At 46.7% G+C, this 237,864-nt stretch overlaps 9 protein-coding genes, 2 long non-coding RNA genes, 1 other non-coding gene and 1 pseudogene across 25 annotated transcripts in view; 5 read left to right on the top strand and 8 right to left on the bottom strand.

Moving 5' to 3' along the window:
- Positions 1-9,359: 9,359 nt before the first annotated feature.
- On the bottom strand, positions 9,360-12,509 carry NHLH1 (nescient helix-loop-helix 1). Its single transcript, XM_070467148.1, has 2 exons — positions 11,924-12,509; positions 9,360-11,616 (listed from the first exon to the last, which is right to left on the bottom strand). The coding sequence occupies exon 2, from the start codon at positions 11,444-11,446 to the stop codon at positions 11,045-11,047; it is 402 nt and encodes a 133-aa protein (XP_070323249.1). The 5' UTR covers positions 11,447-11,616; positions 11,924-12,509; the 3' UTR covers positions 9,360-11,044.
- A 10,418-nt stretch (positions 12,510-22,927) lies between these two features.
- NCSTN (nicastrin) lies at positions 22,928-37,161 on the bottom strand. The gene is made up of 17 exons (XM_020885024.2): positions 37,003-37,161; positions 35,433-35,537; positions 32,999-33,122; positions 32,458-32,579; positions 31,898-32,043; positions 30,973-31,123; positions 30,404-30,513; positions 30,014-30,166; positions 29,255-29,359; positions 28,998-29,075; positions 28,090-28,262; positions 26,038-26,140; positions 25,834-25,929; positions 25,212-25,299; positions 24,797-24,951; positions 24,345-24,557; positions 22,928-23,755 (listed from the first exon to the last, which is right to left on the bottom strand). The coding sequence occupies exons 1-17, from the start codon at positions 37,085-37,087 to the stop codon at positions 23,633-23,635; spliced, it is 2,130 nt and encodes a 709-aa protein (XP_020740683.1). The 5' UTR covers positions 37,088-37,161; the 3' UTR covers positions 22,928-23,632.
- On the top strand, positions 37,115-80,044 carry COPA (COPI coat complex subunit alpha). Of its 2 annotated transcripts, none has more exons than XM_020885009.2 (33): positions 37,115-37,349; positions 40,666-40,779; positions 40,965-41,038; positions 44,173-44,253; positions 45,719-45,795; positions 46,513-46,622; positions 50,831-50,940; positions 52,519-52,618; positions 53,207-53,342; positions 53,859-53,941; positions 59,777-59,927; positions 60,859-60,925; positions 61,864-61,939; positions 63,913-63,995; positions 65,045-65,184; positions 65,909-65,994; positions 66,110-66,248; positions 69,612-69,774; positions 69,876-70,022; positions 70,750-70,939; positions 71,062-71,157; positions 72,313-72,401; positions 72,565-72,688; positions 74,575-74,664; positions 74,832-74,941; positions 75,748-75,825; positions 75,991-76,059; positions 76,588-76,724; positions 76,952-77,138; positions 77,225-77,335; positions 77,869-78,030; positions 78,931-79,125; positions 79,381-80,044. In XM_020885009.2, exons 1-33 carry the CDS (start codon positions 37,310-37,312, stop codon positions 79,438-79,440), a joined length of 3,675 nt encoding a protein of 1,224 aa, XP_020740668.1. In that variant the 5' UTR covers positions 37,115-37,309; the 3' UTR covers positions 79,441-80,044. The 2 variants fall into 2 exon arrangements, with proteins under 2 accessions (XP_020740668.1, XP_020740660.1); XM_020885001.2 differs by having other exon boundaries at positions 66,083-66,248.
- Positions 80,045-81,097: 1,053 nt separating this feature from the next.
- On the bottom strand, positions 81,098-83,381 carry LOC139035162 (protein FAM136A pseudogene; annotated as a pseudogene).
- Positions 83,382-87,745: 4,364 nt separating this feature from the next.
- PEX19 (peroxisomal biogenesis factor 19) lies at positions 87,746-102,265 on the top strand. Its single transcript, XM_020885055.2, has 8 exons — positions 87,746-87,834; positions 89,227-89,336; positions 89,758-89,923; positions 90,354-90,439; positions 90,655-90,816; positions 91,546-91,722; positions 91,888-91,932; positions 92,101-102,265. Exons 1-8 carry the CDS (start codon positions 87,765-87,767, stop codon positions 92,182-92,184), a joined length of 900 nt encoding a protein of 299 aa, XP_020740714.1. The 5' UTR covers positions 87,746-87,764; the 3' UTR covers positions 92,185-102,265.
- Positions 102,266-105,290: 3,025 nt separating this feature from the next.
- DCAF8 (DDB1 and CUL4 associated factor 8) lies at positions 105,291-147,317 on the top strand. 11 transcript variants are annotated; one of them, XM_020885083.2, is made up of 15 exons: positions 105,291-105,393; positions 106,487-106,559; positions 118,796-118,951; positions 120,048-120,122; positions 122,533-123,191; positions 124,149-124,289; positions 125,353-125,447; positions 130,106-130,216; positions 136,856-136,928; positions 137,418-137,475; positions 137,985-138,092; positions 139,432-139,562; positions 143,039-143,158; positions 143,571-143,687; positions 144,315-147,317. In XM_020885083.2, exons 4-15 carry the CDS (start codon positions 120,074-120,076, stop codon positions 144,429-144,431), a joined length of 1,779 nt encoding a protein of 592 aa, XP_020740742.1. In that variant the 5' UTR covers positions 105,291-105,393; positions 106,487-106,559; positions 118,796-118,951; positions 120,048-120,073; the 3' UTR covers positions 144,432-147,317. The 11 variants fall into 11 exon arrangements, with proteins under 11 accessions (XP_020740742.1, XP_020740733.1, XP_020740785.1 ...); XM_020885126.2 differs by lacking the exon at positions 105,291-105,393 and adding an exon at positions 105,400-105,523; XM_020885120.2 differs by lacking the exon at positions 105,291-105,393 and adding an exon at positions 105,400-105,574.
- Positions 147,318-147,424: 107 nt separating this feature from the next.
- On the bottom strand, positions 147,425-156,951 carry PEA15 (proliferation and apoptosis adaptor protein 15). The gene is made up of 5 exons (XM_020885173.2): positions 156,779-156,951; positions 150,321-150,494; positions 148,857-149,012; positions 148,624-148,709; positions 147,425-147,752 (listed from the first exon to the last, which is right to left on the bottom strand). Exons 2-4 carry the CDS (start codon positions 150,490-150,492, stop codon positions 148,645-148,647), a joined length of 393 nt encoding a protein of 130 aa, XP_020740832.1. The 5' UTR covers positions 150,493-150,494; positions 156,779-156,951; the 3' UTR covers positions 147,425-147,752; positions 148,624-148,644.
- A 78-nt stretch (positions 156,952-157,029) lies between these two features.
- On the top strand, positions 157,030-191,620 carry LOC139035161 (uncharacterized). 3 transcript variants are annotated; one of them, XR_011487720.1, is made up of 4 exons: positions 157,030-157,197; positions 157,726-157,880; positions 158,061-158,158; positions 188,203-191,620. It is a non-coding gene; the product is annotated as an uncharacterized lncRNA (long non-coding RNA). The 3 variants fall into 3 exon arrangements; XR_011487719.1 differs by having other exon boundaries at positions 157,030-157,880; XR_011487721.1 differs by lacking the exon at positions 158,061-158,158 and having other exon boundaries at positions 157,030-157,880.
- Positions 159,872-169,412, bottom strand: CASQ1 (calsequestrin 1). The gene is made up of 11 exons (XM_020885238.2): positions 168,817-169,412; positions 166,481-166,565; positions 165,626-165,726; positions 165,316-165,427; positions 164,903-164,976; positions 164,439-164,569; positions 163,221-163,266; positions 162,799-162,853; positions 162,478-162,578; positions 161,631-161,705; positions 159,872-160,459 (listed from the first exon to the last, which is right to left on the bottom strand). Exons 1-11 carry the CDS (start codon positions 169,093-169,095, stop codon positions 160,325-160,327), a joined length of 1,194 nt encoding a protein of 397 aa, XP_020740897.1. The 5' UTR covers positions 169,096-169,412; the 3' UTR covers positions 159,872-160,324.
- On the bottom strand, positions 172,771-204,657 carry LOC110132069 (sodium/potassium-transporting ATPase subunit alpha-4). Its single transcript, XM_020885189.2, has 23 exons — positions 204,531-204,657; positions 204,114-204,295; positions 203,865-203,924; positions 201,796-201,999; positions 200,937-201,050; positions 198,665-198,799; positions 198,288-198,405; positions 196,564-196,832; positions 194,913-195,111; positions 194,566-194,675; positions 194,252-194,386; positions 190,393-190,582; positions 190,082-190,254; positions 184,559-184,695; positions 184,037-184,187; positions 183,599-183,767; positions 181,866-182,020; positions 181,588-181,711; positions 180,201-180,346; positions 176,483-176,613; positions 176,289-176,390; positions 173,349-173,440; positions 172,771-173,089 (listed from the first exon to the last, which is right to left on the bottom strand). The coding sequence occupies exons 2-23, from the start codon at positions 204,261-204,263 to the stop codon at positions 173,061-173,063; spliced, it is 3,093 nt and encodes a 1,030-aa protein (XP_020740848.1). The 5' UTR covers positions 204,264-204,295; positions 204,531-204,657; the 3' UTR covers positions 172,771-173,060.
- LOC139035342 (U6 spliceosomal RNA) lies at positions 193,120-193,221 on the bottom strand. The gene has a single exon (XR_011488009.1). It is a non-coding gene; the product is annotated as a U6 spliceosomal RNA (small nuclear RNA).
- Positions 204,658-210,526: 5,869 nt separating the features above from the next.
- On the bottom strand, positions 210,527-234,694 carry ATP1A2 (ATPase Na+/K+ transporting subunit alpha 2). Its single transcript, XM_020885228.2, has 23 exons — positions 234,557-234,694; positions 229,731-229,835; positions 229,471-229,530; positions 227,874-228,077; positions 227,058-227,171; positions 226,671-226,805; positions 225,855-225,972; positions 223,617-223,885; positions 222,551-222,749; positions 222,314-222,423; positions 222,052-222,186; positions 220,833-221,022; positions 220,541-220,716; positions 217,323-217,459; positions 216,726-216,876; positions 216,474-216,642; positions 216,088-216,242; positions 215,709-215,832; positions 215,361-215,506; positions 215,028-215,158; positions 213,492-213,593; positions 213,306-213,397; positions 210,527-212,488 (listed from the first exon to the last, which is right to left on the bottom strand). The coding sequence occupies exons 1-23, from the start codon at positions 234,566-234,568 to the stop codon at positions 212,460-212,462; spliced, it is 3,063 nt and encodes a 1,020-aa protein (XP_020740887.1). The 5' UTR covers positions 234,569-234,694; the 3' UTR covers positions 210,527-212,459.
- Positions 234,695-236,497: 1,803 nt separating this feature from the next.
- The window catches only part of LOC139035160 (uncharacterized), an 18,701-nt gene continuing 17,334 nt past the window's right edge, over positions 236,498-237,864 (top strand). Inside the window, exon 1 of the long non-coding RNA XR_011487718.1 lies at positions 236,498-237,332. This is a non-coding gene — a long non-coding RNA (uncharacterized lncRNA). The remainder of the gene's footprint in view (positions 237,333-237,864) is intronic.

Genomic DNA, 237,864 nt, shown 5'->3' with positions numbered 1-237,864 from the left:
ATATATATGCGTTAGTATACTGTATTGGTGTTTTTCTTTCTGGCTTACTTCACTGTGTATAATGGGCTCCAGTTTCATCCACTTCATTCTCAATTGTATTTTTAAAAGCAAAAATACTGCATAAAAATTTTAAAACGTAAATGAAGAAGATTTTTCAATAAGCCAGTGATATGAATGGGCAATTCACAGAATAAACACAAACATCTAATAAGCATATGAAATTATTATCATCAACCTCAGATAAGGAAAATTCTAATTGAAGAAAAATTTGATATTTCTTTTGCCCATAAAGTTGGAAAAAATTAAAAAAGAATGATAATATCCTTTGCTATGAAGCGTATGAAGAAATGTAGACTCTTGTGTGTGGTTGGAAATAGTATAGAAAATAACTTATGAGAACTTCATTTGAAAAGTCAAATGGACTAGAATAGATGAATACATATTCTCAAGGTAAATGGTAACAGGTGAGTGTTCAGACAATATAGCAACAATAAAAGCATAATTTCTCTTAATATAACCACTGTTTATTGACCTTTGTTATGCATTAGCATGGGGTAAAGGGCTTTACATGTTATCTCTAATAAGAATACAGATATTTGAAGATTTCAAGTAACTCACTCCAGGTCACACCAAAACCCATGTGATAGTAGGTAGATGATCTCAGTACACTTCAATGTGGTGACTGAGATGTGCACAGAAACGTGTGCACAGAAAGCTAAGAGGAAGCAGGAGGAGCCAAGTTTGGGGTGTCCTGGAAGAGAGAACATCTCTGTTGTCTTGAAGGATGAGTAGGACAGACACAGGTGCGGTAAGCAGAGGAACCACAGGAGCAAAGGCACAGAAGCTGGGAACAATGTGGAGTGTGTCAGAGAGTTTCTTAGAACATCAGAGCACAAAGTGTGAAGGATGGGGTAGTATTAAGAGCTGGGGTGGAAAGGTTTGCAGGAGCTGCACCGTGAAGGGACTTTCATGCCATGTTGAAGAATTTGGATTTTATTCTAGAAACAATGCTGTTGTTGTTCAGTCACGTCCGACTCTTTGTTCGTGGACTGCAACACAGCAGGCTTCCCTGTCCTTCACTATCCCAGAGTTTGCTCAGATTCATGTCCATTGAGTCGGTGATGCTATCTCATCATCTTATCCTCTGCCGCCCTCTTCTCCTTTTGCATTCAATCTTTCCCAGCATCGGGGTCTTTTCCCAATGGGTCAGCTAGAAATAATAGGGAGCCACTAAAGGATTTAGAAAAGGCAGAGGAACCATAGATCAAATTGCCAATATCCGCTGGATCATCGGAAAAGCAAGAGAGTTCCAGAAAAACAGCTATTTCTGCTTTATTGACTATACCAAAGCCTTTGACTGTGTGGCTCACAATAAACTGTGGAAAATTCTGAAAGAGATGGGAATACCAGACCACCTGATCTGCCTTTTGAGAACCTGTATGCAGGTCAGGAAGCAACAGTTAGAACTGAACATGGTCAGGAAGCAACAGTTAGAACTGGACATGGAACAGCAGACTGGTTCCAAATAGGAAAAGAAGTATGTCAAGGCTGTATATTGTCACCCCTGCTTATTTAACTTATATGCAGAGTACATCATGAGAAACGCTGGGCTGGAGGAAGCACAAGCTGGAATCAAGATTGCTGGGAGAAATATCAATAACCTCAGATATGCAGATGACACCACCCTTATGGCAGAAAGTGAAGAAGAACTAAAGAGCCTCTTGATGAAAGTGAAAGAGGAGAGTGAAATGTTAAAGCTTAACATTCAGAAAACTAAGATCATGGCATCCGGTCCCATCACTTCATGGCAAATAGATGGGAAAACAGTGGAAACAGTGGCTGACTTTATTTTTCTGGGCTCCAAAATCACTGCAGATGGTGATTGCAGCCATGAAATTAAAAGACGCTTACTCTTTGGAAGGAAAGTTATGACCAACCTAGACAGCATATTAAAAAGCAGAGACATTACTTTGCCAACAAAGGTCCATCTGGTCAAGGCTATGGTTTTTCCAGTAGCCATGTATGGATGTGAGATTTGGACTGTGAAGAAAGCTGAGCACTGAAGAATTGATGCTTTTGAACTGTGGTGTTGGAGAAGACTCTTGAGAGTCCCTTGGACTGCAAGGAGATCCAACCAGTCCATCCTAAAGCAGATCAGTCCTAGGTGTTCATTGGAAGGACGATGCTAAAGCTGAAACTCCAGTACTTTGGCCACCTGATGTGAAGAGCTGACTCATTGGAAAAGACCCTGATGCTGGGAAAGATTGAGGGCAGGAGGAGAAGGGGATGACAGTGGATGAGATGGCTGGATGGCATCAGCAATTCGATGGACATGAGTTTGAGTAAACTCTGGGAGTTGGTGATGGACAGGGAGGCCTGGTGTGCTGCGGTTCATGGGGTTGCAAAGAGTTGGAGACGACTGAGCGACTGAACTGAAGTGAAAGGATTTGAGTCTAGAACTGTCCTGATTAGATATGCATTGGGGGTGGATCACTGGTGACAGTCTGGCGGGTGGATTTAAGGAGAGGAAGCCAAGAGGCAAGGAGACAGCTTAGCAGCTGCCATAGTCCAGGCAAACAAAAGCAGGGGTGGTACTGGTGGAAATACAAAAACAGTTCCAAATCTTTAGAAAGCAGAATGGACAGATGTTGATGATGGATTGGAGGTGGGAGCAGAGGGAAAGAAAAGTGTGACAGTCAGGGCAATTGCAGTGGATGGTTCATTACTCATTTAAGAATACCAAAGGAAACGTTGGGTTGAGGGGTGGAGAGAATAAGGGGGCCATAAGCAATAAGGGTTATGAAGGTGGAGATTTCTGGGAGGCATCCTAGCAAAGAGGTCCAGCTCTTTAGTCACAAACCCAGAGAACTAGCTTCTTTCTGGACAGCTCCTCAATGGCTCTTTTCTTTTTTTTTAAAACTATTTATTTATTTGGCTTCACCAGGTCTTAGTCGCAGCACTCGGGAACGTCTTAGTTGTGTCATGCAAACATTTAGCTGCAGCATGTGGGATCTAGCTCCCTGACCAGGGATAGACTCTGAGCGCCCTGAATTGGGAGCGTGGAGTCTTAGCCCCTGAACCACCAGGCAATCCATCCTCAACAGCTCTTGTTCATCATGTCCTTAGTATGTCATCACTACTGCCGCCATCCCCACCACAACCTGCGACAGTTTCTTCCTCCATTTCATCTATTTGGGAAGGTAGTACCACCGTTCATTCCGGCTCCCAAGCCAGAAACCTGGGAGCTGTCTTCTAACGTAACACATTTCATAAATCACCAAGTCCCATTGAATCTACATTTAAACAGCTTTCCTAAATCTGTCCTCTCCTCTCCATTCCCTCTGCCGCTGCCTAAATAGACTCTCTTTTTCTCTCGGCTGACCCTCTAAAACTGTTCACAGCACAGATCCTACTCCTGAACTGTCCTTAAACTGATATTTCTAAACTGCAAATCTGACAGCGTTTATCCACCCTACTAGACAACATTTACTGGGCTTCCCAGGTGGCTCAGTGGGTAAAGAATCTGCCTGCAATACAGGATACACGTGTTCAATCCCAGGGTCAGGAAGATCCCCTGGAGGAAGGCATGGCAACCCACTCCAGTATTTTTGCCTGGAGAACCCCATGAGTAGAGGAGCCTGGTGGGCTACAGCCCACAGAGTCACAAAGAGTCGGACACAACTCAAGCAACTGAACACGCACTCACAGACAGCATTTACTGTTTCCCCATCTCTATGCGGCAAAAGACACGCTCCCCAGCATAGCAAACACCATCGCCATTCATCACTCTCCCGTCGCACCAGCCCGCTGCTTTTAAGTCCCAACAATACCAGAGTGCTCATAATGTGCTGTTGCTCACACGGCCTCTTCAGGCCTCCACACCTTCATACCTACAGTGTCTTCTGCCTGGAATACCGCTGACTCAGGGAGGGTTCCCTGGGAAAGAGATTCTTACACACTGAGGTATATGCAGGAGGGTGCTTCCCGGAGGGAATTTGGGAATACCTGTTAGGTGTGAGAGAGGCTGGATTAAGCCGCAAGAGAAGTTGAAATACACTGCGATTGCAGAAGAGGCATCTGGCAATCCCACGGGGAATCTCAAGCTGGGCTAGCCCTTCATGGCTGTCCCCAGAATGGGGCTGCGTAAACCCACACACCAAGCAGTCCTTGCCTGCACACCACCTAGGGAGGGAGTGCAGCCTGAAGCAAGACGGCTTTCCTCCTCCGCAGGCAATTCTGGAGAGACAGCTGTGAGTCAACACTGCTGAGTCTGGGGAGGCGAACACTTTGTCCAGTGAAGGAGGAGATTTGCAAAGGGGGGTCCTGGCAACACACTGTAGAATTCTCTGCAAGCACCTTCATAGATCTGGCAAATCCCCTTCAGTCTTTGAAACCCAGCTCAGATTTTACCTGCTTCCTTCCTCATCAACACTCCCTCTGAATAAATCCTGACTTCTGTTCCTTGCATAGGCTTTTCATCCTCAGGAAATGCATGTTTCCATATCTGTCTCCCCAGCAGATAGTGAGGAGAGTGTAGGCCTGTATTTCAGAAACTACAACAGTGTCTAGCACACATTGGCTAGTTAATAAATGGACAATGTACTGAATTAAATGGGATTGACTTGTGAAGGAGACAGCTACAAGGTTATAAAAGAAGGCTGGAGTTTAAACACCAGTAAGGATGGCAGAGAGGTACTCATCTCAGCTCCCTCTCACTCCTCTCACTTCACTTGGGAACCAGGTGAAACCCAAGAGTCCCAGATTAAAGCAAAACAAGGCTCTCCTGCTTGGAATAATTGAAGCAGGGCAGGAAGACTGGCACTTGTAAACAACCATGAGGCTGATGGAGCTGAGAGGCAGAAGTAAAACCTAGAGGGAAGGAGAGGAAGTTAAACAGCTTCAGGCCTCTGCACCATACCTGACAATTGTCACTTAGATTCCAATATGATAAATGACAGAAAAACAAGCACACCGACATGTGCACATACAGCCACTGAAGAAGCAGTCAAGCGTCCCCAGCGACAGAAAACACATACACACACAAAATGAATAAAAATGGACACAGGAAAAAAACAATTTAAAAACTATAGCTCACTGCTATATGTAAATGAAACACCTATGAATTTCTATCTTTCTTTATCCCTAGACAGCAATCAACCCTTATTCACCTTCCAGAAACCTCTGGCAAGAACAGTAGTTTGGATTGCAGGTCCCACACATCTCCTTCATCCTTTGTCCCCAGTCTAGCATGGTCTTCTCTTTTCCCGTTTCTTAGCAGCTCCCACATGTAAATGCTTAAGCACAGCACAACATGTATATGTGTATTTATAAGGGCTTCCCTGGTGGCTCAGTAAAGAATCCACCTGCAATGTGAGAGACTTGGGTTTGATCCCTGGGTTGGGAAGATCCCCTGGAGGAAGGCATGGCAGCCCACTCCAGTATTCTTGCCTGTAGAATGCCCATGGACAGAGGAGCCTGGCGGGATGCAGTACCATCCATGGGGTCGCAAAGACTGAGCAAGTAAGCACCGCACAGCAGCTCCCAGCCGGAGGGAGAAATGTGAGAACATCCCTGACTGTGGCCAGCAGGGGGCAGTGCTCCACAAGAAATAATCAGAACTGGCTTAAGGAAACCTGTTTAAGTGAAGGAACAGGGCAAGAGGTCCAACCAACCCAGTTCAGATCATATTCCCTGACCCGGGGCTCCCTCCTTTTCAGCTTCCTCAGCACCCACTCCATCTTCTCCCCAGAAGCAATGTCTCCATCCTCAGGTTAGCAGATGTCAGACTCTGGCTCTACTCAACTTTCCAGAGAAGCCTCAGCTAAGGGATCCCACTCTCTAGTGCCCCCCCAAGTCTCTTTCCCCTTCTACTCGATCCTGGTTTCCAAGGTGGTCAGGACTCCCGAGTTTTTGGTTGGACTCCTGACTGATGCCCAGGAGCCCACCCAGGGAGCTTGATTCCAAGGCCACCTCTTGGAGGATGCATGCATCGTCACTGGCACGGAGGGCACAGCTGGTCTGGTGGCCCCTTCTCTTCTCTGGCCCGGCACACGGTGCATGCACCAACTGTGCAACAGTCCAGGCTGGCCCTCTGACTTACTGCCCCTGAGGTGCCCTAAGTGAGCACTTACCATGCTCAGCACTGCCAGGATGATCTCATCTAATCTTCTTAACTAACATCCCTGTGTTGTTCACGGGCCAAGTCGTGTCCGACTCTTTTCGACCCCACGGACTGTAGCCTGCCAGGCTTCCCTATCCCTCACCATCTCCCGGAGTTTGCCCAAGTTCATGTCCACTGAATCAGTGATGATTCAACATCCCTGCGAGGCAGGTCTCACCTTCCCATGTTGCAGATGAGGAAGTTGAGGCGCAGGGAGGCATGTGCTTTGCTCTTTATGGCACAAATTATAAAAGCTGAACATGGAGCTAGGACCCAGGGCTTTCTTTCCCCTCCGGCACAACGTTACTGGTTCTGCTGTGGCCAACACACTGCCTCCCTTCTCCCCAGCTCCCTCTCTGCTCCCTTCCTTCTTCTCTCTGGTAAACTAGGATTCAGGGATTGTGACCTTCCTGTCAGCTTCTTTCTCCTGCCTCCAGTCCTCACTCAATCAGATTTCAAGAGCTTAAGGAAAAGACATAAGAAAGCAAGAGTCAGAAAGAGAAGGCAAGCGCCGCACTGGGAAAGAAGGAAGGTGAGTGCCAGAGGGAGAGGAGGCCTGTGCCCAGATGAAAGGGCACAGGCAGGTCTCCATTGTGTGGGCACAAAGGGGCCATATGCCTGGCAGCCTACACCGTGCGCGCGCATGTGTGCATGTGTGTGCGCGCGCGTGTACACGTGCATGTGTGTGCGTGTGCGCATTTGTGTGTGTGTGTGTGTGTGTGTGAGGGGAGGAGGGCAGGAGTGGCGAAGAGGTCCCCTTCATTCTCTCAAACCCCTGAGGCCCTGCTGTCTGTCGCCAGGGGTGGAGTTTACTGACACCGGGGCAGAGGGGAGTAATTATGACAGACAGCACAGGCGGGCCCAGGCTGGAGGAAACCGGGGATGGAAGAGCCCTTGGAAAGCTGAACGGGGCGGGGCTGCATGGGAAGGGGCTGCAGGAGGAAGGGGTAAGTAAGACCCATTTGCCAGGTGTCTCCAAACCACCCCTCCACACCCACTGGCCCCACGTGCTGCACGCTGGAGGCTGTGAAATGAGGACCCCCAGATGCTTCCTCTAAAACCTTCCGTTCCGCCCTCCTCCCTGAATGTTAGCCCCGGCGTGCTCTCTCTCCCCTCACCCAGGGACTTCTACCTCCCTGACAGTCTCCTCTCCCAGGGCCCGGCCCCCTGCTCCCTTCCCCCTCCCACTCCCACCTCCTTCATCTCAGTCCCGGGGAGCAGAGCGGCAGCGAGGCCAATTGATTATCTGAAGAAATTCGGAGCTAGCAGGAGAACAGCTGCGGCTGCCCCCTCTCACCACCCCCAGGCCCTCGGGGATCCCTGAGAGGAGGGGCCCCGTAACCCCTTCTGCTTTCCAGCGGGACAAAGTGTTGAGAGAGAGGCAGGGCGCTCAGGGGACGGAGGTTGCTGTGCCGGGGAAAGCACAAAGCCCTCGGGGCCAGGAATGGAAGACACCGGTTCTAAATCCACCCCGTGGAGGAGTTCCATCACCTTTGCATTTTACCTGCTTCTTAAACAAGGGTGTTGGAGTCAGCAAATTCTGTGTTCCCTTCCAGCCCTGGCCCCTTGTAGTCCTCAGAGTCTCCCTGGTCTCTGTTCAGCCCTCCCTCTTGCCAGGCTCTAGGCAGAGCACATTTCATACACATCAGATGGGAAGGGAAGATGTCAGCCTCTTCCTCTATGGGAGTTCCTCCCTGAGTCTAACTCAAACGGCTCCTGCTTCTGATGTCATTCTTTGCCCATCAGAGATGAAAACAGCCCCCATCAGGTGCGGAAGGACACCCCAGCATTTTCCACCCAGTGCTGGGACCTCATGGTTGAAAAGGATCTTCAAGTTTACCTAGCCAGTGGTTCATCTCTGCAGGAATGGCTCACTGGTCATTCGGCCTTTTTGGACTCCTCCTCCTTGAGGCAGGCACTCCCACTGCTGGACAGCTCCAGATGTTGCAAAGTTTTTTGGCATTAAAAGTCTGTTTCCTGTCATTTCCATCTGCTGGTCTTCATTCTGCCTCCTGGGGCCTCACAGAATGTCTGGTTTTGTTTTTCTCTCAATATTTGAAGATGGGCATCCTGCAGTCCCTAAATGCACACTTGTAAAGGGCTTCCTCGGTGGCTCAAAAGGTAAAGAATCTGCCGGCAATGCAAGAGATCTGGATTGTTCAATGGGTTCAATCCCTGGGTTGGAAGATCCCTTGGAGAAGGAAATGGCTACCCACTCCAGTACTCTGGCCTGGAAAACTCCATGGACAGAGGAGGTGGCGGGCTACCGTCCATGGGGTCACAAAAGTTGGACACAGCTGAGCAACATTCACTTTCTCTACACTTGTAAAGACACATATCCTCAGTTTTCCACCTGTCCCTTCTGTGAAGTTACTTCCAGGCTTCACAGAAGTGAAGTGTGTGCTGCCTTCTTGACCACACAACTCTGAATACCCTCTAGTCTATCAAAGCTCCTGTTAAAATAGGAGTCTCTAGAGCACCACCTGGCAGGCTGGGTCACTTCAGAGAAGCAGAGAGGTATTGGCAGTATAGGACACGAAACAATCTGGGTTTGAACTTCCTCTCTTCCCCTAACCAGCTGTGTGACTGTGGGCTCTTGTCTTCTCTGGACTCCAGTTCCCTCGTCTCTAGGGTAACTTTAGAGCTGCTCCCCGGACTCTTCTGAGATTCCTTCAGCTCTCCTTTGTATCCTGGCCCCTATTTCCCTCTTAGTCCCAGGTGCTCCACTGTGTTCTTTCCTGTATCCAAAAGCTGAGGAACACAAAATGGGCCAAGAACTGTGACTGCAAGGAACTTTGACCCAGCTCAGAGGCAATAATGCTTCATAGCCATGGCGTGAATGGATGCACAGCCCAGCAGCAGGGACCCACAGACACACGTTTAACACGGGTTCCACTGGGACACTCGGCTCCTTCTCTGATCCACAGAGAGCAGGAGCAGAAGCATATCAGAAGAGTCAGAAAGTGTCCCTGGATGGGTATCAAGATGGAGGTACTCCACTTTAGGTGGAGGAGCCTGGGACCTGCTCCACACTCCCCTGCACACGCTGGCATCCCTCTTCTCTCTTTTTTAATTTTCCCACCATAATGAGCTCTCGTGACCCCACAAGAAGTCTCCAAAGCTTGGGACCCTCAATCCCTGCCCTACCATAACCTGCAATCCAGCGTCCCAACCCAGTCGAATGATCCACAGCTGTACCTGGTGCTAGAATGAGGTCACTTTAATTTTTCCTTGTATATGAAATCAGAACTGCAACAGGAGGGACTCACACACGGGACACAGGCCCCTAAGGGCCCACTGTTGGGGAGGGCTTCTTAGGAAGAAGTGAGGATCCTGGGGAGGGCTGGGAAGAGAAAAGAAGCAGGCAGGACTGGGGTGGGATTGCCTGGGGATGGAGGGAGCTGACGGAGGGCCCAGGAGCACTGGGAGGGTAAAGGGGGTATCATCCCAGAGGGTTAGGGTGTCAGGACAGATGGATCCAGGAGGGGATACGGGTGTGGTGAGGGAAAGGGATCCCCCACACACCTGGAGTTGCAGAAGGAACGAGAAAGGGACGGGAATAACCAGGGAGGAAGTAAGAGAGGCCAGGCGAGGGCTGCCAGGAGCCTCCTCACTCTATCCCAAAGTGCACGACTCGGCAATAAATAGTAATATTTATAAATAAATAAGTAAATAAATAGATGAATAAATAAATAAATACGTACATAAATAACATCCTTGTAGAGCTAGGAGTTTGGTGTGAGGGAGGTGGAACATGGGAAGTGTGGGACTGCATCTCTTCTACACGGGTTCTCCGGCCCTTCATTCTGCCACTGACCCCAGCTAGTGAGCAGGTGGGCTCAGCAACGTGGTGGGGAGGGGGGTTGGTGGAGACAACAGGGTCTCAAGGAGGGGTGGGGTAGGGGTCTCTTCCCTGCTAAAAGCAGCTTAAGGAAAGAGAAAAAAATACAATGAACAAGTCATGGGGCAGAAGAGCTGAGCTTTCCCGGAGGGCAAAAACAGGGCATAACCCCTGGATCTGACAGAGTGGGTTTCTCACATCTTTGTGGTGGGCGGGGAAGGAGGAAGCAGATCCAGCCCACCCACTGCCGGGCCTTTTGCAGATACTCTGGGCTGAGTCTGGGGACACACTCCCCTACCCCAAGATCTAGGTTTCCCTTTCTCTAGCTGAACACAAGGAAGAAGCAAACTGGGATGGTTGGGTGGAAGGGGAAGGGAGAAGGCCAAATAGCTCAGAGAGGGCAAGGCACTCACCACCAAGTAAGAACCGAGGTCTGTATAAGCTAAGCCTCAGGAAGAGAGAGAAAACAGGGAGTTTTCCCACAATTCCCAGCTACCGAGATGCCCCTCAGAGGAGTTAACTCCCCGAGCCCCTGTCTCCCAGAGTTAGACTGAGATGCTTGAGAACAAGCCCACCCGACTCCAATCCCTGCCTTCCCCCTTCCTGTTCCCATGCCCCCTCCCTACTATGGGCAGAAGCTGGGGCGGGGTAGAACGAGGGTGGGAGGCAGAGTTGGGACCTGGGGAAGGGGCGGGGAAATCTCTGAAAATTTGGGACTAGGAGTAGGAGAGGCAGCAGCCCATGAGCGAGCCAAGGGGAAGACGCCAAGACTATACCCGCCAGCCCGGCAAACGTTTCTAACCAGCGGGGCCCCGACCACGACCCGTGGAAGGTTCCCACGAGAGGAGCCCTCCGGGGGCCTGGGTGAGTCAGAGAAAGTCGCCTTAATGTGGGCACTCTGCCCGGGCCCGGGCCGTGTGTACATGCCATGCCGAGGTGTGGGGGCTCAGGAAGGAGAGGCCGTTCTAAGCAGTGAGCGGGTGAGCAGGGAGCCCAGCGAGGCGCGGGGCAGACGGGTGGACCCAGGGGGAGGCAGGCCGTGTTCACACGTCCAGCACGTGGTTCAGGTAGGAGATGTAGCAGATGGCCAGGCGCAGGATCTCAATCTTGGAAAGCTTCTTGTCGGGGGGCAGCGTGGGCAGCAGCTTGCGCAGCTCGGCGAAGGCCAGGTTGAAGGCTTCCACACGGATCCGTTCCCGCGTAGCGTGGGCCGTGCGGTACTTGGCCGTGGCGCGCCGCCGGCGCCGGCGCTCCTCGCGGCTCAAGTGCTGCAGGTCTTTCCGGCCCGGCTCTGCGGGCTCCAGGCCCCGGGCCGGGCCCCCTCGCGGCCCCCCGGGCCCCGCCCCGTCGGGGCCCGCCCCGCCCCCACAGTCGCTGAAGCCGGACTCGGCCTCCGAGTGGGTGAGGGGCAGGTCCAGCTCCATGGTGTCTGAGTTGAGCATCATGATGGATGCCCCCCGCCCCGTGAGCCCAGGACCCCCTCCCCACCCCTCCCTCTGGGAGCCTGAAAGCTGGCGGCGGGAGGGGCAGGAAGGGCCTGGGGTGGGGAGGTCTCCACTGAACTCAGGAAGTCGGAGCGCGTCAGGGTTCCATGGTCAGGGCTCTGGTCGGGAGTCTGGAGGAAAGAAGGGGAAATGAATACGGTCAGAGGCAGGAAGGAGGGGACAGCTCAGAAGTGGGGAGCCGGGAGGAAGGTTTAAGGTGGGCTGGGAGCGGGGAGGTACTGTAAGCTTGCTGAAAGGACAGCAGAAACATGGGGTGGGTGCGAAGCAAGAGAGGGGAGCAGGTGGCCACAGTGTAAAGACGTAAGAGAAAGCTGGAAAGAAGGGAAGAGACCCAGAAAGTCAGCAACAGGAAAGGAGGAGAACCCATGAGAAGAATACAGGGCAGGATAAAACTGAGCAAGAGGATTAAAGACCTACCTGTAGGACCTAACGCTGTAGCTCCTAGAAGCAAAGGCAGGGGAAAAACTTCATGACATTGGACTTGGCAATGATTTCTCACATATGACACCAAAAGAACAAGTAACAAAAGCAGAAATAGACAAATGGGACTACATCAAATTTAAAAGTCGCCTGTGCATCAAAGGACACAATCAGCAGACTGAAAAGGCAACAGGAGAGAATATTTGCAAATAATATGGATGATAAAGGATTAATATCCAGAGTATTACAAAGAATTCCCACAGTTCAATGAAAAAAAGAAAAAAACTTGACCAAGACATGGGCAAAGGACTTGAAGACATTTCTCCAAAGATGATATACAAATGGCCAGCAAACATAAGAAAAGATGATCAACATCACTAATCATCAGAGAAATGCAAATCAGAATCACAATCAGATGTAACCTCACACTTGTTAGGATGATTATTGTCAAACACACACACACATAACAGGATAGGGGGAAATTGGGACACTTTGCCCTATTGGTGGGATTGTAAAATGGTGCAACTGTTATGGAAAGAGTATGCAGTTTCCTTTAAAAATTAAAAATAGAAGTACCACATGATCTCGCAATCCCACTTCTGTGTATATGTCCAAGAAAATCGAAATCAGGATCTTGAACAGATATCTGCACCCCCATGTTCACTGTAGCATTATTCACAATAACCAAAATATGGAAACAACCCAAATGTCCATCAAAAGATGCATGGATTAAACAACGTGGCATATACTCACAATAGAATATTATTCAGCCTTAAAAGGGTAGAAAAGCCTATCACCAATACTACAATATGGAAGAACCTTGAGGACATTATGCTAAGTGAAATAAATCAGTTGCAAAAATACAAATATTATATGATTCCACTTCTATGATGTATCTAAGTAGTTAACAGAAAGTAGAAGCAGAAAGTAAAATGATGCTTCAGAGTCTGAGGCCAGGAGTAGGGGAGGTATTGATAAAAAGTTAACAGAGTTTCAGGTTTACAAGATGAAAAAGTTCGGGAGCTCTGTTTCACAACAATGTGAATATACTTAACATTACTGAACCATACACTTAAAATGTCTAATTTTATGTTATGTGTTTTTATCACAATAAAAAAAAATGTTTAATAATTAAAAGGACAGAGGACTGAGCAAGACTGGAACCACGGCTCCAAGAGAGATGGGCTGTGGCTCTAAACCTCTCCCAATTGTGAGGGAACGTTGCAAGCCTTGGCCCTGCCATCCCCTCCCTCCCAGGGCCCGTCTCCACCCTGGCTGCTTCTGCGTGTGTGTGTGTGGAGGGGTGCGGGTGATAAACACGCAGACTGCCCTTTGTAGGGTGGACTGGGGCATACGGAGCTCAGCACCACTACCCAGCTCAACCCCTCCCAGCCCCCAAGCCCCACACGACAGGACCGTAGCAGACGTCAGATCCTACCACCCTGACCACTAGAATCAGGGGGATGTAGTCCCCCCGCCCAGGACAGCCCCTTCCTCCAGCCCTGTCATCAACACTCTCAACCTTGCCATTCCCTGGCCCTTTTGACAACTGTGCAAGGAAGACTGGGGAAAGGGAATGTAATCAGCTCTCCATTCCACACCCTCCCCCAGCTCAAGGGCAGTTCAGAGATGGTCTGCAGAGGAGGATGGGATAGCTTTGGGGGACCTCTGTTTGGGGCTTGGCTAAGGTTTGCTTGTCTCTGGGAGAAGAGGAGGTCAGGGATAGGCAGCTGGAACATGGCCCAGGAAAGGCTGAGGAAAGGGCTTCGCTCTGGGGGAATGTCAAGCCGGAACAGCGAATCACTCATTGGGGGCTCTGCGGACTTAACTTCCAGAAACAGAGGCACAGAGGCTCCTTCGCCATCACCGTCTCCCCTTCCTCGCCAGCCTGAGTTCTCCTGCCTGAAGCAGACCTTCACAGGGTCAGGACTCCCCAGCCTTGCCCCGCCCCACCATGCAGAAAAGAGGCTCAACTGCATAGTTCACTAACAGTAAGCTCTGAGGATTGAGGGGTGTGAGATCATCACCATCTGATGCATGTACACACACAACCATAACAAAAAACACAAGGAGGTGAGTGCTAAAATTTAGGACACACTCCATACTCCAGGATTCAAAGGAACAAGAAAAGAACGCATGGCGATAGCATAGGAGGCCCTGAAGTCAGCACCTCCCAATATGTTTAGTGCTGCCACTCCCCACTCCCGTGCTCCAGGAGGTCAGCTGCCGGGTTCTCCACATCGATCACAGCCCGCTTCTCCCTCTCCCTAGTCCCCCCATTCCTTCATCCCTGATCACTTTACCCTTCCTTCCCCCAACCCACTCCATCTGCTCCCAATCTGACCCCAGTCCCATGTCCACCTGCCCCGCTGTCCTCCCCAACTCCAGTCTGCACGGCAGCGTCTGTTTACCCATCAAGTCAGTCCTCACCCCAAAAGCCACTTCTGCTGTCAAAGTTCCAGGCTCCGAAGATCTGCAGTTCCAAGCATCCGGGGAAGGACTTCCTGCCCCGCTTCTGCCATCCCCAGCCCAACTGAGAATGACAGGCACAAAGAGTCCAAGGGGAGAAGTGGGTAAGAGGGAGGTCCAGGGATGGAGAGAGACGAAGCGCGAGACAGAACTGGAGGGAGGGGACTTGAGCCAGAGAGTGGGAGGGACACGCCCAGCCTTCCCAGCCCATGGTTTCCCCCTTTACCTAGGAGGACCCTGTGAGGGGATCCAAACTGGCAGGACAGGGGGCCGCGCGGACAGCCCGTCTCCTCTGGCTGCTCAGAGCTCATCCGTCTGCAAAGTTACTGACCAGCTTTCTAGACCTCTCCAGGGCAGTGTGGCCGGGCTGCACAGGCTCCGGGGTAGACGAGAGAGGTACACATGTTGGGGATAGAGGGCCCAGGTGGAGGTGGTGAGCTTAGCCAGGTCACTGGGGCCACCCACTCTCACATGCACGAACACACTCACAGACACACACCTGAGCTGGCCCAGCCCTATGTATATATATGGAGATACACACACACACCCCCAGCTCCCCATTGGCTGGCCCAGCCCCCCTTTCTCATCAATATTAAACAGTCAGGCCAGGCAGCCATTGGCAGAGAGATCTGGGAACCCCCCTGGGAGTGGGGGGCGGGGGCTGGCCCTGGGGGGGGCGGGGAGTGGGGGAGCAGGGACATCTGTTCTCCATGCATATTTCATAAGCAAGAAATGGAGAGCTGGGGAAGGGGTGGGGCTGGGGCGAGAGCCAGGGCAGGATCACAGATGAACCCCCTCAGTCTCTCACACCAGAGGCGGCAGGGACAGAGGCCCCTGGCAAGCCAGGTTAAACCATGGTCCCATCCTGATTCCCAGCTGGACTGTGCTAGCCCCTTCCCCTGTCTCCTTTTCCCTGGGAAAAAGGCTCCCCAAGCACTAACAGGGAAGTCTAGAAAAGAGCAAGTGGACAGCACTAAAGCACAGAAGAGGACCCTAGAGTCCTTACGCTCACCAAGATCTCATTCTTCGTAAAGCTGGTTCCCACCAGCCCCCTTGCCAGGCTACCTGTGGCTACTGTTCAGGCCCCTGCCCTCATCACCCCTGGGATTCACCACACCCTCCCAGCTCCCAGCCTCCCACCTACCCCATCACCAGAGGAGGAGTGGGGTCAGATGCCTGACACAGATCCTACAAAGAGTTTTTCTAGGCTGGCTGGCCCAGTCGGACCAACTGAGAATTGAGGACTCTCAGGAGGAAAGAGGTAAGGCTAAATGGAGCAGAGCGCAGGAGTGCCAAGAGAGGAGGAACCGGGGTGGGAAGGACACTGGGGGAAGGGGGCAGGGCACCCAAGCAGGCGTCAAGCATGCTGGGGCATCAGATGAGCAATGCGGAAAACCAGCTATAAAATAATATGCAAATGGGCATTGATTAAGTTCACATCAGTAGCTCAGCTGCCTCCAGCCTGCGTGTGCATGTATGTGCGTATCTGAGGGTGTGTGTATCTGTGATGCAGGGTGGCAGGAGCAGGGAGCAAGGGAAGCCCCACAGAGAGGCAGCAGGCTATGCTTCAGTACCCAAAGTTCTCTTCCCCACTCAGCTGCTGAGCATCTTCATTGAGCCTTTGTGAAGATCCAGAAATGAACCATGGCTGGGAAGACTCCAGAGACTGTGCTACAGTGAAGAAAGCTCTGTCGGCTGTGTGACTTTGAACAAGTAACTTAACCTCTTGAACCTCAGTCATGTCCAACTCTTAGCGACCCTCTGGACTGTAGCCAGCCAGGCTCCTCTGTCCATGGAATTTTCCAGGTGAGGATGCTGGAGTGGGTTGCAATTTCCTTCTACAGGGGATCTTCCTGACCCAGGGATTGAACCCACATTTCTGGCATCCCCTGAAGTGGCAGGTGGATTCTTTACCACTAGCACCACCTAGAAAACCCTCTTGAACCTTAGCCTTTCTTTTCTGTAAAACGGGATTAACTATAGCTGCCACTTAGGTTGCCAGGGAGATTAAGTAAGATAATGCATGTCATGGGTCTGGACCTTAGTAGGAGCACAGCCTACCTTCAGACTTCTGGAAGCATTTGCCATTTCCCCATTGCTGATCAACCTCTTCTGGGCTTTCTGCAGGGTAAGGCATTCCCAAAGGGGAGTCCTATAATTCTTTCCCAAGCTCCCCCACCCCTCCCCACTCCCAGGTCTGGGAGGTGCCAAATCCCACCTGGGCAGGCCCAGACAGGTGCCCAGGCGCCAGCAGATGGGCTGAGCTGGAGGGGAAAGGAGATTTGAGGAGGGGGGCTGGGGGACAGGGGATCAGGTGGCATCTCAGTTCTTGCATCATCATTGCCATGGTGCTGATTAAAAACCAATCTCTACCTAATGAGCCCCCAGCAACAACAATCCTACCTCCCCCACCCTCCTGCCCTCCACCCCATCCAAGGAAATTGGGAGACTAAGAGATTCAGGAGAGAGTGCCATGGAGGAGAGGAAAGATACAGAACAACTGGGAGACGGAGAGGAAACAGAGGAAAGGAAGTGGGAGACATGGGGAGATATTGAGATAGAGAAAAGATGAGAAAACAGTGTCATTAGGTTGCAGACATGGGAAAGATGTAGAGAAATGGGAAGACTCCTAATGGGGAGATGGAGGTGTAGGGGAGACAGAGATAAAAGAGAGAAGATGGGAGCAGAGTTGCCAGGTTGCCAAGCTTTGTGAAAGACTCGGGGGTGCAAGATACAGGGGGACAGAGATGTGGGGAGAGACCTGAAAAGAGGAGATGGTTAGGGAGGCAGAGCTGGGTGAATCGCGGACATGGAGAATACACAGATATTCAGGGATGGACAGAAACCGATGCTGGGAGAGTCCCGAGGGACTCTGAGACAGCATGGAGATGCGGACACGAGGGAGGCGGAGCACAGAGTGTTGTGAGGAAACAAAAAAATTACTGGAGCCAGGGAAACAAGCTGGGGAGACATGACAAATAGGGCTACAGAGCGAGGGACCATTACCGACATGTGAGGCCTGGCTTCCCCAGGGTCAGACAGTGAGACAAACGGGGGCAGAGCCTGGAAGGACCATCTAGCAGAAAGCGAGCATGGCAGGGTGGAGATGGGAGACAGAAACCAGATCCTATTCCCAGCCTCCCTCCTTGGAAGCAGTTTGGCTCAGCTACAGCGGCTCTCCAGCCTCCATCCCTGGAGCACCCGCCCAGGCTGTGCCCAGTGTGAGCTGAGGGCTGATGGTACAGAGGGGTGAGAGAGTGCTCGAGGACAACCTCTGCCTCCTCTGCCGTCCTTCCAGGGTCCAGGAATTTGGAGCCTCCAGCCCCAGTCTTCACTCAGAGATCAGTTTCTGTTCCTTGGGAGAGTAGCTAAAAAGAACATAAAGTGAAGTCGCTCAGTCATGTCCAACTCTTTGTGACCCCATGGACTGTAGCCTACCAGGCTCCTCCCTCCATGAGATTCTCCAGGCAAGAATACTGGAGTGGGTTGCCATTTCCTTCTCAGCATGTGATAAAGAGGGCTTCCCAGGTGGCACTAGTGGTAAAGAACCCACCTGGCAATGCAGGAGATATAAGAGACACGGGTTCGTTGATCTCTAGGTTAGCAAGACCCCCTGGAGAAGGGCACGGCAACCCACTCCAGTATTCTTGCCTGGAGAATCCCATGGGAAGAGAAGCCTGGTGGGCTACAGTCCACGGGGTCGCAGAGTTGGACATGACTGAAGTGACTTAGCATGCATGCATGCACATGAGATGATCATTGTGGTTTATTTGCTAATTCATGTCCGACTCTTGCGACCCCGTGGACTGTAGCCCACCAGGCTTCTCCCTCCATGGGATACTCCAGGCAAGAATACGGAGTGGGTTGCCGTCGCCCTTCTCCAGGGGATCTTCCCAAGGCAGGGATCAAAGCCCGGTCTCCTGCACTGCAGGATTCTTCACTGGCTGAGCCACCAGTGATAATGAGAAGGAGCTGAAAACAAGGAGTGGTGGGCAGCACTACTAATTCTACTGAACTTGGGACCAGCAGACCCGGGTCCGAATCCTGGTGGCCGTGGACACATCATTAACCTTGACTGCACCGACTTTATCATCTGTGAAAGGGGGACAGTGTTACCGCGCTCAGGGCTTTTGTGCCACTATGCATGGGAAAGTGTTGGGCACCCTAAGTCCTTAGGTCGTGCACTGTGATTCCAAGGTGGCAAGAAGTTTCTCTGTACATGTATATGAGGTGTGATGACTGAGGGAGGCTGGGGGGAGCTCGGAGGTCAACTTGGGTTGCCAGCAGCTCCAGGCTCTGAGTGGGGAGGAGAACCCTGGGGGTTGTATAAGGGTCTTTGCTGTATGGAGGGCCGGAGGATGGGGATGGGGGGTGGGAGGATGAATGTGGCTCTGTGACTTTATTGCTGCTTTGCATTTTATAGGCATTCACTTTTTTGCAGATTGTTACTCACCATCTCTTTTCCTCACCACACTGCAGGCCTGTGAGGTAGGTGGCGGGGGAGGAAGGGAGGAGGGGGAGGTAGGGAAGACACAGGGGCAGGGGCCTGCTCCTTGAGGGTGGGGGTAGGGCCTGGAGGAGCTGGAAGCCGTGGGTTTGGCAGGAGAGGGGGTGACATATGTGGGGAGCCCTGGGGACCCAACCAGGCAAGCGACTGGCAGGGAGAGCAGACGGCGTTAACCCTCGCTGCGCCACACTGCCCGACCCTTCCCCAGGAGTGGCTGGGTGCGGGGCTGTTATCAGCTGTGCTCTGGGCCACAGGAGCCTCTGGGCAGGAGCCTCGGTGTGCCTGGGATCTTCTTCCTTGCTTCCTTCCCCGCCTGGGCTGCTTCCACGTGCTCTCCCTGTCTCCCAGTCTGCACCTCTCTGTGCCCCCAGGTGACAGCGGGTCTCCACCACCCTGGCGAACAGCACAACCTGCCCCTTTCTCTGCCGCCAGCCCGCTGGAAGCCCGAGCCCTCTCTCACCCCGGCCCCCAGGCCTCGCCGCCTTTGTGTCCTCGGGCAGCCTCCCCTTTCTTCTCTCGGCTCACCTCTCCCCAGCTCCGGGCCGGTGCTCAATCTCATTAGGGCTTCCTCCGATCACTGCCCACCCCCCCCCCCCCCCCGCCCCCCGCAGCCTCTCCTGCTCCCTCCCCATCCATCTGTCTCCCCCAAGCCCTCCTCTTTTGTGTCCACCCATCTGTCACCGCCAGCCCTGGGCCCACTCCCCCTGGCCACGCCCGCCCGGCCTCTCTCCCCTCAGGCTCAGCTCCCTCGCAGGCTCGCGGGCTCCTTCCCTCCTTCAGCCCAAGGAGGGTTGCCTACTGCCACTTGCCCTTCCCTCCTTTTTTCTTTTCCCAGATATCCTTTCAGCTCTGTTGTTCCTTCTTTCCCTCCAGTTTCCCTAGCTCCTCCTCAGTTGATGGGGGGAGGAGGGGACTCTGGGGTCCCGGCCCCCAGGCCCTGAGCAGCCAGCCAGCCAGAGCCAGCGTGGGTAACATTTACTCACAGTTGCATCATCTCCTCAGGCCTCCTGAGATGCCCCCTCCACTCCTGCCTCCACGTCCTCTCCGGATGGGGACAGGGGCTCCAGCTGCCCCTCTTCACCACAGCTATGTGCAAGCCCCTCTACCTTCTGAGTGTGGGGCTCCGGAAGAAATCAAATCCCACCTGACCCTGACCTTCCAAGACTCTCTGCTTCCCAAAGGTCACTTCAGCAACCCCCACCAAGCTTGTTTTGAGTTGGGGAGGCCGAGTTTCAGGATGGCATATTTACCACGCTACGCCACTACCCACAGTCATCTGTCCCCGCGTTAGAGGGCGATCAGCCCCCCACGCCCACCCCGCCCCCGCTGAGGCCTCCCTCACCCATGGGAGAACTTTCTAACCACCTTAGAAAGCTCGTGAATCAACCAACCCTTCAAGCCATGCCCTGCCCTGTGGGGTTTATGATGAAAGGGAAAAGGGGAGAGAGGCGGACAGCGCAGGGCTGGGCCTCAGATGACAGCCTGCTCTGACTCCACACATGAAAACACGGGGCCCAGAGAGGGGAGTGCCCTTTCCAAAGTCACACAGAGCATTGGAGCTACTCCAGAAAATCTGGTCCTGAGCCCTTCCCACAACTTCAAACTCCTCCCTACAAGCCTGCCCAGAGCAAACCTCCCACCCTCTGAACTCAGGTAGAGACTGTTTATAGCACTGATTTTGCAGGGAGCAAATGCTGCCTGGCCTGGTGATTTATCCCATGTGCCATCGAGACTCTGGATCCCAGGTCTCTACGGGAAGGTGCCGTATCTCACACCCGTTTATGATGCTGGGACAGAGTGCCTTGCCCATTGTCAGGCTCAATAAATGTTTATTACCGCTGTAGCTGCCAGTGCAGATATAAGAAATGTCTCACACAGCTCCAATATGCTGTGGAGCCTTCAGCAAGCCACGTCACTCCTCTGAGCTGCCGTTTCCCCATCTATCAAATGAGTTAGACTATAAACACAGTTCCTAAGGCCTTATTATATATGGTCCCCGGAAGAGACAAAGTCCTTTTGAACAAGGTGGGATGTGGGTGCAGAACACCAGACTCTGGATGGGAACACCTCCTCCCAGGATGCGCCCCTGGGAGCAGCGACCCAGACGGGGGAAGCGGAAGAGTGAACCCTTGACTCGGAGAAGCCGGGAAGAGACCGGGGAACAGCAAAGCCTTCCGTCTCGTCTCCAGGGGCCAGGTGTCACAGAGGGGAGACAGGACAGACTGGGTCCCGGAGCAGGGTGGGCAGTTATTCAACTATGCACCTGCACTGGTGGGGAGAGAAGGCGCAGTGGGAACTAGCAGCGCGTAGGAGGAGGGAGGGAGGGAAGCCCTGGGAGCATGGTGCAGGCAGGGGATGACAGATTTGAGAAGGTGCAGGGCTGAGCAAGGCCTTGGACCGAGAGAGAGAAGAGGGAGGCTAAGGAGTTAAGTCTGTGGCCTTACGATGCTGCTGGTCAGTCCAGTGTGGTTTCCGGGACACAGGGGGAGCCAGGGGAGGAGTCAGACTGTGGTCTCAGACAGGGGACCCCAGTGAGGGTCAAAGCCCCTTCCATGGAGCCTGGCCTCCCCACAAACCATGTTTTTTGGTTTTGTAAGATTTGGGGTGTGGAGGGAGGGTGGGGTAGGCATACTGTGGAAGGCGAAAGACAAGCTTTGCTGATTTCCTCCCTAGGTGGCAGGGACTAAAGGATGGAGAACGGAAAGCTGACATCCTGTATCCTCTCCTGCCCACCCCGCCCCTTGATTCTTCCCAATCCTCTGCTTCCCTGTTCAGCCCCCTCACTGGTTCTCAGCCACTTCCCTACTTCCCAAAACTGCCAGCAGGATGAGGGAGCTTAGTGCTTTGTCCGCTGGGAGACCTGTTGGCCGAGGGAGGCGTGGAGTGGGCCCAGGCGATGGTGGCAGCTGTGCTCAGCTCCCGCCAGCACGGAGCAGCTTCTCCAGCTCAAACCGGGAGGGGTGTGGTGGAGGGAAAGCAGCGGGGTTTATTTCCCGCACATCCCCAAACCCCAAACAGCCCCCTGAGGGAACTTGGAGAGAAACCTCGGGAAAAATCACCTCCTCTCAGCAGGATTTGCAAAGGTAAACAGTTCTATCAGGAAACTAAGAGGAGTGCTTAGGACTCTGAAACGGCCAGCGCTTCTCCATCTCTGCCGTCTCCATGCACGCTGGAGACAGGCTCGTGGCCAGCAGAGAGGGGAGAAGGCTGGCTTCAGGCGCCACTCCTGCAGGCTCGCTCCCACTCTCAGCTGATTCAGCCCCTTCCCAGCAACATCCGACAGCTCTGCCACACTCCAGAATTCTGCCTGTGAGGACCCAGGGAATTCGAGTACCTCCCTAGTGCAGAGATTCTTTTCAGAAGAGTGTAAAACTACTCGTTTTGGTCTACAGCATGCCCACTGACAGAGCCCAGACTGCTTAGCATGCCACCCAAGGTCTCTGTGACCCGCCCCAGCCTCACTGCCTGCAGTTTCTATGGCTCAGGGGCACTGAACCACCCACGGTTCTCAAACGTGCCCCGTGCCTTTTCCCGGCTCTGTGCTTCCACACCTGCTGAGCTCTAACTCGCTGCCCAAGTGCCTCCTCCTCTTCGCAGCTTTCTAAATGCCACCACCACTGCCTTGAACCCCTCCATGTGCTGCCAGAGCACGGTGGAGAGGCTGTGATTTCTCCATTTAGTACACCTAGTTGTGAGCGTCTGTTTCTCCCTTCCCCCCAGATGTGAGTTACTCAAGGGTCAGGGCTGCGTGCTCTACGACCTTCATCTCTGTACCCCAGCTTGGGTCTCAGATAGGGAAAGAAATGTCTGTCGAATGCAGAGTCGCAAGAAACTATTTACATCACTCTCACGAGAGGAAAACCAGGGGCCAGAAGGAACTCTTCTGCTGGAGTGTCTGTTTTTGACAGTCACACTCCTGGGGCCCTCTGGGAACTGAGAAGAGAGCACGGGAGGTTGCAATTCTACATCTCTGATCTAGGGTCACTGAACAAGGGGCTGGGCAAAAAAATAGGTAATGGTACGGGTTGTGTGGGGCAGTCTGCTTTAATGAAACTTGCTATTTATATATTTACATACACACACATACACACACACACACACACACACAAAGGAAAAAAAACAAAAACAGATATTACAGCATAATAAAAATTACAACTGAGTACTGTGGGCTGGAGGTGGGATACCCACCCGCAGCACACCCAGCCTGATGCGCCATCTAAGGGCTTGGAGACGGGACAGCTGGAGGGAGACAGAAGGCTCAGCCCGCAGATGGCCGTCCTCCTGAGGGCTTCCTTGTCATTTGTTCCTGGCATTCAACCCTTCACGTCCTTCCTGGTCAGGAAGGGAGAGGGGGGAGCAGGGAGCATGGGTAGGAACAAGGCAGGATGGGGAGAGAAAGGAGACGCTGAAGAAGGGAAAGTTAGGGCAGGAAGCTCTAAACCACCATGGGGCAGGAATCAGACAGGAGCAGGAAGCTTCTATTTGTCATCCCAGGATCAGGCAGGGGCAAGGAAGAAGGAACAGCGAACAGCAGACAGGAAAGGGGAGATGCGGGCGGTGGGTGACTCGATTATCTCTCACTGTCTCTTTTGGGCAGTTCCGCTTTATGTCAAAGTCAAGTCTGAGCCAGGCCCAGAGAGGTTCCATGACAAACTAGTGGTTCATGTCCCAGCGGGACAGATGGTCTAGGAAGCCAACTGCAGAGCTGGTAGGAAAAGCTGGGGTCCTCTTCAGTAAGACACAGATCCTGGCTCCCGGGGAGTGATGAAAAGGACATCGGCTTTGGCATTGATGCAGTAGGTGACGATGAGAGAAAAGACGAGGATGCCGAAGCCCACTATCAGGGTGATAAACTGCAGGAGGGGGTGGGAGGGAAGGAGAAAGGTGTTCTCAGAACTCTGGGCAGTTGTGCTAGCTGCTCGGGGCGCAGAGGCAGGGCACTAGAATCCTGGAGGTGGCTCTAAGCACCAAGTCCTAAACCATCGCAGGCAACATCTCCCAATCTGGGGGCTCAGCCTCCCCATTTGGAAAGAGGAGTAAAATACCTCTGTCCTTGCTTTTGCATTTTTGACTTATCGATTTGAAGCATCCTGAAGGCAGGGCCATGGCTTTGATTCTCTGGTGGCCAACAACATGACTTGTGATAGGTGCTCAATAAGCGTTAGAGCAATGTTCTAGCTCTGGTAGGTGGGCATGCTGGGCAGGAGTGGAGCTAGGGAAGGGCTCCATACTGTCTCCTTGGGTCTACATGCGTGCCCACGGCCAGGACGAACACATATGCAAACTTTCCGTGAGGACAAGCTTCCTAATGGCGCATGCTGGCTGGCCAGGGACAGGTGTGCAGCAGGGTCTGGGGGCAAATGAGAGCTAGCGGGGGTAAGAGACAAGAGGCAACAGAAAGACGTCCAAGAGACCTCTGCCACCCCAGCCTCCCCATCTCACCTCCAGCTCTTTGCTGGCTATAAGAAATATCCGGGCGCGGATGTCTTTCCAGCGGCTCTCGGTCCATGTCGAGTACTCGGTGGAGCCCCACTGCTTCAGCTCAAAGGCAGGGGACAAGGCCCTGGCCAGGCGTGCCGTGGAGCGCACGCACCGGGGGAGCCGGTCCGTCTCATTGGCGTCCAAAGGGCCCTGAACCCAGGCATATTCGTACAGCTGCACAGAACACAGGTCCCAGCAAGCGGCTGAAGCAGACCTCGCTCACCCTCCCCACTTACCGTCTGGCTAGTCCGTGCTGACCCAGGCTGCTGCCTCTTTAATGCTCGAGCTCCAAGGGCTGCACCCCTCCACCCCAATCCCTTGAGTCCAACCAAGCCTAGGAGATCCACCAACCTTCCCAAGGGAAGGCAGGGGGAGGGGGCCCTGGGGTCACTCTGATGTCCACTACCACTCACATCCTTGTCTTCAGTGGGGACTTGACTTGGGTCCTGGCACTGCTCCCGGGTGAGGTCGATCACCTTGCCAGTCAAGTTGGCCAAGGCGTACTGTACAACGTAAGTGGTGTTGGTGGGGCTGGAGACGGCGATGTAATGCTGAAGAGGCCCATCACCTGGGCAGAGACCACACGGAAAGGGGGGATTCAGTGGGTGGAAGGTGGGGGCGCAGATGGGCAGGGCCAGAGAGAGCCCAAGATTGGCAGCAGCCAGAGAAGAGAAAGTCAAGAGAAGAGAATCCAACAAATTTCAGGAGGAGAGGCAAACGGGGGTCAAGAAAATAGGAAAAAGAAAGAAGTAAAGATTTAGTCAAAATGATGACTTTTTCTGTATCCCTTCCCTTGGTTAAGGACCCCACCCCACACCAGGTACTCACCCAAGTAGGGCCTTAGGTCCGGCCTGAGAATAGACTGGAACCACGAGTTGTTGGCTCTAACCAGGAACCCATAGAGCAGGCGGGTAACCTAGGATGGGGATATGGAGGAGACTTGGAGCCCAAGGAAAGTTTTATTAGTGGAGATTTCAGTCATGGGGAAGGAACCAGACTGGCCAGACACTGGGGTAGGGAAAATGGTGGCTGGTCACGAGACACAGATGAGGCCCGCTGGGGGAACACCTAGAGCATCAGTGGTCCTCACCCACACATCCAGGCCTGCTAAATGCCAAGGTGTGGGAGACTAGGCAGGGACCAGGATAAAGGATGGGGTAGCCCACTGTGTCCCAGTGCAGTCGCTCAGTCACGTCCAGCTCTTTGCAACCCCACGGACTGTGGCCCACCAGGCTCCTCCATCCATCGAATTTTCCAGGCAAGAGTACTGGAGTGGGGCGCCACTGCCTTCTCCAGGGGATCTTCCCTACCCAGGATGGAACCCAGATGTCCTGCATCGCAGGCAGACGCTTTACCGTCTGAGCCCCCAGGGAAGCTCACTTGCTTCTGTGTAAACAGAAGCCTTTCTGTGTAAGCAGACAGAAAGGAATGGGGGCCCACATGCTCCTACCGTGTGGGGATCAGCCTCTATGGTGTCACTGAAGCTGGTTCCTCCTGCGAGCTGGTACAGTGCGCGTGCCAGCACTGTGGCCACATCTGCCAGAGCCTGTGGTAGGAGGAGAGGGGGCTGAGCGGCCCAGATCCCCTGACTGCCAACACTGACACATACGCCACGCATGCTGTGTCCCCCACGCTCCCACCCAGCCTGCGCTACCTTGGCCGTGTCTGTCACAAAGTTCAGGTCCTCCTCAGGACTCTGCCCTTCAGGGTAGGTCACGTTAATGTTTTCCGCGGTGTCGTAAACGCTTTGGTAATAGCTGCCAGGAAAGCCGGAATGAGCCTTGGCTGCACTCAGCCAGGGCCTTGCCCTTTCCTCCCTCCACTGTCCCTTCTGTAGGAACTCTCGGTCTCAGTTCTCCTCATCCAAGGATGAGGGAAAAGAGAAAATCAGTATTCCAGCCATACTGAAGAAGGAATAGAGAATGGCGAAGTAGGGGAGTGCTTAAATACAAAGACTTGTGTGACCGACAAGACAGAAGAGGTAAATGAGGTCAAAATGCGGAACCTGTGCCTTCCTGGGAGAGCCTAAAACGTAAGCAACACTTCTGTGTCGTTTGGGTCAGAGACACAGGAGGGTGGCCAAGAGAACCCTACCACGCGTTATCAGAGCAATCGTAAGATCATTTCAACGTGCATTCATATTGAAGGTGGCTGGGAACAAAGTGACGAGCAGGCCTGCCCACAGATATGAACATGGCTCAGGGTCAAACCCCCTCAGTACTCCTTGGAGCCCCAAGGAGACAGAGCTCAGAAGAGAAGCTAGGAGGAGAGAGCTCCCAGCCTCTACCATCACTGAATAGCCTGCCCCACAAGGAATCAAGTCAATCACATGGTCAAGTCCACCGTGAATGATGAAGCACCTCTCACCACAAAGTAGTACAGAAGACAGGTTTGGAGGAGAGAGCTGATCTTACGCACTGGAATGGTCACCACCCTCAATAAATGAGAAGGTGCTACTGGGCAGAGGCTGGAGAAGCAGAGCTTAGGCAATTTGACTCAGAAACTCACTGGGGGCTTCCCTGGTGGCTCAGGGGTAAAGTATCTCCCTGCCACTGCAGGAGACGCGGACCTGATCCCTGGTCCGGGAAGATACCATGTACCATGGAGCAACTAAGCCCATGCCACACAGCTGCTGAGCCTGTGCTCCAGAGCCCAGGCGCCCCAACTATCGAGGCCACACGCCACGACGACTGGGGCCCTCGAGCCCCAGAGCCCATGCCCTACACAGTGAGAAGCCCTCGCACTGCAACCAGAGAGCAGTCCCCACCCACCACGACCAGAGAGCAGGCCCCACCCACCAGGACCAGAGAGCAGGCCCCACCCACCACGACCAGAGAGCAGGCCCCACCCACCACGACCAGGGAGCAGGCCCCACCCACCACGACCAGAGAGCAGGCCCCACCCACCATGACCAGAGAGCAGGCCCCACCCACCACGACCAGAGAGCAGGCCCCCTTGCTGCAGCTCGGGAAAAGCCCACACAGCAACAAAGACCCAGAACCACCAAAAAAAATAAATAAGTTAAAAAAAGAAACTCACTTGGCCTGTTGGAAGAAGGGAAGGGAGGCTGGGGGCCTAGCAATCCAGCCTGAGTAAAACCCCATTACCCTAGCCATCGAGTTAGGGGCAGTTTAGGGGTGTCAGGACTGGCAGAAAAGTGACCAGCCCAGCCTTGCCCCGTATCTCTGGAGCCTCCTCAGCTGTAGGAACATTTTGACACCCACACTGAACCACACGCAGTTACCACACAGTAAGAACACGTGACATTTCACAGCGTGAGTGCCTTCTGTCACCCCCGGGCCAGCCCCAGGCAGGGACAGCTCTGTCTCCTCCCGAGATGAGGAATGGGGAACGCCAGAGTCCCCATCACCACGTGCATTTGTAATGATGCCCCCTGCTGGCCGCCCTGGGGAACTCAGGCCCCTGGAGGGCTCGGGGAGGTGGAGCCACGGATGAGGAGCTACGAAGAGACTCGGGTGAGGACTGTTTTCTAAAATGAACATCGAGTCCAATGAGAAGATCGTGCGAGATGAGAACAGGACACTGAGCAAAGGACACAGATCGCCCTGAGGTTCTGGCGAGGGTGGCATGGGGACAGGGGCGAGCAGTGACTCCTCGACAGAGGGACACTGCCCCTCTGTGGACCTCAGACTGCAGGACAGATTCTCTTCAGGAATGAAGAGGAGGCGGGCTGGGCAACTCTCACAGGTTATGGAAGGAAGCAGAGTGGTCAGCAAGAACAACGCCAGAGATGTTTCGAGCTCGAAGAAATCGCTGCAGAGAAGATGGTGGCAGAGGCTGGGACTGGTTCAGCCTCCTGAGGACGACGGCAGGGACAGCAGCGCCACTCTTCTCCAGGGTGCTCAGGAGCGCCTCCACCTGGGAGAGGGGGGGCATTAGCTGACGGGAGGCTGCGAGGGGAGGAAGCAGGAGGTCTCTCTCAGACCTGAAAGGCTGCCCAACTTTCAAAGCAGCCCTAAATCCTCCTGGATCTACATCCTGCAAGCCTTTGGGGATCAAGCCTCTCTGAACTTTCCTGCAGCTTCTACTGTCCTGTTTAAACCACCACACAAGGAAGAAAGAGATCTGTGGTCGATTTTCTTTTTCATATTTATAGGTAAACTCAGTTGTCCTCAGGACATTGTCTTAGCTGATGTTTTACTTACTATTTACTGTGCATAACTGGAGGAGCAAAAAATAATACAAAACAATGCTGAGTGCCATACCAGTAGTCCACTCTAGGCTGTAAGAGGCAGGGGTGATACTGAAGCTGGGCTGGCAGGAAGAGGACCTCAGGGATAAAACAGATCTATAGCTGTACTTTGAGGGAGGGAGGGTCTTGAACAGGAGTGAGAAAAGTGGGGGACAGTTTGAGCAGTGACAGTTCGCTAGGTACTGAATGATCAGAGAACTATCCATCCCAGGGAACAGTGACAAGAGCTGAGCTCCTAGTTTTCCTAGGGAACTGGAACAGGTGGGGAGTTGACCCTTTAGTCAACACCCAATCTAAGGTCCTGTCTCACACGCCTGGAGGCTGGTGGGGATAAGGCCAGGGCAAGCCCATATTCTGAGCTGCTGAAACAGGGAGTGAGGGGGAAGAGATGCTCAGATTACCTGGTTTAGTACAGTTTCATTTTTCTGAGACATGGGGTCTGTGTGCATCCAAAGCTCTAGTGAGTTTCTTAAGGCCACCTGGAGGTGAGATGAAGGAGCAGCGTTTATAATGAGTCTCCCTTCCCGGCCCACACCAGGGAGGAAGCAGTGGGAGCAGAAGCCAAGGGGAGAGGCGGCGGCACCTTCAGCGAGGACACAGGACCAGCTGAGGGAGAGCTCTGAGGAGGAAAGGAAGGGGGAGGATGCGCGCCACACACCTGTCCCAGCTCCACAAACGCTTCAATATTCTCGAGCTGCACAGGGAACTTGCCATTCTCCATGTCGTAGACCATCCTCGAGCTGCCGATGTAGTCAAAGATTTCCTGAGGGGTGCAGACGGGTGGGAAAGGGAGCAGAGACCCCAAAGCGTGAGGGCAGCCTCAGTGACCCGGGGCCAGGTCCTCAGAGCTCGAGGCACAAAGGCTGCTACTGTCTGCGTTCTCTCAGCTGCTGGCCAGCCGAGCCACACGACTGTGCGCTCCTCCCTCCCCGCCTCCCCGCTGCAGCGAGGCCTCACATGTACGTGTCACAGGACTTCCTGAGCCCAGACACGGGGAGAGCGCCAGTTGTGGAGGCCCTAGGCGGACATCAGCTGTCATGTGCCTGCCTCTTGCTTCTCCCCTCGCCTCCAACTCAGCCACAGCTGCTGGTTCCCCTACTCCGTGGCCAGCCTGTGGTGGCGGTGGGGAGAGGCGGGAGCCTCAGGGCTCCTGGATGAAGGTGGCAGGGGAAGGGGCCACAGACTACAATAAACACACTGTATCAGTCGGGCAGTGAGGGAGTCGGCAGTTTAGCAATTCTGGGTCAGGGTGCAAACGCATCCTGCAATGAGGGAGCCCGACGGGGAGACACATGTAGACTTTCCAGACGCTGAATAACAACTAGGCCAAGTGCTGAGATCCTCCCCAAACCACAGCCACTCCCACCTTTACCACCTGCTTCTTCCCGCCATCCCACCCCAGCCAAAGAGCCCTCACCCCTTGGAAGAAGACAAACATGACGTTGCGGGGCAAGGTGGTCACATCAGGTGCCTTCTGCAGAGCTTCGGCTGCAGCCAGCTGCGTGACGAAGGAGGCGACTGCGCTTTCAGCCCCTGGGGCCACATTCCAGAAAAAAGAACGACTGTCCAGCTGGGTACCGCAGACAAGGCAGAGGGAGTACACTTTGAAAATGGAAATTTGGGCCAGACCCCAGTCCCCCCCTCCCCTGTTCTGGCCAAGAAAACATTCATATCCTAGGGCAATGGTTAGACGCCCACAGTGCAGATCCTGCTCCATCTGAGGCTCCCCAGTGTAGCGACTTAAGACACCCGATACGCCTGTCCTTGCTGTGCCCGTCCCGCCCACCCTGATCGGGCCAACACTCACTCGGGTGGCAGCCACCACAACCCTGTCGCCCGGCTCCAGCGTCCCAGATACATTTATAGGCTTCAGCATGCTCCACACGTTGTAGTCGGACAGTGGGTCACAGACGATCTCTGAACAGGACACAGCGAGAGAGCAACAGGAGGGAGGGGAGGGCGGCTGTGGAGAGGGCCTCTGACCTGGGCCTCCAGACTCTGCGAGCCATTGCTCTGGCTCCGCTCCTCCACACTGGTTTCTCTGCCGCTGGAGACAAGCCACCTCGATTTGTGTGGAACTGTTCCCGCTTCTTCCACCCGGTGCTCTCTGCTGGGGCCCACCCTGCCCCTGCAGTGGTCTCAGCCATGCTCGCCGGCCTGGCCCCTTCTGTCCATCCCAGGCAGCCAGCGCGCCCGGACGTGTCCCACCTGGGCTGAGGCTCCCGCCCACCCCGGGCAGCCAGCTCCCCTCTGACATGTCCCACCTGGGCTGAGGCTCCCGCCCACCCCGGGCAGCCAGCTCCCCCCCGACATGTCCCACCTGGGCTGAGGCTCCCGCCCATCCCGGGCAGCCAGCTCCCCCCTGACATGTCCCACCTGGGTTGATGCTGAATGAGCTCTGGATGAAGCTGCGTCGCATGCAGGTGACGGTGCTGATGACGGCGTGCATGTGTGAGAAGAGCTGCATGGCACACAGTGGGAAGGCCGGCGCCGAGCCGTTCTGACCCAGGTTGTGATCTCGGTAGCACTACAAGGGGAGGAGGACCCCCGTGAGGCCGGAGCTGTAGTGTCCCTCCCACACCCCCCAAAAGGAGGAGGGCCCGGCTCCATCCTTCAGCCGCTCCCACATCTGTCCCTGAGCCACAGGGCTGTATCCGGTTTGGTACAAACACAGGCACTATAAGGTCAGAGAGAAAAAGTCACCAATAGGCGCCAAGGGTCACAGACTCAACGACTTAGCTGGGGCTGATGAAATCACCCTACACCAAACGGCCTGGCTCAATACAGAGCTTCAGTCACTGTTTCTAATGTGATTTGCTGTAAAGAGCACCAAACTGGAAGATGAAAAAGCAAATTCAAGAGAGCCTGGACATCAACTCACCATGAAACTTTGCACAAACCTCTTAACTGCTCTGTGTATCAAAATTAGAGAACATTAGCTTAGAATTAGGGAACACTAGAGCAAAAAAGAACTTCAGAAATTATTAAACTGAATCTCTCAATTCCTAGTCCAATGCTCTTCCTTACCATACAAAGTGTTCTTAATCATGGCTCTACAGCTTATCTCATATTAAACATTCTTTATGCTTATGCTTCCTTCTAGTCTGAAAGCCTTTAATGTTATACTTTAAGGCAAAAGAGAAATAGGAGAAGGGAATATGAAAAAAATGAACCTCTTGGCTCTTCTTGGAGCAACGGCCTTTCAGAGGGTATCCTGGGACAATGAGGCTCCCTCCAAACAGGAGGACAGCCTAAAAAATAATTCTAAGTAAGAAGTGCTAAGAGCCGGCAGAGTCATTACCTGCTTAACGACATTAGTTTCATTTTCATCTTCAAGAAGAAAAATGGGGAAACTGAAGTCTTCATAAGCCAAGCCGTCGCCCACCTTGTTCCACTGAAAGGCTCTGCAGTGAGCAAACTGTGACCCGTAAGAGTTGGAGTAAACACCTGAAAGGGAGGACAGGGGACAGGATGCTGGGACTCCGAGCACCGAGAAACCAGGTAAGGGAGAGGGCTGGAGATCACAGGGCGGGACGAAGAGCTCCAGAGGAGGGAGAGGCGCAGAAAGCAGCAAGCACCACCTTCTCATCACCTGCGGTGAAACACACACTGGCAGCAGGGAGCCCTGGGCTAGCCAGCTGGGGATCTGAACATGTGACAGAAAGGGAGAATGGAAGGTAAACAGGATGGGGGAGCAGGAGGCAGAAGAGATGGGTGGCAAAGACAAAGAAGCCGGTTCGGGAGGCAGCTGCTCACAGTATACACAAACACGTACTCCTTCACAACCTCCACCCCCCAGAGAACGGAGCGACGATGAGCTCCGGGTGACAGCGGTCTCCCCTGACCCACTGGGGCTCTTACCAAACCCATCATTGGGGCATTGCACACTGGGAGACAAGCCTGAGGCAGGACTGGGCTTGGCTAAAGACACTGCAAGACCAGCAATTCGGCCGGATCTCCCCTTCAGCTTCTCCATCACATCCCTGGAATGGGGCGACAATGCCATGAATGAAGGCAGGGAGATTATCAGGCATCCTGACATCCTGCCCTCTAGGGTGGAAACAAATGCGGAATTAGGGGAATCACCATTGCTGACTCATTTCTTGTCTTTTTGGTCTTTTAGCTTCTGAATGAGAACTATGACCTAATCTCAGCTCAAGGCTTCATCTCATCTGCCCTATCTGTACATATCTTTCCTTCCTGGGATCCTTACGCACCTACAGTTCTACTTACAAGGTCACCGAGATTGCTTCTGATGGCACATCTCTTGTCCTGAGGACCAACCCACCCCCTGACGGGATCAGGGCAGCCAAGGGAAGTTTACACTCACAAGCTGAAAGACTGTTCACTGACTCTCCCCTGCTCTGGATGCATTTCCCCAGCAGGAACACCAAGTTCTTACCTGGTAAAGAGTGTGCCCTCTAGCAGAACCACGTAAGGGGGGTTAGGGCCGTCAGTCAACACCCACTGCAGGTCCTCTTTCTTCTCTACTACGTGGATAACCCCTGTGTCCCCACTAATGGAAGCTGCCAGGACAGAATGAGTCAAATTAAAGCATCTACAGCTAACAATTCTGATCTTGCCTCACTGATTCTGCAGATTATTCACCACCCCGCCACCCCACTTTCAAAATGTCAGAAGACATTGGGTTAATGCAGCCAACTCTAGAGTGAAACTGAAGGGCAGAACTGCCCTGGTTCCCTCTGAAGATTACTAGGAAGGAACGGAGGACAAAAGAGCTCAGGAGTCTTATTACAGGCCTTGCTTGTTAAAATGTCAGAAAGGCTCTGTGATCTTCATTTTCTTGTCCTCTTCCCTCAACATCACTTAGACTTATATACGAGATTCTGTAGCAGTAGACACCAATGTGTCTTACATGTGTGTTTTCTCCAAGAAATGGCAGGCTCTAGATGTCCAGCCTGGAGTTCCTGCACTAAATCTTCCTTTGTGCAGATTTCCGTGCCCTCATAGCCTCCATGGCTCTCCATTCCTTTGCCCTATTTGGGAAAGACTTCACTTGCTTTTGGTCAGCTTTGGGTAAAGTTAAATCAAGAGGTTCAAGGAGTTCCGTAGAACAGAACTTCCCAAATGATGGTCCTCAAAGAGATTAGACGTGCTGATATTATGTCCTCTCATTTCTGGGGACCAAGCATTTCCAAAGACCTTAGGCTCTTCACCCCAGGCCAGGAGCAGACACATGTATTACCCCAGGATGCTTTACGGATAACTTGGAAGTATCTCATACTATAGGGAAAGAGTTAAAGAAAAGAAGGAAAGCAAAGAAAGCTATAGATTACCCCTTTTCAGCACTTTTAAAAGGGCCCAATAGAAACAGAGCATTAGAAACAGAAGATCAAACCGAGGTCTTTTACTCCAAAAGAGTAAAAGGTAGACAGATACAAAGTAAGATTTAGAAATAAGTAGGCGGAAAAGGAAACAAGATCCTAATGAGGAAGTGGCCAGAGGCCGGCCCCTCCCCCTTGCCTCTCCATTTTGGCTCCAGGCTTTATCTCCACAGGCTACGGCTTTGCTTCCCACAGGGCCGCTCCAAGGACAGGCAGCAGAGTGACTAAGTCCCAGAGGGGATGTTGTAGAGCTCAACTTCAGGAGGATAGGAGCCTAGCTTTTGGCTCTGAAGTGGAGTTCCGCCAAGACCAGCAGTAGTCTGATCCGACTCCACACTGGACCTGGCTCCCTTCTCCTCACAAGCCTGGTTTAAGAATGAGGTCCAACAAAAACTTTACTTGGAACTGTTTGGAACCAGCTAATCCACTCCCAGTACTTGCTGTAACAAGGACATGGTTAATTAACACAGGGTATAGCTAGGGAATGGGTGGGTAGAAAAACAGTAATTGCCACCTTGAGTAAGTCTTTCACTTCCCAGTGTCTAAGTTTTCTCCAACCAAACGAGAAGGTTTCAGACCATTACCAAGTACTGCTGAGACGGCACGTCACATCATCAATAAACATCTATTAAAGGTGTTCTGACTTCCAGCTTTGTGCACTTATATTCTAACCATTTTTACAGGAATGAACAGATTCAGAGGGAACCAATTTGATGAAGAAGCCAAGATCTGACTCTAAGTTGCCTGCTTCCCTGTAAAAAACTACATTCTACAAAGCTACTATCCAACAAACAAAATCTGAAGACAACAAGTTAAGCAGCAAGGAACTGGAGAATTTGGCCTTTTCATCACAACTTTTTTCCCTCATAGTTTTATAACCATAACATGTTGACATGGGACACATTTACAAAACATAAAGACAAATTTAAAAGCTTTATTATTTCCTCTTGCAACTATCTGGCTTTCTCAATGTCTTCTTCTTCAAAGAGTTCACTGCCTTACAGAATTTTGCTTCCAAAAAAGAGCATTCAGCATGCAGGTGATGACTGGACTTCACAGAGTGTGAGGCTTTTTCTCCTAAGAAAGAGTATAGCTTTCTCCCTAACTTACTGGGTGGTTAAGAGTCCTAGATTAGAACTTAGACCACCAAATCCAAGCTTCATCACTGACCAGCAGGACAATCTTGGATGTTACTCACTTCTCTAGGTCTGTTTCATATTGGTAAGATGGGGGGTAACAACAGGGGCTACTTCATGAGGTTGTTGTGATGGTTAAATGAGATTCACATATAAGAAGTTTGGTATGGAGTATTTCCTCAATGTTTGTTCTTATTAATTATTACCTCGCCTGGTGTGACAAATGGTTCTCTATCACCTACTACCCTGATCGCCTAGTTTGTGTTGAGGTTCCCCAGCAAGACTTCAATCATTACACCCAGGGCACAGACTGAAATGTCAACGGCCACGAACACAGTTCCCAATCTCAACTCACACTGGCAGCCAATCTGATGGGTAGCATTAAGCAGACGGACACAGGGAGCTGTTTTATTTAAGGGGATGTAGATCTTCCTCTCCACTGAGTTTCCTTCGCACAAACCTGATCAGAAGATAAAAAATGTAAGAAGAAATTGGAAGACATTGGTACTAGCCTCTGTCATACCACAACTTTGTTGAATGGTTTGGGGTATATCATACTATCCGAAATGGGACTGATGTCTACCGTTCTCACCCCCTGGGAACATTACTGGAATAAATGCACTCAGCTATGTATCACAGAGGGTAGCTGCAAATTGTAAAGTAACTGACACTGAAGCTTAAAGGGAAAACACTTGATTCATCAAAGCAAAGGCGTTTAACATTAGATGTACCTGCTTCTGGTTGCATACTCAACCACACTTCCATTTTTCTACTCTGTATATACATCACTAATTAGCTAATATGTGCCAGTTAAGAATTAGGTGCCAGTTAAATTAGGTGCCAGTCTAAGAATATAGATTACAACAACAAAAGTCTCCCTGAGACATTTTTTCCGGGAATCTGAACAGAACTGGGAGAACTTATGCCACATACGCTGTCAGTTAATCTAATACCAGTAAGTAATTTGTGTGTGCCCACAGTGAGGGGCAGCTAGATTTTCCTTTGTTGTTGTTTAGTTGCTAAGCCCAGTGCCACTCTTCTGTGACCCCGTGGACTGAAGTCCCCCAGGCTCCTCTGTCCATGGGCTTTCCTAAGCAAGAATACTGGAGTGGGTTGCCGTTTCCTTCCCCAGGGGATCTTTACAGACAGAGGGATCTAATCAGCATCTCCTGCCTTAGCAGGTGGACTCATCACCACTGAGCCACCAGGGAAGCCCAGTTTCTCCTTTGGAGATCTTTAAAACAAACAATCTCAATTTGGAGGAAGGTATCATCATGTCTATAAACAGGAATGTTTGCATTTTAGGGCCTCATATACCAGAAAGTAAAGGCGTGTAGGCAAACACCTGTGCACATTATAAATGCCTAAAGTTCCCTGAGTCATTATTTCACGGCATAAACAGTTAAGAGAACTAATAGCTTACCTTAGTCTCACTTTATTAATGGAACAAACCCAGGTGAAGCACAGGGACGCGTGTTTGCGATGGAATCAACCGAGAAAGAAATAAGGCATCTACCTTCCTTAGCGCCGCAATGCACCCACAGAACCAGGCGCTTTCATCTTAAAAGTCTAAATGCATTGGGAAGAAAGCTGAACTCTTAACACTTGTCCTTTCTGATTTTCAGTGGGGTGGCTGGGCCGTGGGGGAAACGAGGTATCCGGACAAAGTGGGAGAGAGTTGAGCTGTAAGTTCAACAAGAGGCCTGGAAGAGGAAATAGGGAGACTCGACCTGCCGCGGGGGAGAAGGGACCTTCAGGTCCAGGCAAAAGGGGAACTTCTGTCGTAGGAACGAAAAAGAGAGGATTTACAGGGTGGGGGGACGGAGGGGCTGCGGGGACCAGATGGGAGACGGCAGCTCTCGTGGCTGGGCAGATCCGGAGGGTTCTCCTTACAGACTGGAGCTCACGGGCAGGGGAGGCCTCACCTGCCAGTAGAACGCAGAAAGACAGAAGGCGAAGAAGACTCCTACTTCCCGGGTCGGCCACAGAGCCGCCCCCAGCGGTGGCCATCTTGCCTCTCAGCTGAGCGGAAGCCTCAATTTCCACCTTCTCCGGCAGTGGCCCCTCTAGGCCAACCCTGGCCAACTCTATGGCCCGGAGCTCCTGTGGCCGGAAGTTCGTTTCCGTGGAACTTCCGGGAGTCGAGGCGGAGGACGCTGACGTGGAGACAATCGTAGGCCGGCAGGGAGTGTCGGGACTCCGGTTAACAGCTCGGAGCCCGAGACCTGAAGGATGCTAACCAAATTTGAGACCAAGAGTGCGCGGGTCAAAGGTAATGGAGATTAGAAAAGGGAGCTCGGAGGCTGGATGTCAGGGGCAGCCCTGTCACTGGGGAAGAAAGAGGGAGGATTTAACGGGCTGAATTGGGCCCACCGTACGAACCTAGAGGAACCTGAGACAGAGGGAGGCCTTTAGGCCTGGCGGACGATTCACCTGCAGTCCTGTCGCCTTTGGTGTGCCCTTGGGATTTGATTTAACTGTAGTGGTTAACGCACCGCAGGAGGGTCGTTTGGCTTGCCCCCTGTTTCTTTCTCCTCCCCTCTCCTGGGTCCTGTACTGCGACTTTTATTCTGACCTGTTGGCTTTTTGATGACTGTGCTGTAGGGAGTGGCCCAGGGAATTGAGTCTGGACCTCTGCTATTCGTATCCAAGTCTAGTTTTTTCGGAAATGAGCAGTGGCCACCCCTCTTAAAGGAGGCCTTCAGCTGCACCGTACTAAAATCCGGTGCCTCTTTTGCGAAACAAGACATTGTTAAATCTTGAGTTTGCAAAGGTTGCCAGATAAAATAGAGAACACCTAATTGGATTTGGGTGCTGATGCTGGGAAAGATTGAAGGCAGGGGGAGAAGGGGACGACAGAGGATGAGATTGTTGGATAGCATCACCGACACGATGGACATGAGTTTGAGTAAGCTCCGGGAGTTGGTGATGGACAGGGAAGCCTGGTGTGCTTCAGTCCGTGGAGTCGCAAAGAGTTGGACACTAGTGAGCAACTGAACTGAATTGGATTTGAATTTCAGATAAAAAGCAAGTAACGTTTTAGTATTGCTGGTTGTTTATCTGAAATTTAAATTTAATTGGACATCTTTTATTTTTATTTCCTGAATGTGACAGCTCTAAAACTTGTGCGTCACTGAATGTAGGTGAATTGCAAACAACTGATAATGCAATAGTACTCTCTTAGAATGTTAGAATGGCAGAGGCAGAGATTTGGGGAGAAGATTTGTACCTTGACTATTTACTAATATTAAAAAAAGATGCAGTATAGCAAAGTGGTTAGAAACTTGCTATTTGGAGTCATATGGGCTTACTCTGGAATTCTGAAACATTGAGTAATGAACTGCAGGACTTTGGGCAACTTAACATTTCTATTTCCTTGCTGGGCTGGAGGAAGCACAAGCTGGAATCAAGATTGCTGGGAGAAATATCAATAACCTCAGATATGCAGAATACACCACTCTTATGGCAGAAAGTGAAGAACTAAAGAGCCTCTTGATGAAAGTGAAAGAGGAGAGTGAAGGAGTTGGCTTAAAGCTCAACATTCAGAAAACCAATACCATGGCATCTGGTCCCATCACTTCATGGCAAATAGATGGGGAAACAGTGGCTGACTTTATTTTTCTGGGCTCCAAAATCACTGCAGATTGTGATTGTAGCCATGAAATTAAAAGACGCTTACTCTTTGGAAGGAAAGTTATGACCAAACTAGACAGCATATTAAAAAGCAGAGTCATTATTTTGCCAACAAAGTTCCGTCTAGTCAAGGCTATGGTTTTTCCAGTGGTCATGTATGGATGTGAGATTTAGACTATAAGGAAAGCTGAACACCAAAGAATTGATGCTTATGAACTGTGGTGTTGGAGAAGACTCTTGAGAGTCCCTTGGACTCCAAGGAGATCCAACCAGTCCATCCTAAAGAAGATCAGTCCTGGGTGTTCATTGGAAGGGCTGATGTTGAAGCTGAAACTCCAATACTTTGGCCACCTGATGTGGAGGGCTGACTCATTTGAAAAGACCCTGATGCTGGGAAAGACTGAGGGCAGGAGGAGAAGGAAGCGACAGAGGATGAGATGGTTGGATGGCATCATCAACTCGAAGGACATGGGTTTGGGTGAACTCCAGGAGTTGGTGATGGACAGGGAGGCCTGGCGTGCTGCAGTTCATGAGGTCGCAAAGAGTCGGACACGACTGAGTGAATTAACTGAACTGAATACGTGAATAATTAACATTCTTTTTTAGAGAGAATTAAAATGAGAAAGTGTATAAAAGATGACTGGCATAGACTCAATAGCTCAAAAACTGGAGGCCATTATTAATGTGAGAATAGATTTTGAGAAGTTTCTATGTCTCTTGGGAATCTTGATCATAAAGAAGAGTGCCATTAAGAATTCCTGGATGGCTGAAATGTGTCTTTATAATCCTGGAGCTTTCTTTTCTGCTCCTAATTTCCTTATCGGGCATAGGGAAGAAAATTGGCCAGGGAGGGGATATCAAAATATTTGAGAGTTAATATCTATTAATGAATGTTCCTGTATATAATGGGAATGAGGGTGGGGAATGAGCAACCTAATGGAAAATGGACAGCTTAGAAGAAGAAATAAAAATGTTAAATAAATAAATCAAAATACTTTTACCTCACTAGTAATGAAAGAAGTGGTGTTAGAATACTAAAACAAACAAAACAACAAATAACTGATACCATCCTATTCTCAGTACCTTCAGAAACTTGGTGAGACTGTATATTGATACAGTCTTTCTGCAATCAAATAGTATCTTCCAAAATGTTAAATGCACATACCTGTCCCTGAACAAACCTCATTTCCAGTCATTAGTGTAAATCAGTAATAATACAAACAGACTGGATTATGTGTGGAAGCGTCTTCATTGGATCATGTTTTCTGGTAGATAAAAGGGGGAAAAACTTAAATGCCCATTAGTAGAATAGTTTAAAAAGTGGCGTATTTGTATGTTGCAGTCATTAAAAAGAAAGGCTAAGTCTAGATGTACTTAAAGTGTTATGAGATACATTATATGTAGTTAAGTGAGAAAACAAGTTTGTAGAATATTATAATGTTATCTCCATTTTCATAAAACAATATGGATTGCATTAAAAACCTGAAAGTATACTCTCCAAACTACTGTGGACTCCCATTCCCAGTCATAATGGAATAACAGAGACCAGGTTTATCTTCCCACCTTAAATACCTGCACAACTGAACAAAACATGTGAAACAAAGGTTTTCAGACATTGGAAAACAGGCAGTGGGTATTGCTTTAATAGTGATGCCAGATTAGACCTAGGCTAAAGGCTGCTGTGGACCCATCCAAAACTTAAAAAGCAAGCCTCTAATGGATCAACTAATTCCAAGTAACTGCATCCTAAACCAGAGCCCAGCAGTATTTAAGGAAATATAATAAAAAATCCAACACATGATACCATAAAAGTCACGATGTGTGGCATCCAGTGAATAAATATGTGAACCCAGTTTTTACCTAGCTGTTCCATTTTCTTACCACAGTTGGCAGGAGGTAACATTGTGGGGCTTACTTTGCTCATTGGATCATTGTCTTTTTTTTTTTTAATCCAGGACTCAGCTTTCACCCCAAAAGACCCTGGATCCTGACCAGTTTACACAATGGCGTCATCCAGTTATGGGACTATCGGATGTGTACCCTCATTGACAAGTTTGATGAACATGATGGTAAGATAACAGTTTCTAGGAAGAAGCTAAAAGAAATATAAGTATTGTCTTCTGGAGTAGTTTAAGCTTTCTTTAGGATTAAAGAACATGGGAGGGATAGAACTGGAAAATTCTGAATAAGAGTCACCTTGGAGACTCGGAGCATAACTGTCTTTTTAACATGTATTGCCTGCTTTCTTCCCTAGGTCCAGTACGAGGCATTGACTTCCATAAGCAGCAGCCACTATTTGTCTCTGGAGGAGACGACTATAAGATTAAGGTATAATGGGTTCGTCATGACTGGGAGTAAAGGACAGGCAATGTGAAGTTTGGGAATCACAGAAAGGACTAAAAACCCAGATGTCTCATTTGTATAGAGCTCAGGCTTTTGACATTATCCAGAGCACTTATCCAGTGAACATTTATTGAATGTTTACTATGTTGCAGATGCTATTTTTTATTTTTAGAATTCAAAAGTAAATAAGAAATGGTCTCTGTTCTCAAGGAGCTTTTATTCTAATGGAGGAGTTAAATATATACCCTAATAATAGCATGTACAGATTAGTGAATGTACCATAGATAAACAAAGTGAAATGGGTAAGGACAATCTAGGTATAAGAACAAAAAGCATGACATAGCTGGATACATTTGAGAAACTATAATTAGTTTTGGATAAAATCTGGAAGAAAGGGTGAGAGGAGCAGAAGATGAGAAGGGCCAGATAATGGAGTACCTCTCTGTAGTACTCAGAAGTTTGGATGTTATACAAATAACAAGGAACCATTAAAGGAGTTTAAATAGAGGAGTGATACTAGATTGATGTTTATTTATTTATTTGTTTGGCTGTGCTGGGTCTTCGTTGCTGTGCAAGCGTTTCTCTCGCTGTGTGAGTCGGGGCTGCTCTCTAGTTGCCACGTGCAGGCTTCTCATTGTGGTTCCTTCTCTGATCATGGAGCACAGGCCCCAGAGTGCACTGGCTCAGGAGCTGCGCGTGAGCACAGGCTTAGTTCCTGCATGGCATGTGGGCTCTTCCCTGACCAGGAATCAAACCCGTGTCTCCTGTATCGGCAGGCCGTTTCTTCACCACTGAGTTACCAGGGAAGCCCCCAGATTCACTTTTTTTTTTTTTTTTAAAAAAGGTTACTTAAATGGCAATACAGAGAAAAGATTGGATGACTTGGGCAAGACTGGTGGCAGATTCTAGTTAGGAGACCATTACAAAAGTCCACGTGGGTAATGAACAGAGCATGAGCTTCGGCAGTAACATTAAAAATGGAGAGGAGATGACATATCCGCACCAGAAAAATTTACTTCATGAAAAAAATAATCTTTTTCAGAAGCTACCTAAGGATGCTATAAATTATACAGTAGGACTTACATGACAGGCATGAAGAATGACAGCTGCCTGTAGAGAAAATGTGCATTAGAATGATAGGAAGGACAGCTCTCTTGCTAGAATTTAGGCACTGATCCTGGGGGCAGGCAGTGGAAGCTTGGACCACCTGATGGGCCTCAGAAGCTCCTCAGGCTGTCCCTCCCTGGTCGTATTTCTAGTAAAGTGATGACCATTGAGTATTAAGAATGGTTAACTTGGGTGCTTCATGATCTGTTTAAGACAAACACTGAGTGACATTTAAGAAAACAGTTTTTTCCCAAAGTCATTAGTACTTTTGAAAATGGATTATCTTTCATTTACTTGCAGTAAATGAAAGATCAGTAGAGCAAATCAGTAGAGACTTGATTAATGGTTGTCTGGAGTTTGAGGGGATTGGGAGAAAATGAGGAATGGCTCCTAATGGGTATAGTTTTCATCTGATGGTAATGAAATGTTCTAAAACTGATTGTGCTCGTGGTTAAATAACTGTGTATTAAGAACTACTTACTAGAGTATGGGTGAATTATATGGGATTTGAATTATATCTGAAAGATGTTATTAAATAAAGGAATTAGTTAATTGATGGTTATGTAGTGCTATCATGCTGGGATTTATATTACTCTGGTGAAAGTAGGATCATCTTGAAAAGTCATGTTGTGGACCATCATATTTTTTGCTACACCCAGATAAATGTATCATTAGTGTAATCCTGATTTACAAAGAGTAAGACAGGAATCACAAATGGCCAGAGTCTAAAAACCCTATAGGTCTTTCAGAATTCATAGTCCTGGAACTTGATAGAGGCCTATAAAGGAATCAAGATGATTTCAAGCAAGAAATAATGAATGAAAGTTTAAAAAACTGAACTCTATAAGGGGGGAAAAAGCTAGTTACACAATAGTATTTATGGTATGATCTAATTTTTGTGTGAAAGTCAAACTCCACTGTATACATGTGTATTTATTTATAGATGACTCAGCAGATAAAGGTGAGTATATTCTAATATTTTCACTTTCTGTGTTATTTATCTTTTCTCATTTCTGCTGCACATACCTTTTGTGCACCTACCAGCTGTTAACTGCTGCATTAGATGCTGGGGGTACAGTGTTGAGCATGATGGACAAGGACCCTGCCTTTGGGGAGCTTACATTCTTGTTTGGAAATGCTAGATTTGGGGTTATTCAAATTTGTTACAGGAAATGGATCATTTGTGATTTATGAAAGAAAACAATTTTTAAGTAAAAATAGGAAAAAATAGTAACAGGCTGGCCTGGATAGATTATAAACAAGCATTAAATTTTATAGAAGGAAAAAAGGCATCTGTCTTCTTTTTATACTTTTGGGAGTTTTTCTGGATAGGAAGTGTGAGCTATCTTACGTTTATGGTCTTGGTTTCAGCGTCTTTCTCAGTTGTGTCCATCGATGCCTGATACTTTCGTAGCTGGCTTAACTTCTTATCTAAATATAATATTTTTCTGCGTAGCTCAGCATATCTGAGCAATGTTGTATTTTCCATAGTGTTGAGTTAAAGTAATTTGCATGATAGATGAGTACAAACCATGAATGTATGAGCATCTTTTGCCACCAAGCCTAACAAAAGATGATGCTATATGTTCTATTATTGTTTCCTTTGAAGTCATATCCGTCCTACTTTTTTTACCCACAATTAAGGTGATAGGTAAGCACCAAGTAAGGGGTCTATATTCAAGGTAAGAACACAATTATTCAGTAGAGGAGTTTCAAGCTGAGCCTTAGATAAACATTTTGTCTTATTAAATAGACGTGATTTCTTCCCAGAAAAAAAGAAAAGCCTTTCCGTCATTTTATCTTTCAGGTTTCACTAACCTTGCTTTTCCCACTCCCCACACGTGTGTAGCTACTTATATTTTCATTCATAATCTTTTCCCCTCCAGCCTTAAACAAGGTTCCCTGTCAAGAGTTCTACCTATTTAAAGATGCCATTTATCGAGAAACCTGGGCATTATAGAGGCTCACAACTTTATGTCCTTACTCCTTTAGTTGAATTTCTCTCTTTGCAGGTGTGGAATTACAAGCTTCGGCGCTGTCTCTTCACGTTGCTTGGGCACTTAGACTACATCCGCACTACGTTTTTTCATCATGTAAGTAACTGTTGTGGTTCTAGTTTTAGAGCTTTCTTCAGTTTCCCTGTAGGAACCTTCTCCATGCTCCTGAAGAATCCATGCTTTTGATAACAGAACCACGTTATTGATTCTTCTAGGATCTGTGGAGTGTTGTTTCCTTCTATAAGAGGAAGCACTTAGGGTTATATTTGAATTTAATTGGATTCAGTGGCCTTTATGAGGAAGCCATTGATTCTCTGTAGGGAAAAGCAGAGATTTGATTTTAAATTTGCTGAACTGGCAAACAGAAGTTTGCAGGCTAATCACATGTGGGGTGTTACTAAGTAGGTGTTTCTTGGAGGAATGTCAAGATAAGATGCCATTTTGATGCTGCCTAATGTTTTGAAGCATTGATAATCATATGCTTTTATTCCTAGGATTTTAGGGTCTGGTAGAGGCTGTTCCCTTAGCCAAGCTTACTACCTTTTTTGATTTGTTAGGTTTCATAGTAGACAGATACTGAGTTAAAGATTAAGACTCCTAGCCTCTTAATCTCTTCCCATCCTGACTGGATTTCTCTATAATTATTAATATATGCTATTAGAATTAACTTGTACTATTCTTTGACTCTTAGTAAACTTAAGTCTCTTGAATTAAGTAAGAAAGAGTATGACAAAATGAACAATAAATTCTGGGCTAATTATTCTCTATTTCTTTTTTTAAAGTTAAAAAGAATTAGGGTAGAATAGGAGAAGATGAATGTGAAAATTATAGCTGACATAGTTGAGAATGATAACCATTCAAAAGGTAAATCTATTCAGAAGGAACTGTTTGTCATTGCCATGAAGGACTTGCTGAAGACTCTTGCCTAGGACAAGTTACCATTCAGCTGGAAACTTAGGAAAAGCTTATTTCCTTTTATTTTTTTTCAGTTTAGGAAGTATGTGTGTACCTCGTGCTCGTTAAGTTCTCTGCTTAACACCAGAAAGACAACTGTGATTAAGAAATACTTCCTTCTCTTAAGTTTAAAGACTGTAAAAGGGCTGAATTGTTTTTACATGTTACTTTCTGCTTTCTTTTTTGAGACTCTGGAATTTTTTGAGACTGGATGGTCTGGCAGGGACAAGTCAGACTTTAAAACAATATTCCAGTCTTAGAGTTAAATAGAGATCCTTTCACAGTATCTTGATTTATAAGATTAACTATTTATAAATATAAATCACATATACATAAGCACACATGTAAATGTAAATGTATATTATACTATTTGTCTCTGAGAATCTGTTATGGTCCGGCTTCCACTGTTAAACCTTACAGTTGAAAGTCCCGAAGTTGGGAAGAGCTGGTAGAATGGTAGGAGGAACAGACAACTAGCCTGGTAACTCAGAATCGTTTAGAGACTAGCTTGATGTCAGACAATGAAATATTTCCTCCAAAGAGAGAAATGGAACCTGGAAGAACAAATCTGTTAATGTTCAAACCCTTTGTCTGGAATATTTTTCAGGAATATCCTTGGATTCTGAGTGCCTCAGATGATCAGACCATCCGCGTGTGGAACTGGCAGTCTAGAACCTGTGTCTGGTAAAGCAGGAGACAGCTCAAAAATACCTTCATTTCTAGTTTTCTCATAATCACCTTCTCTTTAGAACAATCATCTCCTGTCCCTAGTGGGCTGTGTCTGTTGATTAATTACTGATTGTATTTGTAAGACACTCTTGTATATAAAAAGATAAATACAGAAGCAATCTCATTAGTAATATGTGAACCTGGATTTTCTGATCATTTCTTTCCAGGGGAAAGAAGTCATATAGCTAGGCTTTTGAGACAAAATTTTTAGCTGGTTTTCAGTTGTTTCCAAGAAACGTGAGTCAGGGTCTAGACCTCTGTCCTGCTTTGTGTTTGGTTACAGAGCTTTTTATAAGTATGCAAGGACCATTTAAAGGGATGTCCTTTAAAAGGGATACCCCCTTAAAATCTAACAGATAGTTTTAGTATGAATAAGATTTCATTTATTTTGATATTTTAATGCATCATTAATGAGAGGAGTGCTGTGCAGTCTCAGTTCTTTTGAAACTAGTAATAAACACTGAAACATTACAAGCAAGAAGAGAGCCAAGCTTGAAACAGCCGACTCTGCTTATTATTATTAATTCAGAATTGTTAGGATGACTTGCCTTGGCCTCCAAAAGAGTGTAATTGGACCTTCATCTGTTCAATGTGGAATATAGCATTTAACATGTAGGAGTCTGTTGATTCCTACCTCTAATTTGGTATTGTCTTTCTTTCTTCCTCTTGCAGTGTGTTAACAGGGCACAATCATTATGTAATGTGTGCTCAGTTCCATCCTTCGGAAGACCTGGTCGTATCAGCCAGCCTGGACCAGACTGTGCGCGTTTGGGATATTTCTGGTGAGCTGCCCAAGTTCAGGGGACAACCTAGTTGTGTCTGGCGCAAAACTGCAATTGCTTAAAATAGTGAGGGTAGTTGACTTGGAACAGAAAAATTTAGAGTATTCTGTTTTCATGTAATAGTGTCTTTGTTTCTGAGGATATTAAATGTGGTTTGATGGTTCATGTTAGAAGTATTCTAAGGAAAGTTGTTGCTCTAGAACATTTAATTTTAAGAAAATTACACATTTTAGTTAGATCAATCTTTGTACTGTTGGGAGTATTTAAGAATCAAGCTTTCCACTAAAATAAGAAAAATCTTTGACAGAAATGAATTTTGGGAATAGATTAGTACAGGGAGATAGGGCTTTTAGATCCTGTGGCTTCATTTAGAAATAGGAAAATCCTTCTATTATATACCATCTACTGTAAAGAGAGTGAGGGTTGGAGGAAGGATTTTCATGTCCAGAAAACCTTTTAACAGGCAGACTTCTAGGATGAAAAATAACTTGTAGATTTTGAGTAGTTGGGATAATTCTTCCTTTCACAGTTTATATACAGTACCTTAATTTGGGGATAAGAATTTAAATTTTTAGGACTGTATAGAGAACTGAGAATTTAAATGCAGAGAAAGGGCTGTACCTATGAGACTGACATACTGGAAAAATGGAAGTGCTTTCTTGAGAAATGCTGTAGGGAAATGAAACTAAATGCTATAGTTCTCTGCCCAGTTAAATTTATTTAGCAGTTGCTAAATTGTTTCTAGTTGTTTGTTGCCTTAGAAATTCTTAGAGATTGGACTCTGAAAAGTCCATGGCTAGTCTACAGAGCACTGTTTTCATTCTGTGAAAAGAAGGACTCCTCGTAGGTCTTTTCCAGGTTCTTTGTGGTAGCAAAGAAAGTTGATAACTTTTCCCAACTCCTTGTGTCGTGGTGGGCTGGAGCAGTGTGATATTAATACTTGCTGTTCTAACAAACCATTAATGAACAGCAAGTTGAGAATTTGGATTCCTGGGTGCAACATTTGGAATGTTGTAATAGCAGTTATTTAAGATTCATGTAGTATGGAAATAAGCCAAGGGGAAGAAGAGGACAGTTGGAAAGTAAAAGCTCCGCATCATGCTCTGCAGTTTTCAAAGGTTCAGAGTTAAGAAAGAAGTGGTATAAACAAGATTGTATTGGAGATAGGGCAGTCGCAGTCTCTTCTGCTAGGGCTTCTGCCATTGCAGTTTTCCGTCAGACTAGCTGGGTTTTTGAAGCACACCCAGATGTGACCAGCCGTGCCAGCAGGAGGAGTGAGGCACAGGCGCTGTGGACCCTGTGCCCTCTCCTCACTGCTAGTACCAGGGAGCTTGTCAGCCACTCCTCCAGTAACCAAGCTCTGACCTTCGATAGTTGTTAACTGTGCACACTTTCAAAGCACCCTCTCTGTCTCAGCATTTAGGAGCCAAATGGGGCTGGGTCCCAGCTTATGCTGTTTGAGCTGACTAGGGGCAGTTACTTAGAATAGCCTTTCTCAACTGGGGATCTGTGAGAGAATTACCTGCTACTAAGACACTTTTTAGTGACTGTTTTCTCAGTTCTAAGAATGGTATACAGTACTGCCCTTCTAGATCACAGAGAAGTGAATTTGTTATATGCATAAACCAATCCTTAGACCATTGGGGCTCAAATCTTTCCTGGAACATGGGATTGAGAAGGGCCTTATACTGCTCCACTCTTTAAGAGTAGTGTTGATGCCACCTGAAGCTGGCAGAGCAGTTTCCCTGTGACCTAGCTAAAGCAATTTGGTAATCCTTAGGTAAATGGATTCTCTTTGGTCATCATGAAATGCCCAGGGCAAGAAATCATTTTCTTCACTTTCGTAGGAAAATATATTTGCGTCACAATCAAAGGCCCTAAATCAGAGAAGAGAGGGAGAAAGTATGACCCCAGTTGGGGTTTATGCTTGCTCTTGAATGTGTAAAGTGCATGGATTACTATATAATAACATAACAATTGCTATACTTGGTGTGTGTGGTACTGAAAATTTTGTACTAATGTTGCTAATGTTACTGCTTTCTTTACCATTTCTAAGTGTTTTTCTATACTCACAACTCTCTTGATTTCCAGTAACCCCTTAACCAGAATGGAAGGAGCTGCTTTGGTATTTAACCAAGTGGAAGGAGCTTTGGGGATAGACTTACGCATTCTTCCTCCTGTAGAAGTCAGCATGCTCGTTTTAGCAGAGTTCTTTTGCCTTGGTTCAAATAAATCTGAACACCGGAAGAGAAATTAGCAGTCAGCTCTGTTAGGAACTAGAGCTAATATTGACAGTATTTCCAAGAGGAAAAAATTAGATCTGAGTCAGAAGACTCAAATCTAGAGGACTGGTTAAAATTCTAATATTTCTGAGTACCTCTCTTTAAAGAGGGACACTCTCTGCACTAAGTAAATAATAAGAAAACAGAGATTTTTAAGGAAAACCCGTGTTCTAGATACCTCTCCCATGAGGATTAAGCCAGGGGGCTTAGCGTAACCTGATCTTTTGTATTAGCCTGGCAAAAAATAATTGCTTAAAAGGAAATATATTTACAACCTAGATTTTAAAAATAATTTATGTTTTTAGCTTGAGCTTCCAGGTAAACTGACAGTGAGATTGTTTTAATGTGCTTGTCCTTTTGCATGTGAAGCCCGTGGAATTCAGGGCTAGTCTTTGAAACGGCCGCTAAAAAGCATTACTCTGCTGCCAAACCCTGTGCTCATGCTTGTTACTGCTTCCCCTGGCTCCCGCTGGGAAGTGTGCGTCAGACTGGTCCGTTCTGAGAGTGTCCTCCCCCCTCTGGATTTGAGTAGCTGCTGTAGAAATTTTCCATCTGTCGTTCAGTCCTAGTGAGTAGCTTGTTGAAGGCTCAAATATTTCTTCTCACAGTATCTTTTCACTGCCTGTCACTATTCATCTGTCTGTTTTTGCTCTTCCACTTTTCCTGGATCGTTACAAGCAATTACAACAAAGGCTTCCATTCTGTCATACAGCTTTCCTTTTAATGTGTTTGTTGAAGCTTATTGGAGGTGAAGTTCCTCACAGCTGTCTGTCTTTGTATCTTCCTTTGAATCTGTTTCATGCTTCAGACTCATTAGAAAAAGTTGACAAATCCCATGAAAGGGATAAAGTGAAATAAGTGAAAGGAGGCATCCCTGTAATAATGTATTTATGAAACCTTGGAAGAATGCTTATTTTATTTTTTTAAGCATTGGCTTTATTTCTGTCTACCAGTTGGCTAAATGCTTATCATGGACAGGGTACAAGATAAATAAAACTGTTGTGCCCTTTTAAGCACTTGCTTCTCTAATGCTGATGTTTATATGCCATTATAATAGAAAAGTTACATTGTAATTTTAAAACAGGGAAGATAAATAGTCATTGAACTTAATTTTTTGTATTTTCTTACAGGTGCCAACATTTAGACTTAAAACTACTTAGGTTTTGTTTTCAATGATAGCTTTTTTTCCCCTTTATATTACAGATATTTGGCCTTTTAACTTTGTAAATGCCAAGTAGTTTCATTTTCTTCTCCCCACCTTCCAAATACTCCAGAAGACAGGATTTTAGTCCCGATTGCACTTTCTCATCTATAAACTGGTGTTATTATACCTGCTTGCCTTCCTCAAAGGGTTGTTAATCAGATCAACTGTGAAAACTGCAAGATGCTTTTCACCTGTAAGGTAGTAGTGTTACTGTAGTTTGGGTTCTGATTATAGCACAGATAATTCAAATTTTAAGGACAGGCTGTGGTTGAGCCATAAGTGTCGGTCCTGTACAAATAAGAATGACCTTATCCTGGTGTCTTTTTTCTGCTGTTTTCAAATTACAGGCTGATTTCTCCCTGTAGCCTCTGAAAATGTTAATGACAAAATACATATGTTCAGATCTATAACCAGTCTCTTGAGCAAGTGTTTAAAGGAATAATGAGAGTTTTAATCATTTTATCCACTGCCCAAGAGTCAAGAAGGAAATAAGAGTACACTTTTTGCAGTTTATAGTTTTACAATATCATCCAACAAATAAAATGTTTTATATTTGAGATACATAAGAGCTCTTGCATCTTTCTTTAGTCTCTTTAAATTTCTTTTCCCCTTCTTTTTCCTTAATTTTAGTGTATCACTGTACCTTTGGGTGCTTTGATTACTGTGCTCGTTTTGGTAACATTATGTTTACGTCTTTTATCCCACTCCTCACCCCTTCAAAGGTCTAAGGAAAAAAAACTTGTCCCCTGGTGCAGTGGAGTCGGATGTGAGAGGAATAACTGGGGTTGATCTGTTTGGAACTACGGATGCAGTGGTGAAGCATGTCCTAGAGGTACTTGTCTCTATAGCCAGTGGCTGGATATGGGCTCTTCTCCAGGGAAACAGTGACAGTATGCTGTTCATTTATTCATTCCTTCAACAAAGACTTATGCAGGGTTTACTGGGTGCCAGGTGCCATTTGAGGCACTGAAAGTAGAATGGTAGGTGAGCCAGTAGACAATTGAAGTTTAAATGCTACCTGAGGGAGAATCATGTTACCTTTTAAACCCACTGGGGAGAGAGGGAGAAAGCTGGCATAGGCTCCTTCACCATCCCAAAGCAGAGGCCGTTGTCAAGCCTCTTGGGAAAGGGGAGGATAGTTAATCAAAGTTATTGAGAACCAGCCATGTGTAAGTAACTTGTTTACATGGTGGGAAAATAGAAAGGCATAAGGAAAAGTAGATTTTTTAAAGTATCTAATCTTTACAGCTGTCTGCTGGTGGAGATACTATTAACTTCACTTTGCAGATGAAAAATTTGAGATTTAGAGAAAGTAAGTTATTTACCAAAATCTACATGTGTCTTGAAGAAGGAAATGGCAACCCATTCAAGTATTCTTGCCTGGAGAATGCCATGGACAGAGGAACCTGGCAGGCTACAGCGCACGCGCACACACACACATACACACACACGTCTAGTAAATTGAAGAACTGAAGTTTGAATTTGTACACACACACACACACACACACACACACGTCTAGTAAATTGAAGAACTGAAGTTTGAATTTGTACCTGTCTGACTCCACAACCCAGGTGTTTTTCACCACAATATGGTACCTCAAAAATACTGCTAACTTGACACTACTTTATCTGTGATTCTGATACAGAGTATAAACTTATAAATCTTATTAAAGATATCTTAAAATCAGTAGTTTTTAAACTTTTTGGTCTGAGAACCTTTTTATACTCTTAAAACTTATTGAGGACCCCAGAGAGTTTTTATGTGCATTATATCTGTTTTTACCATATTTGTCAGTTTTTACCATGTTTGAAATTGAAACCAAGAACTTAAAAACGTGGGATATATGAGGATATAGTCTTACTAGCCATCAAAGCAATGGCATCATCACATGTCATGTAGCCTCTGTAAAACTGTATATGTGTGGGAGAATAAGAGTGAAAAGGGTAAATAGCATTTTAGTATTATTATGAAAATAATTTTTAACATTGCTGGGGTTTCCTAAAAAGTTCTTGGGGATAGAGTTTCTTGACTGCACTTTGAGAATTTCTTGATTAAGTTATAAAATTGGTCTTTATTTTTGAGATGCTAATAGCTGGTTGGAGAAATACAATATAACTGGCCAGTAACAAAGCAAGGCAGTACATCCCAAATGCAGATGAAGCTGAATTTGAAGGAGAAAGAATTTGGGAATTCCCATGAGAGTTTGGGAATAATATTGGATAGATTGATGTAGTTAGTGACTCATGGTCAAATCTTAGAGGAGCGGTCCCTTGAGTCTTTTTCACATGGAGTGAAAATCACAGACATCTTTTATAACCATGAGCATGGTCCATTGGTCCATTGCTTTGAGTAATAGATATAAAGAATCACTTTTTTTGATTTTGCAAACCACTTTTTTTTTTGGTACAGGGTCATGATCGTGGAGTTAACTGGGCTGCATTTCACCCTACTATGCCACTTATTGTATCTGGGGCAGATGACCGTCAAGTGAAGATCTGGCGTATGAATGGTGAGTGAAACAGTAACAGTGTTATCATACCTAAAATACTGGCTGCTGACCAGCAAGCTGAAAAAGTCAGGTGTTCTGGATTTAGTGACCTATTTTCCTCCCTTAGGTTTTTACGCTTATCCTGGGAACGTGACAGTTGCTCTATTCCCTTTTTTTCATTTGATGGTATCCTGATTTGGAGGAGTATGAACATAATTTTAAATAAGAATTCCATTTATTCAACAGCTATTTATTGAGTACGTACTTTGTACTAACCATTGTTCAAGGCTCTGAAGATACAATGATGACTAAACCAGATAAAATTCCTGCCATATGAGGCTTTTATAATGGCAGCTAGTGACAAGGCAGGGTAAGGAGATGAAGAATGACAGAGAAAAGAGGTGCTATAGTTGATAAGCAGGTCAGAATGAAATAAGTAAATACTTAGATTCAGAGTCATGAATGAAGAAAGTTGACCTATTGGAAAGAAGTGGGATACTACTTAAGATTTTGTAGTATCTAGCATTTGGTCAAGGAATGTCATAATTCAAAACCCCAAACTTACAGTAGTAGGGAATTGTGGTGGCCTAATTCTTTTTTGTCTTTCAGAATCAAAGGCATGGGAGGTTGATACCTGTCGAGGCCATTACAACAATGTATCTTGTGCTGTCTTCCACCCTCGTCAAGAGTTGATCCTCAGCAATTCTGAGGACAAGAGTATCCGAGTCTGGGACATGTCTAAGCGGTAAGGGGGTTACAGTGGTATGTGACCAAACCCAGGAGAAAGCCCCTTTCTCTCTGTTACTCTGTTCTTTTTAAAAATCAGATTACAACTTTTTGTTTCTTATCATCCTCTGTATATAGGAAAATCAAATTATATTTTATGAAAACTTGAAGGGACCCAGAGATTAGCCATCATTTACAAATTTTTCATCAAATAAAAATTTCTGCTTGTGTTCGTTTTCTGCCTTATATTTAAGCAGTTTCTTCTGTAGCTACAGAAATAAGGAATATTAAATGAAAACAATGATTAGAAACATAGAAAATTATGATGAGTGGGGAAGTCAATAGAGTTGGTTTAAAGTCCTCTTTTTGTTCTTTGGTAGAATTTGTGACTGTCTTTATTTAAAATATGCCCCTTCACTGTACTTGATTTACTTTTTATCAGTGTGCTGGCCTACCACTCAGTACTCTTATGTGTGATAGACTGAAGTTTTCTTGGAAATTAATATTTTTCTTTGTATACATTTTGCTTTCTTAGGACTGGAGTTCAGACATTCCGCAGGGACCATGATCGTTTCTGGGTCTTAGCTGCCCACCCTAACCTTAATCTCTTTGCAGCAGGTAAGGGCCATTTCTTCTCTTTTTCCCTTTGGTTCAGTTTTTAAGACTTGAGAGTGATTCTCTATTAATTTTGTCTCCAATAAGTGTATAATAGGATGACAAGGAAAAGTAAAAGTCTAAGAGCCATGTAGTTGAAGCTTTTCTCCTTTTCCCCCGTATATCTTCTTGGCACAGTTTTCTTTCAGTGTTCTTTTTCTTCCAAAATTCATTTAATAATGAAGCCCATTCTCTCTTTCTTTTTGGGGGGTGGGGCACAACACATGGCTTGTGGGATCTTAGTTTCCTGACCAGGGATTGAACCTGGGCTCTTAGCAGTAAAAGCACTGGGTCCTAACCACTGGATTGCCAGGGAATTCTTCTAAAGCCCATTCTCTTTGATTAGTTCCTTAGTTCCTTTTTGATTAGGAGACTTAGAGGTTCTCAGACTGAGGAGCTAGAAGCTGAGTGTTATTCATTCATTTAGCGGATGCATACTGAGTATCAGCCCTAGTCTGGGTGCTGATATTCTGCTGCTGCTGCTGCTAAGTCACTTCAGTCGTGTACAACTCTGTGCGACCCCACCAGGCTCCCCTGTCCCTGGTATTCTCCAGGCAAGAATACTGGAGTGGGTTGCCATTTCCTTCTCCAATGCATGAAAGTGAAAAGTGAAAGTGAAGTCGCTCAGCCGTGACTTGACTCTTAGCGACCCCATGGACCGCAGCCTACCATGCTCATCCGTTCGAAGGATTTCCCAGGCAAGAGTACTGGAGTGGGGTGCCATTGCCTTCTCCGGCTGGTAGTCTAGCAGTGTATAAAACAGTGTTCCTTACTTTATGGAACTTTTTGAGTTAATGATTTAATGTATTGTTGTATTTGGTTTGTTAATATTTTGTTAAGGATTTTTGCATCTATGCTCATCAGGGATATTGGCCTGTTTTTGGCTTCTTATGGTCTTTGTCAGCTTTTAGTATCAAGGCAATGTTTTACTCATTAACTGAGTTTGGAAGTGTTCTTTCCACTTCAGTCTTTGGAATAATTTGAGAAGGATAGGTATTAACTCTCAGCGTTGGTAGAATTTACCTGTGAAACCATCTGGACCTGGACTCTTGTTTCTGGGGAGTTTGTGGAGTACTGATTCAATTTTGTTAGTAGTATTTGGTCTATTCAGGTTTTCTGTTTTCTACATGACTCAGTCTTGGAAGATTGTATGTTTCTAGGAATTTGTCCTTTTTTTTCTAGCTTGTCTAATTTGTTGGCATATCATTGTGGTATTCTCTTATAATCCTTTGTATTTCTGTGGTATCAGTTGTAATTTTTCCTCTTTCATTTCTAATTTTATTTGGGCTTTCTTTTTTTGTGATGATTCTGGCTAAGAGTTTGTAGATTGTATCTTTCAGAGAGCCAATTCTTAATTTTTTTTCTTCCTTTTTTTTGGTCTCTATTTCATTTATTTCTGCTCTAATCTTTATCATTTCTTCTTCATACTCACTGACCTTTGCTTATTCTTCATTTTCTGGGTTTTTTTAATACACTTAGACTGCTTGAGCTTTTTCTTGTTTCTTGGGAATAGACCTGTTTTACTGTGAACTTCCTCTTAGAGCTGCTTTTGCTGTGTCCTTATAGATTTTATTTCCATTTTTATTTTTTTCCAGGTATTTATTTCTTCTTTGTTATTTTTGTTGACCCATTTGTTGTTTGTAGCTTATAGTTTGGAGAAGGCAATGGCAACCCACTCCAGTACTCTTGCTGGAAAATCCCATGGACGGAGGAGCCTGGTGGGCAGTAGTCAGTCCATGGGGTCACAAAGAGTCGGACATGACTAAGTGACTTGACTTTCACTTCTCACTTGCATGCATTGGAGAAGGAAATGGCAACCCACTCCAGTGTCCTTGACTGGAGAATCCCAGGGACGGCAGAGCCTGGTGAGCTGCCATCTATGGGGTCGCACAGAGTCGGACATGACTGAAGTGACTTAGCAGCAGCAGCTTATAGTTTAGTCTCTTATGTATTTGTGTTTTATCTAGATTTCTTCTTGTAGTTGATTTCTAGATTCATACTTCTGTGGTTGAATAAGTCACTTGAAATTATTTCATTCTTAAATGTATTGAGCCTTGTTTTGTGGCCTAGCTTGTGATCTGTCCTGGAGAATGTTCAGTGTGCTCTTGAAAAAATGTTCAGTTCAGTTCAGTTGCTCAGTCATGTCCGACTCTTTACAACCCCATGGACTGCAGCATGCCAGGCTTCCCTGGCCATCACCAACTCCTGGATGGAAAAGAATGTATTCTGTTGCTTTTGGATGGAATGTTCTGTATTAATTCTGTCTGGTCTAATGTGTCATTTAAGATCAGTGTTTCCCTGTTGATTTTCTGTCTGTATGACCTGTTCATTGGTGTTGGTAGAATATAATGTCCTCTACTATTATTGTATTGTCAGTTTCTCCCTTTATTTCTGTTAATGTTTGCTTTACATATTTAGGTTTTCCTGTGTTGTGTGGTTAAATGTTTCCAAATATTATATCCTCTTGTTGGATTGACCCCTTTATCATTATGTAATGCCCTTTGTCTTTTGATATGATCTATATTTTGAAATCTATTTTGTCTAATATGAGAGATGTCCCAATTTTCTTTTACATTTGCATGAAGTATCTTTTTCCATTCCTTCACTTTCAGTCTGTGTGTGTCTTTAAATCTGAAGTGAGTCTCTTGTAGGCAGCATATAGACAGATCTCATTTTTTTTAATCCATTCAGTCACCTTAAGTCTTTTGGTTGACACATTTAGTCCATTTACATTTAAAGTAATTATTGATACATATGTGCTTATTGGAGGAGAGCATAGCAGTCCACTCCAGTATTCTTGCCTGGAGAATGCCCTGGACAGAGGAGGAGACTAGAGGGCTATAGGCCATAGGATTGCAAAGAGTCAGACACAACTGAAGCAGCTTAGCACAGCACAGCAAGACATGTGCTTATTGACATTAATTTTTTTCTGGTTGTTTTTGTAGTTCTTTGTTTCTGTCTTGTTCTCTTGGTTTCTTCCCTTGCAGTTTGATGGATTCCTTTAGTGTTAGTATGTGTGGATTTCTTTCTCTTTATTTTTTGTCTGTCCATTGTTTGTTGTTACCGTAAGGTTCATATATATTGAACTGTATATATATATGTCTATTTTAAGCTGATAGTCATTTAAGTTCAAAGAGATTCTAAAAGCACTCCATTTTTAACACACACCTCATTTGTTTTTGATGTCATATTTTTATTTTGTGTATTCCTTAACTATTTTTTAAAAATTTTTATTTATTTATTGCTGTGTTGGGACTTAGTTGCAGCACATAGGATCTTTCGTTGCAGTGTGCAGGCTTCTCTCTACTTGTGATATTCAGGTTCAGTAGTTGTGGCTTGGGGGCTTAGATCTCACACCCTGCATGTGGCATCTTAGCTCCCCAACCAGGGATTGAACTCACATCCCCTGCAGTGGAAGGCAGATTCTTAACCACTGGACCACACAGGGAAGTCCCTCCCTTAACTGTTTATTATAGTTGATTGTGCTACACCTGCCCTTTAACAGCATGGAAGTTAGGAGCACTGACCGTCTGTGCAATCTAAAACCTGTATATAGAAGTTTACAGTTGAATCTCTGGATGTGTGGTTCCATGTTGGAAGGTTCAACCAACCATGGATTATGTAGTATTATCATACATATTTAGTGAAAGAGAACTGCATATAAGTGAGCCAGTGCAGTTAAAACCCATATTGTTTAAGGGTCAGCTGTTCTCCCTGACTTTAACCTTCTTTTTAAGTGGTTGATCCACTGCTTTTACTATGTGTTTGCTTTTACCAGTGAGATTTTTTCCTTTCATGTATTTTCTTACTTCTAGTTGTGGCCTTTTCTGCTTAAAGGAGACATTAACATTTCTTGTAAGGCTGCTTTTGTTGTGATGAATTCTGTTAAGGTTTTGCCTGTCTGAGAAACTCTCCAATTCTGAATGATAGCTTTACTGGATAAGTAATAAGTCTTTTCCTTTCAGCACTTTAAATGTATCGTGCCATTCCTTTCTGGCCTATAAAATCAGCTGATAGTCTTACAGGATTTTTCTTGTATGTGATTGTTTTTCTCTTACAGTCTTTGAGATTCTCTCTTTATCTTTAACTCTTGCCATTTTAATTAAAATATGTCATGGTGAAGCTATCTTTGGGAATCTTATTTGGGAATCTCTGTGCTTCCTGGCCCTTGATATCTATTTCCACAGGTTTGGGAAGTTTTCAGTCATTATTATTCAAATAAATTTTCTGTTCCTTTCTCTCCTTTGGGAATACTATAATGCAGAAGTTAGTATGTTTGATGTTGTCCCAGAAGTCCCTTAAGTCGCCTCAGTTAAAAAAAATTTTTTTTGCTGTTCCTATTGGTTGATTTCCACTATTCTGTCTTACAGATCGAATATCTGTTCTTCTATTTCATCTAATTTGTTGATTCCCTCTAGTGTAATTTTTCAGTTATTGTATTCTTCACTTTTGATTGGTTTTCTTATATTTTCTAAGTCTTTGTTGAAGTTATCACTGAGTTCTTCTGTCAAGTTTGGTGGGCATTATTATGATTGCTTCTTTGAACTCTTTTATCAGGTAAATCACTTACCTCTTTCATTAGGGTTTTTTTCTGGGGGTTGTTTTGTTTGAAACATCTTGTCTCTTCATTTTGAATGACTTCTGCCATTTGTTTCTGTGGATTTAAGCAAAACAGCTACCTCTCCAGGTCTTCAAAGAGTGGCCTTGTGTGAGAGCATCTCCTGTGTAGACTGCACCTGGCAGCTTTGGCAGGCTGGCTGGAGCTGAGTGCACATGGGCAGGCGTAGTCCCTGGGGGTGTGGGCCAGTGGCCGTCTTGGTGGGCTGGCTGGGGCTGGAAATGGGCCTGGGGCAGTCCCTGGGGAGCGCTGTCTCTGAGGCCGTGGAACTTTTATTTGTAGTGAAGGGAAACAGACCCATAAAACAATGACTATGTGAAACATTGTATTGTGAAAACTGCTTTAAAGGAGAGTTAAGCAAAAGTAGGTGGGATAGAGAGGGGAGAGTGTGGGACTGCTGCTTCAGAGAAGTGAAGAGGGATGACAAATGCGCTGACAATAGGAGCAGCAACTACAAAGACCATGATGTGAGAGATGTTTAACATGTGAACATCAGAGTGGCTAGTGATGGGTGAGGTGATAGAAGGTAATACCAAAGATGGGGGGACTCTGCCTTGTAGGCCATTAGAACTTAAGATTTTATCCTGAATGAATGGAAAGCCATTGGAAGGTATTGGGTAGGGAAGTGACATGATCTGGTTTATGTGTGGAGTGCACACTTGGAGGACAAAGATTGAAAGTTTTTCTGAAGGATGGATAATGCTAGTAGAGAAAAGTGAAGCGTTTTTAAAAAACAGAATCAGGAAGTCTTTTTAAACCAATATCCATTTGTTCAGCACATACCTTTTATGTTCATTATATGATAGTGACTGGGGAATGATGGAAATTATTGTAATTTATGCTTTCAGGGAGCTCAGGGTATAGTGGGGGTGATACACCTAAACAATGACAGTGCAAGATAAGTGCTGTGATGGAGGTTTGTACAGAGCTGTTAGGGGAACACAAAGGAGGATTTGTCTAATGTGCCAGTATGATAGAGTGAGTATTGGGAAAGGATTTACAGGTGTTCACTTGAATAAAGATTCAAAGAATTGTGGGAATTCAGACAAATAAAGATTGCATTTAAATGTCTTAACTTTGTTTGTAACATACATACACAGTCATTATCTTCATGTATCTGCTGTTTGCAGTTTTCTTTCTTACCTGCAGCTAATTCTTGCCTCCCTTTCCCTGTGGCCCAGGCCATGATGGTGGCATGATTGTATTTAAACTGGAACGAGAACGGCCAGCCTATGCTGTTCATGGCAATATGCTCCATTATGTCAAGGACCGATTCTTACGTCAACTGGATTTCAACAGCTCCAAAGATGTAGCTGTGATGCAGTTGCGGAGGTAAATTAGACTTATTTCTTCCCTCCAAATTGTCTCATCTGTTACCATGATACATTACCTACAAACTGGACTCTTGTTCTTTTAACAACATTTTGGATCTCATCTCCTGTCACAGATAGAATCCCCAGAAGCATGTTGGGCAAGGTCACGAGACGAATGGGAGCGCCCCTATTAAGAATGTTAGAGATCCTGAGGAAAGGAAATCATACAGCCAGTTTGGCAGGTGTCTTGAAAACTGGAGAAAGCTTCCTGGTTGAGAATAGCCCAACTTGGTGACAGACCTGTTTGCCTTTATTTGGCATTTCTTTTCTGTAACTCTCTCTTTGTTCTTTGGCAAAATGCACACAACTCTAAACCAGAATATATGTCTCTGGAAACTCTTAACTCTGAAGATACGATAACCTCTCGGGTGCCTGGGAAAAGGAGCTGTCCTCTTGGAAAGCCAGCTGTATTAGCATGCTGAAACATTCATGGTAGCAAGCCTTGGCATGAGGGTTTGACAGCCACCCTCCAGCATTACTACAATAAAAAGATGGGTTTATGTTAATATTCCAAGGGACAGGAGAGACTAGCCTGAAGCAAATCACATCATGTTACTGTGTGGTGTCCACTGCAATTATGTGTAGGAATCTGTACCCAGGAAGCACCAGTCCCACTCACTACAATGAATGCTCACCATACCTTCTGTTGAATAAGTAGACTTGTACTAGGTGAGCTTTTTAAAAACGCTTCACTCAAAGCTGAAATAGGGGCGTCCCTAAGTCTTGAAGGAAGAAATAGATGCATTATTCATTAATTTCTTATTCTTGATTTTAAAAGTGATAAGTATATGTGTAAAGATTAGATAAAAAGGAAGTCCAGGGATAACTCCTTTTTTTCTGTTTCCATTATCTTTCCTAAATGTCTCTTCTCTCGGTGTACACATCTCTAGTGGCTCCAAGTTTCCAGTGTTCAGCATGTCGTACAACCCAGCAGAAAACGCAGTTCTGCTGTGCACAGTAAGTAAGCCCCCAGCATTTCCTCATTCCTGTAGGGCTGTGTCTCACGCACTTGGAGTGGCCCTGATGGCTTCTTAGAATCTCTTTAACGGTCATTGTGAGAGAGCTGAAATAGTAAACAAGGCTCAAACCAGGTAGATTTCAGTTCTCATGTTCAGGGTTTGTGTACTTACGTCTGTCATAAGGTTGACAACTTCTAAACTTAATGGAGCATCAAGTCAAATCACCCAAACCACTAAAAGTAATTTGAAAGAGTGTTGGGGACTGTATCCTATGCAAAGGAGATGCTTATCTTGATCTCTCTATTTGGGTGAAAATAGTAGAGCTGATTTTGAGAGGCATTCCTTTCATTATTGTTACCTTGGGGCCTCGTTTCTTGCCATACAATTTTTTTAAAAAAGAAACAACATTCTAATTTTAGTGCCCTGGTTGCCAAATTAGAAGAATGAAAAGTTATTTTTTCCCAATAGGACTTCTAGTTTCTGATCCCAGTCCTTTTTCAATATCTAACTGTCCCATATTTTCCTCCTGGCAGTTTTCTTTAATGTCTTTTTTTTTTCCTTCAAACAGACTAAGTTGATGAGTTTACTCAGGTGGGGCATTGGAATATTGGTCTCTTAATCTGTTAATTTGTGGAATAGAGAGCAGTCCTTGCTTTCATTCAGAAACTATCTATGTCTTTGGAAGATAAAAGGAAAAGTTGCGAAGTCGGACATGACTTAGCAACAACAGCAAGAAAACTTCTGTGAATGCTGAATCCTCTGGCAATGAGCCCTATAATTTTTAGCTGTAGAAGCGTCCAAATGTCCTCTGAGTGAAGGGTGTGAAGAGTATAGTTTGAGATTGCTATCTGTGTAATGATACTGTTTTCTATGTCAGAGTAAACTGGTATCTTGGGGACTCCTACTAACAATTTAATTTCTCCCATTCCTCTACAGAGAGCCAGCAATTTAGAAAACAGTACCTATGACTTGTATACCATCCCCAAGGATGCCGACTCCCAGAATCCTGATGGTAGGCATTCCCTTTGTGTACCCAGCTCTGCTCTTAGCTATCCTCACCCAAATCATCTCTTCTCTTCAAGTTTTTCATTCCATCCCCAGGCCATGGCCACATCACTCATATCTGTTGGCAGGTGCTGCTGCCAATTGCATCAGAGGCGACCATGGTGTGAAATATTCATGTTCCTCCTCCATTTTATTACTCCAGCTAGATATATATATTTTATAATTTGGTTATTAGACACTCTCCATTTTCTCTTTCAGCACAGCATGTTATCCTAGTTTATTGTCAGCTGATATGACTTTCACCCTGGTAGTTTCATTTATTTAAAAATGTGGTTCCAATCTTGCAATGTCTCATCCTGGGACTAGGGATTTATGCTCTCCCATCCATATCCAGATCCGATTTGCTTCCTTCTGCATGTCAAAACGATGAGGCTGTTAACAGCCCCACACCCCACCAGGGATCCCAGGATCCAGCTGAGACCCTGCCTACCTCTTCCATCACCACCATCCCTTGTTAATGTCCTTACCATTAGCACTTGCTGACAAAACATTCTCAGAATAGATTCGAGTCTCGTTTATGCTTCCTTTAGTGTACTTCCTCCAGTTGATTTGTAGGTCAGAGGCTTGCGCCTCAGGTCCCTACTCTTAACAGCATACTTTCATGATATTTTAGACCCCATCAACAGAATCTGAGAGATATTTTGCTAGTTCTGCCCTATTGTGGGTGCTCCTATGTCATTATTGCTGCTAATATGACCACTTCTGTAAGTGTGGTCATGGTGAGAAGAGAGAAAACCTATATGTCTTTGGTATCCATAAATCAAAAGTCTCCCTTATAAAGTAATCAGTTGAGCCATTTTTGACCAATTTTTTTTTATTCGGTCCCTGCTTATCTATCCCCTTGCTTCCTTTCCCCATCTGTTTACAGTTAGTAGAGTCTAAAATATTTTTGCTTTCTCTTATAACCACTTGTATTTTCTCCTTTACGTTTTATGAGGGAGATGATAATTATTAAAGGAATAAAGATACAGCCTGATGATAGGGAGCATAGAGGAAGAGAAAGAGCAAAAGCTTGAATAATGTGGTTCTCCAGCCCCTGGAAAATGGGACTTTTGGTTGTGATAATAATTAATTTTGTTAAAATTGCCTGAGACCTCTGGTTGTCAAGGGGTGGCCTGGCAAGGCTGGCCAGTGTGTATTGTCCAGTGTCCTGCTGATACTAATAGATAAGAGTATTTATTGCATCCTTCTGTGTATCCCCTTTGAAGTTTCCCAGAGGGTGGAGTGCCTATTTAGAATTCCAGTTAGTCAGTGAAATACCTGGAAACTGAGAAACATTTTGTAACTTTCTTCCTGGTATTAAGAATGATTGATTGACATTAATGGAGCAACAACTTGGTGCAAAATTCTGCCCAGTGTAAAGTAATTAGCCTCCAACTAATAAAAATAAATGGAAAAAAAAAATTCTGCCCAGCATAGAGCTGCCTGGATTTAGTTAGGAACTCTGTGCCCCACCCTGCTCTACTAGGAGGTCTGTATTTGCATGTTAAAGCAGCAGAGCAGCTGGGTCCTGGAGAGAGAGCTGTGTCTCTCCTCTAGCTTGCTGAGATAGGAGGTCCAAGATACTCACAGGCTGCTTGCTTTGTGCCACAGCTTGGCCAGAGAGGCCCTGCTCGTTAGCTTGATGGAGTGTGCTGTCTCCCAAGATGGGTGGTCCTTCTCTGCCAGTATGTGGTGTTGGCTCAAATCACTTGGCCTAGAGAAAAGAGGCTTGGCAGGGGTAGAGGTTGGAGTTTGGAGGGGACTGGTGGGGAAAAGTCCCTGACAATAGCCTCAGGTTATGGCTGAATTAGTTAGGAAGCAGCTGAACTGGCAGAGCCAGCATGGCAGCCAGCAAGACTGGCAGCTTCATGGCACCTGCCTGTGTCACCTGCCAGTAGCTTACCACATGCTCCTGCCCTTTGGTTTTGTTCTTCTCAGCTCCTGAAGGGAAGCGGTCCTCAGGCCTGACAGCTGTTTGGGTTGCTCGAAATCGGTTTGCTGTCCTAGATCGGATGCATTCGGTGAGTTAAGACTAAAAAGGGAAGTTAATTTGGGGAGTGTGGTGGCAGTGACCTTTGTATTGCAAAATAAAGAGCATGATTTTTCTCTTATTCTCCCTTGGGCAGCTGTTTTCCTTGTGTATTGGCTTCTTTCTCCTAAAAAAAGTGAAAGTGTTAGTCCTTTAGTTGTGTCCCCACAAAGACAACCAAGTGTTAGTCCCCTTTGCCACCCCACGGACTGCAGCCTTCCAGACAAGAAGAAGTAGGAGTAGGTAACCTTTCCCTTCTCCAGGGGATCATCCCGACCCAGGGATTGAACCCAGGTCTTCTGTACTGCAGGCAGATTCTTTACTGTCTGAACCACCAGGGAAGTCCTCTTTCTCCTTAGTTCTACTCCATACCCCTTGGGAAAAAAGGCCTTAAAACTGATTTGATTGGGTGGAGGATCACTGTGGCTCTGGGCTTAAGAACCAAACTAAACTCACTCTTGATAACACAGGAGCCAAAAAACACCAAATTTGAAATAGGTGAGCTGGGAAGTCCCTGGAGGTGGACTTGGTGCTTTTACTGCCGGGGCCAGAGTTCAGTCCCTGGTCAGAGTACTAAGATCCCGCAAGCCATGCAGCTTGGGCCTGTCCCCCCAGCCCCGCCCCCTGCCCCAAATAGGTGAGCTGGATAAGGAGTAGAACCTCTGCCTTATCCTACTACATCCACTGGTACTTAAAATGTAATGGATTCTAAAAAAGTTAAGCAAAGCTCTGTCGAGAAAATATTTAACAAAAATTTAAGCCCCAGAAGTGCTGTGTTCTCTCTCTGGTTGATTAAGGAATTCAGATTTTAGTTAGACTTCTCAGGATATTTCAATTGAAGAAAAAATAAAAGCTCTTAAGACCCTATCAAGAGTATCTTAGCTAGAGTGGTCTACATATAGTGGTGATTGACCTGCACAGCCAGGAAAAAAACCAAAATACTTGGTTTATCAAAGCTGAGGAATAATTGCTAAGGGACATTGTCACCTGTCGTCATCTTACACGTATTCCTCTTAACCCCACCTTTTATACTCATTTCAGCTTCTGATCAAGAATCTGAAGAATGAGATCACCAAAAAGGTACAGGTGCCTAACTGCGATGAGATTTTTTATGCTGGCACAGGCAACCTCCTGCTTCGAGATGCAGAATCCATCACGCTCTTTGATGTACAGCAGAAGCGGTAACATGTCAGATGTCCCTAAGCAGACAGGTTTATTGTGGGGGCGAGTGGAAGTCCTTAGTGGGAGCTTTTTTCCCCAAGTGAGTTTGACTTGTGGCTTGGCCACTTCTTGTGCTGTAGTTCCAAGACTCTTTCTCACCACTTTTTTCCCTCTGTGATCACCCTCCATCCTGTACACACACATACAAGCGTTACAAGGGGGTTGTTAGTTTGTTTTCAGAGCATTTATCTGAACAAAGATTGCTCTTGGGACTTAGAATAATAGGATCACAGGGATGAATGGCATAGTTCCTATATTTAAAGGCGCTTACGGTGTGCAGTGGTGAAAACAGACATACACAAGCTCCTAATAACACGTGGGAGTGAGGGTCAGGGGATTGAGGAAGGTGGGAGTGTACAGTGTGAGCCAAAATATTTGTCACAGAGCTGTCATACAAAAATGCTTATCTGGTATTATTTTAAGAAATTGGGGGGGGGGGAATTAGGGGGAGAATGGATACATATTTATCTATGGCTGAGTCCCTTTGCTATTCACTTGAAACTGTCACAACATTGTTAATCAGCTATACCCCGCTACAAAATGTTTTTGGTGTTAAAAATTTAATTAAATGCTAAAAAAAAAAAGAAATTAGGGTTTACATTAATTTGGAGGTGAAAAGGAGGTAAGTCATAACCTGGACAAGGGAGTCAGGCCCACTCATGTTTGCCCTTCTCTCAATCCCAGGACTCTGGCATCTGTAAAGATTTCCAAGGTGAAATATGTTATCTGGTCAGCAGACATGTCCCATGTAGCACTACTGGCCAAACATGGTAAGTCTTCATTATATCCACCCTGATTGAGAGACTGGCCCCGCCCTCCCCATCCCTGCCAGCCTGCTTCGCTCACCCTGTCCAGCAGAGTACTCATGTCCTATGCCTCTTACAGCCATTGTGATCTGTAACCGCAGACTGGAGGCTCTGTGTAACATTCATGAGAACATTCGTGTCAAGAGTGGGGCCTGGGATGAGAGTGGGGTATTTATCTATACCACAAGCAACCACATCAAATATGCTGTCACCACTGGGTAAGTTAGTTATCTGAAATACAGAATGGGAGAGAGTAGCTTCTTAAAATCACTGTCCTGTCTCAAGAGACATACTGAAGTCCTCCTTGAACTGTCTTTATGGAAAAGCATTGTTTGGCATATATGTGCTGGAGGCATCAAAATATTCTTTTTTCAGCTCGTTTAAAATTGTGTGAAATATGACACAAATATAGAAAATTATACAGATTATAAATATATGAAATAGCAAACAGTTATATAATGAACATCTGTGTAACTGCCACCCAAGTTAAGAAGTAGATGATTTCCCTTTGCTGTGTGGTCCCTATTGATCACAACCCTGTCTCTTCACCACACAAAGAATGTTATTCTGACTTTTATGTTAATTTCTTTCTTGCTTTTCTTTGCAATTTTATCACCATTATTTTATCATTAAAATAATGATTTAATTTTGCCTGCTTTTGAACTTCATATTAATTAAATCATGCTGAATATATTATTTCATATTTTGCTTGTTTTGCTCAATATATTGTTTGTAAGATTCATCCATGTTATAGCTCTAATATATGTATTTTCATTGTTGTATAATACTCTGTTATATGACTATAGCACAGTTTATCAGTTCTATGCTAGACCGATAGTTGGGCGGTTTCTAGGTTTTGGCTGTTAGAAATGATGTTCTTTTTTTTTTCTATGATCCAATAGATTAGGTTAGTACTTCTAATTCCCAAGGAGTTATGAAATGGTCAAAGAGACCGAAAAGTTTGACTGAGAAAGGAGAGTTCGGTCCACACGCTTTGCCCATTTCTGATCGGTTCCCAAAGGAGACATTGGTTGCCTCTTGGCGTTGGCAGATCAGTATAAACCCCCGCCAGGTTTCTGCCATAAGCCTTATGAAGTCGCCGGGAACCACAGAGCAGGGCTCCTCACTTGCTTCACTCAGGGCGTTTCATTCATTCACACAAGCACACCGCAGAGTTAGAAAAGTACAGCGGAAAACGTGTTCGCTAAGAGAACAAAGAACTAGAGCTCCAAGCATCCTTACCTTGTCCTGAAGGATCCCGGACGAGCCCCCAAGATGAAAGGTTGTTGCTGAACGATAAGACGCTGGGATTCTTGGCCTCCGGAGGAGACGAATTCAATCCGGGGCCAGAGACGAGGCTGGATCGCTCAGAGCTTTTGTGTAATAAAGTTTTATTAAAGTATAAAGGAGATAGAGAAAGCTTCTGACATAGGCATCAGAAGGGAGCAGAAAGAGTACCCCAAAACGATGTTCTTTTAAACATTCTTATATGTGCTCTGGTTCATACGCACATATGTTGCTCTAGGGTGTTTTCTCGAGCAGAATTGCTGGGTCATAGAACATGCTTATCTTCACATTTGCTCAATAATGTGAAAGAGTGGTTTTAGCAATTTGCATGCCCCTCCAGCATTGTATAAAAGTTTCCTTGCTTGTCACCCTGGCCAGCACTTGCCTTTGTCAGACTCATTTTTGACTGGCAGATAATGTGATGTATTTTGTAATTTTACATTTCTATTATCTGATTCCCAAGGAGATTGGACAGCTTTTTTTATTTAGCCATCCATCAGTATTTCCTTTTCTATGACTTTTGTTCAAGGGTTTTATCCTTCATTTAAATAAGGTATCCTTGTTCTTTTGTTATAGGAATTCTTTATTTGAATATCACTTCTTTGTGACGGCAGTGTATTGAAAACACTAGTATCACCTCCCATTCTGCTGCATATTTTTTGATTCTTTTGAGGTCCTTTAATGAACAGAAGTTCTTAATGTAGTTGAGTTTATGCATCTAATCGTTTATGGATATCAAGTTTTGTGTCCTATTTAAGAAATCTTTATTGACTCCAAGATCATAAGAACATTCTTTTACCTTTTCCTGTGACAACTTTATAGTTTTGCCTTTTGCATCTAGGTCTATAATCTACCTGGAGTTGATTTTTGTATATGGCGTAAGGTGTAGTGGGTTCAGCTTTACTTTTTCATAAGGACACTCAGTTTTGTACCAACATCACGTATGAAAAATACCAACTTTTCCCCATAGTTATGCAGAGCCATCTTTGTGATACACGAATCATGTTTGCAGAAATGCAGAGATCTGTTTTCTTGTGGTCTTTTGTCTATCTGCGATTGAATTCTGTACTGTCTTGAGTATTATAGTTTTGTAAGTCTTTACATCTGGTAAAAGAAAGTGAAAGTGTTAGTCTCTCAATTGTGTCTGACTGTTTGTGACTCTGGGGGCTATAGCCCCCAGGCTCCTCTGTCCATGGAATTCTCCAGGCAAGAATATTGGAGTGAATTGCCATAGTAGGTCCACAAATCTTTTCCACTTTATTTTTAGTTGTTAGGCTATTTTCAAATAATTTGAACTTCTCTATTGTATTTTTGTTTTCTATTTCTTAATTTCTACTATTGGCTTTATTTTTTTTCCAAGTATTTTCTTTGTTTTAACTTTTAAAAGAACAGTAAAATTTTTGAGATGGATACTTATTAATTTTTAGTCTTTTTCCTAATATTAAACATATAGAGCTCATTAATTTTTGAGTATTCTTCTAATGTATGTGTACTTAACACTATAAATTATACTTCAAGTATTGTGTTAGCTGTAGTCATAAGTTTTCATTTATAAACTTTTAATTTTCATTTAGTTTAAAACATTACATGCTTTGCATCATTTCTTTGTATGTCAGAAGTCTTCACATGTACCTGTCTTCTACTTTCACTTACAGCTTATAAGGAAGGATTTAACTGTTCATAGTGGTCTAGTGGGGCTTCCCTGGTGACTCAGCAGTAAAAGAATCTGCCTGCAGTGCAGGAGACCCGGGTTCAATCCCTGGGTCTGGAAGATACCCTGGAGGAGGGCATGTCAACCCAATCCAGTACTCTTCCCTGGAGAATCCCATGGACAGAGGGCATGTCAACCCAATCCAGTACTCTTCCCTGGAGAATCCCATGGACAGAGGAGTCTGACAGGCTACAGTCCCTAGCATCACAGAGTTGGACACAACTGAAGTGGCTAAGCAGTAGCAGCAGTGGTCTAGTGATTATATATCAGAACTTAGGATTTTTAACTTTCAGGTCTGGTTCTGATAGTTCTGATAGCTGTGTCTCTTAGATTCTAGAGTATTAACTTATAAAGAGAAATCATCTGCCCCACCTTTTCCCACTTCACACAAGAGAATAAAATAAAAGTAAGTCTGGCATTTAGTTCTGCTCTTTTTTGACTGACTTTGCATCTATACCATTGTTCAAATGGCACTTGAGAAAGGGGTAATAAGATAAAAGACTAGGTCCGAGACTTGTCTTACTTTATAGGCTGGATTACCCATGTATTTGTTGAAAATTGTGCTCTTTAACTCTTACTCTAGGGACTATGGGATCATCCGAACTCTGGATTTACCCATATATGTCACGCGGGTGAAGGGCAACAATGTATACTGCCTGGACAGGGAGTGTCGTCCTCGCGTGCTCACCATTGATCCCACTGAGTTCAAGTTCAAACTGGCCCTGATCAACAGAAAGTATGACGAGGTATGAAATGAGGGAACATATTAGGAGTTTTGAGAGGGGCAGTGCTCCTTTTTTCCTGTAAATGATCTCTCTTTCCTGCCTACCCCACCCCAAATGTCTAGGTGCTACACATGGTGAGGAATGCCAAACTTGTAGGCCAGTCTATCATTGCTTATCTTCAGAAGAAGGGATATCCTGAAGTGGCACTGCATTTTGTCAAGGATGAAAAAACTCGCTTTAGTCTGGCACTGGAGTGTGGAAACATTGAGGTGAGAGAAGTAGGGTTATAAGCCCCATATTGTTTAGAGGAGGTGAAGGGGTTACGGTGGCCTTGGGAAGACATTATTCTGGACTTGCTTCTTCAGTCAATGTAATGAATTTCAGGATTTTTTAAGTTGTTGAGCCATCTTCCTGTTGCTTATTTACCCATTTTTGCTTCTGCCACAGCATTTCTACTGTTGTCATTCTGAGTTAGTCTGAATTCAATAACTTTTACAACGGAACCATGATAGCATAGAATTTGAAAAATCTCATTGTTTCCTTGACATTGATATGCTGATTGGCTGCTTGGATGAAGGAACATTTACTAAATGTTGAGGCTTAGAGTCTGTAAATATTATTTTTAAATGGGCAGAAATAGTTCTGAACTTCGTTCTTCCATTACTTCTTCTGAGGAGCCACATGGTTCTTTAGACCTGGCAGATAGGAAATATGATAGCTAAGCAAGAATTGACTGTATGGAATCAGCAACTGCTAGATGATTTTGTTGTAAATTTCTGAGGAGGAGGATAATGTGATGTAATACTTCCATCCATGGATCCTAAGGGATCCTATTTGTTGATTGACTTTTCAGTAGAATTACTGAAAGGAAAGCTAGGCGGAAGTATAAAGAGTTGCTTGGGAGATTTATTTAGAGATGGACATTTTGACTGCAGACCCTGGTTTTCAGTCATAATAACCTCCAACTTCTTAACTCTAATCCTGGGGATTCTTTAGATTGCTCTGGAAGCAGCCAAAGCACTGGATGACAAGAACTGCTGGGAAAAGCTGGGAGAGGTGGCCTTACTACAGGGGAACCACCAGATTGTGGAAATGTGTTATCAGCGCACCAAAAACTTTGACAAACTCTCCTTCTTGTACCTTATCACTGGCAACCTAGAGAAACTTCGCAAGATGATGAAGATTGGTGAGACCCCAGAAACTAAGGATGGGAAGAGGGAGCCTTGTGGGGAGGAAGACGGCAAATAGAGGCAAGAGAGAACTTGAGAGAGAAGACCTAACTTAGTGCCTCTTATTGTCTTGGTGCAGCTGAGATCCGAAAGGACATGAGTGGCCATTATCAGAATGCCCTGTACCTGGGAGATGTGTCCGAGCGGGTGCGGATCCTGAAGAACTGTGGGCAGAGTAAGTGTTCAGCACTCACATGGGGTGGGGGGCAGCCTTAGGAAGTACTTTCTTTATGGCAAGTTATTCATGTATAGTGGTGAGGGGGTTTCCTTCACTGCACATTTTTTAGAAGAAACCGCATGCTCCTACCATGCTCAGAAGACTTGCTTCAAAGCCAGATGGAGGGACAGCCAGAAAAGACAGCTTGTCTAGACACTGGTAGGAAAATAGCTAATATCATGGGGAAAGTGGGTTTTAAAAGGTCCTGGAGCAGATACTATAGTAAATGTAGTTGGTTGAATGCCATTAGAGTTTTATTATTTACTTCAAGTCTGGGGGTTTTACTCATATATTAATTTATTTTATATTTAAGGGATATTTTTTGAGAACCCACTATATATACCAAGCATTACACTAGCACTTGAGATACGTTAGGGAATAAGAAAGGTGAAAGATGTGTTTTGGACCAAGGTGCTACCTGTGAACAGCTGACCAATGGTCAGATTTGGCATATATTTTAAAGGTTGAATCAACATAATTTGTGGAAGGGGACTGATGTGGGATATGAAAGAGAAAGGAATGAGTTCTCAAGGTTCTTGTTAATACTGATAGAACTTAAGGATAAGCAACTGTTTTAGTTATTTATTGCTGTATAGCTAGTTACCCAAAACAATAGTTACAACAATAAACACTGATTATCTCAGTTTGCAATAGGACTTAGCTGAGTGCCTCAGGTTCACTATCTTTCATTAGGCTGCAGTCAAGGTGTTGGCCAAGACTGTAGACTTCTCAAGGCTCAAGTGGAGGAGGATCCACTCCCATGTTCACTGTGTGGCTGTGGGCAAGCCTTGGGTCCTCACTGGCTATTTGCTTAAGACGGCAGTTTTCTGCTGTGTAGGCTTTTCCATAGGGCAGTTCACAGCATGGCAGCTGGTTTCCCTTAGAGCAGGTGGGGGCACCTCAGATGAAGCCGTATCTTTGTATCCTAATTTCAGAAATGACATCCCATCATTTCTCCCACTTGCTGTGCATTAGAAGTGAGTCATTAAATCCAGCCCACACTTAAGGGAAGTGGATTATGGCAGGACTTGAATACCAGGAGGCTGACATCAGGACGCTGATGGGGGTACACTTGGAAATGTACCTTTACCACAAAGTCTATTTTCTTCACAGAGTCACTGGCCTATCTCACAGCTGCTACCCACGGCTTAGATGAAGAAGCTGAGAGCCTGAAGGAGACATTTGACCCAGAGAAGGAGACAGTGAGTCTTTATGTAAAGTGTCTCTGATTACAGGATTAACTCTGATATCTTGGGACTATTTAAACCTACAAATGTCACTCCCACTGAGATTAAAGGAAGCACCACAACCTCCCCTACAATGTTCCTGAGAGCTGATTGCTTTTAACCTTCATCTGCCTTCCAGATCCCAGACATTGACCCTAATGCCAAGTTGCTTCAGCCACCTGCACCTATCATGCCGTTGGATACCAACTGGCCCTTACTGACTGTGTCCAAAGGGTTCTTTGAGGGCTCCATTGCCAGCAAGGGTAAATGTCCACTTCGTCCGTAATGTTTTTGTCGTGTGCTTGTTTTGTGAGAAACTGTTCTAGAGAGTACCCTTAGCCATTCTGTCCTTTCCACCTGTTCTTTTTTCTGTGCGATGCCTCATGGAGCACTGAGTTATTGTACAGTCTTTTAAAAACGAAATAAAAGCATGTTGAGATCATGAAAATTCAGAAACTAGGAGGGAAAGAGGTCTCTTAGTTCATGCTTCTAACAACCACTGTTAACTTTTGGTGTATTTTCTTAGGTTTTACCATATATGTAGTCATACTCTCCATTCTGTGTTTTATTTATCATTCATGATATACAATCTTAAGATACAAACCTCAGCTACCTCGATTCTGTCCTGTGAGTATACCCACTGCCACTCTTACCTTTACACTGTTTTCTTGGAAAAGTCTACTGATTTGTTTATTCTGAGTTTCTTGGCAACTAAGAGCCTATCTAAATAGACCTTGGGCATTTTGTGCCCAGTGCTGCTCTTTCCTTCACATCCTCCTCTCTAACCTTCGTCCTCATGCCCTGTATACACAGTCAGTTCAGTTCAGTTCATTTCAGTTCACTCACTCAGTCGTGTCCGACTCTTTGAGACCCCATGAACCACGGCACGCCAGGCCTCCCTGCCCATCACCAACTCCCGGAGTCCACCCAAACCCATATCCATTGAGTCGGTGATGCCATCCAACCATCTCATCTTCTGTCGTCCCCTTCTCTTCCTGCCCCCAATCCCTCCCAGCAGCAGGGTCTTTTCCAATGAGTCAGCTCTTTGCATGAGGTGGCCAAAGTATTGGAGTTTCAGCTTCAGCATCAGTCCTTCCAGTGAACACCCAGGACTGATCTCCTTTAGGATGGACTGGTTGGATCTTCTTGAGTCTCCAAGGGACTCTCAAGAGTCTTCTCCAACACCACAGTTCAAAAGCATCAATTCTTCTGCACTCAGCTTTCTTTATAGTCCAACTCTCACACCCATACATGACCACTGGAAAAACCATAGCCTTGACTAGATGGACCTTTGTTGGCAAAGTAATGTCTCTGCTTTTTAATATGGTGTCTAGTTTGGTCATAACTTTCCTTCCAAGGAGTAAGTGTCTTTTAACTTCATGGCTGCAGTCACCATCTGCAGTGATTTTGGAGCCCAGAAAAATAAAGTCAGCCACTGTTTCCACTGTTTCCCCATCTATTTGCCATGAAGTGATGGGACCAGATGCCATGATCTTAGTTTTCTGAATGTTGAGTTTTAAGCCAACTTCTTTACTCTCTTCTTTCACTTTCATCAAGAGGCTCTTTAGTTCTTCACTTTCTGCCGTAAGGGTGGTGTTATCTGCATATCTGAGGTTATTGATATTTCTCCTGGCAATCTTGATTCCAGCTGGTGCTTCCTCCAGCCCAGCGTTTCTCATGATGTACTGTGCATATAAGTTAAATAAGCAGGGTGACAATATACAGCCTTGACGTACTCCTTTTCCTATTTGGAACCAGTCTGTTGTTCCATGTATTGTGTATACACATGTACTGTGTATACATGTTATTACATGTATACACAGTAGTGGTGCTAATTTACCAAAGATCTCAGCAAGAAATGCCAAGAATTGGTACCGTAGGCTGGTTAGTAAAAGATTATTTAAGAGGCAGTTTTTGGTAGCAGGAAGGTCAGTTGTTTTCATCTCTCTTCTATTCCTTCGTTCTGTGAAACCTGTGCTAACCTGCAAGTTAGCATAACATAGATACCACAAAAACAAATAATAAACAAAAACAGTAAGTAGACAAAGCATTGGCACCTCCTTCTGTAAGGATACATCTTGCCTGCAGAGGAGGCCGTATCTCAGTTCACCGACTGTAACCAGCTCCTTTCTGTTCCTTCCCGCTGTAGGGAAGGGAGGCGCGCTGGCTGCTGACATTGACATTGACACTGTTGGTACTGAGGGCTGGGGAGAGGATGCCGAGCTGCAGCTGGATGAAGGTAAGATGCTCATCTCGGGCTGTTCTGGGCAGATGGGCTTCTTGGAGTGGGACTGGATTGTGGCGCAATTCTGCACAGTGCTGGACCATGGGATCCCAACATTTTTCTTGCCTTTGGCTAAAATTGTCATGTTGCAAATCTATTTTGTGCCTGGATTTTCCTTACAGATGGGTTTGTGGAGGCCACAGAAGGTTTGGGGGATGATGCTCTTGGCAAGGGACAAGAAGAAGGAGGTGGCTGGGACGTGGAAGAAGATCTGGAGCTCCCTCCTGAGCTGGTAGGTGGAATTCTCACCCTTGTATGGTTCTCTTCATTTCCCCCTGTGGAGGCCAGCAGCCTTGTCACCCCCCAACCCCTGTCCTAAGGACCCCAAAAGGAAGATCTCGCTCCTCCTAGTCTGCTCTTTATCTCCCATTTGAAAGCTGGAAGAGCATAACTAGGGTTGTGCAGTGGCAGCTTATGAAAAGGCAGCAAGCTTTTTTGTCTGAATTGGAGCTTTTGGAATATAGCTTTTGTTACAACTACTGAAATTTCTACTATTGTGAGAATCTTCTTCCACAATCACCACCCCTCACCAGCAGAGGCTGGGAATAAGATAGAGTTTTGTTTAGCTTTATCAGGACAAATTGATGCTTTTGAAGCATCAATTGAAGAATTGATGCTTTTGAACTGTGGTGTTGGAGAAGACTCTTGAGAGTCCCTTGGACTGCAAGGAGATCCAGCCAGTCCATTCTAAAGGAAATCGGTCCTGAATATTCATTGGAATGACTGATGCTGAAGCTGAAATGCCAATACTCTGGCCACCTGATGCAAAGAGCTGGCTCATTGTAAAAGACCCTGATGCTGGGAAAGATTGAAGGTGGGAGGAGAAGGGGACGACAGAGGATGAGATGGCTGGATGGCATCACTGATTCAATGGACATGAGTTTGAGTGAACTCCGGGAGGTGGTGATGGACAGGGAGGCCTGGCATGCTGCAGTCCATGCGGTCGCAGAGTCAAACGTGACTGCACGACTCAACTGAACTGATGAGGACAAATAGCTTGAACGGCTTAAAAACTGACTCATTTCTTTTTTTCCCTAGGATATTCCCCCCGGGGCAGCTGGTGGGGCTGAGGATGGGTTCTTTGTGCCCCCAACCAAGGGAACCAGCCCAACTCAGGTAAGCAGAGAAATACAGCCCTGCAGGGGTAAGTGTTTCTGAGGTGGCAATGCTTGATTACGTGTGTAAAGAACACTGACACTCTTCTGTTACAGACACAGGGTAGGATTGTTGGGGAGAGAAAGAACAAAATTTCACTTTCTTGGATTTTCTGTTCCTTGTTAGATCTGGTGTAATAACTCTCAGCTTCCAGTTGATCACATCCTGGCCGGCTCTTTTGAAACAGCCATGCGAGTGAGTCTTAAAGTTACCTTGGCTTTCACTGAATGTGCCTGGGGTCCCAGGGGGATGGCTGACTCATCCTAACCAGATGGAAATTATACCCACAGGGGCAGAGGTGTATACGTATCATGGGAACCCTTGGTGTTCCTCTTATCTGCTTTCACTACGGCTTAGTAATCTCTTAAAGTGGATTCTTCTAGCCACTTTCCACTGGTTTATAGCCTGCTTTCTGGCTCACATCAGTGAAGTCAGCACCACTTCACCCCTTCATGAACAGGTGTATGTTTTGAACACTAAGCCATGTGCTATGGTAGCAATAACAGTACCAGCAGCTGCAGCAACCACTAACATTTAATGTTGACTGTTTGCCAGTCACTATCATGAATGCTTTATGGGTATTATTAAATGAAGTAGATCATAATTAAATATAATTTATTGATGAGGAACCAAGTAGAGAGAACTTAAATATCTTGCCCAGGGTCAACTAGTTTTTAAGTAGCAGAGCTCAGATCTTTATGTTTCCTTCCTCTTGTATTCCAGCTCCTTCACGACCAGGTAGGGGTAACCCAGTTTGGCCCCTATAAGCAACTGTTCCTGCAGACCTATGCCCGAGGCCGTACCACCTATCAGGCTCTGCCCTGCCTGCCCTCCATGTATGGCTATCCTAATCGCAATTGGTAAGGGCCCTTGCTTCTCTCTGTTCCAGCTTGTGGTAGATATTTCAGATGTTAGCCTCAGGGAATATCAGCATTGTCCCAGAGCTGACGTTTCCTAGTAGGAAAAGATCTTTGGCTTGCCACTTATCCCTGGCTTTTTTCACTGCAGGCTGTTGTGCTCCTGTTTCCAGAAGAAGTTAGGTTGAGGTGGGCTCCTGATCGCCCTGTCCTCCACTTTTCTCTTTCAGGAAGGATGCAGGGCCGAAGAACGGTGTCCCAGCCGTGGGCCTGAAGCTTAATGACCTCATCCAGCGGCTGCAGCTGTGCTACCAGCTCACCACCGTTGGCAAGTTTGAGGAGGCTGTGGAAAAGTTCCGTTCCATCTTACTCAGTGTGCCTCTGCTTGTGGTGGACAATAAACAGGAGATTGCAGAGGTGAGAGCCGTCTAGCTGCTTGTCAGAGTGCTGGGCACCCCCCTAGTCTTGCATCTGTACCGTGGCCTTTTGTCCCCTCTCTCCAGGCTCAGCAGCTTATCACCATTTGCCGTGAGTACATTGTGGGTTTGTCCATGGAGATAGAAAGGAAGAAACTGCCCAAAGAAACTCTAGAACAGCAGAAGCGCATCTGTGAGGTAAGACCTCTGAGCAGTACAGAGGCATCCTCCCTTTTACCCTCTGAATGTATGAATAGCAAGTCACTTCAGTCATGTCCGACTCCTTGCGACCCTCTGGACTGTAGCCCGCCAGGCTCTGTCCATGGGATTCTCCAGACAAGAATACTGGAGTGGGTTGCCATTTCTCTCTCCAGGGGATCGTCCCACCCAACGATTGAACCAGGGTCTCTTACCTCTCCTGCCCTGGCAGGTGGGTTCTTTACCGCTAGTGCCACCTGGGACGCCTCTATGGAATCTGAATTCTTTAGGTCTCAGTATGGGAAGTAAGAGAAGTTTGGGCCTGTTTCTGTGACAGTAGAATGTTTCTCCACCCTTCTTCCTCATCCCATAAGCTCTCTATAATTAGGAGGCAGAAGCTTTCTCTGTTTTATAGCCAGTTGGGTTTTTATTTGGTTGTTGTGTTTTGTTTTTAATGCACGTGTGACAACTTATAAATGATCTATCCTAGCTTTAGCGTCAGCCTGACATATGTTCCTCCTTCTGTCCACCAGATGGCAGCCTATTTCACCCACTCAAACCTGCAGCCAGTGCACATGATCCTGGTGTTGCGTACAGCCCTCAACCTCTTCTTCAAGCTCAAGAACTTTAAGACTGCTGCCACCTTTGCCCGGCGCCTGTTGGAACTCGGGCCCAAGCCGGAGGTGGCTCAACAGGTATATGGGAACTCCTTCAATGAGCGTAGAAGAACTAGATCTCCTCTTACATGGAGGGGGTCGAAGACTAATATTCTTGTCTCAGAAACAAAGTGCTATATTACAGCATTATACAAAAGAGCCAACAAGATGCCATCCTCTGTTTACATACAGAGGATGAGGACCTCTGTATGGCATGAGGACCCCCTTTATTCCTGGAAACTAAACAAATACCTTACTCAGACATGGCTCCACTGTGAGAGTGTGACCTGTGACATCGAATAGCTCCTCTGTAGCTGAAAATCAGCCCTGAACTGTCTTTCATTTCTAGGTTTCTCCTTACCAACACCAGTTGCCTCCATATATATACATGTCCCATTACTTGTGTTTTCTGAAAGCTTTTCTATTTGGTCAGTGAAAGCCAGTTTTAACCCTTTCATGGCTAACCCTGAGAATTCTCAGACTTAGTGGAGAAGTATGGGTCTAGTTGGCCTTCCCCTGTGGCTCAGCTGGTAAAAGAATCCACCTGCAATTCGGGAGACCTGGGTTCAATCGCTAGGTTGGGAAGATCCCCTGGAGAAGGGAAAGGCTACCCACTCCAGTATCTGGCCTGGAGAATTCCATGGACTGTATAGTCCATGGGGTCGCAAAGAGTCAGACACAACTGAGCGACTTTTACTTCACTTCACTATGGGTCTAGTTCCATAGGGCCACTTTGGAATAGAAAAGGAAAAACCCTGATAGAATAGGAATGTCAGTTATTATTCCTTCATATGACCTGTGCAGAGGATATATTCTGTATTCAGTCAGTACAATTGCATCTTACATCAAAGAAACTACTAAACCATGGTGTTGAGGTCATTTGAGTTGTGGTGTGCAGTTTTCAGTCCTTTTAAATAAAACATTCCTTCCCTCCTTTAGACCCGCAAAATCCTGTCTGCCTGTGAGAAAAACCCCACAGATGCCTATCAGCTCAATTATGACATGCACAACCCTTTCGACATCTGTGCTGCATCTTATCGGCCCATCTACCGTGGAAAGCCAGTGGAGAAATGTCCACTCAGTGGGGCCTGCTATTCCCCTGAGTTTAAGGGTCAGATCTGCAAGGTCACTACAGTAAGTACTGTCCTTGAGAAATGAATCTAGAGTAGAGGGAAGGGGAAAGAAGGCATATTGATCCTTTTGTTTCCTATATTGCCACCTCACACCTTAAGGCAATGACATTGGAGAAAGGTAGAACTTCTCCCCACCACTCCTTACCAATCAGTAACAATAACAAAGCACTCTGCTGTGCTCACTAGGAGTGCAGGGAGTAGACTCCCTAGGCTTCTCACCCTCAAAAATCCCTAATTTTTTCTTCTTCTTCCACAGGTGACAGAGATTGGCAAAGATGTGATTGGTTTGAGGATCAGCCCTCTGCAGTTTCGCTAAGGCCCCTTTCTGTGTGTAACATCAAACATCATGTTTTCCCGCAGAGACTCAGTCTTTATATTCTTCTAGCTCCTTCTTCCTTAAGTACTCTTCATATTGGTGTTTAGTTCTCCCTCCCCTAAAATCTAATGTCCTTTTCTCTTCTTGTATGGCTAATCAAAGTGTCTAAACCTGATTTTTCCTTTTTGCCTCTGAGAACCTCTCATCTTCTCAAGGTAACTTATAGTTGTGGTCACAGTTAGCCTTGCCTTCCCAGCATAGATCTTTCAAAGAACATTTGTGATGAACATTTAAATAGTAAATTCCTTCAATATTTATCCTTTCCCTTTCCACCCCATGTGTATTTTTTGTTAGAAAGGAATGAGATGTAATAAATAAGATAGCATCTTTTACTCAGTCATAGCAAACTCTTAGCCATCTCCATTTTCCTTGGGCATTTAAACTCCTAGGCAGATATAGCCTTTCTATGCCCAGAAACTTAAAAGTCTGAGAAGAAACTCTTTGTTTTCCCAGAAATACATATCACTTTTTTGTTGATTTATTCTTTCCAAAGATTGTTCTTGTATTTTGTTTCTCACACGAAATAAAGTAGATTTTTATGAGAGTTTTGTGGCTTGTCATTTGTTTCCTGGACACTCTCACATTCCTCCTTACTGCATGTAGCTGCTCCATCAAAACAGGTATCTTTCCTTCAATAATTATTTTAAATTCAGTTCAGTTCAGTCGCTCAGTCATGTCCGACTCTTTGCAACCCCATGAATCGCAGCACACCAGGCTTCCCTGTCCCATCACCAACTCCCGGAGTTTACTCAAACTCATGTCCATTGACTCGGTGATGCCATCCAGCCATCTCATCCTCTGTCGTCCCCTTCTCCTCTTGCCCCCAATCCCTCCCAGCAGCAGGATCTTTTCCAGTGAGTCAACTCTTCACATGAGGTGGCCAAAGTATTGGAGTTTCAGCATCAGTGCTTCCAAAGAACACCCAGGACTGATCTCCTTTAGGATGGACTGATTGGATCTCCTTGCAGCCCAAGGGACTCTCAAGAGTCTTCTCCAACACCACAGTTCAAAAGCATCGTTCTTCAGCACTCAGCTTTCTTTATAGTCCAACTCTCACATCCATACATGACCACTGGAAAAACTATAGCCTTGACTAGATGGACCTTTGTTGGCAAAGTAATGTCTCTGCTTTTTAATATGGTGTCTAGTTTGGTCATAACTTTCCTTCCAAGGAGTAGGCGTCTTTTAATTTCATGGCTGCAATCACCATCTGCAGTGATTTTGAAGCCCCCAAAAATAAAGTCTGACACTACTTCCACTGTTTCCCCATCTATTTCCCATGAAGTGATGGGACCAGATGCCATGATCTTAGTTTTCTGAATGTTGAGCTTTAAGCCAACTTTTTCACTCTCCTCCTTCACTTTCATCAACAGGCTTTTTAAGTTCCTCTTCACTTTCTGCCATAAGGGTGGTGTCATCTGCATATCAGGTTATTGATATTGATATTTCTCCCGGCAATCTTGATTCAAGCTTGTGCTTCTTCCAGCCCAGTGTTTTTCATGATGTACCCTTCATATAAGTTAAATAAGCAGGGTGGCAATATACAGCCTTGACGTACTCCTTTTTCTATTTGGAACCAGTCTGTTGGTCCATATCGTTCTTTTTTTTTGGAAGAAAATTAAGTCTTATTTATTTTGAAAACCAAACCACTAGGAAAATATATCACAGTCTTGAAACAGCAAACAGACAATATTATCATTTCAAGTACTAAGTTGGTAAAAAAAAAAAACAAGGTCCTTATCAAAATGATAAGGGGCCAGAACTGGGGCAAGAACAATACATGTAGCAAAGGCCCTGGCAAAAGTGGTATTTGGTAATGGAGGGCAGTCCCTTTATCGCTCTAAAGGAGCCACAGTTCACCCCTGAGTTGCTTACGTTTCCTCCCTTGACTTTTTTGTTGCCAGGGGATTGTCTCAACAAAGCTCTGTTATTTCAGGGGGCAAAGTAAGCAACACTGGGTTTAGGCTTTCATTTTGTTTCATGAAAAACAGATTTTTCCAAAGCCTGTACATCACAACCCTCTTAAAAAGTAGCTAATAGTTCCTCTTTCACTGTTTGTTCCTGAATATGAGCATATAATACTGTCAAAATCCCATTTCCCTTCAAGGCCGAGTGTCACTGTAAGATTGTCTTGTCGCTTGGCTGACTCTGCTGCCGGCGGCCTCAGGGCCCACCATGGCTGCCAGTGAGAGGGAACACTTGCTTCCCTTACCAGTGTGATAGCCTTTCTTACATTTTTGCAAGGTCTCCAGGCTGAATGATGTAATGTGTGAGAATTTTAAGAAACACACATCCACATCTTGATAGAGAAATGAGTACCTGCAGGGACCCTTTCAAAGTTTTTATCCAAACTGCCTCTCCCAACTTTACATCTTAACATCATGCCCTTGTCTATAAAAGAAAAACAAGCAAAACAAACCCCCTAAAGCCCCCTGCCCCTTTCGACATTAGTGACTGCATGGATTTTATTAGTTTGTGGAAAATGTTGTAGTGATCCTTCTGGTAAACAGCAGTGGGCAACAAATAGAAACACCTCTTTTCATACTCCACTAGACTACAAGCAGGTTAAATGAAACTGCCGGCCTCTTGGTATCTGTGCAATAAGAGAATCTGGTACTTCGGAGGGCCCTGGTTTGGGACAAGGGAGACTCCCTATTGGCAGAAGTACTTGCCACATGAAATTCAGGCTCACAACAAACCTCCTGTGCTATCTGTGACCCAAATTTTAGCACCGTTTTTTTTTCCATTTCACTTTCTAGGATTGAAACACAAAGGAACCAGCGTCCAGAGGAAAGAAACACAGGCCTTAGACTTGCTGCCATCCTTAATTTCCTCATTCCTTAACTCTCCTTAAAAGACCCAAACCCCCATTCCTCCTTTTAAATCGATTCCTGCCCTCAGCCCTGATGGCCACTAGCAGACAGCTATTTCCCCATGGAAGAGAGAGACTCCTTCATCTTCCTGGTCATGGTTGGGATGAGGTTCATGTGGTCATCCACACACTTGGTCACGCAGGTCTCCAGCTGCCGCTTCACGTGAAGCTCCTTACTCCCCGCATCGATCGAATCTTTGGCCTTGTCATTGCAATACATAGTGCACCGGGCCAGGCGGTCCTGGAACTTCTCCAACTCGCTGGTCACCAGGGCCTGGGCTTGAGCCAGAGGTGCATGGCAGCGCTCAATGCACTGGCGCACTTGGTGTGTGGACGCCTGGCTTTCCTCACAACAGGCAGCGCTGCACCGGAACATAAGGCCCTGCATCTTCCGGATATTCTCCCTCTCCAGACTCTTCACCATGGAGTCCACCGCCTCCTGCACCCGGAGTTGCTGCTGCAGCTCCGCCATGGCGACCCGCGCCGGTCCATGTCGTTCTAACTGTTGCTTCCTGACCTGCATATAGGTTTCTCAAGAGGTCGGTTGGGTGGTCTGGTATTCCCATCTCTTTCAGAATTTTCAGTTTCTTGTGATCCACACAGTCAAAGGCTTTGGCACAGTCAATAAAGCAAAAATAGATGTTTTTCTGGAACTCTTGTTTTTTTCGATGATCCAGAGGATGTTGGCAATTTGATCTCTGGTTCCTCTGCCTTTTCTAAAACCAGCTTGAACATCTGGAAGTTCACGGTTCACGTATTTTTAATTACAAAGGTAGTAAATACCCATTGATTTTTTTTTTTTAAAGTAAACTGCTGTGAGAATGGTAGAAAGCAAGTAGTTCCCTATTCCATTGTTGACTGTCACCTTCCATCTATTGCTAATTAGTAATACACTGTATACAGTACAACATATTTTGCTTGTCATGTAATAAGATTAATTTGGTAGAGTGATATAATGTACCTTTGATTAAAACATATACTGTCATTTCAAATTCATGTTTTCAATAAACATTTAGTTCAGAAATCAATAAATTTAGAAAGCTATTCAGTAATGTCTTCCTCCTCTGCTTTCCCTCAGCCACCCAGTTATCACCTTCCCCAAAACAGGTAACTGCTGTTGTTAGCTTCCTTAAATCCTGCCAGAGGTTGTTTTTCAAATGTATATACAAGCAGATGTCAATGTGTTCTTCCCTATCCCCCTATTGTATCTAAATGGAAGCATACTACTTAAGGATTTTAAATTGCCTTTTTATTTTTTTTAATTGCCTTTATTGATTGATATTTGACTATTATAAACAGTGGTGCAATGAACATCTTGAACATACATTGTATAGGTGGGGAAAGTGAGTCTAAGGATAAACTCCTAGAATTGTGTGACTCCTACGTGAAAGAGTGCAGGCCTTTGTATCTTTTTAGCTTTAAAAGATGCTTTCTTGGTACTTCCCTGGTGGTCCAGTGGTTAAGACTGTACTTCCACTCTATGGGGCCCAGGTTCAATCCCTAGTAGGGTAACTAAGATCTCACATTTAAAAAAAATTTTTTTTAAGATGCTTTCTTAAACATAGTATCACCAAAATAAGTCTACCTTCTCAAAAAATTTGCATACTAATTTCATAACAGTTTATCAAGTTATAAACATTCTTACTGTAACCTAAGCAAGTTGATCATTTTGGTAAAAGATTTTTTTAAGTTTAAGAGTTAAATTATAAAATTAGTTTTGCATATCAACATAAACATTCTGAACTAAGGAATATGAAAAAAGTGGACAATCCTCATGAAGCTTACATAATCTTAGTTCAGCTTAGTTGTGTCCGACTCTTTGCCACCCCATGGACTGCATGCAGCACACCAGGCCTCCCTGTCCATCACCAACTGGGAAACAAAATGGATAAATGTGAAATAATTGAATACCAGACAAGAATTTGAAGCTGATTAATAAACAGTGGAGAACCAAAAATGTCCTTAATCAAGAGAGTGATTCAAAGAAAAGGCTGTAAAATACTCCTTTGAGGCAGTGTTCACTATACATGAAAGGCAGGAGATGAGTAAATACTGAGATGAGGTGTTAGGCATTTCAGTAGTAAAGCAAGTTTAATGGACTTCCCTGGTGGTACAGTGGATAGGAATCCACCTGCCAGTGCAGGAGACACGGGATCAATCCCTGGTCTGGGAAGACTGCACATGCCACGGAGCAATTAAGCCCATGCCCCACAACCACTGAACCTGCACACCCAGAGCCTGTGCTCCGCAAGAGAAGCCATGCACCGCAGCTTAAGAGCAGCCCCCCGCTCCCCATAACTAGAGAAAGTGCGCACATCAACAAAGACCCCATGCAACCAATAAATACATTTATAAAAAATAGTAAAGCAAGTTTAAGAAATAGGACAATCATGCTTATTTTCAACTCCACCTTAATTCATTTACTATCTGATACTTTCCTTATTAGCATACTTGTATTACTATATTAATGTAAAGCCAATAGAAATACCTATAACATGTGCTTGTTATAACTACAGTTGTATTAGAGAGACACATGTAAGCATGGAGTTAACCTGGAATAGATGTTACAGCTGTTGGGGAGAAAGAGATTAATCAGGGAAGAATTAGATTACAGAAGTTTAGAAGTGAAAACAGCCTTAGAGTTTCAGCTTTCATTTTTTTTAATCCTATTTGTAATATCAAATGTAATAATCATCCTTTTATCATATTTGTAAATATCACATTTGATATTTAAAATATCATATTTGTATCCTAGAGAGGAGAAGGGTTTTGAACAAAGCAATTTAATAACAGAGTTGAGACTAGCATTTAGTCTTCCAACTTCTAGTTCAGAGTGTTTTTCCCAAGTTACAGTACTTGTGCTTGGAAGATCACAGCAGGTTTTGCACAGGTATGACTTTAAAAGTATGTCCCCTAAATGTCAAGGAAAGAGTAAGCACCTAATCTGATGCTTGACACAGTACTCAAGTGTGTTTAGGAAGCTAAGGATGAAAGTCATGAAGTGACTTTTTTCATTTAGATGTGGTTTCTCCCTTTTCAACTTTATGATACTTTATCCTGAATTCTTATAAGACAGTGACCTTGGCCATACTTATACTGTGTGTATGCCTATTCCTACCCTGAGCTTAAGGCCCAGTCAACTACCTTAACAGCAAGGGCTGGCCTGGTTTATCTCTGTCCTCCACGGTGCTCCACATAGGATCTTGAACAATGGTAGATGCCCTCTAAGTAGTAAAGTAGGTTTGTCTAAAGCAGTTGATGCATTCTGGAAGATCTAAATAGAACAATTCCAGAGGAGGGAAGGGATGTCTAGAGTTGTCTTTATCTGAACTTTCCCAACTACACACGATTGACTTCTGTGTAAAGCAAAGGCTACAGGTCAGGGAAGTTCAGTTCAGTCGCTCAGTCATGTCCGACTCTGTGACCCCATGGACTGCAGCATGCCAGGCTTCCCTGTCCTTCACCAACTCCCGAAGCTTGCTCAAACTCATGCCCATCGAGTCGGTGATGCATCCAACCGTCTCATCCTCTGTCATCCCCTTCTCCTCCTGCCTTCAATCTTTCCCAGCATCAGGGTCTTTTCCAAGGAGTCAGTTCTTCATATCAGGTGGCCAAAGTATTGGAGTTTCGGCTTTAGCATCAGTCCTTCCAATCAATATTCAGGACTGATTTCCTTTAGGATTGACTGGTTGGATCTCCTTGCAGTCCAAGGGACTCTCAAGAGTCTTCTCCAACACCACAGTTCAAAAGCATCAATTCTGTGACACTCAGCTTTCTTTATACTCCAACTCTCATATCCATACATGACTACTGGGAAAACCATAGCTTTGACTAGATGGATCTTTGTGGCAAAGTGATGTCTCTGCTTTTTAATATGCTGTTTAGGTTGGTCATAGCTTTTCTTCCAAGGAGCAAGTGTCTTTTAATTTCATGGCTGCAGTCACCATCTCCAGTGATCCTGGAGGCCAGGAAAATAAAGTCTCTCACCATTTCTATTGTTTCCCATCTATTTGCCATGAAGATATGGGACCAGATGCATTATCTTAGTTTTCTGAATGTTGAGCTTTAAGCCAACTTTTTCACTCTCCTCTTTCACTTTCATCAAGAGGCTCTTTAGTTCTTCTTCCCTTTCTGCCATAAGGGTGGTGTCATCTGCGTATCTGAGGTTATTGATATTTCTCCCGGCAATCTTGTTTCCAGCTTGTGTTTCATCCAGCCCAGCGTTTCTCATGATGTACTGTGCATATAAGTTAAATAAGCAGGGTGACAATATACAGCCTTGGTGGATCCCTTTCCCGATTTGGAACCAATCTGTTGTTCCATGTCCAGTTCTAACCGTTGCTTCTTGACCTGCATACAGATTTCTCAGGAGGCAGGTCAGGTGGCCTGGTATTCCCATCTCTTGAAGAATTTTCCACAGTTTGTTGTGCTCCACACAGTCAAAGGCTTTGGCATAGTCAATGAAGCAGAAATAGATGTTTTTCTGGTCAGGGAAGGGAACTCTACAGTAGCCTTTCTGCTTAATCCAAAGTCCAAGAGTTGCTTTTCTACCCAATTTGATTAAACTAATATCGAGTTGTAAGTACTTCACCCTGTGATACTTTTAATGGGGTACAGGAAATGTGATAGCCAGTAGATTCTGCAGAGAAACATACCTCTTTAGGATCTGAGAGAGCAAAGAGTAGACAATGAATGCCTAAATTTTAATCCCCAGCCCAGGAGCTAGGGATGCAGCAGTGAAGATGACGGATGAAAATCCTTGCCATCATCGTGTTTAAATTGCAAAGGACTTAAAGGGAGATAGAAATGATAAATAAGTAAAACATATAGTATGTCAGATAGAGGTAAGGGTTGAGAAAAATGGAGGGAAAGCGGGTAGGATTTATATATGTGTGTGTGTGGGAGGGGTTGCAGTTTTATTTAGTGAGGCCAAAGAAGGCATTTCACAGAAGATGACATGTGAGTACAATACTGAGGGGAGAGAAAACTACCATGTTGGGTATGCTGTAACTGCCTTATTGATTACAAATGCACAGCTTCTGGTGGTTCGTAGGCAGTTTGTCCCAGTTTGGCATATCCACAGCTCTGGAAAGAATAATAAGGAAGCCAGGTAATGTGGGAAGTTGAAAGGAAGGAAGCCAGGCCAGTTAAAAAAAAAAAAAACAAAAAACAAAAATCTGGCAGAAGGTAAGAGTAAACTCACCTGTTAGGTCAACATGCCAGTAGAAAGAAGGGTGGCGGGGTGGGAACCGAAGCCTCCTGTCCCTTTAAAAATGGCGGCCCGGCACGGACCAACAATACCATTGGTTGCGCGAGCAGAGGGGGCGGGCTCGGGGGCGGGGTGCGCGGAGCCGCGGAGTCCCGCCTCCTACGGCAAGTCAGAGGTCGCAAGATGGCCGCAGCGGAGGGGGACAGTGGAGTCCGGGCCGAAGCCGACCGGGAATTGGAAGAGCTTCTGGAAAGTAAGAGCCCGTAATGGGAAAACCCCGAAGAGGGCGGATGTAAGGATCCTTTCAGGGGGTTAGGTAAACCTGCGATGCTTGGGACGGAGCAGGAAATGCTCTCCAAAGGTTGGAAGGGGGCGAAGAGTCTAATTGCGACCCTCGAGATAATCTCTGGGTCACCCTCTCCTTCCTCTGCAGCGGGAGTTGAGGAGTTCTTTCTGGGTCCCTGAACGGCCCACACTGTTGATCTCCCTGCCGGAGGGGAAACTAACCCAGAGGACGTTTCACTATCCCTTTCCAAACTCCCCTTACTTTAGATTAGTAAGTTCTTGAAGTCTGACTTTCTCCCCGCCCAGCAGCAGCATTTGGTCCTCGGGGGGCAGCGAACCGAACAACCACGGATTGCTTCCATTAATTGTTAGCAAGCCCGTAGTGCGTTCTTCTGTGCACTGTCCTGCCCTCCTTAACAGAAAAGACACTCCTTTCTTTCTCCCAGTCCTTTCATCCACCAGGCCCCTTTCCAGTTCTTTCATCATGTCGGAGCTCAAACCCTTCCCATTATTTTGAAAAACAGGGTGAGACAGCCTCAGGGGAAGACAGTTCGCTCTTGAAAGAAGCTGGCTTGTACTTTTCCTCCTCAGCCCTGCCATCCACTCCCCTCTGGTTTGGTTTCATGCCCAGAGTGGGGCTGGTATCTTCCCCCTAGGCCTGGCAAATACAGTGGTGGTGAGAACACAGGCTTTTCAGGGTAGAGGTCAATATTTTTTGTCTCTTGCTCAGTCACAGAGCGGGCAGGCGGAAAGATGAACAGAAATGGTGAGAAGTGCTAAGTGACTGTGTGAGTCTGCCGAAATGAGGCCACAGGGAGCTCTAGGAACTCTGGGGAGGGAGACCTAAATTGAAGGAGAAAAGAGAGTTCAGTGGCCTCCGGTGGAGTATAATATGGAGTCCCTCAGTTTGTACCAGGACCCATGGGAAGCTGGGTGAAACATCTTAAGGCTTCTGCTCTCTTGCCAAAGATTATTCCTTGTGGGCTCCAGAGTGAGTTCTAGGGGGTTAAGGACATCTGTGTTCTCTGTTCCCCTTGAATATCTGTTTGGGATTTCTAGGAACCATTAAAGTATGGCAAAGAGGCATTGTGTAGATGAACTGTCGTCTTACAGCTTTGAGAGATGCTTTGTCCACCTTAAGGGATTTCTTCCCCTATGATTACAATAAATTAGGTAATAGCAGAGGGAGGGAGAAGCTTATTGAGGAGTGGGTCAGGAGAGGGAGACTCAGAAAAAGGAGAGCATTTTAGGAAAGTTGGCAGCTTGAAAGATTGTTTTCTTAATGCTTTGCTCAGAAACCCCTCTAGCCTTGCATTCTCATCCATCACCAACACATACACTATGTCTCTTGTCTCTGAAGGTGCTCTTGATGATTTCGATAAGGCCAAACCCTCCCCAGCACCCCCTCCTACCACCACGGCCCCTGATGCTTCAGGGCCCCAGAAGAGATCGCCAGGAGACACTGCCAAAGTATAAATTCCACCCACTTAAGGGATGGGGAGGGGATGGGCGTGCAGTTCCAAGCAGAGGTGGGGCAGGCCCTTGTGGGCCAGAGGGGAGTTGGGGAGGGTGCCTTGGCCTCACATTGCTGAGTGCTGTTGCAGGCCTCAGTCCTTGTGAAACAAGGACTTGAGATTGAGTAGAGGGATCTCAAGGAAGTTCTTTAAGAAAAGGACAGATTTAAATGGATTGGGAATGCCATTCCATAGCCTTCCCTCAGTGGCCAGATGCCTTTTTGCTGTTCTCATAAAGAGAAGTAGTCAGAATGTCCAATGGAGGTGGGTAGGAGGGAAGCACTGCATCTCCCAGAGCCACTGCCTGTTTCTGTCAGAAACCATGTACAGTGGGGTACCAAGTAAGAGATGTACTTTGGCCACATTCTCCCCTGTAGGATGCCCTCTTCGCCTCCCAAGAGAAGTTTTTCCAGGAACTGTTTGACAGTGAGCTGGCTTCCCAAGCCACTGCTGAGTTTGAGAAAGCAATGAAAGAGTTGGCTGAGGAAGAGCCCCACCTGGTAGAGCAGTTCCAAAAGCTTTCAGAGGCTGCTGGGAGAGTAGGTAAGGAGGGGAAACAATGGGAAATATCTGAACAAACCTCTTGGGTTATTGTCCCTTGACAACACCAAAATTTTTTGTAAAAGTTGATAGCAATTATACCACTGCCATGGGATGGGGGAGGAGATGGAAGGAAAAATGAGACCCTGTTTAATGAACGGGATGAGATAGGTTGGAAAGTAACAGAAAAGATTATTTAAAAGTGATAATTTTAAAGATCAGTGTTAATGTGGGTGTCATTATAGAGAACAAACTGAGACACAGTCCATGTAGATTTGTGAAAATAACTATGAAGATAAACATAGAGTATTCAAAGATTTGGAGTGTAGTAATTTACTAATAAATGCTCCATGTCCAAGCTGGTAACCAGGTCAGTCTAAGCAAGCAAACAGTTAAAATCCTAAATGACTTAAGCTCTTTTCATCTCTCCTAGGCAGTGATGCGACTTCCCAACAAGAATTCACCTCTTGCCTAAAGGAGACATTAAGTGGACTAGCCAAGAATGCCACTGACCTTCAGGTGAGGGGGAAGAGATAGGGAACCACAAGGGGTCCACTCACAGAGACTTCACCAGCAGAGTCTCAAAAGCCAGACTCTCTTGGCTATCATCTCAAGTCTGTTCTTGCCTCACTATTTTGCTACAGGCACATTTAAATAGTTCTTTCTCACCTGAAAAGTTGGTAAGTATCCCAAGAAGATGGTATGCTTGCTCATTTCTCTTCTGTCCTTTCTAGAACTCTGGCATGTCAGAAGAGGAGCTGACCAAGGCCATGGAAGGGCTGGGTATGGACGAAGGGGATGGGGAAGGGACCATCCTCCCCATCATGCAGAGCATCATGCAGAACCTACTGTCCAAGGATGTGCTGTACCCGTCACTGAAGGAAATCACAGAAAAGGTTTGTGAACTTCTGTTTGTGCTTTTCCTCCTTACTCCTCATTGTATCAACTCCCATGGGCTACTTTGTCTATTTAGAGACTGTAAAGACAAAGTAACTCAAGTGTACAGGTTCAGGTTCATCTGTTTTTTTCTCCTTTATTTATTCGGAGGGGAGAGTTAGGGAGGAGTTGTGTCTCCAAGAGAATAAAGCCACTTTACTGAGGATATTTGAGGTAGAAGGGGAAATCCTTCAGCTCTATTAATAGTTTTCTATAAACTAGTCTAAAACTCTGTTGTTATCTGATCAACTTCTTCTTGCGTTTCCAATTTCATTCATTTCTCCAACAAGATTTCACTGATGGTTTACTGACTTTATGCTGTGAACAATTTTTAGAGTAGTTTAAATGATGGTCTCTGCCATCAAAGAGTTTATAGTGTTACTAGAGAGACTTTTAAAAGTTGTTAAACACAAAAGAAGGAATATATGACTGAAACCATATGTGGCCCTTAAAGCCTCAAATATTTACTGTCTGGCTCGTCACAGAAAAAGTTTGTCATCCTCTGGTGACCATAAATGCTAGCATAGCCAGGTGATCTGATTGAAGTCCATGCTGCTTCTCATGCTGAACTTGCTTATTTAGTTTTTCCTTCTCCTCTATTTCTGGCCCCTTCATGTTCTTAGTATTTTATTACCCTTACTTATCCATTGTTCACTTAATTCTTCACCACCCATTCTCTGTTTACTTAGTATCCAGAATGGTTGCAGGCTCACCGAGACTCTCTACCTCCAGAGCAATTTGAAAAATATCAGGAACAACATAGTGTCATGGGCAAAATATGTGAGCAGTTTGAGGCAGAGACCCCCACAGACAGTGAGGCCACTCAGAAGGCTCGTTTTGAGGTGGTGCTGGATCTTATGCAGCAGGTAAGGCCTCCTTTTTCTGTCTGCCTGCTGCTGCTGTCTGCCTGGGTGTTCATTGCAGGAGGATCCTGAAAGGAGGCCCCACTGCCAAACCAAAGTGGGGGAGGGAGCACAGGGGAGGCTGCGAAGCACGGCCTTAGCTCGTGTTCCTCTTTCTTTATGTTCCAGCTGCAAGATTTGGGCCATCCTCCAAAAGAGCTTGCTGGGGAGATGGTGAGTATACCGTCTTGTATACTTTAATATGAGCCCAAGTTTCCATTATTCTGTAACCTTTAGTGATTCCACCTAAGGCAATAATAGTGGCTGCAGGGGATAGACCTTCAAAAGCTCTAAGTTTCTGAAATGGAAGGAGTTATCTGAGTCCCTTGATCTCTTCTCCAGCCTCCTGGCCTCAACTTTGACCTGGACGCCCTTAATCTGTCGGGCCCACCAGGTGCCAATGGCGAACAGTGTCTGATCATGTGAAACACAGCACGCTTTCTTCCCTGATTCCCAGCCATGGGGGAACGTCTGGAGTCAGCAGAACCACTGAGAACTGAGGCAGGAGTGTCGTCTCCCGGAGTGGCTGCCCACTGCCATCTGTCATCCCACCCAAGATTGTGCCATACCAGCTGAGGCTTTTTTCTCTTTGTAGGAATAAGGCCTGTTCTGCAGATCATTACTGTGAACCCTTTCCATTGTAGTTTCTGCTGCTAGCAAAGGCCCAACTACCTTCCAAGTGAAGGAAGGCGACTCTTTTGGGGCAGGCACCTTTATCCCTCTCCCAAAGTAATGTTCCACAGGGCCACACTGATGTTCACTTTTGTATGGGGTCTCCGTGCCTTGTCTCCACTCCCTCTCTTGGACCTGGGCAGCAGGGACAGAGCCCTCAGACTCTGTGTTTCTGTCCTTCTCTTAAGCAGGGCCTTTGGGAATGCGTGCGAGAAACAGCCTGGGTGGGGGCCGTAGGTCTGTCACCACACACTCTTGCCTTCAGACTGTTCTGAATTCTCCAAAGTAAGTGGGGGGCTTTTGCATCTAATCACAGGTTGAAAGAGAAGCCCTGGAATTCTCTCTCCAGGTACAGAGTCCTCAGCTCCCTATCCAGCCTGAGAACTCCAGCAGCTGCCCTGGTTCTTTCTATAATGCTATGTGATCTGGGTGAACTCAGCCCTTGACCTTCCTTTACCCCCTGCCTCTCCTCTCATCTCTCTACTTTAAATACCTCTTTATTCCAACCCTTGTCTGAGCCCAAACTGTGACAGAAAAGGGCCTGTCTTTGTCCTGTTTCCCCTGTTCGAGTCCATCCACCACTCTCACCAGTCCTGGCTATCTCACTGGCAAGCATATATAATTATAGTGTCACGTCTAGGAAATGAATGACTGTTCTTCCCCAGTTGCATACAGTTTTCTTTTACACATTCTCACTTCTGATTTTGAATGCTGCCCATGGATTCAGGGAGGTAGCCTGGAAAAAGGGGGGTGGGATGCAGCCTGCGCCCTTTTTCCTGACGAAAAAATATTCTGAGTGAGGACCGTAGCCTGTATTTCATCTAACTCTTTTCCTAATCTTTCTTAGTTTCTCTAAGCTGCTCTGTGAGGTATGTTAGCTTAACATTGCTAGGTTCTACCATCACCTCTCTTCCCAGTTCAGTCTGCACTTCAGTTGGTAGAGCAGACTGAATGACCATCTTTCCTCATTTTCTCTGTTTTTGAAGCCTTTCAGTTGGTGTTGTATTTTAACATTTTACCTTATTATGTTATTGTTAGTAATGTATTGTTAACATGTTTTCTAAATTTTTTTGTTGGAGCTGACCTTGCCTCAGTGGAGGCTCAGTGGATCTGTAGATCTTGGGTGCCACATGTTGGCAGATATTCTGGTTCAGACCAGCTGGCTATCCTGGTTCAGCACTCAGAAAATAACTACTGGAGCAAATTTGTACTTAACCATTTGTGGCACTCTGATCACCTGACATGACACTTTCCCTTGGGTTAAGACTTTTCTCACCTTAAGGTCCCCGACACATTCTGTGGTATCGGTGAGGAGGGTAATATTTTTAAGACCTCAGGCTGTTTAGGAAGGTCCAGCTATTGTACTTTAGAGTAGGGAAGAGCCCAGGTTTGAGTCCAAGACTGCTCGCCTCTGCAAGAGATGGGAAAGTACAAGCAGACTTGTGGTGATGGTCACAGGACATGAATGACCAAAATTCTCTCCTTTTGCTCTAGCCAAAAACTGAACGCGGCTGGGCAGGGAGGTGGGAAGGACAAAAGGGCCCTACCCCTTGACCTGTGTGCCAACGTTCTTGTACACATTCTCACTTCTGCCGGCCTGGCCAGGACTTACTCCAGGAACCTAAACAGATACCACCTTAGTTTTGTTCCTGAGACATTTATTTTCATTTTGATTGAACATGAATAGATTGGCCTCAGGTTACTGTCTATTCCAGAAATACTATTTGAACTATTCTAGGGCTCATGGAAAGATAGAGCAGTCTTTCTCAAACTGGTAAAGGTCCTTTGGTAAAGGACCAGGTGTTTTGTTTTATAAGTATCCTGTCCTTTGTCCAGCAGTATGTTTTCCATATGCACAGTTCACATTGTTGGCTACCCACCGACAACACCAAATTAACCAAATCCCTTCTGCCTGATAAAGCCACTCCTTATGCATTCAGATATTACAGCACTGTCAGAATGCTAGGGACTTCCCGGACAGTCCAGTGGTTAAGGCTCGACACTCCCAATGCATAGGGCACCAGTTTGATCCCTGGTCAAAGATTTAAGATCCCACATGCCACATGGCACAGCCTAAATAAATAAATATGAAAAAAAATGCTAAAAAGTTTCTAAAAACTGAATTTCTAACTCCTCTTGTCACAGACTGGTAAACTCACGGATCAGTACAAATTTCCAACCACCTGAGTAGCTCTGCTCTGGGGCCCTCAGTCTCTCCACAGCTGCATCAGCCAAATAGATAACATTTCTATGCTTGTTCCATGTGAGTGTTGCTTTTAATGAACTTTTTCTTTAGCTAGAATGTGTAACTGTAAGGAAGTTTCTAGTGTTTTTCTAGCCTTCCTTTTGCTACTTAAAATAACCATTACAAAGCTTAGCTTTCGGTTGTGCATGAAGTGTTTATGCTGTCAGACTTTAAAGGAAAATGCCCCCTTGTTCCAAAATTCTGTACATTAGAGAACAAATTCATGGTTGTTTAGATGGTTTAATGAATTAAGAATCAAGTTAATGCTGTGATAATGGGGTCAATTTCCTATGATTTTTGGAACATCCTGGTAAGGGCCCCACCTGTGTGTACTAAGTCAGCTCAGTCATGTCTAACTCTGCGACCCCGTGGAGTGCTGCCTGCCAGGCTCCTCTCTCCATAGGATTCACCAGGCACAAGAATGCTGGAGTGGGTTGCCATGCCCTCTTCCAGGGGATCTTCCTGACCCAGGGATCGAACCCGCAGCCCAAGGATCCCATGAGGCACTTATAATATGCTATTGAGATGGCTTTTTGGGAGCTTAGGAGAAATGATGGTCCACAGTAAAGCAGGTAGAGATGATAGACCATATGAGAAGTGATCAAAAGTCTTAGCGGAAGTATGCATGCAAGAATGAATGTATATTTCACTGGAAAATCCACCTGCTGACTGTTTCTCAGGAAGGCCTTGGGAAAATTTTTTATTAAGGAAAGGCCCTGATGAAGGGGTCATCAGCATGTTTGAGAAGTTAAGAAGGGTTGTCTCTGGGTGGAGGCTGATGGAAGAGGATTTCCCTGGTAGTGGTGGGGATGATAGGATCCTAGCATTTGCCTCTGAAAGCAGAGACCAGATGGCAATACTTCACTCTCAGAGGCAGAGTGAATGAATTTCCGTAAGGGCAGCATGGTCAAAGAGGAAGAGACTAATGGAAAGTGAGTCCTCGAGGCCATAGGTAGACAGTCAAGGAGAATAAATCAATTTACATATAATTAAGAGTAATAACCAAGAATGGTTGAACAGAAGACTCAGGTCAGTAACTTCAATGAAAGGTCACAATTCCTTGCCCAGTTTCTAGGCTTGAGACAGTTTTCAGACTAAACCTCCTCAGTTGACTACATCATTTACTTAGTTAACCACACACTCAATAAAGAAGACTATCCACATTTTTTTTAGTTGGAAAAAAAGGATACAGGGTCTGAGTTGACACAGAAACCCAGGGACTTAGAACACTGCCACACACCTCCTATCCCTGCATCCCCCTACCCCAACCCAATTAGAGTAGGAAAATATGGGATCAGATAATAAATGGAGTGCTTGCCCAAGTCTGTCTCACAGTAGGTCCAAAAACCTATAGTCATTTTTCCAGTTGCCATAGGTAATCAGAATGGACATATTTGGCAGTTGTCAGAAAGCCCAAGTAGAACCCCCTAAAACTACACCCCACCTCTGCCAAGAATAGTAAATAGGTAATAGTGCATTCTGGGGAAAATGGCAGCAGTTAGTTACACTCAGTTAGACGGCACAGGGTATCGGTCCCCATCATGTCCTTGTTTAGTCTCCCCATCTGACCCTTGCAAACACCGAGTGAGGTATGCTGGACTAAATGGACTGCTGTAACCTTGCACAGTTAGTAGTCCTGACCCTTACAACTAGGACTTGATACTCTGGTTGAACACAACGAATCTTACATTGGATGAGCTTCATCTCTGGCTTGTAGAGATAACAAGACTCTTCACCTGCACATGTTGAGTCCACAAGAGAGGAACACACTCCCTTGTGGGCCGTCTTCTAAGAGGCTGGGCATGTTTGCTGGAGAGTGGCACAGCCGCTGATAAGGTAAAGTGAGAATGAAGTCGCTCAGCCATGTCTGACTCTTAGCGATCCCACGGACTGCAGCCCACCAGGCTCCTCCGTCCCTGGGATGCTCCAGGCAAGAGTATTGGAGTGGGGTGCCATTGCCTTCTCCACTGATGTAGGTATGTGGCTCTTAATTTGTACTATTTGGCTTTTTTTTAACAGAAAGTTTCCCAATCTAGTGAGTATGTTCTTTCAGTATTAATCAGGAAGAAAGTATCAGAAGTAGTTGGAGTTGCAGTTGATGGTCAACAATATATGTTTTGGTTTTAATATAGAGTTATGTTAGTTCTCTCTCTCTCTGTCACAGTACAGTCCAAAAGAATCTGGATATTCTGTAATATATCCCATTTGTCTGCTTTATTAAGCTTATGCTACTCAGGTATTGAGGATGTGCTAATCAGATCTGATGAACAAACAGTATCAATTATTCTGGATTCTTAGAGACACATACACTCCAGAGGGTAGAAGATAAATTCTTCAAAAGATGCAGGGCCCTGTCATGTTGGTTAAGTTTCTGTGTGTCCCATGATCCTTTCTAAGGTAAGTATAAATTACTGTATCTTGTGCCTTTTACCCTAAGAAGCACAATACCTTGGTAGGCATATTACAGCTTTGGAGGCAGCATAGTCTGAGCTTGGGAATACAATAATGGCCTTCACAGCAGGTCCAGGCTACCATTCAAACAGTCGTGCTGCTTGGGTCATAACACCTGGAAAGTTCCATGGTACTAGGGGTACCTGTGTTAAGAAAAGATGTGTGAATTGTCTGGCAATTCACAGTAGGAAAATTCCAGCACAGATCTCTAAGGTTCTGGAGTAAGGTGGTTGTTTCTGCAGTAGAGAATGTTTCACCATTGCAAAGCATCTCCTGGCATACTGTTAGGTCCTGAAATTAATTCAGTGTCTGATCACAGAATATCAAGTGACTGTGTGACCAGTTGCCCATATAAACAGCATGTTATTGTCAGACATGCCAAGTCATAAGACTGGACAGATACAATAACAATATATTTTACAGCAGAAGCTGTTCACTTTGGAAGAAGCCCAAGCAAACTTGGCACAAGTAAATTAAACAAAAGGCCCCAGGCCTTCATATTACCTGTATCTGTGGCACTAAAACCTTTCTTGTAGCTCATACCTATGGCAACATAAGAATTCCTTCAGCCATTTCGCAGAGGAGGAAAAATTCCAAGTCTGGTTTGTGGATGCCTTAGCTTGATCATGTTAGGGCAAACTAAGCCAAGTAAGGAATGCTGTTTCTCAACGGCCTTTTCCTGAGTGGTCCTGAATCCTGAGAGACAGTGATGAGGGGAAATTCTCTCAATAAGTAGGACTTTAGGCAGTTGACTTGACCATCCACTTTGGAGAAAGAAGTGACTGGAGGCAAGGATGTACATGAACTCAGAGTCACTGGGCTGGTTGGTCAAGGGCCCAAAAGGAGCAAGATCGGAAAATGGGGTCTGGTAAAGTGTTTGGGACTCTCACTTCTGTGAGAGTGGGACTTGCATTCACCAGAAGGGCACTAAATAAATAAACTGTATGGGTATGATAATTTAGTTGGGACAATTTCAGCTATCCTGGTTTGTGCATAGTGTGTTTATAAATAGAATCTCTGTGGTGGCAGAGATGGAGGCTGTTTTTCAGCCTGTTAACATGAATTCCTTTCTTACCCAGGCTGACTGAGCTCTGCTGTTTCTAAATGTCTATCTTGTCAGCATCAAAGAGCAGTGATGATCCCCTTGTTGAGTACCACGGTTCAATGAGAACAGCTCACCATTTGGTGGCAAGTTGATTACATCAAACCTTTTCCATTCTGGAAAAAACAATAGTTTAACATTCTGATCAGGACTGATACCTATTTTGCTTTGCTTGTAAGTGCCTGAGCCATTTGCTGGCACTGGGTCCTACGTAAGAATGCCTTGGGACAGGGTACTCAGTGGCAAAGCAGCTAAAGTCACGGGCACATGACAGTGGGGCCCAGTGTTCCTATCGATGCCTTTTTACCCAGAAGCCTCTGACCTGGTAGAGTAGTGGGGTGGCCTTTTGAAGGTGCATTTGTGGTGCCAGCAAGGATGGAGTGCTGTACTTCATAGTACAGTATAAACCTACCACAAAAGGTAGAATTCATGGGTTCTGGAACCAAGGGGTGTAGATAGGCATGACCCTATTCAGTATCACTTCCGTGAGCCACTTGACACATTTGTACTTCCTGTCCTTGCAACTTTAAATTCTGTGGGTCTGGAGATCCTGTTTCCCAGAGTGGAGATGCTTCTACCAGGCACAGCGTCATCTGGTCACTTTGGGCTCCTAATGCCAGCAAATTATCAGGCAGAAAAAGAAGTTGCCATACTGTCTGGGATAATTAGCTCTGTTATGAGGAGTTAGGCTCACTTTTACATTATGAATACAAAAAGAAAAGTGTTTGATGCACATGTGATCCCTGGGTTAACTTTTTAGCTCTCCTATACTCAGTTTTAACTGTAAATAACTAAACACTTATGGCCTGGTAGGGCACGATCTCTGGGGTCCCAGAACCCTCAGGGATGAAGATCACCCCAGAGGTAAGCCATCTAGACTAAAAAAAATTGTAGTCAAGAGGGAGATGAATCTGAAATAGGTGTCATTGCAGGAAGATGATGAATGTCATCTGCAATTTCTGCACCAACTGCAACCCCTTTTGTGTTTCCAGAAATTGTGACTAACTTGACTTATGGAGAAACTGCTTAGATGTAGAGAACTTAATGTACAACACAAATGACCCCAATATAGTAGACATTGTTGGTACTCCGTCCAGAGCCTCTTTACCTGGAAGTGAGTTTTGGCTGCTAATAGCTCACTGCTGCATCTTCTTGGGAATCACTCTCTGCCAACAAAAGCCACTTCTGGAAATTCCTGGAAGGTTGTTCCTTCCCAGGGATAACACCACAGTCAATGGTATGATATTAGTTCAGAAGTCAGTCAGGATTCTGATAGGGATTGCATTATCAGTGATGATATATAATTAGTAATTGTATTGTCAGCAAATAATACTAAGGTACAAAATTCCTTGTTGCTTTCCTCAAGGTGGAACAGATGAGCCATTTATGTGCCAAGAGTTCCCAGTGGAGGCTAAACTTATCAGCTGAACCTGTATCTTTGCCTAACTTTTCCTCTTGTCCTATCTTGCTTCACTCACTCCATTACAGGTTTTACTTGAGAGCACTCCCTCAATAAACCACGTGCACAGAATCCCTTTCTTGGACTCTGCTTCTAGGGACTCCAACCTAAGACAGGAGAATAATGGTGTCAACTGAGAGATTTGAGTGTAACAGAAGTAGAGCAAAGAGCAAATGTTGAGTTCAGTTTGGGAATGTTAAGGTGCCATTGACTGGAATAGAAGAGAACATCCTCAATCTGGTAAAGTACAACTACACAAAAAATCTACAGCTAACATCATGCTTAAGGATCACGAACAATACAAGGATATCAGCTGTAACCACTTCTAGTCAATATTTTGCCAGAGGTTTTAGTCAGGGCAATTAAGCAAGAAAAAGAAAAGACATTGAGATTGGAAAGGAAAAATAAAACTGTATTTGCAGATGCATGATATAGGACATCTTAAGGAATCCACTAAAAAACTGTTAGAACTAATGAGTTCAGCAAGGTTGCAGGACTTAAGTTCAATATATAGAAATCAATTATATTCCTATGATTTGCAATGAACAGTCCAGAAAAGTGAGACTAAGAAAACAATTCCATTCACAAAAGCATCACAAAGAATACTTGGGATTAAGGGAGAAGAATACTTAAGAATAAATTTAACAAAAGAAGTACATTAAAACTACAAAATATTGTTAAGAAAGATCTAAATAATGTTCACGGAGCACATTGTTAAAAATGTCACTATAGATCTTCCTTGATTTACCATGGGGTTATGTCCTGATAAACCCATTGTAAGTTGAAAATATCTTAAGCCAATACATTTAATACACTAACCTACCAAACTCATGGGTTAGCCTAGTCTACTTTAAACATGCTCAGAACACTTACATTAGCCTGCAGTTGGGCAAAACCATCTAATACAAAGCCTGTTTTATAATAAAGTATTGAATATCTCATGTAATTTATTGATACTGTACTGAAAGTGAAAAAGAATGATTGTAAGTGTATTGATTGTTTACCCTCATGATTGTGTGGCTGACTGGGAGCTTGGCTCACTGTTGCTGCCCAACGTCCTGAGATAATATCCTACCACATATCCCTAGCCCAGGAAAAGATCAAAAGTCAAAGTACAGTTTTTACAGAAATGTTTATCTCTTAGACACCACCATAAAGTAAAAAAATCATAAGTTGAACCATTGTCAGTTGGGAACTGTTCTACTCCCTAATCTCCATATTCAATGCAATCTCTATCAGAATCCCAGCCTACTTTGTGGAAATTGACTAAGTAATCCTAAAAGTCATATGGAATCACAGTAGACTCAGAAGAAGAAAATAATCTTGAAAAACTCACTACAAAACAATGATAATCAAAACAGTGGGATGAGGGCTTCCATGGTGTTCCAGTGGTTAAGAATCCACTGTCCCCAGGGCAGGGGACACAGGTTTGATCCCTGGTCCAGGAAGATCCTACGTGCCATGGGGCAACTAGGCCTGTGTGCCACAACTACTGAGCCTGGGCACCTAGAACCTGTGCTCTCTGCAATGACAGAAAGCCTGCAGGCAGCAACAAAAACCACCAGTGCAACAAAAAAATAAATCTTAAAAAAAAGGGGGGTGATGGCACATAGAAAAGACATAGATACCAGTGGAATAGAATTAAGACTCCAGAAGTAAATCTATATATCTATGGTTAGCTGATTTGTTTTACAAAGGGGCCAAGACCATCCAATGGGAAAAAACAGTCTTTTCGAAAATTGCCCTGGGACGACTAGATAGCCACCTGCAAAATAATAAGTTCAATCCTTACCTCACACCATATTAAAAAATTAACTCAAACAGCTAAAAGTAATAACTGTGTTCATGGAATTCTCCAGGCAAAAGTACTGGAGTGGTAGCCATTCCTTTCTCCAGGGGCTCTTCCCAACCCAGGGATCCAACCCAGGTCTCATGCATAGCAGGCAGATTCTTTACCGTCTGAGCTACCAGGGAAGCCCAAGAATTATTATATAGGACCCCAAAAGCATGAGCAATAAAAGAAAAAGATAAATTGGACCTCATCAAAATTGAAAAGTTTGTGCTTCAAAGGACACCATCAAAAAAGTGCAAAGACAGCTCACAGAATGGGAGAAAATATTTAAATCATGTAACGGATGAAGGATTTGTATCTAGAAAAACTATGTACTCTTATAACTCCATAATAAAAAGACAAGTAACCCAATTTAAAAATGAGCAAAGGAGGGCTTCCCTGGTGGCTCAGTGGTTAAGAATCCGCCTGCCAGTGCTGGAGACATGGGTTCAATTCCTGATCCAGGAAGATCCCACATGCCACAGAGCAACTAAGCCTGTGTGCCACAACTATTGAGCCTGTGCTCCGGAGCCTGGGAGCTGCAACTACTGAGCCTATGTGCCGCAACTGCTGAATCCGAAGAGCCCTAGAGCCTGTGCAGTGCAACAAGAGAAGCCATCTCTGCAATGAGAAGCCTGCACATCACAACTAGTGATTAGCCCCTACTCGCCACAACCAGAGAAAAGCCCGCAAAGCAACAAAGATTCAGCACAGCCATAAATAAAATTTTTTAAAAGAAAGTGAAAAGTGCCTCAGTCGTGTCTGACTCTTTGTGACCCCATGGAATTCTCCTAGAATACTGGAGTGGGTAGCCTTTCCCTTCTCCAAGGGATCTTCCCAACCCAGAGATTGAACCTAGGTCTCCCACATTGCAGGCGGATTCTTTACCAGCTGAGCCACCAGGGAAGCCCAAGAATACTGGAGTGGGTTTTTAAAAGAAAAACAACCTATTTTAAAAAGTGAGCAGAGAACTTGAATAGACATTTCTCCAAAAGAAAGAAAAATGATCAATTAACACATGAAAAGATGCTTGACATTGTTAGTCATGAGGGAAGTGCAAATCAAAAATCACTTCAAACCCATTAGGATGTTTAGAATCAAAAAGTTATTAAACATTGGTAAAGATGGGGAAAACTGGACTGGAACCTTTATACATGGCTGGTGTGAAAGTAAAATGGTACAACAGCTTCAAAAAGCACTCTGTCAGTTCCTCAACTGGATTAATCATAGTTAACCATATGACCCAGCAATTTAATTCCTAAGTATATGCCCCAAAGAAATGAAACATATGTCCAAACAAAAACTGGCATAAACATTTTTATAACAGCATTTTTTGTAATAGCTGAAAGGTAGAAACAACAATAACGTCCACCAACAGATGAATGGTTGAACGTATACAATGGAATATTTGTTTTAAAAGAAGTACTGTTACATTTTATACAATGAGTGAATTTTGGAAGCATGCTAAGTGAAATAAGCCAGTCACAAAAGGCCACATACTATATGATTCCATTCATATGAAAGTCCAGAATAGAGAAATCTAATAGGGATAAAATAGATTAGTGGTTTCTTAGAGTTGGAGGGGGATGGGAGATGGAGGTGGGAGGTGATACTTAAAGGAAACTGGGTTTTTGTGGGTTTTTTTAGGGATGAAAATTATTGAAAATTGACTGGTTATGGTTGCACATATCTGTGAATGTACCCAAAGCCATTCAATTGAACACTTTAAATGAGTGAATTGTATGGTATGTGAATTTCATCTCAATAAAGCTGTTTTTTAAAAAGTGCCATTGGCTCTCAGGTGTGTCAGTCTAAAGCTTGAAGGAGAAGCCTGGTTTGGAAATAAATACGTGGGAGTCATCATTATGTGGATAGTAGTTTGAAGTGAAATAAAAGTTGCTCAGTCGTGTCTGATTGTTTGCAACCTCATGGACTATACAGTCCATGGAATTCTGCAGGCCAGAATCGTGGAGTGGATAGCCTTTCCCTTCTCCAGGGGATCTTCCCAACCCAGAGATTGAAACCAGGTCTCCTGCATTGCAGGCAGATTCTTTACCAGCTGAGCCACAAGGGAAGCCCAAGAATACTCCAGTGGGTAGCCTATCCATTCTCCAGCGAATCTTCCTGACTCAGGAATCGATCTGCGGTCTCCTGCATTGCAGGTGGATTCTATACCAACTGAGCTATAAGGGAAGCCCTCATCTCTATTAAATGTCACCTCAGCAGAGGTGCCTTCCCTAACCACATATGTAAAAGAGCACACCTACTTAAGGTAGGTAAAAAGGTAACCCACTTTTACCCTGCTTTATTTTTCTTTACATTTAATATTTAATATTATCTGCATGGCCCTCTTCTCCCCCTACACTCCCAACCCCTGCACTAATAAGTTCCATGAATGTTGGAATCTTGGTTGGTTGTATTCACTACTGCAGCTCCAGTACCTAGAAAAGGCCTTACATGTAGCAGGAATTCAACAGTTGTTGATGGAGTGAATGAAAGAATGAATAGAATGTTAAGGCATTAGATGGTTAACTTTGTGTTCTAAGTCCTCTTAGGTGATGGGGTTATAAAGATGAAAAAGACATAGCCATTGCCCTTATAGAGCTTATATTCTAGTAGTATAGATTACAAATATGTAATTAGAGGTTAAATATTATATGTAAAAAATGGCATAAAATGCAGAGTGAAAGGATGATAGTGTAGGATACTATTTTAACTGGAATGGTTAAGAGCTGTCTCTCTGAGGAAGGAGTATTTGGGTAGAGATCTGATTAAATGGACAGAACAAGTCTAGTAAAGATCTGGTAGGTGAACATTCCAAGAAGAAGGAACAAGTGCAAAAGCCCTGGGGCTCTTCAATATTTTGGTCGAGTGACAAGAAGAAGGCCAAAGGGCTAGAGCAGGGTTAAAGCTACGGAATATGGGAGAAGAGAAGTAGGTGCAGTATCATGTAGGGCTTTCCTTGGAGGCCCTTTTGAGCGTTTTGATTTTTATTGTGTGATGGGAAGCTTTTGAGCGAGTGATCTGGCTTACATTTTAAAAGTTCACTCTGAATGCCTTTATTTAACTAGTAGGGCAATAATGGAAGTAGACAAACCACCTCGGCATCTATTGCAATAGTCCACGTATTATAATAATGACACATAATACGAATGTAGCGGTAGAAGAGATGACAAGGATCCTTGCACCCCGGCCTTCTCGTCACCACCCCTCCCCACCCCACCCCAGGCCTGGCAGCTGGGTGTAACCTTTTCACGGGTCTTCTGCACGCTTCCTTCAGGTGTCAGAAGTAGGTAGAGTGAATACCTCCAGTCCCATTCTTGGGAGTCTTCAACGCATTACCCTGCTTCAGAGAAAGAGCCTCTTGAATAGCTTAGCCGCACCTCAGGCTTCTTCAAAAATGGAGGCTCCCAGGGGTAAATAACTCTCAGAGGTATAGAAAGCACTTAAGAAGGTGCTCAAAGGAAAAAGGGTTTCAGAAGGAATCTAGAGATTGTTCCCAGTATTCAAAAACGGGGGGAAATGGAGGTCGTTCAGAAGGTTGCCTGCCATCCTGTTAGAAATGAAGTTGATTTCCACCACAATTCTGGGACGCCGTCTATCTTTTGAGTATCACGAGTAAAGTGAACCCCCAGCAAAACTACGAGAGCAACTTTCCCTCTTCAGTCATGCGCACGCGCCCCTCGCTCCGTTTTCCGTTGACTTTAAGCCCCGCCCCCTATGCGTCCTTCGAGGAGGGTTGGGAGCCGAGAGCTCGCGCGACCACTCTTCCCTCAGTCTTCTCCAGCACAGCGTCGCAAAGGGGCCGGAAAGCGTGGCGGCGCAGGCGCAAGCGCAGAGAGCGGAGGCGGTGGTGGTGGCGGCCGCTGGCCAGTGTAAGATGGCGGCGGCGTTGGTGGCGGCAGTGGACGGGGCGGCTGGGCCCGGAACAGTTGGAGCAGCCGCTGGCAGAAGGATGACCCAAGAGGGGAAGCGGGCTGCTGAGCCTCGCCGGCTCTCGTGCTTGTAACTGCCCCAGCTGGACATTCCCCCCCCACCCCCCCCTTGACCTACCCGGTCCGTGTCTCGTTCCGGCTTGGCCTGACCCCTTCTCCCCTGGCCCAAACCCCTTCAGGATGGGTTTGACTCCTTTCCCAAGCTCCCAGGGCTCAGGTCTTTTTCGCATGACCCGAGTCGCCGCTGGGAGGACTGGCCGCCCTTCCCTCAGGTCAGCCCCAGGGCTGCCCCTAGGAGCCTGCCCCACAGTCTGCAGGACCTCTTGCTTCGTCGGGTGACCCATTTGTGTGCGCTCCCCCCCCCCGCCCCCGCCCCGTTTAGATTGAGGGACGCGGCTCCCCTCGAGTTTCCCCGTAACCTCGGGGCCACCGCGCAGTGTGCCCCCCTCCCCCATCTCGAATTCTCGGGCCCAGCACCTTGTACGGAAGGCCGAGGTTCAAGAACCCGGGAGTCAGTTGTTGCCGTCTTTTCCTGTCCGCTTTGTAATGTAATTCTCGTAGTCTGCCTCCCTTCACCCCTAAACCTTTCAGGACACCCTAGAACGGTCCCGTTTGGTCCCTGTTAGTTGGAAAGCATCTGGTGGTTTGAATTTCTGACTCATACGATTGTTGCTGGAGTCTGTAAACAAACCGGCACCAGCGCTATCACGTTCTCTCCGGGATTTCCCCCTTGCTCTGTGGCTTCTTGTTGAGAGGTTCGGTTATGGGTTAGCTTTGAAAAGATTCAGGTTTTACTTTCAAATGAGTTTTACATTTTAGCAGAACTGGGAGATTACTTGCCTTGTTCATTTCATTTCTGTAACAGTGTTTGAAAGTTACTTGTTTAGTAGTCAGATAAATTTCCGTGGTTCTAAATAGTTCGAGGAGGTCTGAAAAATGTTAGCATGTATTAATAATTTTTTATTATATTACAATTTTTTATTATGTTTAGTAGAAGAGACACCTTTGCCATTTAAACTTTAACTTTTCTCAGTCCTTCGGTGAATCTGCAGACCTATTTTCTCAGGAGCTCAGCCTGACCCTACTTCAGTGATAAAGGAGGAAAGGTGAGTAGGAGTTGAAGGCATTTAAATTCCTGAGTTCGAGGCATACCCTACCCTGGTGCTCACCACTAAAGTCATAAAATTCCTGCCACTGTTTCCAAAGAGTTGGGGTATTGTTCTTGGCTTTGTTCCACTTCTGGTTAAATTACTTTTGCAAGTTTAATTGACCCTGGGCTTCTTGACTTTGTGTCCTAAATGGTTGCTGCATATCTTCACATGACTCCAGTTAAGCCTAGAAGTGAATGTATCTTCCTCTATTCATTTGCCTTGTGTTTTGCCTTTGTGCAGATCGTGTTTCTTACACTATTAAAAGCTGGGAATTAGTTTGCCAGAGTTCTCTTTAGCCCTTTGTCAAATCAATTCTCTTTGCCTCTCAGGGCTTTGGATTGTCATTTCTTGCTATTTAGAGGGGAACATTTAGCTGCTTTTAACTAAAAGCTAGTGAATCCTGAGTGATACTGCCTTTAGTTGGTGTCTAAGTTCATCCATCTCAGAATTCTGATTTTTCAGGACTTAGTGATAAATTTTGAGTGGAAAAAAGACCCCACAAAACAGTGGTGCTCTTTTATATCTAGTCTGAAGAATTCTTATTTAGCAAAGGAATCATCCTATGCATTCAGCAGCATGGGCCAGTGCCACAGAGGGAGTTAGGACATACTACTGGTAAATGTAATTTTGTAAAGATTTTGGATTCCTGGTAGCAGAGAATAGTACTATGGTTACGTTTCATGGGATGTGATGGAAGAGCTGAGTGGCCCTGGAAGGTAGACCTGGCTGATTCTTAATATGTTTATGATTTGTAGTAGAAATAGTTTGAGGGTCACACTGGTGAGTTTTATTCCACATGGTATTCTGTGTAGAAATTGCTTATTAGGAACTGAAATAATGTCATTGGCAGTATGTGTGTGTATCAATAAGATAAAAGAAAAATACAGTCTTTAGAACTTGATAGGTCTGGGTTTAAATACTGTACTAAGATTTATTAGCCATGTGACCTTGGGCAAGTCACTTAAACTTTTCTGAGTCTTTTCTTAATTTCCACAGCTTGATAAGTGGGATAATACAACTTTCGTCTAGAGTCATCAGTATTGTGTGAGGAAACTCATATAAAGGTCTTCCATTATGCCTAGCACGAGGTAGACACTAAAATAATTTTTCTTTACACATGATTGATATAGCTTCAAATAAGTTGTATGTTAGTTTCCTCCTCTTTGCATTTTACCTTTGAACATATTTTCCTGGTTATTTTTTCAGTTTTTTTTTTTTTTTTTTTTTTTAAGTTCTACCACTTTATTGCTACCAGCCCATCTCCCTCCACCCTCGTGCACACATGCTCAGTCATGTAACCCCATGGACTGCAGCCCATCAGGCTCCTCTGTCCATGGACTTTTCCAGGCAGGAATACTGGAGTGGGTTGCCATTTCCTTCTCCATCAGATTCATTTTTAATTGGCCAGCTTAGATGTGTTCTTTGTAGGTGCCCACCTAGGGTTGTCTTTTGATCGTGATTCAGGTCATTCCGGTGGGAGACCAGAGAACAGCAGGAATATTAGATGTTGATGTATGTGTCTTTCTAAATTCATTCTTAAACTAAGCATCAGTAAGTTTCCTTTATTCTTTGCTCCTACCTCCTGGTCTCTCTTTTAGCACACCTAATCAGAGTTTACATATAATTTCTTCCCTTCCTGATTCAATGTTGCTCACCACCTCAGCTCCGACTACCACTTATGCCTTTTTGTTTTTGCCACAGAAAGCATACATTTTTTTCTAAGAAGTGGTTGGGCTCTGCAGTGATCCTCATCAATAGCTTATTAAAGGACTAGACCATGAGGGACTTCCTTGGTAGTCCAGTGGTTAAGACTGTGCTTCCATTGCAGGGAGTATGGGTTTGATCCCTGGTCAGGGAACTAGGATCCCCATGGCCAAAACAAAACAAAACAACCCTGGACCATGAAAAAGTCTCCTTTCTTTTTGAAGTGAATCTGTGCTAGGAAGTCAGGAATGCAGTGTTTATTTCATCTCCCCAACTTAGCCATCTTAATATGACAGCAGAGATGAAAAGTTTTTAACCTTCTTTTGTTGGCTTTTGTTTCACATTTTTTTGAGAGAGGTAAGGGCACATGAAAATTAAGAAAATGTTGATAACATTGCAATGAAAGCAACTGTATTCATTCAAACCAATGATCAACTTAAAGTTAACCAACTTTCATTACTACCATCTAGGGTCTAAATGGTCTTCTCTTGAAAAGTAAAAACTCTTGGGGTGAAGGATAGTAACATGCACTTTATTATTTGTGGTGTTTTTTGTTTTTTTTTTTAGATCTAGAGTTCTGTGTTGAGTAGGGCAGGAGCAGGTGTGGGAGGAGAAAAGGAAATATGTTGAAAGAGCCATAACTTTGTTCCTTATTACTGTATGCTGGGTAAGCTCCTCCTCCCACCATCACCACTACCAGGAAGGTCTTCACATTTTATGCTCCAGGTGACACCTGTATATACAGTTAACCAGTATTTTTAGTCTGTGGACCACAATTCTAAAATTCTTGTATTTCTGAGGATATTTTATATTTCAGGGTGTTGCATAAGAATTGTTGCACCTTGCTAGGAAGTATTCCTACCGTGGCTGCAGTAGGAGGCTAGTTATGCTTATGATCTTAGTTTCCACCACCAACCTGACAGGGCATTTTATACAGCAGCTTACTAAATGTATAAGAATCAGTCTCTGTGATCCTTAGTTTCGATTAGGATCAACCCAAGACAGTAGCGTGTCTTCAGAGAAAACTTAAAAGAAATGTCTTCTTGTTACCTTTTAAAAACAATACTGGCATTTCAAAAGCAGACATACTCTAGTAGAAGACATTCTATAGAAGTGTGCCCTGTTGTGGGAGACTGAGGTCTTCCAAATTTCATGCTCTAGGTCCTGTGTTCTATCAGATGATTTAAAGGCTTTTAAATAATGAACTGACTGGTTGACCTTTGTTTTCAGTAGATAGGTTTATTTCTGGATTATTTCTACTGTGGAAAAGTTACTCTAAACATGTCTAGTAAATGTTCAGATTTTCTATAAAAGAGTTATCCAAACACCTTTTTATTGCTTCATATTGGCGTTAGAGTTAGTTTTTAAGATTGAATTAATTTTTTTTTAAGCGGATTATTGGTGAGCCAAGATAATCTGTTATTTACCCTCACCCATTTGGAACCCAGGCAACTGAAGGAATTGAATCAGCGGCAGTCATGGAAGTAATGACTGTGCATATCTTAGTTTCAGAGCCCAAAGGCAGTGATTTTAGATTAGCTTTACGGTAATACTGAAAACTTTTCATCTTTCATTTTCATGAGTAAACTTCATCACTCTTAAAATTGGTCAGAAAAAGGGGCTATCTGTTCTTGTTTACTGATTCAGTTATTCTTAGAGTGAGAAGAAAGTCTTGAAAGGTCTTTAAAAATTAGCGTGTGATGCATTTTATGAATTTGTCACTTCTTTATATAGCATTTTTTAAAATTTCTGCCTCTACAGAACATAGTTTCTGGGCCAGAAGCTCAGTTTCTCAAGTATTACCTTTACCCAAGGAAAGTATATGCCCAAGATAAGCCAATGAACTAAAGCTGTCCTGAATTTGCAAATAGGGCATGATAAGTGATTAATTTGACAAAGATGACATCTGATTAATGAAATGTAGTATATCTAATGAATTAGGTTATTGCAAAAATTTTCATCGTATCTAAGAAGTTAAATATTTGTTCTTATTCTCTGAGGATACTATTTAAGGAGGTCTGGGCAAGTTCTAATGTGAAGCATCCATGTTGCCTCATGTGTCTTTTTTTTTTTTTAAGTTAGCCATCTGGAAAGCTATTATAGGATTTACCTCTAGTGGTAGCCAAGAGGCTGTATTCCTTTGGTGTTTCAGCATTGCCACATTTTCAGGTATGTTTGTAACCTTACTCAGGACCCACATTATACTCTCGCCTCTAGTTTCATTCAGATTGGAGGGCACTTCTTGATGTTTTTTAGCCTCTCCTTATTTTAAGTTGCACCCTTTTATCTCTCGGGTATCCTTTTGAACAATTTAAGAAAAAATTTGAAATGTGAAAGGCAAAAACAGGTAATGGGGACTGGATTCTGATGTAAATACAAATCATGTCATAGTAACACTATGTTTAATAGTGTTAGTAACAAATATTTAAATATAAAACATTTCATAGAAACACAGTGAGATTTCCTAAGAAGTGATTTTCCTTAAAATTATTTAAATTGAGGTGAATGGGCTTAAATGTTATTATAAAAAGTTCCTAAGTGCTGGAGATAGCACTTAGCGCATTCCTAACATACTCTGAAATATTGTTAGTAGAATTAAAGTCAGTAAACTATAAACATAGGGCATTTGGTGTTACCAACAGGGAGAGAAGGCTTTTGTTCCAGGGGAGGAGCAGAGGTCCTTGTTTTTAGTATAGTTCATGTAGGACTTATGTTCATCCTCATCATTTGTGATGATTGCTTTGAAGTTTTCACCTTGGCTGTCTTACGACCCTTCAAAAGGCAGGAGAACTTAAAGAGACTTCATGTAGTGGGCTCTTGGGTGTATTGCTTTACCCTAGTTCATAGAACATGAATGTGCTCAAAGGAAGGTTTTAACAGAGCTTTCTGAATTCTTTTTTTTTTTTTTTAATTTATTTATTTAGCTGCACCAGTCTTAGTCATGGCTTGCAAATTCTTAGTTGTGGTATATAGGATTTAGTTCCCTGACCAGGGACCTGTGCCCCCTGCATTGGGAGCCCAGAGTCTTAACCACTGAACCACCAGGGAAGTCCCTCTCTGAATACTTTAAAAGACCAGTGATACAGCAGGTAAGCAGATTTCATAGACTTGTAACTATGTCTTGATTTGTGTACAGTGTTTGGAGGATCATTGTTGAGTGGTGAAGATACCTAGGCTTCTCTAGAAAATGCATTCGGGAACCAGAGATGAGAAGCTAGAAAAATAATATAAATGCCTGACACGTATAGACAGCCAATTGCAAATATCGTGTTTAATCCTCTCCATTTCTTCAGGATAATGGTATTGCCCCATTTTACAAAAGAAGAAACAAACTCACAGGTAGGTGGTAGAAGTGAAATTCAAACCCAAGTCTGAGTAACACCAAAGCCCTTTCCTTTTCATTATACCATATGCTGTCTTTAAAAACCAGGGCTCTTCAATGCCAAGTGATGAAGCAAATTGAGCTGAAAGGTAGAATTCAGTGCTGCTTATAAAAGTGCATTTAAAGTATAAAAGGTCTGTCCAAATGATAATATGAATGAAAACATGTTTTAATTGTTCAAATATAGATCTCAGATTATCATTAATTGCTAACCTAATAAGTTTTTTATGTAAATAATTTTAATGGACTTAACTGAAGAGATAGCTGAATCTTTTATGATACTTGAATAGGGAGAAAACCAGCATTTTCACTCAGTTCCTGAGGTAATTCCACAGAAAAGCAGTTGGTTCATTGAGCCAAACACTGTCAGTTCTGCCGCTATACAGTGTTTCTCACGTTGATACCCTTCTTTTCATTTCTTCTGCCATCAGCCTAATACAGGGTCTCATTGCTTCTAACTTTGGCACCTTTGTGATAGCTTTTAAAAAAAAATATTTCATGTGTGTCTTTTATTTGTTAGGATTTTTAATTGTACTGGGTCTTGGTTGCTGCACATGAGCATTTCTGTAGGGGTTACTCCGCTGGGACGCCGGGGCTTCTTGCAGTGGCTTCTCTGGTGGCAGAGCACAGGTTCTAGGCGCGCAGGCTGAGATGGTAGTGCACAGACTTAGTTGTGCATCAGCATGTGGAATCTTCCCTGATTGGGGATCAAACCCATGCATGTCACCTGCATTGGCAGGCTGATTTTTTTTTTCCATTTATTTTTATTAGTTGGAGGCTAATTACTTTACAGTATTGTAGTGGTTTTTGCCATACATTGACATAAATCAGCCATGGATTTACATGTGTTCCCCATCCCAATCCCCCCTCCCGCCTCCCTTCCAATCCCATCCTTCTGGGTCTTCCCAGTGCACCAGCCCTGAGCACTTGTCTCATGCATCTAACCTGGGCTGGTGATCTGTTTCACCCTTGATAGTATATTGTTTCAATGCTGTTCTCTCAGAACATCCCACCCTCGCCTTCTCCCACAGAGTCCCAGAGTCTGTTCTGTACATCTGTGTCTCTTTTTCTGTTTTGCATATAGGGTTATAGTTAACCATCTTCTTAAATTTCATATATATGCATTAGTATACTGTATTGGTGTATATCTTTCAGGCTTACTTCTCTCTGTATAATGGGCTCCAGTTTTACCCATCTCATTAGAACTGATTCAAATGAATTATTTTTAATGGCTGAGTAATCCATTGTGTATATGTACCACAGCTTCCTTATCCATTCGTCTGCTGATGGGCATCTAGGTTGCTTCCATGTCCTGGTTATTATAAACAGTGCTGCGATGAACATTGGGGTGCACGTGTCTCTTTCAGATCTCTTTCAGATCTTCGGTGTGTATGCCCAGGAGTGGGATTGCTGGGTCATATGGCAGTTCTATTTCCAGTGTTTTAAGCAATCTCCACACTGTTCTCCAGAGTGGATGTACTAGTTTGCATTCCCACCAACAGTGTAAGAGGGTTCCCTTTTCTCCACACCCTCTCCAGCATTTATTGCTTGTAGACTTGGATAGCAGGGCAGACTGATTCTTATCCACTGTGCCACCAGGGAAGTCCTTTGATAGCTTTTAAATTTGTTTCTCCCTTTTCTGTCCATCTTATTCTTAACCAAAATTTCCTGATGCCTAACACACACACACTCACTCACTCACTCTTCTACTGCGCTACCAGGGAAGTCTTTTAAACTTGTTTCTCCCTTTTCTGTCCATCTTATTATTCTAACCAAATCTTCCTGATGCTTAACACACACACACACACACACACACACACACACACACACTCTTCTTAACTAATGAACTATTATTCTAACCAAATCTTCCTGATGCCTAACACACACACACACACACACACACACACACGCGCGCGCGCTTCTTAACTAATGAACTATTATTATAACCAAATCTTCCTGATGCCTAACACACACACACACACACACACACACACACACACACACACTCTTCTTAACTAATGAACTATTATTCTAACCAAATCTTCCTGATGCCTAACACACACACACACACACTCTTCTTAACTAATGAACTATTTCTCCCTGAAACTGAATATAATCCTTATTCTGTTGAATTGTGACAATATTCTATTTATCTTTTTCTTTCTTTTTTTTTTCCATTTTTTGGCTGCACCAAGGGGCTTGTGGGATTTTAGTTCCCCAACCAGGAATTGAACCTGGGCTATGGTAGTGAAAGAGCAAAGTCCTAACCACTGGACCACCATGGAATTTCCTATCTTTTTTTTTTTTTAATGGTACTGACACTTGTGTCTCTTACATCATAGTTGTATACCTGTTGTTCCTAATCGATTATTGGCTACAAAAGGTATTATGACTGCCTTGTTTGTGTTTGTAGCTCCTGTCTTGCCTTGTACATTGTTGCATTACTAGCATGTCTCAGTACAAATGGGCCACTGGGTGGTGCCAGAGGCCTATAATTTAGGTTAAAAAGGGAGACGAGCTGCTGTGTGGTTACCCAGTGCTGTTGCTTCTTCTGCAGGAAGGAACAGAGATTAACTTCCCTGATCCCAGAAACATTTATAGTTTCTGCTCCTCATTCCAGCTTACAGTATAGTGTGTTTATTAATAACACCTCCAACTACTTTAGTAGAGAGTAGCCCAGAACTAAAGGCTTGCCCCCTTATAAACATGTTTTATGTAGTATGAGTTTCAGCTTCTTTGGGGTCATTCTTTGAATTTCAGTGCCTAAGGTTCTCTGTCTGATTAATGAACACTGTACTATTAGAGTCGGGCTGGCAGCTGGCGTTAGGAAGGTTGACTTGGAGAAGTGTTTGTTGTAAAGTAGAAGAGTAGTAAGGTAAGGAGAATGAATTTAAATGAGTCATTTCAGTTTGGAAACAAAAACTAGGTATGGAGAAAGTAGTACTGGTTGATTCCAGATGGACTGTAGGGGTCCAAGACTGAAAAGCAAATTTGTACTTTGGGTGGAGATCAACCCTGACAGCTGTTCAGTCATGAGTGGTATGGGACATCTGTCCTCCCAAGAGGAACCAGGGATTGTGTGGCTAAGATATCTGTCTTACTAATAATTGAAGTAGTTTCTACCGTCACCTTTCACCTTCAGAGGAAATTCTGAGGCCTTGTCTCTTTTAAACATGAGTGTCTATGTAAGAGAGTTGGGAACTTAAGTTGCAGAATGAGACATGCCAAATGAGACAGCTGGATGGACCCAAGAGAATGTTGGGATTATGTAACTCAAGAGAACTCACTGAACCTAAGTTCAGATCTTAGTAAAGAGATCAGGAACAGTAATATTATTTAGAAGTTGAAACTGAGGTAGAGTAGAGTTATCAGACCGTTTTCCTTAGACCCTAGACTCCAAAGGGATTAAAGTGAACTTCAGAGAGAAATTTCAAAAAGGTAGAAGGCATATGTATACAAATTAATAGTACAACTACTGTAACTACTTTGGACTACTTTAAGCTTCTGATATTCTTAGTTGTCACCTAGACAGTAGGATTGAAGACTTTTATGAGTTCAGGATTTATCTTACCTTTAATGGGGTTCTGATAAGGCAGCTTTGTTTGCAACAAAAATTATTCCATGTTTTAATTTTCAGACAAGAAAACCTGACATTTTGCTCTCATTTATTGTGACCTATTGACCACTATTAGGTAGCTTTTGTTAATAATCACAGGCTCGAGAGTCTAGTATTTTTAATTGTTGGGTTGTATCTTGTCATTTAACACTTTGCATGAATCTCCTCCCCCTTCCCCCCTTTCTCTTTTCTGGCCAGATTGATTGATAATTTACATACAGTAAAATTTACCCTTTATTTTATTGACCTATCCTATGAATTCTAATAAATGCATAGTCATGTAACACCACTGTGATGAAGGCACAGAACATTTTCACCTTTCCAAAATGTTTTCTCATGCCTTTTTGTTGTTAGTTCCTTCTTCCCAAATCCCAGCAATGACTCTCTGTCCCTGCAGTTTATCTTTTCCAGAATGTCCTATAAATGAAGTAATATTACATGACTCAGTCTTGCTTCTTTCACATAGCATGACACATTTGGGATCCATCCATGTTGTTATGTGTATCAGTAGTTCATTCTTTGTGTTGCTCAGAAGTAGCCTGTTGTGCGGTGGACCATGATTGGTTTATCCATGACCTAGCTGAAAAACACTTTTCAGTTTTTTGATGGATCTATGTAAAGTCTCTTAAAACATTTACATTTAGATTTAGATGGATCTTTTCATTCTTAGTTTCATTTTTCTTCAGTACATACCTGGGTAGGATTCCTGGGTTGTATGGTAAGTATAAGTTTAACTTTATTAAAAAAAAACTACCAAACCAACCATTTTCCAAAGCAACTAACTACCGTTTTTCATTTTTCTGAGCGGTGTATAAGAGTTGAGTTACTCTACCCTTTGTTATCACTTGATAAAGAAAACTTTCATTATTATTTTTAAAATTTAAGCTATTTTAATAGGTGTGTAGAGGATTCTCATTGTGGTTTTAATTTGTATTTTCCTGGTGACTCATAATGTTGATCATCTTTTTCAAGTGATTGTTATTTAGGTGTGAGACTCTGTAACTATGTTCCCGTTGTCAAATATGTCTTTTGCAGATATTTTCTTCCAGTCCATATTTTCTTCCGGTCTTCTCATTTTTTAACAGTGTCTCTTGAAGAGTAGATTTTTAATTTTGATATATCCAGTTAATTAACTTTTTCTTTCATGGTTTGTGCTTTTTTGCCCTGTCTTAAGAAATATTGCCTACCCTGATGTCACAAAGATTATCTACTTTGTTTTCTGGAAGTTGTATTGTTTTAGCTTTTACATTTAGGTCTGTGATTCATTTTGAGTTAGTTTTTGTATATCGTTCAGTGTACAAACCGAGTTTCTTTTTTTACATTTGGATATCCTGTTGTTCTAATATACCTGGTCTCTTGTATAACTCTTGCATCAGTGTTAGGATAAGAAAGCAGTCCCAGTGGTTTTAAACAAGAGATGTTTGGTGCTTCTTCCACAGACTACTCTTACATCCTGTATTAACTCCCTCTCTTCTTGATTTTTAGCTAATATTTTATCATGTACTTGGTCAAAAATTTAAGGCCTTTTTAAGACAAGAAATCTCAGTCATTAGAATTTTTTAGGTAGAAATTGAAATGATACCTGGGTCTTTTTCACCATCCCCCAATAGTTTACTCTTTAACCTTCACTTTGGCAGGGGTTATGGTTATTTTTAGTGTACAGGCAGTAGAGCTGGTCTAGTTACCCCCCCCCCAGCTACCTGGGGCAGTGAGTGCTTCCAGACTCGGACTGGATTTTACATGGAAAATGATCAAGGTAAAAAACGGTGCATTTGTTGGGGATGGAGTGTATTAAAGAATAAGAGTAATTTACGTTTGGGTCAGATATGGTCCCTAAACTCAGATTGTAAAATAAGATTGCATTTTTTGGTGATGGTAGAAATTCTAGAGTGACTCATATGCTTAAGACCTAGAGAACAGTTATAGGACTTTAGCCTGTTTTAATTTGGGCACTTACTCTAATTTCTGCCATAGTGCTGAGATGTTTTTAAGTTTCATTTTGACAGACAGTTATATAGTAACAACTCATCCCAAAAGTAATTGCAGTTTTATCACTGTCATCATTTCTGGGCTTTTTAGAGAAGCAGTCCCCCAGAATGGAATATATGTACCCCATGGGGGATGGAGGGCTTCCCTGGTGGCTTCGCTGGTAAAGAATCCGCCTGCAATGTGGGAGACCTGGGTTCAATCCCTGGGTTGGGAACATCTCCTGGAGAAGGGAAAGGCTACTCACTCCAGCATTCTGGCCTGGAGAATTCGATGGACTGTATAATCCATGGGGTCATAAAGAGTCAGACACGACTGACTGTCACTTCAATTCACATGGGGTATGGAAGATGATCCAGTGGTGTATAGGGAAAGAATATTGAAATTTTTAATTTTTTCTAGAAAAATCAAGCTCAATAATTAATGTGAATTGATCAAATGTGGGTTCATGCGCAGAGTTTTTACTGATAGAAGTTCATAATCAGTTTTGAGATCACTTCTCTAAGAACATCCTCTGCAGAAGTTTTAACATATAATTCTGCTTAACTGTACCATCTCTGTAATTACTATTTTACAAAAGAAGAAAATGAAGCCCAGAGAAGATTAAGCAGCATATCCAAAGTCATGTCACAAAGTTTGTTAATAAATGTAGCTAGTACTAGAATCCTGCACTTCTAATTTTCAGCCTGTGACTAGTTTCACTGGACTCTGTGGCCCCTAAAATGTGACCTTTAGAAGCTATCAGCTCAGTGATTAAACAGAGTTGACGTAGACTATGTTCTGTTTCTGAATTTAGGAATAAATTCTGTCAGCTTTTTTCTTCAAAGAAAAGATCCCTCCTTGTGAAAACCTTAAACCAGTTTCCCAAAAGGCAGATGTTCTCTGCAACTTCTGGGTATAGTTTGAACTCCATGGCTCTCCTTTTCTGAGAAGTGGTTCTCAGAGCTAGGTAAGCATTAGGCATTTGGCTCCTCCAGCCCAGCAGATGTTTTCTAGAGCCATTATGAGACTGAAGTTCGAGCACTCTGGGCTTCTGTAGAAGTTGATGAGATTGAGTTTTGCGATAAGGGCCTCTGGAGCTGCTTTAATGCTTTCCTGGGAGTGGATATTAGTGAGGTGGGATGCATGGTGTGGTTGGCAGTTTCGATTCTTGAGATGAAAAGACAGCTCTGTTAGCAGTTGACCATAAGGTACGTCGATGACCTTAGGTTTTAATCTTAAAGTAGTACAACTATTTTTCCCTGCTCCATAGACTTTTGTGATTAATATAATTAATTTAAGCCCTAGGTGGGGAAGAAGATACTGCTGAGTTACCAAAGAATATACACAGGGACAACTGAGAGGAAAAAACAAGTGCTGTGTGAGGAGAACACTGTACAAAAATATATCATTGAAGTAGGAGGAATAAAACAGCCTGCTCTGCAAATAGCTCTTCTGTTTTTCTTTATGTGGCTTCACAGATCTGTTTTTTGTTGACATTGTCTTTCATCATCACCCTTCCAGGTGTCCCTCCTTCAAATTCAGCCTCAGTCCTGCTCTTGGATTATTTCTACTGCCTCGTCCTGGCCTAATGTGAGCAAGTTTTGGGCAGCTATCTCTTGGCAGAGGATACTTTTTTTTCCTTCGAAGCAACTTGGATTTCTGTAGAGAGAGTAGGGGGTAAGGATAAGGATGGGGCTGCTTCTGGGATAATTGTTTTGGGAATGAAAGGGCTGTTGAAAGATTAGAGGCCAGTGTGCCTGGGTACAAGAACTGGAGTCATAATCATACTTTGTCTTTTACCAGTGCCTTTTGTCCAAGGCACTGAAAGGGCTTAACAGAATTCTGGTCTGAATAATATTCTTTGCTCTTTGGAATTTGCTTGAGGTGGGAGTGAGGCCCTGAAAAAATAATGACTGTTTTAAAGGGATATAAAAGGAATAAAGTTAGGTACCCCAGTTCCTAGCTAGGGCCTCGCTAAACAGACAAATCTGGTGAAAGTTGATGGAAATAGGTGAAATAGTGTTTGCCATTTTATGAAATGGACTGAGATGGTTTTAATGGAAATGTTGCCCTTTTCTTCTCCATCTTTGCATTTGATGACTGACTAGTTGTAAGGGAAAGAAAAACTTTTAGGCTCTTTTTTGGGGTAGGGTGCTCCTGGGTTCTAATTTGACTGTATTTTTTATAATCCTTAGTTTGTGTCTGTGCCTGTAAGTTTGAAACTAAGCATCTGAATGGCCGTAAAGCTCAAGGTGTTATCCCAAGAGCTCAGTTTCTTCCATCTCGGCTGTTTTGTATGTAAAAACATACTCATTTTGACCCGTCTCTTCATGTTATGAAGACAAATGTTTTATAGACTTTGTGGATACATAAGAGATTATTCACAACAAGATTTTTGCCTAAGAGGGTAGTGCTGGAGCTAACTTTTTTTGTATTAAGACTGCTTGCTTGCAATACCTGTCACTTGATATAGACCTGCTGTTCCAGGATTTATTTCAGTTCCTTCTCCCCCATCTGAAAAATCACTGACAGTTACTTGTTAAGGTAAAGAGATGGGAGTTGGCCTCCCAAAGATACGTCCCTTTATGGAATTTAGACATGGGATAATATCTGACATAGTTTTCAGCAACTGAGAAACCCTGTTGAGCACACACCAAAAAATCATTTTTATAAAAATAACAAAGGCTGTACATTGCTAAATCTCCTGGTGCCTTTTATCATCTTTCCCAGATTGTTTCCTAATTTTTTCATTTTCTTCCTCTCCTCAATCCAGGCTGGCTACAGTAAATATCATTCAAGATGTCCAGCAAAGGGAGCAGCACAGATGGCAAAACAGACTTAGCTAATGGTAAGGGACCAAAATGAAGGTGAAGCGATTTTTGCTGTCGACTGCAAAGAAAGTGGAGACCTGGATTTTAAGGGAGGGAGTGAACTCTTCCTGTGTTGTTTTGAGTGTTGGAAGTACATAGGAAACACCTTTTTGTTTCTGGTACTTTTGTTCCTTCAACTATTATCTTGATTATTTTCAGAAGATCAGTAATGGAGTTGTGCCTCTAAGAGGTAAAGTGGTTTGGAATTCTGAAAGTTTGTAAGGGTGGACAAAACCTAGGAGATGCTGTTAATAAAGGAGGAAAAGATGATCTAATTGGTGGTGAAACCAAGGTAGTTGTTGGGAAGGCAAGACTTCCCAGTTATAAGGAGAGGGCTCTTTCCATGGTAGATCATAGTTCAATAGATTAGATGAGAGATAGTTATAAATAACGGGGATTAGGGCTTTTTTTCTTTCTTTCTTTTTCTTCTTTTTTTTTCTTAGGGAAGACTATTAAATTATTGGGTCTAGGACATATTTGAAGGCAGAATATCAATATTCTAATAGAATATAGCTACCCGTGGGTCATTTGACCAGTGCGTCAGCTCGGAGCGAACTTCCAAACTAGAGAAAGTCCTTCAGAATAGTTGGGCAGCACAGAGTCCAGTCTTCCTTAGCACCTTGTAGGTTAAGATTATAGGCTAAAAAAAGAGATTATAGGCTAAATTCTAGTTGATGTAATTGGTAGAGCAATGAAGTATTGAGGAAGGAAAGGGGAGACTTTCAACATGCTGTTTTTCTACCCCTTTTGTTCCTTTCTTATCACTGCTGCTCATTTATTTTCTGTAAGGGAGAGTGATTAAGATTTTTCACTGGGCTTAGTTGAAAGACACAGAACTCTAGAGGGGTTTGAGATAGAGAATTGGAGTTTGGCCATTAGCTAGATCAGGGATCGCAAATTATGGCCTGCAGGCTGCTATTTTTGTAGTTTATTGGAATTCAGTCATGCCCCATTTATATTTATGGTTGCTTTTGTGCTACAACATGGAGTTGAGTACTTGTGCCCGTGAAGCCTAAAATTTTTATCAGGTGTTTTATAGAAAAAAATTGCCAACTCTTAGCTGTATCTGGTCATTGACTGTTAGGGTCCTCTTACTGAGCTTGTGATATGCTCTGGCCCTTATCTTAAAGTGGTAAGACCCCCAAAGTCATCTTTGTTTGTTAATCATAATTTTAACAATATGTGCTAGGAGGTTTGATGTATTATTTTTTTTCTTCTCCACAGAAGTGATGGGTGTGAAATTTTATCCCTTCTCACCACTCCCAATCTCAAACCCAATTTCATTTCAAAAACCACACTTATTAATCTTTCTCACTGCACACAGGAGCCTCAGCAAATGTAGTTCCTAGGAGCAAATTGCTGCACTTTTCCTCCTTCCAGTTCCTAGCCATTTTCACACTGTACTCTTAGTTGAAGTGCTTTTTGAAAACAGATGTTTATGTGTCTTCCAACTTTTCGTCACTACTTGAACCAAAGACATATGTGTTTATCTGTTTTCCATAATAGACTTTGTCTAAGAGTTCATTGAAAAGAGATTTCATTGCTTCAGAGAGCTTCAGAAATTACTGCTCTTATCCAGATGACTAAGCAAGAAGATACTCCCACTTTGAATCCTTAAACCATCAGTGTGGTACTGGAGTTGAATAGCTTATCCCAGAGTCACACATAGCTGGTCAGACTTTCCTAATAGCCTTTACTTCTGGCAAGATAAAATTTGTAGTCATCTGAGGAAAGGAGGCCATAAGCAGTGTTTAAAATTCTCATTTGCGCTCTCCTTTCTTTACATCTTGACTTTAGTTTGGAAGTTGTAGCCCTGTGGGCTCCAGAACATTGCCTGAGTGTTCACTGGTATATAATTTGGGTGTTAGATAGGAGAATTCAGTATCTGACTGTTGGGAATTATATTGCTTAGTGACCCAGTTATTTTATAACTACCAGTATGGCAGACCTAGAATGTGATGAACTTTTCTTTTCGAGCCAACTCATGCTGGGGATGGCTGTTCTTTTTCCTTATATTCAGCTTAATTGCTAAAACTAATGGATGCCCGTCTAGCAAAACAGAGCCTAAGGTAGTTAGACTCGGGCATACTTTAATAAAATCTGCCAATGCTTTGCTTCTTTAGAATTTATTATAATCTTTGGTTGTCCTACAGTTCTCATTTGTGTGTCCTGCAGTTCTTTGTGTGTATCTCTGGCTTTAATCTTTTCCGGATTCCCTCTTAGAAAGTACTCTTTAGGAGCGTTTGTAATGAAAACATTTTTGACCAATGTTGGTTTATGGGTCTCATGATGTGATGATTTTTTTAGACTATGGAGGGAAATCCTTCTGGTCACTATCTTATTTCCTTATTTTGCCCCCTCACCTACCCATTCCTTACTAACATGCAGGAAGCCTGTCTAGCAGTCCAGAGGAGATGTCTGGTGCTGAGGAGGGGAGGGAGACATCCTCAGGCATTGAAGTGGAGGCTTCAGACCTGAGCTTGAGCTTGACCGGGGATGATGGTGGCCCCAACCGCACCAGCACAGAGAGTCGAGGCACAGATACAGAGAGCTCAGGTGAAGACAAGGACTCTGACAGCATGGAAGACACCGGTCATTATTCCATCAATGATGAGAGCCAAGTCCATGACCGCTCGGAGGAGGAGGAGGAGGAGGAGGAGCACCCTCGTCGTCGTGTGCAGCGCAAGCGGGCCAATCGCGACCAGGACTCATCGGACGATGAGCGGGCCCTGGAAGACTGGGTGTCCTCAGAGACATCAGCCCTGCCCCGACCTCGCTGGCAAGCCCTTCCGGCCCTTCGGGAGCGGGAGCTGGGTTCAAGTGCCCGCTTTGTGTATGAGGCTTGTGGGGCAAGAGTCTTTGTGCAGCGTTTCCGCCTGCAGCATGGGCTTGAAGGCCATACTGGCTGTGTCAATACTCTGCACTTTAACCAACGCGGCACCTGGCTGGCCAGTGGCAGCGATGACCTGAAGGTGGTGGTTTGGGACTGGGTGCGGCGGCAGCCAGTATTGGACTTTGAGAGCGGCCACAAGAGCAATGTCTTCCAGGTGAGGCAAGGGAACAGACTGGCAGTTGAGAAAATTGGGCATGAGTTAGATAGGCCTGAGCTGCTGCTGGAGTAAGAGTGATGGTTGTGGTAGGAATTAGATATCAGGAGGTGGTCATACCTTGGCTCCCATAATGACTTAGAAGAGTTAAATACACTGAAAGACCCATGGTCATCTTTTGTTTGCTTGAGCACAGAAACTGTTAGAAGCCTCATTATGATAGGAAGAGTGTTTGGAAATCATCAGGAAGGCACTAAATGCCGTGCTTGGAGTCTTATAATGTAAGAACAGAGGCTCTTGAACCAGACTGCTGAGTCTAAATCTTGGCCCAAACCCTTAACTAGCTGTGTGATTGTGAGCAAGTTTATTTAACCTCTGTCTTTCAGTTTATTTGCCTTTAATATAGGACTAATAGTGTACAGGGTTATAAAGATTAAATAACAGTAGAAGCTAAGCAGTTAGACCGTGACTGGTACTTAATAAACCATTGATAGATAAAGGTAACATTTTTATTCTCTGGAAGTTTTACTTATCAGCCCATCCATCGTATAGTACTAGACATTTATCCCTAAGCATGTTCTCTTTCCTTCCCCAATATCCCCTTTGGTTTCCTTTACCTTTGTAGCAAATTTTTGTTGACTTCCTGGACCAAGGAAGATTCTTCTCTTTTTCCCTTACCTTTCTTTCTTACTGGGTTAGTCCTAGTTCACCTGAGTACTTATCCTATACCAGTTCAGCCTTCCAGAATCAACAGAAATGCTCTTATATTAGAAATTCTTTCTCTTCTCCTTTAACCCTCGGAAGAAATTGGACTTGAGCCAGCTGTGTGAGAACAGGAGGTCTAAATTTCCAGCTGTTGTATAGCAAAAGGGGATGATTTGGGGTTGTCTTCACGTTTTTACCTCTCAAATTCACTTCTTCAATTTCTCTTGTCCTGTTTTTTTAATTAACCTCCAGGCCAAGTTCCTTCCTAACAGTGGTGACTCCACCCTGGCCATGTGTGCCCGTGATGGACAGGTTCGGGTGGCAGAGTTGTCAGCTACGCAGTGCTGCAAGAACACAAAGCGCGTGGCCCAGCACAAGGGGGCATCCCACAAGGTGAGAGAGCCCTCGTCCCGGAGGCTGCATACCTCAGCTCCCCTGCGGGTCTCGGCCACGGCCCGCCAGTGTTTCTGTCCACTGTGTCCCTTTGGTTATGCACACCTGCCTCACTTCTTTCACTCCTAAGACTTGTAGATAAGATTGGAGAAAAAGCAGTCTCCCTGAACTTCTCAGAAGGCAAGTATTTGAGAGATCTCTAAATCTTGCACGTGCAGCAGTCACCTGATTATCCTTGACTCCTAAGCTGAGCCATGGTTGGTTTGGAGATCCTTGAGGTCCCCTTTGCCTCCCAAGCATTTAAAATTTACTCTTACTGTATTTGGAACATTTTAACAGTTCAAAGGTGCTAGCTGTTGGCTTCTCATATGTGAGAGCGCCAACTTTCCTGTTCACAACACTCAGTGCATAAACAGCACTATTTCTGGAAGCCCTATTTAGAGCTGGGAATATAGGCCAAATAGTTATGGTGGCAGGCAGTGAGGAGCCAAGAGCTGCCTAGTCTCAGAGTAGGCACCATTTTCTTCCATGCCATGAAAAGATGATCCTCTCTTTTTACAGACCCTACACAAATATTTAGGTGGACCTGAATATGTATAAAATATATAACTTTTCTTGCCCAGATAACTCAAGACATGTAAAAATAGCCTATTTCTTTGATTCTTAAGACTACTAGTTAGATAACTTAGAACTAAGCTATGGAGAATGAAACTTGGGTGCCATTTCTCTCCCCACCTGAGGGTGTGGAATTGATTTTGAGAATGAGCCCTAATGGCAGTGTTTTCCTTTGGTATCACTGTTCAAATCCCCTGGAGACTTAAAAGTAGCACATCACCTGTCCTTTTGACTTGTATAGAATAAACAAGCTGTAAGTAATTCACACACAAGAGAGAATGGGCTTATTAAATTACCTTCTTTCCTGGGATTTTACAACCAAAAAGCTAGATATTTGTCTTGCTGAGACATTTTAAATGCAGCCCTTCATAAATATAAAGGAATGAACTAGACAACCTTTAATTTTAATCTTTTAGAAACCTTATCCTTTCTCTTTTTCCTCTTTCAGTTGGCCCTGGAACCAGACTCTCCCTGTACGTTTCTGTCTGCCGGTGAAGATGCAGTTGTCTTCACCATTGACCTCAGACAAGACCGCCCAGCTTCGTAAGCATAGCAATTGTACTTTTACAGAATTTTAATTTCTTGACCTTGAAAGTATTGCAGATGTCCTAGGTTTGGAAGATATTGCACATGTCCTAGATAATTCTCAATTAAACCAGAGAATAGTTCCTTTGTGTTTATAATAAGAAATGGATTAGTTTAGGGAAATTCCTTACTTCTTTGTTGTTTATCTATTTCTCAGCAATAAAGTACTATTCAGCCTAGCTTCATTTCTAAAGCGGAGTTCAGTTTTCTTATTATATTGTGGGCTGTAATAACTAGATGATCTTCTAGTTCATTTGGGTGCCGCCGAGCTTCCCCACAAGAAGCACATTACTGGCAGTTTAGAGATATGCTCGGAGAAGGAAATGGCAACCCACTCCAGTGTTCTTGCCTGGAGAATCCCAGGGACGACAGAGCCTGGTGGGCTGCTGTCTGTGGGGTCGCACAGAGTCGGACACGACTGAAGCTACTTAGCAGCAGCAGCAGCAGCAGAGATATGCTCATGTGTAGTTTTCACTTCAGTTATGTATAGAAACATAAAAAGTAAATGGTGATTCTTAAAAATATTCGTAGTTGTAGTAGAACACATCATGTCATAGCTCATTTTTACATGAATCTGAGACTAATGGGTAAATTATGTCTACTTTTCGCTGTGTGGTACCATAGAAAGAGCATAGTGTCTTGTTTGTATCCAGGCAGGCCTAGGTCAGATATGAACTTGCGCGTTACTAGTAGTGACCCATGTAACCTTTCTGAGCTTCAGTGTCTTCAGCCTCACTGTGAATATAATCAGTCAGTCCCATTCTCTCTCTCTCTCTCTGGTTTCTGTGAGGGTGATGGATCAATGTGTTTGATACCTCAGCATAGTGTCTGGCAGCATGGGGTTTTTTTTGATGGCACTGTGTCTTTATTGCTGTGCTGGTTTTTCTCTAGTTGCAGTGAGTGGGGCTACTCTGTAGTTGCGTGTGCAGGCTTCTCTTTGTGGTAGTTTTTCTTGTTGTGGATCGCGGGCTCTATGGCACGTGGGCTTCAGTAGTTGTGTCCGAGGGCCCAGTGGTTTGGTTCCTGGGCTCCAGAGCACAGGCTCAGTAGCTGTGGCAGACGGGCTTAGCTGCTCTATGGCATGTGGGATCTTCCTGGATCAGGGATCAAACCTGTGTCTCCGTACTGTCAGGCGAATTCTTTACCACTGAGCCACCAGGGAAGCCTGGCACCGTGGGTATAACTGATTAAATTGTAGCTAATTAGTTTACTTTTTTCATTTTTATTGAGCTTATAATAAGACACATCTTTTTTAAAAAACTCAGTAATGAAGGACATGGACAAAATGTAAATGCTACCTCATGTATACCTCCCTGCTTCCCACTTTTCTAGCTGTTGATAACTATTGTTAAAAATTTTGAAAAAAAAATTTTTTTGAGTGCCTTTTCAGTCCTTTTTGTGTTACATTTACGTATCTTTACTATATACATATATACTTTTCCCTCCAATGTGGGATGATTGTATGTATATATAAACTTGCATGTATGTTATATTCTTGCAATTTGCCTTTTTCACATTATAATGCATTTTGGAGATATTTCTACATTAGACCAACAAGGCCTGCCTCATTTTTAACCATGACATTGTATATCATAGCATTGGTGTACCACAGTTTGTTTAATGACGACCTAGTTGATAGATAATCTAGATTATTTACTGAATTGTTTGTTTTAAAAATTATATTTATATATGTATTTAATATGCCATACTGGAAGTTTACTATGGGATCACAGAGTATTCAACTTTACAGATATTTTCCCCCCTTAAAAATTATCTTAAATCTTATAAGTGAATACCAATATTGAGTAAGGGATATCACTGATTTTACAAAGCATACAAGTAAAATATATGTTAATTAGGTGATATAATCTTAAGGCTGATTATTATCAGACTTTTAGAGAGATAAGTATAGAAAAAGTTGTCTACACAATGGAAGAATTTAAAATAACTGGTTAAAGGATGGAAATGTTTTCGGCTTGTGGAAAGGATATGTTGGTTATTTGTGTAAAACTTCAAGAGGATGAAGGTTGAGAGAGAATGAATGGATTTCTACTGGAAAGGGAACAGGCCTGGGTGATAAAGGTGCTACCTTCAGTCCTAGTGTGTAGTTATCTAGCTTTGAGAAATCATTTAACCTCCTAAACTGAATGATGTTTGTTATTTTCAGTTCTAAACTTCTGTGGTTCTATGATAATAATGGAACATTAGCAAGTTTTCCAGAGAGGAGTGGGAAGGGCAAAGATGGAAAAAATGATAGGAGTTTGTTTGGTCTGCTCTGGTAGAGAGTTGTGAAGCAGAACAAGATCCTCTGAATCAGGTTCAGAGGAAAACTATATTAACCCACAAGAAACTGGGAATCTAGTTCAAGTAATGGGCAGAGCACATGACTTTGGCAAATAATGGAATGTGTGATGAAATGTTGTAGGCAGAAAATCTGACTGAGAGTTGACCAGTGAATCTAGATGCAAGCCATAATAGATGGGATAGAAATTAAACGGGGAAACATAGGAGGAACTTATAGTAGGAGGAGGTCCAGATTCTGAGCTGGGAAAATAAGAGACAGTGGGCCTTCAAAAAAGTTTTTGCTTTAGGGGTTGAATTAGTAAAAGACCAGAGGTCAGAGGACTGAATGTGAAGGTAGTAGCTAGAATATGTTAAGCTGGTGCCTTAACATCTGCTTCTATGCAAGGCATTTTTGTATGAGATTGACATAGGGGGATATTTCCTTTTTGTATCCATTAATAGCTGACTCTCTGGAAGCTGGTAAAGTTGTCTAATGTCATAGGAAAAGAGTTAGATTTAGAGCTGTGGGGGGTGGATATTCCTTTAGCCAGTGGAAGCTAGTTTGAGATATTCTTCAAAAGAATCCTTTGGTTTGATCCATAATTTCCCTTAGAGCATACCTGCTCATTAAAACTGCAAGTTTTAAGGCAAAATTTGGTAAATTTGTTTCATATGATTTTGTCTGCTGCCTTGCTCTGGTGTCAAAACTTTTTTTCCCCCTGCTACTATTGTTAATCATATTTATACCTCTGCATTTTCCCTGGAGAGCTCAAGGTACTCTGTGTATTTATATACTGGGAGAGAGAATTGTTTGTTTTAGGTGAACACATGGAGACATGGGAAGACTGAGCTCTTCATCAGAATTAGATGACAGTGCAGCCAGTGCTTCATAATCTTTCACCTCAGTGTCCTCATTGCGCTTCTGCCTGGTAAACTTTGTGCTGGTCTGACCCTCTCCTGAAAAAACCCAGATTGCTTAGGAAAGGAGACAGTTCTCTGAAAAAGAACAGCATCTACTCCTATTCCTCTTTCCTTATCTAAAACTCAGAGCTGCCTCTTCTCCATTGCTAATTTTGTTCCTGAAACTCTTTTTTGATTTGTTTTCTGCCTTGTGTTTTTGAGGGTTAGGTGCGCGTGTATTTATTTTTTCCCTAATGACATTTATTTTTAATGACCTCTATACACTGTTCTTTTAATGGAAAACTACAGAGATTTTAAAATTAAATACTAATAAAATTTCTCCTCTTTGCCTAGAACAGTTTAGGTTGGAGTGACTTTGACCATGTAGAGAGGATGCTAACATCATTTACAAAGAAACTTGTCGTAATTGTAGTTCTTTCTCTAAGTACCAGAAATGAACAAAAGCTTAGAATTAAAAGTGAAAACTCTTACTCATAATTGCCAAAACTTGGAAGCAACCAAGCTGTACTTCAGTAGGTGAATGGATAAACTATGGTACACCCAGATAATAGAATATTATTTGGCACTAAAAAAAAAAAAAAACCTTTCCTGTCTTTCTTCTATAAATTTACTAATCCTTATGATGTCATATTTGACAGGTTGGACACTTCAATCTGGAAAGAGTAGTCATAGTACCACCCTTAAGGTGGGACAAATTGTGGAAATTTTATAAGGTTTCCTTGGGGTCCCATGCCTTCTTCAGAATCACCGGTTTTTGTAGTGCAACCAGAAGAATAATTCAGAAATTATTTACAGCCTTAAAAATAGCTGTCTTCATAAGAATCTCCTCTCCTAATTTTCTTCAAATAAGGGAACACTAATATTGTTTCCCTTTGGATTAACTGTAGCTTGCCATTTTTCTTTGTGCATTTTAAAACTGTGTTTTAAGTGATGCTTTTCTGGAATCTGGGAGATAAATTCTGGCCTTAAAGTCTTTTCTGTCCACTCTTCCTATGATTCATCCTCCTCTTACTCCCTGCTCCCAGATGATTGGAAAGATATATTTGTAAGTAAAAGGTGGGAAAATGTGGGTATTGTCTCTTTAGTGATTGGTTATCATCATATTGAACTCAGACTGAGACTCTGGGGAGTGATACTTTCATACACCTTTAATTTTATACTTCTTGAGGAACACCATAAATTTACAAGTTTTATTCCATTTCCAAAGTAGCACTTAGTAAATATATATGGCAGTGGGTTATATTTTTCTTTTCTTGTTCCAGTGTACAAACAAAACCACTTTTTTCTTTATTTCCAAATGAAAATCTGCTTGGTTTCTTCTTAGCTGTGTCTGCATTACTCTCTGTTCTCACTTGCCATGACTATCTGAATCTTTAGGAGAATATAACATTTATGCTTTTCTACTCTTGAAGGAAACTGGTGGTGACAAAAGAAAAGGAGAAGAAAGTGGGGCTGTATACAATCTATGTGAATCCTGCCAATACCCACCAATTTGCAGTAGGTGGACGAGACCAGTTTGTAAGGTGAGTCTGTGGCTGTTTTGTGTCTTTGAGAGTTTGAGATTGTGATGCGTTGTGTACTACCAGCTGTCCCTTTTGGAAAGGTATGAATTGCCCAGAAATCCATTAACCACCATCTTTCATTTTTTGCCATCTTCCAAAGAGTTTAAACTTCTGTGATATATTCTGTTCCCTAATTAACATTCCCTGAGGGATGGCTTGACATGTTGCAAATATTATCAAGTTAAAGGAAGTTTGATGAATTGACCAAGGTCTCCACCTAGTAGTTAGCGTAAACCCAGGTTTACTAGCAAGTGCTCTATTTAGTAAATACTTTCCACCATTTTTCATATGTAAGTTAACATGCACGAGAAATTTTGGATACTGGTTTCAGATTCAGAAATGATTTATTTGACTTGGAAATTCTCATTGTGAACTTAGAGATTTTGGCTCCTAGTATCCTGAACCACTTTTCTTTATCCCTAGTGATATTTTTATTTTAAACATTTCTTGTAACATTGTCTATTGAGGCATATCCTAAGGGAAACAGAGTTTATGGATTCAGTCCATGACTACATGTGACTGCAGTTAGTTTCCCTGACCCTTCCTTGATGTAACCCTTGAGAAAGGGTTACATCCCATCTCTACCCAGTTGGTCTGTCTCAAGTTTATTTTTTTAGTTGCCAAGGGGTCATCAGTTTGAAAGGGAGGAAGGAGAGGTTTATAGAAAAATAAATGACTTTATGCTTTTCTGATAGTGGTGAAATACATGATCTTCCTTTTTAAATGAGAGGGTATTTTTTATAACTGTATTCTGTAATTAATTTTATTAATAGTCACAGGGATAGACTAAATTTTTAGAAATCCCTGAGAAATGATCTTAATTTATTGAAGAACCCTGCAAGAGAGTTGGGGAACTTTGTTACGCTCTTCTTCCCCTGTTTTCATTGCCTTCTAGATTCCTTTTCTTTATTGACCAATAGCAAATGTGTAGCAGTAGATTTTTTTTTTTTTTTTTTTTAAAGATAAGAAGCTGTTGATCAAAAAAGGGGGTTTAGTTGTTGGAACTTTCAAGTGCTACTTCCTCCAAAAAAGCATTTACTGAAATTTCTAGTTTGGATTGCCTGCTTGAGCAATCTGGATTCATTGAAAAGTCTGTGAATTCAGATAATTCAACCACAAGGACCTTGATGTTTGGAGGAAAATGGAGGCATCGTCTGTATTGATAACTGCAATTGATAATGCCTTTATCCAAAACTGATACTTTCTGAGGGTTAGAATGGGGCTGGAAATTTGTTTCAGTATTTTGACACAAGGAGAAATACTCAGATCTGACTCTTATCAGCCTCAGTGTTCTTTATCCCTTTGTATGTGCCAAATTCTCAGCATGTAATAGGCTGTTTACTTGACAGAAGCACATGTAGATTTTGAGGCACAGCTGGTGATGGACAGGGAAGCCTGGTGAGCTGCTGTCCATGGGGTTGCAAAGAGTCAGACACGACTGAGTGACTGAACTGAACTGATGGCCTATGAGCAGATGGCCCTTCCAACACCCTAGCTCTTCTCGCATCATTTTCAGTTTCTCTGGCACTTCTTCAGTTCACTGAGTATATTGGAATTCCTCCTTTCTGATTCTTTCTTTGACAGAACTTTAGGTTCACCTTACAGTACGAATCTGAAAATATTTTTGCTGAATATTTTATATCATAGCACTATTAGCTTTCACTAGCCTGAAGGAAAACCTCTAAGGGAGTACAGAAAAATCACTTATTTATCCTCAAGGCTTTTGCATCGTAAACACTGAATTTTAGTTTAGGATTGTGAAGGAGCATTTAAGGGAAACCTTATAGAGTAATGCTTTTTGGAATATGATCAAAAAGCAGGGAGGGTAGGGAGAAAGAAAAAAGGTAGGCAAGTGAGGGGTGGTATCAATTTGAGTCTCTGCTGCTAAATCCTGCTTGGGTTGTTATAAGAATTTACAGGAGTGAAGGAAAGGAGACTATATCAGATAAATGAATCTTGTGGTAATAGATCTGGCAGTGTGATTGGTTGACATGTAAATTTATTGCTAAAGGATTTAGTGTAGGCCCAGATCAGTGAATAAATAGTCCCTTTGCTTCCCTATTGTTATCAGTGACACTGAGAGAACACTAGGTTAAAGGCACATGGCAGGAAGAGGAGGTGAGGAGGGAAGAGAAGGACTTAGAGTTAGTGAGGACCTGGAGGCCTGTGGAGAGAAATGCAGTAAGGATGTTGAGACAGTGCTGAAGCTATTCTTTATTTGATTTAAAATGTCAAGGGCACAGGAAGACTCAATAATGTGGAGATGTCAGTTCTTCTCAACTTGAGTTGTTGATTCAGTGCAATTCCAGTCAAAATTCCAGCAAGATATTTTATGTGTATCAACAAACTGATTCTAAAGTTTGTGAGATGAAAATAAAGATCTAAAATAACCAACACCATATTGCGGGAGAAGGACAAAGTTGGAGGCCTGATACTACCCAACTTCAAGACTTCCTATAAAGCTGCAGTAATTCAGACAGCATTGTATTGGTGAAAGAGACAAATAGATCAAAGGGACAGAATAGAGAGCCCAGAAATAGACCCCCATAAATATAGTTGAGCTATCTTTGACAAAGATGCAAAGGCAAAAAATGGAGAAAAGATAGGCTCTGCAATATACGGTGCTGAAACAACTGGACATCCACGTATAAAAACTGAATCTAGATATAGACCTTACACCCTTCACAAAAGTTAACTCAAAAATGGATAATACACCTGAAAGTAAAACCCAAAGCTATAAAACGCCTAGAAGATAACATAGGAGAAAACCTAGAAGACCTTCAGTATGGTGATGGCTTTTTACATACAGCATTATAAAGATATCCATGAAAGAAAAAGTTGATAGGTTAGATCTCATTAAAATTAAAAACTTCTGCTCCGTGACAGTATCTTTCAAGAGACTTAGAAGATAAGCCACAGACTGAGAGAAAATACTTGCAAAGGGAACATCTGATGAAGGACTGTTATCCAAAATATACAAATAACTCTTAAATCTCAACAGCAAAAAAGAACTCAATCAAAAAACGGGCTAAAGACCTTAACAGACACCTCAGTTAAGAAGATATTCAGATAAGTGAATGGAAAGATGACCATCAGGAAAGATGCATACAGTGCAAAATGATAACAGCTGCTTTGGAAGACAGTTTGACAGTGTCTCCAAAACTGGCACCCTGTGATCCAACAGTTAAGCTCCTTGGTATTTACCTAATGAAGTTGAAAACATATGTCTATACAGAAACCTATACATGGATGACTGTAGCTTTATTCATAATTGCCAAACTCTGGAAGCAACCAGCATGTTCTTCAGTATGTGAAATGGTGGTATATCTAGACAATGGAAGATAATTTACCACTAGAAAGAAATGTACCATCAAGTCATGAAAAGACATGGAGGAATCTTAAATGCATATTACTGAGTGGAAAAAAAAGCCAGTATGTAAGGACTTCATACTATATGTTCCAACAGTATGACATTCTGGAAAAGGCAAAACTGTGGAAATAGGATCAGTGATAGCCATGGGTGGGGTGGGGCAAGAGAGAGGAATAGGCAGTGGATTTTTACGGCAGTGGAAATACTCTGTGATGTTAATGGTGGATATATGTCATTATACATTTATCCAAGCCTGTAGAATGTAGAGTAAACTGTAGATTTTGAGTGATTATGGTATGTCAGTGTAGGTTTTTAAAAAAACTACCATTTTGGTGAGTGATTTAGAATCGGAGAGGCTGTACATGTGTGAGGGCAGGGAGTGTATGGAAAACATCTATATGGCTCTCTGTTTTGTTGTATACCTAAAACTGCTTAATAAAGTATTATAAATCAAAAACAAAAATTTTTTTGAATGACAAGCTTCTGTCCTGTGCTCAAATAATAAGAGAATTTTTTAAAATTTTTGTGTCACCACTTTCTGGCACAGGTGTTAGCAGTCTACACTGTTTTTGTAAACAGAGTTTTATTGGAACATAGACATAGCCATTTGTTACTGTGACAGAGACTGGATGGCCCTGCCAGCTTAAAATAATTACTGCCTTGCCGTTTAAGAAAAAATTTGCCAACCCCTAGTCTCAAGCATCATATCTAGAATATAATAGGTTCTTAATAAATACTTAGGGAAGAAAGAGGAAGACAAAAGAAGGGCAAAGAGCTTTAGATATTGAGGAACACAGACTGTTCCATACACCAAAATATTAAATACTTAAAATTTTTTTTTTTTACTAATTTGATGACTTGGGAACATAATGATGACCTAGTGATATTTGAAAGCTGTTGATTTAGACTTAGAGGGGAAACAAATCTGATTGTTAGCAGCTATATTTGCTGAAGAGTAGTAATTGGTAGTACAGCAGTCTCCTGTTTGTCTTCTTTTTTTTTATTGGTTCATTTAAAAAACATTTCCTGGATAGTCTGTTTATGCAGGATATTTGTTAATGAATTGTGGAGAATACAAACATACATTGATTTCGTTTGTTTATTCACCTAGCATTTACTGAGCATTTGCTGTGTGCTAGATACGCAGTTGACTAGATGTAGTTTCTGCCTTCAGGGAGGATTCTGAAGAAACAGATATATAAGGATTAAAAATATTAAGTAACTTACCCAATATTACTCATCTAGTAAGGAGCATAGTATCTGAACTCAGTTCAGACTCCTTCAATATGGTGGAAACCATTAACTATGCTGTTCTTTCTCACAAAAGAAAATTAAAGACAAATGGGAAATATTTCAGGTAAAGGAAACACAGTTGTTTTAGGATAACAAGATGAGACATGGTGTATACAAGGAAGCATAGCTTTGTGTGTGTGTGTGTAATGTATAGGATCTTTGGGAAGTGGTAGGCAGCCATATTGAGCAGTTTGAACCTTATTTACTAGAAAGTACAAAATCACTGAAGAGATTTAATTATGGAATTTACATTAAATTTTTCATGTTAGATGTAATTCTGGTGATAGTATGAGCAAGGAAATCAGTTAGAAGGTTACTACAGATAATGTAGGCAAAAAATGAATAAGAGTGGAGAAAGCAGATATAGTGAAGAAATATACCCAGAAAGTCAAATTGTTGACAGGAAAGAAATATAGGAGAGAAAGGACCTGATTTTTGGTTTGGCCACCTGAATTTAGGATGGTGCCATTAACAAAGATTTGGGGGGAAGGGTAGATCTTGAACGATCTTAATTTAAGGAGAATGATTTTACTTTTGGGCATTCCATTACAACATTCATTTGGCATGTGGCTATACATGTAGAGCTCACTCAGAACAAGCGTGGGCTGGAGACACAGATCTAAGAGACATGTATCTACATATAGGTGGTAGTTAAAATGTTGGTAATGGAATTTGATCACCAGAAGAAAGTATAGTGCAGAATTCTTCCTCCCTTTTGAGTCTCTGGCCTCTTTGAGAATATGAGAACTACATGTAAGCACAGTTTTTGGGCATTCACATATACTTGAACTCTAGGTTTTAAAATTTCCATACATAGAGTCAGAGAACTTAAGACTAGACCTTTGAGCAACATTAGCATTGAAGGGATGAACAAAGAAGCACAAGCCCATGTGCTTCTGGTTGGATATCAAGGAAAGAAAGTGTTTCAGGGAAGGAGTAATGAATAATGTCAAAAGATGAGAGAAAGACCTAAAAAAGTATCTTGTTGGCATTGGTGGTTAGGCTACTTATGACTTTAGCCAGAGAAGTTTCAGTAGTGAATTGAAAGCCAAAGCTAGATTAGAGTGGATCAAGAAATGAATAGGAGGTGAGGGAGTGAAAATGTTAAAAACAGATTGCTCTTTCCCACAGTCTAACTGAAGGCGTGGTGGGGAGGTGGGGGGACAGAAACAGCAGAGTGGGAAAGGTCAGTGGGAGGATTTGTAGAGACTGGGCAGACAGTGGTGAGGGGGAGGGCTAATCAAGCGAACAGGGTCCTTGGAGGGATGAGACTCTTGAGATTGGAGGACGCTGATATGCAAGGACAGTGGCTAGATCTGGCTTGTTCCTCACTGTATTTCTAGCACTTGGTATACTACTTGGCACCTAATCTGTGTGTCATAAATGGTTGCACAAATGATTAAAGTTTGCATTGGAAAGATGAGGGAAGGTGAGGGTAGTTTGGTGCTTGATGGAAAAGGTGGAAGAATAGAGGGAGTCTTGGGATATAAATGGTAGCTTGTAATAGTTGTGGGGAGAACTAGCCAAATAAAATTTCAGGAAGGGATTGAGGACCCCCTGACTTAGAAAAAGCATGGTCTCTGCCCGTGAGTAATGAACTGCATTGGGGAGACAGCATACATAGAAAAGGATCTGTAATGTTATTTCAGTGCAGATAAATAGTAAGCGACGTAAAAGCTGAGAGAAGAGATAAGCCACTTCAAAATAATGGAACTTAGGATTACTACTTGAAATGAGAAGTACCTGGATAAAAGAGTTTTGGTTTGGAAGAGGGGTGGGAGAAGATTTTTGAGGAAAAGCCTGAGCCAGAAGCTGAATTGGGGAATGTCTTTTATCTGTTCTGACATCCAGCTGACTGCTGTTCTAGTCACTGCCTTGAATTTCAGCTCTTCAAGGGTTGTTTGTAAGTTTTGATATTTTCATTGCTGCTTCTGTAGGATTTATGACCAGAGGAAGATTGATGAGAATGAAAACAATGGAGTACTCAAGAAATTCTGCCCTCATCACCTGGTAAGATTCATGAAGGGCCAGTGGCTCCAGACTTCCCTGACTCAACCCCAAGCCTGCCACCAGACTTGTTGACATAGTGGGAAGAGCTTGGACTTTGGAGTCAAAAGACACCTAGATTTGATCCCTGGCTCTACCATTTAGCAGTTTTGTGATCTTGGGCAGTCACCTTACCTCCTTTTAGCCTCAGTTTTCTTATCAACAGAGATACAGATAACTGCCTTGTACCACGATGGTAAAGCCTAACAAGATAATGTGCATATGAAATGGCTAACACACAGAAGACAACCAGTAGAAAGCCCTCTCCCCCCATTTTGGTCAAGTTTCATCAGTTGTACTCCTGTCTGTCTGTCTCCCTGCCTCTCTCTGCCTCTCTCTCTCTCTCAGTCCCTGGGAGAAGACACAGGGGAGTGTGAAGGAAAGCCTATTTCCTGAAGGTGGTATAATAAATGGGGGGGTGGGGCATCAGTCAGTATCTGCTCCTTATTGCAGGTGAACAGTGAGTCCAAAGCAAACATCACCTGTCTTGTGTACAGCCACGACGGCACAGGTACGTGAGCAGGGCCCAGCACCTAGGCTGGCATGCCCCCTCTGTCTAGGGAGCTGCTGCGCCAGCGAGGCATGTGCCCTCCCGTGCTCACCACTGTGCTGTAGCTCCAGGTGGAGCCGTGGGGAGTAGTCGCTGACGGTGAGCACACAGTGGGAGGATACAGCACACGACCCTTGGAGATGCCAGGCACTCGCAGAATGCCACAGGCGATATTTAGCACGGCCTGTCTTAAAGTCCAGGCTACTTGCTTGAGCAGGTTCTTAGCCTTTGACTCATTCCTGAATTAATGGGTATGATCTTCCTGAGCATTCTGCTACCCCTGAGTTGGCAGCGTGTTCCTAGTCTACCCTAGACACCTGAATTGCTTGCTGTTCCAACTGAGTAAGATGGGCGCTATACCTGGGTGTCAGGAGGGGGCACTGCTGGCAAGAAGCCCCACCCCAGCCCCTGCTCCTAGTCCTAGCTCTTTTCAGCCTTTGCCTTCACTGCTGTGTGCTTGTTCTTGGCAGAGCTCCTGGCCAGCTACAATGATGAAGACATTTACCTCTTCAACTCCTCTCACAGTGATGGGGCCCAGTATATTAAGAGATATAAGGGCCACAGAAATAATGCCACAGGTGAGGCTGTCTTTCTAGGTTTCTATACCCCAAGCCTGTTGATTTGAAGAGCCACAGTATCTCATTTAGGTTGTGCAAATAAGAGTTACCTAAAGGAGTTAGGCTACCCATCACCACAGGACAAGCCTGAGTGGGCTGAAGTTTTCATCGGCCCTCCTGTGCTAGAGGAGAGAGGGCTCAGGAGCATTTCTCACCATGATAGTGATGTTACTTGGTCTGGGTGTAAGTAAACTAGACTGACTATATAAAATATATATGAAAACTTACGATTTCAGGTAACTTGAGGATTAAAAGACTTATTAGGGAGTTTGGGAGAGCCCTCCTTAGTTGGTTGTACTAAGACTAAAATGGGGGGGTGAGCTTGTACTTTGAAGGAAGAGGAAGAAATAGTTCTTTTGCATGATGCAGAAGAGGAGGAATGCTGATAGCACCTCACCCAGGTTTGCTGTGACGATTGGCCTTCTTTGTTCTGTCTGTGGTTCCTAAACTTTGCTATACGATGCAGTCACCTGAAGCTGGCTCCCATACCCATCCATTCAGACTTAATTGGTATAGGGTACAACTTGATTAGGAGTTTTCAAAAGCAACCTGTTTGATTCTTGTACAGACAAGTTGGAATCACTGCTCTTGGTTGTTATTAGTGCTCATAACAGATGTCTGTTATAATGTTGACTGGGAGAGAGCAGTTAGTTTTCCTTTTTCTCTTGAACTGTGAGAAGAGAGGGGGAATGCTATATTTAATCTTGGTCCTTGGGCATACAGAAGGAAGTGTTCCAGTTTTGTGATGGATATGGAACTAGACATAGCAGTTGGGACTCCTGGATTCTCTTACTAATTTCAGAGGGTGGGGTCCTGTTGTTCAGTCTTGGTAGTAAGCCCACCTCAGGTACTTTAGGCAGTTGTAGCATAAACTTCTACCAGTCTTAGGTCACCTAATGACCCAGGAAGCACGGACTGGGTACCAGTCAATCACAGATACCAAGGAAAATCGTAGGGCATGGGACAGTGCTGTTTTACAGTGGGCAGGCTGGGGCCATTCAGGTTGGGACAGGTGAGGCATTGGTAAGGCTGGTGGCTGTTCGTTGGAGGTTGTTGCTGAGGACTGTAAACTGCTCAGCTCCGTGGACCTCTTTGGGAGACTATATAAATAGTCTCTGGGACTTGGTGTGATTCTTATTCTATCTTATTTTACATGCATAATCCCTTGATTTGTTTTGTGAAAGTGAAAGAAGTTTTTGGCTCTTAGCCGATTTAGATGTGTGAATAAATTTCCTGTGAGGTAAATATTTAGGCCTAATGCCAGCTCTCATGCGGTTTATTCCCTCATTTATCATTACAGTAAAAGGCGTCAATTTCTATGGCCCCAAGAGTGAGTTTGTGGTGAGCGGTAGTGACTGTGGGCACATCTTCCTCTGGGAGAAATCATCCTGCCAGATCATTCAGTTCATGGAGGGGGACAAGGGAGGCGTGGTGAGTATGGTTTGCTGGGCTGGCTGACTCCCTACTCTCTGCAGTCATTAAGGTAGGTTTTAGCAGGGCCACTGAATTGTTACTTTGACAACATAATACCATGGCTTAGAGGTCTAGCCAGCTAAATAAAAAGACAGTATAGTCTTTTTATACTATGGGATGGGGATGCTGAGGTTTTAATGAAATTATTTTCCTTTTCCTGTCTTCTGTAGCTCTATAGCATGGTTTATTAAGAAGAGAGAGGGATTTTAGGGAAGAATCTCTGGCCCAACTGAGGTATCTTTAGGTGTAGACTTTTCCCAGAGCAAAAGCATTAGAGTTAAGGGCACACCATCCTACACAGTGTAGTAAGTAGCTTAGTAGTAATCTTGATGAGATCCTGGATTAGCAGATACAAGCTAGGAGGAGAATTTTTTTTTCTGACAATTGAGAAAATCAGGATATAGTCTGTACGCTGATACAGACACACATGATATTTATCATACATAGGGAGAGAGAAAATATGCCCCCCTGCCCAACCACCATTTTTTTTTTTTTGACTGCTATACAACCCATTATCATATCATATCTGCCTGTCCAGTAGACTCCATAGAGATAAGGCAAAAAAGGAAGCCTGAGGGTCTTGAGTTGGGGAGTGAAAGGTGGTCAGCTCCTAAGATGTATCTAGCTAACTATAATTTTTTCTCCTCCTTTGAGACCTAGAGTCAGGAAGGATTCAGTAACTTTCTATTATAAGGTTTTCAGACTACAGACAATAAGAAAGAGGCAGTTGGGGCAGCTGCATTGTCCTGACTACTCAAGATAGTCTGGTTAAGAGCATCTCAGGAATAGCTGAGGAGCTATGAGAACCCAGCCATCCCTTGATGAGGTTTATTGAGAGTGGTATTAAAATTTAGAATGGTTCATTGCAGTTGGGTTCCCATTTCTTCTTGTGTGTGTCTTATCCTGGTGCGAGGCTATTTCAGACTTTTCTGGTTTCTGCTAAATGTGGGGGACCTGGAACCAGTATAGATCCAGGGTTTTTATGGCTTGAATATAAATAGAGAAGAGTCTAGAACTTAAAGGTATGTATCACTGTTGCCTGCTTCATTTCCTGCTCTTATGTAGGTCCTCTTCTACCGTGTGTAGTGAACAAACCCAAAACACTGGAGTCTTAATGAGCATTCTATAGTAGGCATGTAGCCATAAGGAAGTCAGAAGAAGCCAGTGAATCTTTTCTTGATCATAAACTATTGTCTTGCATTCTTTTCTAAAGAAATAAAGGGCTAAATGCCCTTCCCACAGGCCAGTACTTGTCTTTTGCCCAGATCACTCCACAGGCCAGTCTCTTGTCAGCTCAGCCAATGTCAGGGTTTGTGATTAATCCAGGTGCTCAGATGGGGAGGGCGTTTGCTTTGGATGGGTGGGCCCTGGGCCTGAGTTTTAGTGGTCATGAGAGTGAAGCACTAGAACAGGAGGTATAAAGACTGCACCTCGCAGTGAGATTCCTGCTTTTTTCTTGCCTCTGTGTAAGCTGAATGATCTGTGTGGTCCTCACGTGGTTGCTTCTGACTTTGTGCTAACCTCCCAGCAGTGAGGTCACAGCACCAGCCTGGGTGCAGAATATATCATAAAGTAGATAGGGATCTTTGAAATTCTTATCCTCCTTGCCCAAGTCTCTTGATTTTGTATTTGGCTCAAAATCTAGGTCTTTTATTGTTTTCATTCAGGGCCAAGGGTTGTCACAGGACCATCTTTAGTTTCCCAAAAACACTTTGCTCCTTTATCCCATTCTCTGCATCCCCTAACTCAGTCATCTAAGGCCAGAGCTCTTTTCCCTGCTCAGGCATTATTGACAGGATAAGCCCTGACCTTCAGATGGGTCAGGTGAAACGACCAGGTCTTCTGGCCCAGAAGCTCTCTGTCGGCTCCCTCTGCAAGCTCCAACTCAGGTACTATATGTAACTTACTGTCTTGCTCTCTTGTCACTGACTTTGTCCATAAGTCTCAAGTTCCAAGGAATTTCTCTCCTGTGCTTCTTTATTTTACTGCCTTGTCAAGCAAAGCTAGGTCAGAGTTTTAGAAGAGTAGCAAGGGCTTATCTAGAGATGGATGAATGAGTTCAAGTTTGTGTGTGTTAAGTTAACATATCTTGATAATATTTCTGGCAGTGGAGTTTTTCTGTTCAGTGCCATCTCTGCTCCAGGTGGTGGAGCTTCTTCCACACTTCCTAAAGGAGCTCAGATAATAAACTTTGCAGTGAGCTGATATGTGAAATAAAAGGAGAAAGGGAAATGTAGTTTCTGCTTTACTATTACACTCAGACTTAGCATCAGTCTATTCTGAGAATTTGTTTACTAATAAAATGGAAGACAAATATTAGAAATCTGTATGTCAGTTTTCCAGCTGACCTTGGCTTCCCATCAGCCGCTCTCTGCATGTGCAGGCGAGGCAGAGGTTGGTCCATGGAGAACTAAGAGGCTGTTTGCCAAGGGTTGTTTTCTTGGACATAATATGGCAGCTGCAAGACAGGGTGGGGTGGGGTGAGGTGAGGAGTGGACGGGACCACACCTTCTTCCTTCTAGATATTTTGCTGTCTATTCCTTATCTGACTAAAAGCCCAAAAATCCTTTAGCAGCTAGACTGAGACCAGCTCTTCCGGTGGGGATGGCAACTACCCTACTCTGCCGAGGAAGGCTGATGTTTCCGAGTCAGACAGCAGAGGGCATGGGTGCCTTTGGATAGGAGGCTGCCTAAGCTAGAAGGCCATCGCACCTTCTGAAATTCCTTCCTCCTGCTCAGTGAATAATATCCGGAGGGTGGTTGAGCTTGAGGCGGTCGGTGCCCCAGGAAACTGCCTTGCTGTACTTTGCTGTCCTACAGCTGAGCCTGTTATGCTTTCATGGCAGGCAGCAGGGTGCCATCTCCTGGGGTGTGCAGGGGTCTCAAGCAGACATGTGTCTCCACTACCCCACCAGTGTTCAGGCTCAGCCTCTTCCCAGCCCATGCCTTCTTCCAGTTCTAGTGAACAGTGCCAAGTGAATGTAATTGTTCTCTGAGCATTCTCTAGGGGCTCAGCAGCTGCTGCTGTTTTCTTCATTTTAAAAAATTTATTTGCCACTTGGTAAAAGCCACTGAGATGTTTTTTTCCAGCCTTGGGCGAGTTGGAGCTTTGGAATCTGGAGAGAATGAGGTCATCTGGACCTCATTGCTTTTTTGTGAAGGCAGTGTATGCTTGGCCAGTCACCCGCCCACCCCTAGAGCTATGTCTGGGGATGAGGCCACCCCTACCTAAACATAGGAAATGAGAGATAGGCCTGATCTTATACCCAGTCTGTGTCCAGGGCCCTTTAGCCTAGGCTCATGATGGGTGGGCATGTCCTCCCAGCAGCTACCTTAACTTTTTATCAAGGACAGTTATTGGTGCAAAATGAGTAGTGATTTTTAGTCTATTCCCACGTACCCCTAAGCCTATGTTTTCCTCTTCTCCTGACCAGGTAAACTGTCTTGAGCCCCACCCTCACCTGCCTGTGCTGGCAACCAGTGGCCTCGACCATGATGTCAAAATCTGGGCGCCCACAGCTGAAACTTCCACTGAACTTACAGGGTTAAAGGATGTAAGTAACTAACTGACTAAGGATTTCTTCTTTCTGCTTATCCACATACTGTTAGAGGAGTTTTTATTGTTACAGGAAGGAATAACTTGCTGTACAATTTTTTAAAGGCGTTGCTCTAACACCATCCCCCATATTCCTGTCATTGCCTCTCTAGGAATAGTCCCAGTCCAGGAGTCCATGCACAGCTTTGAAGTACCTCTAGTTAATGGTTGAGTGGGGATAGGGACATCTTTTGGAAGAATCATCCACCTTCTCATTGGATGAACCTGGAGCATCCTTTCTTAATCTAATCTAGCTCACTCCAGCATAATAGTTTCTAAGGGAAGATTTTACTGGGCTAGAACACCAGCCTTTTTTGATCAAGTCTAGGGTTTATATTCATCGCCCAATCCCCTCACCCTCTTGGTTCCAGGTGATTAAGAAGAACAAGCGGGAACGGGATGAAGATAGCTTGCACCACACTGACCTGTTTGATAGCCACATGCTCTGGTTCCTCATGCACCACTTGAGACAGAGACGCCATCACCGGGTAAGCGGGGGTGGGAAGTGAGCTCCCAAGGGCAGTGACCCTCTCAAGAGGGTGAAACATTCCAGTGCATACTTCCTCATTGCCTTAGGAGGAATCAGGTGAAGTTGGTTGGGTTTCCTATCCATTATTCCCCATCCCCATCAGAACCTTCATGTAGCCTTGGACAAGCCACTAGTGGAGACAGATGGCATCTGCTTTGTGTTCTCCATCACCGTGCATGCACCAGGCTGTCTTCAAAAAGGCAGTCAGATGACGGTGGGGAAGGGGTTGAGAAGAAATAATAATTCTCAGACTCTGTTCTGTTTTTTTTCTCTCATGCCAGAAGAGACCCTAGGGTAGGGTTTAGCAAACTGGCAGTTTTGGCAAGTGCCTGTTTTTTGTAAATAAAGTATCATTAGAATATAGCCACACCCATTCATTTATGCATTGTCTGGCTGCTTTCATGCTGCAACATGAAAGCAGAGTTGAAAAGTTGTGACACAGATAAGGCCCATGAGTCTAAAATATTTACCATCTGGCCCTTTAAATTCTGCTGACCCTGGCCTAGAGCATATAAATTGTAACTAAGACCTAACACGCTTGACCTTGTTCCAAGGAAATTACTAATAAGCCTTTCCCATCCTACAGCGCTGGCGAGAACCTGGGGTTGGGGCCACAGACGCCGACTCTGATGAGTCTCCCAGCTCCTCAGACACATCGGACGAGGAGGAGGGTCCTGACCGGGTGCAGTGCATGCCATCCTGAGGCCTCATACCCAGGAGGGGTGGGCTGGGGCTGCCAACCCGATCCTGCCTGGGCAGCCCTTTCCTGTGCCAGGCCCTAACATTCAGCAGAAACGCACTTTGGACTTTTTTGCTTTAGATTAAAAAAAAAAAAAGACATCCCAGGAGGACAAGCCAGAGGGGAGCAAACCTACAGAGAGCATCTGGGAGTGGGAGTTGGACCCTGGAATGGGGCTTCACGGAGAGGTGCATAGACTCAGCAGAAGTGGCTTCTCCCTAAACCCTTTTCGGGGGGAAGGGAGAGCCTATTTTATTAACTGGTTTGGGGTAGGGAATGGGGTTTCCTTTTCTTTGGTCTCCCTTGTTTCTTGGGTGGCGGGTGGGGGGATAACTGGCTGTTCAGTACCAAGGGGCCAGACTGGGGGTGGTAGAAATGCCACACTCTCTTTGGTTTAGGTTTTTGACTTTATTTTCTTTATTTTTTAAAAGTCTATGACAGTTGCATTGTTTTTTCTCCGCCCGCCTGACCCCCCGCCCCCGAGCAACCCCATCCCAGGATCCTGTTTTTCTGGGAAGTCTTTTTAATAAGAGTCCCTAACCATCCTACACTCTTCACTTTCCTTTCCACCCCATTCATTCTCTGAACTTGTCACAGTGTTTTGCACTTGATTATGTATCCTTCACTTTCTTCTTTATCTCATCATCCCCTCAGTAAGTCTGGTGAGGGAGGTCGGGGGGAGGTGGGAGGAGGGCAGAAGTGGAAGCATAGGAAGGATGTTACCTCCTCTCTGACTTTAAACAAAGTTGTGTGGTGGCAGCAATCTCCCTGTCCCTATCACTGTTAGAGGCCTAATTTTATATCTATAAATATATTAAAAAGCAACTCAAAATTGGGTGTATCATGTTAAAATTATTGTCAGAGTTTAATTACCTATATATTCTCAATGACTGCAATAAAGGGACTTACAGGAGAGAGTGAATGAGGGTAATGATGTGGAGGTGTCACCTGGGGTCAGCCTACCCTCTGTGCATGGCCATTGCAGATTGGGGCTTAACTCTTTAGGTTTTAGGAGGCTCAGGAATGGAAGGACCCTGAATTCTGCCCTTCCGTGCTTTCCCACCATGGTTTCAGGGTTGAGGAAACCCCTTTCAGCTTTTTGCCCCAGATATCCTACCTCTCCTTAAGTCTTGTAAGGGTTCCTAGGATGGCCCTTCTAGCCAGAGACTGGCTTATCTTAAAAACTTGACTGAACTATGACTTCAGTAAGGGTCCTGCCACTGCAGACCATTTTTCCTAGTACCGTGTGTGATAGAAGACACACTCACTCTAACCTTTATCTGCTTGATTCTTTAAGCTATCCAGCTTCACACCAGCTCCCTTCCTAATGGAAGAATATAGGGAAAGACCTCCTGGGTTTGACTTTCTACATTGTCCACCTTTCCATATCTTGGGATTGAAGGACAAGTCATTAATCTAAGGATTGATTAAGGTGGCTGGGGCTCAGACACCTATTGTGTCAGTAGTCAATAAACAGGAAAGTCCCAGTTGAATTCTTGCCCTTAAATGCTTTTGCTGCTATTTCTTTGTCCCCAGCTAGGAATTCTGCATCCTGGGACAGTCAGATTCCACTAGAACAGGCCAGGAAGGAAGGGAAGAGTGAAAGGATGGAATTCCCAGATACTCCTTCCTCCTGTCCCTTTTCCTAGCAGCTCTCAGACCAGATGTTAGCCGCTGCACTTCCTTCCAGAGGTAGGGAATGTGTGGTGACTGTGAGCGGTCTGTGTTCTTACTGCTGGTAGGGTGATGGAGTGGGCTGAAACCATGCACTCTGGAATTTGTTGTGTATTTTCTCTCAGTAAAGCTTTTTTTTTTTGTTTTTCCTGACTGCTGCTCTGTGTGTGATATGTGAGCCATTCACTTGTGATGAGCTGTTTTTGCTCCTTTCAGTGTGGTGCCTGACCTTAGTCTTATTACAGTTTTAGGAAGTCCAGCTTGGTATATCCGTGTTTCCAGCAGTTGGGCTCCAGCTGGAGACTGTATAAGTGGAATAGGCCTCACAGTTCAGTGATACTTAGAAGATGAGGGAAGGGAGAGCTACTGCTTAGGGGTATTTTCCTGACCTCTGTTCAGGCTGCAGTTAAGGATTTGGGGGTAAATTTTGCTCTCCCTCCCTTCCCAGTCATCCAAAGCCTCCAAAATCTTGGTCATTCACAGAAATTCTAAAATCAGTTAGGTACAGTACAATCAATCACCTTTATTCCAGGGTTAGAACAAGGCCGTGCACACTGCAGACAGAGGAGCACAAAATGGGGCGATCTCACAGCAGTATTGGGATGGGAGGGCAGGTTAGTCTTTTTAGATTATTTTGCCTTACAGAGACATTTACTATACTCCGCTGAAAATGAACCCTGTCTCCCTTCTCTCATCTCATCCTCTCCTCTCTTCAAAGGAAGCCTCGCTTTGAAGAGCCTCTTTATTCCCTATTTCTCTCTCTCTCTCTTTCTCAGACTCCATCTCACATAACATATCCTGGCTTGGAAGGACAATTCATGCTCATTTTCCACCTCCTAATTCTACCAGCATCTCTCTATCCTTGAGGGAGAAAGCCAGACAGGGCTGGGGAAACTTGGGAAGGTCCTTTAAGGCAAAACCATGGAGTACTCAAGGTGTATGTTTTAAGGCAGGTGTCCGCAGCAGTGGCCAGAGAGGACAGGCTGGGCTGGGCTGGGCTGGGCTAGGCTAGTAGAGGGTGCTCTCCAGCCAGTCTGGCTTCTTCCCTCTTCCAACAGCCAGCCCTTCCCTCCCACTGAAGTTTTGCTCCCAACATCCTAAAAGCTCCCCACCTCACTAAAACTCTCTAAATAGTCTCTTGAGATTGCATGTGAAATTAAAGTTTAAAAAAGTGTTCTTTTTCGACTATATAGCAATTTGACTCTGCCACTCCCTTCACTGTGGCATTCTCCTTCCACCCCCGCCCGGGCCTTGACAATAAGTTAATGCTAGACACCACAAAAAAGGGTACACATGGCAGTGCGGGTTTAATATACATATATGTAGAATATATATGTACACACAGTTAGCACGGTCAGGGTGGGGAGGGCTGACTTGGGACAGGCAGGAGGCTGCGGTCACTGTACTCTAGTGATTTGGCTAGGAGGTGTTCACAAGCCCAAGGTGCCAGGATATTGAGGGAGAGGGGTTACCAAGCCCCCTCCTGGACTGAATTGGGGATCAGTGCAACGGAAACACTGTAGTTAGCTTCTTCCCTTCTTTCTATCTTGGGGTAGGGGCTTCTAGACCACGGAGAGAGGGAACGTTGCCTGCAATAACCACGTTGGGACTCTGTAGGTGGAAACAGGACTGGAATTAAAACCTAAGGATTTCTATTCTAGGAACTCCCAAGGTTAGTATGTGCAACAGTCTGAGTATGAATAAAGGAGTAGAAAAGGGGACTCCTCTGCCTTCATCCCCTCAGGCTCAGTGGTGGGGGCATGTTCCCAGCATAGTCTCTCCAGAGGTGGGGGATGAGGGCGGAATTCAGCACTGGGTTCTCCGTGGGGTTTGAACTTTGGGGCCAGGGAAGGATCCAGTGACCGATCTCTAGGTCCCTGGCTCATACCCACCCTAGGCCTATGAAAGGGGAGCAAAAGGGGACCTGCTGGTGCCCAGGCCCTCTAACCTGAGGAACAGTTGGAAACAGGACTCCTCAGCCAGTCCAGCATTGGGGTACAAACACACACTCTGGCTTCTCTTTGCCCCTTCCAGGTGGGGGTTGGGTGGCCTCTTCATCTTCCCCCTCACTGCTTTTCGTTAGATTCACCCCACTCTCCCATGCCTCACTCCTGCCTCGCCTCCTCAACCTCGGAAAACACAGGTCCTTTCTGCTCCCACACTTCAGGGAGGTAGGGGAAGAGTGGAGGAAAGGGAAGTAAGAGAATGTGTCTATTTCTATTTGCATAGAAATAGCCCCCAACTCCCCCTAGAGTGGGGAAACAGCCCCACCACCACCCCCAGCCCCTGACCCCCATCCCCTCACAAGGAGGAGGAACTAGATGAGCTAGACATATAGACAGACAGCCAGAGCGTGCGCACACGCACACACACGCGCACAGTAAGGGGGTTAGGACCAGGTTAGTAAGTGGGAAGATGGGGGAGGGCTGCCCTTGCCCCTCCCCTGGAGGATGGGGAAAGAGTGGTCTGATGAAGGTCCAACCTTCCTCTTCCTCCCCTTTGCTCAGGCTTTCTTCGGTGGAGGAGCCAATTTGATGATCTCTTCCTCAGAGGGCTGCCGGATAATGTCTGAGGGCAAAAAGGGACATGTCCAGGGACAGAAGTCATGGGAGACAGCAGGTAGGCTAACAGAGCCTCTGTTCTCCCCAAATTCAAGTATTCCACAGATAATCCGTGGGAGGGGCAGAGGTGCACATTAAAGGCATGGCCTCTTACCTTTGTACTTCTTGGCACTGGGGATACGGGTTAGCTTGGTGTCCAGCTCATCTTCCTCAGAGATCTTCAGAACACGGGTTCTGTAGTCAACCACCATAGTGAGGAGGTCAGGACGGCGGGAGATCTCAAAGATGTGCTCGATATAAGAGAGGTTGTCTAGAGGAAGGCAGGAGACTCGGGGTCAGAGCTAGACTGTAGCTGTCAGCTTCCCCTACACTACTGGACTGGGCTTCAAGAACAGAGACTGAGCGCTCCCACCAGAGGAGTGAGGCCTCCCCCTGGAAGACGAGGGGTGACTAAGCCAGGGAAAGAAAGCCAGGGCGAAAAACAGTACAGAGGACTATTCCCGGGAAGGGCAGATCAGTTAAGTTTCAAGATTACAGATTTAGAATGTGAGATTTAGGTGAAATGCCAGGTTCCACATGGGAGGGGAGGGAAGCAGAGAAAATGAATTGGCCTTCCAAATACCCATCATCCGCCCTGTCCCTCTTCCACTTTTCCTCCAAGTAAGCATCAGAATGGGGGCTTCCCTGGTGGCTCAGTGGTAAAGAATCCGCCTGCCAATGCAGGAGACTCGGGTTCGATCCCTGGACTTGGAAGATCCCCGGAGAAGGAAATGGCAACCCCCTGCAGTATTCTTGGCTGGGAAATCCCATGGACAGAGGACATGACTTAGCGACAAAACCACAACATGCATCAGAATTTCCTCGCAGCACATGTAGGACTGAAAGGGTGGGATCTGAGACAACCTGGGAGAGATTCTGAGCCTCGTGAGAAGGGTAATTATGAACAAGAAGGTTCGGACCAGAGGGATGTCTCTGAGTTGGCCAGTTCTAGGAGACTGCCGATGCCTCTTGCCTGGGTCCTCCCCTCTACTGCGTAGTCCGCTGAGTGCAGCATGTCTGCCTTCCCCTCCCTGTGTCACCTGCTACAGGTTACTCACCTCACCTGTCAAATGCTGCATCACTCAAGGCCCTCCAGAGCACAGTCTCAACTTAACCTTTCCAGCCACTTCTAAACATACTGTGTCCCTCTGCCTAGCATGTCTTCCTTTGGATCCTACCTTTGAAATCCCTCTTGCCCTTCAGGACCATCTTAAACACCAGTTCCTCCCCAGAGCTCTTTCCAGAGCAGTGGTCTCTAAAAGTAGACAAGAAAATGATAGAACTTGTGGTTTTAAATTTTTACCACTTTTAACTTCTACTTTAATGTTCTATCATATATGTGATAATAGCACAGCACAGTAGGATCTGAGTAGCATCTACTGAGTTAATATTTTACTAACAAAGGAGCCGTGAAGGATGTAAAGACCACTGCCTAGAGCCGGTCTCCTCTGCTAGAGCGCTCCTCGTATCCTGCCTTGTCAGAGGGGAGTGCACTTTGTGCAGGAGGTCTAATTTCTGCTTGCCGCGTGAACTAAGCCTGAGTGGCTGACGCTAAGATGCCTGTATCCCCCTCCCTCACCTTTGTCCAGCTTGTTGTGGCTCTCCAGGAAGCTGAACCAGGCACTGCCAGTAGTGATCTCCTCACTCTTCTCACTGGGGATGTCCTCCTTGCAGGCTGACTTGAGCTGCTCCAGATCTTCAAGGGTAATGTTGTTGGTCAGGTCCTGGAGGAGGGTCCCGTACTCGGCCATGACTGGAGTTGGGGGAACAAGGAGACAGGACGCTGAACTTGAGCTTCAGGATCTGGTTCACTCACTGGCACTGCCCACTTCCTCAGCCCTGCCAGGAATGTGCCCAGAACCCAGGCTGGGGAGGCCAGGGCTGGAGGGAGAAAAGGACGACCCAAGGGAGATAGGGGCAGACGGGAAGTAACTGGAAAGCTAGGGACCAAGCTCGAGTCTGGAGTGAAAAATCACACCTCCTTCTCCCACCATCTTTTTTTCTTCCTTTTCCTCCCTGTAACAGTAACCCTGGCAACCGCTCCCTGACTGAGGAGGCGGTTACCATAGCAACCTGCTCCTGACTTTCTCACCCAGATTGCCCCACCCACCTGCAACCCCTCCCCCTGTCAAAAAACAAAATAAAACACTCCAAAACAACTACCAGGGAATGGCTTGCTGTGGGAGTAAGAAGCTAAAAAGAAGGGGCTGGAGGGGGCTTGTATTCTAGCTCCCATTGTTTTCCAGAAGCAAATGGGGTCCCTCAGTTCAACTCCCCACTACCCCAGTAGTGACTCATGTTTGGATAGATGCCTAGCTGCCTGGTCTAATGGTCCCCGGGCCCCTCCATGCTCAGCCCTGCATTCAGTCATTAGGTCTCGGGGTGGGGGTGGGGAGGGTAAAGCAGGGGGAGACAGCCCCAACCTTTGTGGAGCCCGTTTTCTCCCCTGATGGCTGCCAGGCCTCCACACAACCCTCTCTCCTAGCCTTTGTGCTATGCCTGCAGCCCCCGCGCCCAAGAATACCAAGCGGCTGGCTCTGGCCCCCTGCCCAGTTCTCAGGCTGGCTGGGTGGCAGGGGGAAGGGGTTCAGATGCTGCTTTGGGAAAGTCTGGCAGGAAGGGGGCTGCCACTTCTGCTTCCATCAACATCCGGCTGGCACTACCTTCAACATGACCTCCGAAAAGCTGGGAAGGCTGGATCTCATTTAGGCCTTCACCCATGCCCCTTTCATGATTCTGGGGTGAAAACGGAGAGGACATCAAAGACCCTCCTTCCACTAAGATACGGACTATGGCTAAGACAGAAAGAAAAAAGGTCAGACCTTAGAATGAACTTTCTGGATTTGATAAAATACACAACTCTAGTGGTAGGTTTTTAAAAAGGGGCTTCCCCCCCCCCCCCACCGCCCAGGGCTATATTTCTTTTATAATTAGAAAAGTAAAGCATTTACAAAAACAAGTTATGCCATAAACACTCTGTAGCTAGGCCAAGGGGTGGAGCAAGGAGGGAGAAGACCTTGTAGGAAACTGCCCACAAATCTCTCCAACAGTGGGCTAGGAATTGCAGGAAGGGGCTAGTCGACACACCCCATTTTCCTTATTTCTGTTTATATGAAGGAAAACTGGGGCAGAGAAGCATGGCCACTATATAGTAAGGGGTGTGGACCCAGAAGGCCCCATCCCAGCCCCCTACTTGGACCAGAACAAACAAGCCTCCCTTGGTGGCAGGCACCATGACACACACACAGTAAGCCAGGCGGCAGCGCCAGCACGGCCCCCACAAGAGACAGGCACTCGTATGCATGCTCACTTGCACACCCAGGTGCAACCAGACAGAAGGGCCCAGCAGTGGCCCTGCCAGGCTGGGCCAGGAACAATGCTCTCTGACTGTCAGCGCCAGGACCGTCTCCGCCTCGAAATCTAGGTCACAGCAGCAGGCTCTGGAGCTCAGCCCCCGCCCCCTCCACTGATAATCCAAGGACAGGATAGGGGGGTATAGAGACAAGGGGAATGATGGGGATAATAATGAAGGGGGGCATGGAAAGAACAGAAAAGAAAAGGGCAGCTTGGGAGGGAGGCCCTCAAGAAGACTGCCCCCATCGAGGAGACTCTGGGACCAAGCCCTCAGCTAGAAAATGGGACAGAATTTAGGATCATGGTGCCCTGCTTTCACATTGAAGAAGAGTTTGTAAATGAGATACTGTGGGAGGAGGGGGAGAGAGAGAGAGAGAGAGAGAGAGAGAGAGAGAAAGAGAGAAAGAGAGAGAGAGAGTGTGTGTGTGTGTGTGTGTGTGTGTGTGTGTGTAGCTCAGGGGTGTGTGTGTGTGTGTGTGTGTGTGTGTATAGCTCTGGGAGGGAGGGGGAGGGATGTGTGTGTATAGCTCTGGGAGGGAGGGGGAGGGGTGTGTGTGTGTGTGTGTGTAGCTCTGGGAGGGAGGGGGGAGGGGTGTGTGTGTAGCTCTGGGAGGGAGGGGGAGGGGTGTGTGTGTGTAGCTTTGGGGGGAGGGGGGGAGGGGTGTGTGTGTATAGCTCTGGGAGGGAGGGGGGAGGTGTGTGTGTATATGTGTATGTGTGTGTAGCTCTGGGAGGGAGGGGTGTGTGTGTGTGTGTGTGTGTGCATGCAGCTCCTAGGAGAAGTTAAGATTTAGGTGTGTGTGTGCGTGCAGCTCCTAGGAGAAGTTAAGATTTAGGACTCTGAATCAAAAACACAGACTTAGAGGGGAGGTAGGTGGGAAGGGATTCATGTGTATTAAGACACCCACCCGTCAAGCCTGGGGGCGGTGGGTAGGCCCTCTCTAGGAGAGTGAAACAGATACAAGGAGGCCCCTGAGAGAAAGGGGTGGGAACATGTGTGCGCTAGCGGCCCAGGCACAAGGAGGGGGCAGTGCTGCGCTCTGTGGGCGTGTCTGGATGTTCTGGTAACGGATGTGTATGTGCCAGCACTGGATGAGTGGTGCTGAGTACATGTGGTCCAGTGTGTGTGTGTGTGTGACTGGCCAGCTGAGAGTATGTGAAAGCAGGCAGATAATCACAAGCTTACATCCAGAGAAAAGAAGAAGGGCAAGAGGGGGCCTACAGTATGGAGGCAGCAAACGGGCTGGGAGAGGGAGAGACGGGCTGCAAACGAGGACTCCTGCAGTGGTTGGAAGGGGACAAGGCGCGCACAGTCCACAATGAGGCTGCCGCCTGAGCTCAGTGGTTACCATGGCAACCTCGGTTCTGGTCCCCCCAGTTGTCAGGACAATGACACCACTGGATGGGAGGGACGTGGGGAATGGTGAGTGAGAAGAGACAGAGAGGATAGGGGAAAGGCAGCCTGCTTGCCTGCCTCCCTGGAGACAGTCTGCCCAGGCCTGGGTGTGGCAGCAGGTACAACGGTAGGGAAGTTTGGGGGGAGTTTCCTTACTTGGTTCTCAAGTTTCCCTGGTCAACCATTATTCAGTTGTAGTCTGGCCATGATGGGTGCGGCTTGGCAGAAGCTTGGCTCCTTCACTCTCCATGTTGCTTTTCTCACCCAAGATTCAGAATTCCATAGGGCCTATAGAGAATTCTGTCCCCATAGCTCAGAAAGTCCTCCTGATCTCTGGAACAGGGCAGAGGCTGCCCAGGCAACACCAGGCGGCCTGGGTGGAGGCCATTCTTGGGACAGGATACTCAGGCAGGAACCGGGAACCGGAGCTGAGGCTGCCAGGAAGTCAGTCCCCTTCCCTCCCAGATCATTCTGTGCTCTGCTCACGGCTTCCTCACACCTTCCTTCCTGCCTCCCTCTCCTCCTGAGCTGGCTCCAGGTGGGGCCCTAACAAAAGTCAAACCAACTGAGGATGCTGAGGAAGAGGGGCAAGAGCTAAGGATTATATTCTGAGCTTCTAGGATGGCAGTGGTTGGGAACATGACCGGTGGGTGCTCCGTGGGCACTGGGGATGGAGAGGCAGGCCCTGGGGGCACCTGGAGAAGTCTGGCAAATTGGGGTAACCTATGGGGGAGGTGGCAGCACCAAAAGAACTTCTATGCATTTGGACATTAATTCATGATTATCCCCACTCCCTAGCATTTGGTTCCAAATCCTCGTCAATTTAAGAAGCCTTAGGATTAGGAGCTGCTACCCCTCCCTCCCTCACATCTGCTGCAGCTGCCTAAGCTGAGGGGAACTGCAAGGACCTGGAGATCCCTGCAGCAGGCAGAAGGGGGCTTGTAGGCACTCAGGTCTGTCTGTCTTACAGCCTGGGCTTGAGAGGGTGGTAATCACAGCAAAGCAGAGGGATGGGGCAGGAAAGTGCCGGGTTAAGTTTGATCTGGGCCCCAAATTCAGGAGTCCTGTAGTCCATCTCTAATTATCCCTTTACACTCATACACAGCTGACCTCTCCCCTTAGCTTCTATTCAACTTTTTGTGGGGGGCAGGGGATGCATTTATATCTATAAAGTAGGAAGAAGAGGATTCTAAGATTCCAGAGCCAGCCTGGGAATGAGGGGTTGGGGTAGGACACCTGGACCTCCAAATGTTCAGTGCAAGAAGCAAAATGGGTTACCCCTGAGTACAGAGACAATGTTAAGCTTCTAGCCCTGAGTCTAAGAGAAGAAAGACTGGACCCAAGATGAGAGCAAGAGGAGATACCAGGCATTGGATAGAGCAGGGCAGGAGAGAGGGAGTAGGGCTGTGCTATTCTCTAATCATCTGGTTCTATCTCTTTCTACTTGTATTTCTCTCCCATCTCTATCTCTTCCTCATCTATTACCTCTGTTCCTGGTCTTCAAATGGGCTTTCATCCTATCCTACCTGGTGGTAGCCAAGAATACCTTAGTATTCCTGGGTTCTGTGACTTGGTGTCCTTATTTCAATACACAGAGCTACTGTACTATTATAGCTATACTAGGAAGGAGTGTCCCTGCTATAAAGAAAATAAGTTCGCACACAGGTTAGTGATGTCTACCACTGCACAGTGGGTGATGCTGTATTAAGAGAGTGATGGGATGGGATGGCATGGCAGGGTGTAACTCTGGTCCTATACATGCATGACAATACATGCACACACGATGGGCACAAGTGTCAGGGAAGTAAGGAAGTAGGCAACCAGGGCAGCCAGCAGCCTAGGGCATCTCTGGCAATTTCCCCAATGGAGTGTTTAACCACAAAGGGAAGAGCAATTAAAGCTAATCGCTCTGACAGCCTGGAGGCCAGACACATAGGGAAACAAAACATACATATTCAGCATGTTTCCCCTAACTCCCAGTGGTCTCACCTCCATCCTGCTTTCATCCTCCCTAATTTCTGAGCCTCCTTCCCCAGCACTCTCCGCACTCTTCTGACCATCTAGGACTCTCACTTCCTTCCTCTCCCTGTTCCCTGACTGTATCTGTCCCTGTGTCCCTCTCTTGTTGTCGCCTGCCTGTCACACACATTCCCCTCATTCTCTCTCTCTGATTTGGGCTCCATCCTTGGCTGACTCATAGTCATTTTTTCTTTTTCTCCCTCTCCCTTTCTTCCACCCCCTCCTCCATCCCTTGGCCACTCAGAAGCCCAGAGGCCAGCCACTCCCAGCACCCTGAGCTCCAACTGGACCCAGCAAGAGAAGCCCCCAGCAACCCCTACCCTCACTACTCACCCAGTTTCAAAGTACCAGCCTCACTCACCCTCAAGATCCTGTCTCCCTGTCCTGGAATGCGACCAGGATTTTCTACCTTTTTTTTTTTCTCACTGTTTTAAAGAGGGGCAATCCGAAGCCTAGGGCTGGGAGAAAATGCCCAGGAAATCAGGGTGGACTTGGGGATGGTGGCCCCCCACCCCTCAGCTGTCCTGTTAGGCTGACATTCTTCCAGGAGACTTGCACGTGGGAGGCAGTGGGGATGAGGTGGGGGCTTGGATGCCCAAGTGCAAGGCTGTTTGTGATCTGCTGTGTGCAGCTGATGTGTGTAAGAGTCACATGGGTATGTGTCACCGTGTGTGCTGGCTGTCTCTTGTAGGTGTGTGTGTGTCCCTGACAGTTTTGACACGGATTATATGAAATGAATAGGTTTTACGTTAGCTACTTCACTCCTCTACACCCCCCAGCTCCGGATTCCTTCCCTCGGGACTAGCCTTCGACAATCCCACCTCTTCCCCAGGTGCAGAGACTGGATGAAGGCACGTGGTGCCAGCTGCCGGGATAGGGGCGGCTGCCGGCGGAACTGAGGCAGGGCTGGGCAGGGAGACCGCCCGCCGAGGCGAGTCCGAAGCCAGAGAAGGGGAGGGAGGGGCGAGAGCCGGCCCAGCCGAGCCGGCAGGGCGGGAAGCAGGCTGCATCCCAATCCCCAGGCCCCGGTCCGACTCCCAAACTGCCGTTCACCGTGGAACGGGCGGCCGGAGCCACGCCGCCTCCAGCACGCACTCCGCGCTCGAGCACACCCACAGAGACGGAGCCCGTGGGGCCTGACACGGAGCGGACCCGCCCGGGGCCCCCACGCTCCGCATCTGTCCCCAAGCGTCCCGGATCGACGCCCCTCCAAGCCCAGACCCCAGATCTGCCCCTCCCCGCGACACGTCCCCTCGCGGCCCTCTCACCGCCTCCGGGGCTGAGCGCTCGGGGAGCGGGCACTCTGGCGTCCCCGGTTCCTGAGCAGCGTCCGGAGCCTCCGCCTCGGCTCCCGCCGCCGCCGCCGCCGCTCCTGCCGCCGCCGCCGCCGCCGCCTCTTCCGCCCGCGGAGCCTGAGCCCGAGCCCGGCGCCGCCTCACCCCACCCGGCCGGCCCGTGATGTCAGAGCCGGGGAGGGGCGGGAGAGGGGGAGGGGAGGCGGGAGGGGGCTGGGATTCTGGAAGACTCTCGGGATGGGGGCAGAAGTAGGGAGGACTGGACTAGTGACGCTGCCTCTTCCCCTGAACAGCGAACCCCCATTCTCAGATTTAATTTTTCCCAAAGGAACACACACCTCCCCTTACGACCCTTCGGTGACCACAGTGGCTGGGACCCTAGATGGCAAAGAGTAAGTTACAGTTTGGAAGGCCTTTGGCCTTTGGATCCTTTTAGCTGCTTGACTCCGTGTTTGAAAAAACCTTTTTCTTCCCTTTATGGGTCAGGGGAGCCGTAGTAAATGACCACTCAGATTTATTCACCGTGAAGGTGGGAGAGCGGGGAGGATTGGAGTCCAGAAGCAAAGTGGGGGCTTTCTTCGCCTGTCCTGGAGTTACAGATCTTCTCTCTCCAGGATGATGCCAGCTGCCCTTTGTGTTCCTCACACCTTTCCCAAATATACCACCCTCCAGCCTTCCCCCTCCCCCCCCCATCATGATGTAATTTTATTTTCTAGGGAGAAAAAGAGCAGCAATGAGCTCAGCATGCAAATATAGACAACTTGCAAAGCCGTGCCTCACTCTCTTTGCCTTACCCCTCTGCCCAGGCCCAGCGTGGCAGCTCTCACTTCCCTCTTCCCTGGGGACTTTCCTCCCTCAGATTCTCAGGCAGACTGCGAACGGGAAGGAAGAAGTAGCAAAGCCTCTGTTTTCCTCTCCAGCCTAAAGGGTCTCTCCTCAACCCTGGCAGAGCCTGCCGATGAGGTCTGAGCCCCATCAGTGTCTGTGTCACCTCCGGGGATGCCCCGGCTTCACCTCAGTACCAGCCTGAGTTCCTTCACCCCGGTTCCAGCAGGGGACCCTCAGGAAGCCTCAGGTGAGCCCCTCCTTTCTTGAGACTACACTCCCCCAGAAGAGGCTCAGGCTGTGCTGCTTTGGGCCTCACAGCCCTTCTCTCTGTTATGCCATCCTCTCCCCAGGGTGCCCTGTCACTGCCCCTGTGATAGTAACATACTCTAATTTCTTTTGCATTTGTCTCCTTTGTTCTGAGTTATAGGGCCAAAACCTGTTTTGTTGACCCACCTCTGAGACTCAGAAAAACTGAATGACTTGTCTACAGTCAGTGAAAGGTCCAGGTCTTTCAGAGGCAGCCAGGTAAGGGGACTCGGGCTTGATGCTGGCCCTGCTCCTCTGTTGGGCAGGTTATGCCTCAGAGCCTCAGTGTCCTTGTGGGTAAAGATGGGAACACTGATGTCTGTCTCACAGGGTTCTTGTGAGATTTAGAAATTAAGTCCCTAGTCACTGGCACAGATGGATGGATGCTTAAAACGTGGAAGCTATTATTTAGTCTGGGGCTTCCCACTGACCTATGCTAGAGAGTAAGTTCTGCAATATTTTTGTATTGGCCCAGTGCCCATACCATGTATTAAACATTTATTAGATGAGTACAAGTTGGATGAATAGGTGGTTTCTACTTTATACTTATGCCACCATCTCCAGGAAGACTTCCTGGATTTGCCTGTGGAGGGTGAAAACTTCTCTCACCTAAGGTCTCATTCTTCCATGCTCAGACATCCTCTTAAGTTGTCCAGCAGTGCCTTTATATTCAGACTATGAAAACTGTAACGTCCGTTAGTTATGGGCTTGTTCAGTTGCTTGTCCTTCACGCCTAATCCAGACTCCATTACACTTACCCCAGCCTGGGCCTGTGCTGGAGAGAATGTGGGTCCTTCCTGCCAGGATTGCCAGCGGGCCCCCAGGTCTGGGGGAATCCTCACTGTACAAAATACAAGGTCTCCTCTGCATTCCCTTGACCACCGCTCCAGTCCACGCTCTCCAGACTCTCCTTGATTACTGTAATGGTCTGCTAAGAGCTGGACTCCCTCCCTCTGGTATCTCCATCAGCTTCCTTCCCTCTGTCCATCCTGCTCATCACTGCCAGCTTACATGCTGCTCTTCCTCCCTAGCTCACAGGACACCTCTGCGACCTAGCCCTGGGTGCACACCCAGCCCACAGCCACCACGTGAACTCTTCTTGTCTGTGTGGTCTCTCTGTGCCCCTAGCATGGCACACACATTCCGCCAGTGCTTTTGATGTTTTCACCACTTGAAATGTCTCCTCTCCAACTCCTTTGCCCCAAATTCCACTCTTCATTTAAGACCTAGAAAATACTCATTTCCTTGATGAAGCCATCAAAACCCATTCTCATCTCTCTTTTTTGAGTCTTCTGTATTCATTTGTTCCTTCTTTCAGCAGACATTTACTAAGGACTTTTCTGTACCAAACCCTGCAGACACAGAGAAAAAGCCTGGGGTCCTTCCTTCCTTCAGGTGCTCACAGTCTGGTGGGATGGACAGACACTAGGATACAGGTGGAAGGAGGTGGATGGAGAGAGTGTGGTGGTAACCCAGAGGAGGGGCTGCAGGAGGGGCCACCTCCGGGAAGGCCTCACCGAGGAAGTGTTATTTGGGCTCAATCTTGCTGTTCAAATAAGAGCTGCCAGGGAGGATGCTATCAAGTGGCACATAATCACTTAATTATATATTGCTTTGTATTTTTCTTCATTGTTTAGAGCGCTTGTCTTGACTTCTCAGTGAGACTAATCAGCTCGAGAGCAGGGACAGGCCTAGCACTCTCTGTTCTCCCAGAGCCTGACAGTGGTTCTGGAGGAACACCATGTGTTCAGAAAAGCGCTGTTGACTTGCAGCAGATAAATAACCCAAGCTTCTCTGGGGTAACTGTCTGGAGGGAAGAGCCCCACCCCCTTGTGATCACAGTCCCCTGAGAAGGTACCCACACCTGAATCCCCCATCCTCTAGCTGCCTTCCTTCTGCCACAAGGGTGAGACCTCATCAGCAGACACTTGCTAATGTTGCCCCAGATCCTTTATTGAGGTCTCTCATTTGACCCAAATACATTAACAAGAGATTGCTAAAGTTCAGCCCCAAACACAGTACTCTCCCGTCCCTCTGGCCAGGGATAGGACAATCAGAAGGACAGAGGACTTGAGAGAGTAGGGAGGAGTTGCTCAGGTGGAGGGGACAGAAGAGATGGGAACCCGTATATGGTGAGAGGGGAATCACAAGAAAGCGTGTAGGGAGTGATGGAGGAAACAAAGAATTGATACAGGGACGTAATGGGACAGGAAACAGAAGTCAGAGAAGATAGCTGAGCTAGTGTGTCGGGAAATCTCAGCACCTAGTGTATAGACCCCAACAAGCCCCATGGCAGGGGACAACCTAGTGTCCCTGGAGGAGCTCAAGGGAGGAGAGGGGAGCAGGAGAGGAGTGGGTGGGGCTGGGAGGCGGCTGCCACGGCAACTAGTCATCATCGTCCTCTTCATCGTCGTCCTCCGTGTTGATCTCGCCCTCCAGCACATCCTCCAGCCAGTCCTCCAGCTCCTCCGCGGAGGGCAGGTCCTCCTCGTCATCCATCTCCATCCACACGCTGTCCGCCTAGGACACGCACAGACTGGGCTCAAAGCTGAGCCTGATTCAGGTCTCCTGACCTGTCCTCCCACTCTCTGGCCTCTGTACACCCTCTGTCCCCTTCTCTGCCTCTGTCACTGGGCAGGAAAACTGTTCTGATGAAGGTCTAGGTTGGAATAGTGACAGCAGGAATAGAAAGAACAGCTGGATCAGCAACTAGACCTTCTCCCTTTGGTCTTTCTTACAAGCTCTTGCTGTGCTGAGCTTCACAAAACAGACCTCTCTATCATGCCCTTGATGCAAAACCACTGGTGACTCTTCATGGCCTGGAGAATAAAGTCAGAAAGTCTCTAGCATTCAAGATTTTCCAAAACCTGCCTCTCTGGCATCATCCTCAGAGATCTCTGGACTCTCAAGCCATAAAATCTGACTTGCCTTTTCCCAGGCCTGATACTCATTTTCCTTCTTTTTGACCTTTTGCAGTAACTTTTCCATCAGTTTGGAAATAACTTCTCATAATTTTCACTCATAGAACTTCAGTGTATTTAAATTTTTTAGATTTCATTAATTTATTCTTTATTTTTAAAAATTGAGGTATAGTTGATTTACAACAATCTCCACTTTAAACTCTACTCCTTATAAACCCACTCTGATTCACAAGTAGAGGTCACTGATTTCTGCACCTTCCTGGCATTTTATTTGTATCTCTATTATAGAGTTTATCAGATTTGGTCTGGTAGTTAATGGAATACCTACTTCACCAGTTAGACTGAGAATTATATGAAAACAAATGTTTTTAAAGCATCTGATGTATGTGACAGAGAAGATTTCTGCCTTCTAAAAGCTCAAAGACTACTGGAAGAGACACACATGATACATAATAGCCATATAAAAGTCATGTTCTCAATGCCAAATGGGCTCTGTGAGGAAGAAAATGATTCCAAATGGGAGATCTGGAAGACTTCATGGAGAAGAGAGGATTTGAACTGGGCTTTGAAGGACAAGCAGCCAAATTCCAACAGATAGAAGCAGGCAGGAGTGTGTTCAGGGCAGGAATCTTTCCCTCTTTCCAGCCATTAGACTGGGCAGATCTGATTCCTCTGGGAAGGGCCCTCAATTCCTAGTTAGTAAAGCAGAGAACTAGCTATGCTGGGAAGCAGAGGTGGAGGTCAGCCAGGGATGATGGAAGAAAACTCACGTCAGTAACATTGACGACTCCTATTTGTGGGGCTGACAAGTCGATGTTAAATGTCTTCTCCCAGTATGGAACCAGCTGTGGAGAGACCACATATGGTAAAACTTAATGGAGGCTAGGAATACCTGAGTCCAGGAGGGTGTATGTGAGGGCCAGCAAGGGGGAGACAGAGGACCCTGTGAGCCCGCGGTGGGTGGGGGCTGGGTCCAGCCACAGTCCCTGAAGGGAATGGGTAGAACTAAACAGTTGAAGAAAGTAGATATACCAAAAGGAAAGTATCAAGAGGGTCAGCTGGGAACACTGGCTGCTTCCTTCTGAAGAAAACCACTGATAGATAGGAAACCTGCTCTGATCCTGGATCTGCTACTGATTGACTTTGTGACTCAGGGCAAGTCACTTCTCCCTGACCCTCAGTTTTTGCATCTCTAAGGTAATTATAACCAGTAACTGCCATTGGTCCTCACACTTCTGTTTATCTAGTTCTCTTTTCAACAAAGAATGTTAGGTAACAGAGCCATGCCCTGAGACATGGAGTCTCTGTGCTTTGGTTCTGTGATTCTGTACACCCACATGCAGGGTTAATGTGCCCCCTGCTCCCCCAAACTCTGGATGTCTCTTGAAAGAGCCAGCCCTGGACACTGGAGCTACCTGCTCAGCCTCTGCTCTGGGAATCCGGCGGTCCCCACACGTTCCAACCTGTGTCCTCTCTCTGAGGATGCCCTTGGTGCCCCTGGGCATGCAGTAGGGTCCTCCACTGGGAGGCGGGAATAGGAACTCTGAAACAGACCCCTCAGGACATGCCACAGGCGAAGGCCCTGCCGGGACAGCAGTGCCCAGCGACGCTTCTTACCAGGGGGAAGTCATCAGGGTCGATCCAGATGATGCTCAGATCAGGATTGTCCGTGTTATCCTGGGCCACGGCCTTGAGTGTCTCTAAGAACTCATAGCCATCTTGGAGGGAACACAGGTGGTAAGGGTGTGGCGGGGCACAGAGCAAACTGGCCTCCAGCTCTCTGCGCCCGCCTCCCATAGCGCCACATGTCTAGCTGGCAAACTGCGCTCTGAAAAAACACATCTTGCGTGTTAAAAGCCTACACTCGAATTAATACCCCATTTCCCCCTCTCACCAGTGCCCCTGCCTCCCAAATCCAATCCAGTATTCCTTCCTCACCAGGATCAGCTTCCTCTGCAAAGGCCACAATATGGATTCCATCCAGATCGTCCTCCTGTTGAAGGGTGTGGGGAGGAAGACCTTAGCTATACTCCGTGAAGTTACAGAGCCCAGAACAGACCCTAGATCTTCCTTGGACCTGAGTCTTGTGGCAATCTAGCTTCTGAAGCAGGTATATTCTTCTCACCCACACTCCTCTAGCCAACCCTTCAGCCCCAGAGCTTAGGGCTCCTCCTTTGTCATCTTCATCAAGTTCTGTGTGTCCCCCAACTCCTCACACATTCTTCAGAACAGAAACCCTCAACCTTGGCTGGTGCACTGTCTCCTGCAAGCAAGATGTGAGGAGCAGCAGGACTAGATGTTCCCAGGACTTGAATTTTCCCATGCTCACCCAGGGCCTGGCCCCATCCAGGGGCACTCACCCAAGTCTCATACATACTCTCAGGCTTCAGTTTCCTCAGGGTTGATCTAGAAGAGAGAGAAAGTCAGTACTCAGCGGGTCAGGACACCCGTGGCTCCAGCGGATCCCTGGAAGCAGAGGCTGCCACGGGGTCACGCCTAGGGCACAGACAGCTAGTAGCCCAGAACAAAGCCATCTGGAAAAGATGAAGCTCCGGGCACCAGGCCCAGATCACTGCATGGTTAAAGCAGGTGGGAGAGCAGAGGGTGGGCCAGGGGACTGGAAAAGAGACTTTTGGGAGAAAGAACTGGACATCTGGATGTTCATTCATTCATGCACAGATTGAGTGTTGGAGATATTCTAAACGCTGTGCTAGGTGCTGCGTAGACAGAATTGAACGAGGCCAACATATTCCTGCCCTGAGGAAAAGAACCATAATCTAGTGGGGGAGAGTGAGAGTAAGCAGTGTTTACAGTGATGAATGGGTGTTCCCAGTTGTGGAGTACTGTGAAGGAAGAGAATTATGTGTGAGTGTAGGTCAGGGTTTCTCAACCTCAGCATTTAACCCATTAAATAGCAATAGCACTCTCTTCAACCAAAAGTGTCTCTGCTGCTGCTGCTGCTAAGTCGCTTCAGTGGTATCTGACTTTGTGCGACCCCGTGGACGCAGCCCACCAGGCTCTGCCGTCCCTGGGATTCTCCAGGCGAGAACACTGGAGTGGGTTGCCATTTCCTCCTCCTAAAGTGTCTGTAGACATTGCCAAATATCCCGTGGAGGACAGTCGTCCCCTACCTCACCACTCCCTCCAGCCCTGCTGAGAACCTCTGGTGCAGGTAATGTGTGACAAACCACACGGGTCACAGGTGGCTTAGGATCCCTGTTCTGACACTCCTTGTGGACTGTCCTTAGCTGAGGTTGTTAAAGGATTAAATAGCATAAGAAAGAGAGCACTTCAGAGTTCCTAGCAGACCACAGGCACTCAACACTGGTCTCAGTCCTCATCACAGTGAACTGTACAGATTTATGGGGCACCCTTTGTGCCCCATCAGGCTCTGGTTAAGTGCTGGGGTGCAAAACACTGCAAGACCATCAGTGCATCAGTGAGCACTGGTCCCCAGAGATGTATTCATCTCCTGGTGAGACCAGGCTCCTGGGCAGCTGCCGTTCCCCTGGCCCATCTCACAGACGTGTTCCTGAGGAGGAGCCCACCCTGCCCAGGGGCTTGCCCCAACTCCCTACCTTTTGTGCGCCTCCACGAAGTTGACGATCTCCTCTTCGCTGTTGGGCTTGTCTGGGATGGTCACAGGCTCTTCCATGAAGGCCTCGTAGAAATCAATTTCATTCAGCTTCAGGGTCAGCTTCTTTGCCACCTTTTGGGGAAGGGGATGGGGGAATTGGAGCAGGGGACATGCCGACAGCGGGGGAAACAGTATTAATGTAGAGTGTTACGGGGGGAGCCGGTATCAAACAGGGAGTCAGACAACCTGGGCCCTCGTCACTGCTATTGTGACACTGGACTCGTGTCTTAACTTGTCTGGGCTTCGGCTGAACCTGAGAGGGGTGGGTTAGGTCATCTGAAATCTATGGAGTGGAGGAAGCCTGGGTGGGGTGGCGTGTGTAGGGAGGGAGGAGGCCCCCCGTCGACTCTGGGAGGGGGTCTGGAGGGTAGTTGAGAGGAGTGAGGGGGCCTCAGGGTGGCAAACCTTGCTGTCGAAGGTGGCGAAGAAGGGGATGTAGGGATGGAACTCTTCCGCCGCGTCCTCGTAGGCTTTGTAATCTGAGGAGGGAGTGCAGAGTCAGTCTCTGGAGGAACCAGGGTCTGCCAGGGAACCGCCTCTCTCTATCTCCCTAGTTCTTTGGCAAATGGGTTCACTCTGAGACCCACCCCCTCTAGTTTTCTGAGAAGAGATATGGTGGTGAGGGGGCGGGGAAGGGAAACGCCTTGGTGCCTGTCTGAGAAAATCGCAGAGTGCAGGGAGATCGGAGCAGCCTATGGACCCACCCTGGCAAGAGGGTTGAGGAGGCAGGGGTCTGAGCCAGTGGGTGAAGTGGAGAGGGAGGAGGACAAATGAAATGGGGGACTGGGAGGGGATAGTGGAGTCTGAGGGTTACCCACGCTCTGAGTCTTTGTTCTTGAAGTAGCCAATGAGTTTGTTATCATCTTCAATATTCTCAAATGCCTGCAGCTCTCGTTCACCCTCAATCAGTTCCACAGGGTCCTCTAGGACCTGGAAGAGCAAGGACATTGGAGGAATTACAGTGAGTCTTTGAACTCTGGCAGAGACAGGGAGAGGGATCAGGGAGAAAGGGGCTCTCTTGGGGAGGAAGGGCTCTCTGTTGCCTTTGTCTGTTTGTGTGTGAGGCTGGAGTTGGTCAGACGGGCATGAGGTCTTTAAGCAAGGCCATTAGGTCCAAGGGTTCCTCACATCAAGCAGAAACTCCACCAGGGTGTCGGCAGAAAACTCGCCGTCGAACTCAATGACTTCGTCTCCCTTGAAAACATAAACGCTGTCCTCTTCAGTCAGTCCTAGGGAGGGGGCCAGAGGTGGGCCATGACTCCAGCCTTCCCAAAGACTCCAGGGTCACAGCGCATTGCATAATCGCACTGGGCCCTCTCTCCCATCCTTCACCTCCCCTGCCCCCGGCCCTGCTCACCTCCACTGCCTCTTAGCCCCTACATCCCTGAGGTCCAGCCCCCCGGATTTAGCCTAGGTGGCCAGTCTGGCCCCAGCGGCTCTCCAGAGAGAAAGAGGTCAGAGGCGGGTGGAAGGGGAGCACAGAGGGAGATACAGCTCTAGCAAGATGTCTCCCTTTCTCTATTTGCCATAACCAAGGACAGATACTCCTTTTACCGCCTCTGAGAACTCTAGTTGCTAATTCCCAGCCCGGGCCCTTTAACCTTCTGCTATTACTGACCGGATGACTTCATTACTGACCACCCCTCCCCCATCCACATCCGGAGTCCGGTCTCCGGCCTGTGCTGCCCCCTGGCGGCTGGCGCTGTAACATCCGGCCCGCAGCTCTGCGGGTGGGGAGGGGTGGGACGAGGAGCTTGCGGAGGCCTCCCCAGCCGCACCTCTGTTCCCTGATTCCCCCTTTCCTCCAGCACCTAGTCCTGTTTTTTAGGTACGTACAAAGAAGGCCACCTCCACCTCTCTCTGAGAATTGAGCATGGTTCTCTGTAAGGAATAAAGGAGAGCCTGGAATCCCCAGCCATACCCCTGCAAATGGCAGTCTTTTCTCCCGTGCCACCTTCCCCTTCCTGCTCCTCCTACGCTTACCTAGTTTCTTGGCTACAGCCGCGTCCTTCTCAGAGTCCACCATCCCGAAGCCAACACCCTTGTCTTCTAGGACTTGGGCTGCTAACTGAAGGGAGAGTTAGGGTTAAAATCAGCCCCTGAAAGTCTTAATAACCACTAGTTCCCATCTCCTTCTTTTGAGTTAGGCCATTTGGGATTCTGGGACTATGAGGCGTTGATGCTGTTCCAGGACCCAGGATATCTCTACTTTCCCTTCTACCCGACCCGCCCTCCCTTTTTTTTTTTTTTTTTTGGTCTTTGGTTCAAATTTAATCCTTGAACACTTATTGCTCACTTATTGTTGTTTAGGCGCTAAGTCATGTCTGACTCTACGACCCCATGGACTGTAGCCCACCAGCCTCCTCTGTCCATGGGATTTCCCAGGCAAGAATACTGGAGTGGGTTGCCATTTCTTTCTCCAGACGATCTTCCCCACCCAGGGATCGAATCTACATCTCCTGCTTGGCAGGTGGATTCTTTACCGTAGAGTTACCTGGGAAGCCCGTTGCTCATTTACAGTGTGCTTATTATGGTGAACTTGAAGGCACTGTGCATGTACTTATGGGTTCCTCAGGGATGCTGAGGGATCTGACTTCAGAATGCCTGGGGCCCTTCCCTCCTTCAGAGCTGAGCCCTGTCCTCCATACTAAGGCCATACCCAGTGTGGGGGTGATGTTCTGCATCCTTTGGATTCTTCTGAGTGACTCCCAATGGGGAGAATTTTAGAGAGAAAGAGGGCGGTGATGGGGTCTGTTCATGTTGCGGAGGAGCCGGGAGAGATGGAGAACCGAGAGCAGAGGTCACTGGGGCAAATGCTGGTTACCCTCAGAGGCAAAGAGACTGACAAAGAGGCTAGAGGTGAAATAGGCCTGGCTTTCCTCAATGCAGTGGGACTTTGCTTTTCACTGTCCACTTCAGCCTGTCCTTAGGCTATGGAGTGTCAACCCTAGGTCTCTGTCCCTGGGCCCCGCCCACCCCACCCCCTCCCGCCAGGTTCTCAACCCTGATGCACTCTGCATTGGGCCCAGCTTGCAGCTTTACCCCACCTTTACCCATCTGAGTACCCGAGTCTGTGCTCAGATTCTCAGGAGGACAGGGCAGGGAGACGGTTGGCAGGTGGATGGCCAGGGATGCTGAGCACTCAGGATAAAAATACTCAGCTCATTAATCAGATGGCAGGTTCCAGCATGCGGCAGGGGCGCACAGAAATGAGAGCCTGCAATCCTGGTGTCTTGCCCTGAAATACTCCAAGCTCTGGGCTAGCTGGGGCCTCTATGTGCTGCCAAGCTAGAGGAGGGGCTGCAACAGCTTGGACAAGGAGACTCCAACACATCCCGGCTCCTGGAGGGCTCTGTGACCAAGTCTCCAATCATTTACAAACACGGGCTTTTTTTCTTGTAACAATAGGCCCTCTCTCCTTTATGCCTGAGGTCAGCTAGCGGGTGAGGAGAGTCTTCCCACAAAGACAGTTTGGGGAAGGCATGGTGAAGCCGCCTCCAAACACAAGAATTTTCCAGCCGGCTTGCCCAGCTTGATCCAGTAGGGGCAGATGGGATGGGGGAGGGGAGAGGGGCCTCAGAGGCCAGTGAGAGGCATGGTGGGCTCCTTTATACCTTTAGCTGTGAAATCAGTGACATGCTGGCTGCCCAGATGGCTCAGTGGTAAAGAATCTGCCTGCCAAGCAGGAGATGTGGGTTCCATCCCTTGGTCGGGAAGGTCCTCTGGAGAAGGAAATGACAACCTACTCCAGTATCTTGCCTGGGAATTCCCATGGACAGAGGAGGCTGGTGGGCTACAGTCCATGGGGTCACAAAAGAGTCAGACACAACTTAGCGACTAAACAATGACATGCAAATAAAATGTCAATGACATTTGTATTTATACTGTTTGGAACTCTTTGGGGTGCAGCCCCTAAAGTGTATAGAGAACGGGCACATTCTGGCTAGGATGGGGGCGCACTGCAATTCCTTTCCTTCCCATGAAGAAACTCTCTTTTCCTTTTTTGCCCCCCTTCCAAGGTCACCCCAGTCCTAGCCAAACCTAGCACTACCAGCCTCCTCTAGCATGGAGGAGAGATTCTTCCTGCAGCTCCCCTCTTTCCTAACATTGCCTGACTACAGGGGTACTTTGGGGTTCCTGTATCTCTCTCTCTTTTGGCCAAGGTCATATGCCACTTGTGTCCTGTTAGTGGAAGCAGGATCCTGTTGCACTGCCTCTCCCCGCAATCCCACCCTCAAAGATCCATGTGGCATTGTAGGAGAGAGGGGTGCAGAGAGGGGCTGAGCCTGCTCTGCCAGCCTGCAGACCCCGTCACTCACCTCCAGGATCAGCTCCTCCATCTCAAACTGTCTTTGTGAGGCCTTGTCGTCCTCGGGGGGTTCGTGGTAGAGCAGCGCCAGCACCTCGTACTTCTTGAACACATTCTTGTAGTTCTTTGCGTTGACATTGACCACGCGGTCCACACCATCATACTGAGGGAAGTCGAGCCCTTCTTCCCCCTGCACCCCTGACTTGGGTGACCCTAGCACCAGCAGTAACAGCAGTGCCAGCCGCAGGCCGGGCACAGCTCTGGCCCCCATCCTGTCTGCAGCGCTCATGGAGGTAGTGGGATCTGTGTTGGTGCGTCTCGTCTAGAAGAGGTTAGCTGGGGTAGGGAGGGGCCCCTGGGTCCCAAATCCTGAGCTGGGGGCTCACAGTGGGGGTGGGGCGGGGAATGGCCCAGAGCAGTGGACAGAGGACACTGCCGGTCCTGGAGAAACTGCCGACAGAGCCAAGAGAAAAAGGGTCCGGAGGAGGACTAGGAGCAGGGGGCGGGGAGGGAACCGGAGCTGCCCCTGGGGTTGGCACCCTCGGCCCCCACCTGGTCCTGTCTAAATATGTCTCCAGGATTGGCAGGGGAGACGGATAACCTTCTGAGGCCAGGGCGGCTCCACAAGGGCCGGGATCCTCCTACCTCCACCACCTCTCCCCCAGGCCCCGGGAGCCTCCTTCCCCTCCCCCGCACCCAATGTCCAGGGCTCCTCAGCCCCTGTCCCCACACGGGCCTAAGAGCTCATCACCATATTAAGAAAGGAAAAAGCTGGAGCTAAAAATAAGATGAGATGAGTCGGAGGTAAATGAAGCTGGGGCTGGGGGAGGGAAGGCTTGGGGTAATTAGGGAGAGTTGAGAGAGGGCAAGGGTACTCAGAGGGAAGCTGGGCTGCAGACGAGGTGGTCTTCCGGGTCAGAGGTTGGACTGGTGATACATTCGTAAAGGAGGGACAAGTGCGGTATTGCCTCTGAGTCCTAAAACCTGGGGCTCTCCTCAGGGTCAGGTCTGTTTGTTTGATCCTGTGGAGGAAGGCGGGGAGTACAAGTGCAATCCAGGCTGCAGGAAAGAGACCCCCTGCACTTCCCTTTAAAGAACCAAGACCAAGGGTGAGATCATTCCCCAATAAAAGATGGAGCAGCGTCCAGGACCGGCGCCCTGGCTCCGCTCCAGCCAGTTTCCTTTGCTTCACTCAACACTCCTAACTGGAGAATGCAGGGGAAGGACGGGGCGTGGGGCGTGAAGTGCTGGCCCACAGCCGCCCTGGGAGATGCGAATCTGGGGCTTCTCTGGCCGTGGCCCTGAGATGAGAAGGAGAGTCATTCGGCTGTGGCCTCCTGCTGGTGCTGTCTACTTTGATCCTATGGGACTGGCTTTCTAGGGCACGGTGGAAAGGAGGCTTCCCCAGGATGAATGATTCCGAGGAAAGCAAGTTGCGACTACTCATTCCTACGTCTTTGACAAGACAAAAAGGACCAGGTATAAAGAATAGGGGGAAAAAATTAACACTGGGGAAACATGAGGAGGTGGGGCCCGGAACAGGGATATTGATTAATTCTGTGCACTAAGCGTCAAAGCAGAGCTGGGAGGGTGGGCCTCTCACTTCCTAGATCCCAGCTTGGGGGTGAGGGCAGAGTGGGTGAGTCCAACTCTGGGTACCTTGAAGGAGGGACCCTTTTCATGGCCCCACCACCATCCAGGGCTCACGCACAGATAAGCTGAGGCACAAGGGAGGCCAGAGAGAGGCTAGCTAGATCAAAGTCAGAAGCCTCCAGCCCTGCCCTGAGGTATCTCTGACGTTGGGGGGGCACGTGTGTGTTTTGCACCATGAAATTATGTTAGAGGAGGAATTTTTCCACTCTCCCGTGGGGCAGACCTTACACAGCTAAGCAAGGAAGGCCAGGAAAATATCTCAGGAACGTGGCAGGAGTGCATCCAAGAGAGACAGCTGTCGTTGGAGCAGGAAAGGCCAGATGTAGCTAAGCAGGGCATGTTGGAGCTGGAGAGACCCCAGAACACATCTCCTGGAGTCAGGGAGGCCAAACAATGCGCTCTACCATCGGAGCAAAGACTACGGAGAGAAGGGCAGACCCACCCAGATATCCACGACCAGATGACGTCCAGCCCCGACTCCTCCTGCTGTGCGCACTCTAGGGGTGGGGGTGGGGGACACCGGGACAGAGACACTGGGACGTTAGACTCAGTTCGTCCTGAATCTGACCTCTCGTACCCCGGGGTGTGAGCTGGGATGAAAAGGTGCCCCGGGCCTGCCCCATTCTTCCCTGTTCTCCTGCAGTTACCAGGCTGCCTCATCCTGGCCTGCTCCCCCTCCTTGCCCCTGGCTCTCCAGGGACACCCGGAGCCCTTCCAGCAGCTGCACCACTCCTCTCCACCCTGTCCTCCTTTCTGATGCTTTCCTCTCTGCTTTCTACGCAAGCCCTTTCCCTCTAGGCCCCTGCCTTCAGGCACAGCCACTGGTATCAAATGACCCTAAGTTGGGGCCTCTGTATTTTTAACCCACCAGACACCCGAAGCTCCTGCTACTGAAACCTGAGGAGTTGGTTTCACACTCCCCTCTCCCTGCCTCACACACACACACACACACACAGCCTGGCCCCTCTGTCTCCCAGGGTCTGGTTCAGCCCTGTCAGCAGCAGGGAGGGACCCCAGACTGATACAGCCCTGTCCCCAGGAGACCTTGTGTTGGAGGAGAGGGGAGCAGGTGGGAGAGAGACCTCCAAGGAGGCGTGCCTGGCGTAGGGGGAAGGTGGCTGGTATCCCTTACAGACGGGCCTTCTCTTTGCTAGCCCACAGCCTCTCATCCTCCAGATTCCACAGCCCTTCCTCCATCACTACCCTACTTTTTTTTTTTCTTTTTCATGATGCATTTGTAGATTATTGGCCCAGCCTTCATTGTAAGACTAGCCTGAATAGTGGTTAAGGGCACAAGTTCTGGAATCAGAATCATCTAAAAAACCGGGTCGGGTGGTAAGAATGTGTTTGTTGTACGGATTAATGGATGATGTGACTAAGGCCTTTGTCCACTGCCAGACATAATGTGCAGTCACTTAACACATGTGCTTTGTTTTTGGTGACAGTCTACGATTTCCCCCAGCTTTTCTCAGCATTTCTCTCTCTGTCTCTCTGCTTTTTGGCATAGCCAACTCTCTCCTCTAAAAAAAGCCTGAGAGTGAACTGATCCCCAGGGCCGAGTAGACCAGCTCACAAAGCAAAAGCCAGCTAGTGGGTGAAGAGGAAGGAAGAGCTGCCGCCAAGGGTGGGCAGGAGAGAAAGCTCCTGGGGACTCCACCGTGACCTGAGATGCAGCAAGTGCCAGGCTCAGGCTCAGAGGCCAGGCTTTGGGGAACGGCCATCACCTGTATTGAGCTGGAGCATGAGCGGGCAGGTGCCATGCCTGAAGCAAAGGCTACAGGCATCCAGACAGCATTGTTTCAGTCTCGGCCGCAAGGCTACGCCAGGGAAAATGGCCAAGGGATGGGATGGGGTCTAGGTGCCCTGATAGCTAGGACCGAGGGCAGGGACACCAGATCATCCTCGGAGGTGGGGCAGCCCCCACAGTCACCTCGCACCACGTGGCCCCTTCCAAATCTTTTAACCTCTCCGGATGAGAGATGATGATGAAATAAGGTGTCTTCTAGCATGAAGGTTCTACGAGTCTGTAAGTTATCTGAGGAACTGAGTGGGTGCTGTTTCCCCTCTATAAGGTGTGGCTTCCCGCTCCCCTCTCATCCCCTCCATTTCTCTGGTCCCAGCTTGACTTGTCCTGTCCTTGCTATCAGTTGAGTTGGAGAGTAACTTTGAGGGGATGCCCTCGGCGGGCAAGGGTGCTGGATTCTGATCCCTTCCCAGCCTGGCCACTGAAAGACTCCCCCTGCCCGGCTACCATGAATGAAGATCTAGGGAGAGAGCATCTCCAAAAACCAAATGCGACACAGCCAGGAGCTGAGGGCTGTTGCAGATGTTTACTCTCTAGACTGGTTACTGAGCCCCTCGCTGGGCTCCAGGAAGACACAAGCTGGGCTTCCCCTCACCCCCACCTCATCTCCTCCTACTCATGGTGCCATCAACCCAGCCCTAGGATTGCCTGTCTCTCTTGTCCAACGTTCTTCCTCTTGGCATCTCTCTGCCCCAACTAATGCGCTCTCAGATGTTTTCCCACACTCGTTACCTCTAAACCTCCCCCACCTGGCCTCAGAACACCCCGATGGCATGAGAGCTCTTCCTCTCTGGAGGTTAGTAGTAGGTTTCCTTCTCCACCCAGCCTGTGGAAGAGAAGAGACCAGAGTGAACGGGGGGAGGCATCAAGGGGAGCAAGACAGAAGGTGAGCCAGGATAGGGTGGGAGGACTGAGAGGGGAAGGCAGGGCCCCACGGGTTGGAAGCAGCAGCGTGGTGGGGTCAAGGACTGGAGGGCAGAGCCCAGGCACTGCATCGGCCAGGCAGTGGGCTGGGGAGAGGGGCCATGGGGCTGCAGGAACCGTCTGCGATGGGACAGTCAGGCCAAGGTGCAGGGGAGCCTCACCGCCAGGATGACGACGAATGATGAATCTTCTCGTTTCATCATACACAAAGATGAGGAGGCTGTAGGGAGTGGCACACAGCCACCAGGTTATCCTGCAGAGAGAAGCTGGTCAGCAGAGGGGATAGAGGGGCCTGAGAAAGGCAGGGGTAGAGCGTGGCTGGGAACCGAGCATTTCGTTTATTGTGTGTGTAGGGTACGGGAGTTAGAGAAGGCGCGGTTCGAGGTTCGGAAAAAGGAGACCGGCGCTTTACAGGAACAGATCCCCTTTGATGAGGCGAGAAGGGCAGCAGTCAGATTAGTGAGCTGCCGCACTAACCCCAGAAAAGTAAGTGTATATAGGCTTGTATGTGGAAATCTACTGTCTTTTTTTTTTTAATGTTTACAGTGACTTTTATTTATTTATTTTTTCATTTATTTTTATTAGTTGGAGGCTAATTACTTCACAACATTGCAGTGGGTTTTGTCATATATTAACATGAATCAGCCATGGAGTTACATGTATTCCCCATCCCGATCCCCCTTCCCACCTGCCTTTCCACCCGATTCCTCTGGGTCTTCCCAGTGCACCAGGCCCGAGCACTTGTCTCATGTCTTAAGGGGGCCTGTTCTTCTTCAAGGTTGTTCGGAGTAGTTATTTCTCAAATGGCTGGGGCAAGGAATTCTGGAGATTGGCCAGAGGCTGGGCCGGCTGGGAGCTGGGCGTATCAACGTTAATGTCCATTTTTCTCTTCAGGTGAGAGAGAGTTCTTTGTTTTGCATAGAATGGTGAGGAGGACCGGAGGGGCATTTTAACTCCAGGCTGTCCTGAGCCCTGTAACTTTCCTTCAGTGTGGAAGGTGGATTCCTACCTTTTGAGGAGGTCAGAGCCTGGAGACTTGAGGGTGGAGGGCCCAGGACGGGAACATAAAACACCAATGAGGACAGAGTGGGATAAATGCCATATAAGAAGTATATGGAGTGTTCATGGAGATTATATACTGACGTTTGTGAAGCCACCGAGGGAGACCCCCCTTGGCTTTCCGGGTTCTCTAGCTCTTGTACCCACAAGCAGGATGGTCCGTCTTAGGTTAGATGTGGGGGATATCTTGCCAGGGAATATATATACTCCTCCATGGTGCACAGATGGGGGAACCTTTTTCTTCCTGAACCTCTTCAATAGACCAAGGAGCTGACTCCAGAGAGGGGTTGGGTCAGGACCACATGTGTCCCTTGGAGAAAGATGGCCTAGACCAGCACTGTCTGATAGAAATATACTGTAAGCCACATGTGAAGTTTATATTTGCTAGTAGCCACATGAAAATGAAACAAGTGAAGTTATTTTAATAATATATATATATATATTTTTAATAATATATTCTATTTAGCCCCAAATATCCAAAAGATTATTGTTTTAACACATAATCAATATAAACATAATTAATTAGTTATTTTACCTCCCTTTTTTATTCCCAGCCCTTGAGATCCAGTGAGTATTTTACATTGACAGTGTGTCTCAAGGAAGACACATTTTTGGTGGAAAATGTAGTCCAACCAAAACAATAAAGTTGTATTTAATAGAAAAATATTTGACAGTGCTTTAGTTTTTAACTTTCTGTAAACTAAAATTATAAATTCAATTTCTCAATCTCACTAGCCATGTTTCCAGAGCTCAATAGTTGCATAAGGGTGTGGCTACCATGTTGGTTCATGTTGGCTAGGCCATGGTTCATTATGTGTGCACACACATAGCCTTCAGCCAATATAAACAGTTATATATATACAGTCATGCATCCATTCAGCAACTATTTTCATATGTCTACTCTGTGTGCTAGGTCCTGGGGAAATAAACTGAAGACATGATGGTCTTTGATCTCAAGAAGCTCAAGTGTTTGGGGAAAAGAGATAAACACACAAAATGAAAGATAAACACAAAATAAATAATCACCATATTAGGTGGTGAGTTTTATGGTCAAGGTTTATACGCAGTGTTTGGGAGCATGGTTAATGCCCAACCACATTTACTAGCATTTATATGTTGAGATTAATAGCAACATCAGCTGAGCTACTATTAGTAAAGTGCCCCCCAGGGCCCAAGTGCCATGCTCCATGTATTATATGCATCTGTACATATAATTCTCAGAACAGTCTGCCAAATGTGTGTTATTGAGACTTTGCTGTGAAGCTGAGGCTCAGAGAGGTTACCAACTTGTTCAAGATCATAAAATAATATACGGTACAGTTGAACTTCAAACCTGGAATTGTCAGCATCTAAGGGCAGTGCCAATGTCTTAGTAAACATTAATTTAGCAGCTACAGAATGCAAAACATTGTGTAAAACACTGCAAGGGACAGAAAGGTGAGCAAAATGTATAATCACGTAGAAAATCAGTTGGGAGAATATACACTAAATCATTAATAGAGGCTACCAATACGGAGTTGGGGGAAGGGGGAGTGAAATGGGAGTTTGGGTTTTTCCTCTATAAAACTGTTAAATGAAAAAATTTCATAAGCATATGCTAATATAAAAAATGAAAACATAGGACTTGAACTAAACAAGGTACCAGATAGTAAGAATATCAGTGTACCCACTCACATACACACATACGTATGGAAACATATTTGCAGAAGTACCGCAAAGTCAGCCTTGCATAGATTAGGCTATTTTATGATTGCATCAGTTCCGAGCAGTATGTAGCCTGGGACAGCTATACCATGCATTATTATAGAAGAGAAACCACTCTGTTAAGCACTGGTGAGTCCACTGAATTTGCATGTCTGGTGAGTGCAATCACTCATTCCTAATCCCTCTTCAAATAAGGTGTGTTTATGGGAGCACAGGCGGTCCTCTCTACATCACTGAGTGCCGCCTGCCCCGCTTGACTTCCCACTCACCCGCACTTCCCCCCACATGCTTCCCCTGTGCCCAGAGCAGCCTCGCCCTGCCCCCCGCCCCTTACTCACTTGAGTGGGTACATTCGCAGGGCCATGTCCATGCCTGGAGTGTAGGACAGAAAGGCGGCCAGGATTGTCTCCTCTAGGATCCCAAATATGAGGATCTTGTTTCTGAGAGGAAATGTTTATGGGGGTGAGGGAGATGAAGAGGGAGAGGTAGGGGTGCAGTTAGGGCAGGGCTGGGGCTGGTGGGCGGCGCTCACTTCATGCCCTGCTGGAAGATTGAGTTGCGACGGGTCTTACAGACGATGAGGTCAGCCCACTGCACGATCACGATGCTGACAAAGAAGGCCGTTTGGCACGTGAACTCCAGCACCTTCCGCTGCTCATAGGTCTAGGGAAAGATGGGCAGAGGGAAGCCATCAGCGTCAGGAGGGATTCAGCTATGCCTCAAAGGCTGCTTCTTTCTCCTGCCTTCCGAGACCCCAAGGCTGAATTAGGTCCCCTCTTTAGATTCCCACAGCCCTTCTCACATATCTCTGTCCTAGCACTTTTCATTTTGTGTTGTGTGTTTATGTTTTCCTTATCTGATTGAGAGCCCTCAAGGGCAAGCACCTTGTCATGTTTATCTGTGTCCTCCCGCCCCAAGCTTTGTTCAGTGAGTGGCTGGTAGTACGGCTCATAAATAGTTACTAAGTTAATAAGAAGAGTGGTGTAAAAGAAGGGGGACTCAAGAGGAAAGCAGAGTCTGAGGAAGCAGGTAAGGAAGATGGGACTGTAGGGAATCTGCATGCAGAGGGGAAGGGCTACCCGAAGAGTGGTCCTAGATGGGAGGCATTCACTCATCCATTCATTCATTCTTTCATTCACATTTTGCACAGAAGGAAGTTACAGTCCAGTGGGGAAGATAAATATGCCATGTCAGCACAGTGTGTCGGTTATAAGAGGGACATCACAGAGGGCTGTGCAAGCACAGGAGAGGTGCATTTAAATTAGATTGGGGAGAAAGCCCATTAAAAAAAACAACAGCATGTTTCTGGGACTTCCTTGACTGTCCAGTGGTTAAGACTTCTCCTTCCAATGCATGGGGGTGTGGGTTCAGTCTCTGGTTGGGAAGCTAAGATCCCATGTGCCTCACGACCAAAAAACCAAAACAAAAAACAAGAGAAGCAATATTGTAACAAACTCAATAAAGACTTTAAAAAGTGGTCAACATCAAAAGAAATCTTTCAAAAAAACAGCATGTTTATAAATAAAATAAAAATAAAAAATTTGAATAAAAAATTTAGCTCGAATAAAAAATTTGAAAATGTGTAGGACCGAACAGCAATGAGATACTACAGATAGAACCTCATGGGATGTGGTCAGAGTTGTACTTGGAGGGAAATATAGAGCCCTAAGGGCTTCCTGGTGGTTCAGTGATAAAAGAATCCGCCTACAATGCAAGAGATGCAGGTTCGATCCCTGGGTTGGGAAGATACCCTGGAGAAGGAAATGGCACCCTGCTCCAATATTCTTGCCTGGAAATCCCATGGAGAGAGGAGCCTAGAGGGCTATAGTGCATGGGGTTGCAAATGTTGGACTCAACTTAGAGACTAAACTACCACCACCACCATAGAGCCCAAAACAATGGAAAACAAAAGCTGGAAATTGATGAGCCCAGCACTGAACTTAGAATGAGCGCAGTCAGCACATTTCTGTGCATCAGATCACACCACCCGTCCTCGGCAACCAGCTACCGAATCCAAACCACTCCCATCATCACTTGAAAATTTTAGTTTCTGACTCACTGTCCTTCTAACTGCGCCTGTCCTCATTTTTGGAGATTTAAATATCCATGTTGATGATCCTTCCCATACCGTGGTCTCACAGTATCTTCATCTTCTCCTCCAATGGTATACTCCCTTCCCCACCTGATTGCTTGCTCCCTTGATTAAAGTCCAGATATATTTTCCAATAGCCACATTTTTTTCTGTGATTTCCGTTTCAAGCAACTCTTTTCTCTTTGTTCACCATCTTTATCTTTCAATCTCACCTATTTTAGTATCCCAATTCCAGCACTTCTTTGGACTCCTCTTGGGCTTACAATCTATGGACCCAGTATGTTATCTATTCAGCTATTATCTTTCTCCCTTCCCACCCTGTGCCCCTAACTAGGATATAACCTCCACAAGAGCAGTCTCTTGGCTATTTTTGTTCACTACCATATCCCAGGGACAAAACAGTCCCTGGTGCATAGAAGATGCTCAGATATTCGCTGAATGAATGAATGGTGACCAACTGAATTACTGCCAGAGGTAAGGAGTTATCTAGCAGTGTGTAGGGTACCTCCTAGGGAGGAAGCTCTATACTTGATAATCTGAAGATTACAGCAGTGAAAGGGGCATTGACCTTGCCTTTATGGCATTTATTTGGCAGGGCAGTTGTTCTCAATCCGCTTTTCAATATCTTAAGACATCGCTGATATAATTAAAATTAATTTCAATTAACATCAAATTATATCAGCGACATCTTAAGATATTGCAAAACGGATTGAGAACTAGTTGACTGTAAATAAACATATGACAAGCTTCATCTTGGTAGCAGGGAGATGGTTTTAAGATATAAAACTAACAAGGGGCTTGATCTGAGGATTGAGGAGATGTTGACAAGGTGCACAGCAGTGAGGACTCTGGGCATCTTTGGACCCTGCTAGCTGGGAACATTAACATCTGTCAGCCTCGAGGCTCAGATAGTGGAAATCTGTTGGAGAAGACTCTTGAGAGTCCCTTGGACTGCAAGGAGATCAAACCAGTCAATCCTAAAGGAAATCAGACCTGAATATTCATTGGAAGGACTGATGCTGAAGCTGAAGCTCCAATACTTCGGCCACCTGATGCGAAGAACTGACTCGTTGGTGCTGGGAACGATTGAGGGCAGGAGGAGAAGGGGACAACAGAGGATGAGATGTTTGGATGGCATCACTGACTCGATGAACATGAGTTTGAGCAACTCTGGGAGTTGGTGATGGACAGGGAGGCCTGGCGTGCTGCAGTCCATGGGGTCGCAAAGAGTCAGACACAACTGAGTGACTGAGCTGAACTGAATTGTGTGTGCAGGCAAGTGTTCCAACAGTGTTCTTGGTTTTAACATACTTTTGAGAACCCTGCAGTTAGCTTGGTTTGGAGGCATCATGGTGACATGGCAAAGTGCTGGGCAGGAATCAATCTAGAATTCTAGTCCAGCTGTTGTAGGGATTCACTGTAGGGCTTTGAGCAAGTCACTAAACCTCTCCAGGTTCAGATTCCTCATTTGTAGGATGAAGAACAGGCCATCTTGTCCTCCATGGACTGTATATGAAGCCTCTGGTCCTATGATTCTAGCAAAAATTGGTGTCACATCTCCCACTGTTCTAGAAATTGGGATGGAAGTGTTCACAAATACACACTAAAATTCTTAAATGCATATTTTTGGATAGAGGGCTTCAGTTTGGACCTCATTTATCTTGGGTGTTAGGAATGACTAATACAGAGAGGCATCCTCTAAGTTTAAACAGTTTAGAATGACAAGGAAGAGAATATCCAAAGAAAATAAGTTTTCAGATTTAAAATCCTATTCTTTGATCTCCCATGGAAAAGGAGAATAACAGGAGAAAGAGGATCCAGCACTCATTTCTGGGGCAGTGATTATTAGAACCTGGAAATCAGCCTCCCAAAAGTTGATTGACAAAGAGATTACCAGGTCCAAGGAAGCCAGAAAGACCCAGGAAGATATGAATAGGCAACAGACAGTAGTAATTAACAGAAATGAAGTCACTGCAAACAAAGAGAAGAATGTTTGCTCATGTGATCGGAGGTTGAGGTCAAATGTTAGAAAGCTCCGTAGGACTGGAGATGAGGATCATCTGTCTGCCTGGTGTCTTCAAAAACTTGCTAAACCCATTCCTCCTGGTTTCTTCTTCACGCTTATTGGCCACCATCTACTATCTTGCCTTTCACTCACCCACTGCTGTCCATAGCTGTCCTCCAGGTCATTGATGTATCGATTTTCCCAGCTGACTCGGATGCCCAGCAGATCAGGAGGCTTAAAGCCATTCTCAGCCAAGATAACAAAGTAGGTGAAGAATCCTGCCAGAGCCTGGATCATCCCTGTCAGTGATAGTTACAGGTCAGGGGATCCTGGCTCAGAGGAGGATCTCAAAAGGCAGGCCACAGAAGAGGCGGTGCCTGGGACTTGCTTCTAGCAGGGTTGATATGTGTCTGAGCTATAATGTTGAAGATTCATGCCATCAATGATCTGATCCTGCCATCTCTGTTGGACTTGCCTCCCAAGTCTGACATTGGTTTCTAAGCTGTAACTCAGAGTTATATAACCTTAAAACTGTAAAGGACCTGAGGGGGTTTATCCTCTCTCTCCACTGAGTGATGCTGGGCTCCTCCCTCTCCATTTCCTCTGGCACCAGGACACTCATCACGTCCTCTCTTCCCCCTCACATTTCTCCCATCTGTTCCATGCCTCTCCCTTGGTGAAAACCTCCATCCCCCAATGCCTGGAAACCACAGCCACAGCTGCTGCTGATGTCTGCCCACTGACCACAGAGCTGTCACTGTGCAGGTACTTGTGCACAGTGATTCTCCCAGCAGTTCTGAGTCATCATTTACGTTTCATACGTGGGAAAACCGAAGCGTGAAAAAGGTTCAGTCATTATCCAGAGTTGTACAGGTAGTTAAGTTGTGATCCTGAGGCTCAGACATAGATATGGCTCCTAAATCTGTGCCTTTTCTATGTGTTTCCATCTCCAAATACTGATCCTGTCTCCTCTGTCCCTATCTCTTGCCTGTACCCCCATTGTACCTGGCTACTCAAGAACAAAGAAGTGTCTTTCAAGACTTCGACCCACTATAAATACTATCTGTGTCGACAGCCTCATTTCCCACTACTTCTTTATCAGGAATAAGCACTCCACCAACTTGATTTATTCACTCTTCAACAACCAGGTGTCCTCTGGTCCCCCACGTCTGACCGTCCGTTTATTAGCTAAGCCCTGTCTTCCAGCACCAAGTTTAAGTCATGCTTCGTCCACACAGCCTCTCTGACTGTCCTCAAGGTTGGTGAGTCCTGCTTCCCTGTACTCCTGTAGTGTGTCTATCTGTACTCAATATGTGGCACGTGGAAAGCAACCTGCCATTCTCTCATGTATGTCTGTGCCTTTCCACCTGGATCCTTAAGTCAAGAGCAGATCAGAGATCAGTGTTTTTTTGTGCTAGGGCCTAGCACAGTTCATAATTAAGAAGATAGCTCCCTGAACTTCCAAACCAAGGCTGGCCTCATGACCCTTCTGGGGCAGCCTCTCCTCACCCCCTTCCACCCCTCATTCCTGCAGCCGCACCAATCTGTCCGTAGGCCATGCCAATGAGACGGTGATTCACCAGCTTATCAGTCTTTGCGTTCCGTGGAGCCCTCTTCATGATGTCACTTTCAGCTGACTCATAAGCCAGGGAGATAGCAGGGACCTGGAGGATGGAGGGTGGAAGCAACAGGGGACACACAGTTCAGAAGGAAACCCAGAGAAGTCACTCAAGCTCTGCCCCTCCGCCTGACATAGACTGTGCCAACTCAGTCCATTTCACAGGAGTTCCCCGAGCTGGGCCCCAGCTTGGCCCTCACCATGTCCGTGCCCAGGTCAATGCAGAGGATGGTGATGGTGCCCAGAGGCAGGGGGATGCCAAGGATGATGAACATCAGGAAGGGGGTGATCTCGGGGATGTTGCTGGTCAGGGTGTAGGCGATGGATTTCTTCAGGTTGTCGAAGATCAGGCGGCCTGATAAGGATGGTCAACCTTCTGTGAGCGGCACAGAGACGTCACACCTCCCACAAACCAGCTCCTGGGCAGAGAGACCGCTACAAAGCAGTGTCACTCAGCCCGAGAAAGGGTCTTAGGCCTTGGCAGCCCCAGTTTTGTTTCTAAATTGTGTGACTGTTAGTTAAAGCCATGACTTAAGCCTGTCAAATTTGTATACTCTGTTTTTGGATTCAACATGGCCACTATCATCTGATCTCTGAAAATTAAGCAGGCTGGGGCCTGGTTAATACTTTGAGATGTCTGCGAATGCCAGTATAAAAGCCGTAAGAAGATTAAGGGTGGATTTGCAGCAACATGGATGGAACTAGAGATTATCATACTAAGTGAAGTAAGTCAGACAAAGACAAATATCATGACATCACCCATAAGTAAAATCTAAAATATGACACAAATGAACTTATTTACAAAACAGACACAGACTCACAGACATGGAAAACTAAGCTTATTATTATCAAAGGGGAAAATTATATATATATAAAACTGAATCACTTCACTATACCCCGGAAACTAACACAATGCTGTAAATCAATTATACTTCAATTAAAAAAAAATTAAGGCTGAAATGGAAAAAGCCTGGGTGTGGGTTCCAGTTGCATTTTCTGCCATAACTAACTTGTGATCTTGGGCACCCCTCACCTCTCTGAGCTTCATTCCTCCTGCATTGCAAGATGGCTTGAATCCTTCCCTGACAACCTTTTAAAAAAGTGTCACCCCTCCTTCCACTCCCTGCTTTACTTATTTTTTTCCATTGCACTTGTCTTCTTTTATTATACTGTTCAGTTTATTTTCTATCTACCTTAATTCACTAGAAATTAAGTTACCTGAGAGCAAGGAGGTGTCTTTTTACTCCCCATTGTTGAATCCCCAGCATCTAGAATAGTGCCTGATACATAGCTGATGCTCAAAAGTTTATTGAATTGAGTGGACATACAATACTGAGGATTATACAAGGTCTCAATACTGAGGATCATTCACGGTCTCAATATAATGTTAACCATTATTATTACATGGATTGTAATAGGTTTTAATTCATAGCTCCAGGCAGAAATCAGGGAGCCCAGGAAGCAGAAATCTGGGCTTCACCAATGGGAATTGTCTCTGTGAAAGAGGGGACTTGATTTGGCTCAAGCAGTCAGGCTCCAAATGACCTTGATGTGTCAACATCATTCAGACAACAGGTTGCCTGAAAGTCCTCCTGAGATTGTGAAGTACAGGGTAGTCTTATGGGTGTGGCTACACCCTGAAACTTACAGTAGACCCACTTGAATCTCCACGAGAGAGGCAAACAAACTATGCTGCACTAGAGCTGCCCTCCACCTAGACAATCTGGACTTTCCTCCAATCACATAGGCTTCCACATAGTGATGGTCTAAGGACCAGCTGAATCCAATTTGCAAAATTGTGACTTACAGTGATTTTTCCCAGTGTGTACAGGAGGTTGGAAGATGGGCAAAGGAAATGAGAATAATGTGCATCAAGTCTCACCTGAGTCTGAGGGCCAAGTAAGTCCCTACCCTGGGCACCCTGCTTCCTCACCCTCCTCCACACCGGTGACGATGGAGGCAAAGTTGTCATCCAGCAGGATCATGTCGGCGGCCTGCTTAGACACGTCGGAGCCGGCGATGCCCATGGCGATGCCGATGTCCGCCTTCTTCAGCGCCGGGGAGTCGTTCACCCCATCCCCCGTCACGGCCACAATGGCTCCCTGGGGGAAGCACAGAGGGAGTGAAATAATTACTGCGTCAGGTTCAGGACCCGTCCTAAAGGTCAGCTTCTGTTTCTTGATATAGCTTCTTGGCCCTTCCTTCTCCTGCACCTCCTGAGATAGCAGAACTATCAGGGAGCCCCCAAAGAGACGCCTGTCTCAGGGGTTCACAATCGGATGCTCTCTGGCTCCTTCTCCAGCCCAGCCCACCTGTTCTTCTGCTTGGTTTGGGGCTGGGTGACTTCCCAAGCCTCCTTGGTCTCCCTTACCAGCCTCTGACATCCCTCTACAATAATGAGCTTCTGCTGGGGCGAGGTCCGAGCGAACACGATCTCAGTGTGGTTTTGGAGGATCTCATCAAGCTGCTCAGAGTCCATATTCTTTAGTTCTGAGCCGTGCACCACAATGGCTTGGGCATCCCTGAGGAAGAGGAATTTCTAAGGGTTAGTTCCAGGTGTTGAGAGTTCACCAGGCATCCTGGTACCCTCAGACTCACCTTTGCTGTAACCTCCTTGTTTCTCCTTTCAACCCCATCTCCTCCACGTGTCCGCAGCCATGCACTCTCCCAGATCGACACAGTGTATCCCCACCCCCCACCTCTTCCTCCCTCTTCCCTACCTTCTTTTTGGCCTGCCTTCATCTGAAAACCTACTGACATAGTCGCTTTCCTATTATGTTTTACTTTTCAGTAAGTAAACCATGCGTGTCCTACCTACAGAAAACCTTAGTTGGTGGAGCAAGCTAAGGATGGAGGGGGAGAAATGGTATGTGTGAGTTCTTTGGGGTCTCACCTGGGATTGACCTTGCTGACAGGGATCTTGAGCCGGGCAGCGATGTCCTCTGCCGTCTCGGCGCCCTCTGAGATGATGCCCACACCCTTGGCAATGGCCTTGGCTGTGATGGGATGATCCCCTGTTACCATAATCACCTGGGTTGGGAGGGGAGGGAAGGAGAGCAGAGTCATCTTCAGGGTGGTCCCCAGTCCTTCACCTCTCTCTCCAAGAGCTAAGAGATCACTGCTGTCATTCCACAGGGGTTTAAGTAGCTCATTCCCAAGAACTTGGGCTGTCAGTCAAAAATCTTGCTATGTCAGCTTCAACCCTTGGGCGGGGGGGTCAAGGCCATCAGACCATAAAACATAGGACAAACTGGACTCTGGTTTCCCATGAATAAATCAGGGATTTGAGTGTACTGTCTTCAGATGGAGAAGGAAATGGCAACCCAGTCTTGTATTTATTCCTACCTGAAAAAGCCAATGGACAGAGGAGCCTGGCAGGCTACAGTCTATGCGGTTGCAAAGAGTCTGACATAACTCAGCACGCACAAGCACACTATATTCAGAATTTCATGTATCGCTCCAGAAGCTATTCTGCCTCTTTTTTTTAAATTATTTTATCATTTTAATTGGAGGATAATTGCTTTACAATGTTGTGTTGGTCTCTGCCACACAATAACTCAAGTCAGCCGTAAGTGTACATATACTCCCTCCCTCCTGAATCTCCATCCCACCTCCCACCCCTTCCCACTCCTCTAGGTTGAGAGCACCAGGCTGAGCTTCCTGTGTCACACAGCAGCTTCCCACTAGTTTTATATACGGTGATGTAGCTGTTTCAGCGCTGCTCTTAATGTGTCCCACCCTTTCCTTCCCCTGTTGTGTCTCTTAAGTCTGTTCTCTGTCTGCATCTCTATTTTTGTCCTGCAAACAGGTTCATCAGTATTATTTTTCTAGGTTCCAAATATATGTGTTAATATACAATATTTGTTTTTCTCTTTCTGACTTACTTCACTCGGTATTACAGGCTCTAGATTCGTCCACCTCACTAGAACTGACTTAAATTTGCTCCTTTTAATGACTGAATAATATTCCATTGTATGTATGGACCACAACTTCTTTATCCATTCATTTGTCGATGGACATCTCGGTTGCTTCTATGTCCTGGCTGTTGTGAATGGTGCTGCAATGAACATTGGGGTGCCTGTGTCTTTTTGCTTTATGGTTTTCTCCAGGGTATATGCCCAGTAGTAGGATTGCTGGGTCATATGGTAGTTTTATTCCTAGTTTTTAAAGGAACCTCCACCAACCCCTAGAGCAATGGCAGTAAAGGAACACCTGGAAGAATCCACCTGCCTAGCAAACTTTCATCCAGACCCAAGTGCGTTCTGATCCTCACTCTCCCCCTCTTCTTCGCACGGCCTCCTTGTGCCCCTGGGTTCTGGCCCTTTCCCGGGAACCTGGGCCCAGCCTAGTCCTACCCCTTTCCTCCCCAGAGGTCAGGTGCCCATGCGTGTGGTCTTCTAGCCTTCTGTTCTCCTGACCCTCCGCACACTGTCTGTGTGTGATGGCTTGTCTGCTCTCTCCTCTGCTAGACTGAGAACTCTGAGGGCATGGGGCCATGCCTGTGATTCATGTTAAGTTTCCAGCTTAGCATAATTCCTAGCGCAGAGTAATCCATCAACAAGCAATTATAGCATGAAGGAAGCATTGCTTCCTGGGAACCACTGCCCATGGTTCCCAAGTGCCCTCTAAGCACATAATTCTCAGGCTTTGGTGGGAGGGAGAAGGAAACTATCTGACTGTGGCTGAACTGAGGACAGAGGTCCCAGAAAGGTCCGTCTATTCACTCCCAGAGCGTGGAAATAAGCCTTGAAGGGGTTTTCCCATGAGCCCTCCTCATTCCATACTGGCACTGCTGGCTTTCTGGGAGAAGTGCTAACTAAGCTGGGATTCCCAGAGACTCAGGCAAGGTGCGCTATGAGCAGTTCCCCCTCATCTGTTTCCAATGCCCTGGCTCGGCTGTGGGGCACTGGGGCCTCACAAAGCTCGGCCTGTGGGCCGCAGGGAGCATCTAGGAGGAAACCTCACCAAAGATTCCAGGTGCGGTTCAGACTGAGTCCTCAGTGATGGCTTTTTAGGCTTACAGTGCCCTGGACGCTTCCCAGTAGCTCATTAATAATGACTTGTAGGACAGTTGTACCTAGCCCTGCCTGACCAGAACTACTGTTCTACAGCAGTTTCTGGAAGTACCACCTCTATGCTAGCCCGGAGAAATAAAAACAAAGTCCGTCACCCCAAGAGTGAGTTCCTAGGACACAATTTCGCAGAACATTGAGATGCATTCATATAATAGAAGAGAATGGCTCCCTTCAAAATAAAAGGTATCTAGTAGTTTCTGGAATTCGTCAAGTACTAAAGAAATGTCATGTCTCACTTCTTGATGCTGACTGTATTTCTGGTGTTCCCACGCACTCTTGCAAGCTGCCTTCCTTGTTCCCTTGGGCCCTCTTCCCCCAGATCAGACCCATTGAGAGAGAGCTTCCAGTGCTGGTAACCTTAACTTCAGGTGCTTGCTGCCCAGCTGCAGTTCTTGGAAGAGGCTGAATTCATAGCCAGGGCCAAGTAGCCTCATACTGCTAAGGGCCTCAGGTAGTGGCAGATACGATGGGATCATTTTATTTTTAATGATTTGGTATTCTTTATTAAACAAAAAACTTTTCATTTTATATTGGAGTAGAGTCAATTGGCTTCCCAGGTAGCTCAGTGGTAAAGAACCTGCCTGCCAATGCAGGAGACATAAGAGATGTGGGTTTGATTCCTGTGTCAGGAAAATCTCCTGGAGAAGGGCATGGTAACCCACTCCAGTATTCTTGCCTGGAGAATCCCATGGCCAAAGGAGCCTGGTAGGCCACAGGCCATGGGCTTGCAAAAGAGTCAGATAGGACTGAGCAACTAAATAACAGCATAGCCAATTAATAATGTGACAGTTTCAGGTGGATAGCAAAGAGACTCAGCCATATATATACACAAATCCATTCCCCACCAACTCCCCTTCCATAATGGGATAATTTTACTTTAGTTTTCTTTTTTTGGCCATGCTACACACAGCATGTGGGATCTTAGTTCCCCGAGGAATCAAACCCACACCTCCTGCATGGAAGTGTGGAGTCTTAACTACTGGATCATCAAGGAAGTCCCTTATTTTAGTTTTTAAAAATCATTCGTTCCTAAGGCCTGAACACATGACTATCTGAGAAACACCAGTCCCACCGTCAATTGTAAAAAAATTTTTGCTGCCCTGCAGCTGTTATCCAGCCTGTTTCAACAGCTTCATCACATCCGTCAGCTCTGCATCAACACCACTTTGGAGTTAGCCTTGGAGGGTGCTCACTGCTGGGACAACGCTCTGTGTGCGTGCTCAGTCCTGTCCCACGCCCTGTGACCCCAGGGACTGTAGCCCGTCAGGCTCCTCTGTCCATGGGATTTTCCAGGCAAGAATACTGGAGTGGATTGCACTTTCCTTCTCTGGAGGATCTTCTTGACCCAGGGGTCAAGCCTGAGTCTCCTGGGTCTCCTGCACTGGCGGGCAGGTCCTTCACCACTGAGCCGCCTGGGAAACCCAGCCCCCTGTATAACCACTACACTTCATCCTCCTTGCAGGACGGCCTCCTGTGTACATCTTACACTCCCGGAGAGGGAAAAGAGAGTGATGCAGAATTCCTCACCAGGCCAGCCACGTTTCTGTCAGCTTCGGGTCCAGAAGAGGTAAGAAATAAAAATGTTAACCTGTGCCCAGAACTAGAATGGGCCCAGGAAGCACCAGCCTTTGTACTTCAGGTGCCAACTCCAGACCCGCCCGGATCCCCTTCGGACTGTGACCTATCTCGCCTCTCCAGCCGTGAGCGTGTCCTGCGCCGGCGGGCACCCTGCCTCAGGTCCATTCTTTGTCTCCTGGGTGGGCCTCCCCACCTGTGGACACAATTATAACTCTCCTTCTTGCTAAAGAGATCCATAAACTCCCGGATGAAGTAAACTTTAGACTACCTCCATAATATCTATACTTCTCATCCCGGCAGCCCACCTGGAAGCTGAGAAAAAGGAAATGAACCCCTTCTCCATTTATCTACCAGAGTACGATGTTGTCGATCTGTGGAGGACTGTCAAGATGTACGGTTACCCTGTGCAGATGTGTTATAATGAACCACTGTTCCACCCCAAAGCATCTTGTAGTAATCAGCGAATTCACTCAGGATGGTTTCCTCTATCCATTCCTCGGTTCCCACTGCAGTGACTGATCATGGTACTTAGCGAGACCCAGACTGCTCATAGACAAACCGCCAATGGTTAAAGGTCAAGATGAAGTCAACTCTGACAGAGAGCAGCCAGTTCTCCTTAAATACTTCCAGCCCCACCCCAACTCCAACCTGCTCTCCTAAATATTCCAGAATATCAAGTGTGAGCAGAGAGCTGACAATACCTAATCTATGAAGATGTGCAGGAGTCTTACAATTTGACCTTGGAGGGAGTTCCCTGGTGGCCTAGTGGTTAGGATTTGGCACTTTCACTGCAGAGCCCTGGGTTCGATCCCTGCTCGGGGAACCATCCCGCATGCCAGCCAAAATACAAAAGCAAACAAACAAGCAGCAACAAGTGGTAGAATTTGACCTGGGAAAGTGGAATACAGAGCATCTCAGCATTAGAGGAATTTTACTGCTGCTACTCCGTGAAGTCCCAAGTCCTCTTCTGACTGAAGGGGAATTCCCATCTCTGGGTTTGCTCTCAGACCACTTCGTTTCAACTTCTAGCTCTTGCTCCTGGACATACACCTGTTATGGCAGCTGCTCACCCCGAGTCAGATCCGCTGAGGGGCCCAGCTCTCAGTCCCTCAATCTCTCAAATGTCTGCCCCAGGACCCCAGCCCACTTGGCTTCACCCTTTTGACAACCCACTCAGCAGTACATTTTTATGACATCTTCTAGCACTTCGCTACTTCCAGTGTGGCCTGCAGACCAGCCGCAATGGCATCACCTGGGAGCTTGTCAGAAATACGCAATCTTGGGGACTTCTGGACTTACTGAAAAATGATTTGCATTCCAATAAAAGCCCCAGGCTATTCAATGCACATCAGTTTGAGAAGCACTCTCCTAGGGCTTAGGTTCTCAAACCTGCCTGCACACTGGAATCTCTAGGAGAGTTTTGAAAAATACAGATACCTGGCTCCCAATTAGAAACTTGAAGGGGTCTGGAGTGTGGCCAAGGTATCAGAGTTTTAAAGCTCCCCTGGCGATCCCGTTTTATTTTTTAATTTTATTGAAGTATAGTTGATTTACAATGTTGTGTTCATCCCCTGGTGATTCTAATTCAAGACAGGATTCTAACTACAGAGGACACACTATAAAGTTCTCTCAAGACTAAAACTTATAAGCTCAAGGAAGCAGAAGTCAGCTCAATTAAATGAAAAACCTACCCTGTCCAAGGTTTCCTACTGTTGATCCAGGTTAGGATAGGTGAGGGGTGTCTGGATTGCTCCGGCACTTACCTTAATCCCAGCACTTCGGCACTTGCACACAGCATCAGGCACGGCAGCTCGGGGAGGGTCAATCATGGAGATGAGCCCCACGAAACAAAGGTTATTCATGGGAAAGTTGATTTCACTGGTGTTAAACTTGAATCCCTTGGAGTAAGTGTTAGGCAGATTCAAGAAGCAGAACCCTGGAGAGGGACAGAAGATGGGACCAGTAGTCATTCCACTATGTCTCTGCCCGCTTGCCCCAACCTCCTAGATTCTTCACCCCACAAATAATGAAAGTTTTGACGTCACTGCAAAGGCTTCTCCCACAGCCGCCTCACCTAGCACACGTTCCCCCAGACCTCCCAGATCCAAGTAGGCGTTTTGGAAGGCATCCTTCATTTCGTCGTCTATTGGGTACTCCTGCCCTTTCAGAAGGTAAGTAGAGCACAAGTCTAAGATCCTCTCAGGTGCCCCCTTTATCATCAGGACGTGGGCCTGGGAGTTGTCTTCCTGAAGGTGGATGGACACCTAGGGAGAGGAGAGGAAGCTTCGATGGAAAGAGGCGAGAGCGAGGGTTGGGTCAGAGAAGCAAAGTTAAGCTGTGTCATACCTCCATTTCCCTTGTCTCCTGACCCAGCACAGCCCTCCTCCCTGCAGTCATATCTGCTCTTTGGTCGAACTCCTCCCTCCTTTGTAGGACCCCACAGCCTGGTATTGTTTGCACACGAATCTCTGTTATTGTCTTAGCCATACTTGGAGCTGAGGGCAGCCCAGGCAGTCTGTCCCCTGGCTTCCTCTCTGCCTGAGTGGCTAGAGAGTGGAGACAGCACACTGAACAGGAAAGAAAACTTAGAGCCGAACACCTGTGTTCTCGGACCAGCAGGAATGCTTTCTTAGCTTTATGACCTCGGGTCTGTCCACTCAACCTCTGCAAACCTTAGCATCCTTTGAGAAAATGTAAAAGATCTGCGATGCCCACTTCATTTGGCTTTTATAAAAGAGAGAGAGTATTAATGAAGAATATATTGAAAAACATTGACAGTTCTTTACCATGATGGGTTGAGCCTGAAGGATGGGACTAGGATGAATAATAATAGTAACATTTATTGAGCACTTACTATGTGCCAGGCATTGTTCCAAGTGCTTTACGTGAATTGTCATTTTAATCCTCCCAGCTACTTCCCTGTGGGGTAGGTACTATAAATTTCTTTATAGATGACAAAACTAAGCTTAAGCTGTGTCCAGAATTACATAGCTAGAAGGTGGAAGCAATCCAGGGAAGAATCCAAGCTCTCTTAACCAGCCTATGTTCTAAATTCTTTGTTAACTCTGTCATTGCGTATTTGGTGATATTCTATTTAATATTTATGACTGTTGCTTCATTTTTATTAATACTGTCTTTAATTTTTCCCTACAAGAATAAGGGTATCTATTCGCTTTGAGTTACTAAACTCTTCCAGCATTCTGATTTGTTTAGTTTTACACTAAATAGTGGTGGATTCGAATATTTTTATGTTCATTTTGGGGAATGGTAAATAAACTATTTTCCACATGTTACCAGTAAAATTTGTATAATTGCATCTTTGATAATTTTATTTATATGTTGAATGTGCTATTATTTTGTGTTTATGAAATTTTTTTTTTTTTTACCAGTAAACAGAACACATCTCCAAACCAAAAAAAAAAAATATACTGAAAACTGTAAAGTACAATGGTTAGCCATTCTAGCCCCCTGGCCACTGTCTCCTGGAAACATGACGAGGCCCCTGAGAGGGGGTTGGGGGTCCCTGTGGCTCAGTGGGGGAGCAGAGGGCACAGCCATGACGGGAGCCTGAAGGACAGAGAAGATCAGTTTCAGTTTTCATTTTCCTGTCATCTGATCTGAGCAAGGAACTATTTCTGATGTTCCTCTAATGAAATTCCTGCTACGTAACCTGTCGGGTAACAAACTCAGCACCCGGAGAGGAACTGAGCCTGCGGTGCTGAGGGAGCCAGGCCGCACTGGCCCCAGAGAAGCCAGATGGGAAACCTGGGTGTAAAGTGTGGTTACAATGTCTCCTCGGGAAACTTTCCAAAAACTATTTTATTCAAAATATGCTTAAGCAGTTAAAAGGGAAAACCTTAACTCATGTAAGCAGAAAGCTGTAAAAAACAATTTAAAAGCTTAATTTTCTGAGCACTTAAAAAAACCCCCTTTGTTGACTATCTATTGGAGATTATTGGAGATGACAGCAAGACCTGCTTAAGCTGGTAATTTAGTCACACACACAAAACTCACACCTTGATAGAAAATTATGGGTGAAAAAGATGGGAGAAACTGGAAATGTCAGAACTGAGAAGCTTCTTCCTTTCATTTCAGTCTCAGAGAGGGAGAGAGACCAGGCCTTGCAAACGACCAATAGGCTAAGATGTCCCTTGCATATCAGGTCCTCTGACTGCCCTGAGAGCAGAGAGCAAGCCGATAAAGCAGCTTGTTTATGGGTAGGGAGAGAAAGGAGTCAGAGGGGTTTTCTGGGGCCCCAGGCAAGCCCCACCAGAGCTGGCAGCTTGCAGACTGGCCGAGCACACTTGGTGTAGAGGAAGATTTTGCTGTTTGAACTTGATATTCAATAGTTCAGAAAAGGCGTCTAACATAGTCATCTAGGGGAAAGATCGCTATTTTGTTGGATATCCCAACAAATGTCATAACTATGTTTTGCTTTTCTTTTGAATCTTGTGGAAGGAGAGGTACCTAATTCTTTCCAGTTGAAGGCTTTAATTGGGCCTTGCCAAGCACAAAATTCCTGTCTGGTTAGTGAGGCCACTAAACATCAGGAAAAAATGGAAATAAGTTTGCAGTTTGGGCCTAGGAGACCTATCTTATTTCACTGACGAAAAGCCAGTTGAGACAAAAAACCTACAGGTCTGTTTCTTAAGCTTTTACTTGTTCAGCATTCAGTGTGAAAGTATAGGTAATTTTTTTAAAAGGATCTATATAGCTTTTATTATGTTATTTTTAGTTAAAAAAATGTTTTTCTTGTGACAAAAACTTTTAAGATATATTCTTTTAAGCAACTTTTAAATATAAAAGCATGGACCACTTCATGAATTTGCCTGTCATCTGGGTGCCATACTAATCTTCTCTGTATTATTCTAGTTCTAGTACATGTGTTGTGAATTGAGAGCCCTTTGATGTGTTTTTAAGACTCAAAACCCAAACTGACTTTTGGGAGCCTCATTTCTTTTCTGTTATCCACACCTGAATGACCTTTACGGTATTGCATGAATTTAGAGAATTTCACTATTCTAAGCAAATCAAACCTTAGCCGAGCTCCCACCCCAACGGTGATGCCACTGTTCCTGCCTTTCCACCAGACCCCTCAAAGGGTGCCAGTGTTCCCCCATGGGAGGGAAGTGCTGGGCTTCCTGTTCCTCTCATGAATTTCACTGTGAGGCCACCACTGCCCTCCCCCTGCATTTCTCCTGTCGTCACACCTCCCTGCAAAAGCAGCTTCACAGTCAGAAGAGCCCTGACCGCCTACCTGATGGCAGCTGCTAGAACTGCAGGCATGGAATGAAAAGAAATATTTGATGACTTGTGAGATACGGTACTCAGGGAAGTGACAGACAAATCTAGCATATTCTGCAGCAGCAAGTCTCAACAGTTGCCGCAGAGACACCCAACCAGCCTTTGCTGCCTGTGGACATTTCAGAGACTACTTCATGACTAGCTCGCTGCACAGTGACGTAGCCTCAAGACTGCTTAGGGCTGAAAAAAAAAAAAAAAAGACTGCTTAGGGCTGAACACCTCTTCCTTTATCATCTATGTCTGCCTTTTACTGTTCACCACTTTCCCTTGGGCTTCCCGGTGCAATGCAGGAGCCGCAGGAGACTCGGGTTCAATCCCAGGGTTGAGAAGATCTCTTGGAGGAGGGCATGGCAACCCACTCCAGTAATCCTGCCTGGAGAATCCCATGCACAGAGGAGCCTGGCAGGCCACAGTCCACAGGGGCGCAAAGAGCCGGACACGACTGAAGCAATTTAGCACGTGCACATACATGCACTTTCCCTTAAGATGAGCCTTCCTCCTAACTGGGGTGCCAGTTGCACACGGTATCTTGTTCCACAGCTCAGACACAAAGGCAGAGGCAAAGCGCCCCCTTCTCCAGATGACGAGCCCGTCCCCGCTGCTATCTCCTACCTTGGTCGGCTCTGTACCTGGTACTTGTTGGTAGAATTGAAGGGAATCTCTGCCACCTTGGGGTTTTTCTCTCTTATCTCCTTCACAGAGCTGTAGGACTGCTCGATGAACTTGAGGAGCGCGGACTCAGAAGCGTCTCCTGTTGTCGCCCGCTGCCAGGATGGGGTTGGTATAATAAGCCTGGGAGGCGTGGCACGTGGGTTTGCCGATGGTAACAAGGTAGAGGGGCAGAATGGGGAGGCTGCTGGGGGGCATCACCCAGGGCCAGGAAAGAGAGATTTAGGTTACATGCTGGACACTGAAGTCCCCTCTACCCCCTTGGGCCTGACACCTTAGCTATGGGAAGGTTCTCCTCATTCGCCTTAAAATCAGCCCGGTTGCAGAGGCCAGCAATTCGGGCCAGGATAAACCAGGTGTCAGAGCCCTTGGCAAATGGATTCCCTGAGGAGAGAACAGAACAGTGAGCAGGGCGGGAACAGGCGAGTTTAAAGCGGGGGGTTATTCACATCCCGTTCAGCATCCAGACACTCCGCAGAGACGTTTCCTTTTCGCCAGGCCTCCTGGCTCTCCTCTCCCTTTCCAGCTCTCTCCTCCCTGTCTGGACTTAGCATGCCCTTTCAGCTACCCATCACGTCTCCCACATCCTTCCACTCCCTGACCACCAATGCCGCCAGTCACCGGTCTGCTGTTCACTGGTGTCGGCCTCATAGATGGCCCTGTCGAACCACAGGTGGGCGACGGTCATGCGGTTCTGGGTGAGGGTGCCCGTCTTGTCGGAGCAGATGGTGGAGGTGGAGCCCAGCGTCTCCACCGCCTCCAAGTTCTTCACCAGGCAGTTCTTCCGAGCCATGCGCTTGGCTGTCAGGGTCAGACACACCTAAGGCCAGGAGGAGGGGAGAGGGGTGTAAATGAAGAGGAGAGCTCTGCTCCTCACAGCACTCTGTGGTTTTGGAAACCTGATCATTTTTGTTACTCTTGTAATTTTTGGTACTTATTTCCCTTTTGTCGTCACCTAATCTTTAAAACTCCCATCTGTGGCCACAGTAAAGGAAATTAGGAAAGTGATTTTGGTTTGTACTGTATGGCAGAGTTTCAAAAAAAGAGTGCATTCCTTTACCAGGGTAGTGTAGACAATGATCTCCTATTCCTTCTGGAATATTCCTCTCCCCCTTGATCCTTTCATCTTTTCTTTCCACAGCCTTTTCTCCATTCAAATTCAGACCACACCTCTTTCTCAAGTCTGGTCTTTCCAAGGGCCACGTTGAGGGCTAACCTTTGACTGTGGTATAAGATGCTGTGGGTGGAGGAGGATTGCACCAATAGTTTAAAGAAAGAATGAAGAGGAGAGAATGGTGAAACTGAGCAGGACTGTTGTAGCATTAAAAGGACTTGAGAAATACACTTAAACCAGAAGATTTTTGTTAAGCATAATTCAAGTGAAAACCAGGCATGTGGCAAGGTTATTTTAAAAGCGAATAAATTCTTAGGCTGTGGTTATGTACAGAATTTTAACTGTGGAATTTTTATTTACATAACATCATGTGTCCTGATGTTTTTGTGCTGGTCCAGCCACACCCTGGATATTGCTCTCATTTCCATTTTAAGAAGGATATTGATAAAGAAGCACATGCCCCAAACAGGTGATCGGCAAGACAGGGGTCTGAAGATCATGTCCCAGAAAGAAGGACTAAGGTAAAAGGGATTCTTTGGCCTCCCAACCTGGAGAGTTTGAGGGGACATAATGGCTACTGCAAAAAAATGTAAAGGATAGGTTTGTAGAAGAGAGAGGATCGATTTATTTTGTGTTCCTTCAGATGAGAAATCTAGGACCAAACAGAGAATCATATAATTCAACATAATGAAATCTAACTAGAGCACTCCAGCAATGAAATGAAGTCAGATAAAAGGGGGGTGGGCTTCCCATTACTAGAAATCATCATTATCTCCTACATATTTTATACAAGAGATTTGGCATTGGTTGAAAGGTTGAATTTCTATGAACTCTGAAGTCCTTACTAGTAGGATTCTATAATCCTAATACATTGAGGCCTTGGAGTGCAGCAAGTTGGCCAGGTTCACCACCCAGGACTGGAACTCACTCTGGGTGATTTATAGTCTAATGCTTTCTGCATCATAACTCACTTCTTTTCTCACTAAAGAGAGAAGGCACCAGAAATACGGGTGGAGGAAGTCAGCGTAATTTGGGAACTAAATGATTTGACATCCGTATATGCATTGGAGTACTCTGCACTTGAGAGGTGAAGCCACAAAAGAAAATACGAGTGATTTCATTTCCTTGGGGGAGCCACCCTCCACCCTGGTTACTCACTGTGACGGTGGCCAGCAGCCCCTCAGGCACATTGGCCACGATGATGCCGATAAGAAAGATGACAGCCTCCAGCCAGGTGTAGCCCAAGATAAGTGAGAGCCCAAAGAAAGTGACACCCAGGAAGACAGCCACTGCTGTGATCGTGTGGATGAAGTGTTCCAGCTCAATAGCAATGGGGGTCTTGCCCACTGCCAGGCCGGAGGTCAGTGAGGCAATACGGCCCATCACGGTGGAGTCTCCGGTGGCGATCACAATCCCCTGGGCTGTCCCTGTGGATGAAGGGGGAAGTCTGAATGGGGAAGGCTATTGGATTTGGTTCCTACATAGAGAAAACTGTAATGGTCAAAAACAAGGTGGAAGCTCAAGGGTCTCTGAGAGGTTATTACGTTCTGCTCTCTTTACGTTTCATTTGTACAAGTGAGGGTCTCCTAGTCTGAAAAATCTCAGATTTCACAGTTCTCCAGAGATAGCCAATTTTATTGCCTAACTGCCTTCACCGTCAAGGTCTTTGTCTTTGTTGCACTTAATCTAAGTATCTCCTATTGCCTGCATGTTTCTCATCTTGTCCTCGGCAGCTGAAGAGTTTCTTGAGCCCCAGGCATAGTGGGTACCCTTCTGCTGGAATCCTACGTTCCAAAAGCCCCCATCCTCTAACCCAGGGCTTCTCAATTTGCCCCCCAGGACTCATCTGGCAGCATCTGGAGTTGAGACCGAGATGGGAGGGGTTTCCACTGGCACCTCATGGGAGAGAGCGGGTCGCTGCCAGGCATCCTGGAGCTCAGAGGACAGCCCTGCTTCCCCTACCGACAGGAGCGCTGCCCAGCGGTCAGCATGGCTCGGTTTGCTGGCTGGGGCCAGTCTGACCCCTGCTGGCTGGCACAGGCCATAACAGTGGGGCTTCTGGGCCCTAAGTCAGGATGCCAACTCCACACACAGGATGTAGACCACTCAGCTATGTGGCTTGAAATGAAGGGCCCCACAAAGTTCTTTGCTTACAATAATTCTTCCAAATTCCTACCATTAAAGTTACAGTCAGAATCACCCAGAAGAGCAACATATTATAGAGATAGCTCTTATTTTTTAATCAGAAAGACTCATGCCTGAAAGTTCAACCTTTCTACCTAGCTGTTTGCTCTGGGGCAAGTTCAAATCTCTAAAGTCAGTACCCTCTCTTGGGATAGTGAAGAGAAGTTAGGGTTTACTTCAGGAGAAGAATGACTTAGCAGGGCTGAATAATTTTCTTCCCTTCTATGCTATTTTCAGCTCATAGACCACAGTTCATTCACTACATAGAATAAAAATAGCTACAATTACAGGGCACTTAAAATGTGTTAGGCCTTGTGCTAAGCATTTTATATGTATTATCTTCTTTAACCCACATAAAAATTTATGGAGCAGTGACTTTCAGTATCATCATTGTTCAAATGTGGAAATGATGGCTTTGACTTTTGATTTAAGATCGTAAGTGACATGAGTGACAAAGAATGTAGACTATTTACTGGCTATTACATTCCCTACTACCTTTAGATGATAGAGAATTCTAGAAATCTTTGTTTCAACCTTTGCTGCTTCTTTTTTTTTTTGGCATTTTTTTAACTCCCCAACTAGAGCTCCAACCTGTGCCCCCTGCAGCGGACTATCGGAGTCCTAACCACTGGACCACCTTAGGTGACCACCATCAATCTTTACTTTTGAATCTAGGCTACTTATGATTTGACATTCACCTTCCACACAGTGGGTGGAGAAGAAGCAGATATTTTGGGTCTCCAGAGGGTTCTCATTGGTGAACTCAGGGGAGCGGGACTGGGGCTCTGACTCTCCTGTCAAGGATGAGTTGTCCACCTGGGATGGAAGAGAGGAGGGTCGTAAAGCGAGAATGGAAAAAAGATTTACACAGATGACACATCTTTTTCTGCCACCAGCATCATCGTTATCGACATGCAGACAGAAACAGAAACTTGCACACCACTGTAACCTCAGATCTGCTCTTGTGACTTCTCAAGGTTCCGAATAAGATGGTAATTCATTAACTGAGCCCAGGTCACCGCAGTGCTCTCAGACCACAGTTGGCCTCCTTCCACAGCATTTCACACCCCCTCACCTTACATCCTTCTGAAGAGATGAGCCGGATGTCAGCGGGGATTCGGTCCCCACCCTTAACTTCCACCAGGTCTCCTACGACCACTTCATGCACAGGGATCTGAAGCTTCTCTCCACCTCGAATGACCAGCGCTTGCTGTGGGAAGACAGGGCAGGGTCATTTCCAGAGCTCTTTTCTCATTCCCATCCAGTTCCTGGTCTCCTGTCCTCTGATTCCCACTGTTACTCACTACATCATTTGCGCAGATCACTTTGGTAGATTGCAAATTCTTACCATCACTGTCTGCAGGGCCCTTTGATGCTCCTCTCACTTATATCCCTTGAAGGAATGGGATTTTACCTCTTCATTTCTGCACTTAGGTTCGACCAAATGGCTTGCTTTGGCCCATAGGACATTAGCAAATGTAATGCAAGCAGATGCTTAAAAAATGCTTGTACACTGGGGCTTGCCCTCTGTCACCATATTGAATGGGCTCAAGCTAACCTCCTGGAGGAAGAGAGATTATAAGGAGAAAGGCCCAGATGTCCATGACATCTCATCTGAAGCCCCAGACATGTCAATGAGGTCATCTAACACCATCCAGCACCAGCTAAGCTCAACCCAGATCAGAAGAACAGCCTAGCCACAGTGAGAAGTACTGTGTTTGTTGTTTTGAGCCGCTATGTTTTTAGGGTGGTTTGCTAGGCAGCAGACACTGATAGTCTCCAAACTCCCACTTCATTCTACCAAAACATTTTCCCCTGAACTCTTACCCAAGGAAGGAATTAAGTTCTGTTGATATCAAAGGGAGAAGATCCCGGGCTAAAATGCTAGAACATGACCATGTCATTGGCAAAATCTGGAGCCTGTCCCTCTTCAAGTTTCCAGCCCTCTACCTAGGAACGTCTTCCTGCTGCCATGTTTTCCAGGGTCTTTAGAAAGTTTTTATTTGAAAATAATCGAAACTTTCAGAAGAGTTGCAAGAATAAAAATTGTACCAAGAGCACCTATATAACCTTTGCCCAGATTCATCTGTTAACATTTTACCCTATTCGCTCTGTCATCTGTTCTGTCTCTGCATGTGTCTATGTGAACTTTTTCCCCCCACACTATTTGAGGGCAAGTTACATACATCATGATCTTTGTAAAAAAAATATTATATCTTTTGATGTGGACCATTTTTAAAGTCTTTATTGAATTTGTTACAATATTGCTTCTGTTTTACATTTTGTTATTTTTTTTTTACTGTGAGGCATGTGGGGTCGCTGACCAGGGATCGAATCATACCCCCTACATTGGAAGATGAAGTCTTAACCACTGACTGCCAGGGAAGTCCCCACATAAATCATGATCTTTTATCATACATACTTCAATGTGCATTTCCCGGGAATTAGGCGAAGGAACTGGAAACCCACTCCAGTATTCTTGCCTGGAAAATTCCATGGATAGACGAGCCTGGTGGGCTACAGTAGTCCATGGGGTTGCAAAAAGTCAGACATGACTTAGTGACTAAGCATGCAAGCATAAGAATTAGGGTATTAAATAACCATAAAATGGTTATCAAACTCAGTAAAGTTCACATAGACACAATACTTTCACCTGCTGTCTGCATTCTAGTTTTATCAATTGACCCAACATATCCTTTACAGCATTTTTTTCTGCTCCAGCATAGGATTTGGTCTAGGGTCAGATTTAGCTGTCATGTCCATTTAGCCTCCTTTAATCTGCATCACTTCCATAGCTGTTCTTTGTCTTTAAGAATCTGCCTTCCCCAACCGCCTGTGCCTCCACCTTACTTTTGGGGGGATAGATCCCCAATAGATTTGAGGTTTCATATTATGCTCATTGGACTTCTCTGGTGGCTCAGACGGTAAGGAATCCACTGCAATGCGGGAGACCTGGGTTAGATGCCGGGGTGGGGAAGATTTCCTGGAGAAGGGAATGGTAACCCACTCCAGTATTCTGGCCTGGAGAATTCCAGGGACAGAGGAGCTGGCAGGCTGCAGCCAGTGGGTTTGCAAAGAGTCAGAAACCACTGAGCGACTAACACTTTCACTTTCATTATGCTCATTAGATTCAGATTACGCATTTCAAACCAGACAACTTCCAAAGGTGATGTGTTTTTCTCAGGGTACTCTTAAAGCCAGACAGGATACTTAAATGAATTCACCCTCATTATCAGCCTCACACAATTCACTCATGGTAGGGTACAATTCTTCAAGGTACATAAAAGTCATATATTTGGCTACATTCTAACACATTCTCTCACTAGATCCTTCCATATGAATCCTACCTGAGGTACCATGTTCTTAAAAGATTCCATGATCTTGGAGCTCTTGGCCTCCTGATAATAGGAGAAGCAGCCAGTGATGACGACCACGACGGTTAGTACGATGCCCAGGTACAGCTGCGGGTAGGGAAACCAAGGGCTCATCAGTTGGTTCTTTCCTTCCTCTTCGTTCTCAGAAAGTCAGTTTGCAAAGGTAATAGCCATTTCTCTAGGTGGAGGAAACCATGGGACTCGGCAGGAGAGCACAGGGGTTGAGCAGAGTCTGAGACAGCCTGGCTCTTTCAGCTTCCTGCTAAAGGAACCCCAAGCTACAATTTGGAGCCAGCAAAACTCCAGATCCAAGAAGCACCATCTTTTCTTCTCCAGAAAGGCTACTCACAGGGGGTGGGGGCTAGTGAGGAGATGGATAGGAAGGAGAGAGATTAAAATTCTGCGAAAGAGAGTAGACAACAAAGTGCTTTGATGATCAGTCATGAGGATCATCAAAGGAGAGCAAGTTTCTAGAGAGAACTCTGTATCTCAGGGAGCTGAGACAGAAGCTTTCTGTTTCTTTTTTTGGCCACACCACATGGCTGGCAGGATCTTAGTTTCTTGAGCAGGGATCAAACCCGTGCCCCCTGCAGTGGAAGCACTGCAGTACTGTGGAGTCCTAACCACTGAACTGCCAGGGAATATCCAAGATTTTTTTTTTTTTTAAAGAGGCTTTCTAGATAAAAGGGAAACCAGGAGGGACCAAAGCTCTCTTAGCAACTCCTGGGAGTATATTGATTTGGACCTGAGGACTTCTGGAGTGCTAGGCTGCTGAATAGAAGAGTGGCAGGGACTGAGCAGAGCCTGGGCAGCAGTGGTTGAACAGACTCACGTTGTCTTTGGTGGAGTCCTCCTTGAAATACATCTGGATGCTGTAGGCCACGAAGCAAAGAATAGCGCCAGTCCACAGTAGGAGGGAGAAGCCGCCAAACAGCTGCTTGCAGAATTTGACCCATTCTGGAGTGGTCTTGGGAGGGGTAAGTGTATTGGGTCCATCTCGAGTCAGGATTTCCTGCGCCTTTTCAGGGCTATGGCCCTGTGTAGAGAAGAAATAGGGAGGAAGGGAGAACCATGAGAAGAAAGCAGCTGTCACAAAGGAGAACCTGGCTTCAGAACTCAGATCTGCCATTTATAGCCCCAGGATAAGTCTAGAGACCAGTAAAGTTCTCCAAGGGTCAGCCTGGAAGTTCTTCCTACATAAGTGGGATTCTAAAACTTGCATTACAGAAGGATCTTATTTAGCCTCCTTACTCAGGAAGGATTTTTAGTTTATGGGTTGATTCACAAATCTTTTGAACACCTGTCTTGGGACAGGTACAACAGTAGAGTGCTAAAGTGAGTAAAACTGATGCTGGGCCTAATGGAACTCCATCTCCAGTGAGGAGATGCATATAAACGATTTATAATACACTGTGCCAGGCTAATGGAATGATGAGATACAATGCATATGCTTATAACATGCAGATATCCACACTTTGATTCTTTAACTTGGAAATAGAAAAAAACAAACAAGCAACTAGATACATGAGATTGTAGATCCTCTCTCTAGCCTGGTGCGTAATCTTGTGTGCTTTTTCCTGAGTGACAATAAGAGTAAAACCTGCTAGAGGATTGTAATAAAAAAAAGAAGAAGAAGAAATTAGCTCTCTTAAATATCCATCAGCCACTCCCCAACCTCCCCTGGAAAAATACAATTTAAATAAAAACAGGACCCGTCCCCTATGCTCATCTCTGGTTACCAGATGGTCACTCTAAGACCCTCCAATGAAGAGATTCTAGTGCTCAGAGGAACTTACGTTTCCAGGGCTTTTGTTTATTTGTGATCATTGTGTTAGTGGTTCCAGTAGAAAGAGCAGCAACAGTAAAGTGATGGCAGCGGTAATATATGGTTTTGCTGGCAAACCAGCAGTTCTCAAAGTACGGCCTGGGGACCTACAGGGTCCTGAGATGCTTTCTGGGCAGAGCGGATCCTCGAAGCCAAGCAATTTTTTTTCTTTTAACACAAGTAGAGTCCTAACCACTGGGCCATGAAGGAATTCTCAAACAATTTTCACAATAACACTGAGCTGTTGTCTGTCTTTTCACTCACATTCTCTTGAGTATAGAGTAGAATTTTCCCAAGGCTACAGGGCATGTGGTAGCACAATAGAGTTAATGCTGAAACTATATGAGAATCCAGCAGCCTTCTACTAGAAAGCTAGATGTTAGATTTGCAAAAATGTAAAATACCACTAATTTTTTTGCTTTGAAAAGCAGTTGACATAAAAATATTCGTACTAATAGATAATGGCTTTACTCTTGTTTACAAACGAATTAGGAAATACTTTTTAATTTTCTTAATTTTGATTTCTAATATGATAAATATAGATGACAGATGCGAGCTAGGCTTAGTCGCTCAGTCGTGTCCAGCTCTTTGCGACCCCGTGGACTGCAGCCTACCAGGCTCCTCTGTCCATGGGATTCTCCTGGAAAGAATACTGGGTTGCTATGCCCTCCTTCAGGGGGTCTTCTTGACCCAGGGATCCAACTCGCGTCGACACCTGAATTGCAGATGTACCCTTTACGGCTGAGCCACCGGGGAAACCTGATAGATGTAACCCACATAAGTCAAAGCTCCTTGGAATCCTTGATAATCTGTAAGGGTGTGAATGGGTCCCCAGGACAAAGGTTTGAGAGTGCTGCCCTAGCCGGTCCTCATTCTTTGCTCTAATCCTGAGCTCTCTTTGGAGTAGTTAGCATTGTCATCTCTTTCAGAATGTGTGCCCTTGGCCAGGTGCAGGTTAAGGATAAGAGCATTGACCCTCAAGTCAGGGGCTAGAGTTCCAGCTCCGCCTTTGTCCTGGGAGCCTCAGGATTGGGGATGGAGAGGCTCTGCCCGCCTCAGGGAACTCCTCCACTCACCCTTCTCAGGTCCACAGAATACTTGGCGCTCAGCTCATCCAAGGTTAATCTGTGATCATCCTGAGGAGACAGTAGAGCCACTGAGGGGCAGGTGGTGACACATCATTTCCAGGGGAGACGTTTATGGGGAAGAGGGGAGGCCCTGCCCGTGTGATGCACTCTCAGGGGGAGGGTTAGAGGTTAGAAGGCTGAGGGTTGAGGGAGGTTTTTGGAGGGCAGTTTGTCAGCACCCTCTTCAGGTGTCCTCACCATGACTACTTCCTGCTTCAGCTCCTCCAAATCTTTCTTCTTTTTTCTCCTCTTCACTTTTTTTTTACTCATTTTAGGGCTGTTCGTAGGTCTTGGGTTTGGATTCCGCTCATGAGGGGTCACGGTCCCTTTTTTCCCTCTAAGCCCCATGGTTTTCCCTGGATATGGCTGTCCCAGATCACCTGGTGGGAAGAAAGCAACTGAGAGTGAGGAGTGTGAGGGGACAGGGGGAGGGCGGAGACTGGGAAGGAGGAAGACGGGCTCATGGAGGGGCTGCCGGGGAGGGCAGCCGTGGGGACGCCCTGGATGCCGGGAGGAGGCGGGGAGGGATGAGAGGAGCCTGTGGCCTAAGCTACAGGAAGGAGAAGGGATAAGGCGAGGGAGCCGAGGAAATGAAGCGTGGAGGGTACGATGTGCCTGAGTGCTGAAGATGCTACAGGACCCTGAGCAGGTAGGAAGTGCAGTGGGCTTCAGGGTATGCTGGAAGGCCCCAGCCCCAGCCGCCGTGGTGCCAAGGCAACGACCAGGCCCGTGGTCACAAAGGCCTCTGCAAAGTTCTAACCCAGAACACACAAGGCTTAGTCTCTGGGTGTGGCAACGACTGGAGCAGGTTCTGCCACAGAGACAATTGTAGTCTGAAGGCAAGACTAGAGCAAAGTCCCAGCCTGGTCCTGCCAGCTTCCGGGACCCAGAGGTACCCCAGATAGCTGACTCAAAAAATAAAGCAGGCAGTCTGTATGTGAGTGTGCTTTTGCAGACGCAAACTTCCCACCGACATTGACTTTGAGCTTCTGGTTACAGGAGATCAGATAGCAGGTTAGGTCAGACTTTGGACTTTTGAAACAGTCCTGGCTTTGAATCCTGTCTCCTCTGCTTACCAGAGGAGTGTGGCTTTGGTTAAGTTACCTAACCTCTTTGTGCCTCTCTTTCCTCATCGCTAGAGGCGGATACCATCTACATTGTAAGCTGGCAAGAGTAAGGATTAAAGTGCGGTGCTTCATGTAAAGCATATCTGATATACATAGTGTGTGCTCAACATATGAAATGAAGTGAAAGTCACCTACTCATGTCTGACTCTTTGCGACCCCATGGACTGTAGCCTGCCAGGCTCCTCTGTCCATGGGATTCTCCAGGCAAGAATACTGGAGGGGGTTGCTATTTCCTTCTCCAGGGGATCTTCCCAACCCAGGGATCAAACCCTGGTCTTCTGCATTGCAGGCAGATTCTTTACCCGCTGAGCCACCAGGGAAGCCCTGTGCTCAACATATAGCTTGAATTAAATGTTAGGAGTCTTATCTGTCGCTCAATATACAGCTCTTCTCAGTGAGACTGAAAATACGCTTTCCATGTGAATACCCTGTATTTCCTCATGACATATTTATCTCTTATTCACCTTCATTGACATCTCGGTATGCTGTTTGGTTGTATTAACTTCACATATATTTTACATGGAAAATTATGTTGTGCCTCCTTCCAAAAAACCATCTGAAGTGGCTATATGTTTATATTATTTATACATTTTTCAGTTATGCATGTCACATACATTTTTCCTAAGGTGGGATATTTATTTAATTGCATTTTGGTTTGGCATGCTTTTCAAAAATATGACTGGATCAGAAAACATCCACCTCGGGGCTGATGTAACATTCCTTTAATATTCAGAAACAGAAAATTTCCCTTCCCAGCTGGGACAAATAATAGTTTGTTTCTTTAATTGATTGGTTGAAATTTTCCTTCTCTTCTAAAAGTGTACAAAATAAAACCTGAAAGTCCCCTTTCCCTCTCCCTAAACTTAGATTCCCCACCGCTGATGTTACTGGTTTTGGCAGTGTGCTGTGTGTCCTTCCAGTCTTTTTCTACATTTATACTAATAGTATCTATAAGGAGGTGGATTCTCACTTTTTACAGACTCATTCAACTCCCCTTTCATTTATGTGAAGAGTTTATTTAATGGCCACAAGGCATGCCATATTCTGTATTGATGGTGGTCTATTCACTCATTGCCACTACTGATTGGTTTACAGGATATTTCCCTTTTAATTTTTTAAAAGCATTGTTGCAGCAGCATCCCTATATATAGTGCTTTTAGGCCTTTGCGCTTCAGTTTACATAGAACTGATTCCTGTTCTGACTCAAGATTCTCTTGTTTAAAATCTTAAGAAATTTCTACCAGATTGCTCTGCAAAAGGGCTCGTCTTACCCATATCCCACCACCAAGATACAGAAACGTCCACTTCCCACACCTTTGATTACACTGGATGACCCTGGCCATTTTCATTTTTTTCTATAATAACTGGCAAGATTTTATACCTTCCTGTTTTAATTTCCATTTCTTTATTTTCTAAGTAGTGCTTTTTCTTATATTTATGGGCCTTCTGGACTTTATTTTCCTTTTGCTGAATTGTCATTATTTGCCCAATTTTCCATTGTTCTTTTCCTTATTAATGTGTTCCAAGGGGTTCCAACCTCTTATCATATACATTACAAATATTTTCTCCCAGTCTCTGTGTTTAACGTAGATCATAAAATCCCAAAGAGCAAGGTTCAAGTTAAAACTGTGAAGTTAATCTATGCATCATCCATGTCACAATAGCATTTAGCCCAGCTTTGCACATAGGAGGTCCCTCAAGGCAACTTTATTGACAATAAAATCAAGTGAATTTATTTTTGAAAACCCCATTCTGTCCCCACAGAAGTCTACCTCTTCTGAGAGGCCTTTTCTAATTGCCAAATCCAAAATAGCAGCTCTCACAAGCAGTCCTCAATCCATCACTTGTGGGCTTCACTGCACTTCTTAACCTCTGAAATTATCCTGCCACTTATCCATTGACTTGTTAAGTTTTCTGTTTCTCCATGACAGTGGGGACCTTTCTGGGCTTATTTGGGCTCTATACCTAGCCCCTAGAATAGCACAGAGTGGTTCATCCCCAGACAGTTCCTAAAAATAAGTTGAACAATGAATTTTCAGGTTTTATCCTAATATTATAAGGTCCAATACCCATCATTTTGGTCTGTTATGTTTTAAAACCTGTTAGGGTTGATATGCTAGCATTACAGTTATCTACTCATTTGCTTCATAATTATTTATTAAAAAACTCTCTGATATTCTTACCTGATCACTCTTGCAGCTGAATGTCACAACCAACATGTCATGCTTTATAAAAATACAGTGAGGCTTTTAATTGGTATTATATTGGTTCTTTATAGCAGCTTATTTTTATCTTTACTATATTCTGTTTTCCCAAACAGCAGTCAAGTTTAGCTTTCCATGCATTTATGTTTTTTTTTTTATTATTCTCATTGTGTTTTAAAATTTTCTTTGATAAGCACGTTATGCCACAAATGCTAAATCTTGAGTGCAGTTTGTTTTGGTTCTGCTGTAAATAGAAGCTCTTTTACTGTATTTTCTAATACTTAGAGATAAATTTGATTTTAAAAAACCGATGTCTTGTACCTATAATTTTGAAATCATTGCTTATAGGACTTTTTTGTTGTTGCTCTAACTTTCTTTTGATTGAATTCCTTGGATACTTTTAGCTATTTAACCATATTTGTTACCAAAAAAAATATGTTTTTATTTCTTCCAGCTTGTCCCTTTATTTAGACCTTATAAATACAAACTTCTTGTCCAAGATTTCAAATGTTGCTGCTATTGCTTTTGTTATAGTTGTTATTATTATAGTTTTCTAGACTCATACATCCTTCCCCGCTTCTCTGAACATGATTACGTTTTCCTTAATGCTTTTTTCCTTGAACATCTTAATCAGGAATAAACGTTAAATTTTACTGATAACCTTCTAACATCTTTTGAAATAATTATTTGATCATTTTTCTAGTGCATGTTAGTGGTTAGTTTCTGTATAATATACTGTCCTTGAATTCTACTATTTGATGATACATTAACAAATATATATATGTTTATTTTATTAAATTCTATCAAAACTGTATTTGTTTCATAAAATAGGCAGAGCAATATAAAAGTTTTTTCTATCTTCTAGTACAGTTGAAATAATATAAGGGTGTTCTCTGAGTTCTAATTGTTGGCAATTTTATCTGCTCCTGGTGCTCTGAGCAGGCTGATGGTTGAAAGCTTATAGACATAGGGCCCATGGACAGTACAGCATTCGGTTGTTTTTCATGCTACCCAGGGCCAAAGATCTGAGAAAATGTTTTGAGTATCTCTTATTTCCTATTTCCCCCATTCTTTAATCCCTAAAATAAATGTGGGATCAGGGATCAGAGACACAGTTGACCCACGACTTCACCTAATGAAGTGCCCCAGAGGTGTTGGGGAGGGGCTGCGCTCAAAATCTAGAAAGGATATTCCATGAAACCAGCACCAAATGATCTAACCATTTGCCCTATGTCATGTTGCATTCTTAGCATTATGAGTATTTAGCTTGTTGTCTGTCTCTGATGAATCTTGATATTTACTATTCTGCAGGGAAAAAGAAAAAGGCATGGAAAACCTGTCTGCCTGGGTCAGAGGTTGGCCTTAGTTTTACACTACATCCCATAGTAAGAGTCTCTCATCTTCTCAGTAACGGCCTCTAAGATGGTTGATTCTTAACCCCCTACCCCATCATTAAGGTCATGCCCTCTCCCCTTCTCGGGTTCTAATCACTTGGATCTGCCCAGCCTCTACTGGTCAGATGTTCACTGTCCACACATTCCTGGCTCCCTTCGTAGCTTCCCCAGCTCATTAAACCACTGCGCTCATCAGGCTGCCTTCACGCCCACAGTTTTTCTGTTCACATCACTGCCAATGAATATGGATGGCATGCTGGTTAAGGGAGCTGGTCTCGGGTTTGAATCCTGATTCAGATGCTTACCATCTTTGAGACTGAGCACATAATTTTGCCTTTCCAAGCCCTAATTTTCTCATCTGAAAATTAAAGAAAACAATAGTCTCCATCTCACTGGATTAAGAGGATTTTTTTCATCATCCAACCAATATTTATTAATTGCCCAATACATGTCAGGCATCATTTTTTTAGGTGATAAATAAAGGTGGTGAAGAGAAAAGTACTTCTGTGTACATGGAAATAATTCTGGAGTAGTCAGGCAAACATTTTTGCTTTTGTATAAGCAAAAAACTATATATGTGTGTGTGTGAATTATATATTTTTATACACTACTTATATCCAACTATCTATGTAAATTTGAGGTAGATAGTGTTCGTGAATGAAAACAGAGAGAATGGGGAAAGAGGTGCCAAAGTGTTAATTTATTTGCTGTGGTCTGTGAGGACCTTGTGAAGAGGTATTGTTTAAGGGGCAATCTGTAGAAAGTGAGGCAGCCAGTCATGTGAAGAACTAGAGAAAACAATTCCTGGCAGAGGGACCATCAAAAATAAAGGCCCTGAGGCGGGATTAAACGAGACTATACAACTAAAAGTGTGACGTACTTACAGCACAGAGAAGCTGCAGGTAATTCTCCTGCAAGTTCTGTCACAATAATCACCATCACCACCACTGCTAAGGCTGTAATAAGGGGGCCAAGCGCTGACGCCTGACCGGCATCCCAAGATCCTGGCACAGGGCTGTAGCTTGTGGTCTTCCTCTCTCCTGTTGTTAGGGACTGCTGGGAAAATGCACACCTGCCCGTCCGCCCCTCCATCCCCAGCACAGAAGCATCCCTCCTTACCGCCCTTCACACCTTGTCCGAGATTTCTGATGTCTGCTGCTGCGGCTCCGTCACTCTGCGGTGTCCGACTATTTGTGACCCCACGGACTGTAGCCCACTAGACTCCTCTGTCCATGGGATTCTCCAGGCAGGAATACTGGAGTGGGTTGCCATGCCCTCCTCCAGCGGATTTTCCTGACCCTCTGTCTCCTGCCCCGTCAGGGAGATTCTTTACCACTGGGCCACCTGGGAAGCCTCCAATGTCCGCTACTTAGATGAATTTCAAGGATTGCATCTACTTCTCCCTCCATTCTTTCCCCCTCCAAAGACAGCAACTAGAACAGTATAGGCTGTTCATTGGTGTTGACAATCAGGATCCTTCAGCCCACCATCTCCTCCCCGCCATCCTGACCCTGCTGCTCATATTAAGAGTGGCTTGCTTGTGGTCTGGTATGGAAAAAGCAGACGTGGCCCTCAGGGTTCGGGCCTATCGATTCATGGACTCTTTCTTGTCCTAGAAAAGCCTTGATGGTTCTTGGGGTGGGTTCAGCTGTGAGGAAGGACGGCCCCACTATATGCTCTTCTGGATCGTTTTGCAACCTAGCTTCTTCCTTTCTCTCTTGCTGCACTGACATCATCTGTTCCCAGGTTGCTCCCCTCTGATCCTTACCTCCTGCCCTCCCTACTGCCGCCTCTACAAGCCAAATCTTGCCACAGCACCCATGTCAACACCACAGTTTGGGAGGGAGGCAAGTGGTAAGTATAAACATCAGACTTGTGGAAGGGACTTCTTTCATAAAGAAATGCAACTTTATTGTTTTCAAGTACATACATAGTGCCTCAAACTAATGTCTTACAAAAGGTCACCAAGTAAAGGTCTTGCAGATGTTTCTTTAACAAACACAGCAGATGATAATTAGCCCATGCATTCACTATTTCTAAATGGATATTCCTAAAGTGTCCAAAAAGTGTTATTTTAGGAGACTACATGTGCCACCCCTAGCAATATTGTTTATGCTCTTAATTTGCTAAACAAATGCCATTTTATTGATTGTGCAAGATAAACCTTTGTCCATGGCCAATAAATCTCAAATCCATCAGGCCCAAATTAATACGGTTTCCTGTTTTGTTTTCTAAGCCCCAGGCAATGACTCCTTATTTCAAGGTACTTTGGATAAACTAAAATTCCAGTGTAATGGAGTAACAGCCCTTGGGAGGTTGTTTATGGGCCTGGTGTTTATCTTCTGTGCTTCCTTCCTTTCTGCCTTAGGTCTTCCATTTTCCTTAGGCGTCTCTCTCACACTCTTGGTTCACCTAGGTGTCTCTCTATAGGATATTCCCAATGCCTTCTAATCTAAGCCAGGCTTAGTGGATGGGCAGCGCTGCCAACAGCGCAGAGGGGAGGTGGGAGGAGGTTGAGGAGGAAAAGCATCTTCCTGTAGGGACCTGAAGCCAACTCCCTGTCTCAAGGGAGAGTGGGCACAGTGATCACAGCGTGAAGGGCATTTGCCTGGGCAGAACAGCCCTGCCGTCTGAGAGACCAAGGCAGGACTCCTAATGCTTTCTCTCTCTTGTCCAGAGGTTCTGACCACATCCATGACCTAAGCTCATTCTGTGTGTCCCTGGAAGACAGGACGTTTCTGGAAACTTCTGCACCTCCATTCCAGCTCATGGCCTGGGACCTTCTTTTCCAGGGCTGGTGCAGGTTCATCTGGGTGGCATGATGGGGAGGTGGGGAGGGGCAGGAAGTGCGCTGGCAGCGCCCCCTCTCAGCACCGCATGGAGCTTCTGAGGCCTTGGCATTCTAAAGGCCAGGGTATGACCAAGGATGCTGACAGAGAGAGCTGGAGCTTCCATGACACCCGGGCCTTGGGGACCAGCAGACCACAGAGCAAGTGTCTGTGGGGACCGCCACAGGCCCCGTGAGTGTGCAGCCTCAGTGACGCTCCCCAGATCGCTTCCTGGCCCTGCCTCTGCCCCCCTCTGTGACCCTGGAATTTGGTCTGCTGGCGGGGTACTCTAAAGGGCAGGACTCAGAGCTGGAGCCCAGACGGCCTCTCACTGACCTCTCTCCTTTCCTGCCCACCTCCTCCACCATACCCAACCCTCCCACCTGTCCGAGCAGCTCTTCTCTAGCGTTTCCTAAATGGCCTTGACTGGCAGACAGGCCAGCGTCTCCAAACTGTTCCCTTTCTGGCCTCAGGTCCTAGCACTCACCAGGTGGTTTCCAGGTCTGAAGGGGAAGCAGGGGTCAGAGTTGAGCGGGAAGCAAATGAGGGGTAAAGGTCAGAAGTGGGGTGAGGCTGGGGAGATAAAGGGACCTTGGTGATCGGAGACAACTCCCCTCCTCCTGGTTTAGACAGACCCCTGCCTTTTGGTGTTGATCTGTTCTAGTGGGAGGTGGGGGTGAAGGGGCAGGGACTGCGGAGGGCTGGGGTACCCCTCAGTTCCTTGGATAAGACAGACAGCATGTGGAATGGAGCAGGATCCGGGGAGGGGATCTTGACATGTAGTGTCTAAGCTGACTGCTCCGAGTTAGGCCTCTGGGGCAATCACCCCAAGCTAAGTTACCCTCTCCCCCAACTTGGCCTGCTGAGTTGCCTCATTCTCTCGCCCTCCCCCCAATACACCCCAGTGTTTTCCACCCCTACCCAATGCCATCCTGGTGACACCTCCAGGGGCCCCCATCTTCTCTGTGCCTGCTTCTTCTTTCCGACGGGCTCAGTAGTAGGTCTCCTTCTCCACCCAGCCTGTTAGAGAGATGAGGGGTGGGAGCTGCAGCATGAACTTAAAAACAGGCTCTTAGCACAGGGGACGGTGGGCCCAGACTGGGATGGGGGTGAAAGCAGGATGCCAACGGGGACTGTTCAAGTAATAAAAGAGTTTCTTAAGGGCAGCCGTCCATGGCTGCTGTGCAGAAGTGGGGTCTGGGGTCAACAGCACCTGTGATTTTTCAGAAGTCAGAAATTCAGATTTTATGTGAAAGCTCCTACGTTTTAGGTATTAGGCCAGATGAAAAATAAACAAAAAAACACCCGCACCACATAGGGCAGCCAAACCAAACAATATCCACGGACCGTATTTGGCATGTAGGCCATCCGTTTTCGACCTCCAGTAAGTGATCAAAAGTGCTTGTTGGGGTAAAAAAAACACTTGGTTGATGATGGGACTTGGGAGGCCTGCGCTGCAGTGCCAGTTCTGTGGCTCCTCCCTTTTTGACCCTGAACGAATCAATTCACCTCTGCCCCTCTCTTTGTCTGTAAAATGTGGAGGTGGGACTAGATGACCTCGGAGGGCCCTGCTAGTTCCGATGTTCTGTGATTCCTGGCGGAAGGTGGAGGGCCTCAGAGACCAGCTGTGTGTTAGGTGGAAACGGAATCTGAGGGGAAGAGGTTCCGCGGAGCCACGGTTCCAAGGCCCAGGGAGCCCAGGATGGAGGGCCCGGAGGGAAAGGCGCAAGGATCCGTAATAGGGATGGAGTCCGCGTTCAGAGCCCTGCAGGGGTAGGTAGCCGGCAGTGAGGGGCTGCACTTTGCGGGGGCCGGGGTGAGGCACGGGGGTGCTTACCACCGGGATATCGCCGCAGGATCAGCTTCCGGACCTCATCGTAGATGAAGATAAGGAGACTATAGGGGAAGGCGCAGAACCACCAAGTGACCCTGAAGGAAACAGGAGTGTCAGGAGCGTCAGAAGTTGCTTCCAATGGTCCAGAACTTGGCTTCTAGCAGGGGGCCCTTCCGAGGGTTCACTCACTTGAGCGGGTACATTCGGAGAGCCACACCCATGCCCGGGCAGTAAGACAGAAAGGCGGCCAGTGCGGTCTCCTCCAGGAGCCCAAAAATCAGAATCTTGTTCCTGGAAAGGCAAAGAAGTGAGGGTAAATAGGGTTTGATGGGAGGGCGAGAAGGGGCGGGGAGCGGGGGGAGCAGAGATCCAGGGTGACCCTTGGTGGTGGAAGGGAGAGAGGCGGGAAGAAATGCCAAGGAAAGGCTACAAACGATGTCTTCCCATGCCTGCTTCAAACGCCCTCTTCTCATGCTAAATGTAACCAAAGAGAGATTGTACTTTTTCTTCTTACTGGTTTCACCACCGATTGTTGTCTATAACACATACGTTCATTCATTGAAGAAATGTTTCCTATGTGTTGGGTGATACCCAGCCTACACAGCCCTGTGCTGGAGAAGCTTCCTTCTGGAGAATGGGGGCCTGCCCTCAGGCATCTTATAATCTTGTTAGTGCTCCAGGCACCTGGCCTTTGAAAGTGTCGTCTCCCCAGCAAGATGCTTTGGAAACTCCTTCAGTTCAGGACCCATGGATGTCTAAGAAGGTTCTCAGTGTCTTCTGCAGCCCCTGGTAGCTGCTGGCCGTAGATACTCGATAAAGAATGGTTATGTTCCCTGCCTGCTGTGCCCTGCACAGTAAGGACTCTCTGCTCCTTGGTCTCTTCTCCCTGCCTTGTCCCCTTTAGTGATTTTACCTCCGTGGAATCTTTTTCTCTTGTGCTACCTTTCTGTATCTAACAAACATTTCCCCTTCTTCTCCCTAGGATCTTAATGCTATTAACTTCACCTGAGTTTTGGCATCTTTTTTTTTTTCTTTTAAAGTAAGAAATTGTGACAAAACTCACGGGAATTGTGCCCACTGTTTGCAGTAGTAGAAAAGAAAGAAAATGGGAGTGATACCTTCAGCACTGATCACCATGCAGGCTGGAATTGCAGGGGAAATCCCTGAATACCCCCCCAGATTCCAGGCTCTGTGATGGGTGAGCCACCCAGTGTAACAGCTGCGGGCTCAGCCATTCCCAGCTGGGTGACCTCAGGCATGTCAGAGCATGTGTGTGAATCACTTAGCACAGTGATTGGCACCTGTCACTCACACTAGTAGAAGGCCCTGAACTTGACTCCGAGTAACTCTCTGCCCTGCAAGGATACCACCACCATCACAAGGCAAGTGCTAGAAACTGGAGCCACCTGCCAAGTGGAGATCCTGTATTTAGGGCTGGCCCAAGGGTGAGGATGGGTGAGGATTAGTGTATAAGATGGAAGGAATGGAGAGAAGAGGTATGGGGAGAAGATGAAAAGGAAGATGGAAGACCATAGTGAAGGAGATTTTAGAAGCAAATTGAAACTCATCAGGAATAGTCATAGCCCTCCTTCCTCTTCTCTCATCTATTTCCAACAATGCTACGGATATACAGCTGGGCAGCTGCAGTCTGAGACTCCAGCAGATCTGGGCCTGTGTGGGTGGGTGAGTGCACCCCGGTGGGTGGGGCTGGTGGGCGGCGCTCACTTCATGCCCTGCTGGAAGACTGAGTTGCGGCGGGTCTTGCAGATGATGAGGTCAGCCCATTGCACGACCACAATGCTGGCAAAGAAGGCCGTGTGGCACGTGAACTCCACCACCTTCCGCTGTTCATAGGTCTGGGGGAGGGCAGGCAGAGAGAGGTGAGAGAGTGAGAGGAAAGGGGAGGGCCAGAGTTCATTGTGCTCCAGGGCAGATGTTAAACCCTGGGCACCTACACCACCCTTAGCCTCCAGTCCCACTGGCCGCAACTGACCACTCCTGCCAGGCGTTCAGCCTCACCCTTATACGCATGCATCTGCACTTACACAGCCCACTCACCCACTCCTGTCCATAGCTATCCTCCAAGTCATTCATGGACCGGTCATCCCAGTCCAGGCGGATTCCCAGAAGCCGTGAAGGCAGAAAACCATTCTCTGCCAGGATCACGAAGTAGGTGAAGAAGCCACCCAGAGCCTGGATCATCCCTGTGGGTGGGCAAAGGACAAAGGGTAGGGCCTGGGTCAGAGCAGGTAGCAGGGTGGAGCCAGCCCCTATGGGCCAGAGATGGACATCCCTGACCCTTGGGAGGTGGCCCCTGTTATGGAATTTTGCAGGGGGATCATCCCTTCAAAAGCCAGGAAAGGCATCCTCTTGGGGTTCCCTCCTGAACCCGGGGTCTGGCCGCACCGATCTGTCCATAGGCCATGCTGATGAGCCTCTCGTTCACCAGCTTGTCCGTCTGCGGGTTTCTCGGCTGACGTTTCATGATGTCACTCTCAGCTGCCTCGTAGGCCAAGGAGATGGCAGGGACCTGTGTGAGGGGGCCGTGAGGCGGGGGGGCGTTTGAAGGGAGAGGATGGGAGCAGAGGATGACCAGCAGTGAAGAATCTTTGACACAATTCAAACACTTACTAAGATCCCCAAACCCTCTTCCCCTGCAGGCCTGTGCTCGTCTTCTCTGCAACGCTCACAGCCTGCTCGGGTGCCCCTGCTGCACCTCTTCATCCCTCTGCTGCCTATCCCTACCCACTGCACCCCCACGACCTCCTTCAACCCCTGGCCTCACCATGTCAGTGCCCAGGTCAATGCAGAGGATGGTCACGGTGCCCAGAGGCAGGGGGATGTTGGCGATGATGAACAGCAGGAAAGGGGTGATCTCAGGGATGTTGCTGGTCAGGGTGTAGGCGATGGATTTCTTCAGGTTGTCAAAGATCAGGCGGCCTGTGGGGAGGTCCTGAGGGCATCAGGGAGACTGGAGGGACCCTCCCCACCCCTGGCTCCTGAAAGCATGGCTGCCCGTCTTCCCAGTAGGGAGAGATTTTGTATTGGAGCTAAATCAGAAGGTGGATGCCTGAAACCCTGAGTTGAGTCTGTAATTGAGGTAAAAGGCAGGGACGCAGCTGTGCCAGCTCGGACATCCGGGGTGCCACCCCAGCCTGTGCAGTCCCTCACCCTCCTCCACGCCGGTGACGATGGAGGCAAAGTTGTCATCCAGCAGGATCATGTCGGCGGCCTGCTTAGACACGTCGGAGCCGGCGATGCCCATGGCGATGCCGATGTCTGCCTTCTTCAGCGCCGGGGAGTCGTTCACCCCATCCCCCGTCACCGCCACAATGGCTCCCTGCGGAGAGGGTACAGCCAGAGCTGTGGGTGCAGCCCCTGCACACGCCCGGCCCTGGCCCTGCGCCTTCCCCCCACGCTCACCTGCCTCTGGCAGCCCTCCACGATGATGAGCTTCTGCTGAGGAGACGTCCGGGCAAAGACGATCTCCGTGTGATTCTTGAGGATCTCGTCCAGCTGCTCCGACGTCATGTCCTTCAGGTCAGAGCCGTGCACCACACACGCCTTGGCTTCTCTGGAGGCAGGGGCAGAGCCAACTGATGCCCTGGAGCCGGGCACCCCTGCCCCTCCTCATGCTGCAGGGGCTCCCCCACAGCTTCAGTCCTCCTCTCCTCCTAGAGCCCAATGCCCTGCCTTTCCCACTTCTCTCTTAGAGGGGATGACGCGCAGTCCTCCCCGTATGGCATCATCATGGTCATCAGCACAGCGTGCGAGGCCAGGAGCTAGTTCTTTTACCCGTATCTCACTCCTAGAGCATCCTGGCAGCCTAGAGACTACCCTCATCTTGTAGTTAAGGCAACGGAGGCTCAGGAAGGGAAAGTGACGTCTTCAAGGTTACACAGCACAGCCTGGCCACCCCTCAGGACTGGGGAACCAGAGGTTAGCACCAGATAGCCCGGGATGCTTGAGCGTCCTGTGGGAGAGGCTGAGTTGATGGCGAGAGGCCCTGCAGAGCCTCACCTGGGGTTGACTTGGCTAACAGGAATGTTGAGCCGGGCGGCAATGTCCTCCACTGTCTCGTTGCCCTCTGAGATGATTCCCACGCCTTTGGCAATGGCCTTGGCTGTGATGGGGTGGTCACCGGTCACCATGATCACCTGGCAGGAAGAAGAAAAGAAAAAAGGAAAGCAGCATTAAGGTTTTTCTTCTCCTTTTATTCCTTCCCCGACTGGAAGTGGGACCAGTGGATAGTGGATAGTGGGACTGGATAGTGGGACCAAAATGACTGAATTGTGTGTGTTTGGGAGGGAAGAGGAGAGGGAGAGATGGTAGGTTGTGTTCTGGAGATACAGAGAAAGTTTGCCTAAATGAAGGAAAGCCTCTCTGATCGAGTCACGAGTTAATGAGGGTCCCTTGGAAGAGGAGCCTCTAGGATTGTTTAGGAGTTTGGATTTCATGGGATACGCGGTTGTCAGAGTTGGAAAGACTCTTAACAGCTCCTTCATTTCACTGATGAGGAAATAAAGGCTTCGGCTGTTTGTTTTAGCCCCTTCGGTTGTAACCCCTTCATTGCTGCAAGTCCCAGGAGCCAGGATGGACATGGCTTTCTTAGTGCTCAATGTGAGGGCTGCTGGCATCCTGACTGGACTGGGCAGGGATGGGAGGGGACACCGCCTCTGTTCTCTGCCTTCCATCTCATGCTCCTCTGCCTCTGCTATCCCTTCCTTCACCATGGGGTTCCCTGCCTCAACCACGACGATGTTCACTGGTGCTGCTGCAGAATGGATGGAGCTGGGTGAGGTGGGTGGTTAGCATCTGAGAGGCTGGATAAGAGGGCTTTATAAGCATCAGGAGATCAGAGCTGGCTTAGGACAGCATTTGCATGTGGGGGTTTTTGGGGTGAAACCCACAGATCTGAGGAGGAAGCCTCTTCAGGCCCCACTGCCTTCTCTTCCACCCCCAAAGGCCATACGGGCCTCCCAACTGAAAGACAGAAGTGTCTTTGCAGTCCTCATCCTTCTTCGCCCCCTGAGGGGTTTGGCGCTGTCCACCACCCTCTCCTGGAAGCCCTGTCCTCCCTTGGTAGGCATATTCCTGCTTTCCCAGAAACATCTCCCCTGAGCATCTTACAGACCCTTCCCATGTCAGGGCAAATAGAACTGGTTACCTATTGCCACCACCCTCACTGAACCTGCCCCTCTGCTCCCCACCTGAGATTCTGTCCCTCTGTTCACCCAGTCCCCCTGTCTTCTGGATCTCCCTTGCCTCTGGATTTGAGTTTGCTCACCAAGTTCTCAAAGCATCTCTCGGGTCATTTCCTTGCCTATGCTATTGTGTTAACTTCTTACACTGTCTCCCTGCCTGAGTTAACTCTCCTCCAAGTGCAGCCCCTGCTCCATCTAGGTCTAGCCTCCTAAGAGCTAGCTCTGTCCTGTGATACCTGTGACTCGCAGGGGCTCGCGGGGTAAAGCCCAAGACTGGCATTTAAGCAAAGTCCTTCCAGCTGGTCCTGGCCCTGGCTCTGGTCTCCATCCCAGCCGCTCCTCGGCCACCTCCCAGCGCCCCCCCACAACGTGCCCTGAACAGTCCAACCACGGCAGGGTACATGCTGTTCCCTGCTCCTGCCTTCCGCTCCCTCCCTCCTTTCAAAATGCTCTTCACCCTTCGAAGACCAGATCAAGTATCATGCCCTCTGTAAAACTGTCCAGTGCTCCAAGGTGGACTTAACTGCTCGCTGCTGCTCTGAGTTTCCCAGACATGCTTTCCCTAGGCCTGGCGACAGTTCTGATCATGGCAACAGGCTGCCTGGTGACAAGGGGAGCATGGGCTTTCCGGATGAGCTGGCTAGGCTTCCTCTAGCCAATCTCCCTCTTAACAGCAGTTTTATTTTGGGAAAGCTACTTACCGCTCTGAGTCTCAGCTTGTTTTATTTTTAAATGGGAGCAATGATGCCTACCTTACAGACAAAGAGTGGTGGCAGGGTTCAGAAATCACATATAAGTACATATATACACACAAGCGCTTGAATGTATTGGTTAAAAAATAGCAGATGCCTTGGTTCAAATCCCAGCGCTACCACTTACTAACTCTGAGGCCTTGGGCACATTACTTTAAGCCTCAGTTTCCCTTCTGTAAAAAAGGAAAATCGTAGTGCCTACTTATAGGGTTGTAGTGAAGATCAAATGAGATCATACAGATTTGGTGCTTAGAATACTGCCTGGTGCATATTCTGGTGGTGGTTGCTGTTTAGTTGCTCAGTTGTGTTCAACTGTGACCCCATGGACTGCAGCCCGCCAGGCTCCTCTGTCCATGGGTTTCTCCAGGCAAAAATCCTGGAGTGGCCTGCACTTCCTACCCCAGGGATCTTCCTGACCCAAGGGTCAAACCCACGTCTCTTGAGTCTCCTGCATTGGCAGGCAGATTCTTTACCACTGGCGCCAATATAAAGCCTCACAAAACAATGGGCTCTTTTTATTATTAAAGTATCTGACCCTTAGCAGGTGCTCAAAGACCCTAGCTGTTGAAATTGTTCTGTGATTAATTTCAAGGCCTCTTTCCCCCAGAGGGATCATGAGCTCCGGAGGCCAGGCACTGTATTTTATTTGTTTTTGTATCCCCAGTGCCTGGTTCGGCCCTCAATAGACAGACTGAGTTGAACTGATTTGGGAGTAGGTGAGATGTTGAAAAAGGAGGAACAAACGATGGCCTCAGAACTGGCACGTGCACAGGCTAAGAGTGGTAAAGAGCTGTATCTTGGAAACAAGACAGTAACCACGATGGAAGGAAATTTTGTTTGTTGAACACCAGCACCTTGAACAGTGCCTGGTACAGACTTGGCAAACAATAAATATTTGTTGAATGCAGCACCCGTGTAGCACAGAAGAGGGAGTGGTTGTTGAGAGGCCTACTCTCATCCCAAGCAGCTAGAGAGAGGGAGCGGGCAGTGACTGGGAAGGGGAAACAACCAGATCTCCAGCAGGGGTGCCTGACCAGCTTGAAATCAGAGTGGAAGGAGCTGTGCCCCGGCGAGAGAGAGGATGGGCGTGGGAGACTGCTTACTCTGAGCAGAAGGCCCGAGTGGGAGTCTGAGGCAGGGCTGAGACTCCCCTTGCGATGGACAACTTCTCCTCTTGCTCAGTGGGAAGGAGGCCACCAGTGGTTGGGTCTCCCCAGGGCAGCAGCCCCCATGTCCCCTGGACCTTTGGTGTTTGGGAGGAGGGATGAAGCGAGGCCAGTACCTTGATGCCTGCACTCCGGCACTTGCCCACAGCGTCGGGCACGGCAGCCCGTGGAGGGTCAATCATGGACATGAGCCCCACGAAGCAGAGCTTCTCCGTGGGAAAGTTCAGCTCATCCGTGTCGAATTTGAAGCCCCGAGGAAACTTTCCGGAGGGCAGATTCAGTTGACAGAAGCCTGAAGAGGGGAGATGGGAGGATTGAGAGCAGGCTGGTGGTCGTCTGGGTGTCCCCCCGTGCCTCTCATCCCAGGGAGGCCTTTCTGAGCCCTGCTCCCTGCTTCTGTCCCCTCACCCAGGACGCGCTCCCCGAGTCCCCCCAGCTCCAGGTAGGCATTCTGGAAGGCATCTTGCATCTCCTTGTCCAGAGGGATCTCCTTGCCCTGCACCAAGATGGAGGAGCAGCGGTCCAGGATGCGCTCAGGGGCCCCCTTCATCACCAGCACGTGGCTCTGGGGGCTGTCTTCTCGCTCGTGGATGGACAGCTGCAGAGAGGACAGGCAGTTACAGAGGGGGCCAGACTTGTCTCAGAAGCTCCAGTGCCCAGCATGGGGCCTGGGAGAGAGCAGAGGATGGTAAAATTCCCTTAATAAAATAACCCCTGAGCCATTGACCAGTCTCAACATAGGGAGAGTCTCTGGGTGTGGATGGGTGTTTGGACCTCACAATCATAACCCTGTAACCTGAGGGTCACTTTCCCATAGGAGATATATTCACTCAACAGATATTTACTCTGATCACTTAGGACAGGCCCTGGGCTAGGGGTGAGGTGGCTCTGTCATCAGCATGCCCCGTCATCATACTGGGTTCAGGGGGCTTTACCCACGTGGCTTTTTAAATTTTATTTATTTATTGGCTGCACTGGGCCTTTGTTGCTGCACAAGCTCTTTCTCCAGTTGCAGTGAGCAGGGTCTGTTCTCTAGTTGCGATGTGTGGGCTCTCATTGCCGTGGCTTCTCTTGTGGAGCACGGGCTCTAACGCACACGGGCTTCAATAGTTTGTAGCTCTTGGGCCTTAGAGGGTGGGCTCAGTAGTTGTCGTGCCTGGGCTTAGTTGCCTTGAGGCAAGTGGGATCTTCCCGGACCAGGGATTGAACCTGTGTCCCCTGAATTGGCAGGCATATTTTTAACCACTGGACCACCAGGGAAACCCCACCCCTATGGTTGAGGCTGCTATCCTGGCATTTAACAGAGAGGGGCAGGCTGGAGGACATCCTAAGGATATTTCCGAAGTATGATTCAACTGAATAGAATGGAAGGGTTGGGGGACTGGAGCCAGAGGGTGTGGAGAAGAGTTCAGGGGGTGGCAGCTCATAGTAAAGAAACGAAGGTTTGGGAGCTGGGGACAGGAGGTGGTTGCAACCAGATGTCTGGTCACCCATGTTGCCGGGGGGATGAGGCAGGGGTGAGAGGAGGTGATGCTCAGATGGCCTCTCTCTGCCTGCGGATTCCCCCTTGACTTTGCCCCTCACTTCCATCCCTTCCTCTCCCCCTGAGCTGGCATCCAAACCCCACCTGGTACTTATTGGTTGAGTTGAAAGGGATCTCTGCCACCTTAGGATTTCTATCCCTCATCTTCCTCACGGAGCCGCAGGACAGCTCAATGCACTTGAGGAGAGCTGACTCGGAGGCATCACCTGCTGTGTCCCGCTGCCAACGAGGAGAATTCAGTGTCACAGTGGAGGACCAAGCCCGCCATCCTCTGGGCAGCCACAGGGTGTGAAAGGGGAAGATTTGTGTCGGGAAAGGGGGTAGACTGTGGGGACCCCCCACCTACCTTAGACACAGAGATGTTTTCCTGCCCTGCCTTGAACACAGCACGGTTGCAGAGACCAGCAATCCGGGATAGGGCGGTCCACGTCGGGGATCGTTTGTCAAAAGTGGCCCCTGGGAGGAAAGGAGGGAGAAGAAGGAGGTTGGCTCCCCTTAGAGCCCTTATCTCATCCCATCCACCCTGCCAGCCAACCCCGATGCTCTGAATATTCCCCCCGCTCTGGGTAGAGCGCCCAGTCACCAGACTGATCTTCCGTGGTGTCGGCCTCATGGATCTGATTGTCGAACCACATGTGGGCGACGGTCATGCGGTTCTGGGTGAGGGTGCCCGTCTTGTCGGAGCAGATGGTGGAGGTGGAGCCCAGCGTCTCCACCGCCTCCAGGTTCTTCACCAGGCAGTTCTTCCGAGCCATGCGCTTGGCTGTCAGGGTCAGACACACCTGGTAGAGACAGTGGGCAGTAAAAAGGGCTCCACCTGGAACTGGAAATGACCTTGTTCTTACCCCAGACCATGGCTCTGTCCCGCCTCTCTTGATCCTACTCCATGAACATTGAGAGGGACCTAGGTGTAAGTTGTGAACGTGTTCCACTTTAGACGTGTTGAGCTGAGATCATGAGTGTATATTTAGGTGAAATGTCCAGTAAGGAGCTGCAGATACTTGGACAGAGCAGGGTGTAGGTGGGTGCGTGTCATCAACATGGAACAGGCACCAGGAACTGGGAGGAGAGGCGCTCACTCGGGTGCGTTAGGAGAACAGAGCACTGAGGCCTAATGACCAGCGGGGGCGGGGAGGAGGAGGAGACACGGGGGGGAACGGGGGAGAGGAGAACCAGGGTGGCACCCTGCCACAGCCGTCCGCGAAGGAGAGGATGCTGGGAAGGTGGGCAGCAGGATCCATTTCAGCAGCAGAGTGAAGGATGGGAGCTGAGGAAAGGTCATTAGATTTGCTAGTCAGTCACTGGTGACCTTTGAGAGAGGCTTGACAAGAGGGCTGGCCAGGACGAGCTCCAGATGGCCGTGCAGAGATGACTAATACGAGGATTGTGAGGAAAGGTGACTAGCAAGAGCTCTGGGAGAGAAACTGAGCGCTAAGACACAGTCCAGCCTGAGACTTTTCTTCCACAAACTCTGAGCCAGGTACCAAAGGGGACTTTTTCAGACTCACATTCTAAGCCATGGAGTAATGAGAAAGCGAATGTGTGATTTTAGGGCAGTGAAAAAGCGGCAGGAGAGCTGCACGCCTCCCTTGCTTTTGAAGCGTGGAGCAGAGCCCTCCCCAGGTAGCCCCTCAGTCTGACCCACTCACGGTGACAGTGGCCAGCAGGCCCTCGGGCACATTGGCCACAATGATGCCGATAAGGAAGATGACCGCCTCCAGCCAGCTGTAGCCCAGGATGAGGGACAGCACGAAGAAGGAGACCCCCAGGAACACCGCCACCCCTGTGATCAGCTGGATGAAGTGCTCAATCTCCATGGCGATGGGCGTCCGCCCCACCTCCAGGCCGGAGGCCAGAGTGGCTATACGGCCCATCACTGTCCGGTCACCCGTGGCAATCACGATGCCCCTGGCAGTGCCTGCAACACAGGGAGGGACACCAGGTCGGTACCCTGGGGATCCTAGGAACCGAAGTCCCTTCCTGCTTCCTGGGAGAGGAAAATCAGCACAGCATGCGTGAGCCAAGGACTCCCATCCTGGAGGGTGCCTCCTGAGACGAGACCTCCCTTTGCGTCCTCTCCCAGGACAGAGGGCCAATCCCAGAGCTCAGTGCAACAGCACATTATTCTCTCCTATACTTGGACCTGGGGTGGGGGCAGGGGAGCGAATCCTTGCGAATAAACTCAAAGTTCACGTTGAGGAGATTCAGTGAATGAAGTAAAGTATTGCCTTTGGTTATTTCAGTAAAATCAATCTCATCTCTTAGATCTTGTGTGTGTTCAGTCGTGTCTGACTCTTTGTGACCCCATAGACTGTTGCCTGTCAGGCTTCTCTGTCCATGGGATCTCCCAGGAAAGAATACTGGAGTGAGTTGCCATTTCCTTCTCTAGGGGATCTTCCTGACCCAAGGATCAAACCCACATCTCTTGTATCTCTTGCATTGGCAGGTAGGTTCTTTACCACTGCGCCACCCGGGAAGCCCTAATCTCATACTTGCTATCATTTAAAAATATATCAATATTTTTGAACACAATATATTGTGTTCATAAGTAAATTCGTAAGTAAAGCACTTATGGATTTTCCCTGTAGTCATAAGTTTTTCTTTCTTGACACTAGGTACAAATCTCTCTAGAAGAAGCTAGGCAACCACTAGCTTTTAGGTAGACATTCCAGGGGTACTCAGGGGAGGAAGTGCACTGTTGCGGAAAGCGCATGCATCAGAACCAGCCAAACCTGGGTTTGCATCCTTGTGTGAATTCCTTCCTACTCACTCTAATAATGAAATGAGACAGTGCTGTGATATACCCTAAAGCAGCATCTGGCACATAGTAGGCACTCCAAAAACATTAGTTCCATTCATTTCCTCTCCTCTCTCCAAAGTCAGTTCAGGGTAATCAGTGGCATGTTTTACGAGGCATTTTTATCAATTGTGGGAAATGCAGAGCAACTTTCAGAATCTCAGTACATTAAAACTTTAAGAAACAATGTGTGGTGATTTTTTTGCTGTGAATCCAACTTGCTGAAGGAAGGGAAAAGCCCAGAGAAACAGACACACAAGAGAAATGAGATACAAGGAGGAAAGGTGTGTGTGGGGATGGGGAGGGGGAGATACGAGGCCTCTTTGACCCACTTTCTGAGGCTCATCGTCTAGTCAGACACTTCCTCACCGGCTCGGGCCCTGCCTCCTCTCCGGGCCAGCCCCGACACCGCTCAAAACCACAGAGGGCAGGGTTTCGGGTCACTCGGTGGTGACAGCTCCAGGACCTCTTCCTGGCCTTTGGTCATCTCTAGAAGCCAGAGCTGAGGGCCTGCTGGGCAGCCTGTGAGTGACCAACAGCTCCTCTTGGTGAAGCCCAGGCCTGGAGGCGGCCTGAGGAAAGGCCTGAGTGTTCACCTGGACCGGATGCTTTCTTACCCCTTCCCCAGTCTGGGTCCTGGCCAAGCAAGGGTCAGGAGATGAAGCAACTAGTCCTAGAACCAGGAGCGAAGGGGGCTGTCAGTCAAACCAAAGACTTCTAGGAGTTGGGGCTGGTTTGGGGTGTGTGTGTGTGTGTGTGTGTGTGTGTGTGTGTGCGCGCACACGCGTAGTGGTCTTGGCTCATATCTGAAGGTTTGGGAACCTGTTCTGTCCTGGGGTGGGCAGAACAGAGCCCTTACTGTGGGGAGGTAACTATTCCATGGAATCACACTGCCCCAGCCAATTTGCTGCCCTCTGGAGAGATTATTCCTGTAATACTCAGGGCTCCAGACCCTTTGATTCCCTTCTCCACAGCCAGGCTCTTGACAAGCAAGCATGGCCACAGCCCCCAGTCCTGCCTGGGGACCCAGGATTCAGGCTCCTCCCACTGCTGCTGGGAGCAGGGGCTCCCCACCAGGCTGGTCTCTCACCTTCCACGCAGTTGGTAGAGAAGAAACAGATATTGCGGGTCTCCAGGGGATTCTCGTGGGTGAACTCGGGGGAGCGGGTCTGGGGTTCTGACTCGCCTGTCAGGGAGGAGTTGTCCACCTGAGGAGGAAGGCAGTGTGGGGTCATCAGACGGGCAGACACGCACGTGGACACACAGCTGTGTCCTGACTCCAGCCACACTCAATCACCATGACACTGGAGACAGAATTACACTTGCTCTCATCACATATTTATAGTGTTACTCAGCTATTGTCCCTGCTCTGGTTTGGAATCTGGGCTCGTTGACTTCTTCTGTGACCTTGGGCTGGTTACTTAACCAACAGCGCTTCTGTTTTACTCATCTTTAAATGGGCATGGAAGCAGAATTTCAGCACTGCACAGCCACAGGGGGCGCCACTAACGCTGTAGTCTGTGAAAACGGCACTGTCCAGGGTTGTGTGCGGCAGGACTTGTGTGGCCAGGCGCAACATCCTTGGTTGACTACATCACTCTTGCAGAGTTAAATTAGATAGCCTGTGTGAATGGCTATAAAGCATCTGACACATAATAATACTCGATAAATCGTTGCTATGAAGTGGGTATCAAAGGAACACCCGGGGTGCAGAGTGTCCGTGGCACACAGATACAAGCAAAGAACATGTGAGCGTTAGCATGAGTCGAGGTGGGGCTGGGCAGGGCAGGGCAGGTGTTGACACCCGGACCTGAGGCTCCCAGACATTAAACCTCTCACTGGCCCCTCTCAGCTTTAGACAGCTTGCTTTCTAGACTCAGCCAGTGCTCTGACACGGCGCCCTCACCTTACAGCCGTGAGAAGAGATGATCCGGAGGTCGGCGGGCACGCGGTCTCCACCCTTCACCTCCACCAGGTCTCCCACCACCACCTCCTCCGCGTTGATCTGCATCTTCTCTCCTTCTCGCACCACAAGGGCTTGCTGTGGGGAAGTCCCGGGCATCTCAGGTTGAGCTCATCTCTACCCCGACCTTCCTCTTTCACCAGTCTCCCTCCTCACCTCCAACCCCACAAGGAGAAGGACAGACCCTGGCACCCTTAGCAACAAGATAGGTCCCAGTGTGGAGACCTGGAGGGTCTTTTCCGCCCAAGCCTCCATCTCTGAGCACAAGGAGTTGAGAAGAGCTAAGCCAGACTCTCCCAGAAACCTTACGCGCCAGCCCCAGCCATCCACCTGAGGCACCATGTTCTTGAAGGAGTCCATGATCTTGGAGCTCTTGGCCTCCTGGTAGTAGGAGAAGCAGCCAGTGACGATAACCACAGCTGCCAGCACCACGCCCAGATATAGCTGGTAAGGAGAAAGGTTTTGAGGGACCTGACTTTTCCCGGCCCTAGAGGGCCAGCTGCCACTCAGGATGAGAATTCAGCGCCGCCTTTGTTTGTGTCTGGAAGTGAGAGTGGTGGAAGAAAGTCCTCTCTCCCATCTCCCCCTCAACCCTCTAATCCCCAGCCACCTAAGACTAGAGGGGATGGGGAAATTGTAGGGAGTTCCCAGGACTAGGACTTCTCGAGGGAGGAAAGACCTGGGGGTGCAGACAAGTACACTTAAGTGTGAAGGCACAAGGAGAGACTGTCTCCACCACGAGTGTGTGTGTTGAAGGGCGTGTTTCTAGATGTGTATAGAAGGCTTCCTGGTGGCTGAAATGGTGAAGAATCCACCTGCATGTCAGGAGACCTGGGTTTGATCTCTGGGTCAGGAAGATCCCCTGGAGGAGGTCACAGCAACCCACTCCAGTATTTTTTCCTGGAGAATCCCATGGACAGAGGAGCCTGGCAGGCTACAGTCCATGGGGTCGCAGAGTCAGACATGACTGAGCAATTAACACTTTCACTTTCAGAAGCCTCACCCATTTTCAGTCCAAAGAGCCGAAGGGCTGTGGGATTGTACACGAGGTCTTGCTCCCTGCCTCCCCCAGACCCACGGTACTGAAGATGTAGGGCTAGAGGACAGAGTCACAGGCTGGCCCGGGGGTCAGGCGTGCCAGCTCACATTGTCGTTAGATGGTTCGTCCTCCATGGCAGCCTGGATGCCGAAGGCCAGGAAGCAGAGGATGGCCCCGATCCACAGCAGGATGGAGAAGCCCCCGAAGAGCTGACGGCAGAACTTCACCCACTCAGGGGTGGTTGGGGGTGGGGTGAGGGCATTGGGTCCATCCCGAGCCAGAATGTCCTGGGCCCGCTGGTTGGTCAGTCCCTGAGGGTGATGAGGAGAGGTGAGGGAGCTGAGCCCACACCCAGAACCCACCTGGCCCTTCACCATTTCCCGCCAGGAACCTCACAGGGGCATAACGTCCAGGTGGAGGGAACAATCCCACCCGGTTGGAAGGGGTGGGGGTCATCCGGAGAGGCCACATGGAGGAGGTGGCATTTGCAATGGGTGTTGGAGGTTTTGAAGGCTGAGGATATGGGCTGTGGCTCCCCCAACTCTGGGCAACCTTGGGTTGAGACACATTTTGGTTAGGGCCCCAGTAATCTCCTCTGGAGGCAGCTTGGATAAGGCTCTCTGGAAAGACATCTCAGTTGGCCCCCCTCCCCCAATCCTGCCTCATCTCTCTCTTCCTTCAGATTCCCCCCTTCACCAAGGACTCCAGAAGGTCCTACATTACTGACCATCAGTGTCACACAGCCTCGGTCACCACTCATCACTTTCCCCAGAAAGCTTCACCTGGCTCTGTACCCTGAGCCCAGGGCCCAGCCACCCTTCTCTGGCTCCCTCGCATCCTAGGCATGATTCCAGGGCTGCACTCAACACAAGGCACTGAGCTGCTAGACTCTGCGCTCCTTAAAGGCAGAAGCCACTTCTTAACTATTTCTCTATCTGTCCTCTTGCTTATTCAATAAATGTGTACTGAGCACCTATGTGTCAGGCAATAGAGTCAGAGCTGGGGCTCCAGGGATGGACAAGGCCCACAGGTCCCTGCCCTGTGAAGCTTATGATCTCATGAGGGGATACACAATAAACAGACATTACTGCCAGATAATGAAAAATGTTATTCTAAAAAACAAGGGAAGGTGAAGGAAGGGGGCATAGAATTTTCAAAAAGGCAGTCAGGGAAGGCCTACATTTTTGATGAATGACTTATTACTTTTCAAAATGAAGGGCTTGCTAATGTGACTGTGCCACCAACTATTGACGTAATCGTGGGAGGTTACCCTCCCTCTCTGAGTGTCCTTGCTTTAATGAACAGGGTTCCACACCTGGCTTGTCATAAGAGTCTGGAAAGTAGGTAATCTAATCCCAGTGCTACATGCATAGTGGGCGCCCGGCGCTTCACTGTGATGGCAGGGTTCCCCCACTACTACGGGTATGTCGATTCCACGAGAGGAGGTGTCACTGAACTGCGGCCTTGGGCTGTAAGGAGCCCTGGCTTCCAGGCAGCCAGGGAAGGAGCTATAGACTAAGAAGCAGGGGGTCTGCTTCCTAGTTTTGGCTCTGCCACCAGCTAGTCCCTCATCTCTGGGCTTCAGTTTCCTTAGCCATAAGGAGGGCGGGATTTGAATTTTAAAGCTCCTTTTCCCCCTGAGGCTGTCTCAAGGAAAAGGTTGTCTTACCTCTTTGGTGCTTCCCTAGACACCCCTTCACTGACCTTGGACAGATCCACTTGGTACTTGCGGCCCAGCTCATCCAAGGACAGCTTGTGGTCATCCTGGGGGAAGGGAAGGCAAGTTGCTTTGGGGAAGAAGCCTGAGCGAGTGTCTAGAATGCATCTGAGGGCAGTGGGAGCACGGCAGGGAAGCAAGGAGCATGAGAGGCCGGTGCAGGCATCCAGGAGCGCACGGGCTGCGGGGGCAGCTCTGCCAGCGTGGGAGACTTTCCCAGGGCCTGGCAGGGTAGGCTGGGGCTCACCATGGCCACCTCCTTCTTCAGCTCATCCAGCTCCTTCTCTTTCTGTTTCTTCTTGCCGCCCCCATTTTCTGCAGTGGTGGCTGCAGGGGAGTACTCCCGGCCGGCCTGCAGGAGGAAGGGAGAACCTGGGGAGTCAGGGAGGCTCCAGCCTCTATTCCCACTGAAGGACTAGGAGCCCAGGCACTGGGAGTGGAGGCCAGCAGATTCAAAGTCAGAGGTCATCCCAGGGGAGGAGAGGGGGTGCAGGGTGGCGGGGACCTCAGGCCCTCCATTTGCAAACTGTTGGCAGAGTCCTGGGGCTCTATGTTTGAACTTTAGGAAAGGCCGAGGGGCTCAGGACTCAGGAGCCCACTCTTAGCTGTTCAGTAGCTGGGTTTCTGCTAAGATTTTGTTTGTTGAAAGAACCCTGCACTTTAAGTAAAATAAACAAAAAGCTTAAAAACCACCATCCTACACTATTTGGAGTTCTGGAAGGGAGTGGCCAGGGTCGGGGGTTCAATGAGGGGGTAGAAGCATCCTGTGGGAATGTCTTTGTCTCAACATGTGACTGCTTTACTCAGAGGGGAGAGGAGAGAGTTAGGAATTTGGGGGATAGGAGTCTTTGGGGAGTCAGGGATCAGGGCAGGGAAGTGTCTAGAGGAGGAGGGGCGCCCTAGGGTGTGGTGGTGGAGTGTGGAAATGATGGGCAGGGCTCACGGGCTGAGAAATCAGTAGCTGGAGGGTCAGTGCGTCTGGGAAGTGGGCATCGGAGTGTCCTGTTAGGCAGGCCTGCCCGTGACAGGGTGAAAGGCGATTCGCAGAACATGAAGCCTCAAAGCTCAACTGGGTGAGGAGGGGACTGGGCCCTATTTGCCTAAATAGATAAGAGATTGTCTCTGAGGACAAATCTAAAACTGAAGATACATGGGACTCCTAGGCCCAGGCATTCCTGGGTCCTCAGGTGAAGTCAGGTGGACCTTCTAACTGGAGTTTCCTGAGGTCACCATTTCCCCCTGCTCTTACAGGTCTGTGGTCTCCTCACCGCCTCCAGACTGCCGGGGTCTCACAGGGGACTTTGTGGGGAGAGGGTGAGGAAGTTCTCCACCCGAGGGGTCTTGGGTGATAGGGTAGGAGGGGGCCGAGGAGGCCTGAGGTGGCGAGACCCGTGCCTCTTCACTGCCTCTTCTTCCCCAGGCTCCATTCCCAACTCCTTCAGGCCGCCGTGTCCCTGCACCGAGGCGCCGCTCACTTCCTGTCCTGGGCCCCGAGTGCCCGGCCAAGTTTGCAGGGATTAGTTTTTCTATACTAATGTCATTCATTTTCCTTTTTTCGCATAAAGAGAGGATACCTCGGTGGGATTTACATCAAGGGCTTTGTTCCCACCCCCTCAACCCCCACTTTTTTTTTTTTTTTTTCAGGATAATGCTTTAAAAAAAAAAAAAAGACCTTTTCATTTAGAGCAGTTTTAGGTTGACAGCAAAGCTGAGCAGAAATTACAGGTTCCCATTTATCTCCTGCCCCCACGTGCAAGGCCTCCCCTACTGTCAACATCTGGCCCCGGTGGTACATTGCTACAACGGATGAACCCACATGGACATATCACTATCACTCAAAGTCCATAGTTTACATTAGGGTTCATTCTGTGGGTCTGGATGAATGTGTAGTGACATATGGGCTTCCTGGTGGCTCAGAGGGTAAAGAATCCACCTGCAATTCTTTCCCATTGAACCTGGGTTTGATCCTTGTGTTGGGAAGATCCCCTGGAGAAGGGAAAGGCTACCCGCTTCAGTATTTTTGCCTGGAGAATTCCATGGCCAGAGGAGGCTGGTGGGCTACAGTCCATAAGGTCACAGAGTCGGACACAATTAAGCGACTAACACTTTCACTATAATGACATATATCCACTATTATAGTATACAGAGTAGTTTTACTGCCCTAGAAATCCACTGTGCTCAAGGATAATGCATTTTTTTCCCCATCAAAGAGCAGCAATCCAAGGAATGTGACAGCTGCCCTGATCACAAGAGATCATGCATCTAGCACCTAGAGAGAAATAGAAGTCTGACCAGTGAAATCAGGAACTGGGATGGGGGCAGTGCAGTGAGAGGTGGACACCTTTATCGCCTAGATAATGCCTAATGATCTATTTAGAAGGATGTGAGTTCTTCTAGGCTGTGTTGCTCAGAAATGCTCTTTTCAGCAAAGATGACCAGTAAGTCTTGCATTTGTTTTCATGTGAAGCATCTATGAATCAGGGCTATTTTTGGCTTCCTGAAGGCTCTCTTCCTGGGGAGACTGAAGCAGCTCAACAGAAGGAGTGGGGAAGGGTTGTGAGTAGTACCTCTCCCTTCCCCAGTGACTTAGGGGGGCTCATTTAATTGAATGTTTTGAAAAGCCCTGGATTCATCGATATAATTCTTTGGATCCTGTCCTTGGTGGGACAGGGCCGAGAATGGTTGAAAAGCATTCAAGAGCCAGGAGGCAAGAGACGAGGCTAAACAAGCTTCTCTGTGACCCTCCACGCTCCCAGGGTAGGATGAGGCCTGAGCACGCACAGAGGAGTGGGCTCCGACTGGGGGCCAAGGAGCCGAGCCCAGAGGATTTCTGCGTCCTTAGGTAGGAAATAAAGCTCGTGAGAACTGGAATCAAAGGTATGGCTTTAGCAATTTGCCAGCCCAGGTATGCATGTCTGGCATGTACAGACGGTGGCTGAGCAGCACCCCCTAAGCGCCCACCCTGCTCTCTTGCAGGCAGTCGCAGAGCTGGGGACACACCGCCCGCCCCCTCTCCCATCCTGGCAGAGGTCTCGGGTTCTGCGGCCAGGAGCCTGCAGGGATCTGGGGCAGCAGGCTGCTCAGGCAAGAAAGAGAGAGAGGAAGCGAGGACCACCCCCCCTCTTTCTCCCTCCCCCATCCACAAGTCCACAAGTCCCCCTCTCTGGACCTTGAATGCTGAAGGAGAACAGAGAGTTCTTTCTGAGAGAGCCCAGGGCCGGGACAGAGTGGGGGCCGCTGGAAGGCCGCCATCCCCCCCCCCCCCACGGCTGCCCTCCGGTGGCAGCTGGAGCAGGCTCCCTCCCCACGCAGCCGTCCCTGCCCCCAGCTCCCACGCTGCCCCTGGGGCCACAGCGGGAGTCGCTGACAGTGAGCCCCTGCTCTGCAGGGAGAAGGGGATGTGGATGGGGGTGCCTCCCCTCTTCTGGGGTCTCAAGGCTGGTTGAACTCCAAGCTCCAAGCCCTAAGGGGCCCCAGCCTCAGTCTGAACAGAACCAGACCTACTCCCTGGCTTGCTACCGGGGGTGGATGGGAGGGAATTCATGGGCGCTGGGGGAGAAGCGCAGGCCCCTGAAGAAGTCAAGGTCAAATCACGTCTCAGGCAGGACTTCTTGAGCTGGGTCCACCCTGTGCGGAGGCAGGGAGGGGAGAGGTCAGAGGCCCTGCGTCTCAGCTGGGGACTCCCGCTCCCCGGGGAACAAAAGACGTCAAGGTGCAGCTGAGAGTCCTCGGACAGCGTATCTTCCCACGGCTGTGAGCTCTTCCTCTGTGAAGCCCGCTCGTTAGAGACCCTCACATGCCTCCATACGGTGGCATCTATGCCCACTCGTGCCCGGAGGCCTGCGCGTTTGCAAAATTGTCTCCTGAGGCACAAACACAGGTGCTCACCCAGGAATATCTGCATCAACCGCAGTCTATGGAGAATGCATGAGTCACCAGCACACACACACACACACACACACACACACACACACACACACGCACACACACACCAGTTCTATTTATAGCTCCCAGCCCAGCTCAGGAACCCCGGTGTCCAAGCTCAGAGTTTTCCCAGCTGCTAAACTTAGTGCAATACCACGTCCTTGCCTGACCTTCCCAGCCCCAGAGATGCCCCTACAGTTCCCCACTGGCACCCTCCTTCCTCAGCACCCTCCCATCCCTGTCATCCTCCAGACCCTCTTCCTCTCTACTGTCTTCGGCCAGCTTTCCACGCCGCCAGGCGCAGGATGTAAAGGCACTGGGTCCCTTTACTCCATATGGAAATTTCATTTCCAAGAATTCAAAGCCCTGGCCCTGCCCCCCTCTGCCCTGGTGGTTGTTAATCTTCCCCTTGGCACACTCAGCGCTGCAGAATGCCACAGGCCGGGGTGGATTGAGGGGGGTGCCGGCAGCTCTCACCAGCTTCTGGGAAAGTCCTCGAAGTAGGCGGCTTGGAGCTGGAGGACAACGCTGCCTGGGATGCCCAGGGGTGCTGGACAGGGGGGCTCAGGGCACATTCGTCTTCCCCCACACACTCCTGCCAGCTGTCCTGGGAACTCAGGGCCCCTGGAGCCGCTGTGCACAACTGCTTGGTGACTCAGGAGTGGATGGCCTCTGTCCTTCTCTCCCATCTCACACTGGACCCCCATCCCCTCAGGCTGAGACTCCCGGAGGAATAGATACTTTCGGGGGGGGGGGGCGGCGAAGGTGGGGAGGATTTGACAGTTCCACAGATCCCTGCAGCTGGGAGTCCACGGATGCTCAAGAAAGGGGGTGGCGGGGGTGTGGTGGGGAGGAGCAGGGACAGAGATGAGGGCTGGGGAGGAGAGCGCGCTGGAGGAGATGCGGGGCTGGGCTAGACTGGGGGGCTGCTCCCGCGGAGGTGGAGGACAGGGCAGCGCTCGGTGGTGAACGCTGCAGGTCTGTGCACACAGCCGTAGCTGGAAGACTCTGCATTTCAAGTTCAAACCGGCCCACTGCTCCTCGCTCCACATCCCACCCTGCCCTCATCCTCTCCCTCCAGCCTCCCTCACCATCCAGAGAACCCTACTGCTCTCTCCAGAGTGACCCCTGCTCTTTGGAGATACTCACCCCACGGCCCATCTTGGGGCAGAGTGGCTGAGGGACCTAGACGGGAGAGGTCGCCAGGAGGAACCCAAGCCCAGACCACCAGTCTGGGGCAGTGGCCAGAGACCCCGGCAGACAGACCGAGACAGTGAGCAACAGGGTAGCTTTAAATAGGTCCCTCTCCCCCTCTCCCCCGCCTTCCCCTTCTCGGGAAAGAAACGTTTGTTGAAACAGGATCTCTGAGGACTCCTCCCCTCCCGCCCCTTAAGCAACTAGCCCGCGGAAGGTCCATTTGTCCTGCTGGGTGCTCCCCCTGGGCTCCCCTCACCCTCCGAGGGCCTGGCACCTCCGCTGAGAGCAGCGGGGGAGGCTGCGCCCCGTGGGGAACGCGCCCCTCGGGATGGGAGCAGGGGCACCAGTCCTCTCAGCCTCGTAGGGGCCGGAGCTCATGAGGTGTGACATCTTCCTCCTGATTTCCTGATGGGGAAACTGAGCCCCAGGGAGACTGAACAGTTTGAGCTGATGAAACAGAATCAGAGCCCAGGTCTCCGGAGTCTGTATCTAACCTCCCAGAAAAAGAAAGGAGACTGTTCCCTGCACTGTAGGTGGTGGGATGGCCGAAGCCAGGGAAAGGCAGCATTGGAGCCCCAGGCCAGCCCTTGGATACGAGAGTCAAAGACAGTTCCAGGAGCAGCATGAAGTCTGCAGGGAGACAGAGAGCAGAGGGTCTCCCCACACCCTCCAGATGTACCTTTCCAAAGTTTGAGAATCAAAACACAGGATCTGGGAGGTGGCTGGTGGAAGGGCCAGCCGGGCCTCCTGGACAGACCAGTAGGCCTCCCAGATAAGACCTCTCTCTGGGTTTTCTTCACCCTGGTTACAGGGGGGACATGCTACTCAGTTGCTAAGCAAGAGCTCTGGGCTGAAGCTAGGCCTGGGGTTGTTGGAGAAGCCCATAGAGAGGCAAATGGGGAGATTCAAAGAGGTATGTGGAGGTCAGCATGCTAACAAGTACCAGACTTGTGAACTAGAAAGGAGGGCAGCTGCTTCCTTACTGGGGTGGAGGGGAAAGGAAGGCAAGTCTGCAGCAGCAGGATTTCAGGATGGGGGGTAGACACACAGGGGCCTCTCTGCAGGGAAGCCTGGGGTAAACTGAGGCAGTGTGGGGGGGCGGGTGGGGGGGCTCTGGTAGCGGACACCAGCCAGAAACAGGGATAGAGGAGATGACCAAGACAGAACCCTGCGGTGTGCTGCTCATCTGTCGAAAGAGCCAAAGAACTGGGGGCCAAAGGAGGAAAGGGAAACCGGAAGGAGCAGAGAGAGGAAAAAAGTCCTGCCTTCTCGTGGAGGCTGTCATAGGACGGGGTTCTCCTGGTGGAGGGAAGCCAGTGGGCTGGGGTCAGGTCTGAGCCCTGGTGAGTAAGCTTCAAAGGAAGTTAGAGGAGGGCAGGAGTGGGGCCCTCCAGCCGGACACCTGAGGTGTCTGCTGGCTGGACTGGTCCTTGCTGGCCCCAGAGGGAACGGCCCACAAAGGGATTATCGACCTCTCCTCCAGCAAGTCCACGCTCGGGGCACAGGGTTCATGTTTGAATTCCCCAAATAACTGGCCCCCTCCGGGCCAGCGGTTGGGATTTTCCATTACAGAGATCCGGTAGGTCATGCCCAGCCTCTGCCCTCCTTCTCTTACTGGGTTCTAGCAGGAAGGGTGAGTGGAAGGGGGCAACTCCCTTCTCTGCACCGGCCCCTCCACCGACCTTGACTTTGGACTTGGGGAGATCAGGTAGTGGGAGGAAACAAGGAGAAAACAGAACCCAGTTCAAGCCTCGGTGTGTAGAAAGGAGAGTGAGAAAAGTAATTGAGGATGCAGCAAGAAGGCTCATGGTTAGACAACAGGAGGGACCGCCCTGTCTGTCTGGTGACAGACAGATCCACAGGTGGGGGGCAGCCTTGCCCTGGGGTGGACCAGAGGTGACTTGGGAGTTAGGAAGCAGCTACTCATCGGTTCCTAGGGCAGAGCGCCCAGGTTATCGTCTGCCCTGCCCTCTGCAGGATGCAAGGTGAGACAGAAAAGAACAGGGTAGGAAACGGAGAGCATGTCAGCTTCCAGCACTGGGTTCTCACGGTTTTCACACCCCATCCTCATCTCTGCTGGCACCTCCCAGTGCTGCCCAGTCCTTCCAAGGTCCTGGCTCTGGTCCCTGTAGCCAGACCCAACACCGGAAGGGGCTGTGCCCTTCCTCTGCCCACACAAACCTGGTGAAGGGGGGAGGGTCCCTGCCTAGCCCTGCAGTTGGGTGAGTCTGTAGCCGCTGGTGGTAAAGAATGCAGGAGACCTAAGAGACGTGGGTTGGATCCCTGGGCGGGGAAGATCCCCTGGAGGAGGGCATGGCCACCCGCTCCAGTGTTCTTGCCTGGAGAATCCATGGACAGAGGAGCCTTGCGGGCTACAGTCCATGGGGTCGCACAGAGTCAGACACGACTGAAGCGACTCAGCGCGCGCACACACACCAGCGCAGTCCTAAGGGCGCTGCTACATGCATATCTGGGACTCAAACAAAGACAAGGGGCACAGGACCCAGGGCCGGTCCCTCAGCCGCGTCGCGTGTCCTGACCTCCCTGCCTGCCCAGTGTGGAGGCTCTGGGAGGTCACCCCTTCCTCCTCCTCCTCCTCTGCGGACCTCGGACTTCAGGACACCACCCAGAGTAGACACCACCTGGTCGTTTGATCCGGGGTGCCTGCTTGGGCTCCTGCTTCCTTTGAACACAGCCAGTGGTGCCAGCTTGGACCGACGCCCCTGGGGTAAGAAGAGGGAAGCAGAGAGCGAGACAGACTTGAAAGTAGGAGGTGGGAAGTCCAGGGGGACTGGGCTGGGGGCTGGGTCCGAGAGAAAGTCTTAGATCGGAAGGCAGCCCCACGACGGAGAGGCTGTGTGGTCCTGAATCAGGTGTGCCGTTGGTATGGGAGGGTCTGGGAAGGAGGTGTGTGCGTGAGACAGAAAGACAGGCAGAGGAGGGTGTCCTCTCGTGTGTGTGCAGACGTGTGCAGTCAGAGACGGGGGGCTGCTGTGCGTGGGGAAGAGCCTGTGGGAAGGAAGTGAGCAAAGTCCTGGGGAGAAGGTGTGGTCGGTGTGGTGACGCTCCGTCCTCCGCGCTCCCGCGTGTCCCCGTGCGGAGCACGCGGGCGGGTGTACGTGAGCGGCCCTGGGAGAACGCGTGTGTGCAGGGGACGGGGCGGGACGCCGCGCAGCTGCAGATGGGCTTCCAAGGGCTCCGGGACACAGTTGTTTCCTCAGCGACTGGCCTCCCGGGGCCTCCAGCCCAGACTTGAACGT

This window comes from Odocoileus virginianus, chromosome 5 (genome assembly GCF_023699985.2).
Source record: "Odocoileus virginianus isolate 20LAN1187 ecotype Illinois chromosome 5, Ovbor_1.2, whole genome shotgun sequence".
NCBI lineage: Eukaryota > Metazoa > Chordata > Mammalia > Artiodactyla > Cervidae > Odocoileus > Odocoileus virginianus.
The sequence above is the reverse complement of the archived record's forward strand: the minus strand, read 5'-3'. Positions and strand labels throughout refer to the sequence as shown.

Excerpts from the sequence above, each read along its gene's own strand:
- COPA (XM_020885001.2), top strand. The coding sequence starts at position 37,310 with ATGCTAACCAAATTTGAGACCAAGAGTGCGCGGGTCAAAG. Across the intron at positions 41,039-44,172 it reads GAGACGACTATAAGATTAAG|GTGTGGAATTACAAGCTTCG; the intron begins GTATAATGGGTT and ends CTCTCTTTGCAG. Across the intron at positions 52,619-53,206 it reads GAAGATCTGGCGTATGAATG|AATCAAAGGCATGGGAGGTT; the intron begins GTGAGTGAAACA and ends TTTGTCTTTCAG.
- PEX19 (XM_020885055.2), top strand. The coding sequence starts at position 87,765 with ATGGCCGCAGCGGAGGGGGACAGTGGAGTCCGGGCCGAAGCCGACCGG. Across the intron at positions 89,337-89,757 it reads CGCCAGGAGACACTGCCAAA|GATGCCCTCTTCGCCTCCCA; the intron begins GTATAAATTCCA and ends TCTCCCCTGTAG. Across the intron at positions 91,933-92,100 it reads AAGAGCTTGCTGGGGAGATG|CCTCCTGGCCTCAACTTTGA; the intron begins GTGAGTATACCG and ends TCTCTTCTCCAG.
- DCAF8 (XM_020885074.2), top strand. The coding sequence starts at position 120,074 with ATGTCCAGCAAAGGGAGCAGCACAGATGGCAAAACAGACTTAGCTAAT. Across the intron at positions 136,929-137,417 it reads AATTCTGCCCTCATCACCTG|GTGAACAGTGAGTCCAAAGC; the intron begins GTAAGATTCATG and ends TCCTTATTGCAG. Across the intron at positions 139,563-143,038 it reads AGGGGGACAAGGGAGGCGTG|GTAAACTGTCTTGAGCCCCA; the intron begins GTGAGTATGGTT and ends TCTCCTGACCAG.
- ATP1A2 (XM_020885228.2), bottom strand. Across the intron at positions 221,023-222,051 it reads ACTCAACCAATAAGTACCAG|CTGTCCATCCACGAGCGAGA; the intron begins GTGGGGTTTGGA and ends TCCTCTCTGCAG. Across the intron at positions 215,507-215,708 it reads CATGGCCTATGGACAGATCG|GGATGATCCAGGCTCTGGGT; the intron begins GTGCGGCCAGAC and ends GCCCACCCACAG.
- LOC110132069 (XM_020885189.2), bottom strand. The coding sequence starts at position 204,263 with ATGGGGCTTAGAGGGAAAAAAGGGACCGTGACCCCTCATGAGCGGAAT. Across the intron at positions 190,583-194,251 it reads ATTCTACCAACAAGTACCAG|GTGTCCATCCACCTTCAGGA; the intron begins GTACAGAGCCGA and ends TCCTCTCCCTAG. Across the intron at positions 181,712-181,865 it reads TTGACCTGGGCACGGACATG|GTCCCTGCTATCTCCCTGGC; the intron begins GTGAGGGCCAAG and ends TCCATCCTCCAG.
- NHLH1 (XM_070467148.1), bottom strand. The coding sequence starts at position 11,446 with ATGATGCTCAACTCAGACACCATGGAGCTGGACCTGCCCCTCACCCAC.
- CASQ1 (XM_020885238.2), bottom strand. The coding sequence starts at position 169,095 with ATGAGCGCTGCAGACAGGATGGGGGCCAGAGCTGTGCCCGGCCTGCGG. Across the intron at positions 165,727-166,480 it reads GGCTGTAGCCAAGAAACTAG|GACTGACTGAAGAGGACAGC; the intron begins GTAAGCGTAGGA and ends CCCCCTCCCTAG. Across the intron at positions 164,570-164,902 it reads TCGCCACCTTCGACAGCAAG|GTGGCAAAGAAGCTGACCCT; the intron begins GTTTGCCACCCT and ends CTTCCCCAAAAG.
- NCSTN (XM_020885024.2), bottom strand. The coding sequence starts at position 37,087 with ATGGCCACCGCTGGGGGCGGCTCTGTGGCCGACCCGGGAAGTAGGAGT. Across the intron at positions 25,930-26,037 it reads TTGTGACAGACACGGCCAAG|GCTCTGGCAGATGTGGCCAC; the intron begins GTAGCGCAGGCT and ends CTCCTACCACAG. Across the intron at positions 23,756-24,344 it reads TAGCCAGCAAAGAGCTGGAG|TTTATCACCCTGATAGTGGG; the intron begins GTGAGATGGGGA and ends CCCCTCCTGCAG.
- PEA15 (XM_020885173.2), bottom strand. The coding sequence starts at position 150,492 with ATGGCCGAGTACGGGACCCTCCTCCAGGACCTGACCAACAACATTACC. Across the intron at positions 149,013-150,320 it reads CCACAACAAGCTGGACAAAG|ACAACCTCTCTTATATCGAG; the intron begins GTGAGGGAGGGG and ends GCCTTCCTCTAG. Across the intron at positions 148,710-148,856 it reads CAGTGCCAAGAAGTACAAAG|ACATTATCCGGCAGCCCTCT; the intron begins GTAAGAGGCCAT and ends TTTTGCCCTCAG.